Raw genomic sequence first — 243793 nt, forward strand, 5'->3', positions numbered from 1 at the left:
CTTAGTTCGAGTTAGTGTTGAGCTCTTTGGTCGAAGAGGCCAATATCCATAGTCGATTTTTTTAGACTTCGACTCCTCCTTTTCAGCCTTTTACTTGTACCTAAGTACAGTTTATGGTGATGAATGGAAGTTATGTGTTTGTAAAAACTCATCATAACGACACTCCAAATTGTATGTATCCGCTTCGCTGAGTTGCTTTTTGCCTAAGTTCTAATATTCTGCTTTTCCTCATCATTAAATTGAATTTTTGGTGATCTGAACAATAGAATTCGGAAAGCCAAAAGTGATTTGCTGCATGGAAGTACAGAATGGACATATTAACCTTTTGATAAAAGCGCAGGCTTATCTTCGCCCCGGGTTTATTTTGAGTTCGACGGGCCAAAAAAAAAGAAAGCCCTTTACTAAACTAGCAACATATCCATAGAAGTGTTACTCCGATATCGGCAACAACCGTTCAAGTGCTTAATCGGCAGATCCATTGACCTTTTCAAGATTTTGAGCGTTGAATCTAGAGTAATTGTATGGAAAGTTATCGGCAGTTACCTGTATTCCGATGTCAGCCAAGCGACCATGAAAATATCTGGCGCTATGATGTTCCCTCCACTAAGTATACTTCGTCGCTGACTGGCTCAGCTTTAAATATGTTTCTGAAGAAATTAGCTTTTGGAGAAACTAATGAAACCCATAAGTTAAGTCAGGGTTAACTTTATATATCAATATGCCATACATATTTATAAGTATAACGATTGTTTTAGAGATTTATTTTTTAATTCTCCAACATCAAATGCTATGACAAATAAGCACCAACACTTAAATTCTTTAATGAAAAAAATGTCACTTCACTCAACCTAAAGTTTTTGAAGCCATTATAAATTTTCCCCTCTACCCTTTACCAAGCCGTGAGCTCAAACAGTAGACCACTAAATCCGCTCAAGTGCACCTGAAGATTTTCACTTTTCGGCTCGTTTAATTGAAATGCTGTCACCTATGCAAGTTCAAGGTGTGTCTGTTTGTATGTGTTTGAGGCTTGAATCGCAGCTCCAGTACCTAAAAGTGTGCCATAAATAATGTAACAAATAAATAAGCGCAAAAGATTTATGGCAGCAAAGTGTAAAAGAGCCAAGCTTGAGTGAATAATAAAAAGAGCGCTAGACCACAAGCAGAGCAACAAAGCACAAGAAAGTAGCCGAAATTTACGAAGCGCCAAGTAGGAAAGTATTCCACCAACGGTGCACCAGTGTTGTAGAGGTGTGTGTGTGGTGTCAAGGCAGCCACTTAAAAGTTCAACAATTGCCACTCAAATAAATTCGCGCACAATTTAAAAACTTCAAAGTTGAAAGGTGAGCAAAAATGCCGGCGAGCACACATTACGAGCTGTTACGGGGTGCGAGAATTGTTTGCTCTCCCATTCCGTTTTTTGTTACAATACTTTTTTGGGGTGTTGCGCTGCTTGCTGTTGTCAGACTTGTTACTCAGCGGCTGTTAACCAAGCTGTAATGCGTCTAACGAGCTCACCGAGTGCCACAGCCGGTTGGTTGTCATAGTCGTAGTGGTTGTTGTTGTAGTATTTGGGCACCCGCTGTGTTGTTAGCACTTTCTCTTAAGCTTAGCGTTGTGGTATATTTATTTGCAAGTCGAGCGCTGTGAAGTCATGTGATTTTTGACTCCATTTGTGGCAGCCTTAAAATTTAGGAAAGATAGATAGATAGCTTCTAAGGTGGGAGCTTAAGGTTTCTTTTACGGTACCATAAATATGATAGTTATCTTGAAACACTAATGGTGACAGGAGATTTCCAATGGGCTCTATTTTGTTTTACTCTAAACTATGACTTATATAGAGGGGATGATTACTACTAAAATGTCTAATTCCAACAACGATATTGCTTATCTCTGTTGAGTTCAAGATAAACTAAATCGTTGGCCACTTTAGAGTTAAAACTAGCGATAGTGTCGGGTAATGCAAGACCCGATTTATCGAGAGCAGAAGAAAATTTGCCTTGTTCTTGTTAACCAACAGAACCACTTCGCTCCATTAACCAGAGGACTAATCTTTTATAGATAAATTTACACCAGAGCAGTGCAGTCAAAGCGCCTCGTTTGATATCATAGGACTTGGTCCTTTTCTATTCCGACTACACTGAATCGTACAATTTATAATAAGCAGCTCTTCTTTGTACCGTCGGAGGTGACTTTAAGGCACATAAATAAATATATGATGCAAATAAATTTGTTGGAATTTTTGCTTCAGGTTTAGGTTAAATTTTTTAAATCAAAGTTATTCTGATATGTTTTGAGGTTGAGTGAGTTGTTAAGAAGCACGTTTCAACAGATGCTGAATAATTCTACTTATAGATGGTCTAATTCACAAATCAATTCCAAACGACAAGATGTGCTTTCGATCACTCATACTTTATATAAGCTAGCAACATAGTATTGGTAGTCCATCAGCCCTTGCAGTTCTGCCTTATCTGTTTTGGCTGACTAGCTTCATCATATTTTTCACCTCTAAATTAGGATTTTCTTAGAAGGAAGTGAAAAAATGTGATGCATTTTTTGGATGTGATTTTTTAGTATCATTTTCAGACAGTTTTCCTAACTGCCAATATTTCAATCTCTTTCCAAATGTCGTGCTACCGGAGCGGTGGATTGTTTTTGGCTCTATTAATACCTATTTGAACATATCTCGACCTAACATATTGAAATTTCTCTACCAACTTCTCACAAACCTGGCTCTTTTACCACGTTTTTATAGAATTTTGCTTTTCAGCGGTTTATTCAGCTATAACTCTTTTTAGCTGAATAAGTGCTGAGTGAAAGAGCCTGATAAAAAGCTAGAACTCTATGCTGTAGTGATATAACCAAACTTTATTTCAAATTACGGTTGGAATGGCACGTAATCGGTCTATATTTCTACGTTTAAACTTTCGGGTACTACTTTTGCATCGTGACTGGGTCAACATTTATCGAAGAAAAGCTTGATTACATCATTATTATGTTCCATTGAGAAGTAAGCAGTAACCAAAATATCCAATTTTGCGCATTGTTTCTAAACGGTCAATAAATATACTTAGTGACGGATTCTCTTTTCCAAAACAAACTGGTTTTATAACTATATTAGTTAACATAAGAGTCTCTCCCTTTTATTTCCTGGATATAAGAATACCAGTATTTTCCTGACTGTGGTTCTCTGGATGTCATTATTCCAGGCACATATTCCCCAATCAGAACACACAAATAAGAAAACTTAGTAGTGGACTACAAAAGGAAGGTCGCATACGAAACTTTATGGAATTTCACATTAGAGCTCAACTTTTACCTGTCGAGTCTCAAATAACTACCTCTTTATAACCACAGTATATTTTTTTTTGTTAGAATGTAATATCTGGTAGGGGAGATTTAACCATTTTATATACCTAAGTATTCCACACTGACTTATTGCCATTTCGCTTTTGTCATTGCTTTGCTTTTACATTTGTATTTTTTTGCTATTTCTATTTATGCTTTTATTGTAATCATTTTTCATAAAACTTGCACGTCATTTGATCATTTATTATATTATTATGCTTATACGAGTACTTCTATGTAAGTATGTGCTCTATGGTAAGTCGCTTGTATTCTCTTGAGTAAGGGAATAGCTTAAGTTGCTGCTGCAAAACATTTTGTTTTAGCCAAAAGCGTAACAAAGTGGCAATCGGATTTTATAGAAAAGAGAATATAGGTACATATATAAGTATATACATATTATATATACATATGTAATCGACCAATAGAAATATATTTATGAAATTTATGTAAGTACTACATTTATGTTACAAAGAAAGTATCTAAGAGAAATAAAAATATGGCTGCGAATTATCAGTTCGACGTTCTGGAACAAATTCCTTGTGAACAGCACCCTTCGTATCATAAAAAGTAATCAACATTGATTCGAGACTTCTGAAAATGCAACCTTTTTTTGTTTTGGCTCGCCTTGTACATCTATTCATCCGATTCATGTAAATGAATGTATGTTTTTAATGCTACATGTTGTACGACTTTTTTTAGACACCCCTTGTATCTTTCTGGAAAAGAAAACGGATAAATCTATTATACAATATATTCCACAAAAGATTTAATATGACTTTTTTGAAAGCTCACCTATGGACTTGCACTAAAGCCTTAGATAATTAATTTAACAAAAGCTTTGTTAAGCCTGTTAAAACGTTTCCTGCCTAAAACATTTTTTATCCTTTATATGTGGTATAATGTACGTGATTTAAAATATATTTATTTAGGCATATTCTTTTAATTATACATATATTTTATATAGATTTTATATTATATATTTGTGTGATTTTCTCAATTTTTATTTTTTTAACATCTTTGGTAAAAAAAATCCTTATTTGAGGTCTTCTATTTGCACTTTCTTAATTTTTTTTTCTGATTTCTATACACATTTAATACTAAAATCATTATCTTGTGAAAGCTCCATCTGCAAAAGCTCCTTAGACTTCCTTTTTCATAAAGGTGTACCGCTGTTTTCTTAGCATAACTAGCGGTAGTGAATTATTAAGGCTCAGTATACAAAAGTAAAAAGAACTAAGTTAAAGTTCTATAAAATATATGTAAACTTAACTCTTGACAGCTGCTTGAAAGCTTTCGAAAAATTTTAATGAAGTTCCAGGTATAACTTTATCAACAGATATAATGCGTAATAGTAACTGTATATAACTACTAGTAAACTTAATTTGCACTTATATATGTATGAAAGCTAAACCCATGCAAATTGCCTAAAAGCTTACGAAGAATTTTAATGAAAGCTAAGCAACATTTTATTAGCATATATAATTATGTAAATACATGCTAAGGCAATAGGGAATAGGATTTGCTATGGATTGCACTGAGCTTGCAAATTCACAATACATATTTTAGGTTATTTCTATATAACGATAAAAAAATACGCACACATATAAAAATCCACTACCTCGCTCATATTATGCTGGTATTTTCCAACTTATTGCGCCATTACAATATTAATGCGTTGCATTTTCGATTTTCTTTACGATCGGAATTTCGTTTAATACAGTTAGCTATCAAATGGAAATCTTTAAATTTCTTAACAAAGTACACATTAAATAATAATAAAAAGAGGAAAATGCGCAGGACATCACCATAAACAATGCCAGCCTTTACTTGTCGGCTTAACGCATATATTTAAATTTTACTGGCTTTTAAGAGGCAATAAAAAATAAAGGAATGCCAAACTCGAGATACCCAAACATATGACGGGAGAAAGTTGTTTGCGTGAGAGTTATGCGTCGCATTGACAAAATCTACTTTCAAATATTTATATGGTAGACAAAAAAAGCCCAGAAAAGCACTGAAGAACACCCAAGAATGCAGGCGGCAAGCAGGGAAAGGAGTGCAAAGAAACATAAAAATCATAAAACGTTAATACTTTGGGACACAATATCGGATATAAGTATATATCTATATTTGTGTGTATGTGTGTGAACTTTCACTCATTCACTGGCGAATGAAAATGTCACAAAACGCTGATGAAAATGACAAAACATATGATGACAACAAAGAAAGGTAGACATACATGGATATACATGTATGTAAGTATATATCGGTATATATGTACATATGTATGTATGAATATATATATATATTTCTCACATTTTTGGTTGTAACAGTACTCGTAGGTCGCCAAAAGTACCGTTATGTGAGCGTAGTAGGTTCAGCAACGCATTTGACGGCGCACTAATCCTCTGACCGGCTTGCGAGTAGCTGCCACCTCCTCCGCTGCTCTCCTATACTACATACAAACACGTATGCGAAATGTGTTTGTGGAAATCTCGGCGTATTAGCCGCCTGCTAAACTGCCACATTCGCTTTAAGTAAAATGGCAATAAAAAAGTTGTAAAAAAAGGGCTATCCACTCAGCCCGTTAGTTGGCGTGTGGTTGGGGAAATGGGATATTGAAGATTTGAAGCCCAAAAGAAAGCGTGTAACAGGCTAGCAACGTAAATCTAGTGCAAGGTACGAAAACAATTTTGGGCAAAAAAGATTTAGTTTTCTTTTTTGTCGAAGAAAAAATCAAACTGCGAACAAAATATAAACAAACAAGCTGCAAAGTAAATAACGGGCAAGGCTAATAATGTTGCAGCTCGAAAGGTACATCGCATACGTTTTGTGGTAAAAGGGTTTATGAGGGTGCGAAATTTGCACAAATCACATTTAACTTTGTATCGACAGCGTCAAATGGGACACACGTGAGGCAGTTAACCTCAAGGCGCTGAGAGATGTGATATTTGACAAAATAACTTTTCTTTTCGTTAAATCTAAACTTAAGTCTATATGCATATGTCTAGTAACTTCTTGTACAAAAAATTAGTTTTAACTTTAAATGGCTCAAAAATTTCTGAAGTTTCCGCGAGCTCTACTTACTTTCAAAAAGTTTTGGGTGAGCCTTTTAATAACATATGCTTCAGATATTCTGCTCAGAATATCGACATGATTAGTGCACTGACCTCACTGTAATATTAGGTTAAGGTAGGTTGCTCTTGTAGGCTAATGAGCCACGCTTGGACCCGTTTTGGTCCTTTGCGATATCAGATGGAGTTCCGTTATAATATAGAAGACTAAGATCTTAAGTCTTAAATATGTACACATAATTAAGTAAACTATAAATACCGTTTGTATTTGTATCATAAAACAATGAATAACCAATACCCAAATATCCATTTAGATCAATTGATAAAGTTACTCGTGGAATGATAATGACTAAGAAAGTCGAAAGTCAGCTGTGAAAGATAGCTAGAATGAAAGCTATGATCGATCGCTATTTTATATATCATTGAAAATACGAAACCTTACGGAAACTGAAAGTTTTCCAACTTAACAATATATATAATACAATACTTAGTCCTGCCATAAATTCTGTTACAAGTATAAGCCATTATAAAAATGATATTGCAATACATTTAAGCATTCAAACATTACGTTAAGCACAAAAAAATCTATTTTTGTGATACTTGTGCTACATTCGTTATTAAAATTATGTATGTAACTTTCATCTTTGGACATATTTATATAAATTTTGACAAGATCAACATGAAACATCCTCCAAAAAAATTAAAATATTTTCTCATATTTCTATATCTGACTCACTAACCCGTTTCGACGCCAAACAAAGCGTTGGTAATCTTTATAATGGGTGTAGAAAGATTTGAGAAACTCATGGACTGATTTTAATTATTTTTAAATCTAATTCGCGCAAGGCTAAAATACACTTTTTTTCAAATATATATTCAGTAATATCCGATAGACTTTATCGGAGGGTCGCAAATCACTATTTTAGGGTATATGCAGATTAAAAAAAAAGCCTGGACAGATTTTAATCCTTTTTACGCATTAGTATAGTCAAAGAAACATACCTGCCGAATTTCATTGAGAAAGCTCAAGCATTGACCGCTGTATTCGACATAAAGTCAACTAGAGTAACGAAAGACATTATATTAGGTTTTTGTGAGTTGAAAGGTGAGAAGGTGTAAACTGATTCTAAACATTTTTAACATCAGACCACATTGCTTAAATATGCCCATTTGAAATTCAAAAATCAAACAATTTTTTCGGTATAAAGTCAACCATATAGGCACTGAGATCACATATTCGTATATATAAGTTTTAGATAGTAGATTGGTGACTTCTCATAGAAATTAAAGACTAAGAAAGCGCCTAGAGCACCCGTGTAAATTGTGTGATTAGAAAGGTCTAGATAATCTCTCTATGCAGTAAATAATTATTTGGAGAATTGTTCAGCAAGGTCTCTTTTTGGTACTATTTTTCCAAAACTCTTTTTAAGTACATGTTTCAACCTCCAGAACTGCTTTCTATGTAACCGGTTTTCGAAGCATTTTCTGGACTCTGCCTCCTCTTTCGAGTATTAGGAGCTAGACGAAATAATAAGACTTAGGATTCAGGATTTAATAGAGCACTCATTTTATTGTAAAAAATAAACTGCAATAAAACTATATATGAAAATCGGGACTCTACGAAATTGGAGACCTTTCACATAAAATTTTCTTTTTTTTAAACATTTCTGGAATACTTTGGTATACTCGTCTCCGAACTAGTTTTGGATCTATTCCTAACTTTACCATTTGTTTTTGCGGGCTAAGAGAGTAAAGGAGCACCCAACATTTCAAAGTTTTCAATATATTTTCCCTCATGCTCTTGTACTTTATTTTCTAAGCCAACCAGCACTACTAATACAATATCACCATTATATTTTTGTCGTTGTTGTACTCTTTGTTTTTCCACCCGCATTGGGTGTTTTGTCAACAACGTTAGAGCCAAACTTTATTATTGCTCGTAAATTGACAAATAAAACTTTTAAAGGTTAACATTAGGGTCCTTATATGTCTATTAAACGGCAAGCGTTAGCGAATTGATGTTAAAGAAAAACCGAGACATTGGAAGGAGTTAAGTGTGGCAAATGGCTGAAGGGACCGAAGCGACAGCGTATTAGGCGATATCAGGTGGCGAAAGTTTTAAGGCCAAGCAGCAGGAGTTCAAATAATCATAAATGCCTCGCTCATGAGAATTGCGCACAAAAAATGCGAGGTAACTAAAAGAAGAACTTAGAAAAAGGTGGCGAGCAACTCAAATTGTCTTATACACAAAACACCTTCGGGAGGGAAAGATGTCTGCTTAAAAGCCACAAACAAAGTGGCACAAAGTGTGCGCCCAATCGAGTTGATTTCCATGTGAGTTTCATGTCATGTTGTAGCATTCGCTGGTTCTAAAAGTAAAATAGTTAACTTGAATCTAGCTGAAATTGGCCTTTATGACCTTACCACCGTTGTGCGCTCAGTGTCGCTCATTTAATACCCTTGTTATCCTCGCCAAGGTAAGTTTTAAAATTCGTTGTGTGTATTGTAATGATTTCCCCATACTTTGTGGCTTCATATGAGTATTTGCCTCAGGGCTACAGTTGTCAGTTTTGATGTTTGTTTGTTATGTCATATCCTGATGTTGTTTGGGTGTGACAAATTAGGGCGGCGTTCACATTGTCTGTGATATCAACGCCTCTTCTTGACATGCTGACACTTTTCCAACAACAATAATAACAAAGTTGTGTTATTTGGCAGCAATTAGATTAAATAAACTGTTGCACAATAATTATGTATGAAGCTTTGTTCTTTGGTTAAATATGCTGAGTTTCATGCAGTTGAACTAGATGAATATGGAAAGGAAAAGTAAATACTCCAGGGTTTTGGGAGTTATAACATTGAGCTTATACATTGTACAATTAGGCAAAAAGTTTTTAAATAACATATGACTTGAAGAACTTGCTAGACATTGCACATATGAAATCCTTATACTGGGAAATATCAGTTCCATTCGCTCTATGCTATCTTAAGGTAAGATGTATGGCTTTCAGGTTTTGCTGATTACTGCTCGACAGGCGGAGGACATTGCTCTAAATTTGAAAACTATTTAGACTTTTAAAAGAAATGCAATCATACAAGTATTCCCACGAAATATTACAATATTTTACTCACAATGTTCTTTTAAGATTGTCCTTATTATCTTAATGCTAACAAAGAATTTTATGTTTAGCTGTTTAGCCGAAAAGACCGAAACCCATATCATCGTCTCCTTTTGACTACGAATCCTCCATTTTGGCTTCTTCCTATTCTCTTTCTAAGATCCAACAACCACTTTTTCGACTAAGAACTTTACAAAAAGTTTATAGATATATAACTAAACCGTTGGAACATAAAACTAGGAGAAGGCTGGTGAAGTGCTCACTGGACCTCTTGTGATAGCGCAAGAACTATTCTAATTCTATTGGCAGCGGTGCTAGGGTACCTTTTCTTGCCAGCTCGTCAGCTTTGCAGCTACTTGCGATTCCGCTGTGGCCTAGTACTCATACTAGTTTTATCAGAAAGAGACTCTACGCCATTGACAGCAAGGTTAAGCATTCCTCAGTGCCTTGAACGCACAGTTAGGGAGCTAGTACCTCCTGGGAGTGGGCATTCACTTATCGCTGGAATAGTCAGGAAACCTGAAATTTGAGTTGATAGATAGTTCCTGACAATATAGCATTCCACCAACCTTTCCACAAAACTTTGGCCCATCCGTAAAGAAGCTAATTGCGCCTTTCCTTCAGCGGCTTCTACTCACCCACATCTCCATCGCAGTTATGTGTGCAGAGAAAGAGTTTTGTTTGTCAACTCCTTGATTTAAAAGATCCTGTATGAAGTTGAAGCGTGGGAGCAAGTTTCGTAGCAAGCTTTTCTAGCCCTCCACCACAGGAAGTACATAATGGTCGGATATAAATTCGAACCAGTTGTTTACTGAGACATGCGTCCAAATGGATATAGGTTTCCCAGCTCTGAGCCTAATATAATACAAACAACTGCATGATGTAGCATTTTTCCTTATTGTTAATATTAAATAAACACAAATTTTGGTCGAAAATTATTGGAATACAACTTAAAAACTAAATAAAAGAGGATCGACTAAATACGATCGAATTACATTCAAAATATTATTATACTCAATAATAATCTCTTGTCTAGATAATGAATCATAGCTGCATCGAAGCTCAAAATAATAGGTTTATGACCAGATAATAAATTTTTGAGGATTGCATTGTAATACCCTACAATACATGAAGCAAACCCTGATCTTTCAATTTAAACGTTATTCAAGTTGGATCCATCTATTTCTGTGTATCTATGTGTCTACCATATTTCTGGGCAGGCACTTAAAAAATAGTTCTTTTTCAAAAACGGTTCTAGTGAAAGAATTTCATACCAAGAATTCACTTCGAAACCAGTGAAAGCAACTTATAAGCAAAAGCTTTCAAAAGCTGAATAGTATTTCATTAAAAACTTAATTTAAGAGCTATTCTAAATATGTTCACAGACGAAATTTGGCTATTTGTACAAATCTCAGTCAAAATATTTTTGTTGTAACACTTGTTTGCGTGTGGATTTGCCTTAGCTTGTTGCTCCACTTTCGTTTGCGTTGCCAAAAGTAGTTTATCATTATAATTAGTGAAAGCCGGCGGAGGATGTGCGTAGAAGATGTAATTGTAAAGTAAAGGATCACAAAGATAAATAGTTTTGAAATGTACTGACACATATACATATATAAGAGTATGTGCAACATTAGTGCTGCCACTATTATGCCAAAGCAAATAAAACCCAAAATTTATGTTTGTTTGGCGCTGAGCACGTAAGCTTTTAAGCGTGTGTTCAACCGAAATTGGTTTGAGTGAAGGGGAAAAGATGTGAGTGATAGTTAAACGCCAGTGCAGTGATTTTCATGAAAATATGTAGACATATGTATACGCATATGTCTGTAGTGTACTGTTGTGCGGATAATAAACTATTTGTTTGCATGTGCGTGAACACATTTACAAATTTGGTAAATTTATCATTTTGTTGAATGTGGCGTTGTTTTGGTTTCATATTTTGACAAATTGTTTTTCACGCACAATATGAAACAGTTATCCTTTTAAGGATACACACACAGTAGGTGTGTATATACATATATACAATAAGCATATAGGCAATGTTAGTGAAGGTAGAGGGTTGCTCTATTTGTGTTGGAAATATGGTATAAGGACGCCAATCTCTTTGCAAGTAAGAAGAAAAAAAACCATTAGTTTCTGCACTGAAGCTATAATACCCTTCACAGGTGCATTTTTTATAGCATATATATTATATATATAACGATCTTTATCTTGATTTTGATCGATCAGTTTGTATGACAGCTATATGCTATAGTGGTCCAATCTGAACAATATCTCTACGGAGATTATGGCACAGCATTAGTTTATAATCTGTGCCAAATTCCGTGAAGATATCTTTTCAAATATGAAATTTTTCTATACAAGGACTTGAATTTGATCGATCCGTTTGTATGGGCGCTATATCCTATATAGTGATCCCATATCGGCGGTTCCGACAAATTAGCACCCTCTTGGATAGAAAAGGACTTGTGCAAAATTTCCGATTGATATCTCAAAAACTGAGGGACTAGTTCTAGTACGTACAGACAGGTCGTCACGCTTATCGTTTATATAAAATTTTCCTTATGTTATTGGCACCCCAGTAAAATCATTCGCCTTAGACAGAAACAGGTGATTACTACCTGTTCCAGGCCCTGACTATTAGGTGAATACAAAAAATTCCCAGCCAAGATCCTGGAGCTTCTGCTGAGGCGCTATCGATATTTGTTGCCTAGCGTTATCCTAATGGAACACAATTCCTCTCGTATTGGCTAAAGCTGCCCGTTTCCGAGCGATTACTTCTTTCAGACGGTCCAATTAGTAGCTAGTTAGTAGATGATTCGCTACCAATCTCAACAAACACATAGGAAAACCTTCCTGACCGTCAATCCGGTCTTAGGCACCGTTTGCGCCGGCTAACCGTAATAATGGATCGATGTGAGGTTGAGATTCAGCAACGATTCCCAGATGAAAATTTCGTACAAGAGGTTTTTTTGCTTTAATGGACGTGGAGCTATTTAATCACTCTGAGAAAAATGTTTTCGGTAGGTCTGCAACGTAAACTTCCATGACGCCAGCGCCACCCTAGCCACCACTTGCGACTCAAATTTTTGCGCTGTGAGTGACTTCTACAAGTTTGAAAACAAAAAGAAGAGCCAAATGGGACCGATTTTTCTCCAATTCAGAGTGAAAATGGCTCAATAATTCAGCTTGGTAGAACCCTGTGAATGTTTTGCGCGTGAATCCCAGAAAATGATGGACATCACGATTCCGGTTGATAAGACAGTCTTCACGTTTTTCAGAGTAGTTTCGCCGAGTGAAGTCCAATTCTTGGATTATTTCTGGGTCTCTGGTGTGTACCCGTGGATCCATATTTCACCACAAGTCCCCCAACTTAATCGGAATTTCACTATAAAAGCATTAACTATTGCTGTAAAGTGGTCTCACTTTCCGTCCAGAGTGAGCAAACGCGACATTCATTGCGCCGACAGTTTTCTGCCCAATATTTCTTTTAGTATATCACCCACGTGGTTTTTGAGATGACTACTGTCTAAACTATTTGGCGCACGTTCGATTGATGTTCTGCCAATATAAGATCATAGACTTTTGTCATCCTTAGTGATAGCCGTTTTCAGGCCACCTGGGCGTGCCTCGTCAAAAGCTTACTTTCACCATCAAAGGTAAAGGGTTACAGTATAAAATTGGCTTTCTCGCTTTCATTCGAAAAACAATAATCATATAAACGAGCTATATAGCTATTTTTTCGTATAACAACCGCAACCCATATTTTTTTGAGTCGCTAAGCTGCAGATTTCTGGAAGTATGCTAACTCTTTCTATGAACTATTATAAACGCATTCCCATAACTTACGGCAAGTTCGATCTCGAACCTGCCTTATTGACAACCCTTGTAGTTGAAAGTTAGTTGATATTGCCTGCAACTGTTAAAATGTTGCTTATGCTTCATAGTTGGCATTTAGTTTTAACAAATGTATGTTATTTGCCACACTCACACCAACCAAGTCCAGGCACGCAAACGAGCAACATATACCCAAGTAGAAGTATGCTACCGACTATTGTAAATATTCATGCACATGTCCACTTTTGCTTATCAACATATTCTCTGCAACATCTTAGTCATTCCAAAGCGAGCTCTCCATTCCTTTGACCATCACTGCACATACACACATCCATATACGAGTATAGAAATAAAGATATGTGGGTTGAAGAATTCAACTAACCGCATTTTCTGTTCGTATGAAGTAGAAAGCTAGAAAACCTTTGGCTTTCACACAGAAAACAAGATAAATTACTGACGCACTCTTCCACATAGTAGATTTGTTAAATTATGATATTTATATTGTCTGACAGGTGAGGTTATGACCCAACTATGTTGAGGTGGAATAGTTGCTTATTTGCATACAACTTACGCTCATGTTGTTGTTGCTGCTGCGGTTTCACCGCTCTCACCAAAATGAAAAGGATTAGTTGATTTTTGTTTACTGAGGAACATAAAATTCACTGACAAACACTCACAAACATTTCCATATGTGTACAAGTGTATGTGTGTGTAATCGCTGTAAAGTATTTTAATTAAAATTAATATTATATTTAGTGCTGAGATTTTCACATTGCTGCGGTTACGTAGTGTGTCAGTTGCTTGGTTAATTTCTTTTGGGTTGTTGTCCTCGCTCAAGCTAAAATGCTTCATATACTCGTAGTATGTCATGGAACTAGTTGTTGGGTGAAAAAAAAATATAAAAGTAATTTAATTTTCTTTGAAGTATGAAAGCTTAAAAATACATGCGGTCATTATTTTTCTTGTACTTCTACAAATATTTGTAGTAAAAGAGCGTCCAAGATGAGCATCGGTTAGATATGGGTCACTACGGCTATGTTTGCCTAAAATCCAAATGATAAAATTTAACGACTCTCTACTGGGTTTCTGATGGAAGTGGAGGATTGACAAGGTACTTGCATGTCATCTCATGAAGTTTGATTCTCTTCCGTTAAGCAGATTTGTTAGAGATTGAGGACTGTACAACACCGTTTAATTTTTAGTGACATTAAACATTCCCCAAATTTTTGGAGAATTAACCTTCTTTGACCAGCAAAAATAATGGCTTTTATAGTCACATGGTACACCTACTGTCCTTAGGATATGTTGCAAAAGTTCTTTTCCTACGTTCTGCCGTTTCCAGTCTACATAACCCTTGGAGGTAAACGCGCTTGAGATTCCTTTCAATTTCTGTAATTATTTGACTATTCGCCATTATTACCAGCAATGGTATTCTTGGAGCGTTTACCAGCTCTTTGTTTGAGCTTCATTTTCTCAAACGTGTTTGTGAGCAATTTGCTGCCATATCCAGCTTTCGGAAAATACCAAGCTTTGACTAGTTATTGCGTCAGTACCAAATTTAGACCTTATCAAATAGTCCTTGTTCAACGATAACTACAGAAAAAGTTATCCAACTGCTTGTAGTCTAGGGTAAGTAAGACGATACAGACAACCATTTTTATACTCTCGCAACCTGTTGCTACAGAGTATAATAGTTTTGTTCACCTAACGGTTGTTTGTATCACCTAACGGTTGTTTGTATCACCTAAAACTAATCGAGTTAGATATAGGATTATATATTGTATATATTATATAAATGATCAGGATGAAGAGACGAGTTGAAATCCGGGTGACTGTCTGTCTGTCCGTCCGTGCAAGCTGTAACATGAGTAAAAATTGAGATATCCTTATGAAACTTGGTAGACATATTTCTTGGTACCGTGAAACGGTTGGTATTGCAGATGGGCGTAATCGGACCACTGCCACGCCCACAAAACGCCATTAATCGAAAATAAATAAATTGCCATAACTAAGCTCCGCAATAAGACACGAGACTGTTATTTGGTACACAGGATCACATTAGGGAGTGGCATCTGCAGTTAAAATTTTTTTTAAAAAGTGGGCGTGGTCCCGCCTCTAATAGATTTAATGTGCATATCTCCTAAACCGCTAACGCTATAATAACGAAATTCACTGGAAGCAAATGTTTTTAGCACTTCTATTGACGGTGTGAAAATAGTTGAAATCGGGTGGCAACTCCGCCCACTCCCCATATAACGGTACTGTTAAAAACTACTAAAACCGCGATAAATCAAGCACTAAATACGAGATGGTATAAGATGACTTTATAGGAACCGCGTTCAAAATTAGACAGTGGGCGTGGCACAGCCCACTTTTAGGTGAAAACCCATATCTTGGGATCTGCTTAACCGATTTCAACCAAATTCGGTGCATAACGTTCTTTTCAGATTTCTATGTTATAGTGCGAAAATCGGACTACAACCACGCCTATTTCCCATATAACACCATTTTCAATTCCATCTGATTCTTTTACTTTCCACTATGCATATCCAGCAACAATGATTATATCGGGGTAAAACTTTGCGTGAATAATGCGTTTGAAGTATGCCACCTTGTGACCAAAAATTGTCTGAATCGAACCAAAACTGTTCAAGCCCCTAAGTACTAAATATGTGGACCCCAGTGCCTATAGTTGACCTTCTACCGAAAATATCAGCCAATCCACAAAGAAATTTTAGACGAGTCTACCGTTTAACTTTGCGGGAGTATAAAATGTTCGGTTACATCCGAACTTAGCCCTTCCTTACTTGTTGTTATTAATTTTAATGAAGGAACTTCGAAGTATGTTACCATCTTGAAAGGTGGAAGGACTTTGGGGAAACATGACATTCGAAACTCTTAGTCCTTAGCAATAATAATGTCAAAGACATTATATATAGGGCTCATAGGGTGTTTAAAATGAACCTTACTGATTTTCAGTATAAGAAAATATGTAGAGGCGCAAGCTAGTAAGTTGCCAAGGCGATGGTGTGAAGTGCATTACTACCATTCTGAGTATCGTGGGTTCAAATCTCTTAACACACGGTTGCCAAATCCACAAATCCGTGTATATTTCTGATATAAAAAGAATTTTAATGAAATTCAGATGCCAATCGCCGACAAAAGCCCACGGATGCCATTATTATGATTTTCATTTCAGCAATTTTTGATTAACCGGATCGCAATGCTTTCTCCTCTTAATTTCGTTGAATTTTATATATTCCAAGTTTCTTTAAAATCCTCAAGGATATCTGCTGTGTGTTCCTCTTAATAAGATATTTTTGTTCTGCCAATTTGAAATTGCGTGTGCTCCCCCAAGGAGCTCTGGAATTTAGCATAAGGCAATGAGTTTTATGCAATACAAACATACATACCATATAATTATATATGTATTTTAGGGTGGGTAAAAAACGAATGATTTTTGATTGGTACTTTTAAAAAGTGGTTGATAGAGATCTAAGAGTGGAGGCACTTCCAAGTATAAGCCCTTAATTTTAACGGGAAGTTCTTTCGCCTTAAAGTTTTCTATTTTTTTTTTTTCTTATTATCAGATAGAAAAATTCATAACTTCCTTCCAACTATTTGAAATAATATTTCGTTTTGTTATTTTGTAGGTAATTGAATGCTTTTCAATAAAGGTCTCAAACGGTGAGGTTTACGAAAAAATCGCAATGCACAATTTTGTAGAGCAATTAATTCCCTATAAAATCCAATGCAACAAGTTATTTTTTAGGTAGTTGGAGTAGTTCAAGTAGTTGGAATTTTTCTATCTGATAATAAGAAAAAAAAATAGAAATCTTTAAGGCGGAGAATCTTATCGTTCCAATTAAGCGCTCATACTTGGAGAGACTTTCCTAGAGGTGTCTAGCAAGCAATTTTTCAGAGTACAAAGTCAAAAAAAAACAATCGACTTTTTTGACCCACCCTGCTGTATATTCCTCTATACCTGATATTCAAAAAGTGCGTGCGCATTGTGAATCATAAATTTTAATTTCAATGCCAATTGATATGCAAGACGACGCATGCTGCTCGTATGCGTCGCAATGCGGCTATGCCTTGACTCTGCTCTTAGGCGGGGTCACAGGCCTAGTGCCCTGGAGAGCATGCTAGAAAAAAGGTGAAACAGCATTGCCACTTAATATGAGCTGTTGCTATGCAGCATTATAATTTCAATATGTGCTTTGTCACATTTATACGAAATCCTTATGCGCTGCTATGTATTAAATATGTGCGTTTCTATTTATTAGTATGTATTTGCAGCATATATTCCGTATGTGTTGCTATTTTGTTGAGAATTGTTTTTTCCTCCTTTTCGCATATTTTTTGCACGCCTTTGAATTCTTAAGCATTTCGGAGCTGCGAATGCGTTATACCTCCGTGTCGTTATGCTATACGTCCTTATGTGGCAAACGCTAAAGATTGAAGATAAATTATTTGTTACGCACGTGGTTTTCATATCCAATTTAATTTAAAGGTGCTGCAGCTTACGTTAATATTTAACGGGTGTGTGCTGGTTCTATTTCTACTGATATCATAAATATATTTCCTTCTATTTTTAAGAATACCCTCTGTTGATCATATAAGCACATACAAAAATGTATAAATAAATATATAAATATTACTTCGTTATGTATCCGCTCTTCTACCATGTGACACTTTTCGTTTTTTAGTTGAATCTTGCTCATTCTGTTTGACTAAATCTCAAAATTGTTTGCAACATATTGTTATTATCCTTGCTTAGCTTTATAAGCCTGCTTATCGATGCTCAACAATCTGTCTAAGCCGATTGGCTGTTAGAAAATTTCGTAATTCTCAATAAAATAGTTCAGATGGAAATATGCGAAAAATTATGTTATACAATAGTTGTTGCAACGTACACAGCAAGTATAAATACATAGTTTATATGTGAGTAAGTGAATTATATATACAACTATCAAATTAACGATGTAGCAAAAATTATTATGAAATCGCACGTATTTTGAAAAAGCTTTTGAAGTCTAATTTTTTTAATTTAAAAACTGGATTTACTTTCAAGCTAACAGCTTCTACTTTTCGTATGTTGGAGCCTAGTTGGAATGTCAGCTGAAGCCAACTTGATTCGTACTGTGACCTTTTACATATAAACTCTTTCTTGCTCTCCTTCATCTATTAAATACCCATAGAACTGCAAAGTACTACAAACATTCTTTCAATGTTTATTAGTCAGGTTTCGCTATTCGAGCCAAAAAGGCCAAACAGAACTCAATTGAAGCTGATTCCGAATCGCTAGAACACAACATAGGGGATAGTGACAAAATACTTTGGATTAAATCACCAATATTTGGACCGATGCTGCCACAAGTATCCCAAAGAAGAACTTCTTAAAACTCATTGATTATGATCTATATATAGGTGTTAAATTCAAAAGCAGTTTATTAACCTTTTTGTGAACTATCCTGTGGCACTTTACTGCAACATTATCTAATTTATAAGACCCAAAATTTACATGTTAAATGTTCATCCATGAGCCCAACAGGACATTTTAAGCTCTGAAATATAAAAACATGATTTTTAAATTTTATATACTAGAATACCTTCTTCTAACGAATGAAGAATACCTTCCTCTAATATGGAAAGTTTAGAAATCATGTGTTTATACTTTAAAGCTTAACCTTCAAGAATATATTCTGAAGCGCATTTATTAGGATTTTTATTTTCTTTGAATGTATTAGCTAGCTGTTTTGATTTGCAAAGCGTTGGAGAGTAACCAATCGAACAAACTATACGGGATGTTCAAGTTAACAGGCAGCACTTGTGGTGCAACGCTACACTAGCATGCTTCTGACGCATTCTCAATTGTGCTACGATACTTTAGAGTGGAGAAATTATTTTTTCTGTATCAAAAAACGTTTCAGTAACCCCTTAGTTTTGTTTGTTATAAACTTTTATAGTTGATTTTTAATCTTAAGTTTTTTAAAGCAAATAATAAAAATATGTTAGTAAATTCATTTATCATTATAGCCATTCACAATAGTAAAACTGATGTAAAAAATGTAAAACAAAACTTTGTAGTATTGAAGATAACGGCTATATTACTACTTTAATGAAGTACTCTCTTGAACGAATTCAACTCGATAACTTTGTGGTTGCTTTTACATGTAATTTTTTTTTTTTTTGATAAGTGTTCTCGTCATGTTTTCTGCAGTTCTACTTAACCGTTTTACCTGAAATTTGGTGTGGATCTCCCCTATATATCTCTTTGGTATATGTACAAAAAGTTTAATTGGGAAAGAAAGCAATTACCAATAAAGCTATCAGAAATTTGATAGACTTTTATGCATTCAGTGTTAATCATCCAAAGGATTACTCTTTGTGCAATCTTAAATTCAAAATTTTGGTGTTAAATGCCTATCTTATGATTCTGACCCTATATACAATATTAGGTTTAAGCTGGTGAACTCTTTTTCGCTTTGTACTCTGAAAAATAGGTTGATGATACCTCTAAGAAAGTCTCCCCAAATATGAGCTTCGCGTAATTTTTTTTTTGACTCACCCTAGCGAGTATTTAATTTTCCCATGGGGCATCTTGTTATATTGTAAAAGTATCCAAGTAATTGCTGGTTACATAAATAGGTAAGAGAGTCGTGATATGTGTGTTGCCTTTATATCCATTTAGTAACGGTTAGTAAACCGAAACATTTAACTGTTTTTGTGGTTCAGTTTTTTGCATTCCTTTTCATATACTTTCGTGCACATTTTTAACTTTTTTCCAAATAATAGTAAAAATTGGAACATTTGGGACTAACACATTGTATTCGAATAAATTGAACACGCCCCAGAAGACCTCGTCCACACAAGGTTATGTTATGTATGTATACCGCTAACGGTCATTAAAGGCCATTTTCAAATTAGTGCAATAAATCATGGCAACATATGTACAAGTATGAATAGCACAAACTCTCTATTACATGCGAGGTGGGAATTAGGGTGGCACAAATGCATATTTATAACCGGAACTACACTCCGTATACACATGTACTTACATGAATCTTAACCAAACACAATCGTCTGTTGTCCTGCTTTTATGTTTCATTGTCATTATGATGTTTGACCACTTGTGTGTTGTTATTGTTTAAGCCACTGTGGCGAACTATACGTATTTCTAGTAAAAATGTTTACCCGCAAAAAAAAAATAATGGTGAAAATATATATTAAATGCTAAACAAAAGCATTTTAATAAAAAAATATGAAAAAAAGTTGTATGACTTTGCAACAACGGTAAATAACAATGAACAACCGAAAACTAGTAAACAAACAGTAGGGGAGTTAACGGGAAATACGAAACAAAAGCTGGGAAGTGGTTAGCAAGGCAAATGCGATGAAGAACTTATTTACTGTCACTAAGCATGCAACTGAGAAATAGAGAACTAAGAAAAAGAGTGACGAATTGTGAAATATTGCATCATAAATAGCACAAAAATACAAATACAGCAATGATATGTGCCTCAAGTCTTTAACGTCTTAATAAGGTGATAAGTGATTTTTATTTGGTAATAAGTAGTACTTAATATATAGTTGTTAGTCTGCATGGAGCGTAATTAGGTCTCTTCGGTGGCTTACTTACTCTGATAGAGATACTCGAATAGGAAAACATATAGCAGAGAAAAATATGTTTTTAAATAATATGAAAATAATTACCATTAGTAATCTTTAAATGAGATATATGGTACGGATAAAAACTTAAATAAAACTATTTTAGGTACTTCACAACGAGGCTAGGTGTCAATGAAACTTTATTTTGTAGTAAAAATTTCAACAATATCTATTAGTCGACATTTTTATGCGATTATAACCAGTTAGTTTGGCTCGAACTCGTATAACTCCAAGCTGCACCTAGTTTTACTCATAGCTTGATCCTTAACTTGACCGCGCATAAACCCTAACTTTACCCCCCTATATTAACCAAGCATGAATTTTAATTTGACCCTTAGCTTGAACACGCTTGACCTCCCTTTACCCCTAGTGTGAAATCAGTTGACCTCCCTTTACTCCTATTTTGACCTCATCTGAACACTAATTTGAACTCGCTTGGCATCCATTTTGATGCCCATTGAGCCTTATCCTTATTTCACGAGACTCTTAGCTGCACTTCTCTTGAACTCTAGCTGGAATTAAAAAAATCGAATATTTTCTCTTAAGCACTGATCCTAAAAGTAATTTTTTTAACGGTTTTAAAATTATTTCAGGAGATATACATTTTACATGACTTAAAACCCGAGAGTTCATTGAAAAAGCTTGTATACCGGGGAAAAAATAACCAAATATTTCTTTTCGAATTCTTATCTCGAGTTGATGTGTTGTGCCACTTCAAAAGCGATGCCTAAACCGAGAAAATTTTTAAATATTTTGCTCTACACTCCTTTGGACCTTAATAATAATATTCATACAATATACACGACCCGAGTTACAATTGAAGTGCACAGTAACTTAAAAGGGTAAATACATTTCTCAACAGCACACATGTGATTTCGAGGTACTTGAAATTTCGCGGCTGAACATTTCGCGTGGAAATAATGGAACCTTCGTTTGTTTTAATATTAACCTTTATGACTCGCTCGGTTTACTGCATTGTTACTGCCATTGACTCTGTCTCATTTTTTAGGTAGCTCCAACGCTGCCCTTTCACATTGACCAAGTCTGGCACTTTGTGTGGGCTCTTGCGAGGCTTTTCACATAATTTTCTTTACATCCTTTTTTCGCTTACAGGTGAAGGGATTTAAATGCATGCTTCACTTACCTTTTCGGTCTTTTGGTTGATTACCTCAAGTTTTCTGTTACACGTTTTGGCCTTTAGTCTTGCCTGGCGGCATATACATACATATATTGTGGCTAATATTGAATTTACGTTAAAACCGCAGAACCAGTCTACGAAGAGATTTTACCTGCTTGGTGGATAACAAGGGGAAATCATGCTATCCGCTACTTTCAGACACGCCACATAATACTGCACTAACATATACCTATTAGAGTCTGAATGCGATTTTTTGTTTCAAATCTAACTTAACCTGAAAAGTTTTTCACTAATGCGTTGGTAAAACTTTGAATAAGTGATCGATATTCCAAGTCTTGATAAAAATAAGCTGACGAACGGATGGGAACTAAGATATTTGTAAAGCGATAATGCTGCGATATCGATTATATGAATTTTTACAATATTAGTCTAAGTAGTTCTTGATTTTTTTCATATTTAGTTCTTGATGAATAGAATCTGTGACTGCAGTGATTTCTTTAAGCCTCGGTAACCATATATCAAACTATGAGTATCACAAATACTAAGTTTTGTTTAAGAACTTCGCAATTAAGATAATCTATACGAGGATTTCGAGCTATATTCAAACTGCTACATTACTTAGACCATTTATCCAAGCAACAGTAGCCGATCAGGTACTAATTTGGGGAAAAGCAATCTGTTGTATCCCAGACCATCATCAGTTTTCAGTGATCCTGGGTAAAGCATATAGGTCATATTAGTTTTAATTGAAGTTCATATGAGACCTTTTGGCCACAGCTTTTGTTGAGCGTGAAATTGAAGTATAAAACTCGTTGAAGTTCTAACGACACACAGACGATTGATGGTTAGTCATTATGAGAAACTTCGTCTTTTACACATATGTAGCTTGGTCTGCTGGGTGTTGTAGGTAAATAGCAGATGCTCCGTCGTGAGGTCCAATATCTTTTAAGAAAAATATTTTTGGTGTAATATAATTAGGGTACCGCAGTGTTGTAGCTAGCTGGGCCGAAAGTAGCGACTTAGGTGTCAATCCAAATAAATCTGAACTGGTTTTATAAACTAGAAGGTATAAAATCCTAGATGCTTCCCTTCACTCATTGCACACTCTCGACTCCGACCTATCGAAAATGTGAAGCTCTTGAGGCTCGTCCTTGATAGAAAGCTTTCATGGAAGTCCAAAGTTGAGGAGATGGTGAGGAAGGCATTGGTTGCCTTTTATTGCTAAAAAAGAATTATTGGGAAGCGGTGGAGTCTCTCACCAATAGTTATGTTTTGGCCTTATGAAACCGTTGTAGCTCGCTGACAGTGAGCTAGTCAAGAAGTGCATGACATCACTAGCATTAGTATCAAGCCACTACCATATTAAACTCGTTGGGTGCCTGGCCACAGCGGAATCGTTGGAATGGTAAAGCCGATGAGCAAACTAGAAAGCCACTTTTACCCAAATTCCATGTGTTACTGCTACTCTCGATATATACACATCCATATTATACCCTCATATATAATATAATAACCAAAAGTTGTTAAGTCGCTAATAAGTCAGTGCTATCAACTCAAATGGTAGACAACCAGGATGCGCAGACTATCCTAAAGTCGACATATACACCTATACATATGTATGCTTGTGTGTGTGTGTATGAGTCGCTGAATTATTGCGACTGTCAAATTTTATAATTAACACTTGCGGCAAAACTTTGGCGTAAACGCACCTCAGTTGCCGAATGAAGGGACGCAAATACAATAATAGACACGGGTAGGCAAATAAGCACCTATATTCTCTATACATATACATACATACATACATATGTATACGTGTATGTATATGTATATATGTATGTGCATGTGCAATACTTTATTTAACGCGCTGAAATAGGCAACCGGTTGGCAGGCTATTAGGCGGTATGATAGGCAAATTGGCAGCTGGTGTCGATATCAACACCGCCATTAAGCGCACACACATACACATACATGTGCATACATATACCCATATATATAATATTTACACGCATTCATTCAGTGCTGTCTGCTGCTGGCGACAGGCGCATAATTCAAATGCTGGAAGAGCGGGAGGCGTGACAACATGCCACAATTGCCTGCCACAATTCAACAGTGCAGCGAATTGTTTGCATATTTTCGACTTATTGGCGAAGCGCGTGCTAAGCGCTGCATATTAATATATAAGTATATCTGTAGGTAAATATATATCTGTAGATACATACATATATATGTATATATTGTACTTTCGATTATAGTAAAAGAATTTTTTAGTATTCGCATACATACTACACATGTACTTGCGTCTAGGAACTTAATTTATTGTCACAGCAACGATTGACAATGTCCAACAAACAAAAAGCTTTAATTCTTGTTATTTGTATACGAAAATACAACAAATTTTTGCTTTAAATTCGATTTGAAAATTTTCGCTCGAAATAAATGCATTGCCGCAGTCATCGAAATTGCAGTGCAATAACAACAACACAATATTTGCAATTAATTGTAATGCAACCGCAAACAACAGTTGTGCATAAAAGTATGTAGATACATATGTATAGCTGTATGTATATACATACATATGTATATATGTGCATATGGGAATGCCTCTACTACATAATAGCAGAGTTTTGCAAATTCGTCGAAGCCATAAATATTTCAATTCGAATTTGGCGCGCAATTCATTACACGAACACATTTGCTCACATACTTGCAGATAGCTCACAAACATATATACTTGTACATACAGGTTGGTTGAAAAATTTCTGCGTTCGAAATAAAAAAAAATTGTTTTTGGTACGAATTCGATTTTTTATTTAATATAATCTCCCTTAACTTTAATACACTTATTCCAATGATCCTCCAATAATTTTATGCCAACGCTATAATGTATTTTCGCAAGCTTTGGAAAATACCCGTCTACGGCTGTAATAGCTTCTTCATTCGACGAAAAGCGCTTTCCACGAAGAATCGTTTCAGATTTCTTAAGAGGTCGTAGTCGCTGCGAGCCAAATCTGGTGAATACGGTGGATGCGCAAGCAATTCGAACTTTAATTCGTTAAATTTGTGAGCAGGTGTATTGGCTTGATGAAAAGTGAAGTTTTTGTGCTGGCAGCCAGATCTTTTCTCACAAAATTTTTTCATCCAGCTGATCCAAAAGGCTGCAATAATATTCTGAGTTGATTGTGTTACCTTTCAATCAATCATCAATCAACAAAATTCCTTTTGCGAGAAATCGGTTTGATTCTGCTTAAAACGCTCTAAAATTTGCTGAGAAATTTGTTTTCAATCTAGTTTTTGTTGAATTGTCAACGTGTGCGACAATTACTTTCCAAACAGCTTTTTCATATAAATATAATTCTCCATGTAACATATGAAGTACTCGTTCGTCTGAGAGAGAATGCCTATGGCATTAGCAATTTTACGCTTAGCCGTACTTGTATCTTTACTAACCATATTATAAACTTGCTCATAATTTCTGGTGTGGTTGCGGTTTTTGGTCGTCCTTCGCGTCAATCGTCTTCAAGCCTAGTACAACCACGTTGAAATTTATCAGCCCAAAATTCAACGGTGAGTTTTAAAAGTGAGAGCTCCTTAACAATTCTATGCTTCTAACAATTCTTCATAAATTTTCTTTGCTTTTAAACCTTTCAAAACAAAGAATCTAATCACTGCTCGATATTAAATTTTTTCCATATTAAAAAAATACTCTGAGACGTCAACTTCAAATGGCTTGTAAATAAAGAATTAATTGACAGAGTGACTTGTAACTTTGCTTGTGTTCTCACGACAGATGTACCAACTTGAGAAAAAAATGTAGAGCTAGTAATGCTATTTCTTGGTAAGCGCAGAAACTTTTCTACCAACCTGTATACACATCTCTACATAAATACAATTCATAAAAAATTAACTCCTCCATTTAAGGCTGGGCGCTAAGGATTATTGTATAATATAAAATAGCAATATATACCAGATAATGTGCTCAAGAAATATATACATATTGCTATCGCCCGATTTTTTTTTAAGTACAAGTGTATTTCGAATACAGAGAATTAAACTTGCAAAAAGTTTTCCCAAAAAAATTTAAATTTCTCCTTAATACCAAAAGTTGTACAAAAAATCCGTTTCTAATTTTCTGACCACCAGTGTTTAAATATGTTAATAAATACTAGCGCATCGCATTCCATACACACTGGCACCTCACTTTGTAGCCGATGCGACAAAAATTTATGGCACCCTCGAGGGCATAACTCATTGGTCCCAACCTGACTTTCTCTATCACCACACGCTTGCATGGCACGTCTAGGTCTGGCTTACGCTCATTTATTCAAATTTTACATTTTACCGACACTTTTGTTAAATGTCCTTCAACTTCTACAACGTCAGACGAACAATAAACAATATTCCTTATGTATGTAAGTAAGTATGTACGTCATTATAAATGTAAGTGTTTGCTTTATCGTATGCATAATTTATGGGTCATTGACTTTAAAAACTTAAAGTTTAACGAAGTTGTATAAGTCAAGAATTGGTATGTTGAAAATCACAAAGTGCGGTTAAGCCTCCATATGTATATTTTTTCAAGAGATCGAATTTCTGAATTCATTATCTAACATCATAAGTAAGGCTTTCTCGCCTGTTCGGATGTGCTTTTAAAACATACGTTTCACATGTTTTATAACTTCGTACTACAGCAAGAATTAGTGAGCATTTAGGTTTGAGGATATGATCCCAGACTCTTCAGCGGCATCCTAGCAATGCCTATAGAAACCCATTTGGTTCTAGTAAACCATCAGTATAGACCAAACGCCGAACACATTTTCAAGTAGTGTTATATTATCTAAACCTACATAACCCTCTCAGAGATCTGACTTAAGGTTAAAAGGGCCGGAAATGTCTGAACGCAAGCTTTCATTTCAGCAAGCTCTAGAACTGGCTGTAATTATAGCAGCTCATATTGCTTTTGTTCTGGTAAAATATTAGAAACTTGTGTATTTCTTTAAAATAGTGCATTTATAAAACAAAATTTTGTTATGCACCTCCAGTTGTTAATGTGAAACCGTGATTAGCAAAAATCTAGTGATTCAACGCCAGCAAACTTGAGAAAATGAACTTTCGATTATTAAAATATGTTTGATCTATGTGACTTAGTATAATTCCCCCTACTTCATAAAAAATTTCAACCATTTTTATATATGTAAATATGTATTTATAATATAAATAATTCTGAAATACACAATACAATAACGATCAATGGCAATCCTGTTTTCCATTGTATTTGCAAAGCATTCGTAGAAAACACATGTGCACATACATATGTATGTATGTATAAATGTTAAATGGCCATGAATATTGTTGGAGTCCAGTGAATATTGAAACGATTTTTTACAAAGGAACACTTGAACCAGAGAACAATATAACGTTATGCGATTACTGCCGTTGGGATCGCTAGACTACAGTGGTGGTAAAATTTTAGAGTATTTTATAAATTATTTCGTTTTAATATTTTGATATTAAATCTGTTATAAAAACCTGAGCTCATATATAAAATTTTTAAATTCTATACACATTTTTTATTGTTACGAATTCTCTTTATTATAAGTTTTTTGTCAAAGTTTTTCTTACTGGTGCTTAAAAGATTTTTTTTGAATATTTTGAAAATTTTTATAATTTTTTTTTACATATGTACATAAGTATATGTATATCGGTAATTTTGTTGATTATTATTTACTAAATGTTGGCAGTCCTATTCACTTTACTTGTAATACTACAAATGTGTTTATTTTTATAACGGATTTTTTTTCTAGTCGTGCTTATGTAGGAACAGCTCGGAAATTGAAACAACTCTTTGTTATTGGTCTAATTCAAACCAATAATAAAGCTGTCTGCTCTTCTGGTATTCATGTGCGCCTGGTTGATCATCGGTTACTTTAAAATTTTCAGAACATGGGCAACCCATAATTTGTTTGTATGTATACATAGAAGCAATGAGAATTGTGAGAAGCAGATTTTTTGTTGGCTCAAACTAGTGCAAAAGTCATTGAAAATTATAAAAAATTTATAATAGTAATGAAACCCATCGAAAATGAAAGATAAAATAACGAACATTAAAGGAAAAATAAAAATAGGAAATCATCAAGAACTAAAAATCGAAAAACCGCTATTTTTTAATCAAAAATTCTCAAGTCAAAATTAAATTTTTTTGTAAGTCAGTAGGTTTTATGTTTATTGAAATCTTTACTTTCTTTTCTGGTATAAAAAATATGTATATATGTATGTGCATTACTATGGTTGAATTGCTTACAAAATGAAAAAGAGACCCAATTCAAAGATACAAAACTGCTTTTTTAACAGCTGCTACTACGATATAATAAGTAGGTGAAAGAAAAAAAACAGCTTTTCATTGATTTTCAGCTGTTTAGTGGAGCATTTTCTGAGCAAATTTACCATAGTATCGTACATGTACATAAGTATATGTTTTATTACATCATAAAGTAGAGATATTTACGAACATGAACCCTTTTCAATTTTAAATATAATCTGAAAATTTTACTTGAAGTTTTTTGATTGAAAATTCGTGTAAGAAAAACATGTTTTTGTACAAGATAAAAAAACCTAAAACCTTGTTTGTTTGAAATTTTCACATAAATTTTGAGTTAATGTGAAAAAAGTTTAGATATAAAAGTTATAGATCTTTTCATTACTTACAACATTGCGATATAACGTTTTTCTATAGGACTCGTAGTTTTGCGAGATAAACCGTTTCTAATCCTTAATAATTAAGTCACGCCCCTACTCTTCTTTTTCCAGACCACAGATCGCCCGAAATTTATTTTTGCTTAAATGTTTGTTCTTTATCTTTCGTTTTCAATAAGATTCTACTATATATATTTTTTTTTTTCAAAAGTTAAAAGTCGGTCAATTGGTAAAGTTACAAAATTCCACAGAAGCTTCCAGAACGGTAGGTATACAAGTGATTATTACAAGTATAGAACATAATAGATAAATTAATAAATAATAAAAAGACTTAAGTGGTTACATTTTTATTGATTGACATTATATACGGTATTTGGCAACCCTATTATTTTCTTTGTATTTTTCAATAGCCGTAAAACTTTTTTGTAAATATATTTGGAGACTATGAGAAAATTGAAACGAAGCTTTGTTGTTCTAATGGTTATCAATGGTTTCTAAGAGTAAAGGATTGCAGCTACCTGCTGTGTGATAATGAATTATGAGCGCCTGCTGGATGTTGAAAGATATCAGCGAAATTACAATTTTTATTTAAGGAAGAAGAAGAATCATATTTATTTGTATATAGATGACAAAAAATTTAACTAAAAAAATAATAAAAATTTTAAATCATAAAATAAGGTAAACATATTTAATTTACAGCGCTTTCTGCAGTTTTGTTTAAAAGGTTTTGCGAAGAGTAAGTAGTAAAAAATTTCGAAAACGTCTAGTTTGTTTAAATAAATAATTTTAATACTTTTAATGTACTCTGAATTATTTTATTAGAGCTGGTAACCTGATATAAGTATATATCTGATATATATATGAATATATATACATATATATACATATATAAATATATGTACATACTAATATTCAAGAATGGCGAAAAATGGCAGTTTGTGCATTTAAAAACGGTGTAATGATTGTGAATTGAATTGCCTTATTGCTCTTTATCAGCAGTAAATGGTATGCCAAAATCACGCTATGCTAATCCTCTGAGCGTACTACACTTGATTATGCTCGCCTGGTGTTTTGGTGATATGAAGCTTGCAGATCAAGCAAGTTGTTTTTTTAATTTTTTTTGTAAGTTTTATATAATTATAGTTCTGGGTCTATTTTTTAGTTTCAAGTTTATAATATTTATTTATTTTGAATAAAATTTCAATCTATATTATATTATAATACAATATAAATTATTTATACAACTTAACACTTTTATAATTTTAGTTATAAAGTTAATATATATATTATATACGGAAGATTTGGCAACCCTTACTTTCTGCAATATGTCATCCAAATGTGTTTGTTGATAGTTAGAACAAAGTGGTAATTGAAACACTGTGTTGTTTTTGCTACAAAACAGTACAGCTGTGGCAGATGCTGCGATCGCCGGCTGTTGTTGTCAGCGACCTTCTGTTTGTTTATGTTCGCCTGGTGAATTTGTGACAACTTTAAAGCTACAAAAATTGTCGTCGCACATGTGTGGTTTGTGTCTTTGCTAAATCCGTCGCGTGCTGCAAATGTGGTCTTTTCTGTTTTTGAAATTTGTGGATTTCTGCGATTTTCTCGGATTCTTTAGTTTATTTCGTATATTTAGTGTATTTTAATGCAATACTTGCGCAATATATATAAAACATATTATTATCAACTATTTTATGTATTTCAAATAATTTTTAAATGATGCTTTCACCATACTTACCTCTTCCAATTTATATAAATTAATTTCGTTTAATACTTGCATGCTTCAAAAGTCGATTTTTAGATAAATTTGCAAACTCTTGGAATCCAATTCTTCGGAAATAGTAAGAACAACATTTTTTGTTTAAAAAAGTATTTTTTTTTGTTTTTATTTCCACAGTTCGCTCTCTTAGTTTGTGACAATAGTTATTTCGTTAGTATAATTTTTAATAGCAAATTTTCTTGCTGCATTAATAATAAATTTTAATTATTTATTATTTTAAATAATTAGTATTATTATTATTATAAATTTATTTACATACATGCATATGTACGGGTATTTAATACAATATTTATTTATATATGCTAATATAAACAATAGAATATGTATGTGTGTGTGTGTTGTTATAACCAGATTTCTTTAAATTTTAGTTCACCAAAAATAAAAATTAAATTTTATTTTGAAAATGTTTAGAATTATTTGGGATTATTTTAATTTAATTGTAAAATTTTAATAAGAAGAATAGTTAAAAAAAAATTATTCAAAGCTTTGTTGATTTTTTGTGTATGCGTATTTTTAGAGGTTAGGCTTGATTAAATTGAATTAAATTCTGAAATTTTGAAAATTTTTATAATTTATAATTTTTCTGCCAAAGTTAAATTTAAATTTTCTCCAATTTTTTCACTATTTTCAAAATTTTGATATTTTTTCCTCATTACACAATTCTGAAAATTTAAAATATTTTTTGGATTATTTTAATTTAATTCTAAAATTTTAAAGAGAAAATAATAATCAAAAAAATAAATCGCTTAAAGCTTTGGTGATTTTTTTGTGTTTGCGAAGTTCTAACCTCTAAAGGTTAATTTTTTTAAACAAACTTTTGAATTTTCTTTTAAATTGATTATAACTTTTTAGCCAAAGTAATGTTTTTCTTAAAATTTTTCTTATTGTATTATTTTCAAAATTCTTATATCTTTCCTCCTCACACACACATACATACATTTACACCGATTTGCTTGCATATAATTTAGGTAATTTTTATTTATTTACTCTTTTTATATGTTTTATGCACTTGTAAGTTTTGTAATAAATTTTATTTATTATAATAATAATAGCAATTATATATATGTATGTATATATTTATATGTATGTATGCATGTAGTTAATATTATATATATCGAATATTACATAAATGCATTTCTATATACTTTCTCATTTCATTAGTTACATTGTATATTCATATCAGTTGAGTTAGTTTCGGATAAACATTTCAAAATTTTAACATAGTTTAAATAGGCAAAACTGGCAACAAAATTTCTATTTAGTATGTACTTAATATTTATAGTTTGTAGCTTTCTTCGATTTACGCTTTTTTCCTAACAAAAGCACTCGTTTACACTTAAATTTAGCTAAATGTATTAACAATTTTAAATAAGAAACTTATTTATTTAATATTTTATTTTATTTACTGGTTGTTGTTGTTGAGGATTTAGCAAAGATAACTAGACACTAATTAAAAGAAGATTTTTGCATAAGCAATTGTTAAAAAGTATTTAACAAACGCTTTCGAGCAACAAAAACTAACCAAAAATAATAAAAGCTCTCAAAAAGCTCTTTTTATAAAATACGCTATTTTTCTTAAATGAATGCACAAAGTGTTGAGGTTAGGCAGCAAACATAAATGCAACTGTTGAGAATTATATATTTGTCTAAATTTATATTTTTTACAGTAGCGCGACAGTTAGGCAAGAGCTTTAGTAGCAGACGAGTAGTGTATGTGTAAACTGTACAAAATATTTTACAAATTCATTTTAACAAAGTTGAAAGTATTTTTTAGAAAGCTTTCGTGGTCATAGCAATGCTTTGCAAAGCTGATAGCTTTCACTTCAAATAAGCTTTTAGGCCAAAGTGTTTAAGATATAAACCTTAGGTATTTTTAAGCGAAATTAGTTGAGTTTACCGTAACTGGCAGATGTGCTTTTCATTTGAATTTATTACAAATTAAAGAAACATGAAAGCTTTCATCACTGCGTCGTGTGTGTTGTGAAAGCTTTATAAATTCAATTTAAATTTGAAATACAGCTAGAAAACTGTTTATAAGTGTAGTGAGTGGAAGTTTTCGATGTTTAATGAAATTGTTCAATCATAAACATAAAGCTTTCACAGAATTTTTTACATTGGTAACTTCCATATAAAGAACGCTAATTAAATGTGTATTTGCATTAAGGACTGTCTCTAAAAATTTTTGTGTTAAAGAGTTTACGTTAAAGTGAAGTTTTTGCGAGAAAACATTATTTTCTATACGAAAGCTTTGTGGACGATGTGGATGATTTTGAAGTTTATAAAAAAACAACCATTATAAAAAGATGTAATAATATAATAATAACCGAATATTACATATTAAAAGTAAGCTTTCAACGCAAACTTATTTCAAGAAGCTTTCATCACTGGCTTTTAAGCCTTTATTTTACGCTAACGCTTCCAAATATTGTAAGACTTTAAAATATGTTTAGGTAACCCTTAAAAAGCTTTCAACGCATGTCGTATAAACTCTCACTGTTCTATGTTACTTAAGCTTTCATGTTGTTTAAAAGCTTTCACTATAAAATACATTTATCTTATATGTATGAAACTTAAGCTTTTACTTTACGAATGGGTTCTGTAAAGTTTGGAGTTTTTTTTGTTTTTTTACTAAATACTTTTAAGCTAAAAATCTTCTTTTTTCATATGCTCAATAAAAATTTCCATTAAAAAACAATCAGTCGCCGTTTCAACTGCCACATAAAAACATTGGCTTTAGTTATTTCGAAAAAGAAATAAACACTAATATATTATTATATTAAAGTAAAAATTTGGCATGCTTTCGTGTTATTGTTTCTAACGGCGCGCAAAAATTGTTTGGTGGGTTTGCCGCACTTATTTACTAATTCTTCTCTTAACCACATCTACTCGCTACCACAATAACTGTTTTCTATTTACCTTCGTTATAAATTCGAGTTCCCCTGCCTGGCACGCTCTCCCTTTCACTTCCGTTTACGGCGCTCTTCAAAAGTCGCTTATCTCGCCTTCAGTCTCCGGATAGGTGCAGGTGAATGGATTCATCAGCCAATTGCACAGGCCCTTATCCTGTCGCTTCTTCTTCACCATTGTTATGCGGTTGTGATGTTCTTTGGAGAGTCCCGACGTAAAGCTGCTCTCATCACTATCTCTCGCCGTCGCCACACTATGGTAGCCGCTTTCGGCACGTCGCGAAATGCCTGAATGCTTGGAGGTGCGTGGTGTTGACGAGTCATGCCCACTGTCGTAAGCCTCGCAAGAGGTATTCAATGGCAGCAATGGTAATTGAGTTTGTGAAGACGTGGGCACTGTGGCACCACCAACGCCGGGAAGATGTTCCTTTTCCAATGAAGGTCTTTTGGAGGGTGAAAGTAACGCGGACTTTTCATCTACTTCACAGATGTCCTCATGTTCCAACACAAAAGGCTTCTCAACTTTGGGCAGATTCGGATCGGAAGCACCGTCGGGATGACGCAGCGAAGCATATTGTTCCATGCCTGCGATTTGCATGATGCCATTTAGGCTGGGCAAACTGCCTTGGCTGGGACTGCGCGAAGGTTGTCTGAAAGCGACAAGATATAGAAAAAGATAAAATAAGTTAATATAGAGGGAAAGCTGTATAGTTTTCGACCGAGGTCATGTATTTTGGATGCTTTTCTCATCTAGAAATATTTCTTTACAAAATACTAGAGGAATTTAATAGCGACTGAGAGAAATGTATATGCTACTTTTGAGAGACAATTTTGCTATTAAAAACTCACCTCGGGCTTGGTGGTCTATATGGCGGTTCACTACACACACTACCCGGTCCCGTGTTGAAGCGATAGGCAGGCTCACTGTAAACGCTACCCACATCGCAGCTGCGGAAGACTGGCGTTACTTCGGCCATGGCTAGCTGTGAGGTGAAGATCTCACGTAAACGCGCTAATTGATCGAATTGGTTCCTGAAAAGATAAGAATTTATACATATTAAATGTTGTTGGACAAAAAAAAGTAATAAGTAATTCTAAGGAAATAAGGAATTTTTAGGGACGTAATACCATTACTCAACTTACCTCGTTCTTTCACCCATCGCACAATCGCTAAACGCATCGCCGGCCATGTTGAAGCTTGACACAATGGACATATTGTCAACGTGACTGAGCGCGGCCAGTGGATGTTCGCTACGAAGAGGAGAAAAGTGAAAGAAAAATAAGGAAACAGTTAGTTTTAATGTTAAACAAGAGCTTTTGTTCGGTCACTAATATCGTCTGCCACAACTCACCCGCCCATTGTGCGCGCTATCTCCTCCTCTGTCACTTGCAGTCCACAATCGGACATGCCCATGCTGTGTTGCGAGAAATGATGCGAAGATTGCCTCGAGGGCGCATTTTGTTGCAACTCCTCGTGGCGACGTAGTTCCTGTTGCTGTTCGCGTTGTTGTTGCTGTTGGTAAAGCGATTCGCGTGACACATGTCGCGACAGTATGCGGTGTAGACTTTCGTGTGAAATTTCACGCGAACCTAACGGTTCGATGAGCGGCAGGGCGGGCGGCACCTCCGATGGACCACTGTCTTGGTCTTCATCACAATCCGCTTGCCGATCGCCTTGTTGACCACCCACAACAACACCATGCTCAGATGCCGCGGCGATGCCGTGAGCGTATACTTGCTGTGAAATGGTGCCATAACCGGTGTGCGAGTGCGTCGAATGTAAATCAGTCTCTTCTTTTGGTGTTGTCTGTGTAAGCCCGAGCGAGCCGGTGGCGCTGGACTGTCGTTGATGGTACAGAGCCTTCGAGCCGCGTATCTCCGCCGGCGCTGAGGCATTCGTTGTGCTCACTGCTGTGGAAAGACCCATGGCAATGGCTTGCGCCAACTCAGCCTCACTGGCACACAACATAAACTGTTGTTCCAGCGGTAGCGACTGTTGTTGCTGCAATTGCGGATGCTGTACGCTGTGCTGTTGGTGTTGCAATTGTCTTGTGCTCGTCGCGTACAAATCCTCCGGTGCGTCGAGTGATTTCTGCTTCAGCTGTGACATGTGGTATGTTATGTTGCGCAGATGTTGTGCCTGCTGGTCGCGATGAGCCGCATTGCCAGCGCCATGTGTAGGCGATGAGGCCGCCGATGTGGTTTGGAAGACCTGCGATGTCTGATTCTCCACCCATTGTCGTATCATAGACTTCTTGTGCGAATCCATGAAGCCGTAGCCTTGCACTTGTGACGGTGCTGTAGGCAGATTGCCGGCGGTAAGTGAACGGGCAGACTGCGATTTAGGACCATCGATCCATGTCTCACATTGTTTCACATGATTCACCTCACGCATCAAGTGACGCGCTTCAGCCACTTTGGCGCGCGATACACGCGGTCCATCAATCCATTGTTCCTCGCTTATTTTGCGCATCGGACTGCCAGGGCAGTCTAGCACATCAGCGGCGACGGCGGCAACACTGGCGCCACCACCCACACCGGGACGTCGTAGCGGCGAACCTTTGGGCGATGGCACATTCGATCCTTTCGAGCACATCATACCAGCCATGCCGGGGTGTCGTAAACTGCCCGCAACTATTTTCGGTGAGGAGGCTGAATGCGTTAGCGATTTCGTGCTGTGCACGGGTGAAAAGAATTGTTGCTGTTGATCAACATTTGCAGTAGTCGCTTGAGGCGCCTGCTGTTGTTGCTGCGCTGGTGTGGGACTATTGACGTGGCCTCGCTTCAGACTGCCATTACGACTGGACGCATTGATGGTGGGACTTTGTGGGACTACAAAAAAAAAAAAATTAAAGCGAAGAGAAAGTCATTATTGAGAGTGTTTAAGCATTGTTAGTGCAATAAAAATAACTAATGTTTAAAAAAGAGTAATGATTGCGCCCCTATATCGCCTTTAGTTACCTTTCTGTGCCGCTGTCTTCTTCAATGTACCCGCTGCACTTTTCGCCGGCGACTGCTGTTGTTTCTCTAAGCCACTACCTTTTAGCGCTTTGCTCATCACACAACGGTTATCGCCGCTGCTGAGCGAGGGCAAATAAACCGGCGGATGTTCGCCATCCGTCGCATCGTCGCTGGGTCCCATGTAGATTACTGTATCGGCCGATAACTCAGAGCTGGATGGATCTGCGCCAGAGCCAGCCGAAGAGCCAGTCGATTGATGACCTAAGTAAGGATAAAATGTGTATTGGTAAAGAAATGCGGTATTCCAAATATTTCGAAAGGTGGAGAAGAGAGGTTATTAATGAGAAGTTGGCTTTATATCTTTACAGCATCTCGTATGGATATATGAGATAGTTCTACTGTTAAAAATCGAGACCACAAAGTAGCTCGTTGAAACTAAATTAATCTTGTGGTTCTTTGGTTGATACAAATTTCGCTGTTGTAATTAGCTTAAGGTTCGGATGTGAAAAACCTTTGAAATGGAAATGTATTCAGTCTTTTGAAATGTATTTGAAGGAACTCCTGATGAGTCCGGTATCTTAATGGGAGGGGTATCTTTATCAGACTCAATAATGCTCTCAATTTTAATATGATAAACGATGGTCCAAACAGTACCCCTCCGATTTGCGCAGAAATAAAAGAACTACGCGATTCTATAAGTAGTTCTTCTGTGAAGATGTTCTACTTTCGACCAATTTAAAAATGATTATTTTTATGGAGGCAGTTGCCACTGTGGACCGTGTTTCGTATTTCACCATGGCACGGGTTTCCAGAAATATCAATTTTCTAACTATAGTATCACGTCTGCCTTTGGTATGTATTCGAAACGAACCCAGATTTTTACCCGCCCAAAAACTGTTAACTCCGTTGCAATCGCCAAAAATATACGCGGATGATTTATATCACTACAACAACAGCAATCACTTTTAAATACCTCCTCGAAGCGATTACTGCCCAACCCACTAATAGAATTCAACGCTGTTTTCAATGACTTACCTCCATTAACGCCGGCCGCCAAGCCGCCCACACCGGTCTTGTCACTTGGCATTGGAAAACGGTGCTTACGTCGACGCATGCGATGTATGCGTGAAGCCAATTGTATCGTTGTCAAAGCATCCGTATGCGACTGTTAGGAAGAAAAGAGCAAAACAACAAAAACGAAAAAACAACAACATTAGTGAAGGAGGCAATGCAAATTGAAAGTCATTTGTCAATCTCATTGTGACGCAAATGAATGGTCGCAAAACGAAGTCGAGAGTCGAATGTGATTTTATGAATGTGCAATAAATTGACCAACCACTCAGTCAGTCAGTTAGCCGATGTAAGTCGCGCAGTCGGCACTTTCATTATGAAATTGTTGTGCAATTAAGCAGCTCAATGCAACAATGGCTGGAGCCGGAGCTGATACACGAAAACTTACCGCTTAAGAGCATACCAATTACGCACAACAACAGCGAACCCGTTATTACATACTCCGACCACTACCACTTCGACAACAACCGTTCACCATACAACACTCACCTGTGTGTGCATCACGTGCGCCATTATGGCGACATGACACGTCAACGGCGCCAGACAATCTTTCAACAGCGGCGTCAATGGATGGTCCTTATTCGGCGGATGCCGTTGTCCACTCAATATCGCCAGCAGTATGTTGCCGATGCCGGAGAGCGGCAGTCCACCATTGCGGTTGGCGCAACCACCCAAATCGATGAGATGCAAACGACTGCGTCCTCCGGCCACTGTTGTGTGAATTGTGTGAATTCGAATGAAAATAAGTGCATTAAAATTTTAGCACGAAAAGTCTAGAGTGCCAGCGTTGCATTATTGGAATTCCAATTATTTTGCAGCGGCTGCGGCGACTACTATATTGAGTACAAAGAAGTAGCGCATGTGCTTACCTCCGCCTTTGCGTGACAAGCTGTACTGGTAGACGTGCAGTGTGAATATCATGGCTGGCTCCAGGCCGCCTTGTGGTCGTCCGGCGAGTGCGGCGTCTAGGAACAATGCGGCACGCTCGGCGGTGGGCGCACGCAATTCGGTGGGTCCGCCAAGAAAGTCATCACGTAAATACACGCCCGGAGAGTCATCGGATTCTGTGTGTTGGATGAGAATTTGAAAAGAAGCAGAGGATTTGCCGAAAAACACGAAGCGATTAATAGCAATTTAAAGAGTTAAAACGACGATAAATTTTGAATGTTAATGAAAAATGGATAATGAAGTCGCAGCATTTTTAAAACTATTTTCTTCTAGAGAATGCATTTATTTCAACTTTTTCTCTAAAGACAATACTTAACTCATACGCTGAAGTACAGAAATAGATTACTTCTACCCCGAGATATGTTTCTACTTTTACTTGGTTCACGTTATAGCTGATGCTCTATCAAATACTAAGCTTTCTTCAAATATGAAGATATTTAATATCTCTCTTTTTTAAAAGAGGCACTAAGCAAAGACCTTTGACAGCTCTTTAAAAAGGGAAATATATAAGGAAATATTTAGAGAACCTGAAAAAATGAGGCGGGAGCACCCTTGCTAAATAAGTACCTCCTCGGTGTTTTCCTATCGATTTACCTTTGATTTTTCTTCAAAACACAAAAAAAAAACTCAAAGAAATATAAGTTCCGCTTCGATTTCATATCTCTTTCTCTTGCTTCCATGGAGTATAACGCCCTTTTTATGAATTTCTGTGACTTATACAAGTAGCAAAATTTGGTTTAAAAAAAATAAGAACACCTCGTAATCCAGGCGAACAAATTACTGCACTGTCAATGCAGTAAAGCTATTAATCGCCGAACTTAAAGTAACTTAACTAATACACCAGCCAATATACATATTTGAAACATCCTCATCTACTTACCAGTCGCATGCGCCGCCAACAAGTCCTTCGAGCTCGAGTCCGGTTTCGTGGCGCTGACACCCAGCGCACTGACGCGCACCGAAAAGCGCGCGCCACTCTTCTGACGCCGCTCATTAATGCCCTTGTACAGCCACGAAATGGCGCAAGGAATAGCACCTAATTCAGTGGGCGGGTTCACGCCACCCAACATGGTTTTCGGTTGACCTGTGCAACGACGAAAAAATATCAAACAAAAATAAGTAGAAAACGAGAAACAGCAAGCAAAAGAGACAATGAAACATAATGGCGAAATACAAAACAAAAAAATGTGAGGAAGAAAAATGTGCGATAAGCGTGTTGAGATTACGATTAATCTACAATTTATTGCACATTTCCCCTTAGTGAGCGCAGAAAAAAGCATAAAAATGATAAAGTAAAAGAGGAAACTTACCGGAATTCGGATAACCAATCGTGAGTAGACAGCCGTCTGAACCTTCCAATACGGCGGGTATCACCTCAGACAAAGCGGAAGCACAGAGATCGGACTGTGGACGAGAAGAAAGCCGGCGAAAGCGAAGGCAGGAGTAAAATAAAAGTTTTAAATAATGACTTGCGCTTGCAAAGGCGTTTGATAAATTGCGACTGTAAGAACTTTTGAGCGCTGATAATTGTGTACACTCACCTGTTGATCCTCAGCCGTGAATAGGCTATCGAAGGCGAACATTTTCGGCGCGGCTACCATGGGACCGCGCTCCTGCGACGTCGAAGACGCGAGCGCGCTCGCTGCCGACGGATCTGTCAGCGTCACTTGACGTTTCTTCTTATCGACCGACATAAAGTGCGGGTGTTCCGTGTCCGTGTGTGCGTCCGAGACACGCAACATCACCTTAACCTGAAAACAACAAAGCACAAAATTCAAGTGCAAATGCAAAATAAATAAAAATTAAAGGAAAAATAAATTATGCGCACAAAAAACTGTTTGTAGCGAGTTTATTATGACTAATGTCGCATATTTATGCTTTGTACTACCGTACCACTTATGACTGGCAACACTGTGTGTGCAACATGAAGCGCTCATACAGTAGCGCTGTGTTGATTGTGATCTTAATTGCTGCGGATTGTAGTTTAAATTAGATTTATGCTTTAACTTCATAATGGGCAGGCGCTTCGCCGCCACCTCGCACAATGTCTAGCGACTTTTTGTTGACAGACCGATATTATTAGCGGTAAATCGTAGGCGGTAATTGGATCGCGTTTTTATGGCACACGTCATGCAATACCCGACTTTGTTATGCTATACTTTACTGCTTAGGCGACTACACACTTAGTTACTTAGGTAGTTAGGTACATATATGCTTAAGTACTTGAGTTATGCTTTGATTGTACTCACCTTGCCGATACCGTAGTTTTCCTTGTTCGCAAGTCGACGCGCCAAACCCGGTGGCATGGGCGGTGGCGCACGCTGTAGCGCCCCACAAAAGCCACCATTTCGTGCGCTGGCGTTTGGCAGTTCGGCGGTGCGACTTTTTGTCGAATTGTGAGTTTGTGCGAGTTTTTGTGCAGCTCTGTGGGAAGAAAGGAATTTATATAGAGTTCGATTAGTTAGTGAAATCGATATTCATAAGTTTTAAGTGAGCTTTAATTTTATGTTACCTTGCCGCAATAGTAAAAGTTTTTGCTGGACATTGTCCAATAGGCATTCATGCGGTGAAGCTTAAAATTTTGACGAACCTAAAGCACTTTAACGATTTAAAGGGTCTTATGATCTTTTATGTAGGAGTTTTTTCCAAACTGAGGTTGCTGCCATTAAGGTAGCAGTAGATTTACTGCTCAGGAGTACAGCCTCCCTCAGAGAAGTGATTATCCACTCTGATAGCAGGGCGGCGATACAAGACTTGAGCTCAGTAAACGTGTTTTCAGGGCTGGTTAAGGAATGTCTAACTTCGTTACAACGGCATCGAGTCTTTTTGTGATAAGACTGGTATGGGTGCCAGGCTACAGCAAAATCGCAGGTAACTGTAAAGCTTACGAGCTGGCAATGAAAGACATCCTATACGCGCTATCAATAGAATGGAAACGGGTCGATGCTCCTCTCTTCTCGTGTGTAAAATATGCTATTACTACTGGATAGCTGGGCTACCATCGGTTCATGCGCTGCCTAATACCCTTTTGGCCCAAGGTCGATCGTAAGAGATCCAGTAAACTCTTTAAGGCTTTGCTCCTCCTTGTTGTGGGGGTTATAACAGGCCATTGCTCTATCGGTGTCATGTTGTAAGGTTGAAAACCTTACCGGAAGGCAGCTGCCGCTGCTATATGGAGAAAGAAGAAGTGGGAATATTTTTAAACTTCCGTCTTGATTGTTAAACGTTTGCGAGATTAAGACTTAAACACTTGCGAGCTCACACTTTCAGATATACCACTGAGCTAGTGGGAATAGAAATTAATCGCTTGAGCAAATTTTTATTGGCCACATGACTCTATGCTGACTTATAAGATCGAATACAGGAGTTCTTTTTTTTATGGCTTCACAAAGGGCTGCATATTGTATAGTAATACAAGTGAAACCTCTGGATTAGCCATCGAACATAACCTAAACTTATAATTCAGTTTTCTATAATTTTAAGACCGATAAATTTCAAAATCTGACCGGGATTTATTTTTATTTCATTTGGTGTTAATCCTTAGGATATTTTGTTTTTTTTCGGAGTGGTAATTGTACAATAGAAGTTTCCAACAAGTGATAATAATGTGAGGTCTGGGATCTGGGTTGTTTCAACTGTTTTTATCAAAATACACAAGTTTATGGCAAGTCCTTAACCTATTGACCAATGTTTTAGAAAAGTTGTAACAAATCTTTAGAAGGCAGTCCGACATTGCTCTCAAAAGGAAGTTATTAGCTTAGAAGCTATAAGAATTATATAATACAAATAAAATTAATTAATTAACAAAAATAAAATAAGTCATATAGTGGTTTCATCATTTTTGAAATTAATACATACAACTTAGGTTCTCAAAAGTTAATACTTAAAAGTTTGTACAAGTTCAAAAAAATGTAATAACTGATATCTTTGTAAATATATAAGTAGCTCTATACATAATAATTATTTTTTATTAAAAAATCGTGATGACTTTTACGAACCCAAACATCTAGATATATAAACAAATATTTAGTATCTTTATATACCCTTATATCCACCTGTGTCCTCCAATCTGAGCACAAAATTTATTAATTACCTTCTATTTGGCCGTCTGGCTGTCAGAAAATATTCCCTAAGTCCAGACAACTTTTCCTACTTTTCGCTATGAAATATGTGTATGCCGGCAGAAATCCTCAAAAGTGTTTTCTCAGCCGAACAAAACCGTTAGTTACGGGTGAAATGAACTGAACGTAACCAGAATAAAGCAAAAAAACAAAATCCGAAAACACAATTATGACTCCCCAAGATAATAACCGTATTAGACATGATGTTAATGCCATTAATTAACACACAACATTAACACACGAAATGAAACCTTTTTAGAAGTGGAGCAGAACATGGCATAGAGGATGTGAAAATACCATATACATACATACATGTGAGGGCATATGCGTCTATAGCAGCAACTTTTGGAAAGGTATTAAGGCACAATGTGTATGCTGTTAATACATATGGTGGATATACATATATGTATATATATTATATATATATAATATTAAAGCCAAAAGGTAGAGAGTAGTAAAGTTAATGCATAAATATAGTGTCACTTCTAATATAAAGTTTATGGTATGTCTAAGTTTTAACGTCGACGAAGTAAAAAAAAGTATAATACGAAAAAAACGGCGATTTCGACTGTTCGCTGCATAACCATCCACAGATACACTTCTTATAGCATAAAAAGGTATGCAAAGATATTTATCTTAATTTTTATCCGTCAGTCTGTATGACAGCGATTTGCTATAGTAGTCCAATCTGAACAATTTCCGCGAAGATTGTACCGCTGTCTTAGATAATAAAATATGAAAAATTTCCTCGATATATCTCGTCAAATGAAAAAGCTTTTCACACAAGCACTTGATTCCGATAATTCAGTTTGTATGGCAGCTGTATGCTATATTGGTCCGATATCGGTGAATCCAATAAATAAGCAGCTTTTTCGGGAGAAAAGAACATGTGCAAAGTTTCAGAGCGATTTCGCTAAAACTGAGATACTGGGAGTTAGTGTATATACAAGCAGATGGACAGACCGACAGGGCTAAATCGACTCAGCTTGTTACGCTAATCATTAATATATAAATTTTATATAGTCTTTGACGTTTTATTCTGGGTATTACAAACTTTGTGGCAAACTGAATATACCCTGTTTAGCGTATAAAATAATGAGGAAGACAAAGAAAAAGACGAGACTGCAAAGGGCACTGAGAGAGGTTAATTATTTGCTGAGTATATTTAATTGATCGAGTTAGGTGTATTTTGTCTGTTGAAATTGTGAAAATGAAAATGAACCCAAACCCTAAAATATGGATGACTATGTCGTAGGTCAATTTCGTTTGATAAAACAGCTGATCATATTGAATTTATTCGCAGCCAACTTCACACTTAACCGCTTTACTGTTATATAAATATTTGAACAGCTGATATAATAAGGCCGATAAGAAAAAAAAATAAATTATGTTGTCTGTTTGGTGGGATTTCAAAGGGATCGTTTATTTTTCTATAACTCTGAAGTGCATTGTGACCAGCTGGACAAATTGAGTAATGCACTCAATCAAAAGTGGGCAGAATTGGTCAATAGAAAGGTGTTGTGTTCCACTAGCATATTGCGAGACAATATGATGATTCGCCAAAAGCTTTTACAGCTTGAATGGGATGCGGTACCACATCCACCATACTCTCCAGACTTGGTACCTTCGGACTATTACTTGTACCTGCATCTTGAGATATTGTGTATGGTTACTTTTGAATAAGTATTAGACCACATGGTCAGTCAACAACGAGAAGTTGAGTAAGTGATAAAAAAGATAGAGATGGTTTAGATTCAGTTAACTTCGATAATCTTGTAAAAAGTTAGTGTTCATGAACCTTAAATTAAACTACAACAAGCTAAAAAAAAGTTTTTTGCAGTTTGTAATAGTCAAAGAGAGCATGATGAACCATACATAGTAAGTACACTGCGATATTGACAGGTTTGAAGCCGCTGGTATATATAATCAATTTTGGATATAGAGTGGACAACAAAACGAACTGTAGAGGAGATCTTTGGAAAAATTAAGAGACCTTCACACATTAGTAACGACGAATTTCGCCTGAGGTTCGCTAGTTGTGCTAGTTTTTAAACGAACTATCGCCTAGTGATAGTAAAAAGGAAAAATATTTTGTGTTCGTTGAAAATATTATAGCAATAAGAACTTGGTTTCATTTCGTGGTGCGAATTTGCGCTAATTTGTGGATTCAGGTAAATAGTGTGACAGCTTTTTCAAGATCATTTAGACTGGTACATCGCCAAATTAAAGCAAGAAAATATTATGAACTTCTCAAAAATACTGCATTAGAGAAAGAGCAAGGCATCAACTTGAATTTAGTATTTTTTGTTTTGCTTAGGCTCTTCTCCACTTTGCTGGAGCTCAAATTTCAATACTTCAAAGCACATAAGACAAGTATTGTCAAGAGAGGCAACTAACCAATAGATATGTGCACAAAGAATTTGAGATAAAATTGATAGGAGCAGAAAAAAGTGAAACTCCCAAAAACACCAAACCTAAAAAAAAAATAAAAAAATATAACCTCCAAAAGTAAAGTAACACCGAATTCGACTGCCTGCCAGCTAGCTGCTCACACATTTCCAAGGATTCACAACACTAGAGCGCCGAGGCACAGTTGCGTTGTATTGTGCTACGCAGCAAAGCGAATGCCACAAAAGCAGTGATAAGCAGCAGACAGTCTTACAGGTACATATACACACATAACAATGATAGCTACAAAATAGTGTAGCATACATTTAGGCGCTGAAGCAAGTTCTTTGCATGAAAGCGAGATACAGCCAGCTGAAAATATTAAAGTCTAAGTCGTCTGCTCTCGTGGCGGCAAAGCAGTAAAAGCCAGCGCTGTGGCACAAGGCAAAGCTGTTTGATGCGCGTGTGTGCAACAAAAACAAAAACAAAAACGGTGAGTTAAGCAAACACAAAGGCTGCTTTTTTCAGCAGCTATGATATTTCACGCTTTGACTATTAAGCATATCACATACTATCACATCGCTGCTGCTGCAGCTGCAGCTTTTGGAAAAAAATATATCATTGTTCCGAGCGTTAAGCAAAGGAACCGAAAAAGGGGTTAAGTTATTCCGGCAAGTGTGTGGGAATTCGGTGAAAAGTGCATGATTTCCCGAATGAAGGCAGCGAGTCGCTTTGGCTTTTCTCTATGCTTTGTGGTTTATTTTCGTTTTTCTACGCTTTGACGTCAATTTTAATATCAGAAATTGTTGTGCGTCGGCATTTGGGCGGAAAGAATTAGAAGTCAATGTCAATGCACTATTCTTTTTTTTTTTTGGAAGAAAAGTAAAAAGTTGTTGAATTTTGGTTTGCCTAAATCATTTAATATGCTGTTTGAAGGTAAAATCAGCGGTGGTGAGCTTTATAATTTTAGAATTTAGTTCCCCAGCCGAGACACGAATTTCATATTGAGACTGATTGATTGCCTAGATTGTTTGTGAACCAGAACCTTAGCTCATAACATATAACAAGACAAAGTTTTTCGGTTAAAATGAAACCAACTCCCATTTGGATATATTGAAGGCTTAATTTTAAAGTTAAAACTATGTAAAGAGATGAATGAATTGCCTGGAGCAAAGCTGAAACCGGAATTCGGAATAAATAATTTTATATTTATAATTTTGAAATATTTGGAAGAAGTAAGTCAAAGTCATAGCCAAAAAAAGTTGAATGTAAATATATAGAAAAGTAAACGATAAAAGTCTGTTGAATTCAAATGAAGATAAACCATACAAACTGCTCTTAGAGCTAAATAATCATTATGCGTGTATCACTTTGGACGAGGAAGCGAAGTTGGAAAGTCTACTTAAGTTTTTCCAACACTCAACGACTTCTACGACTTCTCTTATAGTATAATCAGCCGCTGTAGCCGAGTGGACTACGCTCCGGAGGCGCGTGGGTTCAAACTCGTGCAGTCTAGTCTAGACATGTTTTCTTAGAAGAGTTTATACCTCATCGATCGTACCTCGGCAGACATTTCCAGACGTTAGCTTTTTGGAATCGCCTTAAAAATCTTTTTTTCTCAATAGCCTGACACTAGCATAGCAGTACTAATATTATGAACAGAATTATTTATAGAATTTTCACTTTAAAAAATGCCAACATTTCTTCCAAAATACTATATGTTATAGTCCCTCAAGATTTTTTAATTACCTAAATTGTTTTCTTAAAAACAAGTTTCACTGTAAATCTCAACTAAATTCCAGTCTAATTTTCCCAACTGAAGTAATTACTCAAATTAGTGCTATCGTATTCTATCCTATCTATGAAACAGCTAATCGCAGCATTATAAAGTATTTCCCCAAACAAATCACTGGTGAAACCATTACGACTCTTTAAAGCACCGACGGCACGTACAACAAAATCTAGTGTTTAAATTTTAAAGCGAATATGTTTTGCCAGACAAGAATCCAGTAAAAATGCTTTTACGAAAGGTTCGCAGTGGAAAACATAAAGTTTCTGCAAAGGAAAACAAAACTGGAAATGCCGCAGGACAGTTATACAAAATATATTTAAAAGCACACACACATTCTCACACTCAGCTGTGTTGTTGTAAAACGAGAAGCGTTAGTGGTAGACAGTTGGATAGACAGCTGCAGCGAGTCCTCGAGGGAATACCTGTGTGTTGCGAGTGTACCAAATGAAATATATTTTTTAAGGTGTACGTGTAGCTTTGACGTGATGGAAATAAAGCAACAATGACTGACATGGTCACAAGCCCAATCATACAGTTGGTGGAAAATGCTCTTAAATACATGCGTAGAACAACCCTATGTACATAAATATGTGTGTTTGGGCGGCATAAAAAGCGAGTCTGCTGAGGATTGACAATAGAAAGATAGGTCTCAAATGACGAGACATAATGGACGAATGTTGCGAAAAAAATACTGGAACGCATCAAAAATCAGATATAGGTAAATACATGTACAATTGCCGTGTCTTAGGGTGGGTCGTTTTTCATTTGAAGAAAAAATATATATTTTTATGCCCTGAGCAGGGTATATTAAGTTTGCCACGAAGTTTGTAACACGCAGAAGAAAACGTCGGCGACCCTACAAAATATGTATATAAATAATTAGCGTGACGATGTGAGTGTAATTAGCGATGTCTGTCCGTCTGTCTTTATATACGCGCACTAGTCTCTCAATTTTTGAGATATCGATCTGAAATTTTGCACACGTTATTTTCTCATTTAGAAATCGCTCATCTGTCGGAACCGCCGATATCGGAGCACTATAACATATAGCTGCCATACAAACTGACTGATCAGAAGCAAGTTTTTGTATGAAAAACTACTTTACTTAACTTCACGAAATTTGGTATGCAATATTACTCAAAACAACGGTGTAATCTCCGAAGAAATTGTTTGGATCGAACCACTATAGCATATAGCTGCCATACAAACTGAATGAATGAAATCAAGCGCTTGTATGGAAAGCTTTTCATTTGACGAGGTATCTTCACGAAATTTGATACGGATTAAGGTCGAAGACAATGCTGTAATCTATTACTATGTTCGCACCGAATTGAAATCCTCTTGAAAACACAATTTGTGGATTGTGGAACTAAAGTCGTTCTGACCGATATTGTGTGTTTTCGATGAGTTTTCATTGACAGTTTACACATCTATTTGTTTACATTTGTTATGTACCCTACAAGAACCGTGACGGTCATCTGATGGGTAATATGACAGTCATAGCTGAAAAAATTTTGTCAGCGCGCAGAACAAAGTTTCTATCATTTTCTTAAGAGCCTTGTTTTCTTTCTTTTGTTTGTTTTGTTTTTTCTGAGTCATTGCTGACCATAAATCCGTCATAGCTGAAAATTGTCAGTTAAGACTGAAAAGCTATCAGAAGTGAAAAATTAGTTTGCGCAGTAGATAATATAATTTTTATTTCTTTAATAAATTTCAAACTTTTAATCAAAATTAGTTATATTAATATACTTAAATATAAAAAGGAATGCAACAAAAATATAATAAAATATGAAAATATGAAAATAAATTTTCACTTGATGCCATCTCCTCCTCTCAATAGCTCTGCGTACGTCTTTCTCCAATCAGTGGATAGTTCTGAATTTAAAAATGCAAATGTAAATTAACGGTACTGACATATCAAACGTGAGTGTATTGGTGAACCCATCAGCAGTTTCTTGTAGGGTACGTTTAGGCTAATTTTGGAATGTAAACAAATTGTCAACTGACATTTAGGGCTGGCAAAATATGTCTTCTAATAATATCGATTAAACTAGAGCAGGCACCGATTATAATGAGTGGAATGTAAGTTTTCAAGGGGTTTTCAGCGAAAACTGTGTTTTCGTTTGACAGATTTTGTATGGATGAAAACACAAGTTTTCGCGTGAAAACCTCTTTTGTCTATGAAAACACGAATTTTGTGTCGGTGCGAACATAGTATATGATGAAATTGTTTAGATCGAGTCACTATAGCATATAGCTGGTGAAGAAAGCCTCGGTTGACAGATTTCACAATGAACCTTGCGCCGAACGAACAACTAAGCGTTTCAAGATATCTTGAAAATTAAAATTAATTTTTTATGTGCACTTAGAATCTCTACTCAAACTAAACCGTGCCTCTAAAATGTTTCCATAATTATTGAGATAGAAAAGCAACATGAAATAAAAGCTTAAAGAACATTATATTGAGTTATTACCAAAAAATTTTGTTCCAGAGCTACGGTATAGATTTATATGACCTAAGCTGTTTTAGTTATGTTTCAATTGTATCAAAAATCATCTATCAGGTGAAATTACGATTTTAATAGTGGACCTTTTTCGTGGGTAAACCTTTCCAACAAAAATCATCTTAAATTTTAGAAAATTTTTGTTCATTAATTTTTTTTTTTCAACTATTATATTATAGTCGAAAATCTATAACTCGATTGCAGAAAAATTATATGTTCTAAATCAGTGATTTATTTTAAACCGCCCTAATGTACATATACGAATCCATACACGAAGTACCGTTCTATATAGAAACATAACAATACAACCGAGTTACAGCATACGACAGAGACACAGCCGACACGCATACACAGATATAAAGGCATCCATAAAAGAAATGTCAGCTGCTACGAGACAAAACCAGGTTAAAAGTCTAAAATATGTTAAAGCATATTTCTAGGCGATTTTCAAAACAATTGCGTAGCTTATGGCAGTTAGAGTGGTTCTACGGGCACATTTGCATATAAACATATATATATGGTGTATATTCTGTTGCACTTGTTTATTCTAACTCACTTTGACATGTTGTTATTGGCGCTGACTTTGTTGTGACGCGTGTTCGCCTAAACAATGTTGGACTAGAGTAGCCCTTGTTTTGCCAACTTTGTAGGTCTGCTACACGCTTTAATATCGTAAGTACAATAAAAGTAAAAGGCAAAAAGGAAAACTCCGAAACAATAAAAAGCCAATAGACAATGGAAGAGCCACAAATAATAAAATTGAAGTAAATCTAGTTTCGCATTTAAAGCATACTGTTTATTCCGTAGCAACAAGGAAAGGACTAAATTAATTTTTGTCTAAGAATTATTTTCAGAAGGAATAATGTTGAATTTATCACATCAAGTTCAGGTGTGAAAATCATGTAAATTACACAAGCTCATAGCCCTAAAGAGTTCATTCGGTGGATGAGTAAACTAAGATCTGAGATACTCTAATCTAAGTCTTTCGAAAATTACACCAAGTCCCCAACTCTTCATTCAAACGACACATAAGTGTGTTAAGAGACGAGGGAACCCAATAAAATGAAAACAATTAAAGCAGTGGTGAGCAAAAAATTTAACTCCGGGGGCACACGGCAACAACATCAGTAAAAATTAAATAATATTAAATCAGTAAAAATTACAAAAAAAGTTTCGTTTCAAACTTATATTTGTACTAAAGTAACAACAAAGCAATGTTTGCTATACCGAAGGGAAATCGAGCTAATATCAGCTAGCAGTGAATAAACGACGGGGATATCGTTAGTTTCGACTGAGTAACCGCGAATCAGACAGAGCCAGCGCTAGTCAACTTGCTTGCTTAAAAGTGATGTTGTTGCGTGCCAAACGGAGTTATTTGATGGTGTTGAAAGCGGAATAGAGCTAAGTGAGATATGGCGTGAGCACTCCCGATTTAAAGTCTTTAGTAATGGCAACACACTCCAAGAAATTTTATTTTATAAAATTAAATAGGCAATGGTACTGGAATGCATAGAAAAGCTAAACAAGATTACCACGAGGAATCGTGTACTGCTAGCATGGATCTCTAGACACAGGTATTGAGATAAACCGAGGTGGCTAACATTTGGCTTAGGAAACGGCGGCAATCAAGCTAAAAGGAACTTAACCTTTTCTTGCAGAGGTTCACATACCTTCAGAGAAGCTCCAGCTAGTAGAAAAGAAGGGAAGGGATCGTTATTAGCTGTAATTGTCTGAACCCAATTAATATATGTAGGAGTAAGTAGCTTTCAGTAAGAACTCTGAGCTGTTAATATTTTTCCCGAAATTACTATATTACATAAAAAATCTTGTGATAAATGTTCAACTAGTGAGCACTTAAAGACCGTTAAGACTTGTCAGTACAATTTTGCTAACGACTAATAGTATAACTGTTCAAGCGCCAACACAAACTCGAGTTTAAGGCTATGTGTTTATGAACAACTGCCATATGCTTTTATAACAAACTTCATTGACACTAAAGCTTCAGTAGTATCAAGTCAAACTACTTGGTAAACCGGGTTATATCTCCATAACTTGCGAAAAAATGGAGTTTATGAAAATTTACGGTACCTTTTTATGGTAAACTCCGTGTTTGTGATTAGTGTTTAATACTATACACCAAAGACGCCAATAAACTCGAGTTTCTGGCACAACGTAAATGTAATAAGAAAAATAACAGCCATAACCTCACTTAACTAACAATACACTCCCATACAATTGTGAAAGGAACACGATAAGTGCAACAAGCGGGCTAAAAATCAAAATGGCATTTATTAAAAATCTCATTAGGTAAATGGTTTTATGTTGTAAACTCAGTTTGTTGCGATTTATGGCATGCGATGCACAAGAAAAACTGAAAATAAAAGTGGTTAGGAGCAGGGTTGCCACAGTGCCAGAGGGCGTGCGCGTAATGCGTTTTTGCTGATAACAGTGCTGCTTGCCGATGGCAAGAATGGTAATTGCTGCTTTTCGGTGGCACTAGTAGGCTCTCAACCGCTCCAACAGCATAAATATGTATACTTATGTATGTAAGCTGCTACACCACCAATCATAAGTATATGAGTGGTGCGGCGTTAAAATCGCATTATGCAAGTATTTGTGGAGTTTCAACATGAAATGCGTCAAAGCCGAAAAGTGGATAAATGAAGTAGGAAATGGGTGAGTTCGAGAGTCAGCTGAGTTAGTGGTGTGCAGCGCCTATGAAAATGCTGAGCGGTGAGAGAAAAGCGTTTGCATTTTACGAGGTGATAAATTTTCGCTTTGCATGAGTGTGTTTGTGTACAATATATATACTCGTATATATATATATATATATATATATATATAAATCTGTATGTCTGTATATACTGAAAGTACACACCCTAGCAAGTATATTCAACTTGCTAAACCAATTTAATATTTCCTCGCTCACTCGCTTGCAATTTATGGCTTTGATCGTAAATAATTTTATGTCTCTCAATTCGTCGTACTCTTTTCACAATTTTTTTTCGGCTGCGCTTTGTTAGAGTTTAGCTTTTTCGTAGCATTTTTCCGCTTGATTTTCGCATTTGTCGTGTCACTTTTTCACTTTACTCAAAGCATAATGAGTTTTTAAAAGTCCCGCTATAAAGCTGAGAGGGTCCTAAAAAATTTAAGCGCTGGTAAATATTTAGTAGCTTTGCAAGTTATCAAGTGTGCATAAAATTATCGATTATATCGAGTACAAGTAAAAACTCTTCAAGAAAACAGTGGAAAGGAGCAAAGAGATATGCCGTAAATCTAGCTAATTCGAAAGAGTTTTCGCTAAGCCCTAGCGGATATACAATACTGACCATTTAAGTAAGTGTTAATATTGATTAGAGATAAATTTGTGTACTAAAATTTTATGCTAACATTTTATTGTTCCGGTTTTCAATTTGGAGATTTGAAGCGGCATACGATAGAGAAATTCATATTGCTGGTGTGAAAAATCTTAAATCTCTTTTTAATCTTAAGAGACCACTTCGAAAATTGTATTTAGTTTTATGTAAGCAATATTCTTATTAAATAATATCAAAATAGGCATTAAGAGAAATTTGTACATGTGTTCTTTTATAAGCCCTTTTCGATTCGCTATTGCTCTACTCGCTAAATTTGTGGTTTAAAAAATTTACATGTGAGAGCGTTTAAATGCTTCCTAAAAGTGGTAGAATCGCTTTTATTCCAAATCTTTTCCATTATGCCGATTAATCTTATTTATACCAGTTTCGATTTATACCAGTTTCGATGTATACCACTTTTGCTTTATACCAGTTTTTTTTATCGCTTCGCTACTCTTTGAGCTAAACGAAAATGACATTATATTTTCAATTCTAATGAAAAAGTGTCTTCTTGAACTGAAATTAGTAGTAGTACTTTTCCGATGACGAACAAAAATATCACTTACATTTGGGTCTCAAAGTTTTTAAATAAAAAAATCACAAATCAACAAAAATTTTACGACAGCGTTGCCTAGTACTAATTAAAAAATATTAAAATATATTTTTCCTATTTCAAAATGATAAAATTTCACTCGAATTATTTTATATGTATTGTATATTACAGTATGACTCTGACCACATTTGCTACACAAAAGAATTTTCGCAATTTCATTGCAATCAATAAACCGCAATTTCGAAATTACTGTTTGTCTGCTTACCATTTTAATTATTTATTACACAAGAAGCACAGCGAAAAGATAAAAAAGAAAAACTTAAACAAGAAGTGTCAGGTAACTTGACTTTTGCTAGCTGCTCTAAATTATTTATTAACGGTGAATATTAAGGAAGAGTAGGTGTGGGTTTAGATGGAGTTAAGTACATGAGCATGACACAGAGGAGTCAAATTGAAAAACTATAATGAAAGTATAAATTGAAATGGACGTCCTTTATTGGCAACCTAAAAGTTTAGGTCTCTTTAATTAAAATGGCTTGACTTATAGATTTCATGAGCAATCCTTTATATATACTTAACAGGATATAAGATCGGCCTAATATCTTGCAAGGCGGCTTATATAGAAGTCGATCAATAAATTGTGAAATTCGCACATCATTACATAAGCTGTCTTCAATTCGTCCAACCGTTACTCTCCAGCGAATCGAACAAACTATAACAGATTCTGAAACAAACGGGCAATACTGTAGTGTTATGATACTTTCTTAGTGTAGAACTTCGAAATTTCGAGTTAAAAAAACGTTGATGTATCCTTTTATTTTGGTGTTCTATAAATTTCTATAATTGTTTTTAAAAATTAAGTTTCAGAAATATAAGAAGCAAAGAAATTTGCATTTTCATTTGTCAGTTAAATCATTCAGAATAGTAAAACCGATCTAAATTATGCAAAATAAAGCTTGGTAACATTGAAGATAGCGGCTATGCCACTTTATTAAGGTATCCGCATAATGTCTTGTACGAGTTCAGGTCAATAACTTTGTTTTTGCTATAATAAATAAATGATTGAAAAGTAGCGAATCGAATAAACTGGTATAAATTACAATTAACACAAATCATAACTGGTATAAATAATACACGGCATAAATTACAACTTGCATAAATTATAATGGATACAAATCACAAATGGTATAAATTACAACATGTATATGAATCAAAAATAGTATAAAATGCAACTGGTATAAACCACAACTGGTATAAATGATACATACTAGCACTATTTTAATAAAATATTCGTAATTATCACATATTAATTTATCGACAATTTTCAGTATACAAATCTGTTGATGAGTTATAAATTTGTTGCATTGAATGGAAATGAATAATTTTGTGGTTGCTTCACACGTAAATTTTTTAATAAAAGAGTGAAGCTCAATCGTAGTGGGCACAGAACTGGCGAATCGAAGAGGCCTAGTATTATGCCAATTACCTTAATTTTTACAACTTAAATAGTTAAATTACTTTTTATTTGTAGACTTTAAACCGGCCCGCTTTAAAATTCGTTGAGAGCGGTATTTGAGCGAATGACACTCAATAAATTCTCTTCTTAATGCTTGTTTTCAGTTCAATAAGCGGATATAAATATAAATATTATTGATTTCCACACACTTATACATGTCGACCAAATTTGTCGTTTGACAAAAGTGTCTAAATGTTCTCCACAACTTGCCACATATTAGAAGAGCTGCCTTGCACGAGCCAAACTAATATTGCTTTATTGAATTTCTAGCCAAAAGGCTTAGATTTGCGAGCTTCTAAGTGCACAAGTGTGTTTATATCGAAGAAATTTCATGTGTGCATATTTCTTGCAAGAAAACTTAGCTCAACAGAGTCAGCCGCCTAATCATGCTGTCGAAGTTCGAAGCACGTTTTGGGAACTTTCTGAAGAGCACATGCTTAGGATGCAGTGAAATGTTAAGGAAGAAGCGAGTATATATAAAAACAAAAAAGGATGACAAAAATAAAAGTAAAAGCAAAACGAAACCAAAAGAATGACAAATATTATATAAAAAAGTAATTGTGCAAGAACAACAGCTAAGAATAACAAGAAGAAAAGGCTAAAGAGAGTAGGTATAGAGACGACGAGAGGCTAGTTGTCTTCGTTGCAGTAACGTGCTTGCAATTTCGTCACAACTTTTTCGGTTGTTTACCAAAGTAATAACAACAAAAACCATCCAAAAAGCAACAACAGCCAGTACAAAGAAAGTTTGTGACAAAACAATTTCGGGAAAAAAGGTAAAGCAAAGAAAGAATTACTTGCTCCAGAAACTAAATATGCGCGCAAGTAAGTAAGTAGGCGGCCTCAAGCAGTAAAAGAAGGCAGAGTATTACAAGCGACCAACCGATATAACGAAAGCTTTCTTCATACAACTTTTGTTTGTATTTGTCTAGGCTCTTTGCCGAACGCCGCTACCGCGCGTTACAGCGATATTCTTCTTCAAGTGAGCGCCAGAATGCTGTTTGGAATTTTTGCGACGTGCAAACATGCGACATCTTTTAAGCCCAAGAGATATAAAAACCTTTCTTTTTCCACCCAACCTCCACCACCGCAACAACAGTTTACTTTTAATTTCTTTTCCATTTCTTCATTGCCTACATTGCAATTTTCCTTCATCCCCTCTAGCAAATCACCACTGTTTTACGGCATTTTGTGGTTGTATTGGTATAGGTGGATGTCTAGGGACGCTGCCGCTGCTCATTATTTGTCTGCTGCTGCAGCGCTGGGCAAGTGGCAAAGTAATAACGAAGGTTACGTATACGCACAGCATAGCCAACATAACAGTGACCGCTGAAGAAGAAGTTGTAGAAGAAGAAGTAGTGGAAGACGAAGTGGTAGGCAGCAAACGCCGAACAATTGCTTGCGGTATTTTTAGTATTCCATTTGTGTACGAGTGGTTGATAGTTACTTCATGCATTCAGCCGCTCATTCAATACCGCAAATAATCAAGAAATACGCTCGCCTGCTTCGACGGCTATTCAAAAGTGTAAGGAAAGGTTCTTTTCGAGGTTCTGCCAGTTAGACTGTGTGTTAGTTGTTTGGAGAAAGGGTAACTAGCAACGCCGTTGGGTATTATAGGTATTTTCTCAGTGTAGTTAGTATTGTTGCAGTTGGTGTTAGTGACTTAGAAAGCAGCAGCATACGTGGTTGTGGGTGTGTTAGGTAAAGCGGAATTTTTATTATTCCAAAGCAGAAATTTGTTGTGGGACCGTTTTCTCTTCCTTTTAGTTATTGTACGTTTGTTCTATGAGTTTATTACTTATTTAAACAACGTTTTTAACTGTCGTGGGTTGAAAGTTGTTTACCAGCGTGTTGGAGGCGTTATAAATATGCTTTGTCACAAAAGGTCATAAACAATTTAAGAACTAATTTTTATTTCAAAATAAGTGATTTATATAAAAATGAAATAGGTCACTCAATTTAGTATGCAAAAAAGTTTAAAAGTACTAAATAGAAGAGCTAGAGAACAAAAAATGAAAGGTATAAAGATGGATACGAATTTTAATGAATTTTGTAAAATTATATTTGATTATTTTTAGCGTTATCTGGGTTTAGAAAAGTCGAAAATTACATAATTTGTAAATTTGTACTAACATAAATATAAGTAAGGATAGTGCATAGACCGTTTTCACCAATTCGGGGTCCAAACTAAAGGGTGTCCAAGTATATACATATATTCTCCTTATTTAAGAAGATAGGTTAAGATATTTTTCTTACTAAGCCATATAACTTTTTCTTACTAACCCAACTAACCTGTTACAACGTCAATACGAATATCTAAAATCATTATGTGAGGTTTATGAGGTCCACGAGAAACACTAAAGTAATTTTATCCATCTTTGGTACCAGACTACATTCCGATAACAATGTACTAGTTCATATTTCATCAAGGTATCTCATAATTTGACCGATATTTTTGGTATAAAGCCAGCAATAGAGACTGCGGTTCTCATATTCGGTATAAATGAACCAGAACAGTTATGTCTTAATTTCTACCATGTTTAAATAAGCGTTGACATATATTAGATGCACTATCTGTGCAAAGTTTTATTTCGATATCTTCATTAATGTTTGATTACTCCAACGTAAAGCGAAAGCATCTGGCGGGGTTGCCAGATTTAATCCCTTTTCAAACTGTAATGTTACAATGTCAAAAAAATGTTATGTACCAAATTTGTTTAAAATTGGTCGAACGGTTACTGACAAATGGCATTTCGTCTAAAAGTACCACTTCTATTGCTCAACTGTAATACCAATTCACAATACAAATTGACCTACAAACTTAACGCCTAAAATTTATTGTTTCGGATATCTTTTATTAGACAGTTATCGGCCATTTACTAATTGTAAACACAACCATTGTATGAGAGGTGGGCGTGGTCAATACCCGAGTTCAAAAATTTTCATATTCAGTAATGATTTTTTATTTTAGTTTTCCAACTAAATTTGCTGCGTAATTTTCAGATATGAATATTTAATTTATTAGAGGGCGGGGTCACGCCTACTTTTCAATATATTTTAGACACTGCGTTTCTTCCTAATTTGTACCAAATTTGGGTTTTGTGACATAGTTGTTGTGATTTAGTTATAGCAGTTTGTATTTTTTTTTATTAAGAATATTATGTAGGCGTGTTAATAGTCCAAATGTAGGCGTGTTAATAGCTGCAATATGTTTTGTGTCAAAGAATAAATATATCAAGTTATCTTCATATTTACTCAAGCAGACGGATGGACAGAGAGACATACAGAATTTAAACGTCTGATCGCTCCGAACCTTTATAGATATATACATTTATATAACTCCATATCTATGTTCTTTAGTTTTAGGTGTTACAAGCAACCGTGAGGTGAGCAAAAACTATTACATCTATGCAATTTTTGGCGAATTCATGAAAAATATATTCAAAATATTGCCAAAATATTTCAGTTTCAAAAATTCGTTTATTCTTACTAATTTCCACACCACTCTAAACATGCCACATGCCGCATTTGTATACACACAGTTTAAAATGTCTACGCCTTTTGTTTTAAAATTTCGTATTCCGCTCAGCTTCGCCATCGATTGCTATTGAAAGCAATATAAATGACTTTTGATATAAGGGATAACAGCATTTTTTTGGGCGCCTATTTGTTTCTGCTGCTATAAACCTTTGCCACGGACTCAGCTATTAGTTTGATTAATCGTGTTTTAGGCCATTTTATTTGGAATTTTTTTCGTTTTTTTCACATTCCTTACATTCGCATTTCATATGTCATTCGATTGGAATTCAGCAGTTGTTGCTACGGCTCGCCGAAGGATGCCTACCAAATTTGGACCCTTTTTCGTGGTGTCATCTTTTGAATTCCAATCAAATGGCGTTTGAAATTCAAAAATGAAATTTTTCATTTTTATTAATGCAGCAAAGGCATGACGGCATTTCAATGAAAATAAATGATAAAATATATTAATAATCGTTAATACTGAGTGAAGTTTATACTTGTATAATATATTTTTCAACAGAAAGAAATTAAAAAATAAGAGGGGAAGAAAAAAGTAGCATTTTTTATGAATTAAAGGTAACTTTTTAGAATAATTCGGTAGGTCATATTAGAGTATGAGATAAATATATTTTTGTAGTGGTTAAAGAAGCTCACAGTCAAAGCTAAAAATGAAATGCTGAAAGTAATCTCTGTGGGAAAGATTTTGTCAGTATGCTCAGAATCGAATATACGTAGCTCAAGTAACTGTAATTTGAGTTTTCAAAAAAAAAAAATTATTCATTTGTCTGCATTATTGTTGTCGTCTTAGAAATGGTCCCTATTGGATATTATGAATTTATGCCAGCGCTTCTTCCAGTCGTCGAAACACTATTCAAACCCGATTTTTGGGATAGCCTTTAGCTCTTTCAGTGATGCGCTTTTAATGTCAGCTATGCTTGTAAAACGACGGCTTTTTAAGTTTCTCTTTTTTTTGGAAATAAAAAAAAATTGCCATAGAGCCATGTCTGGCGAATATGAAGGCTGGGGTATCGTTACAGTATTGTTTTTGGGCAGGAAGTAAGCAGTGAGTATAGCTGAAAATCATACTTCAGAGGCATGTATATCAACATGAAAAAATTTTGACATTTGGTCTCTTCAAAATCGTGAATGTTTGATTTTAAAATTCCCGTTATTTTTTTAACATAAAAAAAGAATCGCGTATTTGTCACTCTGTGTTTTTAGCCCCAACTCGAGATTAATAATATGAACTTTCTTATGGTAAGTTAAGAGAGTATAGTTATATTATACCAGCCTATTGAATTTATACCAGTTGTTTGTTCGATTTTCCATTCTACTATTTAATAAAACTTTGCCATTTTATATGCCTCTGATAATAATAGTTTGCTTTTTTATACAATTGGTTGCTCGATTTGCTACCCTGCATAGTTTGGCGAATCGAAGAGAGCAAAAGTAATGAAGGAAGCTACTAAAGATTGTTCTTTTTTTTATAAATTTCGTGCGAAATTAAATTTTGATTCGAAAACATAATAATCTGATATTGAGTTTAAGAACTCTTGAGGAAAAATTTGTGCTGCTCGCTTTCCTGCATTTTATTTAATGCCGCATTAGTATAGTAAGAGCATAAATACAAATAGAGGCCGCAGAACAAAACTCGATATAAAATTACCAAATAAAGTGTATCCCTTACGGTATTGGAAGTGCATAAGCGTAAATTTCTTGAAAGTGTACCAAAAATGATTGAACAAAGTATCCGGCTGTCGGAGATTTATCTTTTTTTAAAACGTTATATGATAAATTAATGAAATCAACTCGTTATACTAACAAACTGCCAAATCTTCTCACTTTTTCAAAACCAAAAGTATTTCCTAAGTATTTATTCGCCTACAAACAAATTAGCCATATGAGTATGTAGAAAGCTTACAGCGAAAATACTAAAGTGTTTTTCGCTTTCATTCAAGTACAAAGCTCTAAAGAGTCAAGTGTTTACGTACAGTCTTAAATAAGTATGACATTAGATTAAAAAATATATAAATAAAAACTACTCTTATCCATCAAGGTACTTTAAAAGTCGCTGACTGCTAGAATTTTTTGTATAATGAATGCACAATATGAAAATGAGTGAATGAGTAACATTTATATATTATATAACTTATGCTACTAAATGTAAAACACAGTATCTTTGAATAGTAATGAGAGATTCAAACGAAAAGAAGGTCAAGAAATGTAAACATGTATACCTTGTTGAGACATAATAGGAAAAGATGAATAGACGTTAGGCTATAAGTTAGTACAATAATTACATAAGTGAGTTACATAGTCTTGAGGCCGTTGTGGCTTAAAACATAATTACTAAATGAAAAAAAAATTTCAAAAAAGTATTTTATTTAATATGGTAGCCAAGTGATTAAATTAAGAACTTAACTTTGTGGTAAGTACAGTTTTAAGGCGTATTTTGATTACAGCGCCATCTTACGAATATTTATACTCTCGCAACCTGTTGCTACAGAGTATAATAGTTTTGTTCACCTAACGGTTGTTTGTATCACCTAAAACTAATCGAGTTAGATATAGGGTTATATATATATAAATGATCAGGATGAAGAGACGAGTTGAAATCCGGGTGACTGTCTGTCCGTCCGTCCGTCTGTCCGTCCATCCGTCTGTCCGTCCGTCCGTCTGTCCGTCCGTCCGTGCAAGCTCTAACTTGAGTAAAAATTGAGATATCTTTATGAAACTTGGTAGACATGTTTCATGGTACCGTGAGACGGTTGGTATTGCAGATGGGCGTAATCGGACTACTGCCACGCCCACAAAACGCCATTAATCAAAAACAAATAACTTGCCATAACTAAGCTCCGCAATAAGATACAAGACTGTTATTTGGTACACAGGATCACATTAGGGAGGGGCATCTGCAGTCAAAATTTTTTTTCTCAAACGAGTATACCATCTGACTTTGCGAGAGTATAAAATGTTCGGTTACATCCGAACTTAGCCCTTCCTTACTTGTTTTTATTTTATTTTATTCTACGTGATAAATATTCGAGCCAAGCAGAAACTAATGCTAACTTTGATGTGAACAGTTTTGTAAACAGGTATATTATTTAGACTTTTTTTTTGCTTTTTTTGGAAATTATATAGACAAAAAGATCTGTTGCTGCTCAGCGGACAGCCAAGACTTATCCTAGCATTTTTGCAATAATTTAATCTACATTACAGTACACATACAGTATAAGTATGCCTAGATGCATCCACATACAAATCTTCATTAGAAAATTTACTACAGCAGGTTATTAATCTATATTTTATAAGCTCTCTTTCCAAAGCTGTTGAAATGTTACATCATAAAAGCACCTCTTGTCGGCAGTAGCATGAATATTTTACCGACTGATGAAAAACGAAGAAAAAAATTAATAGCAATTATAACAGGCCACATAAGTGCAAAGTAGAAAAAAATGCCAGCAGAGATGCGAAAGTAGGGCTATCAGTGTTGCCAAGCTATAAAAAAGTGTGAAAACAAGCAAATTAAACAATTTTGTTGCAACATGGGTTTCGAATTTCCGCTACGCTGTGGCCAAATGCGCTCGTATTTACTTTAATAGCTCAAAAGTGTTAATACGCGTATTCGGTAACACAGCTCAGTGCATTTCTCACACAAGGTATACGATGACCCTGTAGAAAATGGTGGGTTGGTAAGTTTTTCTTCTCCTTAAAGCATCCAAAATATGAAAACATACTGGAATCGATTTGAAAGGTGTTCATGTGTCCCAAAAAAAGCAAGGATATGCAAATTTTTAACAAAGTATTGTAGTTCTAAGAAATAAGTACTATTCGGGATTGTGAAGAAAATAAAGTTGATCGTGTTTTTTAAGAACACCTTTGCAGCCTACTTTCTTTGATTGTGGATCGTATTATCAATTTTTCATGGCTAAACTGCTATTCCGAGATATATTTATTTTTTAGCTCACACTTTTCCAGCAGGGTATGCTCTAAAGTGCAGTTGAGAGTGCCTACAGACTCCAGCCTACATATAGGCGCACAGGACGAACTTTAACAGATCTACTGAAAATGAGATGGTTTGAAGTGATTTTGGCCGCAGCATCCGTTACCGAAATTTTTTATTTGACTATGCTCCACGTACAACCGCCGTTACTTGCCGCCGTAAACATAATACATTTACTGCATTACACAGATAAGCTTCGAAAATATTTATAGGGATGATCTGCAGCAATATTTGCGTGCCACTGATTGCTCACAAGCTGAATTTTTTGCCACATAACCGTTAAAAAATATTTTTCCCCGCTTTTTTATATTTTCAGCAGCACTTTTTTCTGTGCAAATTTAATTGTACTTTTGCGCTAGTAAAATTTCTGTGGCGTTGCAAATTGTTGTGGCAACATGAAGTGCAGTGCACTCAAAAAGTTTTAAATGTTGCAGTGCTGCCGTGTTGCATTAATAATTTCGTTTTTATTTTGCTGCAATTTTCTCACTCGTGCTCATACTAAAAGTATGCAACAAAATTTTGAGTATTGGCATTTTTGCATAAACATTTTAATGGATTTTTGAGTGTTTGATGTGGAAAGTTATAAAGTGCATAAATATGCAGGTAGTTGTGGTGTTGTTGTTTGCATTGTTATAAATGTGGAGTGAGAATATAGAAAATAAAGCACAAACATAATGGGGTGGTCGGTGCAATGGTTTCTGGGTTGTATTTTGGTGGGTTTCAAAAGTAAAATAGTTTTGAAAAATATCGCCTGCATTGAGCGCCAAGTTTAGTGGAATGTAAGTGATAATAATATGAAAATTATGAATGCCAATATTAAGAGATTAATATTATTATAACATTTAACAGAGGAATTTCAGTGTTGATTTCAAAATATTAATTTTGCTTAAGAGTGATTGATCTAAAATTGAAAATAGTTATATAAATTTAAAATTAAAATAAAAATGCTACTTAAGTGCTAAGCCAAATTTAGACATCTGCGAGTTTGATTGAAAACCTAAATAATGTTATGCGCCATACCAATACATAGATGAGGCAATATCGAGCTATAATTCTAGCGCTACTCAACAGCGAACTCTAGCGTAATGCTACTACACTTTCAGTTTTAGCAAACATAACAGGTCATACCCACTTGTAAATTTAAAAATATGAATTTTTTTCGCGAATATATCTAACTTATATATAAATATATACAATATTAAAAAATATTCTCTGAAAATTTGAAGTTGATCCGGCAAATAGTTTCGGAGATATTGGCGTAATTGTAAGACCTTAACTGTTTTCAGTCTTGGTGTGGTAAATTTAACCGAAACCACTGAAGCGCTCGAACTGAAATTGTCACACGTCATTTTAAGATATATTTGACAGCTGATAATCGAAAGAATGCTATTTTTGATGATAATTTCGATATGTAAAATACTCTGAAATGTAATTTTTTCACAACTTTATGGTTTTTTGGAAAGCATTTTGTCAAAACTCAAAATTTTGACTAGTCCTTCTATCGTAACCTGTTGTTTGACTATGGCAATAATATTGCTTTTGGGTTTATTTGAGATACAAGTAATTTTCAGCAGAAAAATCTGCCTCTCCACTAGACACTTTTTTTGAGGTTCTCCTGGAGATTGGCTACGAGATCAATGAAATCAAAATTTGTTATAAATGAATTGCCGATTTTTAAAGTACATTAAATTTTTGTAAATGCAAATTATTTCTATTGATTTATTAAATAAAATGTTATTTAAAAAATCCACTACCGGCAGAAATTATATATGGCATTACATAGGCATGTTCGGAACCCAACTGCACCGACTTACTTCACTTTAGAAAAGATAATTCAAGTTATTATGAAAATATCGATAATCGTTTTTATTGCGAACGCTGATTTGAAAAGGAAATCTGGCAGGTGCTTTTGTAGGAAGGTAAACTTATGAAGAAGTAGCTGAGTGTGGAAAATGAGGTCAAAAAAGATTTGTAGGCACCGAACTAAAGTATACAATGTAATAAGGAAATGTACACAAATATTTATAGGTACATCAAACGACTTACATACATACGTATGTGTACAACAACAACAGAAAATAATCTTATTGGCCGATTTTAAGTATGCCACCTACATTCATATGCAGTTAAATAAAAAAAGTACAAAAAGGATGAATATTAAAATGTAAAACGAAAACAAACTGAACACGTTGCAAAACTTATTGTGATTTTAAGTCCACAATATTTATATGATATATTATATATTTACAAAATAAAAAGTTCGAAAGAAAATTTTTTAATTTTATTATATTATTAACATATGTTAATTATTTGTTAAAAAAACCTCAATAAACACCATATGAACTTTGGAAGTGAGAAAGTTCTTAAAAGCTATGAAGCATTTGAATCCATTTTGGCTGTAATCTCAAAAAAATCATGTTAATGGAAACAAAAACATAAAAATATCAGTAATGGACGGTTGCTATAAATTTAAGATTGATTAAATTTCACAAATAATACTGTCACATTAAAAAAAAAAATACTTTACCAGAAAAAATTATTAAATTTTTTAATTTAACGTTTTAAAATTATGCAAAATTAATTAATAGAGAAAATTTATTATTAGTTTTCCTAAATTAAAAATAGATACGAGGAATATAACAATTGGAAATATTTACAGTTATGTTTTTTCTTCAGAAGAGTTGCCAACTAGCTACAATTATATACTTTTTAAACCACATATGTTGCGCATATTCCATTTTTCACAAAATATTTTTTTTTTAAATAGCTTTGATTTTTTTTCTAGAAACGGGTTGCCAACTTGCCTGAATTATTTTCCCAAAATAAATATATATGATGAGCATAATTCAATATTGACAAAAAACGTTCTTTTCCATTACTGATAATATTATTATATTGAAAGCTATAAAATAATCCAAAATTTTAAAAACAACAGAAAATTTTTATAAAATGGTTGCCTATTACAATATTTTAAAATTATATATATTTATGAAAAGCCTAACTACAATAATTTTTAGATTTAAATATCCAACCCAAAAATTGCCTACATTTAGTAATTTTTTTTTTAATTTTATGAAACGGAGTTGCCATATATTTGTTAGGTAATAATTTTATATAATAGTACATAAGTTTAAATAAATTTGTTAACAGTTTTTCCTAGTAAGGGCATGTTATTAACTTGTTTTGTTGTTCCTGCGTATATTTTTTGTTAAATAGAGTTGCCACTTTTAGGAAATATATTTTTAAAAATTAAAAGTAAGTTAAAATAAATATATTGCGGTCAGGTTAAATTTTTTTTATTGAAAAAAATAAACAAAATATTGTAATAAACTTTTGAATATAAAGGGCTGCCATCGACTACTAATATGTTTCAAAATAATTTAAAAAATATATATCTATGCGAGTAAAATTAAATATTGTGTTCTTATAAATTTGTGGTGGCTACAAAATAAAATATTAATTTTAATCAAATGTTTGAATGAGCGTTTATTATGAAGAGAGTTGACATCCGAAAATGTTTTAAAATTATTCCAAAATTGTTTTAAAATAATTAAACGGAAAATTTTTATAAGAGCTAAACAAAAATTTTTAGTACTATTTTACAGTTATGAAAAAGAGTGGGAACTTCAAAAAACAAATTTAGTTCAATGAAAAACTTCAAAGCATTTTTACAGCAAAACTCTTAAGATCACTAGATTCAAAAACAAGATTTAAGAATATTTGGGTATAGAAGATTTAAGTAAAAAGAGAATATATATGTATGTGTGCCACTACCTACTTTCTAAAGAATCCCTTTTATACTACCATCAATATAAGCAACACACATATTACACACTAGAGATTGTGTACCATTGCCTACCAAATATCAAAACACACACAAGAGTGAGCTGTTATACACTTCACATATGAGCTGCCTCTTAAAGGTAACAAGGTACAACTAAAGACTTCCTTCCAGGCATGGACGAGCTGCCATGAATGAAAGGTTCGTTGGAGTCTTATTTATGTTGTTGCTGCCGGATGCCGCTACTGCTGCTGACATAAGGTCGGTCAGGTGCACAGAAAAGTGGTGAACAAAAAAGAACAAATTTTATATAACAAAGACGATAAAGAAAAACCTTATATACCGTTATGTACATGTAGGTAATCGGAATCAAGAATTGTTTGTTTGCAACAACATTTCAATTTTATGTTGCTTTGTAGTTGTAATATGCGCTTTGGCTGATAGCAGTCCGTTAAGGTTGACTGATTTGCACAACAACAACAAGCGCTGAAGCTAGAGTTGGATAAACTGTAAGTAAGTAAGATTTCAAGCGAATTTTTTTCTTAAGATAAAATGAACTTTGTGTTGCGAAATATGCAAAACCTAAATACAAACATACATTCATACAAACGTATGTAAGAAAGTATATGTATGTGTTTTGATGTATGGAAAAATTGTAAGTTTTCTTTTGTGTAAAATTGAGTTTCCATTGCTGCGCCGAAAAACTACGGAAAAATGAAAGAGCTGTTGGAAATCTGACAGCTGATAAGCATGTTGCTTCAAGCTAAATGCCTCAGCATACAAGAAATGAGATTTGTATTAACAATAACTTCAAGAAAAGGAAAAGAATTGAAAAGCTTTACTCCATTTAGGCGTTTTCTTCCTTTTTGCCGAACAACAAGTTTTTGTGAGTGTTTTTCCTAAGATTAAACTTTAATTTTTTACTTTTTAGTTTCGCTATATGTTTGACCCATATATTATATAAGTATATTTAACATACTTGGAAAATGCAGAGCTTATGAGAAGATGTGTGTGTTGGAATTGCTGAGTGCAAAGTTAAAATGAAATAAAATTAGTTTGAACTATAAGATGAGACTTTCTTAAAATTCACATTAGTTTTCGATTCACAGGCTTTGGAGTGTAATGAAACGAACAAGCAACTGATATAAGAGGTTATGATCACACTTTTTATGTATGAAAATGTTGAGTAGGTTGATCCCGCAAATAGTTTCCAAGATATTAAAGTTTTTTTTATAAAGTTTTAATTAAAGGTGTCGAGTTCCATAGATTTTAACGCGTTTGTTGAAACGGTGCTTTCAGCGTTGGTAAAGAAAGTATTTTCGAAACGAATTAACCGATTTTGAAATACGCACACGACCTTCCTAGATATATGTATATGTAGTAATCATAACAGTTTCGAGTGTTTTATCCACCCTGAAGTGTAAATGTTTTCACAAAAATCTAAATTTTTTTTTGGTAAGCCTACAATTTGACAATAAAAAATTTTTGACAAGGCCTGCGATAATTACCTTTAGTCATCTGTACATATAATATAATTTTTTGTTTTTTGGATTTTAGATAATTTCAAGCGGACAAATCTACCTCGCCGTCAGACAACCATTTTCGGAGGTCCTCCCGGAGATCGGCTATGGTATCAAGGGAATCTAAAATCCAAAATTTTTCATGCTGAATCGAGAACTATTAAATTACATTAAATTCTGTAAATTACCATTCTTTTTTTATTTATTTCTTAATTAAAATTCTTAAAAAAAAAATTAGAAAAAAGATTTTATTTTGACTTGCAAGTGGATATAACTCCATAAATCACAAAAGTTTTCAAACAAAGTTTGGATAGGGTTGCCAACATCCTAAAATTAAAAAAATTTGGAAGAGACCCCAAGTAATTTTAAATTGTATACCGAATTATCACTTCTAGTTTTTACTTAACAAAATTATTTTTAGAATTTTCCTGCACAACGCTTCTCCAACAATTTTTGACCTGTGATCTGTTCATGCTTTTAATATACCGTTAGCTCAAAACTATGTTTTTTGAATTGGTGACAGCTGTAACTCGAAAACCGCTTAATAGATTTTAATGAAAATTATACAGCTTTTAGGATACATAATAAACTAGAGTGTGATCGAAGGACTTTTTTTCAAAAATTTCTATTTTTTAAGATCAATTTACTGTTAATTTTTCCCAAAAATCTAGAAAAAAATTTCCTGAGGCCACCATTTTGTTAATTTTTGAAAAAAAAGCTTCGATTAGGCCCAGGATTACCTATTTATAAAACTAATTTTTTCCATCCGATTGATTTTAGATTAATTTGCAAGGACTTATGATTGTCCCCGCAAGGATCTTTTTTTGGAACTGGGTCAACACAGACAGCAATAACTTTGGAAATTAATTTTTTTTAATTCGGCAAATAGAGATAATCCCAGCAATAGTTAAAAATTAAGTTCATTGCTGAAACTCTGAACGTTAAAATATGTTCCAGCATTCGTTAGCCAATGATAGATTAAGATTATTTTAAACGATTTTTTTCTTTGCTAATTTAAGAGTCAAGCAATATACCGCCCCAAAATCATAACTTTTTGAAAAACAATGAATATATTATTAAATTTTCAATTTTTTTGAAAATAGAGTTGCTATCTGCAAGAAATACCACATTATATAAATTATTAATATGGCTAATATAGTATTATTTAATAGCTTATATAAGTTAACATATTTTTTGGGTCTATGTAGAGATTTTTTAATCAAAATATTTTAAAAAATATTAATAAAATGATATGACAGAGTTGCCACTTGCAAAAAGAAGATATTATTTAAACGCATATATACACAAAAATATTTTTTTGAGACTATATAAAGATTTTTTAATGAAAGAATTAAAAATTAATGTTAAAATAAAGTTTCTTTGTAAACAGAGTTGCCGTGGTATAACACAAGTGACAACTATTGCAAAAAAATTAGGTTCGTTAATATGATTCTAGAGAAGACATTTTTCTCAATTAAAACAACAACCAACATTTTTTATTTGGACCTATAAAAAATTGGAGTTTTCCACAAACTTACGACCCTTACAATTTTTCTTTTCCAAAAAAAAAAAAATTATTATTATATATTATTCTTCCATTTCTAAATATTTCTCAGAAACTTTCGCTATAACTAATCGATTTCCATATCTTTAAACAAATACTCGTTTTCCAATTTAAATTCACCAAAACTTATTTAGTGGCTCGAATTTTGCCTCGCAACTTAAACTGTCTGCAAATATTTCGAATACTTCAGGCAATTCAACAATTTGAAAACATTTTTTCATTTACATTACCACTAAAAACTACACAATTTTAATAAAGCAAAGCGAGAAGAAATCAGAAAAGTTCTCGCTTTTCATTCTCGTTTCACTCACAAGCAACAATTTTCGCCCCGCGCAAGCATTGTTTGTGGCTGTCGAGTGGCAACCGAAATCATTTGGCATTCATGGAATTTTTCATTAATTTACAATTTTCTCCATACAAGCAAATTGTTATGCCGCCCACCTCCTCCACGGAAACACAATCCTTTCTCTCACTCGTCCATACGCCAACCGACAGTTTCATGCCATTCATTGCTTAGCTATTTTATTTCCATTTTGATTTTCATTCGCCTACGCCATTAAATTGTTTGTGACATTCCAGTGCGCCACTGTTATAATATTTACTTGTTGTTGTTAGTTTTCTTTGCAACTTTAATTCTTAGCATTGCTTTTGCTGCTCATTTGCGCACTCAACTGTTTAATATTGCAAAGAGTTGGATCGGTTAGGGGAGTGGAAGAATTATGCTAAGCCGGAAAAGGAGTTGCCTTGTCGATTACCTAAATTTGTGTTTACTCCAAACATTAGCAACAATAACAAAAATAAACGTGAATTAGCAGAATACAATTATTTTGCTTGTGCGCCTCAAAGTATGCTATAACTCGTTGGTATTCAGCTAATAAACTAAGGTAAATAAATAAAGTGACGTTGCAGCTGGCTAGTCGCCAAGCTTGTCAACGCCATTGCCATATTGTCATACGCATTTAACGTATTGTCATTGCTGCTATTGTCGGCTGCGACATTGACATTGCCGCATTGCTACATTGTATATGGCAGCGTTTGTATGTATGTGTAGACTTATTATTCGCCCTGTTTTCGACTTTTTGTTATGTTTTGTTGCTTTTGTTTTATTTTATTATATTCGTGTACTGCTCTGTTTATACACGACCGCTGCCACACTTTACTGCGACCTCGTTTTCGGCGCATCGCATGGCCGCCGCAATTAAATCAAACCCAGCTCTGTCAAGTTCATTGAGCCATTTGTGGCATGCAAACGGTACTTTCCGCCATAGACTTAAAGACTCCCGCTATTTGAACTCCCACATTCGCTTCGTTACGTACTCACGCCTCTAGCAACTATTAGTTGCGTGTTGTTGTTGCTGTTGTACTTTTGTTTACTTAAAACACTATTGGCTTGTTTTTTATTGTTTTTGTTGTATATAGATACACATTGCGTTTGGGAAATGTGTAAATAAGCAACAGAAATTGGGTCATTTTTGTGTGGAAGGGCTTGCAAGTTTAGCAGACCTTTGTTTTTTCAGTTCTTTTACTTCTTTATACTGTGATATCTTCTTCTTGCGTATTGTATGACTAATTTCTCTTTTACACCTTTTTCGCTCAACAGTTACTTTGCTGCTATTTTCCTTTTAATTTTGCCTACATTTAGGCGTGCAAACGCATGATAATGCTGATTTGATTTCACACAAAATTATTTACTTCTTAGTCTAATTGGCGTGATTGAGCTCATTTATTTTTCATACTTAATATTTCCTTTCTCATTTATTTTCTTATTCTAATATAGTATTCGTCTTTAATACCGTTATTTTTGTTTAATAAAGTGTTATTTCAATTTACAGTTATTTATGAATGTGTTAATGGCGTTTAATTTGATGTATGACAGGCACGAACATTTTTTTGTAGCATACATTTAGGAGCGTGTGCCAAATAAGAGTAGAAATTTTCATATACTAGTGTGCCAGTTCAGTTCATATTTGCCTTAACATTTTTTACATTACCGAAAATCTGAACACTTTTTCTCTTATTATATAATATTACATTTTTCACAGTGTGAAAAATCTGCGGAAAAACCGCGAGTAGTATTTTTAATAATAACAATATTTGTATATGTGTATATCTAGAACCAGTTCAATTTTCTAACAATCATTCGTACTGCCTATTTTAAATATTATCGAAAAAAGCCTAAAATCACATAAAATATATAATATTCTTATCTAACCTTAAGCATACGCAAAAGCACAAATATAATATGTGTCTGACAAAGAAAACGACAAACATTTATTCATCGGAGTCTTTAGCATCACTGCTCATTGGGTGATTTGGGGTTTTGAAGTGTATCACAGAAAACCTGAACGCCGTTAAAATGTTTAAATTGTATAAAAAGGGTTTAGTGAAGTGAACTGAAATATTTTACTGAATAAATAACCATGATTGGATACTGCAAGCAGACAATTATCCGAACCATAGGAGCAGACTCTGTACTCAATAGAAACAAGAATACCATATTGTTACTTCAGATTGGCCATCACAGGCACCAGACGCCAATCTAATACAAATGTTTGAGTTTTAATGAAAGCCAAAATAGCAAGAAAATATTAAAGTTAACATTTAAATATTTCATTCGGCTACTTCAACATATTTGGCTTCCTATGGAATTTGCGGAATATTAAGTTGCAAGTTGTCATCAAAGATGTCAGGCTGTAAGATGATTAAGTATTTTCTGTGTGGTTTTTCTTAATGAATTAATTGGATATGGACTTAACTACATGTGTGCAGTTATATATACAAGATAATCCTGCTTTCTAAAATGTGTTCAGTTTTTGTGACATTTGCCGTTGAAGAACATAGAGAACAAAATATAGGGAACAGCAGAGTCACCCTCATATAGAAAGTTACCTTCATAGGTAAGCTCATTGTAATCGAAATGCAGCATCATTTCTCAGACAGCATATTCAGTTGCAATTCGAAACTGACTTACAATATTGAATTGATCTTCTTGTAAATATACCCTGAAGAGGGTATATTAAGATTGCCAAGAAGTTTGTAACACCCAAAAAATGAACAGCGTGATGAGCTGAGTAGATTGAATATTCGTGAATTAGTCGCTCCGTTTTTAAGATATCGAACTGAAATTTTTCTCCGGTTATTTTCTCGCAAAGAAGCTATTTATTTGTCGGAACAACTGATATCGGATCACTATACCACATAGCTGCCATACAAACTGAACGACCAAAAAAAAAATTTATTTTAAATTTTTTATTTGTTTAGGGGATTGTTGTTTTGTAGCAACTGAATGCACCTTTTTTTTTATTAAGAAGTAAGCCTTATTGGGATGAACTGTTGGGCTATCACTTAAGAACAACCCCATACGGAAAAAAATAAATTGGATATCTGCATTTGGAACGAGGTTACTGATAATTTCTATTCACATTAAGACATCTTCTTTGCCTATGCCATTGTAGAACTCACATTTTCCACTTGCCCGACAAAATATCTCTCCCACTTCGCATCGCGCTTTTCACGAAGACACATTTTCGGTTAATTTTTCATGGTTTAACGCGCAAATTAATTTCGCTTTAAACTCATTAAGCGCTGACAGCCGGCAAACTACCCGCCACTGCCCAACAGAGTGTGGAAATTAAAAAAGAAAAATTACAACAACAAAAATGTAAAGTAGAGAGCAAAGTGTGCTGTAAAATATGCGGAAAACCAATAACTTCAGCACATAATAACAACAGCAATAACGCACTGTGTTGCATATCAGCAGACAATAGTGGTGTGAAAAAGTGTTCATTTCATTTGCACTTGCAACACAGCGGACAAACATTTGGGAGGGTGCAGAATATGAAACAACAAAATGGGTGTTAATGTGCAGAAGTGAAGTGACAAAACTTTCACAGCGACGAGTGAAAGTTGGCCGGAGAGACTGGCGCCAGACCAAGCAAAAAATACAGTGAAGTAGTGGAGAGGCTGCTTGAGGGGGACGGAGGGGTGCAACATAACGCGCAAATATACTTTGCATAGCGGACTTTGGTTGAAAGTAGTTGGGCAAATGGGCTTGACAAGTAGAGTACATTCACTTTCACTTGCTGCAAATGGCGAAAACTAAAAACAAATTGGAAATGTTGAAATGAAATTAAACAAACTTGTTTCGGGGTGCACGACTCGGCGGCTAACAAGCGCGAAAATATGTATATAGTGCTTGTTTTTTCGACCTCCTCCCCGTTTACTCTTCTTTTTTGCTCAGCCACAGTCGAAAAATGTTGCTCGTATTTCAAGCGAATTTTAATAATAACGGTTGTTTGGGAATTTTCTGACAGCCAAGCAACTTCAAAATAAAAATTTGCTTGTCATTTGTTTTTTGCGCTGCACCACTTTCTGCCGTATTTCGCTATGAAAACGCATGACTGTCGATTTGTCGGCTGCTCTTTTTGTGCGTTGTCGCAGTTTCTTCCTCTCAACAATAATGGAATGCATGTTGTTTCGTTGAAAATTCCACTAATACTCGGGAATTAAACTTCAATTAACTTTGATTTTTTCTACATTAACGCCCACGCCACTTCAGTGTCAACCATAAAAAGCAAGCAGGAGTAAGCTGGAGCTCCAAGCAACTACCGGTTAGCCAGCGCAAAGAACGTGGTTGGAGTGCTTTCAGACCCCTTAAAAAAGAAAAAAAATACAACAACAAAAATCAAATTATATTACGCGTGTCTGTCGCAAGCTCACAGACAGCCCCGAATAACGGTCTGTCGTAACCAAACTGCCCCCGTCAGTTAGCTGAGTCTGCGTCTGCCAATCCATCTTAGCATTATCATCGAAATTTCACCCCTCCACCGTCGATTTTTCACTCAACAAACATGACTTGGCTTTTTGCGTCCGAAAAATTTCCTTCAACTTATTTCAAGTGAACCGGAATGTCATGACATGATGACTGCCATTCAGTGCACATGCCAGTGAGCAAAGTGCAAAATGCCATTGCAACAAGCGTGGCAGCCTTGCTATGTCTTGCAAAGCAACAAAAAAGTTACAACAGCAATAACGGTAATATTTCGTTAAAGACACAAGTCACTTTGGGGCCCATCATCATCTCTGACGCATTTCTTTGGCGGCACGCATTCATGCAGAAAAGTTGTCTCAGGTCTTGCGGGAGTTTTGAGTGTGGGCGCAGGGACAGGGTGTTTGAGCGTGCCTTCACTGCTTGGTAGAGCCACGCGTTGTTCTTTTGACAGCCCGTTGGAGGGTTGTATGCCTGTAGAGACACAAGCGCTCACACTACTCTCTTCTTCCCTGCAAGCACAGTCTATAACCCATGTGCGGTTGCAATGATTATTGCAAGCATTTAGAAGTTATTAACTCTTGAGGGTGATTTCCATTTTACTTTCACTTTTTTTAGTTTCATTTTATTTACTCTTTCGTTGTTGCTGTTGTATTTGGTAAGGGTGCACAACGATTTTTGCAATTTCAAACTGATTTTGTACTTTTTAAGTGCTTGGGATTAAGCTGTTTTGCGGCGTTGGGGTGTAATTCTACACCGTCTTCTATAAATTTCAATATTTTTGAAATTTTTTATTTTGGATGGAGAGTGAAGAAGAAAATCAATAAGTGCTTTACATTTTTTTTAGGTGAAATTGAATAGAGTTTCAGAAATAAAATGTTAACAAGAATATCTTGAAGATAAAAGATCAAGAGCGCAAACTATAATAATGGCTATGAAAAGCTTGCGGAACTTTTCGAACATCGAAATAAAAATTTTAAATAATGTAAATTTCGAACCACCAAGAGCGTACATTGGCCTCAATATTTCGTTTTCGATTCGCCATTTCTTTTCTCGCTATCTACGGACGCTACTCTTCTGCCAAAAATTGACATGTAAAAACTAAAGAAAAGTGAGTGAGATGAATTCGATAGCAGAGAGTATATATACTGTGGTAAGAGTATACATACTCTCTGGTATCATACTCAACATATATATACAAGTATACATGTATATACCCTATTAGAACAAAAAGAGTTCTGGCATCAAAATATGCGTTTTGAATACGAACTTTGAATCGGCACGATATTTTTAAAGGTCTTATTTAGTTTATACCTTTTATGAACTTTCATATTTAATAATATATTTTTTATTAACATTAAGTTTAGTTTAGCAAATAAGCAGCTTTTTGGTGACAAAAGAGTGGTTGCAAAATTTCAGATAAATACCTCAAAAACTGAGGAAATTCCTTGTATATATACAGAGGGACAGGACTGACAGACGGACATAGCTCAATCGACTCAGCTCGTTACGCTGTTCATTTATGCATATACTTATAGGGTCTCTGACGTTTCCTTTTGGGTGTAACAAACATAGTGGCAAACTGAATATACCATGTTCAGCGTATAAAATTAAGAGTGAAACATTCCGAAAATAACTGGATTAAGCTGAGACGCTATATAGACGGTCGAAGAAATTAAGCCTTCGTGATATAAGCGCCAAAGTTAATTTTAGTAATGCTTTTATCGTATATTCTTTTAAGAATTTTTGAAAAACTAGGACTCTTAAGCTCTAGCACTGGAAGGAAGAAGAAGACTACCCACCAGAAGCATTGTATTCTGAAGAGCATGTCAAATCGGCTTAAAACTGCAAGATATAGAATAATATATAAAAAGGGAGTGCGTTCAATCGAATGAAATTGAATATGCTTTAAGGCTTTAGGTTGAATTTAATAGGAGCAGTCCAACAAAAACACCCTTACAATGCGTCAAAAAAGGCTACAATGGGATAAAATATATCTGCGACCGTAAAAGATTGGAGAAACGTTATATTTTCTAATAAAAAAAAATATCCTACGCGCGACATAAAGTTGGAGTGCGGTTATAAAAATGTGTGGACTGTCAAGCGAAAAGATAAGCTGGGAATGCTATTTTATTATGTGCTTGAAGATTTGACACTAATTGATAGAACTTTAAACGCGGACAAGTATCTACAAATTTTAGACCAAAATCTTATACCAGCTGCCTTTCTGCTCCTTCTGATAGTGCAAAGTCCTTAAGTTACATTTCTATTTATTTTGCTTAGATTGTAATATCTAATAAAAGATAACTAAGGATAAAATTTCTCATGGTCTTTTGTATTTTTTTTTTTTTTTGGTAACAAAATTATTAGAGAAAGGATGGCCAGAAATAACTCCGATTTGAACCCCACGAAAATATTTTACTTACTTTCAAAGTTAAACTTTTGAAAATTAAAGCAAAAATGTAGCTAAATTTTAGAAAATGTGTTATATAATATATGGTATTTACAGGTATTAGGGTCGCCACAAAAAAAGTAAAGGAGGCGCAAGAAAATTTGCAAAATGTGAATTTTTTCTGGCTCTTCGAATTACTTGTCTGCGATTAAATACTATATTCTATCTACCATTTTATAGCGCTAAAAGAAAATTGGACCCAAAATGAGGGAGTTGATGTATTTTGGGCATATAAACTAGTGAAGCTGTCTGAAATAATTAAGCCTACCTTATATTCAGTTTGAATTTAATATAAATGGTATTCCAAAAGCAGAGGCGCAGACTCTTTACATATTCTACAACAATAAATTGTACGGATATTTTTTTTCGTTCTCATAATTGATCGAAATATTCACATAATTCTTTTTGAAATATTAAACGGCGGATCAACCCAACTAAATTTAGCTAGTATGACGTCAGCAAAGCAGCTGTCATTGACAAAGTATTAAAAAGCAGTTAGTATTAAAGTAAACGGGATAAACTCGCTATTTTTTTTACTATAAAGAGATGTGACGATTATCTATAAACTAAATAATTGAACACAAACTAAACAAAATTTTGAGGGTTCCAATGTCTACAATTTCAAAAGAGATTTTTGTTCAGGCAATTTATGACAACTTTGCAGTTTCGTGATTCATCTGACCACAGAATATTTTTAAATTGTACGAAGATTATGCAAATAGAGAAGTGTATAAAAGTATGCTTATACTATTTACAATGGGCCTCTATAGGTCTAGGTGCGTTGTCAGACATTCACGCTACCATGTACATAATATTGGTTAGAGAGATTTTTTCTGGAACCACTTAATATGCCTAAATAATTACACAGCTCATTTAGAAGTCCCAGAAACACAATTATTGTATTAAATAAGGAAAAGTAAACTCCAGAAAATTTCAAATTACAAAAAAAAACTGCCTTCAACTCTATTGCCTTTGATGGCAAACTCTCAAAAAGAATTAAACACAAAAAACCGAAATTACTCCACTTTCAGTTGACTCACTTTTCGCGCCTTTTAATTAGATGTACAAATGAGCTCGCGTGGAAGTGTTGAAATGAGGCTTTGAGGCTTTTCATTTCATTGCGTTTTATTTCACTTGAATTGCAATCGGAATTGCATTCAACTCACCGCAAGCAACAACAAATGCACACAATTCGCGGCAATTTATTTGCAATCCAGTGCAGGTGGCACAAACAAATGAAATGAAAGTGAAAAATGCATTCAAGTGGAGTAATGAATGCTTCCGCCGATGAGTGTTTTAGCGAGTGTGCGTTTCTGTATATGAGAGTGTGAGTATGCGTTAATATATGTGTGAGTGTATATGTGTGGCAACTGAAACCACAAGCAAATTGGTAATGGCAAGAGGAGTACAAATGCAAAGTGCAAAAAATATTTTAAAATAAATATATATGTAGGTACATAAAATATATATGTATAAATATGTATATAAAATATTCCACGTATGCGCAATCATTTATATATGTATGTGTGTGTCCACTTTCAGTAGGTGTTATAATTGCCGCCATGCAACACTCCAGCAAAGTGAGTTTGAGTGATATGACCAAAGGCGCAATTGAGCGCAGGCTCGACAACACTTGCTCCTCCAGCCACGGCTTGTGGCAATTAGGTGGTTGCTGTGTTGAGTTGTTGTTGGTGTCACAAAATTACAGCAATTGGAATGAAATGTAATTTATTAATAATTTAAAACGTTCGAAGTGCAAATTTTTGTTAATATTAATGCAGAGAGGCATCAGCTAAAGTTGAGGTGGACTTTCGGAGAGGACTACTAATGGTATGCAGGATAATGGGAGTAATTACCTGACCATATTCATGAAATATACCCAACCATGTTAGCATTGAAAAACTTTTGGGTATACTGCAAAAGTATGGCTCAAAATCGAAAACTTACAGTACCAAATTAGATGATGTATTCTAATGATTTTTTGAAAGGAATTGGTGGATATTGAAATTCAGATTTCAGTCAAGAAATATATCAACAGGAAAAAACGTTAATATCGTGAAGATACCTCGTCAAATAAAAAGACTTCCATGCAAGCACTTTATTCCAATCGTTCGGTTAATATGGCAGCTATATGCTAGAGTCATCCGATCTATAAATTTTCTTTGAAAATTGCATTTTTGTTTTAAATAATAATCCATACCAAATTTCTTGAAGATATCTCGTCAAATGAAAAAGTTTTCCATTTAAGCACTTTACTCCGATAGTTCAGTTTGTATAGTAGCTATATGCTATAATGGTCCGATATAGGCTGTTCCGACAAATGAGCAACTTCTTAGTAAAGAAAGAACAGGTGCAAAATTTCAGATTGATAGCTTAAAAACAGACAGACGGACATGGCTAAATACACTTAGCTCATCATGCTGATCATTTATGTGCAATATATATTTTATAGGGTCTCTGCCATTTCTTTCTGAGTTTTACAAAGCTGATAAATAATAACAGAAAGATTTGCGGAAAAATAAATTTTTTTTTCAATTATGTCTCGTCTAGCTCAAATTAGTTTGCACCAAATGTTTCGATAGTTTTTAGTCCATTAGCAACATTTAATTAAGCTGCTTGGTGAAAATATTCACAATAGATTTTTCTATTTATGCTTAAATTTGGAATTAATTGTTTTTCTTTTGAGATTAATACGCGCTGAAAAGTATGCAATTTTTGTGAGGAACTTTTTTTGTAATGATAACTACTAATAGCAAAGACCGGACCAATCTCCAAGTGCTGGAAGGACAGAAGTCCATGACGAAATACCTGAAGTGTATTTCGATGATTGGTAAAAATTTTGGCAAGTTTAAAAATTAAAACAAAAACAAAAGCATTAACTTCGGCCGCATCAAAGCCTCATTACCCCTCACAGGTATATTTTTTTATAGCATAAAGGGTATAAAAATATCTATATCTTGATTTTTCTTGGTCGGTTTGAAGTAGCATATATTCAGTTAATATACAATGTTCAGTGTATAAATAATACTAAATATAATATTACAAACTTATGTGGAGTTATATAAAACTTCACTGGATCATTTTGTAGTTTCTAGGGATTTATTGATTACCATCCGAGTTTTACTTTATTTCCTCGAATTAGACCGGTTTATGACGCTCTTTTAGAGATGACCACATTTTAATAACTAAAATTGGATTGCGTGTTTGAATTTAAAGAGCCAAATTAGCGAGACATATAATCAAACAGTATGAAAACGTATTACAAAGGGTAAAGTGGTGAGTAATTGACACAAAGGGAACGACCGGAAATGAAAACGAATGTTTTTTTGTATGTAATTTTTGTTTTCGTATAATTTTAACTGCAATTTCAATGCGCTTTTTTTTATTAATTTTCTTTATAAAGGATACAAAGTGCATTTTACATGTAGCACAAATCGTATCATGCCTGCAAACACAACAACAACAATGTATGAACGCAAGTATATATGTAAGTATAATAATTGCAGACTCTCAAGACTATATCAGTTAGTCACGTTATATTTGAAGTGACTTAATTGCATTATTATGTGTCAACTCAAACACTATTGCCGAACAAAAATTGTAAAGAATAATACAAAAATGGAAGGAGTGAGTTCCACAAAGCAGTAGAATTACAACAAAAGAATGTTTTATTTTATTTTTTCACGCCATACGTACTAGGGTGGAGCGAAAAAAAAAATATTTTTTTTCTTAGCGTGAGGGTAAAATTTGTAGATTATATAAAAGGAAAATATTTGAATAAAACAAACTTTTTTCAACATCACTTTTAAAGTAAATTTCGAGTTAAATTTTATATGAAAATTAGGTCAACTTGACGGTTTTTGAATCAAAATTTATTTTAACGCTTAAGGAAAGCATGTTGTCGTTTAAGCCTTTTTTTTAAACTCCAATAATGACCACAAAAAAGTGTTTAAGTTGATAACTTTTAATTGGCCATAAAAAGGACTCTCCACAGCTTCTCGAACACTTATCAAAATTCTTTTACGAAATAAAAATTTTAACTCGAAACTTTAAAAGTGAGTTAAAATTTTTTTTTTCTTTCACCCTAATCCGTACTACAGACAGACATATTTATATATAACTATGTATTCATATCAGCTTTAAAACAGTATGAGTCAACTTTTACCGAACTACTAGTATTCATCTATGTCTGTGCATTCTTACTTATTTCGCTAATAAGTAGCGTAGGTGTACTCTGCCGGCCAAGGACTACAGGAAAATAATTTGAGCTGAATTAAGTTAAGCGGCAGACGTGTGATACTGCATAGTTGTGCTGTTTATTAATAGCATTAGTGCAGTGAGTCAAGTAGATTTCAGAAGTAAAACAAAATTTGTTTTTGTAATAGGGAGACTCATTGACCTTAATACAACTGCTGTTGAAATACCCTACACAGAGGAATGAGAATTTGTACATGCCCAGCAGAAAAGAACTCAATATAGAGTTTATAAGGAAACCTGTTGAAAATATAAGTCCAAATAATTTGTTTCCTGAGGCAAGGAAATACATGATCTCGCCATGAAGTCAAAAATGCCATATACATACATATACACAATTTTTTTTTGATTGGTTCTTGTACGAGTATAATGATTTCAAAAAGAATCAGAATTCTTGAAACAAAGGAGGTTAGGTTACTGAAATATTGCGAAATTAAATTAAAGAGGGAATAAACCTATTTAAGAAACTCACTAAAAATAGTGAGAGCTACTGATGAAATTCTCGAATGTGTTCACGGTCATACTATGAAGCTGAGTTCGGTTCGAATTAAAGGAAGTTTAACAAATATAATTTCGGCAAAGGTAAAGCATTTAGGGCAGAAAATAGTGAAACGCAACTAAACGCATTGTAATAAAATCAGTGGAGCAACATTGTTTGACCCAAAGCTTTTTAAACAAATGCACTTTTCTAGTTAGAAGCTAAGCCAGAAATGATAGCTAGGGCTTACTAAAGCTAAAGACTTTCCGTACAAGTAAATTTATTTTCTTGTGCAAATATTATCGTACGGCTCCGAAAGCATATAAGTACAAGAAGAGACCAGCTATGGTTAATTTACTTTAAACGAGTAAGGGAATTTTATAACGACATATTTTGTCAGCAATATACTGGAAGGTTTGGGCGCGGTACACTAACAGAAGAAAAATGTCGATAATTTAGCCCTCTGATCTAACAAGTGATAGCCAGGTTTTGCTTTATTAATAAACCATTAATTTGTTTTCTCAATTATTTGCTTTCGTGAGGGGTATAGAAAAGAATACCACCATCCACAACTTCACATTCGGCTCGTGGTACCAACCTATTGCTTTGCTTGGTCATATGTTGCAGAGAGCCATAAAATTGTATTTCAGCGTTAATCGGATTATGCCAGCCAACTGACCAGCCGGCACGAGCACTTACTCACATGCTCAACTTAATGCGACTTTGAATACATGCCACACATACACATTGACATACATATATGTATATGTATGTGTATGCTAACGAAAGTCTTCAGCGCTTCGCGTGGGTATTGTTGGCTGTTTGTAAGTGCTTCTTTTTATTTGTACCAATTAAATGTCTACTAAATTCCCTTCATTGTTCTCACAAGTGCACAAACACACATACATTTCACAATATATTAGTAGGCGTTTGCTTAGCAGCTTGAGTCGCATATTAAAGAGGCGCACAGCTGTAGAAGAATGGCGGCAATTAAAGTGCCTACATTTGTTCTCTATTTTATGGCAGACGCGTCTTTACAAGCTTGCCATATATTTTGACATTTTGATTAATTTTTATAGTTAAAGCCCGAAGAAGTTTCAATAGGGCCGCTAGCGATTTTATGCTTCTAAAAAGCTGCCAGCTTGCTTGGTACTTGCTGCTTGTTGAGTGCTGTGAGAAGCGTTTCCCGAATTGATTTCAACTCGAAAATTATGCGGCGCAATGTGTGGTGACTTCATAGCGGTTGGAGCTTTAATTTTTAATTTTTATTCGCAATTAAATTGTAATTATAAAATTTTTTTCGCAGAATTTCCATTGGCTTCTCTCTTTCAGCACTTCATATGCATTACACTTTTCACATTGCAAATTAAATTTGGCGCGCATTATATATGTACGTTTGTGTTTGTGCGTGCTTGCATGTTTACAATTAATTTTGTGGTCGTAAAACAAATTTTTGGCTATAAATTTTTGTGTAAAGAATTTTATTGAAAATTATATCATATGCTTTTTATTGTTAAAATACCATATGTCCTTATGGAGAAATTAAATTGGAATTTTTTTTATCAATTTATAATTTATGAATTTTCTCGCTCAATAAAAATATAATTTAAGAATTTTAAATACAAATTATTTTCAATAAAATTTAATAAGCGAAAACAAGAAAAAAGGCAATTTCGACTGCACCGAAGCTATAATACCCTTCACAAGTGCATTTCTTATAGTATAAAAAGGTATAAAAAGATCTTTTTCATAATTTCAAACGGTTAGTTTGTATGACAGCCATATGCTATACAAGTAGTAGTCCGATCTGAACAGTTTGTTCGGAGATTACATTAGACAATAACTCAACTCGATTTCATTAATTTTTGGTTTTAAATACGGTGAAGAAAACGTGGATATTTAAATATATATTATTAGGTTGTATCACAACCAATATATGTATAGGGTGTTTTTGTGAGGGGTAATTCTGCCTAAAGTGAAAGCTGTCAAAACAACTGTCAAAGTGAAAACCTGTTTTTGACACAATGCATTAATTAGTAGGGTGAACTTCGCACAAACAAATCTTCTAAAGAAATGTAGCTGTCAGTTGCCTATCTAGCTCAGCTGATACGACACCAATGGTTTACTTTTTATGTGCTTAACTTCAGCTAATAATCTATTATGCTATACGAGCTACGACTGATGATTTGGAAACCAATATTCGTCGCCCTATTGGCAAAATAAGGTAGGTCTGTCTGAAATTGTGTCGAAACACTAAAAAATTAACGCACATTTTATTTTTCATTAAATTTTTCTGTTTTTTATATGATATAACACTTATGTAACTCTAAAAAGGCACCCTTTGTATATAGCATAACGTCAAATACAGTCATGTAAATTCATAAATTCGTTATAAGGGTTCCAGGGGAAGATAGTAGGTGATCTAACAATTTTTATGGAAAAGTGTTGCCACATATTAAAGGCACTATTTCTGCTCAACTTATTTTTGATAAATTTAATAATTTTTTTTAAACAAAAAAGTATCTCTGCTAAGACTAATATGTACCAAATTCGGATAAATCGGAGCAGAAAGTTATTGGATATGCCAAAAAATGGTATTGAAATTTTGATGACTTTGATAAATATATACCTCTTTATACATATGTATATATATTAGGGTGGAGCGAAACATTTTTTTTTTTAACACCCAGAGGCGGCGCCCTCATATTTAAAGTAATTTTCGAACTAAAATTTTTTTTGGACAAAAAAAAAATATTTTTGGCTTAAACTCTTAACGTTTATATAAAAATTACCGAATTTGACGGTTTTTGACTCAAAATTTATTTTAGCGCTTAATTTAAGACGTTTTTATAAAACTCCAATAATGACAACAAACAAATTTTTTAAGTTGATAAATTTCAATTGGCCAGAAAGAGGACTCTTCACAGCTTCTAGAACACTTATCAAAATTTTTTACGAAATAAAGAAAATACAGATTTTACCCCAGGCTAAACCAATAAAAAAAAAATTTTTTTCGCTCCACCCTAATATATATATAGAATTTTAAGGGTATTCTGCAGCATATTGTGCTTGTGTATTCCCACGATAGTCGACTTTGCACAGCCAAAACAAGGTCTGTCAACTCGGCAGAACTCTACAAAACCTTTAGAAGAACTTTTGAAGTCGCTACAAAAACAACAGTATATATAATATTGTATACAATACAATATAAAAAATTTCAATTTCCCAGTTCAACTCTGACTCACATCGTATAATAGTAGCAATCTTTGTTAACGCCTATATATATTATACAAGTATAACATACACTCCCACATCTATGATAAGCTTACCCCCAAGAGCGAAGCCATTTCCATGCAGGCACTTTAACTTGATTGAACGAAGTGCAGTTCCATTTAATTATTGCAATTTAAAGTGTTTTAATGGCGCTAGAAATTGCATGGACAAAGCACATAAATACTCGTGCGTGTGTATGTGTGCGTGTACACATGAAAGTAGTTGTGAGATAACAGTGACACACTCCAATGCATTTGTATGCACCCACACAAGCGCAAGTGTGCGTGCCTTTAACTGAGTGTACGAATGACACACCTTTGTTATGTGGCATGTGCCACATTGCCACACTTTGCGAAATTAGTTGAACAAAAGCGAAAAAGTCTCATGACAGGGGGCAAGTGATAAAAACAAAGCCAAGAGAGAATGTGAGAAATTTACAACAAAAAAAAAAAACGCAGTCGAAAGGCAAAGTGCGCATTGAACAATCAGAAAAAATGTGTTTTATGTCACATGAATTAAAGCAATTATGCAGTTTTTGCAGCCATTTGCATTTTAAAATGCATTAAAGTAGATTAAAAGAGATAAAAATGTAGAAATAATAATAATAATTAACTAAACGAAAGCACAGAAGTACGGGTGGGGACATTTCACCACAGGCGTTCAACTTGTCTTTCGCAGTGACCCACTCACATAATAAAAAATGTACTTTTTCAGTCTCTGAGGCAAAATAATTTTTCGAAGTTCAGATAAAATACTTCACGAATAATATATACAGAAGAACTAGGCTACAGTTCAACGAACTTTGCCGAAGTCCATTCTGCTAACCTAATGTTACTCCATTCTGCTCTGCTAACACTTACAGAGTGGCGAAACGAACAAGCAACTGGTATAATTGAAATAAGTTGGTGGTCTTTAAAAATAATTGCTATAAACTTGGTAGTAAAGATTTGGTTTGGATTTACTTAAGATTTTTAACAAGGTATATCTACATCTATTAACATGTGTATTAGTTCTTAGACAAGAGATCAGAACCGATAGCAAAAGCTACTTTGTGCCAAAACACACGTTTTCGAAGTTAGTGTCGCAGTCATAGCTGACACTGCTGAGCATAATGTAATAATATTTTGCAAACGAGAAAGTTAAAAGCTCAAGAAATCCAATGTTTTTTTTTTATTTTAACCTTACTAGATAGTGCACATATTTTCTATCTCAAAATAGAACTTATGGTACGTAGAAGGCCACCTGTGACAAGGGACAAAATTTTCCTTTTGAAACAAAATGTGTACTATATGAGAATTAAAAAGAAAGAAAGAATCTAAATGTATAATAGGGTGGAGCGTAAATAATTTTTTTTTGTTTTGCTTAGCCTGAGGGTAAAATCTTTAATTCGTTAAAAATGTTTGAAAGTGTTCTAGAAGCTGTTTGTGGTCATTTTTGGAGTTAAAAAAAAAGTCTTAAACGACAACATGCTTTCTTAAGCGTTAAAATAAAATTTGAGTCAAAAACCGTCACATTCGGTAATTTTTATATAAATGTAAAGAGTGTATACCAAAACTAATTTTTTTCTGTCCAAAAAAAATTGTAACTCGAAATTTATTTTAAAACTGAGTGGGCCGCCCACTAGATGTTAAAAAAACTTTTTTTTTGTCCAAAATTTTTCTTTTTTTTATAATCTACAGATTTTACCCTCAGGCTAAGCAAAAAAATTTTTTTTTTCGCTCCACCCTTATATATACCATATTCAGCATTTTTGGAAACTCAGATACATGCTCGAAACTATGTAGAGGTTTAAATTGTTCGAAGAGAGATGACAAATCACAGCCTTCATATTAAACAGTCAATCTTCGAATAAATTATTCAGTTTGGAACACTATAGCATATAGCTGCTATACAAGCTGGCCGTTCAAAATCAAGTTCTTGTATGGATAACTTTTTTATATGTGAAGGGTACTTTAGCTTCGGTGCAACCAAGTTTAATGTGTTTTCGTGTTTTTTGTCTTCTTTTCTATTGCCTCATATTTGCAATTTTATATAAGGGATTTAATTTCAAAACATCTTCATTTCTGCTTTCTTCTTTGTATAGCTCATAATGTTTTATTGAACTGCCAAACTTGTTAAAGCATTGAAAGCAATCCTCAGTGGTGATTAATAGGTTGACTTTCAACTACAAAATAATCGATAAGAACTAATTTATCCCAACATGAAATTTTCAAATTCATTAGGAAGAATAATCGATGTAATTGTCAAATTAGTAATCAATACTTTATATCAGGATTTTAATTAGGATATTTTGTGAGCCTGATTACAGGAATTAGCTTAGTTAGAATCTTATATTTAAGACAATTTAACACGATCTATTTAAAATACGAATCCAATAAAAAGAAGCGCTCTCTATACTACAAGTATCAACGCAACAATCAATAAGTTGCACCTTACAACGGTTGTCTTTCAAAGATAATAAATGACAACTGCACCCATGCACCAAGTGGCAACTAACTTAAGTATGATGTGGCACGTAGCAGCTAGTACCGTTGCATGCATACATGAATTTGCGCAAACAGTGATAACCAAGAAAACAAACAGGGCTTTATGCGAGCACAGTAATGGTAGTGGTGAGGTTTTAATTAAGGGATAGTAGCATTCAACATTCGTAACTGTGGGCATATCCTGTGGCGCTGTTAATGCAGTTTGGCGTAAAGATAAACAGCTGACAGGACGACGACTGCAAATTACATAAGAGGAAGTGACATAAACCGACACAGAACAGACTTCGTGTGCGATTTACATACATGTATGTATGGACTGTATGTGTGTTGTTATTTATATAGGTGACAGTGCAATCGGCAGTTTGTGTATTAATATGTGTCGCTTAGTCGCAAGCTAGTGACAATATGCCACCAACTGAAGGCACACACTTGAAAGCTCGCTGCAGTACAAAGCAAAGGCTCTCTCTTCATGTTGGACTATGTTGATTTCATTGCGGACGGTTTGTTGGTTGTTGTGGCTCAGAGAGCTCTAAACAGTCGTCCGCACTTTGTTGTCATAGATGACACTTCGCGGTGCGGTAAATATGCATTCATAGAAAGGGTGGTCCATATATTTTCTTCTGATCGAATATTAATTTTGACAGCCACAGCTCTTTTCTGGTAGTCTATATAGCAAATCAATATTAGTAACTATGCGGAACGTAATAAAGCGGCTAATAATCAATTAATGCTAAAAATTAGCTACACATCGCTGCTGTTAGTAAGTTTTCTCAAAGGTTCTGAAGACTGGTAAATACTGAAGATTTCTACGGTTATAGAGTACAAACGGACTAGAATGTGACTACTGCAGTCAAGAACTTGCGACTCAGTTCAAGAATATTGAGTCGCCATCGAGCTCAAACCTCCGAACAACAAAAATTGCGAATTTTACAAAGAGATCTCACACTATTTGCTTACAAGGTCCTTTTAGATAGAGGAGGAGTTTGAAGAAGACAACGATTTCTTTGTAAACTTCCAAGTTCCTAACAAAAATAGCGGTTGATCTCGGTAGAAGGGTTATTAAGTCAAAATATCGCATCTCGGGGCCGGAAAGCTTATCCATACTTGTTGTTAAGTGCATGTATTTCTTAAGGTAGGCTTTTAGCTGTGGTTTATTAGTATCATGGGTATATTTGTCTTTGAAAATCTTCATCTAGAGACTAATTAGATCAATGGGGTCAAGTACCGTAGTATGATAAAAAAAACTTTAATAGGTTTAATAGTTTGATATCGAAGATATGTACTTGGACGAAACTCGCTTATAAGGTTATAATGCATTACTGTTAGACTAGACTCTGTCAATTGGTCTATTTGGATCAACGATTGGAATTCATTCGACTTTGATATGGGATGATGTAGCAACCAATTAGACCTCGAAAAAGAATATCGAATGAAGCATTCATGAGATAAAGTAATAAAAAAAACTGTCATCACAGTCTTGGAAATTTCTTTGAAGGCAAGTTAAAATCGTGGACAAAATTCGATAAAATAAAATAACCCACTATAAGAACCACCCTGTAAACCGGTAGATGCAAACACCGAACAGCGGGAATGTACAAATAAATGCATAGGGATTACGCGCCCCATGACAACAAAATTAATTACGCCTAAACAGGCCGTATGGGTCGCCGATTGTGAATCCTTTTGGTCAACAAACAACAACACACTAAATGACAATTGCAATTACAACAAAGACAAAGGCAAATAGTGGAATCAAAATAGTGTAACACATATAAAAGCGGCATAAAAAAGCATAGACGCAAATAAAAACAGTGAAAATAGTAAAAACGCTGCAAACAAAGCGCACTACGTGATTTCCACGCAGTAAAGTTGGAGAAAGTTCGCTATTAAAAGCTTTGCCGCCACATGCGGCGTCGAGCTGTGTGTGATTTCGTTAAGCTCACAGGAGTGCTAACTAAACTAAGCAAGGATTTATATGGACTCTAGCTATATGCCACACTTTAATTATATATGTAAGTGTGTTTTTTTGTAGGCACTGTAATATTTTCCATGTTTGATATATATTTCTTTCTTCAGACGCCACAGGAAAGGCACAGTCAGGAAATATTATTATTTTGACGCTTTTAAGGATTTCACCGCTTGCTTTTAAAACAAGCTGGGAAGCTTTAATACATAAGCATTAGAGAAATAGCGCATTCCGAGATTTTAGTGGAACTACATAATTTTTGGATTTAAAAAATAGCACTTTAAGATCATATAAATTTACTTAGGCATGTATGTGGCACAATACTACATTAAACTGAAATCGACTTGATGATAAGGTTAGAGTAAACTACCTTCTATGTTGTTCTTGAGTTAAGGCACCATATGAACTATTATTTTTATGATAGACAATAGATGACGACTATAATTATAAGAGACTAGATAATATATTCAGCCATAAGTTATATAAACTTAAAGTACGAAAGTACTATTAAGAATAATTTGCTTTGGTGTACGCACTTGGACTGTTGTGGGCTGTCTGTGGAATATGTAAATATGGATATATTATATTAAGACCGCCTGTGATATATATAGATATGGGCATATTAAGAGGAAAAAAAACAACACATTGCCAATAAAAACTTTTGAGGTAGCAAAGCTTTTAATAAAAATTTATCAAGGAAAAGAAAAACAAAAAAAAATTAGATATTCTATTTAAAATAAAATATGCTTTATTCCACAAAAAAAACCACCACTAAATTCTCGAAAAATTTAACAGATTTTGGCTGAAGAGCTCCGAAAAAATTATTTTCAAATTGACTTTAGAATTATTAATAATTTAATTTTATAATACTTTGTTGCTATTTTTTGTGTTTATTTTATTATACCCTAAATAGTATATACAATACATATATAGTTTCTCACGAAGTTCAGGACACCCACATAGAAACGTCTGAATATACGCGAGCAAGTAGGTTAGTTTTTGAAATAACGATCTGAAATTACGCAAGCGTACTTTTCTTCCGAAAAAATTGGTAATTTGTCGAAACTGCAGATATCGGACTACTATAGCATATAGCTGCCATATTAATTGAACGATCGGAGTAAAGTGCTTGTAGGGAAAACTTTTTTATTTGACGAGGTATCTTCACGAAATTAGGCAGGAGTTATTGTTTAAGGTTACAATGTATTCTCCGTGGAAATTGTTCAGATCAGATCACTATATCATATAGCTGCCATACAAATTGAACGATCGGAATCAAGTTCTTGCAAGGAGCCTTTGTATTTTTGAAGGGTATTAGAGCTTCGGCGCAACCTAAGTGAACGTTTTTTCTTGTTTTTCAACATGTATTTAACATTTTTGAACAATCGAAATTTTATAATTTTTCCTATGTATAATATGTTTTTATTTTTGTCGAACATTTATTTATTACTAAATTAATAAAATTTGCAAAATAATCTTTTAAATGCTCTTCTTTTGCCGAATATCTAGGCTTAAACGTTGCCAGAAGCTATTTCTGAGTAGTTTCTAAACTTAAAATATTTGAGTAACTATAAGACACTTTAAAAAATGTAGTCTACTTTTAGGCTCTCTAGCGACAATAGTCATATTAAGCCAAAAAAAAGAACAATTATATATGAGAGATTTTTCTTCTTGAGATTTTTAAAATTTAACACATATTTCTAGCTTAATTTACACACCTTTTATCCATTGTGCGTTGGGTGTTTTCAGTACTACTCCAGTCTTGCTTTATTCCGTTGCTCTGTAGTTAAGTTGTTTGTAAATATTTTGTATTATTACTTAGAAAATTATTATTTTCAAGTAATTTTTTTTACTCAATAATTTTCACTTTAATTACTTTATATTTAATTATAATATGACATATTATTTTTTTTGAAAAGCACATAAAACATTTATATAATTTTTTCAATACTTTTTTTGTTTTCAAAATTTGCTATTTTATTTATTTTTCAAAATTTTTATTTACTGACTTTTTTATTTCTTTCTTAATATCATATACATTTTTTGCTTGCAGTTATATTTTCGCTAAATTTGTTATTTTAACACACATGGTTAAGTTAACTAATTAAGCGCACAGGTTTGCAACTTAATTAAAATTTTAGTTTGAAATTTAACTTTTTTCGACTTAATTTTCGAAACAACAAACATTTTAAGTTATATCCTCTTACATACAAAAATTTTCTTTAATTTTTTATTTACCATTACCGATTTTCTTTTATGATTATTTCTACAATTTTTCCCAAAACTATTTTTTCTTGCAATTTATATTTTTTTTTTAAATTGAATTCACTTCACATTGCCTTTATTTATCAGCCAACGTATATTCACATTGCACCATCCCACAATTTCGTGCTTTTCCAGCTGGTCGCACACAACCACTCTACCACCAACTACCAGCCACATCACCTTAAACACTTGGTACAATTGTACATTTTTGCCACTCACTTCATTTCACGTTCCGTTTAGTTCCGTTTCCGTCGAAGTTGAATTTGCTACTGAATTGCTGTGCCTTGGCGTATTCGTCGACTCGCTTCGTTTGCTCGGTCGTACGCCAATGCAAGCTGACATTTTCCTGCACTGAACACACGCTTGCGGTAGAGCAAGCACACATACGCACACACATGTGTTCATTTGTGACAAGGAAAATTTTCAAAACATTGCAATTGAGCGCACGAGAGAGCGTCTTCATGTGCCACGCAATCATGTGGCAACGCTAGCAGCAGGCAACATTCTCTTTTCACTCTCTGTTTGTATTCGTTAATATCGTAATTTTGTTGCGGTATGCAACATATAGTTAGCGTTTTGTGTTTGTTGGTTCAACAGCACGTGGCAGTCTTTTGTATTCGCTTCAATAGATGAATTTGTTTGTGTTGCTTGGGTTTTTTGTGTGCCCTTAGCAATATTTCTCACGCTCATGCAACATGTTGTGGAAATTATTGTTTTCTAGCAACATTGATTGAAAATATTTATGTGGTTGAACACTTTTACACTCAGTGTTTAATATATTTGATGGCGAAATCTGAATTTAAGGTTTTGTGTTTACGTACAAATGCCAAGCGTTCTATTTGGGGGTTTAAGAAACTCTGGATTTAATTCGATTTTTTATATATTGAAGTTCTGAATTCTTTAAGAATGAGTTACAGTCTTGTTGCATTAAAACAAAAAAATTGTGTCTAAAGCGAGTGAAAAATCTTATGTATGGGAACTTTTATTTGTGGGTGGTGTTTAATCTTTGCCATGACTAATAAACTCGAATTAGTTGCACAATGGGCTCTCTCTTTCTTCCATTTAATGATGTTATTAAAATTGTACGCCAAACAAGTAAATAACATAATTAAGTATTAAAGTGAAAGCTGTGTAACGTTCTAGAGGGGAGGCCAAAGGTGCTATGTCGGCGATAAAGACTAGGTCTATGGCAAAACCTAGTAAGGAGGAGTTGAAAGCAAAAGCGATCTATAAATTGGCGGTGAAAGTCCACGAAAGTCTTAGCTGCTAGACCAACCAGACGAAAGTGGAAGAGGAAAGGTTGGCTTAAGCTACGGAAAAAATGGAGAAAGACCAAGCGTACTACGCTTCGAGGAAGAAATTGCAGCCAAAAGGCAGTGGTCAGCTGAAAACCATACAGCGGGGCCGGCTAAATGATCGAAGAAATAACAGGACGCTGTAAAGCCAAACGCCAGGCTGGACCAGGTGATACCCTCAACGTCCAGGAAGGCAGGGAGATAGCCAAGTGCCATTTAATGGTGGCACTCCTTGATCGAAGCAAAACCCTTGGACAAATTACTACATCCTCCAAATAAAGAAGACAGCTGCACAAACAGTTCGGGAAGATTGCGTGGGGCAAAAAGCACAACCCGGCCGATAACAAGGAAAATACGCTAGAGGAGCTCGAGGTGGATAAAGATCTAGGAGAAATCCTAGAAGCCACATTGAAGATTTGTATAGCATATAGCTAAATGGATTGATCTCCAATCAAATATATGTATGCGAACCCTACAACAACAGAAACCAAAAACTACACATGTTAACCTCTTGGAGGATCTTTAGAAGAAGAAAGTATAATTACTGCAGTTTAAATTTTTATTTTTATTTTAATCAATACAGTCTGTCGGATAATTGAAATAAATTAACAATATTTAGTGTGTTATAGTAAATATCCATCGAAATATGCTCTTAAGTAATTGTTAAAATCCTGCTATCGATTGTCGATACTAATCCTTTCTAAATCGAAGTTGGTCAATAGACGGTGCAAATTCTCTGACACACAGTTGTAATACCTCTTTAATCTTCTATAGACTAGACCTGCAAATGATAAAGTTATAATATGGAAGAAAATTTTAATTTTCAAAAGAAAATTTCTTGGAAAAGGTTCAAAAGCAATCGAATGGGACCTTCGTAGTGGCATATCAGGTCGAACGACATACTAGATCATATTTCAAAGATCGAAAATATTATATGCTTCATTTAAACGCAAAGGAAAAAATAACTTAACCAAGTAATCACATTGAGAGATATTTAAGATCTAATACTGAAAGAAGAGGAATTGAGAAGACAATTGGGAAAATATAGAAGAAGACATGAAACAACTTACGTATGTATCTATGCCAAATTTCGTGAATATATCTTGACAAATAAAAAAGTTGTCTACAGTACAGCGTAGATACAGACAGACAGATGAACATGGCTAAATCAACACAGCTCATTATGCTGATCATTTATGTATATATTTTGTAGGGTCTCCGACGTTTCCCCCTGGGTGTTATAAACTTCGTGGCAAACCTTTTATACACTGTTCAGGGTATAAATATTACATTCTCTGAAGAAGTGTTACTAAAGAATTTTTGTGGTAGTTCAATTTTGATTAGTTTGCAGCCTTTTAGATAGTTCACGCAGATTTCTTTGAAATTTAGTGATCCAGTACGTGCAATTGGTGTCAGGAATACATGCTCCAAATAATTTTAGTTTTATTTAAAAAACAAAAATTTCAACACTAAAAAAACGAACCTTTTAATTTTGAAAATTTTCAACCCATTTACGAAAGATTTAAGTTCCACTTCAGCGCCCCAGCACTCTCAACTCTCCATATGCTTACCCAAATACAAATATATGTGAGTACGTATATATATATAATGCCATGAATACATGAAAGTATGGAGATCTTGTACACTCAAGCCGGTGCAATGCCAACTTGATGAATTGTCAAACGAATGTAAACAAAGGCTTGAGTGACAATTGAATTGTGCTTGAGCGTGTGAATGCATAAGCAACTGGCTTGAAGAGCCAAAGCGGAAAATAAAAAAAACACAAACAACAAAATGTTAAAATGGAATTAAGAGGCACACAAATACTAACAAGCAACAGCAACAAGCCAAAGTATAACTGACAACAATAACATTAAACGGCAGCAGAGTAAACAGCGAATGACAAGTGACACATTGCAAAAAATATGAAAAAGAAAATAAAACTCGCGAAGAAGCAGAGCAAATAAGTGCTGTACAGCACAACAAAACAAAAAAAAACAATAGAAAATACTAAAAATAACAACAACAAAAGCTAGTATCAAGCAGCAGCAGAAGCGAATGTGACAGTTGCGTCGTCACTTGAGTGCACTTAAACAACAAAAACAAACAAAAAACACACGTTTTTAAAACTCGTTCGCAGTGTTTTTGAGAAATGGGCGTTGCAAAATGCAATACTTAACGGTAAATGATGCAAAATAAAGCAAAAACAACAGGTACAATGAACACCTTACGTGAAAATGCAGAAAAATGCTCGCTGCAACACAAAAACAATAAACATTCAACACTTTTTCTTTTGTGCCACAAAAGCATGCAACCAAGTGCGCCACGTGTGAGAGTATGATAGTGTGCGTGTGTGTAGCGCTGCAGCTAAATGGGGATAAAACGATTTAAAGTGAACATTTCGTCAAGTGAATTTCAATACAAATACAACAAAGTACCGCTACTTTTTTCTGTTATGCCTAGCAGGCAAAGAGCTGTGCAAACGCGTTGGCAAAAAGCCGGCATTGAGGCGAATTCAGCACAAGTTGCCGAGTTAAGTGAGTGTGAGCATTACGAAAAGGTGTTGCGAGTAAAAATGTTAACTAAAAGCTAGCAACATGAAGTGGGTGTAAATGCATTCGTGGTGTAGTGCGAATGTGAAGTGAAAATGTTTGAAGAACAACAACAAAATATATATATTTTAAAGCTCGTACAAGCAAGCAATATGTGAGTGCATAAGAATGTAGAAAAAGAGGTAAAAATGTGTGAGCAAAAATAGCTGTAAGTCAAATATTACAAATAATATTGCGCAATAAAAATGCGGAGAAAATCGAAATTGTATGATAAAAAATAAAATTTCTATATAAAATAACAATAACTATTTAAAACCAGACAAGACAAACCTGCATTTTTATAGCATAAAACGGTATAAAAAGATCTTTATCTTGATTTTGAGCGGTTGTATTGAATGTTAGCTATATGCTACAGTGATCCGATCAGGAATTTTTTTTCGGAGCTTGTAACATTACCTTCAACAGTAATTTATACCAAATTTTTATAAGGAATAGATTTTGATCGGTCAGTTTGTATGGCAGCTTTTTGCTACAGTGGTCTGATCTAAACCATATATTCGCAGATAGTAGTGATGCCTTAGATAATATGCTTTGTTAAATTTCGTGAAGATACCTTGACAAATAAAAAAGTTTTCCATGCAGTGACTTGAGTTTGAACGGTCAGTTTGTATGGCAGCTATATGCTATGGCGGTCCGATCTGAACAATTTCAACAATCATTTTACCGGTGGTTTGTATAATAAACCACGCCAAATTTTAAGAAGAAATCTCGTCAAATGAAAAATTTTCCATACCAGCACATAGTTTTCATCATTCAGTTTGTATGACAGCTATATGCTATAGTCATCCGATATCGGCGGTTCTGACAAATGAGCAGCTTCTTGAGAAGAAAAGTATGTGTGTAAAATTTCATATCGATATTTTTAGGGTCTCTGGACGTTTCCTTCTGCGTATTACAAACTTCGTGGCAAACTTAATATATACCCTGTTCGGGGTATAATAAAAATATATAACTCAAAAATATGCACTTCAATAAAAAAATATATTTTAAAAAGTAAAACTGAAATCAAGCCAAAAATCAAATAAAAGTAAAATATCGCCACAAAACAGTCTCTACAACTCCATAAAAATGCAAAAAGCCTGTGGTGTAATCGAGAGCACTGACTGACAATAACCCTCAAACCATGGACCAATCAACTAGAGCGCAGGCACATATATACAAACACACACACACTTAAACCCACACACCCGCGCATTCATACCTCAACAAACGCCCGCAACATGTACGGCAAATTGTGGATTTTGACTATTGGCATTGCTGCTGTCCGCTGGTTACTCGTTTGCGTCGACATGGGAAAACGACTGCTGCAACTCCGGTGTTGCATGGTTAAGTGACGCTCCTTTGGGTGATTTTTTTTTGTTTGCATTCCCTTTTTTTTTTTTCCTCAGTGAAATTGATTTCAATACCCTTTTATATTTTTTTGAAATGCAAATTTTATGTTGGTGAAAAATCTTTCAGCTTGTTAAAGCGGGTGGTACTGATTTTGTGGGTTGTTGTTCTCCCTGATGTGATTAGTTTGTGGCAGTGTGATCTATTTCTTTTTGTTGAGAATATTCTTTTAACATTCAAATATTATTCACTAACCTATAGTTGGTTAATTTTTAGTGGTTTTTTATCGATTAATGATGAAGCAGATGTGCTATTTATTTGGCTGAGATATTATTTTTTCAGGAAAATCTGAACCATAAACTTGTTACAGAAAGTTAAGAATGGGAGCCACATAAAAGCAATAATATTGTGGAATAAGAAACCAAGCGTTTTTACTTATTTTGATGGCTCTGTATGAGAAGTTCTAATCCTGTTTCACGCACTAGTCTTTGAGGAAAAGCTTTAAGTGAATACGTTGCGCGCCCACTGAAAGTATCAAAGCGGGACTTAATATTTTTTAGTCGCCAAAGTATAGTAGCTGTATTAATGGGAATCCTAGCATTGACTCAAAAGCTAGAAAGAAACACTTTTGTATCACTGTGGCCAAACACATATAGTACACTTTAATATTAGATAATTGTAAGAGAACTTTGAAGAGATCAAATATATTTTTTGCAAGTGGGTTTCGTCGAAAATATAAAGCCACTATACCTCTATGTTAAATATTATTTCAATATGTAGAGCGTTTGTTTTGAATTTGTGATTATATATGGCATAGAGAGAGCAAAAATTGTGTAGTCTTCGTCAACTAATCCTTTGACACTCTTGTGAAGAAATTGTAACCTTTTCGACCACTTTAGTTGCGTAAACATAGTTCGACCGCGAGCGACTAATGATGCGCGTGCCAATAGAAACTCCAGTTACCTCTAAAGGCGTTTATGATCATAATGGAATCTGAATTAACTACTTCCAGGAAATTATCGTTAGCTGACTTGATTTAACCTCTATAAACTTAGAAGTACCATACAATAGAAACCTTCTTTTTTTTAAATGATATTTCCGTCATAAAGCTTCATAATGCGCTTAACATACTAAAGTCTTCATTACTCTCCAAAAATGACCAACTTAAAGCTTCAAACGCACACAATTCCCGCCCGCAACTCACTCACAGCACCACTTGTTGCTTCTATTTATTTTTGTAATTTAATTTTATCAGCAATTATGAAAAGCTTTCGGTGACAACGTGAATTTTCCCACAATCCTATTAATATCCCCACGGAGTTACACTCAACAAGCCACTCCATACATTCTCAGCGCCTCACAAAAGCAAACAAGAGCGACATTTTTTCCCCATCGACACTACGGATCTTATCAGCAGCTTAACAAAACGTTTAAGCAAATAATCAAATTATATTGTATTAACTACACGGAAAGGCATTTTCATCAACTAATTTAACGCTTCCACGACAAAAACGGCACCCACGCTGGCCAACAACAATAGCAACTAACGCGTGACTACTGTGTAATTTACTTTTGTGAGACTCATTACAAAAGAAAGAAGAATGAAAACACTAACAACAGAAAGGCAATAGCAGTCGTAATGAAATAGCAGCAAAAAAACCAAAAGGGATGAGTCAAAAAGGCAATCCTTTTCAGGTTTTCGAAACGCCATTTCGCTTGGGAATTTGGGTGTGCGTGGTGAGAAGTTGAGTGGGCGCGGTCTAACCCTTTCGTAGTGTTGTTATTATGTAGCGAACTTTGGAATATGCCTAAGTTCTTAATTAATGATAGGCAATATGTTTACCGAATATTGCTTAAAGAGTTAGATATAACGGCAGTAATTTGGAGCAAAATATCTGCGGTTTACCTAATAAAGTCATTTTTTATAATGGGAGATTATAAAGTTAAATAACGAAGTTCTGTTTTTATACTCTCGCAACCTGTTGCTACAGAGTATAATAGTTTTGTTCACCTTACGGTTGTTTGTATCACCTAAAACTAATCGAGTTAGGTATAGGGTTATATATATATAAATGATCAGGATGAAGAGACGAGTTGAAATCCGGGTGACTGTCTGTCCGTCCGTGCAAGCTCTAACTTGAGTAAAAATTGAGATATCTTTATGACACTTGGTAGACATGTTTCTTGGTACCGTGAGACGGTTGGTATTGCAGATGGGCGTAATCGGACAACTGCCACGCCCACAAAACGCCATTAATCAAAAACAAATAACTTGCCATAACTAAGCTCCGCAATAAGATACAAGACTGTTATTTGGTACACAGGATCACATTATGGAGGGGCATCTGCAGTTAAAACTTTTTTTTTAAAAAGTGGGCGTGGTCCCGCCTCTAATAGGTTTAATGTGCATATCTCCTAAACCGCTTATGCTATAATAACAAAATTCACTAGAAGCAAATGTTTTTAGCACTTCTATTGACGGTGTGAAAATAGTTGAAATCGGGTGGCAACTCCGCCCACTCCCCATATAACGGTACTGTTAAAAACTACTAAAAGCGCGATAAATCAAGCACTAAACACGCCAGAGACATTAAATTTTATCTCTGAGATGGTATAAGATGACTTTATAGGAACCGCTTTCAAAATTAGTCAGTGGGCGTGGCACAGCCCACTTTTAGGTGAAAACCCATATCTTGAGATCTGCTCAACCGATTTCAACCAAATTCAACGTAACGTTCTTCTCATGTTTCTATGTCATAGTGCGAAAATGGGCGAAATCGGACTACAACCACGCTTACTTCCCATGTAACACCATTTTCAATTCCATCTGATTCTTTCACGTTCCACTATGCAAATCAGGTAACAATGACTATATCGGGGTAAAACTTTGCGTGAATAATGCAATTAAAGTATGCCACCCTGCGGCCAAAAATTGTCTAAATTGAACCAAAACTGTTCAAACCCCTAAGTACTAAATATGTGGACCCCAGTGCCTATAGTTGACCTTCTACCGAAAATATCAGTCAATCCACAAAGAAATCTCAAACGAGTATACCATTTGACTTTGCGAGAGTATAAAATGTTCGGTTACATCCGAACTTAGCCCTTCCTTACTTGTTTTGTTTTCTTCTTGATAATTACTGAATAGTTGGAATATTTCATTCGGATATCGGTAAAAAAAAAAAAAATTATTTCTAAGCTATGTTGTTAACTCCTCGAACGCGCCCATTTTTCTAACAGTTGAAATCATTGAATTTGTATCTTATATAAAATACTTTTAAAAAATCATTCTATTAAAGTGTGCGGACTTCTAAGACGTTATTTTGTTGAAAGTGACAAAAAGTAGCGGAAAGCATGATTCAGATAAATGCTTTGATTTAAGTTAGAAAATATGCACTTCAAAGAGTTATATAAAATCGATATATTATACATTCTTCCGCTAAAATATTTGTAAATATTCAAATATCGAGCCATTCAATTAACCAAGCTGCTACTAAGATGCCTTCTACTTCTTTCATTCGATAAAAAATTGGACTCAAGAAGGTCCAAACAGATGGTGTACATTATATAAAACGATTTCAAAAAAATATATAATTTGGTATTAAAATTGCTACTCTTTTAGAATAGGGGTTCCTAGAATCAACCAAACTGTCTAAAATATTGTCCTAATACCCTATATCTTATATATGAAGAATAAATACTGCAGATTCTGGAGAAATTTTGTAGAAGACACCTGGCAAGGTCTACATGGAGAAATCTTTAATTCGTACAAGAGAGTATGCCGATACCTCATTCATGTGGATAGATAGCGGTTATCTATCTTTAATACTATCACGTTTTGTTTTGTATGTGTATTTTAGACCGGTTTTACCAGTGTGGATAGATCACACGATAAAATACTCTCAAAAATTAAAAAACGAACTTTTTTTTCTGATTTTCAAAACTTAAGACTTAAAATTAATAATAAATTTGTATACAAAACGGAATGTTTGAAACTAAAAGATTGAAAAAATATTTTTAATCGCGAAAATAAGAATAACGTCAGCAAAGAAAGCTCCTCATAACTCCGCACAACTGGTAAAGTTTGTCCAATTTGCTACTCTCGAATAGTTGGCAATTCCAATATAGCTAAAATTTGCAGTAACGATTCAGTTTCTATATGTAAATCGTTTTCTTCCGAAATAATGACCGACATAGTCAACCTAAATAGAATTGCTTTATCGAAGGGCTGGTGAGAGTGCAACTATCTGTATATAGCACTGCAATTCAGATTCCTTTGGTACTATTTACATCCTATAAAAAATTAGGTTCAACGAAGATTTAACATCGCTTAGTGGAGAGTGCAGCTATAAGCCATAAGCCAGCCAAAAAAAATGTACAAGTATACATATATATGTATATATATAAGGGTCAGCATGATGAGCACAGTCGATTTAGCCATGTCCGTATGTCTGTCTGTCTGTCCATCCGTCCGTCTGTCTGTATATACGCGAACTAGTCCTTCAGTTTTTGAGATACCGATATGAAATTTTGCACTTGTCTTTTTCCCTCAAAGAAGCTTCTCATTTGTCGGAACTCTTCATATCGGACCACTTTAGTATATAGCTGTCATACAAACTGATAGATCAAATAGCTGCCCTTGTATGAGAAACTTCTTTGTTTGACAAGATATCTTTACGAAATTTAGTATGGATTATTATTCAAAGCAAAGTTCTGATCGGACTACTATAACATATAGCTGCTATAGAAATTAAATTATATTTTGGAATTATTTTGCTAGTTAATTAATTTATTTAGATCAGTGGTTGAAAAATATATACATAAAACTATATAATAGTAAATTAAAATAACTTATTGGCATTTCCCATAAATATATTTTTTTCTGTGAATTAAAGAATATGCTTATTGAATTTTTTTTATGCCCTGATAGTCCAAACAGGTACTTCAAATCATACAAACATACATACACTTGAGCACTTTTGATTCAATATTGATTTTCACGCATCTACGCGGTAATTAATCGCGCGTGTCTGGGCTCAATCAGAGTGCAGACGGACAGCAAGGACCGCAGCCGCAAACACACAAAATACAGGCGTTCAGCAAACCGTCGGCGAGTGCGAGGTCAATGTGAATACGATAGACGCCTCACCGGTTTGTCCAACTGTTGTCGATTGCGCCATTAGCACCATTTAGAATAACAATAAAAACAAAGCACCAAAAAGAATACACACTTACCCATACTCAGAAACGTCAAACATTTGGTTGTGATTTTGTTGTAGTAATCACAAGCCATCTAATAACCCAGCCTAGTTTTTCCACCGACACATACACATTCACATTTGTATGTATGTATTATGCCCAGAGATCATTGCTATTGACCTAACCTAAAAGCGAATGTGGCAAGTAAAGTGCACCCTCTTCAAATGCTCAACAGACAACAATAATAACAACAACAACAAAAAGAAAGCGTGCCAAAAAATAACCACTACAATAAAAACGAGCAGCAGTGGTGGCAAAGCGTGTATGTGTGAAAATCCATAAGTGTATGTGCGTGTGCGCTTGTAACTGTAATGGTAGTCTGTCTATCGCATCGACTGTTACAAATTGGCCTAATTTGACTTTTGTAACGTCGTCATTTTTGGTATTTTGATATGCGAAGCATACAAACAGGCGCACAAGCTGCAGTCAACGAAATAACACACATACACATACATAGCACAAATTCAATGTCAGTCCCAACCACTGCTTTGTGAGTCGTTAGCTATGGCGGATTGGTTGGATTTCGCATCCTCATCAGCACATGATTATCGCAGTTGATTTAGTATTGAAGGCGGGTAATATATACAGACACTCTTACATACATACATATATACGTTTGATATGTGCTGGAACATGCATCGGTGGCTTTTTATTTTTTTCTGGTATTAGTGCGCCATTGAAGACATCAGACACACGGCCGTCCGTTAGTGCTTGGACAAATAAATGCTTTGACAGATAAAGCTGTCAAAATAGCGTTTAACATTTTGACTCGACAAAGCTTCGGAGCGAGGAAAGAGTGCTCGGCTTTGTGAGTGTTTGAGTAAGGACAAAATGTGTTTGAAGTGCGAAAAAGCAGGCAATTTTCTAATGCTAGCAGGAAAAAAGAAAAACTTGCATAGATGTATGTGTAACGGATAAGACAAATTAAGCGAGCAAAGAGAAATTGAGTTGACATTTTTTGGCTAGAGAATGATGTGTGGAAAATTTCAGATTGATATCTCAAAGACTGAGGGACTATTTCGTGTACATACAGACAGACAGACGGACATGGCTAAATCGACTTAGCTCGTCATACTGGTCATTACTAGTGCATGAAACTAGAATGTTCTCTCAAGAAACTACATAAAATATGAGCTAAAGTTAACGAAATGTAGGAGCGTTTGGTGGAACAAATATAGTCTTAGAGTAACAGTTTACAATCAGCTCACCATCTACGATTCAATGAACCAAATATTAACAGAATGCAATATGATCCTTGTATTTTCCAGAAAAGATTTTATTTACTTAATTATTTATTATTTTTAAAGAGATCGTCTTATATTTTGTTCCCTTTGTAAGAGACCACGATGTTTATCATCATTCCATTAACTTTTTCAGTCTTGCAAAATTTCGCCAACTCGCAATACCGACTGGAACCACGCATTCTGCAAACGTTGACTTTGATAAAAGTCGTATTTCTACCCAGTGGATCCAATAATATGCTCGTGGTCAATGGTCCTGCTCAAATAAGTATACTCTCAGCATCAGTTTCTTATAGAAGAGTGACTAAAAAGTCAGCCAATGATAATAGCGGTAGACAAAATCTTGCGACAAAACAAAGAATTAGATATTTAAATGAAAACGTGCTTATGATATTTGATCTGCCAATATTCAAAGGTGCAGTTCATTTCTCTCATTTAGATGTAAACAGTTGGGGTAGTGTGGTAAGTAGGAACAAAGATAAATACTCTTTAATGTCACTTTCGGCTAGTATTGGTGATGGACTGACCAAAAACCTTCTACTTCTAGGAAAAAGGAATCTTAGTAATATTGTAGATCGCAACTTAAATTGGAAAAGTGGATTCCACAAACTACACAGCATGAGCGGAGGATGTCTCTGTGAATGCCCAGCCTTGAGCCGGATGAGACGGGAGATATTTCACTCCAAATCGACTGAGTAGCTGTATATGTCTTAATTTGGTTATCATCCGAGAGCACAATGCGCCTAGTGATGGCCTAAGTACGGCCGCATGCGGTATGGCGCCTCTCTTTTTTCAATCAACACACCAAACCATTTACTGATGCCAGTTTGTGAAATTTCGCATTGATTTGCATATTTTAAAAAATGCCAGGTTTAAAAAAAAATTTTTTTTTTTTTAATTATGAAACAGCTGTTCAATTGAAAAAAATACATCAACTGAAATTTGGACATATACTTACATAAACAATTTGTGCCTTCATTATCTATCAATCAACACACAGACCAACTCGAGGGTACAAGTCGTAAAAAATTAAATAATATTTCATGAACCATCAGCGCCGGCATTTTTCACACATACAAACTAATTAAGTTTATTTGACTAATTTATTCGGATAATTTTTGTTTTTGGTTTACTCTGAGTAAAAAGCAAAACACAGAAGAAGTGAACGTCACTGACAGATGAAATTAAAAAACAATTAGTTTCTTGGGAGGGAAACATATGCACTTCTTTCTATATGTACATGTGCATATACATATGTATATATGTGTGTACGAGTATGTATGAATAAAAAGAAAGCGAGAAAAAAAATTGTATTTTATTTTCAAATTGGTCATTAACATTTCTAACTCGGCTGTCGCTGTGAGCAAATCATGTCACTAAATTGTGCAGATCACTGACACAAAACGAATAGCAAAGGGAATATGCTCCGACAGCAATGGAAATGAGAGGGGCGTGTGCCGAAATGTCGAAATAAAAATGTTGCAACAAAACAAAAACTAAATTAATGAAATATTTGAAATAATTTGGGCGTCAATAGTGCGGCAGATGGGAATTTTAGACTAACCCAAGCGTGTGTGTGTCGAGAAAGCTAATTTTTTAAATATTTTCAAAATTTAGGAATTTCTTAAAAATCTATCAAAAATTCCCCACATTTAATATGTCATTAGGCCTGTCATAAATCAACGCAAATATAATGGAAATGCATCACTGAGTATAAAGCATGGTTGCCACTCAAGCGCAAAGCGTCGGGTAAACAAAACTTGCTTTAAATGATGTAAAGCACTACAAGTATCATTTATTTGCCACATCTGCTGCGCGCTTGCCACACACATGTGGCACTCATGACATCACTTCTTTTACTATGCCACTTATTACTATCATATTTTGTTTGGATTATTTTTTTTTCGCTCTCCCGCAAACTAATCACTTGACAGTCGACAGCAACTCGAGTGGAGTTTTAAGGCGCCAGCGCCAATTGTATTTCTTATACTCACTTCGCTTATTGTTTATTTATTTTTGCCACTGTTTTTGTGCTGTAATTGCATTATTTTTCAATCTGGGTGATTATTTGTTTTACCAAGTGCTCATTTGTTAGTCTTTTTTTTTTTTTTTAATAACAAGTAAAAAATGGACTAAATGTTGAGAAAGCGCTGACAGTCCTTACATTTGTTTTAGATATCGGAGAGCGAAGTTTCAGCAAACAGCGTCGTGTGTTTAAAAGGGACTTTTTATATTATACATATATATGGTTTTGCCAGAACAGAAAATAACCTATATTAGTAAAAGAATTACATACCAATCGGATGAAGAGAATGTTTTTTAACATCTATTAACGATTTTATTATATTACAGATCTTATATACAGTGCTGTAAGATCTGTATATTGTAGAGACGGGAACGGGACGGGAAGCTCTTTTAAACACTTACGTTTACAAAGGTTTTATTAGCAGTCGTGGGTTGGGAAGCAAATTTCATTGGTCACGATGAAAACAGATGGGAAAGAAAGTATTATTATAGCAAGACAAAGAGATAGAGTTTCATTCCGCCTAATGAACAGAGCTTAGTTTATACATTTCGATGGATATTACAAATATGACTATAAACATTGGTTCGGAGTAATTAAACGCCACGTGAAGATATTCAGAACTATCTTTCATTGATTTTGTTACCTCACACAATATCCTTTACTTACCACAAACTATTATAGGACTAGATACAAAAGGCCGGTAGTTTTCGAGCGTAAAAAGGGTAGTGATTTTTATAGTCACTTCGGTTCGGCTAGTTCAAGGTAATCCAGTCGGTTAGCTAACATTGTGTTACAATTTTGCCATCAAATATTCAGGTGACATAGGCCAAATTTACGCCGTACATAGGTATGTATACCATATATAAATGTAACTAGACAAATACCGCAAAATTATAATTTCTCATTGTTCAGTAGGATCATCACGATTAGATCATACTAAGGATTGCTTGCGGGATGAAAAGGGGGAACCATTTTAAATACTACTTTTTTCGTCTCCCAAGCTTTCGGACGTTGTGAGGTAATATAAAAATCATACTAAATTGAATATCCACAATTCTTGATCCTGATGCGGGAGCCGTCTAAAGGGTAAAACCTAGAATGACCAATTATCCGAGTTCCAAAAACAAAAAAAGTGTTTTCGCCAAACAAATCAATAAGTTCGCACAACCATAAAAGTATAAAGGGTGATCCATGTAGAAGTACTTTTTTCAATAGCCTGTCATGTTATTTTTATTCAGTATTGTATGGCATTTCATCATGGAAAAATTTTAGCCTAAACAACGTTTACAAATCGTTTCACTTTATGACGAAAACTCACGTTCTGTAAAGAATGTATTTCGCGCGCTTCGTTCGATTTATGGTTAACATAATCGGCCTATTGAGCGTACTATTCGTAACACCATCACCCATCTTGAGACCCAGCAATCGTTATTGGATAATATTAGACCACGTCCAGCACGCAGTGAAAATATAGCAGCCGTAGCTGAGAGTGTACACGAAGGTCGAGGAGAGTCGATTCGGCACCGTTCGCAGCAACTCGGACTGACATATGGAACGACTTGGGGCATGAAATGTTACAAGAAGATCCGATGTTTTCGAACCAAATTTTCTTCAGCGATGAGGCTCATTTCTGTCTCAATGGGTATGTAAACAAGCAAATTTGCCGCATTAGGGACGAAAGGCAACTTGAAGAGATTCAAGAGCTGCCATTTCATCCCGAAAAAACTACACTTTATTGTGGTTTCTTCAAAAATGATGCCGGTGAGAACGTAACCGTCAATGGCGACCGTTATCGCGCCATGATAACCGACTATTTGATGCCGTAAATTGAAGCTCGAGATTTCGGCGATATTTTGGCTTCAAAAAGACGACGCCACTTCCCACAATCAATGGATTTATTGAGAAAACACTTCGGTGAGCAGATAATTTCACGTTTTGAGCCAGTTGATTGGCCATAAGATCGTGTGATTCTGGAATATCATGAAATAACGACGAATTTGACAAATCGTCAAACATTTTCTGAGAACGTAGGAAATTTTTGAGATATAGTGGATCTAATTGTATTTTGCTTTTACTTTGGAGGATATAAGCTTTACTAAACGGTTACTTTCGAACTAACAGCACTATTACCATCGCCTATTCCCATATACGAGTTTAATTAGTTCCAGTAAACGCCCCTCCCATTTGACCGCTAAACGGTTGCACTGCCTGCTCTTATATATTCTTGTGGTATGGTTTTCCACCATATTTCTACACCATTCAACACTTGATAAAAAGCTTTGAAAGAGTTTTTGAAATGCAATACAAAAACCACAATTCACATGAATAATTGAGCCAAAGCGAGGCAAATGGAAAACGATCAAAAGAACTAACGACCAGTCAACCGGCCTGGGGCAACACTACACACATACAGTCACGCACACATCGTTAAATGAGAACATAAGTTAATTATAGACATATTTGGTATCTGGGGTAAAGGCACGCATAGAAAACATACTTGTGTTATGATGAGCAGTGATTGATGGAAGTATTGAAATTCCCAGCATACTTGTGAGTACAACACACACACACATAAGCATATGTATATGTATAAACAATGTGTGCTCAGATAAATTCATAGCCGCTAGTGGCAGACCAAAAAATACACACACATATGCACACACACAGTAACGAAAGCACAGAAGGCGGAATGAAGAATGAAAATTGAAAATCGAGCCAGAATGCGTTGTTCGGTGCGATGAGAGAAAAACGAGAAATTCTGCAGTATTTAATTAATAACATAACTGCCGAACAACAACATAAACAACAACAGCTGCAACAATGGTATGCGCTAAGAACAACAAACAAATACCGCGATTACCACTTGTAATGCTGCGTGTAATTATTGTGATATCATTTGTGAAGCGCTGCGGCACGCGCACACACGCCCACACACACATACACACAACTGCAACGAAATGAACAAACATCAATATATTTATATATATATACAAATAAACATATTTAAGTGTTGGTGTTGTTGCTTTGTATACCGTATTTGTGTGTGTGTGGCATTTATTGTAGTGGCTTCTGGCATATGCTGTGCTGGAAATCAAATAATTGTCAGTGTGGGCGAATAAGCGCCACAACATGACAGACATTTTAACCAACGGTGATCCCGCAAAATTGCATTTATAAACAGATTCTGCTAAAAACCCGGTAAGACATCAGCTCACTTCTTGAAAAGCGGCAAATCGAACAAACAACTGGTATAAAATAAGTAGATTCGCACAATTATACACAGCTAGCAGAGACATCTTCATTTACACCTTTCCGAATGGCCAATAGAACAAATTATTGGTATAATTTGGTATAAATCGTATATAATAAAAAAATAGAAAAACTAGACCAGTTTTGAAAGGTATCTAAATATTTTCTTTTATAAAATTTTAGTATATAACTTTGTTGTTGCTTTATATATAAGCTTTATGACAAGAGAATGGAGGATAGAAATATCGGGCAGAGAATGCAAATTGAACAAACAATAATCAGTAGACTGGCTTAATTAGAGACAGCTAAAACAGAAAACTTCAATCGTCCCTTATAGAGTGTCCAATAGAACAAATAATTGGTATAAACTTTCATAAATCCTGTAAAATATTATATACAGCAATACAAATTATACAAGTTTTGGAAATTATCTTAAAATGTGCCTATATGAAATCTAACAACACAACTTTGTTTTTGTTTTCACATATAGCTTTACGACAAGAGAACAGAGGATCGAAATATTGGGCAGAGAGTGGCAAATGCGAACAAACAACTGGTATAAAATAAGCCGATTGACATAATCAGGCAGATAGAGTAAAAAATTCCGACTGGCAATTTGAGAAAATGAAAAATCGATTAAATAATTTGTATAAACTCAAGATACTGGCATAATAAATATATATTACAATAGCAACTAATTATACTAGTTTTACGAGGAATCTTAACAGCTTATTGTACTGAATTGAATAGGATTTGACTTGATTTTATATACAAACCTTTTGGCAATATAGCAGGGGTCAAACATAATTATGATATGCTATATAAGCTGAGAGTGGCGAATCGACAGAATTCTTCGTCAGGTAGATAGCCCTTTATTATCGCTAAGAGCAGACTAACTTACAAAGAATTAGTTAGGAGTATTTTTAATAAATCTCGTTGGATCTTAAAGCAATCATTCAGAGTTATCAATATTAAATGTGACAGCAGAACGGCCTTACTTCAATCTAATATAGTTTAGTTACTTAGAGTTGGTACCTTGTTTTGATGTTTTCAGGGAAAAATGGTCTAAAATACGGCAACCACCTTTCTAGTTGAGACATTCTCATGACTAAGATGAAGCAAAGAAGAGCTTCAACTTTGGAGCGACCAATGGAGAGTCAGTTTGATATTTACAGTTGATTTTCGGATTCTAACGACAGCTATGATAAAGTAGAATGACTACCATTGGCAAAACTTTGTGGTCTACGCCGAAAAATTTTACATAAAACTTGTTTTTAATTAAGGGGTTTTACATGAAATCTTTTATCAAATGGAGTATGGAGATAAATTGATTCACCGACAAAGTGCTCTGGAAGCTGTATACTCAACCTTACAACCTAGCATAGACTCGAACCCATTTTGTCAACTTTTACCGAAGTCTATGTAGTGTATCAATTGTTATGGTACAAAGTTTAGATATGAAAGACTTAAAATTTTAAAAGCCTAAAACTTAGTACACAGGGTCACATATTTTGAAATTAAGTTTAAAATAGTTAGTGGAATAATTTTATATAATACTGGAGGACTACATATTGCTTTGAATTATGGATATTCCAAAAATCTTTAAACGAGCTAAAAGCGACAAACTCTCTGAACTTGAATTGAATATATTGTCTCTCTAATTTAAGTTTATGCTAGAAGCCGGGGACTTATTGAATATTTAATTTGTGCCCTTTCTATATCACTACACAGTACAAAAAAATCGCGGTTCAGACCTGATTTAAGGTTAACGAAAACTTTGATAAGAAACAACATATTTTTTATTTGCCAAAAATTTGCAGGGTACAATTCTAAACATATCAAATGTGTGCTTAAATTCTCACAGAGCTTTTCACATAAATAATATATCACGATTTTCCGTTGTTTCTCATATTGTTGTCATTTGTTTTAAGCGACAAGCTGCTATAGCTGATGATGAACAGATAGACAGACAAATGCTTATTCCGACTGACAGACTTATTGCTTAAAAGCATATTTTTCGCGCAATGAAAGTGAAGGGTTGCATCAATCCAATTGAATGTATGCACATATAGATATGTATGCGCATGGGTATAACATTTTTGACGTTAAAGGCTTGTCGTCGCAATGGGCCCGCACCACTTTGGCGAAATTTCTGATTTAATTGAAATTCCAGTAGTTTGCTCTGCCAGCTGGAAACTTTAAATTCGTTACATTTTTCATTTGTTTACAAGTTTGTGGAACGGCTACTGAATTTAAGAGTGACTGAAGAATGAACCTAACTTTTACTTCATAGTTTTAGTGGTCGTACTTTAGGTAGTAATAAATAGGCTTACTTTTATTTGTCGAGAGTCGCTATTTCACATTCTTGCTTAACACTTAGGTAGTTTGATACTTCTACTAATATATGCCTATATACTTAATGAAAGGAATGCTGCAAAATCTTACTAAATACTCACGGAATGGAAAGAATTTGAAACAAGAATTGGACGAAATTTATGGATTAAAAATATTGCCTGCATGTACTCTATTATATTAGTGGAATACACACAAAAGGTTCCAAAATATATATAAGTTCTCGAGCAAGTATAAGTCAGACCATACTTATGACAGTCGGATCTATTTAACCGAAAGAGACATGGACTTAAGGACTATTACCTCGGTAGGTATTCCCCCAAAAGCATCTCCTACAACGGTAGCAACTTCGATTTTGGTTGAAGTATGCAAAAACTTGCTATAATGCCGAGTATAAATTATAATACCATAGAGCAAACAGTAAATAAAACGGAATGATAGGCTACTGCTCAAAAAGTCTTTAGAGCAAGGATTAGGCGCATACAATCATCCTAGGTTATACTTATGGACCCGCACTAATGGACAGGATACTTTTGAAAGCGACTGTATCTTAACTGATCTTTAATATACTCCTATGGTATTGGATATGAACAGAGACTTTCGAACTTGACCAAGATAAACATATAATTGGTTCCAAGTATTATGCCTGAAGCAAAATTTTGAACTTGTAGAATATTATGCTGGATTTCGGTATCCATAAAAGAACTGGGTTAATTAGAGCTTCGAATTTGTTATCGATCGCCCAAAATGTTCGAGCTGAGAATCTTATTGTTTACGAAAAGTGTACAACAGCAAGTACGATAAGAAGTTCGAAATCAAGGTTACTGAGAGAAGATATTTTGCAGATGATTCGAGTAGGTACGATTAGCTTAGGTGAACGTGAAGTCAGTAATATTCGTACTCGCACTGCTAGAGACGCTTGTCCTTTGTAATGTTCCGAACCCCAAGGTTTGGATCAAAAAGACCGTAGCCTATAGCCTGCCAATAATTTATTGAAGCGGTTAATATCATGTCCAGCCAATTTGCTGGGTTCGTAAAAAGTATTGCAACCGAGTTGCTTCAACCTTAGTCTGGCGAAAGCCAGTTTTTCTAGTCTTGGCTTTCGCCAGACAGTGAAGGAGAAAGTGTCTGGATGTTTCTACCTCATCATCCTCATTGTAACTTGAAAAGTTGCGTCCTCCAAAATCTTTAGGTTCACCGCGTGAGTGCCAATGGGACAATGCTGGTTGCTGGACCAACGCTTGCTGAGCGATGCTTCATGAATCGACTAGCAAGTGTGCTTATTTCAAAATGCTGTATGTTGTCTAGTTTTGAAGATATCACCCTGTGGAACTAGAACGATTTGTGGAACAATGACTTATTGCGTTAAGATTCGCCTTACTTTCTTAAACAATCCAAGCTTTTGGTACGCCGAAGATCTTTTCCACCTACATGAAGCCTACGTTTTTAAATATAATATAATATTTTAGCTAACATAGTAAAACAAGCTTCTTCAGTTATATACATCTAACGCAAATATATATACTATGCAGCTGAGAAGTGTATAAAAATATCAATTTATGAAAATTTCTTGCACAGGAAAGTAAGTCAAATATTTATCCGCCCGAAAGCATTTCAACGTTAGTTTTGCCACAGCAGAGACTACTTTGCAACTGGTAGATCATTGCACTCAAAGACATTGCTGGCACTTATGCGCATCTCACAACTATACAGCTGCTATGAATATTGCAACGTTTGCAAGAAAATCGCACAAACACTCATGCAATCACACAGCGTCCTTTGCTGACTTGCTTCCTGATTTCGGCTGCCACTGCCAGCTGTCAGCTGCATTGCCAATTGTATGCTGCTTTATGGAATCTTTAGCATTACAATTCCATAAGTTAATATTTTATTTATCAATTTTCAAAGTGCATAATAGCATTTGCAACATAGTGACAGAGCTGCGGAGCTGTGTGGCAAGCTGGAAGTCAGCAATGATGCAAGGTAGCAACACAAACAAGTTCTATTTATACATAAATTTATGAAATTTCAAATGCAAACCCTATCCAACTAGATGCACTACACAAGGAGAGTTGAAGGAGAGAGGTGTGGGGGAGTGTAGTAGGAGCGTAGAGAAATTCGAAATCCTTGCAGCAAGCAGAGGAAAAGTATAAGCTGCGGCAATGGAAGGCATTCAAGCCGTCAGTCAGTAAATCAATAAGCAAAATATGAAGCTTGAGGGAGTTGTAGTTGTTGTTGTTATTATCAGTGTGATTGTTGGCTGTACGATTTGTGGCAACTTGTGGCATTGCAAATTGTTCATGTCAATTCGCATTTAGACAAATCACACCAATGCAACAGAGCGTGGCAGCCAACAACCAGCAGCAACAGCAACAGCAACAACAAAAACAAAACCAACGTGAAACAACAACAAGCTCAGTTAGGAATAACAACAACAACAAATCTAGCAGCAATAAAAACAACAACTCCTGCTTGGAACAAAAAGAACAACAAATCCAGTTAGAAACAACAACAATTGTGCGGGGGCCAAGCAACTTCAAAGTGTCCATGTAGCAAATCATTATAAGCCATTGACAGCTGACAGTTAAAGCTACAGAAAGCAGCTGCAGAGTGTTGGCAGATTGCTCTATGACTATGGCAACTGAACTGATATTTATTTTTGTTGTGTTGCTATTGGCTTAGGTCATGTAGCACGTTGCAACGTTGGCAAGTGGAGTAGCAGCAACAGTCATCTTGCCACTTAGTGGTGTTGATGCACAGGATGGTGGCTTAGTAATTGCTCTTGCTAGATTTTGTTGAATTTACAATACTCAAGTTCCAGTTGTTGTTGTTGTTGTAGCTACTATTTATCTTTTGGTATGGATAAATGTTGTCGAATTGAAATGAAATTGCTCGATTAATGGCAAACGATGTGGCACCGAAGTGGACGCAGCGCTGAGCTACGCAGATTATATAGACTAATTTGATGATTTGAATTATAATTACGTTAGGGTGTGTTTAGCCAACTGAGCTAAGCAATCCTTTATAGTTTTTGTAATAAAAAAATCGAAAAATTACTGCCTTTAATTGGTCTATTAGAATGATTTGTTTAAGTACTTTTAAACTCAATCATTAGTTTAATAATAATTATTAATAAATGAGCTTTGAAGCTTAGCCACAGTCGCTGTTTTCTTCCTCTCCACACTAATGTACACTCATATATATATATATTGTTCTGCCATAAGTTGGGCAGCTTTTATAGCTGGAAATACTCAAAGAATTTATGTACGAGTACGTAGCTCCAACACTAAGTGCTCAGCCTGACGTCTGTCAATATTCAAATGCTGACAGTTGGCAACAAGTGTCAAATTGGTGTTGTCAACTAAATTATCTTAAGTGGGACAAGTAAATTTACACTTTCTGTGAATTCATCAGAGTATTACTACCGGACGTCCTAGTACAAATTCTATACTTCTATGAAATGGTAAAGCAATTGAAGCCAAATTATATTTAGTAATTAGGTTGCAAATCAAAAGACACCGCATTGAACCGAAACTAAAGACATTATAATTGAAAACATTTATATTTATTTACTTTATATATAAGTTCACGCCAAAGAAAAGCTTTAATTGCGAAATTATTTTTGTCAATACCGGTCTCTTAACGTTAAGAAATATGTAAGTATGTTTCTGGTATGAAAAAACTTTTCATTAAGTCCGCCAGTTCGGTGTCGATTAAAAATATGCGCCTGTTTGTTGAATAATATCAAAATCTTCCACTAAAACAAATAGACCTCATCTATGTATCTACTAGCATTATGGAGGAGAAATATGTCACAAAAAATCTGTGGGAGCACTTTATAAAGGATCGGAACTATCAGACTGGAACTTACTTAAGAAGTGGGTGAGCTAATCTTCTCAAGCAGAGACTGTTGAAGACCGCTATTAATATCTCCTCTTCATAAGCTCGCTAAATACCCCAAACCATGTGACACTGCCTATCTATACTCACTTTGGTCTTGAGTTTGGTAGGCTATTTTATGGATGTTGGACTTGACTCTTAAAACAGCATTCTTCCCGTATAATGTTGTTGTGCTTCTAAAGTACATAAACTATGTACTCACCTGCAAGTATAAAAAGAAAAGGAAAAAAGTGTTAAAAATTTGTGAATTAATAAGATAAATATCATATCTGAGGTAAAAATATTCATTTGTGTAATTTGACATTTGATTTTTTTTTTTGTATTAGACTCGTTATTGTAATCTAAACAATAGACGTAGCGCCAAAAGAAGCCTAATATGGGAAACTTTAATCAACCATACATAAAATATTAATAAAAACTGAACTCATCGCTATATCCAAATATCTGCTCTGATATGTTTGTTGTTAGTGTTTTGAGAAATTTTGGAGATTTTGTTTTAATTTTTTTTTAAGTAAATATATTTTTTTCAGTTCAAAATTAAATTTTAAGTTACTAATTTCATCTTCCAACCTCGTTTGTGTAGGCAAAAGTGCTCCCATTTTCCGTTTTTTCATTTTTATATTATTTGTATAAAGAATTGTACTTGACTGGTGCGTTTAACTGCGCCCGCAATCTGAATCGGTTAGCTTTTAGTTTGAATTCCACAAGTCAATTAGTGCGACGACGCGAAAAGTTTGTGTGGCTTTTTCATTATGACATAAATATTTCGATATTTATTATATCACGAGTTTCCTTGAAATCTTTTGTTTCCAATGGTATCACGGTAACGGAATAGTTGAAGATGTTACAAAACAGTTTTGGGGAGTCTACTTTATCACGAGTATAAGTATTTGAGTGGCTCAAAGCATTCGGTAAAAGTCGTGAAGCCATCGAAAACTTGTCTCATGCGAGTAGTTCATCCACTCTGTTAATGATGATAATAAGAAAAATTTTAAGAAACATTGCTTGAAAATCATCGTGTTGACAGCAGAGAGATAGCTAAGGATTTCAACATCTGGATCGACTCAAGCTAGACTCGTATCAAAAGACTTGAATCTTTTGCAAAAACGACAAGTAGATGTCGAAAAAGATCATCATTACTAGTGACGAGCCGTGGATCGAAACTGTCCAACAATCTAGCGAACGAAGCTCCAAAAATAAGCCGAAACCGAAAAAGCTAAATCTCGTTGAAGGCACTGAAGGCCATCCCAGTGGGTGCCTATAACAAGTGTATGGAAAAGCGTTGGTATGCTTGTTTGGCTCAGGAGTCTATTTTGAACGGAGTAATAAAGATTTGCAATGAAATACGTGAAAATGTGCTTCTTCTGTCAGTCAAATTTGATTTTATAACGTTGAAGCCCAGTGCATTGCTCCTGAGCTTTCTTCATATGATTCACCTTGATGTAATTAAAGTCCTGAAGGGTCTTAAGTAGAGTTTAGTTCTTAAGGAATGCATATATGTTTCTGACACTCACCTAAAGCTTTATGACTTGTCTTAGGAATAATCTTTGTTATGTACTAGTGAGTTACTACAAGATTTTCAGGCAAAAATCAGTAATAAAAAAAAACTTGGGTAGATTGAATTAAGGTGAAGAGCCATTCAGCTCGACATTTTTAAAATTTTTCAACTTTTGTTAGTTATTAAAGTTTCGTTGTCTGCTAAACCGGTCCAATTGCCACAATACTAAAAAGGCTATAATTTCGGGAATAATTCGAATTTGTTAAAATTCTTTTAAGAAGATATTTTTGAAAGTCTAAACTTTGAAAATATGCCAAAAATTCAATTTTTTTAAATTTCTAGACTAGAATACCCCCTTACCCCATCTACTTTGATTTGCTGTCAAGCTTCGTCGCCCAATCTCAGACGAAAAAATTTAAAACATTTGCTGTCAACAGTCAAAATTCAAATTACATTGGAATGATTCCACCCTTCATCGTTACCGCCATCAATATAAGCACTAACACCACCAACAACCAAACTAATCACACACTCGAAAGTATCTCACACGAAAAAGTGTGTGCGAGTAAAAAATTACCAAAACATATGCTGCTAATCAACACACTTTGCCACTACAACAAGTGTTAACGCCATGCAAGAACAAGAGCTACAACAAAAACAGTCTACAAAGCTTACATACCCACATAACGGGGAACAACAAACCGGGTTGTTATTACAATATTAACATTACCAGCGCGCTATATAGCAATGTCACCAAGAAGAAGAAGCGAGTTAACGCTTGCAAAAGCTACAAACAACATTCCGAACCGTTATAAGTTTTGCAAAAGGAGTAATCCTGTCACTGCCACGGCGTTAGCGCTAAGCAGCCTCATTTCGCTGCCGTGGAACTGAGGCTTATGGGGTGAAACTAATGTTATTGCGACACGCTCGAAAAGCACCCACACGCACACACACATATGCACAGCACATATGTCAAGAAGCCACTTTATGCCGACGCAATATGCTGCGCGCAACCAGCTGTGGCATGAGATAAATGTGGCGAGAAGTCAAGAAAAATCTTCGCTTATTACCTTCATTATGGTGGCAAGTGTGCGGCGACGGTTGGCTGTTGGTAAACAACAATAAGCAAAAGTACAGCGAAAAGTATGCGAATGTCGGTTACAACTAGCTTGCAACGGTTGTGGCATGCATACAAATATAAACACATGTGTCCTTAGCTAGCGACAAAGGCGATGTGGAAAAGTGTAACAAATTCACAAACGCGCGACATTTCTCGCTTAAAAAATGCGCAACGAAGGAAGTGAATGAAAAGTGAAAAATTGCACCTGACTCTATATGTATGTATGTGTGTGTGTGTGCCACAACTTAAGTGAGCGCCAAAGCATAACAAAGCAAAAGATTAACGCTCCATTGTGGTGCGAAGTGTAGGTGTGCCACTGCCGCAAAGGCGGAGGTGAACGTATGTGTCTATGTGTCGGTGTATTTTGAGTAATGGTGCGTGATGAAGACAGACAAAAAAATTGCAAAAGCAATATGGAAAACGTATTTGAAGCTTTCAGCAATAAAGTGGAAAATGCAGACGCAAGAGTACGATTCGAGACAAAGAGACTTATAAAGAGCTGTAAAATACAGTTCATAACAGGTGTAGACATACTGATAATAACAAAATGATCCATAAACAATACGAAGCTTTCTTGAAAATAAACAATCCAGAAACTGAATGAGTTAGGCTATATTGTTTAAGGTGGCGATGATAAAATAATCGAAGATGCCCAGGAGCACTAGCACTAAAGACTGTACTCATGAAGGTATAAATGCCTCAAATATGGCAAACGGTTACTAGGAACAAGGTAGGTTAGGACAGCTTATTTAAAGCGGCAGTTCCGGAAAGATCGGATATATTAAAGAATGCGGATAATAATAAGAGAAAGATTGCAATGAGAGGAATACATCAGCTGCCCGTTGCCTACGATATAGACAGGCACAATTTTTGGGAAGCTCGGGTCGGTTGGGTACTTTTCAACAGAACAATGAAAAGAAGTAAGCAAAACCTTTTTGGAATTTCGAACTGAAAACCGATTTAAATGCAGAAAATTGATGAACTATATATAATATATCAACAAAGTTAATTGGAGTGTCAGAGTTTTCAGAGACCGCAAAAGAGAACACAATACTTTCTTAGATCTTAAGAAGTAAGCTTAAAGCTGTTGAGAGCTTAAAGCTTTCATTCATCTATACTTTTGACAACACGAAAAAGCTATGTTGACGATCTGCTACAGAAAACGGTTTAGTTTTTAGGGATAGCGACAATTAGAAACATAAATTGTTGCTTTGTTATGCATTAAGTTGATTGAATAGCTACTTTAAGCGCTAATAAGCATTAATCGATAATGAGATCATGGCTTTAGTTCCTGATAAGGAGGCTTGAATATTAAGTTTTCACAATCCAAACTAATCCCTTAGGTCAGTCTAAGTCTCAGCCACCAAGCTGTAATGGTGAGATGTGCATTTGCCGTTAATATTGTTTAGTAGACACTGGTCCGCTCCTCGCCTCAGTCTTCATCAAATTTCGGAGGCGGCTTTAAATCTGTGGGACCCACTAGTGCTCTCTTCTGATTTAAGAAGCGATTAAAGAGAGAAGTAGAGTAGGTTAAGTGGATTATATAAGAAAATTGAAGGTATACGATATATGGTCCTAGTTGTCTTTGGGATATATATAATATAATATATAAGTTAGGAAGTCCAACTTTCAAAAAACAACCACAAACACCTTGTGTCTATTGATACCACATTTCATTTATTGTACAACTATATTTACGAGTAAGGTACATATATGTGACGCACTCAAGCTCCAACTAGACAGAAATGAATGCCATTGATGGCTTTGAGTTTAATGCCAACAAATGCTGGGCGACACGCACCACAAACTGCATCAACACATAGAAAGAGAGCGACCAGCGCCGGAGAGAAAGGATATTGAAAGGATGAATGCCGCAATTGGCTATAAGCAGAAAATAATAGGGGCCAAAATGATCGCATACAACAGCCAGCATAAATTACTAACTAACCAGGGGCAGGGTAAGGTACCAAAGGTTGCATGCTGGCAGACATTGAAGAGCAGCAACAACAAAAACAGCGAAGCAACCAGCGAGCTTCGAGCTAACAAAGGCACTAACAACTACAACTGATGACCCGATAGTCCGCAAATAGAAGTATTATATGCAGTTATAACAAGCATTCTAGGCGATAGTGCATATGTGTATGTTTGTGGCATTTGCTTTTGACTGTGCAACAAACTAGTGTTTAGTTGTAGGCAGTTGGCGTAAGTGAATGCATGGCTGACAGCGGACAGGAGAGCGGCAAGCAATGAATGAGGAGCGTGCTAACGGTGGCATTAGAGAAAAATTGCTAAATGACCCATAACACAAAATAGACAGCAAAGGGTGAGAGGTTGTGTATGCGAAGTAACTGCAGAAATCAATTGCTGACCGGGAAGTGGACAACCGATAGGACGACGATGACTACTCGATTTGAAGAGGATAAGTGTCGATGGCGGGCAGCGGCAACAAAGTTTACAGAGGACGAAGGAAGAATAAGAGCGGACAAAGGTGGAAGAAAGGCGGACGAAGGAGGCGGGAAGTACAGTCGAAAGACAGAAGGGGGTCGGACGGACACACTGAGGTACGTCACACGAATAACGAACTCAGCCGTCAGGATATGTACAAATGTCGGATTGGCAGTTGGAAAAGTTTTAAAACAAAACGATAAAGTAAATACAGGAAAAAAGAATTAAAAGCAAGAAAACAACAACAACGACAAGTAAACGCAAAGCCAAACGAGAATAAAATAAAATAAACAACGAATAGAGGAGTTGTTCAAATGTATGGCATACCAGGGGTGCAACATGAGACAGGTGGGAGTGTGTGTATGTGTACAAAAGGGCAAATAAAGTCTGTTTGAGCGCAGCAGCGGCAAGTTGAATGGGTGAAAAAGTAGGCTAAGGCGGACAGTGGCAATGCGGTTTCCATGGGGCGACATTGAAATTCCATTGCGAGCAAAGTAGCAACGGGCACATTTGCCCACACGACACATCTGCTCGTGCGGCAAGGTTGCTGCAGCGCTTGTACGTCACACTCGTGCATGTTGCATGCGGCCTGTGGCACTCAGCAAGTGAATAAAATGAAGTTCTTGTGGCCATTCAGACAATAGTTTATTTAGTTTTTTATGTGTTTTTGTTGTTTTTGTAGCATTTATTGTATGCAGACAGCAAACATAAGCTTCGATTGCACGTAAAATTGGTTGCAAGCTTCGCCACAAACACATACCCACATGTAGTATGCGACAGCTCGGCTGCAGTTGCTAATACTCAGCTATATATTTATAAGTGTGTGTGTTTGTAAAAGTTGACGTCTGTCGATATGTTGAACGCTTGCAAACTTCGCATACTTTTTCCGAACCCCCTGCCTTCCATTGCCTGCATCCTTTTATACTCCGTCTTTCATTTCCTTTGGTACTCCGTCCGCTCCTTGTGCTGTGAAGTGGCAGCCACTGCAAATGGCTAAATGGTTTTTACGGTTAGCCAGTCGAGTGAGTATTCGAATGTGACACTTTACATGCAGCTACCGCTCTTTTAGCATTCATTGAGTCACATGTTCTTTAGTTTTTGGTTTTACATTTTTTTTGATTTCATTTACATTTTAGTTTTTATTTAAAAGTGATAGCTCCTATTGCCAATCAAATTAATGTCAGCACTTTTTGTTTGTTGCAACAATATTGTTGCAAGTCTCGTGGGAAGCTTTGCAGGGCTACGAGTTGAGTTAAATTTCATGTCTCTCAGTCAGAAATCAATTAAACAATGGGAAGAACAAATATACACTAGATGCTTTCTATTTAAGAACTAAAGGTTCAAAGAAAGGATTACTAATTAAGACAAGTCCTCCTAGCTCCTTCTCATATAGTATGAATGAAATAGGTGATATCGAATGAGAACCACGTCCAACTGAAATATTAAATACCACAGCCAAAATAGTTTGGAAGGGCTTCAAGGTGCTGGTGTAAAAATCGGGTCAATACTTCCCCTAGCCACCACGCAGTGCAAGACCTCATTAATACTTGTAATAGCTTCAAGCTGCTTCCATATTAGACTTGCATTGGTGTCCGTTCACGGCGAAATCGCGGGCAACTGCAAAGCCGAAGAGCTGGCTAGAGAGGGCACTCTTTCCCCAATATCATCCGATTGGAAGCGAGTCGGTTCTCCGATGCCTTCTTTCGTTCTGGCGTTGGACCTTTGAACCTCAGCAATAGTGAAACATAGAAGGTCTTCGGAACTACTGACTCTTAGGAAAGGCAACCTCGCAGCAAAGGTAGGCTTCCACGCGATGCGGGTAAATATTTTGGCGGACACTCTTTTCCAAAGCTGTATGAAGAAAGGGGAGGTGGAATCATCTTGTCACTTTCCCCACTATTGCCTGGCTTTTGCCAAACTGAGATTGAAATATCTCGGTAAACACAGCTTTGGCGCACATAGCGAAGTGACTGGGATGGTTCTTGATATGCACGTGATTTTATGCCCGCTACAGTGGCCATACCCCTTAACCGCCTTTATAAATTTGTGGTAAGCTCAAAACACTTCATCAATCTATGAGGATTTGGTGAACCACTTCTAGGAGTTTATAGGTAGTACAAATGTCCAAGTGAGATCCGTCTATATCAACCCTACGACCTAACCTAACCTAATAGGCTACATCGATTAAGATAAAACTCGTTTCTACGTAATCAGTCCTGTCCCGAATTTATATCAAACTTTTGAGTGTTCTAGCAAGTGAAAGGTAACAACGATGGCTTCAGTGGATGTTAAGTTCAGAATCAAAAAAACGTGAACTTGTTGAAACTTCCACGGTTACCATGGGTTCATTATTCTGAGTTTCAGATTCCGAGATCTCGGACCTAAAAATTCAGTTGAAGTTGAGGTTACAGGCGAAAAGTAATTTTCTTTGGAATATGACGGGCTACTCTTGGTGCTCTGATCAAGTCTATAACAGCAGCGGATTCGTAAGCCCCAATTCAATGTTATTGCTTTTATCTAAGGTGGTTGAATTTATAAAATGGATTAATCTATATTTTGTTTTCATCCAAACAAATTCAGTTTATGACCTTAAGCGATTTGAAGAACTTGCTGACAGCATGTTATGTGGCTTTTAGTCTACCTCTAAGTGAGTTGAGTCATTGCCTTCTAATCAAAACGATATTTTATCTTAAAAAACGCTTACCACAAGAAAAAACTTTAACTTCCTGGAAAATGGAATAATAAAATGAAACTTAAACTTGAATCCTTCAAAAGTTGGCAGACACCAACATATTCATATATATCTTCAGATATTTCAACTAACGCGTCCAGCGAAAGTGTTCAGACTGAAATAGCCGAACTTTTAGTTAAGATAGAATTTATCCAGAAAGCGTTAGGCCAGAACTTTGCTCTACTTCCCTTCTTTCGGTCATCATTTTTAAAAATTGAAAATTTAAATCACATATAAATAAGGTTAATGTAACCAAAATTTCTGCTATAAATAATGGAAAAACAACAAATACGCTCCAAAAATAAGAAATTATTACGTACAGTGTCGAGATGTCAAACGCTGTGTAAGACGTCATCCTATATTTGAGGTGCCATCAAAAATGGAAAAAGATGTCATAATTCATTTTACGAAGCAAACACGAAACCGCCGCAGCAAGTGTGGCAAGTAACAACGTTCGGTTAGCAAGTGTGTATCAAATTGGAGACTAAGCGATTGGAGACTAAGTAAAAATTTACGAAACAACAACAGAGCAAAACGTTGAGCAAGGATACTAAAATAGCAGACAACAGTAAAGTAAAAGCTGAGTGTGATGAAGCAATCGGTTTTTATGGAAAAACATATTGTGACAACTTAATAAACCGAAAAATATTTCTTAAAAAGAGGAGACGTGAAAAAAGAATTACAGAGGCAGCAGCACAAGAGGAAGCTGCAGAAATCTGTCATGACAAATCGTCATGAGAAGTAGTGTTCAAAAAAATATTAAGAATGAATGTGGCAAGAAAACATGTCGCACACGTAGAATAATGACATTTCATGCAACAGCAACAACAATGAAAGCGCCAACAATGACAAGGCATCATAACAATGAGATTGGCAAGAACAAGTATGGTACACAAGGAAGGCTTTAACTGAATGGGAGCATGAACAGCGGTACCTACGAAATTACTACAGACTGGCCTACATACATACAAACAAATACATATGTATGTATATAGCAAAAAACAGCAAAAAAACATTTACACGTAACGAAATGACATAAGCAGACATCATTTTTATTGAAATGTGCGTCTTCGAGATGTGTGAGAGTGAGTGTGAAGCAGCAATAGACGATAAAGTCAAAGTCGATGTCGAAGATGGCGCAGTTGTGCCGCCGAACGTGATGCTGTCGCGTAACTGGCGGCGGCAATCGCCTCAACGGAATGGTGGCAGGCAGTGCTCTTCGCCCGAAGTGCACTCATAAATTTTACAAGCACTTGGAACTGAAAATTTGCCACTTTTAAGGAGTGAGGCAAATGATAAAGAATCAAATGAATGTAATTTACGTGGCGAGGAGCTTCACAGTCGGCGTCGTGAGAGCCAGTTGATGAGAAACCGAAATCTCAATTGGATAGGCTTCTTTTATTTTCTAATTTAAAGCGCAGAAATATTGGATTGTTAAAAGTAACTAACTAAAATAGGAAATGAATCAATGGGTGGATTCGAAAACACTAACTGAATTGTGGAATGAGTCGCAAGGTTTTACATACATGTTTACAAAACCTTATGATTTCGAAACATTGATTCTAGGAGGAACTTCCTTCTCAAGTATCCTCTAATATTTCTTCATTTTAAATCAGTGAATACTATTCAAAACGTAAAAAGCTCTTACGGAAGGGAATCGAATGTATTAGCATTTTACAAGAAAAACTTCTAAGTTACACAAGGGCTATTTCAGGATCTCCCATTAATTTTTAGAATATAAATCTTGATTAAGAATATCGACAATTGATAATAAATCTCATTTTTATTAACGAAATCGCTCATACATACTCCAAGAATTTAAGTAAGAATTGAGATAGCATGAGTAAATTAGGAGCACGGGTTACCAGATAAGCAGCTGAGGTAGAAATATAGTTGTAACGGTATAAAGTGTGCTTTAAGTACAAATGTGTTGCAAGGGAACATTTATTGTGAGCAAGCTTCGTTTTTTTCTCTTTGGTTGGCATGACATCTGTCAAACATATTCAATAGCCTTTTTATCATTGTGTTGAAAATGTCAAATTATGTACCGAAAGTGATGATTTGCTGAAAGCATTAATTTTTTGTTTACATTTGAGGAAAGATGCTACAGAGTCGTATCGAATGCTTGTCGAGGCATATGGTGATCATGCTCTATCAGAAGCAACATGCAAAAGATGGTTTCAACGGTTCAGAGATATTGAGATTTATGTGAGAAATGAGTACCGTGGAAGACCACCAAAAAAGTTGAAAGACGCTGAACTGCAGGTGCCAGAAAATTCGCTGCCGTTTCAGTAATTTTACTGTCAAATATATACCATGCTCTGGAAGGCTAATTGTCGAAATACCATTTAAATAAGGTGGTATACAAAAGGAAGCTCGATGTATGGGTGCCAAACGAGTTAGCGCAAAAAAACCTTATGGACCGAATTACCATCTGGAAATCGCTACTGAATTCCAACAAAATCAATCCATTTCTGAAGCGAATGGTTACTGGTGATGAAAAGTGGGTCATTACGACAACGTCAAGCAAAAACGGTCGTGGTCGAATCGCAGTCGATGCAAACTTTGGCAGGGTCAGGATTAATGGCCGAGAAGGTTTTACCATATGTATAGTGGGTTTGGCAGGGAATGATCTACCATGAGCTCCTCCACTACGGCCAAACTCTTTATTCGGACGTGTACTGTCAATAATTGGACAGTCTAAAGGAAGCAAAAACCTAGAAGTGGCCAGCTTTGGCCAACATGAGAGGACTTGTAATTTATGGCGAATGATTTTCTAAAAAATATTCACCTCAAGCATCCCTTGTGAAAATCAACTGTCCAAGTTTTTTTGTCAATAGGCTCGAGGGTTGCTATGAGAGTGGCATGATGAAATTACCTTCGAATTGACAACAAGTTATGGAACAAAACGATACAAATTTGACCGCCCGGATCACTAAAATATATTTCATGCAAACAAACAGAATTACTTTTTACTAGACCTTATATGTAGGTATTATATTAGTGCAATAAGTTAAAAAATACGTCTTTATTATAGGTTTTTGCACACGCCACGGGCTTATCATTTGTTTTACTTTTAATTTATACTTTTGTGTAATCTTTTTTAATTTTAATTTTTTCTAATTATATTTTCATATTTAAGTTATTTCTTTTAATTTTTGCCGGTTTCTTAAATTGTTTTGTTACCGCTTTGGGCGTCTTGGCGTCTTGTAGGTGTCGGTGCCACTAAACGGAAACGGAAAACGTGGCACTCAATGTTATCTCAGTGATTTTTATCAGAAGCACAATAAAATTGTTTTGGCAAAATGGCGGAAAACGAACGCAAATGTAACGTGAAAAATGAAAAAGAAAACTAAGAAACACTGACTGTCAAAAGTAAGCGTACCAATGCAAGACATGCAACATATTGGCAGCTGTGGCAGCCACTACGTACGTGGCAACTGTGGCACACACGTAGTAAACACGTAAATAGTGGCAGTTGAATGGCGGCGAAGCAAAGTGGCAGTTGCACGAGTGGCAACTTGGAAAGCGTTGGATTGATAAGCGACAAGTTGCTTGCCACACGCACACACACTACACTCGCTACTTTCAATAAGACTTTCTTCACTCTGTGTTGCAGTTGAGGGTGGCGGTCGAATGTAGTCACATGTGTTGGCTAAATATTGACAGCTTAAATTTATTTTTATTTTGCTTCAATTTCGAAATTCAATACAACTAACTGTTCTTTTGGGGGCGCTGAGCACGTGACACATCGTAATAGTTTAGAGGCAATCAGTGTAAACGCATAAGGACGCGCTAGAGAGTTTTGTGGCAACTAAGTGTTGCAAGCATGCGGGCGTGTATGTGCAACATTAACACACACTGACAGACTTTTAGCGACACATGTGACTACCACTCAACAGTCATCACACGCGGTAAACAGCTCATACGCGGCTATCACATTCCCTGCACACCACCAACAATGTAATGTAATGTAAGAAAAGCACAGTTATTTCGTAAAGGACGCGCGTTCATTATATTTATCTTTGACTTGTCTGCTTTTCATTTACAATTTTTGGTATTTTGCTTTCAGACATTTGTTGTTTTTTGCAGTATTTCTCATGTATCACATATTATATATACTTGTATACGTGCGTGCGTGTGGCACGTGCAACATTTGTGTGTTACCGTAAATAAAAGCGGAAGTCGTAAATTTGTCGTAACATTTTATCAAAGATATTCACTTTTTATGCGAAAATCGCAAACGAGAGAGCAAATACAGCTTCAGGTGTTGCCAACCGCATTTGAGGCTATTAAGTTAAATGAAATAGATAGAACGTTGCGCCGGCGGTTGGGTAAGGCGAGGTAGATATCAAATTACAAGGCGCTCTATGATGTATTTGCATGTAGATGAGATGCGCGAAATTAAGTGGGTCTTAAATTATTTGTTTTTATGCTTACATTTGCATATGATATAGAACTTAGCTTTGTTTACGTTAAATAATTTAAATGAAAGAATTTAAAGTATCTATCAATATTGCTAAGAGTTTTACAAGTAAATAACTTTAATAATGGCTTTTCGCCACATTAAATATGTAGTTTTATGAAAATTAAAGTGTTTAAATAGCCGACAGTAACATATTAACAAAACAAAACATTCGGGCGATGTTTGGCATAGAATATGCAAGCTTACAGGTTTTTGTCGAAGCGATTTGAGCTTATTCCTCGTGCAGCACATCCTTGAACATATCCTTTGAGGTACTTATGCCTTGGCAGATTTTACGTGCCGGTGAATCACATAGGCGCTATTTAGATTAAAATCTGGTGCTTCTGGTGTTGTTTAAAGCAACTTGGAAACGTTGTAGAGTAACTAAAGCTTAACTATATCTGCTGTAAACTTCGGGTCGTTATCCTGCAGAAAATAAGAGGCACTCCCAACGTGAAATTCTACCGCTTTTTGTTTCAAATTTTTTTTTAAGATAATGAGGTATGCATATTTAACCATTGTGGACTCTATAAATTCCGTTTGGCCCACACAGTTCTAGCTATAAACCCCTATATCATGGTATTCCCGTTTTTCGCCATACAATTTTATGACCCTTGATTCATAAGCCGCAAAACATGCTCTCATTGAAAAAAATTACTTTCTGCCATATTTACTGCTTATTTAAGTGATCTTTCATGACAACATTATGCATTTACCTATTGACTAGCGATATGAATCAGTTCTTGTGTGCGACTTGATAAAACCCTGAGAGATTTCTAAAAAAGTTTTTATTACTCTTTGTATGAAAGAATGTGCTCTTCCAATAATTCGACCCATTTCAAGGTATGTTTCCCCTTCTTCCCTTTCAGAGGTGCTCATTTCCTTTCTTTTAGGGAGATTCGATATTCTAAATTTAAATACAAATTGAATAGAACAAAAATCTTTAAAAATTGCGAAAACAAGTAAAACTACAACTTTCCGACATTTGGTTATTAAGTAGGGGATTCCCATTTTACTACTTGTACGCAGCCTTTTTCTGCGCTGCCAAATTACGATTTTTTAAAGTTTGTCTCTAAAACTATGGTGTCAGATTTTATCGCTTTCAATGCTATTTGATTATGCAATAGACTAGTAATAAAGCACTTAATATAATTATGCTCTAAATTTTACCGCTTATGTACATATACAGTATCTGATACACATATGTATGCTTAGAAATGATATATGATCCTTACTATTTATTGTAATTGAAAGGGCCTGAACTGAAGTTTTATAAATATTTTTTTCGAAACCCTTTCAGCTAACATGAGCTAGGTATTTGCCCGAACTTGCTTACTAATTTTGGTTTACGTAGTAGATATTGACTTTTACTGACGAATATAGTTTTACAGTTGCTTCAAAAACTCTCTCAAGCAATGTTTAATGTTCATTAAAGCTCAAAATTATCCTTACCAGTTTCCGGCCTTCTTCTACACCCAACCTCAGCTTATTTATTACATAACTGATTGTTATTTTCTTAAGCATTACTATAAATTGCTACGCAGTACTTTCCATGCCTAAAAATTTATGTAGATATCACCAAAATAAATACCACACTTTTAATTCTTGCTTTAAAACGCACAGTGAGTTTGCTTTGCCTGCTGTTTTGCTCTGTCATATTTAATTGCAAGTGAAACGTGTCTAATTGCTTTTTCCGCAGCAATGCTAAACAGGTGACAAATTATTATGACTGTGCTGCTCGATAAGTTTGTGGTATGGAAATAAAACACAGTGAAAATCAAAAAGCACATTGTCAACTACACGCGGTCCGCAGCACTCCCCCAAGCAACGGTAAGACAAATAGATGTGCACACGACTATTTATTCCCCAAAGAGAGGACAACAGAGCCATGTTAAAGTGGCAAGTTGCTGGCGACGCAGTTGCTTGTTAAAACTTTCGATTTGTTGCAACAACTGTGTGGCTGAAACGGGAGCTGACACGGGAGAGAATCAGAAATTTTTAACTAAATATTTAATGCGAAGAAGGTAAGTCACTTGAGTGCAGACACTTCAGCGCTTGCCGGTGATTTAAATTTAGAATGTATCGGCATGATGTACTCCCCCAATAGCCATGTACCGTTATGTTGTTAGCGCAGGCTTTGAAGCGGAGCGCCAGTTCGGCGCATTCGTTACACTCACTCGCTCGCTCGCTCAATTCGTTTGCTCGCCTGTCACTCAGTCCATCTGTCAACACAAATTGTCCTTTCACTTTTGTTATCGTTTGTCAAAGTGCCACTGCGCTTCAGTGCCACCAAGCATTTGATATCCTCTACGTCCAACTATTCATATAGTTACAGCTACAAGTATATAACGGTGTAGGTATATGAGCTTCTTTGAACTCTCCCAACATTTGTTATTTAGTGTCGCTTGTCAATTCTTCAAGTTCTTGATGTCAAGTTATTAATTAAAAAATTTTGAAATATTTTCCCCAACAAAATCTGAGATCTTCAAGTCGTTGAGTACACACAAATCTTATCGCTGCTGATGTAGCGTGAAGAATATGTTAAAATAACTAGGGTGTTGCTAATTTGATGTCAAAAGTGTAGGGGATTTTATGTTCCCTAGGTAACACTCTGTGGGTGTCAAGTAATTGAAATTGATTTAAATGTTGCGGTAAGTGTAAAAATATTTTACAGATTGAAATAATCCAGTGAAATTTGTTATACTTTATGAGAAAAATACAGTGTGGATCGTAAGTTCGTTTACAATTGTTGGTAGTTTTTATATTTGGGTATAAATTGTCAAAAAATTTCAAAAATGCTGACCAATCAATTTGTAAGAAATTAAGCGACGTTTGCGCTTGCCGAGTATTATGGCTTGACTTTATGTGCTGAAGGAAGAAGGTAAGATAAGAAAGAGAGAGCAAAAAACGAAAGGAAGGTATCAATATTTCTTAAAATATACATTTTGTCATTGAAATATGTTATATGCAAATGGCTCAGCGTCGCTACTTCTCTTCACTGAATCAAATTTTTTTTTAGGTAACGGGAAAATACCAACAATTGGACAGATATTTTTAGGTATAGTACCGCGAATTGCAATTCTTTGATGATATGTGCGATTTTCAATATACCAATTTTAACGTCAGGTTGTAACTATGATTACAACCATTTTAAATTTCAATAAATGCCCTTGATTTATCTTCAAATCCATTAATGGTTCTACTTGGTTATCACTGACTAAGATTTCATCCTTATTGAGTAGATAATTTTCAGCTCTTAGATTGTCTTGATTACCTAGCACTTTACTTACACCACTGACACTGACGGTCAATGAATTTGACATAATGAAGAGTGTTGTTAGGTTATGGACTGTTATATACATTCCTTTGTGAAGCCGGACGAAAAATTCCTTTAGTTGGATATTAGATATCGGCAAAGCGCCCTGAACCTATCACAAAACAAGTGTTTTATATCTATTTTCGCTATTTTGCCTGGATGTCTAAAAGTATGAGTTCCGAGTGGATTTTGCCTTGATCTGACATAAACGGGAGATTCGAGGCGAAAGTTTGATATGATTCTATTTCATCTTTTACCAAACAACTGATGCAGCTGACATTCGGTAAGATGTTCAATCTTACTGCGTGCAGTATTCAGTAAGAACTCCTACAACCACTGATAGGTGGACCTTGCTGAGAGCGACGAATTCCCTGGACCTCTTACGGCGCCCAGGAATCTTGGTGTGAGGCCCAACAGGCCAGTAGAGAACCATAAGAAGCCAAAGGAGCTGCTACCCGTTCTCATTCCCCAGTCACCACTCTAACCGCTTGGAAGACGCTGCAGTAGTCAGGCAGCCTAAAACTGGAGATGATGGAAAATTCCCTAAAGTATTGTGTGTATTAGTAACTGTAGCGTTTGACATTTTCTGAATCGATAGTTGCGTCACCTAACCACCGAAGACTTATCAATTTTCAAATATTTTTCTTTTAAATTTGCTAATAGCTTTATCATTATCATGATGGTCTACAAATTGGGCAACCTTCATTAACTCATTGGGTGCAGTCAACTACATTTTGAGAGAAGATAATTTCTTCTCAATGGAGTTTTTTCTTTGTGTACTCTTAATAAAGGATCATATATGGACATTTTAATAACTAAAAAATAAAATAATAAAGTAAATAAACAGTGCTTTGAACAGCAAAGATACTTTTGGTTACCTACTGTATATACACTTTTTTCATTATGTTCAAATTTTGTCAAGCAGCTGCCTCATATCTCAGTCTTAATCAATCCTACAATTTTAAGCCTAAATTAATATTGAAGTCGAACCCAATAATCAAAAGTAAAAAATGTTGAATGTTGAATGTTGAATGTAGAAATAATATGAAGACTCACAATATCTTGTGGAGATCACAGACAAAACCGATATAAAAAACAATATTATTGTTCAGTTAGGTTAGGTTAGATTAAAAGGGCGATCCTAATAGGGATCTCACATGACAACTTATAACGCCGGTACAATGTGGTACCAGAAACTTCTATATAATAAATCATGTGGCCTACACAGCCTTTAGACTCCTACCATCGAGATCAATATCAAAGGCAATATAAAAATCAAATTTAGAGACGAGAACAATATCAAATTCTATATACAAAATTATAATTGGGATCGAGGTAAAGATGAAGATCAAAATTTAAATCTTAGTTATGATCCAGAAAACACGAAATTTATAAAGTTTGACGTTTATAAAGCAGAAAAAAAAATTAAAATCAATTTAAAATTTAAGTAAATTGAATATCAAGATCTAAAATATATTCAGATCTGTGTTGAGATCAATAACTATTACAAGATTATTAGGCACTAGATGTGCAATTAATAATTATTTCAAGATCTGGAATAAAATAATGCTCAATATCAACATCACGATCATTATTAGCTTATTCGATAAAAAATTTGCTCTAAATCTCAAGGGGTCGCCACAATTTCGTAATTTAGTTATTACAAGATTACATATAGTTCCAAAAGTCGACTATGCATATATGGCATAGCTGACCAGATATTTCAGCATGCTTTCAAACATGCTTACTTTGTTCAATTAAAGGTAGTTCCTCTTTCGAAACGTAAAGTTATTAAAGTAATAATGGTGACATAAAAATCTGTTCGTTTTTAGAAAAATAAATTAAAATATAATAGTCTTATCACTAAACCTTATAACCGCCCGTGAATCATAAAAACTATACTTTTTTCCCACCATTTGCCAAACTTTGGAGAGTACCGAATCGAATAAACAAATGGTATAAAGCAAATAGACTGGTATAGATAAATTGAGAATCATTTATATTACTTGAATGAGATATTCCCGTGCACTTTTGTTAAAAATTCAACTGGATACATTTTTACTGATTTCAGCTGTAAATTTCTTGACAAGAGAGCTCATATATAACAGAATCGCGAATCGAATAAGCGAATAATATTATATATTTAGAATTCGGACAACTCAGAAATATGAAAGCAAAAGCACGATAAATACAAAAATCACGAAAGAGTTCACAAATTACAACAGCAATTATAATTTCCAATCTATTTCCAAAGTGAAAGCCTCGATATGACAACTTAATACCGTTAATCATACAACAACCGAAGCCAAAGTAATTTATAGCGAATTAATCCCCATCAAGCGGACAAAAGCACATTATTAATATTATTAGGAGACCCCAAACACACGTAGCTAACAAGGCATACAAAAATAGTTAAGCCAACAAAGCACGGGTCTTACACATGTCGCTCATTGATTTTGGCTACAACAACTCCCGGGCATTGTCTTCCGCTTCCACATTTCATGTATTTTTAAACAAACAGAGGAAGTGAACACTCCAACAAATTGAGGCATTCAATAATTTTCAAGGCTAAATGTAAGAATATTCAACAAAAATAAGACACTTATAGAAAGAGAAGAAGAGATGGGAAGCGCTGAAGAAAAGTGTGTGTGTGTGTGTGGGGGGGACGCAGAAATAATGGAGAGGGAGAAGTAAAAGAAGGTATACGTCTAAATGAGTTGAGTGGGGACTCTTGACTTTTCAATGATTTTTATTTTTTTTTTGTTCTTTTTTTACTTGTATACTTTTTAATTTGTATTTATTTTGTCAGCGTATTTCTTTTTTCTTGTAATTTAAATGCGTGCTTTTCGCTAAAAATAATGCATTTGGAAACTGCTTCGCACACACACACACACCAATCTGCTCACATTTGTTTATTTATTTGGTTATTGTTGTTGTTTTTTGTTTTCGTTCCTCAGTAGCTCTTCTTGTCATTACAGTTGACATGAAGTAAGGCACTTAAGCGTGCGTACCCCTGTCAAGCGTGCAACATGTTGACGGCAACGTTGCCACATTGTGCAGAAGGGGAGCACAGTTTGTTTGGGCATGGAGCCCACTATGAGGCCTATCAATGCTCATGCATAAGCTTAGGCACATGTACCACGCTGCTCATGTGGAGCCACAGGATTTATGACCGCACAGATGTTTGCCATCATAATTTTTTGTCTTTTACAAAATAAATGCGTGTTGTTTATTTTTGGTTTCGTTGTTTTTGTATTTTTTTTTTGCTTTTGTTGGGTAATTGTTGCAAGAAAAAATATTTTTGCTGACAATGTTGTGTAAGCAAGTTGATACTTAGGTGATGTTGGTGGGGAAATGATGTCAATGGGGGTATATAATCACATAATTGGGTTTATTAAATTTTATAAAAATTTAAAATTGTATAATAAGCAACATTAAAAAAAAATAGGAAGTTTATTATGGCCACGTTCTGTGATGTAAACAATATTCATTTCAAAATAAGATTACTTGAAAATAAATTTCAGAGTTGAGTCTGTGACTGGCCATTTAGCTCATGTTACTAATACCGCGCCAACTACCGCAGGATCAGCCTTCTGAATATCACGTACAAGGTCTTATTGAGCGTACTCTGTGAGGGACTGAAGTCCAACGTCAACAAACCTTCCGAGCCATGATACACCAACTCCTAGAAAACCCTCAAGAAAAAGAGATCAACATGCCTCATTTTCTTATCGATTTTAAAGTTGCTTTCGATAGCGCAAAAAAGAATCGCCTCTATGCCATAATGTCTGAATTTGGAAACCCTAAAAAACTTATATGGTAATGTAAAATGACGTTGAGCGCTACCATCACTTCCGTCGGGTTAGGGACGGACCTCTCGGAGCGCTTCGATACCAAACGCACTTTCAGATAAGGCGATCCTTTTTCGAGCGATTTCTTTAATCTAATGATTGAGAAGATAATTCTCCTTGCAGACCTTAACCGCACTGGCACTATCATTTTCTAGAGTCACCAGTTATTGGACTACACCGACGATATCGACATAGTCAGCCACAACACCCAACAAGACCGTGTGTGTAATATTCTCAAGCTTAGAAAAAAAACAAAAGAGATGGATCTGGTGGTGAACGACGTCAAAACTAAGTACATTCTGTCATCAAGCAAAGTATCTCACTGTTAACAGTTATAACTTCGATGTAGGAAAAGGCCGAGAGAAAAGTTCTGCGAAGACTATTTTGCTCCCTACGTGTCAGCGAAGTGGATTACCGGATTCAATGAAATAATGAGCTGTATGAGCTCTTCGGCGATAAAAATATAGCGGCTGTGCTAGCTTGGCCCCGTTGTCCGAACCAAAGAAAACACTCCAGCTCGCAAAATGTACAATTCGGTGCCCCCGGTTTCTGACGAAGAAAGTACGACCCAAACTCAAGTAAAAGGTTCAAGTGGGTGCATACCTAGCGAAATTTGAAATCTCCAATTGGCGCCGTCGTCCGTAATGCAGAGACGACTGGCGAAAGCTTATCGATGCGGCCACGACTGACACCCGGTTGTAGTGCCAACCTCATAATGCTGATTTAACGCCTTTGAACTACATTTTGTGAGTAGTACGACGTACCGACTATTGAAACCCAACGATAGGTGTCTCATTGACAGATATTTAATTCCGAATATTTTAGAAGGAGTGGTGGGAAATTGGAACGACTGTACGTTGTTGAATAACAATAGCGCAAACTGTGTGATGTAAAATATAAGCTCAATCAAAATAATATCAAAGAATTGCACTCGATATTACTTGTATTACAATTATTTTTATAAATATTTCAAAAAAAAGTACACTAAAAATTAGCTAAACTCTGTCGCCGACTTCGCTGTATAATCGACGTTTTGAAATCTTTTTACGCTAAGGTTTAGAAAATCACTTAACGCCCCACAGTTAATACGCTGCACTCGTTAAAGGTCACGTGACCGCTATGCGTTACACCCCTTCCTTTATCACTTCCTGCTGCAATACCGCCATATCACTGAAGCGAAATGAATGCCACGCACTGGCTCGAGTTGGACTCCCATGTAAAGCAGGAGTGGCGGGGGATTGAAACGTGTTGCACACATTAAGATTATGAACGCATGTTGCACATTATCAAATTACCAAATCGGTATTTGTTGCACTCAGACACGCAACAGCAAGATGCCATTTACAAACAAAGGAATTTATTAGAGTCAAAATATCTAAATGGCATGCTTGGTGATACGAATATAGGCGGCAGATCTACACATTTAGGAAGTGCACAGTGATTTAGACAAAATAAAGAGAGTTCACTGATTGCAAGCACTTTAAAGTGGAGCTCGTGTGCCGACTCGTGTTGCCGCAAGGCGGACGTTGAAAGCACAAATCATCAATAAATTAGTAGTCTAACACTTTCAAGCACGGGGAGGCAGGGGTTGTGAAGTAAAAAACTTTCGTGGAACACACACACACACATATACACCTACACTGGCAGTCACAGCGGATGTCATAAAAACTGAAAGTTTAATTTCCGTTCTTGGAAAACATTTGAGGCCGTTAACGGTACAGATAATTTCGCAATGTTGCAAAGTTTAACTCAGTCAGCGAGCACTTAAAGGAGTATAAAGCACACTTAGTGGATTTTGGGTGTGAGATTGTTGGCCGCTCAAAGCTTTAATAACCGATTTTTATACAACAATAAAAATAACAACAACTAAGAGTGCAAGTTTTATTACTTTTTCAACTTTTAACGACATAGTGAAGGGGGTGGCGTCCGAGTGGGTGGTGCTTGAACTATATACGTATGTCTTTTCGCCTTGTTTGGTAAAGTGTTAAGCTCTCGCAGTAACTTCGCGCGTAGAGGGAGGTAATACGATTTCGACAAACACATGTTTATTGGTCAAAGTTTTTGGCGTAAGTAGCAGCTGTTTTGGTATTTAAGTGCCTAATTCACGCAATTCTATTAGTTGCAATCAACCAAATTGAGGATGAGGGGCGAGGAAATATATATATGGCATACACTAGGGTGGAGGGGAATTTTTTTTTTTTTGCTTAGCGTGAAGGTCAAATTTGTAGATTATAAATAAAGATAATTTTTGGATAAAAAAATTTTTTTAACATCTTGAGGCGGCCCACCGCTCACTTTTAAAGTAAAGTTTCGAGTATTATGAATGAAGGTGAATGAAGAAGAATTCGTCTATTGTCATAAATTTAACTCGCTATGAATTCGCTCAATTCGCCACCCACAAAATTGTGGTCACACTGTCATCTATAGGTCTAAATATTCCAGAATAGCATTATAAAACACTTTTTCAGATAAAACCAAAGCGTAACTACTTAGTTAGGTATACTGAATGGATTCGGGTTGCACAATAATTATAAGTACACAAATAATTATAAGTAGATTGTTTCCGCCATGATTATAGAACAAGCCGCAGAGACTGAGCAACTGACATCCATCCCTTTTTAAAATAACAACCCCAACTAGAAAGTTCAACAGCTTTAGATTGTTTCCGTGATAATTATCGAACAAGCTGTAGAAACAGATAGTCAAGGTAACTCTATGCCTCTTTCAAATAATAACCTCATCCCGAAAGCTCAATAGCTTTAGAGTATTTCTATATATTACTGAATTCTGATAACCATAATCATTTAATATCAATATATTTCGACGAATTCGTAGGGAAAGCCAAATACTCTAAATCAATTTCGATCAGAGATTGATCAGATCACTTTTCACTATCCAAATTAATGTTTATTTCCTAAATAGGTTATCTATGTGAAAGTATTTCTTCAATCATTGAGGAGACTAAGATGGAGCTCGCAGGGAAAGGGAACCCGTACCCTAGCAGAAACCTCTTTCGCTCTCCGACAAAAACAGGTCAAACTTGTTAACTAAAGCCATCTCATAATTTTAAATTGCTAGATACTTTCAAACATAGTACATTATATATAGCTATTTCCTTTTTCTCAGAGAAACTAGTGGAAAAGCAATTGTCAGAGCTGTCTCCTAAAGATGTAAGCTATCTACTAACGAAGCAAAGTAGATAAAATGTGTTTAAACTTCAGACGGCAGCAAAGTGTTCGCTGAAAACATATCGATAGTGTATGTATCAAAGTAATTATTTTATAATGAATGGGTGCAGGTGTCAACTTTCGAATAAATGGAAGGCTTCCAACATCAGGCATATTTTGAACTACCAACAGATTGTTGGGCATCAATCGAAGATTCTGTGTACAGGGTTAATCAAAAGTCTGATTTATATTTAAACAGTTGGCTATGCCAAGCTATCATGGTGGATAGATAAGGATGTATTACGAAAATCAATAACAGTCACCAGGAATTTAAGGCCGAGTACTATCCAAATACTATCTTTAAATGTGGTGTAGATTGTACACTCGTTACAGTGTGGGATCTATGAATGTGTATGTAGCTTAATGTGGTAGCTAACTGGGCGGAAAGAAGCGGGTTAGCTGTCAGTCCAAATAAAACTGAACTGGTTTTATTTACCAGGCGGTATAAAATCCCGGATGCACCCCTTCCCTCATTAGGGTTCTCGACTTCACCATATCGATAAAGTATAGGACTTGGACCACATCCTTTAAATAAATCTGTCGTGCAAGCACAATGTTGAGGAGAAGGAGAGGTGAGAAAAGCATTGGTTACTTTATATTGTTGTAAAGGAGCTATTGGAAAGCGGTGAGGCGTCTCTTACCAAAAGTTGTGATTTGTCTTTACTAAACCGTAGTAGAGCCAACAGCGTTGGAAATTGTAAAGCCGCTGAATTTATTGTGGAGTTACAACAGCCTGCTATCCTGGAGTGGAGCGTAAAAGATCCAATGGATTGCTAGCTCTTAGCAAGGCTCGCTTCGGCCCATTGGCACTCACGCGGTGATCCTAAAGATTTTGGAGGACGCAACTTGTCAAAGTTGCAATGAGGAAGATGAGGTGTATACATCTATACACTTTTTCCTCCACTTTCAGCTTTCGGCAGACTAAGCTTGCAGCGTCTCGGTTGCCATACTTTTTTTAAAAAAATTTGCGACAGTCTATTTGATTCGACATTTCCTTCTGGATGTTACAAACTACGTGGCAAACTCCATATACCCTGTTTAATATATAGAAGTTGTTAAATTGGTTATATTAAATCTAATGCTTCTGAGTAGAAAATGGTATTTCTTTGTTATTTCATCAAGTGCGTGGGAACCAATGTATTTTCAATGATTTATTTCCAATATGTATCATTCACATAAGTGCTTTCAAGAGAATAAGACTTCATAGCACTCAAAACAAAACATTTTGAGTGCTTGAAATACGAAAGAGCAACTCAAAGACACAAAAATATCGATTACAAGCATCCTTTCACTACTTTATCAATACTGAGGTTTAAATGAACTTATTTCTTAACAAAAATATACAAAGTTGTGTTTATATATTAAGCCTCTAAATGATGAGTCATCTCATCGTGAGAGACATCTATTGAGAAACCACAAACATGCTTAAGCTAGGCACAAACATATATACAAACGTCAACTTCTTCATTTATGTATGTGTATACATATGTATGTATGTAAGCATATGTGTAAGTGGATTTATATTTGTATTTCAAAGGACATTTAGCTTTGTGCTAACTTCAATATTTACCTTCAGAAAATTGTCGACATTGTGACCTCTTCAATTTTCACAATCACAAAGCAACCACTTAGATCTTCAATAAGCCATTGCACCGTTAAAATGTTGCAATGTTGTTGCTATTTTTAGCAACAAATTGTGGGGATACTTTTAAGTGCCTGCACTCGCATAAATGGGGTCACACAAAAGACACATATGAAATGTAAATAGATGCACTTAATATATAAACATACATACACAAATATTTATAATGAGCACATGTGTTTCGAAAAATTGTGTGTGTTTTTGTAATGCATGTCCTTTTTCATTTAAACGAGTTCTTTTATTCGTGTTCTGAATGCGCATTTGTCGCGAGGGTTGTTTCAATTAAAAACGTGCCTGTGGTGCTCGTAAATTAGCGCCATTTAAATGGTAAAATGGCATAAATCACTTTGAAAATATCAATGCTGCGAGGATGTGCGGGGGCAGTGGAGAGCACAGCAGTTGGAGATAAAGTCGTAAAAAGAGTGAAATTTTTAGATGTGAATTGCTATAAAATAACCACTTAAAGCGCGATGACAGGATGTGTGGGATTTTAGATTTTTAAAAGCCAATTAAGTCGGAGTGAAGGCAGAAGTGAAAGTACCGTTATAGAAGTAATGGTTGAAGGCAATAAAATGTATTGCTTTTAAAGTTGTGCATTAATTCCTTTTGGTGAAAAGTTCTATAGTACCGTAATAATATGTCCAACCGTGGCACACTACTAAAATATCAGCCTTTCACTCTGACAAAGCAAATCGAAGGCTTCTGACAAGCTTTTAACACGTAATTGCGAGAACAAGGCTCAGCAAGCGATAATAGCGGAGTGCCCTCGCTCGAATTAAACATTATTTATACTCTATAGGTCGCTTAAATGTACTAGGGTAACTCTGTGCGTACTCTAGTCAGATGTCTTTGTCTCACAAAAATACAGCTTTGGTTAGAATAACGTGGGTGGAATGGAGTCTTTCTAACCATCGAGTCATAATAGTAAGGTATTCCAAAAACAACATTGTTTTTACTTGTATTGACGGTTATTACAAAAGCAACATGAGTCAAAATTAGGAAAAAATGCTTCCTTACATTAGTCACTTAGGGGTTATTGACGGAAACTATGCCTCCTTCCTCCCAGAAAGAATGAATGAACCATGGTAGAGGCACAAAAAGAGAAAAAGAGTAATGACTTGCAGTGAGCGTATTTAAATTGGAGAGAAGTCAGAAAAGCAGAAAACTTAAAAATTAATATTAAATATTTCTAACTTTAAAACTACAAGTACACTAGAACTTAGCACATTTTATCTTAAGAAGATTAGTGCCTTCAAATAGTGTATAGCTTTGAATGATCCTACTTTTAGGTAAGAGGAAACTAAGTAACATTATAAGGCCCATCACACGGAATCCACCCGTAAACCACTGAGTTGTTGGATAAGTCTTAATTTGGTTACCATCCGAGAGCACAATAGACCTAATAATGGCTTAAGTGCGGCCGCCTGCGATCTGGCACTCCTACGTCTCACTTTTCACCCGACCAACTAACCTCAAGGAGCTACTAGATTCGAAACAGATACAGTTTTCAAACTCTACGATCTCAGTTCAGACCGATTTTATTGATAGAAGTTCCCATAAGAATTAAAATTTTGAGTAAACTAAACTCGACACTAAACCATTATTTGAGGTTAAGTAAGATTGCCTCTTTTCAGTTTCTCTCAAAATATTCAATTTGCAAATTCACAGGCAAGTTTATTTCCCGTATAGGTTTTTATAGCTGTACAAACATTGCCGCCATAAAATCTAATGTCCGACAAATACTTTCATAAAGTCCAATTGAAGATTGCGGTGTTGCCACAGATAATTAAAGGCACTAAAACCAAAAGCAAATAAAAAGAAAAGTCAATTATTTGCGAAAACTACGCACGATACCCTAGAGAATGCTCGAAAACGTTTAAGGAATTAAATTGAAAGATGAAAAAATACGAGAAAACATCTTGCACACAGCCAACAATAGTGGAGAACAAAGAAAACGACAGTAACTTTAATCGTTAGAAAGTACGAAAACAAGCAACTTGTTGGCAACAAGCAAGTAACTGTAATCTAATGAAATCAAAAACAATAATGGAGCCAATATCAACTTTTGAAATCAATATAGGAATGCAATAACAAAGGCACTCTGCAAATACCATACGAGTACACATATATATATACAGTTATGTATGTTTGTGATTCTATCAAGTTGATAAGTTTCTGAAAGCACTTTTGCTTTACACACCCAACCCTCCGCCCATTGCGTCAAAGACAACAGAGAACTCATTAGGAAATCATTGTGTGAACCCAACTAATGCATAGCAACAACAGCAGCAAAAAGAAAACACATGTGTGCTGCAGTTAAATGCTTGTGGAAAAGTCTATGAATGGTTTTAGTTTTTGTATGCTCTATTTTCACTCTCCTTGCACTATTGTTGGAGGCAAACGATTGGGTTTGCAACTGAAAATCGAAGGGGAAGTACCAAAGTCATCAATAAAGCGACACACTGGGGACATATTATGTTATTGCAAGGGCAAATACTAAGCATTCGAAGTATGTAGCACACGACGAGTATCACCAAATGCCTGCGAAATGTCGAAGAAACGAAACTTAAGAGATTTTTAAGGCGACATTTTAAGGGTCATTACTGGAGTGCGGAGTGCTACTCAATTAGTTTTCAAGGGTCAAGTTGTTCGCTTATGCAAGTACATTTGCCTCAAATTAGTTGCCATCATTAATTTTTAAATATTTCAGCGAAAAGATTATATAATGTTTCAGTTAGCACTCAAATTGTTTGATGACTTTCTGACTATTAAATATAGTTTAACTACTGCTATACATATTCATACAAGAGAGCAAGTTTTTACATCCGAAAAACTTGAAAAACTACTTTGAGTTCTTAGAAAACCATCAAAATCACTTTGTCGCTTTCGCAACAAATTATTTCGTGTGACATTAAAGTGTCATAAAATTAATAATACACTGTGTCAGTATTGACAACTGTCGGATAAACTGTCAAACGGCACAAACGCGTGTCAATAATGAGCATCATTTACTAATAGAATGGTATATAATTGCAGGCACATAGACATTAGGGTGGAAATTCTGCATATAATTATTGACTGTATTTTTGGTGTCGATAGATTTTCAAATATAAAATAAGTTGATTAATTATCCACGAACTTTGTGTAATACTTTAAAAAATAAAAAAATATATTTGAATTAGTTTTTTTTTTTTTAATATTGCGGTGAGATGTGAGACTCTAGGTTTGTTTCCTAACTGCTAACTATCACTAGCTAGCCAAGTTTTTGCTGGAAAAGCGTTTTCTAACCCAAAAAACTAACAAAAGAGAGCACAAGTTGAGCGAGCTGCTATTCTCGGCTAACAAAAAAAGTTTGATACTTTCTTGCTCATATCTTGTTCTTTCTGCTAGTTTTACTTTCATTTACTTAATCGTTCTTTCGTTCTTTGTGATAGTAATTTGCATTCTTGTTCTTCCTAATCTCTACCTTTAGATTTTTAGCACATTCACGATAAGGGAAAGCATACATTTGTGTTTCTATGAACAATTAACAAAGGAAATTATTACTCAGTACAATGAAATGGGCGGTGCTAGACTCACAGAAAAGGAAGCATCAGAAATGATCCTTACCACATTCCAGATAAGAGAAAGTCCATTTTCTAAAGAAATTTTCAGTATAGTAAAAAGACTTCGAGGTCATGATGACTACAAACCCCACACCTTACACCGAATCACAATTTGTTAGTTTATTTAGGAATCTGCTGAAGAACTGGCTTCAAAAATTCAAGTAACGTGTACAATAATGCATGTATTAAGCCATTTTATTACATCCTGAACAGGATATATTAAGTTTGCCACGATGCTTTTAACACCCAGTAGGAAACGTCGGGGACCCTATAAAGTATATATACTTATAAATAATCAACCTGACGAGCTGAACCGATTTAGGCATGCTCCTCTGTCTGTGTGTCCGTCAGTTCGTACGTTCGTCTGTCTTTATATACGCGAACCCGTCTCAGTTTTAAAGATACCGATTTGAAATGGTTACTTCTTTTTTTTCTATAACTAACGATAATTCTCTTTAAGAAGCTAATCATTTGTCGAACCACTATAGCATATAGCTGCCATACAAACTGTGTTTGACGAGATATCTTCACAAAAATTGGCATGGGTTATTTTCCAAAGTAGTATTTATTTCTCTGAAGAAATTTTCCAGATCGGATTACTATAGCATATAGCTGCTATACAAACAAAAGCCAAAATTTCCATAAGAGGCAATGAAAATAAAGGATTTTATTGTTTAAACTAGTAATATTAAAAGAGCACCACAGTTACCAGTGATAACTTTTCTACTTTCTTAACCATTTACTGCTTGATAATATCTCCAAATACAAAATTTTCAAATTGTAAGAACACCCTAATGTACATCGATTTGCTTTATATAAAAATCGTTCTTTTATTCTATTTATTTTGCGGCGAGTTCTTGACAACCTTCTTTACATATTTTTCAAATTCTTTATATATTTTCTTATTTTTTGGCAATGAACGTCTGTTTTAGTTATATATTTTTATTGTTTTTCCTCATCACTAAATGCTTTTAGTTGTCAATGTATGTATACAAGCGAAATTATTTTTTGTGTTTTTCATACTCTGATTACGTCCTGCTGTTCGCAATCAAATTTTAGGCGCCTTTTTTAATGTTGTTGTGTAAGAATGTTTGTATGTTATGTATCTATGCCCTACCAGCATTTCAGCTAATTCTTCTCTAACACGCTAACAAATGACATCAATGACAGGTGTTCATTAATTTGTCAGCACGCCGCTAATCTGAAGAAGAGGAAGCAGTGCTTATGGTGATTTAATTTCAGAAATGAAAGAGAGGAAATTCATTAGGTTTATATAAGCAAAATTTGGGTCAAAGATGTTTAAAAATTAATGAGCAGTAATTTTGATTCGATGCTTGCTGTAGAATATTTGAGATATACAAAAGCAATGGAGTTTTAATCAAGCACAAAATATTTATAAAATATTAATATTATATTTTTTAGACTATCACATATTAGAAATTTAGTTGTGGAATGTAGATGCTATGTAAATGCTTAGCACACATTTGGTCGTTTTTCAAAAAATAAATAAAGCATTAAAGGAGTATATGTATCTTTGTTGCAGTTCCAAAATATTTTGTGCAATTTCGACAGCAGTTTCAAGATATTTTATACTACCTCTCTGACTACTCAAAAGTCCATCAATATTCCTTCCGAAGCCGACAAATATATCAGTCACATTTTCTTTTCATCGTAATCACAGCAATGTAATATATCAGTATACCGAGGCCGAAGTTTTCTCTGTCCAAAGTGTTAATTGAATATTTATAATGCAACATGAGTCCTCTGAGCCATTGGAATGAGGTATCCCCACAGCGAATCCCGAAACCAGTCAAAAAAATATGATGCCGAGATGGCCATTAATTTTTTCTGAGCACAACTCGTTTGGGTTTCCGGAGTACACGGCCTCTAAAAAGTCTTAGAAGTCGGAATTTTTTTTTTTGTAAAAAATCAGATATTTTAGTATAACGCCTACTATAAGGATCACTCAAGTTATAACCATAATATAATATAACTAAACCTCTAAGATTTTCAAAGCATTTGCTATATTTCTTATGCGAAGATAAACGAATGATATTTATTTTACTTTTTGATATTAGCGGTTTTAATTGATGTGGATGTGGTTTATAGTGAATAAACGCCAAAAATTTTACTTTTAAACAAATAATCATATCTTGCTGAGAGTCTATATAAGGTTTCGCCAACCAAAGAAATTACTTTTACTGACACAAAAAAGGGCGAAAATTATACGGACCGGTACGGATCAACTTGGTACTAGAAAGTAGAAAAATATTCAGTTAAAGCCTTATGACGCCAGACCCGAATATTTGAAGGCACGAAACCAGAGTTAAGGTCTGAAGTTGATCGGCTATAACATAATTTCTTGGCACATTTTCTCCGTTTCTTCTTTTTGCATGATTTTATCAAACTTTTTCAGGTTTCATACTCAAAAAGGTATCTGGAAGTTAAGATCACAAAATAAACAAAAAAAGTCTTTAGTCAGAAACTATAAAACTAGTACTTTGTGAAGCCGACATAAGACTTTATGAAGTTAACCAAGTTTTGTGTAACCTCACTTGAAAATTTCGCCCATTCTTCAGTTACGGCCTTCGGCAAAACTATTTTTGAGGTTATGTGTATTTTCTTTATTGTTTCTCTCTAAAAAATCCCACAAAATTTTAGTACTATTGGGAAGCGGAATTTAACAGTTTTGGTGTGTTATACAACAGCCATTCTTTGACAACTCTAGTTGTATGCCTCGAGTCGTTGTCTCTCCCACGACCCACGGATATTTATATAAATAATTCAAGACTTGCGAGAAAAATACAATTTTTTTTTGAAAAATAATTCAGTCTCTCATATGAAGAATCACACAAAAACGAACGCAATTACTTAATAATTACAAAGTATCCGTACATTTTCACCGAAATACAAATGAAATGAGCTTTCTCCTACGGAGCTCATTAAAAAGCCAGTCCGATGCATGTTGACTGTGAATAGAATAACAAATTTGGGCATATCAACTCAACAGCGCTGCCGAAAAGGACGTTCAACCAAAAACATTTTAACCTAATGAACTTGTTTTCGAGCGCACAAGTCATGCTCGACAATAAAAAAAAGAATGTGCGACACATGTGGCGTCGCACAAATCTACTAAGTTGCATAACAAGCTTACCAGAGATACTTGTACATGTGACCATTTGTCTATATTGATTCCATGACAGCTTTTTCATTACGTACAAAACAAATCGGCAAATAAATGACTTGCGCTCGGACAGAGAGAAAAAATGGCGCATCATCAATGTCATTTAGGTATTACAGTCGATACAAAGGACATATGTGGGTCCTTTTATGAAAAGTTGGAATAAAAAAGTTAGAAAGAGAGGAGTAAGGCTGCCAAAGCAGGTAACGAGCAGAAACAAATCCGGTAATTCATCCATCATTGATTAAAAATCGGAGCAAAACACAGTACAGCAATAAACAAAAGCAACAAATATACAAAAACATCAAAAAAAAAAAACGGTAATAAAAAAAGCTACTGAAAAAGTATGGAAAGCCACATGCGACCAAACAAGTCAAATTTCATGAAATTTGGTACAACAAAAAAGAGGGCTTCCTCAGGACAAAGGACAGCAAGGCTAACGACTACAGTGAGGAGATGAGTGAGTTGCAGCGAGGAGGGCAACGGAAATTGATTTGTCAGATGTAACGTGAGTTTTGACGACCACATTTCTGTTTTTTGCATCTCGCCACAATTCCACAATACAGTTGGATGCCACAATAACAACAATATATATATAAATATAGAAGTTGCCACATGCCACCAAGCTATGCGCTCTAAACGCGAATTCGTTGCCTCAAATTGAAAACTTTGAAGTCTTTTACGCGATTGATAAATAAAAACGTAGCGAACTGGATGAAAGGACAGCGAAAAGGGAAGGATAAAAACGAAAAACCTCCAACCAAAAACCAGCAAATAATAGTCAAACAAAAGTCCAGTAGTGGCCGCGGTAATAAAGCAGTCAAATGCAGGCGCCAGCAACAACAATGAAAGGCCAAATACAAAAAAAAATACTAAATAAATAATAAACATCAAGGACATTGAGTAGCAATGACAAGGACGACAGACGACAGCGGAAGAGTAGCGACCGCTTGGAGCGCAGAAAAAAGCAAATGATTTTGTAATGGCTGAAAAAAAATCCGGGAAAATACGAGCAATTATAGTAAAGAAGTGATGCAAAGGAATAAATAAAAATGGCTATTTGAAAAAAAAAACTGAATCCAAAAAAAAAAATTAAAAATGGAAAAAAATTGTTTAGCTCAACACGAAGCCACTGTTTTATTTCACCTTATTTGCAATCTATCAAAAAAGTACAATCAGTAAAACAAAAAATAAATAAAAATAAACTAAATCAATCGCATCAACTGGGTATCAGGAGACTAAGTAGCATTGCAACATAAAAATAATATCGCCACAAAGCAAAGAAAAATCAACTGGGTGGGAGAGCCAAGAGCACGCGGTATGACCGCGGTATCTGTTGATGACTGAGATCAATAATCCTATTGGGTGTACTTAATATTCGTCCCAATAGATAAATATCTGTAACTGTAAATATGTATGGAGCTTACAGAAACCATGTAAAATGTTACCATAATGAAATAGAAGAATCTATAGATTAGCTAAAGGGATGCCGGCAATTTATTGGTTCAATTATATAAGCATTTTAAAATTGTTTGCATAAGATCTCCGATATTTAGTTTATATATAGTTAAGCATTACAATCAACTTTCAACGAAATCACACGATTAAAGTCAATAAAGGATTGTTTGTAACAGCTGATTACTTGAATTTTTCTGCTTTCCCCGAATGGATGTTAAAGAGTAAACTGGTCATTTGTTCGAATCGCCACATTCCAAATCAGTAATGTTTTATGGTATATTCGTCTCCGGTGCATTGCGAACTACACCAATAATAATAAGCACTTAATGCCATTTTACACATACATAGCCCCAGTGGAAGCAGGGTATATAAAGGAGTCTAAGCTAGGACACGCTGAAATTCCCCCATCCTTCAACTGCAGCCCTAAAAGCTTGGAACACTGCGTCGCACTAGTCGTGGTTACTTTTTCTCTGCTCACATACTGACGAGGGATATGTAGATGGTAAGAAGTCGCTGGAGAAGAGGAGAGTTTTTTGTAAGGAGCTCTCAGTCAAGCTTAGCTTTAGGCTATCGGATTACTTTCAGGCAGAAGTGGCTGCTATTAGTTCATTACTGCTTTAAAGTGCAGCCTCTTTCAGGGTGGTGAACATCTACGCCGACAGCATAGCGGCAATATGAGTTAACTGTGCACTCTGTGTTAGTCAAGAAGTATGTTATATGTCCTGACTATCAATAGCATCAGGCTACTTCACTGACTTCAGCTTGGGTACCTGGTCAGAGCGAATCGCTGACGATGAGCTAAATAAAAGGCGGAATCCTTGCTCCGCTCACAGCTGAGCGGGTATGAGTTGGATCTCCGTTGTCATATTTCCTTCTGGCACTGGACCTATGGACATCGCAATACTTAACAGGCGTTGGTCGTCGACCAGCTTCTTTGCGGCCTTTTGGCCTACAGTAAAACGCGGAAGATCTACTGAACTACTTGCCTTTAGCAAAGTTTACCTTGCCGCAATAGTAGGATTTCTTACTGGTCGAATATGCATTCATGAGGTAAGGCTAAAAATTTTGTCGGACCCAAGCTGTCAAAGTTGTATAGAATAAGGTGAGGTGGAAACATCTAGACACTTTTTTCTCCCTTTTTCAGCGTTCGCAAGACTGACGTTGAAACATTTCGACAGTCTTATCTTCGGCGAACTAGGAGACATAGCCGAAACTAACAAATTTGTGATCGGGTCAATGCGCTTTGTCGATTTGTGAAAATCTTATGATCAATTATATACTTGTAGGACTTTTAGATACCACAATGGACCGGCATTCTGAGCTGGCTAAGTGAGATCCCTATAAGGATTGACCTTTTAACCTAAACTAACCTTGTTTATTACCTTTTGAGCGCTATACACCCAAACATATTCCCTAAGCTCTAATCCGAACCCGATTTGTTTAATTTTAACTATGCAAGGCTGTATAAGAAGGTATTTTTAAGTTTTTTTTGTACCAAATATAACATAGTTTTTTTAAGAAACAGTCTAATAGCCTTTGCAGAAGACAGAAATATCATAAAAAGAGATCGCTGTCTTCGGATGGAGAATCAAAGAAACAGCCCGATGGATGAGCGAGATCCGAAATCTGAACATTTTGAGAAACTAAATTTTATGATGGAAAGAAACTGAGCTATAAACCACTTCAATCTAATGCCGGGCTATTTAATTTGCTCAACTTAACTTGCGGTCAACTAAAAATATATTTTTTTAAAATAAAGTATTGAAAATTACCTAAATTCTCCGCCAATTGCTAAACAATATCTTTCTGGCCCTTACATATCCTCCAGCCAACTCCTTAAACGTATACCAACACCAAACATTACAACATTCACTTTTTAAATTTTAATTAAAACACAATTAATTAATTATAAACACCTCAGGTAATGCACAATATTATTATACCGTCCAACACTTCCACTTTATTTTCTCATTTCCTTTGTTCCAACTACCAAAGGACTGCCGCCATAATTTCAAAACGAGATAAAAATCTCTAATAGATTTCCGCTTCATTACGCGCAATAACGGTTTCTAAAGCTGCGGCGAACATGAAAAAGCTTTAGAAACTTAGTGGGCGGAAGAAGAAACCCCAACGAAGATAATAATCATAGGTGGAAAGTCGAAAATACTAGCAGTGTAGAAGAAGAAGGAGAAGAAGCGTAAGAACACAAAGCCGAAGCTGGCATAAAAGCGCAACATCGATGAATGGTTATCGCCGGCAATGAATAAGGTGAATGCAAAGGCTTTGTTTGACTGCCGCCAGCAAACGTCAAAGCAAGGTGGGGATCACTTAATTAAAAACTCACACAGCTCTCATATGCACCTATAATTTCCCACGTCATAGGTGTTGGTTTTGCTAGTAAGACTAATGAAGTTTCGCTCAACTGAGGTAATTTAGGCGGCAGAAAGAGAAGATATAGACTAACATACTTACAAAATTTTAAAGCACTTCTTTTCCGTAGAAACATAATACGATTTAGGCTTCAGAAGTAAATTCCGTTGATATCTTTAAAATCTGGATCTCTAGTGCTTTTCTGTTGAGTTCGAGTTATTACAAACTTGCTTTTTAAATAAACTTTTCTCCGCTATAATATCTTATTGTTAATAGCGTCATCCAAGCAAAGATCTTCCAAGCGGTTTCGAGGTTATTTAGTCAAAGCAGCTAGACGTCTATGTACAGAATTAATTTAAAGTGAACTCGACCCACTCTTGAAAAAGGATTTGTGCTTGGACGATCATCGAAGTCGTCTTAGAAAATTGTAGGACGCAGTATTTTACTAATTTTGAAATAGAACCACTACCATGCTTCCAAATTAACCCAAATGAGGGGACCTTCACTGTGTTCAAAACCAGAACTGCTTTCTACTGTTGTGACACTAAAGCGAATTGGCGCTCGGGCAAGTATTCGTCAATAAGCTGTCAACCTCTTTAAGACATCCAAAAAGTTTGCGAATTTTCATTAGTCCAACCATCAAATAAGCCGCCAATTGGCGTAACCCCTCTACTGGCTCTTACATACACACTAACTTCTAGGTATAAACATCAACACAACAGCTTCCTCTGCATCACAATATGCTACAAAAATCTAATTTAAACTTACCTGGCATAATAAGCAGCCGCGGCCATCGCCTGCGCTGTCTCCAAACGCACCTCGATCTTGCCGTGTCGATACGGTAGTTTAGCCGTGCCGTCCTCTTCGAGAACAAGCACGTCCTGAAACTCACCGGTATCCTCCTCGAAAACGATTGGCAATGCAGTTGGACGCGTGGGATGCAAATTGGATATGTTACTGCTGTTGTTGTTGCCAATGCCGCCAGTATGGTTGGCATTATTATTATAAGCGGTTTGTGGAGCTTTGTCGGCGCCGCCGCCGCTATGTGCCGTTAATGAGGTTGCATGCGAATGTAACAAACCGGCTTGTTGTAACAACAACTCCACCGAGCTATCGGAAACATCAATGGATGCCGCGGAGGTGGAGTTCGAGTTGGCTGCGTTAGTCAGCGTTGCGAACGGTATGTTGGTAGCATGCACCGTTGCTTTTGTGGTGGTTAAAGCGACTGCAGATTGGGTAATCATATTTTCAACCGGCTTTTGTTGACTGTTGTTGATATTAGTAAATTGTTGTTGTTTTTGTTGCTGAGACTGCAGCTTTTGTGCGCCGTGTTGGTCTGCATGGGCGCCCAAAGGATGCTCCCGCACTTGTGTTTGGTTGGAACGTTGGTGTTGTTGTTGTTGTTGTGGTTGTGGTAGTGGTTGTAGGTGGTGTTGAGGCTGACGCTGAGCAGTTGCCTTTAATGCAGACGCTTGCTGTTGTTGCTGCTGTTGTCGCTCGCGCAATTGCTGATAAAGGTAAGGACGTTGCTCGCCGTCCGCCTTCGTGCGTTGTTGCGGATTATACTGCTGCTGCTGCGGTTGCTGCTTTGGTACTGCTTGTTTTGCCGAACCCGCAGCTGGTGGCGCCACGTATGCGGGCGGTTGCATGGGCAATAATTTGCTGTTGAGCTTGCCATTGCAGGCCAACTGACCTGCATCTATTTTGCTTTGACTACCAATCGTATTTGCTGTTGTTGTAGTACGTTTATTGCTACCGACCTTCGCGGCGGCGGCGGCCACCAAACGCTTTCTCAACTGCCGCGATGGTGGTAGTGGTGGCGCTTCGTCCTCGCCAACAATCCCGCCTTCGGCAGTTTTCACATTCTTTGGCGGCGGCATCGGTGGTCGCTCCTTAATCGTCTCGTAGACGTGATTGAGTGGCGCGGGTGGTGGCGGTGGATTGGCCGTCCTGGCCGCATCAGATTGCAAAAGGAAATGTTTACAGCTATCTACAGGCTCAACATATGCATCGGAGAATTGGAAATGTTGCTGATAAGATGTGTAAGAGCCAAGCTCGTTTGGTGGCTCTGACCCTGTTTGTCCAAGCGCGTTGGTAGGTGGCGCGGCCAACGGTGGTGGTGGTGGCAACTTTAAGAAGTGCACTGGCTTTTGTGCAACATGTTGCTTGTTACTCCCGTGTATAGGTACAAATGTTGCCAGCGCGGAGTTGCCACCTTCCTGGGCGCTGGAAGTAAAGTGCGTTGAATGTTGTTGTGCCTGCTGATTGCCGAAAGACAGAAAATGGCGTGGCGATTGCTGTGCATGCTGCTGTTGTTGATTTCGTTGCTGTTGTTGTTGTGTCGAGGAACTAGCAAAATTAAGCTCCACCTCTGGACCCACCTGACGTGCAGCCAAGAAACGTTGCTGCTGCAGGTGATGCCTTGGCTGTGATTGTGGCTGTTGCTGCAGCTTATTTGGTTGTTGTTCCTGCTGTTGTGACTGTTGCGGTCGGTCTTGGCTATGCTCGGCCTGGAACGTCGTCTGATTCAAGAGATGCCGCTCGTAAATATCATTCAATAGATTTGTAGCGGTTTTGGATATTTGATTAAAATTTGGTTGCACTTGGTTGAGTTGCTGTTGTTGTAAGGGTATACGACTCGTCTTCGTTGGCGATGCATCGCGTTGTGTACCACCATTTGTATTGATTTGTTGCATTGCCGGCCGGCCATGGTTCGCTGCAGTGGCAGCCACCAATGATTGCGGCATTGACACCGCAATTGATTGCTTCGTTGCAGTGTCAACGGTACTTGGTTGTTGCGATTGTTGTTGTTGCTGTGTGTCGTTCCAATTGCGCGTCGTTTTGGCTAGTTTTTGTGAGGCACTCGAATTTTCACTGCCTACTGATTGCTGCTGTTGTTGTTGTTGAAGCTGGTGTTGTAATTTACGTTGCTGCTGATACTGATGATAGCTTTGACGTTGCTGATGGCCACCACAAGTTGCAGCCTTTTGTGGGCCATCACGTCTAACAGCCGAGCTGCTGCCAGCCCCATTGTGTCGGGCCCGATGCACAGAGGCCTGCAAAAGATTAAAAACGTTAAATGGTTTAGTAAAGATTATTTTTTTGGGTAAACAATGTTTGGAGCTTTGCAATTCGTTTAACTCTTGTATTAGCTTTTTTCACCATCTATTTGAGGTTTAAGTTCTAGAAAGGGTCTAGGAGCTCAGCATAAAACTAGAGAGACAGATTTCAACCAGAGTTCTTCTCATGAAAGATGTCGCGTCAAATAACAACAGATTCATAATTAAGTAAGTGAGTAGCGGTGGGGAGCCTAAATAATTTCCCACCTTTGTTTTCTGAATACCGCGGTGGTTTAAATTCTTAGCCATTCGGACTGGAACCTGCCATAGCCATGACACGAATTACCCTTTGCATTTCCCTTTATGTTCTCATGTATTTAACATTACGACAATTGCTGTTGATGGCAGAGGAATAAGGACGCCTATTCTGTAATAAACAGGTCGGATAAACGTAGGTATGAAACTATCTTGAAATTTTAAAATAAAGTATCGAATGGCTTTTTATGAAAAATTCTGTAAAGAGAATACGTGGCGCAAAAGCTAATATTATATTGGGCCTATAACTTTATGTATATATTTTTTTTTTTTTTAATTTAAATGTTTAGTTAAGTAAAAACAAGTTCAATAGTATTGACCAAAGATATAACATTTGTTCAGCTTTCTGACAGTTTGTGGATTCTATCTCAATAGAACTCCGTCGGCTTGGCGGCCAAGAATTAATCAGCATAATTTTGATATTATGTTCTAATGAGAGCCGTATTTCAGTGAGGGCATTCAGCATCGACAGGAACAATTGGTAGTCAGAAAGGACAAGGTCTGGGTTATACGGTGAGTGAGAGAAAACTTTCCAGCCGCTGCTTGCCAAATAGTTTTCCGATCTTGCAACATGAGGCCGAACCTTGCCATGATGAAAAATAGTCGCAAATTCCGGGCACTTTAAGCAATCGCTCGCTACAATTTAATGAACTGTTGTCGGTAGCATTCCCCGTTAATGGTTTGATCCGGCTTTAGAAACTTTGTATACACTATGCCCTTTCGATCTCTCCAAATATCTTGTTGTCATGGATATTCGGCTTTGTTTTTGATTTGGCTGGTTGACCAAAGTTCGAATATAATTTTTTGGGTTTAGAGTTGTCGTAATTGATCTATATTTCATTACCTGTCACAATCTGCTGCAAAACCGATTGCTTTTTTAAGCGCTAAAGCAGCATTTCTGACGTGTGAAATCGTCTTTCAACGTCACTTGCCTCCAAATCATATTTCCTTACTTTTAAATGTATCTGGCTGCTTTTAAACGTTTTGAAATGACTGCTTGGGTGACTCCCAAAGCTTCTGCGAGCGCTTCTCGTGTTTGGTAACAATCTTCAATGAGTAATCCGTTCAGTTCCTCATCTTCAAACGTTTTTGGCCGCTCAAGATGTTCTTCGTCTTCTAAGCGAATCATGCAATTGAATGAGGCATTAGGTATATTGACCTCCACACAATTGCTTTCAAAGGTTTTATAGAATCGCAAGCTCTTTGGCAGTCATCGAAGATGATTTCGATTCGATTGCTTAGAAAGCTGTTGGTGAACTTAAGTCCTTGCAACGTTTTCTGTATTTTCTTTGAAAGGACTATATTCGCCACAACTACCTCGAATTACTGTACTATTTTCACATATTATAATGTGCTGGGGAAAATCACTGTAACCTAACCTAAATTTTGTTCGTTCGTCCGTTGACCTATAGTAAATCCGTAAAAAATTAGGATGGCTTTCGACCATCAACTACCACTACTCTAATACACCATGCTAGAGAGCACTTGCCATCCATAGAATTTATTTTACGCTCTCTTTAAGGCGTTCACCTTCAATATGCTCCCGATTCCCCCACCAAGTGACATAGATATGCCCGACTGCCTGCTAACAAGCATGAAATCCTATTAAAGTTTATTATGTAAATCACTTGAAATTTCATGTTTACACGCTGCACAGTTGTTCTGTGATTGCCACCGAATTGTGAGCTTAAATTCTCATTTTACGACATCACGTCTCATCAATTTAAATGCGAACACACGAAAATCGTCGACGAGCACAGACACAATTAAATCATTAAAATCGTCAAACAAGATGCACCGACATGCAACTGCAAAAAGCAGCGGAGACAAGTCTTCAAGTTGTAAAAACACCAATGACGGAGCGGAAATCAGGCAATGAAGCAGCGCGTATGTGTGGGTGTGTGTGTTGTTGCAGCACGCGCTATATGTGGAAGAATTTAGTGCACACGCACACACATGCACCCACACAGCTGCTTGTAAACAAATATGAAAGTGATACGATTGCTCCCACATACCGAACGATAGTGCTGAGGGGGCGTGAGGGGGGGCCGAGCGTGCGTGTGGAATTTGGCTTTTTATTACAAGTGTAGCATATGGCTGGTCGCATGCCGCACGCCACATATCACATTGACATCGTAAAATTTACTATCAAAATAACACGGAGAAAAAACAAGCACATACACACGCACAAAAACAAAAATTTCGACAATAACAACAACTACAAGCTGTTAGAACAATGCTCGCCGCTATCAAAACGAAGAATTCCATCAAAATCACGAGCAACAAAAAGTCAAAACGGCAACAAATCAGACACCGCATACGTGTGTATATGTTTATGTGAGTGTTTGTACACATATACATATGTGTAAGTATGTGCTGTCAAGGAATGCACTTGTAGAGTCTGAGGTTAGCGTGCATGAAATGCGCAATGCCAAGTGTTGGTGTTAGAGCTGCGGTAAAAGTGTGACATGTGGTTGCATGCCACACGAAGTTGTAAAGTTGCCAAGCCATTGAATAAAGTGAAGGAATTTTATTTTAGGAATTTATTGTTTTAATTTTTACGTTTTTTAGAGTAACGCAAATATACTTTGGACTTGTGGCAACATACACATCCTTATAGGTGTATGTATAATATGTATATATGTATATACGTATGTATAGGTGTATGCATAAGTGGGCAGGGCAATATGACAAGTCGCTGATCTACCCATTTGGCAAAAGGTCTTCTAGCCCTTTTGTTAATAATGCCTCCTCAAATTTTTCAAAATAAGTATTTCTTCCAAAGAAGACCTCATCATTCGATTCAAAACTTCTTCTACAGAATCACTTTTTCTGACTTCAAGACAAGAAATTATTTGCAACAACTGTATTATTCTGCATAGAATTTAATTTTTCTTGGCTTAAGTGGATTTAGCCTTCTTCAATAGGTTGGTCTATAACGCTATCAAAGCATTAAATGACCACCCGAAACCCCATTCTCTAACTGTAAAAATTGTAAATAAAACTAAAAAATTTTAATCTTCATTAATATTTATTTGGACGCTTTCAAAATATGCTCCTTCTGAAGGATTACACATATGCCACCTCTTTTTCCTATCATCGAAACATGTTTTGTAGACGCTGTCCAGGATCGCATCCAGTTCTCTCTGCGAATTTTCAATTACGGCCTCAATCGAGTCGAAACGGGTTCCACAGAGTAGTAGCTTGAGTTTTGGAAACAAAAAAATGGTCGCATGGGGCCAAATCTGGTGAATATGGTGGTTGATTGATGGTATTGAACGAGTTTTTGGTCTTAAAATTATTCACAACTGCAGCTCGGTGCGGTCTTTTTGCAAAAAATTCAGCTCTTTTGAAGCAAGCCTAACAAAATTGACATTCTAGAGAAAGTACATCAATACATACATAAACAACATGTAGAAAAACTTCTCTTTTCTATTTTGAAGTTAAGCTCTCATGGAGAGCACGTTGATATTGAGGAAGTGAATGTTACAATATTATAACTATACATACTGTAATAAACTAATTGGGAGCTTTTATTTGTCTCATGGTTCAAACCATGTGTCTCAGATATCATTTTTATTATCGAGTTGAATTATCAAATTAACTATCTTTTCGTAGATAACTTATGTCTTGTAATGTAAAACATTAAAATTATTATGTTTTGATACTTACGAAAACTGGCGCCTCATTCGCCGATGAGTCCCCATCACTGCATCTATAATGTGAAGGAAAAGAAATTATTATTCTTCTATTTTAAAAGAAAAGAAAGCCTAAAATAATACAGTTAACTCAAAATGGAGACCCAAAGATACAAAAACTTGATAATAACTAACTTCAAGAAATAAAAAACAAGAAAAACGTAACATCGGTTATACCGAAGCTATAATAACCTTCACATATAAAACAGGTTCCATATAAGATCTTGATTTTATCAGTCAGTGTGTATGACAGCTATATGCTGTAGTGATCCGATACCGGCGGCTGAACAGCTTCTTGGTGAAAAGGACGTGTGCATTATTACAATTCGACGGACATGGCAAAATCGACACAGCTGATCAGTTACATACTATACATTTTATTTAAACTCCGACATATTTTTACAATTCTAATATACCCTGTTCAGGGAAAAATTATATTAATTCATAAAAGAATCTAAGAAACTATATTATAGACATAAATATCTATGTGTGTATACATAGAAACAGAATGCATCAGAAATTCATGCTCAAAAATTATTTTAAATATCATCGCTAGATGGCGCGCATAAAAGCACAGTTTGTGAATTTTACAGGAGCATGACTAAATTGCTTTCCTAGCTAAGTCGCAAACCTAAAAGTATAGTGGCCTTTCAATTGTACGATGTTTTCTTCATACAAACTATTACTAAGGCTCTCAAAGTGATCATAAATTCTGTTCTCGTTGGTTTTTGTTTGTGCTTTTTCGGAGTTGGCTTTGCTCCGAAAGTGTTTAAAACTTTGCTAAATTGAGAATACTTTAGATGATGAGAAGACTTTTCGGTTAAGAGAAAATAAAGCTTTTTTCAGAGAACTCAAAATAAGGGAAATGTATAAAAATTTTACCTTCGCTGGGAAAAAATATTATGAGACAAATGCGTTTCCTAAACTGTGCAGCTTTTCCTGGCCTTTATACATTGAGTTTTAGATCATACTTTTGTCGTTAGAGCAGCATTTTCTAAAGCGTTATGACGACCGAACTTCTTGCTAGACAGGAAACAAAGGAAAGGAAAAGCTCTCTTTTGAAGAAGTGGGTTCAATTGTTAAGCTCGACGTCTTTTGAGGACGTTAAAGAGTAAAATATCCTGTTAAAGTTATGGACTTCAAATTAAAAAAAAATTAGTAATAGCTCATGTGGTCAAAGTTATATATCAGGGTAAAGGACAAGGCAGCAATGAAGATTATAATGAGGTAAGATTCTAAATCAAGTGCGTTTGATAAACCTAAAGAGCTTCCAAAGACCACATGCTAAATACTTTTAAAATGTTTGGCTCACAATATATTCTACAGTAGTTTCAGGATATTGAAATACCACATGAGCTATAGGTGAGACTTCACTACATCCCTTAGTAGGAAATCTTCAAATTTTAATTTCAAAATACTCAAATCGGAAACAGGGAAAATTCTTTCATAACGATTATATGAGCTTTGGCTGAAGGCTTTATTCTCTTAATCACATTCTTAGAAGAACCGGAGACGTGAAATTTCCACAAAATGAGTTCTTTTTTTAATAATTATTTAGAAATAAATCCGTAAAATCAACGATAAAAGGATGATTTTCAGGGTGAGAATTCGTTGTGTCGTTGAATTCGGATATGAAAATGCTTTCCGAGGGATTTGATTGTACTCGACCTCAAGTGCATTACTGCGAGGACTTCAATAAAATATTTAGTGGTCGTCAAGTCAAAACCAGAGCTTTCAAAATCACATGCGGAATATGAATATAATAAAAAAAACAGGTAAAACAGTGGACTATCTGTGAACCAAGCGCTTAGACGGAGGTAGGGATTTGTACCGAAGAAACCTCACGATGAGTGAAATCTCGTTATAGGCGCTTTTTTTCAGAGTTGTTGATTTAATTCAAACTACAAGTAGAGCGAGTGCATTGGTATAAAGGTGGCATTAGAGGCACTTAATCAAGTTATAAAATGTTTGTGACTAATTGACACCAAACTGATAAAATGCCAAAAATAAGTAATATATTCTTTACCTGCCACTACTTTTACGATTTCTCGCCGATTTTGTACGCTGCAACATATTTGCCTTCAGTTCTCACACCTGCTCAAATACATCCAGAAGATCATTCGCTGGATAACTGTATTGTAGGCGATAAAGTCAGCGTGCCGCCCACCAAATAGTGTTGCTCCGTTGCTCTAATTTAATAATATTCCAATGTACATATGTATGTGTGTGTTTGTGCCACATGCCTTGTCTTAGAACTGTAAAGAAAAAGAAGTTACGAAAAATTCATGAGTGGAATGATGATTTTTTTAAGTATTTAACATTCAAATTGATAAGCGATAACAGTTACACGGAGCAATGCGAAATAAATTGTAAATGTGAAAACAACAACAACAATAATACACAGGTATGCAATGAGCATTGAGTATAAGTATGTATCGAGCAATGTGGTATTTTTAATTAAAATGCAAAATGCTTGTCACACTTTGGACGACTTTGATTTGGTTGGTGCGATAAACCAACAAAAACAAAAACACCAACAACAACAAAACATTTTTTTTTCTTTTATAAATGTCGAGCTAAATGAGTACCCACGCGCCCGAATGGTGGCAGTATTTCAAAACATAACTTTTCTAAACGCTTCATTTGTGAGAAATTTTTGTAACGGCACCTCATTACTTTTTTGTTTTTGTTGCTGCACATTTATTATTGCTTCATTTGATCTGTAAATGAGTAGGCTTCCTCATTAATTTCTGCCCATGCAAGCATATGTGCTATTTACCTGCTGATTTCTTATCTCTTATCAGCCTATAACGGTACACATACATGTATGTATGTATGTGTGTGAGTAGTTGAAATTCAAATACGAAGTAAAGGATTTCATTTCAACTGTCTTGACTCTTTCCGCTTAGCGCTCTTCGCGCCGCCATTGCACGCGCTTGTGTCTTCGCAATTCGTCGTCGCGCGTCCTCAAAGGATTGTCTATGCAGGAATGACAGCCTTTTGAGCGCTTCCTTTTATTAACGAAAAAAAAGGAAACGCATTTGAGCGAGCTGTAAAGCAACGCAAAATTGCATTGCTCCCGCACATTTTAATGGATATTAAGAGGAGCTTTCGTTTTGCTGGGTAGTGCTCAACCGAAGCCGTTATTCGGTATTCGATAGATTTTTATCCATCGGTTGTAATATGAATACTGCAGTTTGTAAGCTCATATAGAACAAGAAAATAATTTTTAATATTTGTGGAGATATTTTTTTACTTAATTCACCAGTGCTACTGGGAAGGTTTCCAAAGAGTTGATAAGTGTAGCATTCATACTAGAGTTTTTTAATTCATTTTCCCAGAAGAGCCTTAGTTGTATATCGAGTTTTAGTCGTTTAGCAACCCCAAGCCCCAACTGAGTGTGAAACTAGAAAAAAATCGAATTATTTGTATATTACAATAGGTCATACCATTAAATAAAAATTGCTAAAATTTCAAAATGATATCTCAAAAAGTTTTCGAGTTACAGCCTTTTAAAAGCAGCCGTTCAGTTCAAAATGACCAACATTTTGCGTAAAATTCAATTTTTTTTAAACGCCGCCATTTTGTCAATTTTTGATTTTTATTCGACCTTATTTCATGCCATAAGGTTTCATCCACGAAGCAGGACAGAATCCATGCCGCAGCGGAGTACATTTTTTTAGCGCCGTTGGAGATCGCGTGTAGCTTGGAAAATATTCAATTTTTTTCTTTCTTAATGTTGCGGCCAACAGAAAGCTTAGAAGCATTGGCTGACAAAAATATTGGTTATGCCTGCTTCGGAGAAAGAGAGAGGAAAATAGAGGTAGAGAGAGCGCAAGATAGAGTTAGAGAAAGAGAAAAATATAGAAGTTAAAAGGCAGAGAGAGAAAGAGAGAAATGGCTGTATCTCTTTCTTTTTTGCTGTTTTACAGGTTTGTGAAATTGTCCAAAGTTTCTAGAAATAAGTTTAGCAAAGCATCGGTCAGGGTTCTTTGAAATGCTCTCAGGTTTTATTTCTTAAGGGTATTTTCTAAAATATAGGCAAGTTACAAGGATTTAAGTTCCCTACTTTGAACTCAGTAGTGTATAGCCTGAATAGCCGGTTTATCGATCCAAAACCTCAAAACTGAAATCCTTCTTCTGAGTGATGCAAGGTCATAAAAAATGGCAAATATAGATGAGCAGATAAAGTCATCAAAAATTCTCGGGGCTCAGGCAATATTTTCTTCTATGTTATATAGGTTTCGGTACTAAGGATTGCACTTGCTTAAAAATATCTACTTATAAATGGCTCTAAATTTAAAAAAAATTCTGAAAGTGCGCAGTTCAATCGACAAGAAATGATTCTCAGGCAACCAAAATGTTCGTTTGACACTTGTTTAAATTTATATCGAATCTTAAGGAAGAAGAATAGCAAAGAGGTTGTTGGATTTAACAAAGGTGAAGAGAAGGATTTTTTCAAAATGCATGCTATTTATGAGATTCCATAGGCTTCAATATCATATATTGGATCTACGAAACGATGATGACAAGTTCAAGACTTATATAACTCTTCGAAAATACCGTGGAGGTCCTTTAGTTCTATGATGTCATTTTACATTTTTTAAATAAAGCTTCCAGTTTTGAAATCACGTGATAACTGAAACTGAATATTCGGTCGAACACTAAGGTAAGCCACACCACATGCCGTGCGGATAATAGCCAGAATTGTCACTTGTTAAACCCCCCATGGTGTGCGATATTGCAAGCTGTTTATGAACACCAAAGCTTGACACAGGCAGCCACACTCAGAAATATTTTCGCACACACACTAACACATTTGCATGGTTTGTTTGCGTTTTAGAAAAGTGCATATAGAAATCCCGGATAAGACAAATAGAGCTAAGCATTTTATTAAAAAAGCAAGAGTAAGTAAAGCACAACTTAAACGTCAACAGGATATTGATGTACAGTGGGATTTCTCATAAGGAACTAGACTAGAAAATTATTAACTGAAAGTTACAAAAAAGCTCGTAGAATTATAGCGTGGCCTTAAAGCTCATTCATGATCTAATCGGAAAGTATAACTAATATTGCAAAATCTTTGCTGACATATCAAAACCAAACCTCACTTATATGAACGTAGCTAGTTGCAAAGTTCCCCAACTTTGGACCAAAGAAGAGCTCACGGCTGGTATTAGTGAAGATGTAAGAGCAAAGTATATTGAAATATATGCTTTTGCCTTTTCTTAGGAGGAAAAGGCTGAATACTTGAAAGAGCTCTCGGTCTAAAGCGAGAAAGCTTTGAGTATAAGTGCTTCCACTTTTCAACGGTCTATATATCTTACAAAGAATGAGTAGGAAGAATGCCTTAGCAATATATTTCGTATATCCATGAGTGTATTAGTTGATTTTATATTATCCGCTAATATTTGTTCTTTCTAAACCATAGTACAATGCAGTCCTATGCGGTGCTATGCGCTGTGCCACTGTTGGCACGCAAATAGAAGCTTTAAAGGAAATCTGTAGCGACATTTCTAATGATATGATTGCACGTACGAATTTATGTATGCATGTATGTAAGTATGAAAGCGCATAAGCAAATATGCATGTCGATTTAGATTCCAACCCATTTATGAGAAATAATAAACTGCTTTGAGCTCGGAAATAATATTGTTTGAGGTGCGATAAAAATCACGCCGCACAGTACAAAAGGCGCACCAGAGAGCTGCCACTTGTTTATGGTGGAAAGGAAAAATAAAGTATACAAAAAACACAAAGACTTTTTAAATCAGTGAAATTACATAGGTATATATATACGGTTTATAAATAAATACATTTATATATATATGTATATATACATACATGTATGTACATGTGAGAAATTAAATATAAGCTTGCAGTGTGAATGGCTTTACATGGCTTTGGATAAAACATACAAGTACATACCTTACTTATATTTGTATGTCGAGTGTGTAAGATATTGCAAAATACAATATTTAAATGCAGCTAAGGACCATCACGAAAGAGAAGTTTATTTGTAGAAATCTATTGAAGAAAGGGGAAAGTAGCTTTAAAAGAATTGTGCATACAGCCTAATTCCAAATCCAATTGTAACCAATTAATGTTAAGAGGCAAGAAATAAAATTAAGGTCGTTTTCGCCCTCTGACAATCACAGGACATTCATATAATATTGCATGCAATCTCGTGACGACCATTTTCTCGCGATCATTCCATTTTATCGACATTTTGTACTAGCACTCCCGACTTCCTTTCTACAATAGAGAGCTCTTTATTTCTAACACTTTTAACATGAAAGAAGTGAGGCTTGTAGATCTAAAATCTTAATCCTAATAAAATCCACCACACTATTTTTCCACTTTCCATAATTGTTTTACAAATTTCATATTTCTTCAGCCTTTGACAAGAATATTTTTTTATATAGGAAGAAACAATTATGACATTTTTTAACTTCGCTTCCAACTCCCTTGCTTTCCTTGCTCAGTAGACTTCTAGCTTTGACATTGACTTTCTCCCGTGGCCCAATGAAGCTAACATCGCATATTATGTTGCAGCCTATCCGAGCGAGTCGCCGCTCACCCCGCAATTTTTTTTTAATACTTAATTTTTAAATTCATGATATATTTCGAATTTGACTGACTCGAATAATTCAAGAAGTTATATAAAGGTATTGGATCAGTCTTGAACACGAAGTATTTAATTTTGATGAGGTTGCGTAACTAGGTACAACAGTTTGACATATGCTGTTGCAATATTTTTTTAGATAATTATATGTTCTGCAAAGTAGTATCACATTATTTTGTTCCATAATCAATAGTATTCGCGGCAAGCTATTTAAGGACTTTCTTAAGTAATTTTTTTACACCTTGGGTTACATTATTGGCGTTTTGTAAGGATCCCTAACTTTGTTGAAAATATAATAAAAGCTTATGTTCACTGGAGAGAGTGTAGCTTTCCAACGACAAGAATTTTGATACAAGGTGGAACTGAAGTACGTTTATGTTTGAATTAACGGCCTAAGACGGGCACAAAGAACAACCTACAAAAATTGTATCGAAAGAACATTTTTTCGACTAAAAGATTGCTGGAGGGGTTCCAAAAGGCAGCTTAAACTAAGAACCAAACATGATCGACTTAAGAATGCCTGCTCGTAGTTAGCTACAATCTAAACAGAGTCGGTGTAGCCTCTTATATGTAGGCATGAATTACCGCTTTCCACACAAAACTTCAAACAAGATTAAGAATAAATTACTATGGTTCTCTTAAATTGGGGTAACATCAATTCTCCTTTGAAACTTTAAACCCCTTTGTTCACTCAAAATTACTTTAATGACAGCGTTTAGCTTATTTGGCACCTATATGCTATAGTCCCCCAATATCGGCGATTGCTACAAGTAAGCAGCTACTTGAGGAGAAAGGGACGTCTGCAAAATTTCAGATCGATATCTCAATAACTGAGAGACAAGTTCGCGCATATACAAACAGACAGACATGGCTAAATTGACTCAGCCCGTCATGCTGTTTATTCATATAAACATTTTATAGGGTCTCCGATGTTTCCTCCTCCTTTATAATGCTGCGATGACATTAAATTCCCCTCTCCTTAATTATTCATAATATTTAAACTCGTTACGACACTTTATTATTTATTAATTTACTAATTGAGCAGTCATATTCAATCGCTCGTACATAATATGTAAACAGTCGTGACAACATACTCGTATATCGAAGCTGTAAAAATATTTTAACTGACACAATCACACTAAAATTTGACATCAATTGGAAGCAAATAAAAATTCGTATTTAATACATAACATAATCGCTCACAATATTATCCTAAAGTGTAAAATAGGATGTAGTTAACTCCACCCTTATAGGTATACACTGACTATTGGCGGAATAAAACAAAACAATGCTTGGAGTAATTTCTTCATAAATTATCACAAATTAGACTTTCTTCGGGCTCTCTGCAATGTTTCGAGATTTAAAGCCAGAAATTATAGATAAAATTAACTTTTAGTTGCAGAGCTTAAGAAAACCTGCCACTTAGAAGGATTTCGGAAGTTATGTACTTTCAACCAAAAAAAATTTAAAAAATTTTCTTTAACGCAATGAGTTGTAAATCATCTATTTCTGCTTATATTAATTTTCATTAAAAAAAATTTGTTACATAAGAATAAATAGAAACTTTGAAATGACAGATTTCTATATTGGATCATTTCTTTACAAATTCGAATGCATATACATATATATACACCCACTCAACTTTGCAGAACGTTTGTTTCTCTGCCACATAGTCCTTGACAACAATTGGCGCCACAATGTTTGCTAATTTGTAATTAGTGGTCAATTTGTGGCGTATTGGTATTTAAATATATGTATATACATGTAATAATTTTTATTATATATATTTTATTTAAAGCCCACTGAAATGGCAAAGCCTCAGAAAAGCATTAGTATTGTCAGCTTCGAAAACCGCAATTATGTAAGTGTTTTCTATACATATGTATATATTGTCGCTAATTGCGTTGTTGTCATTACGCAATTCCCCAAAGAGCAAAACGTGTTAAATATATTTTAAATAATATATTATATAATATTAAATTTCGCATAAAGCGGAAAATTAAATTTAAGAGTTTATGAATAAGAGGGAGGCTTGAATATTTCCCGATTTATATTCAGCTATGAAATAAAGTTATCACTAGAATTGTATACTAATATTTTATTATAATAACAGCATTCCATAAAAAGTTGCCTACATTTGGGAGCGAAGCTAAAAATTATTAAGTTGGAAAACTGAGCTAAACGCGTTTCATTTTTTAACTATCTCTAGTGTGTGAAACAAAGCTCTCCTGTAACATGAAATAGATAGCAATGTTTTAGTCTCTCTTAATAAGGGATCCTTAGGAATTAAGGGGCTTTTAGGAATCCGGGTTTCATTTAAACAATTCCACTGTTTCACATATTAGGTATATGTACAATACTTCCTTCCGATTTCGAGGTCTTAAAGAGATATACCAGTGGCTTACTACGAAGAAAATTTAATCAAGTTCAAACACAATGAAAAGCTCCCAGTCTCATTAATTATTATTCGAAATTGACCATCCATTTGACATAAACAGTCCGGCGGCCGAAAAGTCTGCGAGCTGTCAACATCGAACTGTAATTTTATTAGATATCGTTTATGATAAATCATTTGCGGTTTGTTGGAAATTATTGTCGTAAATAATTGATTGAATAAATGGTGTTTGTCTTTAATATTTATGATAAGGTGAAATTTTAGATGTCAGGGAGGTTTGTACGTTAGCACAAGTTACTCATCAAACTAACAGTAATTATTGCAAGCACTTAGCGTTAAGTATTAGCAGAGCCATTTGCCACAACCACCAGGATCACACCACCAACTGGGCCACAAGCTGCACATACAGATTTGGTGCGTGGTACAGATTATTTACACTATGTTAAGTATCCCCACCACCATATTTCCCCAATCCACGTACACCCCTCAAATCAAATTTAACCAGCCAACTTCCCTTTTCACACAATACAATCCATTAACCTGCCGACAGGGAGTCCCCAAGTTACATTATAATCAGCCAGTCGACGCGGCATCTTTCCACTTCTGCCGCAAACCAACAAAGCAAGACTAGAATAGTTGAAGGGGCAGTCAACAACCGGGAAGCTTTGGTAGGCCATTGTGCGAAATGAAGAGTGAAATGTCATCGTTGATATTCGAAGGTGAATGATAACGGTAGTAATGGTGATGGTGATAATCGAAATACTACAACAAGAGCACTGACTCATTTAAGACAACGACGCAGCAGTAGCAAAATAAAACACACAACAACCACAAGCAAACGATACAATAGCAATTATTAGTGGTTGAACAACTGATGACTGACTACGAGTCAAGCTAACGGTATGCCGATTAAGCCCTCAGAAGGGTAAGAGCAGAAAAAAGCAACTGTTACAGGCAAATTAGGTTGGTGAAAGATGCCAGCATTGACTGGGACGCCTCCAACTGCGGCTAAGGTTGTGGGAATTCCGACTACCGACGCTTGCTGCAAAGATTAATTGTTAATTTACGCTGATAAACGCCTCAGGTGGAAATGAGAATTAATGGTGTGTACATTTCAGCGACGCACAGCGAGCCGGGTAGGGTGGCAAGTTGAGAGAATGTAGTAGGCGCGAAATATTACTTAGTGTTGATTATTTTGTGTTATTTGTTGGTATTGTAGTTGTATTATTAATGTTAAGCATTGTTGTTGGTAGTAAGTTAAAGTTGTTTCGCCATAAAACCGAGTTTTATGATTTGTGTTTCATGCACTTTATGGCAGTTTTACGAACTCGCATCAGAATTGTATAGTTTACGATGTAGAATGAGCTATTCGAAGCCACAAATGTTCACATAATGTATTTTTTTAGCTTAACTGAAAATGAAATGAGTTGAGCCAGGCCATATTTGAATCGAGTTAAACTATAAAAACAATCTTAACGTGTCTAATTTTAAAAAATTTAAGAAATTCGAATCCTAACCTAGCTACACTAACACCTAAGTTCTTTAAGGGACTCACTTAGTGTGAAATTTTGATAAAAATCGATTTTTTTATATTTCGATAGTTCATACCTTTAAAAATAATATACTAAAATCGATATCTCAAATAGTTTTTGAGGTACATCCATTTAAAGGGTGGCCGCTCAGTTCAATCCGGTCTACCATTTTATCCTCCAAACAACATTTGTCGAATTGGCTCCAGTGCTAACTCGAAGACAAATTTCTGCCTGTTTTGTATGTAATTCTACATACAATGACTGACTCGGTTTTTTTGATCTGATCATATTTATGTTTCATTCACGGAGAAGGCCGGAATCACTGCAGCAGTGGAGGGCCTTTATTAAGTGTCATCGGAGATCTTGTATAACTCAAAAAATATTCATTTTTTTCTTTCAAAAGATCCACAAGCAGTTCGAAGAACTTTTCTCTAAGAGCTTCTCATCAGATTCTATTTTTCATTATATTTTAGATCGACATGATAAGAAACTTAAATGTGTACCACCAGTTTTTGCGTCAAGAGAGGTATTTTTCTTTTCAAATCATTTTAAAAGAGCACTTATTGGCAAGAGTCAGACATCGCTGTTTCCAAAGCGGACATCACTGGCATCGGAATGAGACCGAATGGGCTATCCATTGACGTCTAGCGTTCTAGCACCTGATCAATGGACATGTCGTGGAACTGTGAGATCCTTTTGGCGTAGAGTAGAACACAAGAGATCCACTGAACTACTTGCTTTTAACAAAGTTCATCTTGCCGCAATCGTTGGGGTTTTTACTGGACGCTGTTCAAAAGGTATTGATACTAAAAATCTTGTCGACGAACTAGAAGATATATCCAAAACTGACATTAGCAGTCTCAACAAATTTGACATAACTCAAAGTGTTTTGTCGATTAGTAAGGGTCTTTTTATCTATTACATTAGCTACCATAATGGACCAGCGTTCTAAGCTGTACAAGTGAGATCCCTGTTACGATGGACCTCTCAACCTAACCTAACCTAATCTCTGTTCTAATTTGTACATTTTGAGTTCCAATAATAAGGAGGTAATATTTCTTATTTGTTTTAGAAGATATGTCGTCTTATTCTCTATTCTTTAACAAGTATACATAAAATAGAACTAACCATACTTTTGTTTAGTCTGATAGTATCGAATAATCGTATAAAATAATTTACTCGAGGTTATAACCTGATCATACCTATTCAGTGGGTCTTGTTAACTTCATAATAAAGATGCTTTCATGATTTGCTTTACCTGTATCAGAATCAGTCAAAGAAATTTCTCATAAATGACATATTCGACTTCAAACCTATGATCTAGTCACCTATACACTTGATAAGGGCGCTTTTCGTGAAGCTTATGGCCTGTTATATGGTATTTTCAATCTCCGATCTTCGTTGATGTCCGAATAACGCTGAGGTCATATTCAGATTATGAAAAGATAACTCTGCAGAAACTTTTAACATTTTCGATCGCTTTCGCAGAATCTTCAAAGCTTTCTTGTTAAAGAGCGGTTGGTTAATTGAGACCTACCAAAGTAAATATAATATTATATAATATATCTCAGTTCTAGTATATATGGTACATTCAAAAAGAAATCATCAGTACTTTATTCCCTTTCGCCGTGCTGCATTTACCACGTGGCATTCAACTAAATATTATTCATGATTAACTATTTTGACAGCAAAAGTATGATGCAGGAAACGACTTAAGTTTGACTTTAATGCAACAGTGCGGCAAGTGAGTAAAACGTCTTTCTACCAACTGTGAAGTTGCTTCCGGACTGGCAAAACTTTTGCCCTAGACTCACAAGCGCACGCGTTCACAATTCTTAAGAAGTAAATAATTTTCAAATGCATCTATTATTTAAATCTATTCAATTCGCCATGGGCGCAAAGGCTATTAGTGAGCGACTGCCGGTAGACGTTGGGCAGTGCGTAGTGAAATTAAGTTGGGCATTTGCAATTCTCAGTTGCGCGCTGGAAATTCAAACGATGGCAGTGTTTAGGCTTAACTGAGCGCACATTTCGCACTTCCGTTTTCGTCGTAGAGCCTGACACAAGCGGACGACCAGCAACAGCCATCGGTGACCAGACGTCAAGCGTCGGACAGCAGCCGCGTGCCAGTAGAGCACTAAATAGTCGCAATAGAACACGCCTACACAAACATACACATCGGAAGAGCCGTTATTGTTCACGATGACGACGCTGTTGCTGGGCGTCTTATTGTCTGCGGCAAACGCGCAAATGAATGCGGGCAACCCGTGGTGCGGCAAATGTCTGTAGAAGAAATAAAAGTTCGTAATAAAAGAGCTTGAAGGTTATGGAGGTTGTTGATGAAGAGGACTGCAGCGGATGGAAGGACGAAGGAGGTAAAAATAGCGCATATTTCGCATCATTTCGCTTTCTGTTAATGGATAACAATGTGATTGTTGAAGTTTTGCTGGCGCAGCATGAAATTTGCACAAAGTATTTAGTAGGCTTGTGTGGACCATAGCTTGGAACAAAATGCGTAGAGTGCGCAAAACTCAGAAGAGGCATATAAAATAGAATATTTGACGAAAGTAAAGCAAAGGTACTTGGCAGTTGTGCTGGTTAAACGTGTTGATTAGAAGATGTAAGTGGGTAAGTGTGAGAAATGGAAAATTGTTCGAAAAGTTTTTTAGGAGCTTTGCACCAGCGGCATAGCAGCTAGATTGCAATGTTATGGCAAATGGCCGGCCTAAAGGCGTCAATAGCAACCGAGCGAACAATAACAATAATATTCATAACTGCAGAACAACTTTTGTACAGACAACCGCCGGCTCTAAGCTGAGAACGCCACAACTTGCCGAGCCGTAAGTGAGGTTAGACCGTAAAACGGGCATTTGCTCAAGTGCCCATCAAGCTGTTGTCCATAAAAACACGAGCAAGTATTAAAATTCGCGGCAACAGTGAGTGCCACAGCCACTTTAGCAGAAAATATAATCAGAAATTTAGCGCATTTGAAGCTTACCTAAAGCGCTGAAATATTTACAGCGAAGTCATAGGAGATAGATAGCAGCAACAGCGCTAATAATCAGCAGCTCCATGCAATTAATTGCCACAAATGTTGATTAGTTGCCGTTTTTTTTAATTCTTGCGCGCATTTATTGTAGAAAAATCCAGTTACTTTAACGTCTCATTGAGCGGCGCGCGTGCTCCACTTTAAAATGCTTCGCTGCACGCATACTCGCCACGCCCCCTTTCACATAAATATATATCTATTATCTAGCTTAAGCATAAGCCTCGGAGCTGCTGTAAACACCACTTTCCACAAGGTGAGGCACAATAGACAGCAACTATTATACATACATATATATACATGTAAGCTCGTTTAAATACTTGAGTGGTTGGGAGAAGGTCAAACGAGCGCACCTGCCGATGTAAGAGATACTTTGTGCCGATGCAGTTGTAATTAACTTGGTAGCTGGTTAACAAATTGTGAAACGCGGTGGCAGTGGCGATGATTGTCGGTTATCAACATGTGGTGGTCGAATAAATGCAAATAAAAATGAGAAAAAGCAAGAAATAATGTTAACTTGAGTTGCATCGACGCTAGAATACCCTTCACAAATAAAAAAGTTTTCCATACAAGCACTTGATTCCGATCGGTTAGTTTGTATGGCAGCTATGTGCTATAGTGGTTCCGACAAATGAGCAGCTTCTTAAGGAGAAAGGGATGTGTGCAAAATTTCAGATCGATATCTCAAAAACTGTGGAACTAGTTCGCGTATATACAAACAGACAGACGGCCATGGCTAAATCAATACAGCTCATCACGCTGATCATTTAGATATATATTTTATAAGGTTTCCGACGTTAGCTTCTGGCTGCTACAATTTTTGTGGCAAACTTAATATGGAATACCCTGTTTAGGAATAATTAAGTGAGGTAAGAATACCCTTCACGGTAAAATTTAACTGAAACTATTTTAAAATTCATACAATCAAGTATTGAGGGTATATACTTTAAAAATTGTTTCATTGTCACACATTTTTTACGATTTCCAAATGTCACCCATGAAACTAAAATTACACAATCATTAAAATTCTCATTTTGATAGGTATCATGTGACACTTTTGACAAGTCATTTATTGTCAATTGAATAAAAAATTTTTTTTGTAGGCCTCGGCATTAATAATTTACATAACATACACACATATTACCTTAACTAAGCTCTCGAGTGCCAGCTTCTGACAATGAGTTTAATTGCAATCAGCTGCGCATTTGTATTGTTGCAGTTTTAAGCCGCTAAGATTTCATTAAAATCTTTTTGGCCAGGTGATTTTTAATTAATGATTAATGATGTCGTTCATAGGTGGCTGCATTCACAAGTGAGGTGTGCAGTCAATCCGAAAGCAGAGCGGCAATACCGGCTTTGAGCTTGCCGTCAGTGCGCTCAGAACTAGCCGAAGAGTGTTTGACCTTTTTATCAATGGCATCAAGCTACTTTGTTATCCGACTTTTTTGGGTGCCTGATCACAGCGGACTCGTTGAAAACTGCAAAGCCGATGAGCTTTCTAGAGCTCTTACCACAAGTTCATAGATTGGGAACGAGTTAGTATGCCGCTGTCTTTTTCCTTTACAGCGTGGGATCTATGAACCAACGTTGAGCTTGGCAAGTGCCTGTCAATACTGCGACTGCCTGGAACAACGCAAGAGTCCCTCTGAACTATTTACTCTTGCAAAATTTAACTCGCCGCATTAGAAAAGTTTTAGACTGCACAATCTCCAATAGGCTCTCATGCGGTAAGGCTACATATCTTGTTGGATGCAAATTGTCAAAGCTATATGGAGGAGGCTGAGCTGAAATCAAACAGGACATTTTTTCCTAACCGTCCAGCTTGTTTCAGAGTGTGGTTGATGTATCTAATTAGAAACATATTCGGCGAACCTGGCGAACCTGGCGAAATGGTTAAGATTGATATTAGTCAACCTAAAATTTTGTGGTATGCTCCAAAGGTGTCGATTTACCTATAAGAATCTGGTGATCCATATCTAAGAGCCTTAGAAATCACAAAGGTTTAGCGTTCACATCTGTCAAGTAGGATCCTGTGTTTCCTTTGGTGCAAAGCAAAAGTTGCTCGACGATATATTACAAAAATCCGTCTCGTATTAATATACAAATTCATTTTACATCCAATTCTCTCCATAATAAGAATAGTAAGGACTTTATGTAGAGAAGTCAAGAAATTAATATTAATTATTTAAAAGAATACGGAGAAGAAAAGTACGAATTGTAAATTTTTAAAACGACCACAACTCATCAAGAGAACTACAGATCGTCTTTTGATAAATTCAGACCTATGAAACCTATTTTGTGCACTAAAACAAATAACTTGTAACTTCTTGGAACTCCAAAAACCTGAATCATACCTATTGGTCGAAGTAAGTAAGAAAGGAGGCAATTTTTTGGCCTAAAAAGCGCAAAGAGCAAGAGTTGCATACAGCTAAGAATGTATATAATAAGGTCCAATCGCATAATGCCTTTGGAGATAAGAATAACTCACAAAAATATTTTAAAAATGCATAAATATGAGTAAGACTTAACAAGTAATAACTAGAGCTCTGGCCTACTTGAGCCTTACAAATTTGCTCTTAATGCTAAATCAAAACATATAAAAAAGTCGGTGGGGTCTTAAGCTCTCTCCTATAGTCTCGAAGTGCTCAAATCAGTCAGCTAATCGATTATAAAATACTTCTTAAATAGATAAATATACAAGTACAGTTTGCATCCCTACAATCCGGTTGATCAGGAACAGACAATGAGTTTCAGAACTGATATCACGTTAATAGTTTTATGTGGAAACTATGACCTATATTGGGTGACGCTTCGGAAACGATATCTGATGTTCACTCAAATACACATATTTGAAAGAAGTTTAAACGAAAATTTTAAGGTAAATAATCTATTACTTGAAATTAATTCTTACTTATAAACAGCGAGAAAAATAATTCGTTAAATAAGAATCAAACCGCATATTATCTGGTTAAGACATAATAGAGGTTCGACCAGTGGATCCTCTATGAATCGAATTCATACTCAATATATTATTTTCAAAATATATATATTGTATTATAATATAATATATTAATTATGATAATTGCTTCTAGCTGCAAGTGCGCTACTTCATTCCCTCTTTAGACATGCTGTTAAAGACCAGTGTGCTCATAACAAGCAATCACTTGAAAACCAACGAAATCCGTGAATAACAATAACGCCAATAATATGCAACCAACTTGTAAACAACTACAATACATGGGGAAAACACACAATTTACTACAGTCAAGCTACTTACAACATTTCGTTGCAATAAATATGTAAAATGCTACTTGAAATTGTTGCCAACTTGCAGACGATCGCTTATGAAGTAAAATATAGTTGTATACATATGTAAGCATATAAACATCACAATAGCGACAATTGCGCGTGAAGCTATGCGACGCGTCTGCCGCAATGTTGCACATGCGCACACGGTGTTGTCGCATAAATAAAATTCTAATTGGTGTGTCATGCGCGCTTTTGTTGTGCGATAAAGCGTTGGGTAGTTTAAGCGGCTGCCAAGTTATGGCTTACAGTGGTTGTTGTAGTTGTAGTTGTTGTTGTGGCTGCATGGCTGCACAGTTGATTGCATGTCATATAGGCGTTGTTGTTGTTGTATGTTATTGCTGTGTTGTTGACATTTAGCCGACAGTGTCATATTGTATAAAGAAATATGTAATGAGCCCCTCCGTTCACCCTTCTCTACCCTTTACATTGACTTGTGCTCATACATTACTTTTCACAATTGTTTGTTGGTGTTTCTGTTTTTGTTGTTGTTGATACTTAATCATGTTATTTAGCTGTAAAGCAATTGGTTAATCGTGCGACATGATCAAAACTGCAGCGCAGCTCGCCGTGTGTCATTCGATATGCACTTCGGTAAGTGTTTGTAAATATGTATGTATGTATGTGTTTGTGTGTGGTAGTAAATTTTGTGTGCCCTACGCCGTGAACTCGATGCCTTTTTTCGTCTTTCTTTGAGCTGCTATTAAGCTGTCGCGTTCGTACTTATGCGTGTTCGGTGGTGTGTGCCGCCTTCAGAAGTGGCAACATTTCATTGTCGTGTTGGCAACTTGTTAGATTTATTGTTTTGTTTTTAAATTTTTATACCCTAAACAGAGCATACTAAGTTTGCATCGAAGTTTTTTAACACCCAGAAGGAAATGTGGGATGCTCTATAAAGTTTATATACTACTAAAAATGATCAATGTGACGAGCTCAGTTTTTGAGATAGCGATCCGGAATTTTTCACACGTCCTTTTCTCTTCAAGAAGCTGTTCAATTGTCCGAGCCACCGATATTGAACTACTATACAATAAGATATAGCTGCCATACAAACTGATCGATCAAAATCAAGTGCTTGTATGGAAAACTTTTATATTTAAGAAGATATTTTCACTGAATTTGGCATAAATTATGGTCCGAGGCAATGTCACATTCATCGTATACATATATCATTCAGATCGAACCCCTAAAGCATATAGCTGTCATACAAACTGTTCGAACAAAATCAAGATAAATACATTTTTATACACTTTTATGCTAAAATAAATGCACATGTGAAGGGTATTTTATCTACGGTGCAGCCGAAGTTACCGTTTTTTCTTGCTTTTTTATATTTTTCATTTTTTTCTTGTATATTTGTATGTTGAACCTTTATAATATTTCTTTTTTTATAACCATAAAGACACATATGTACACATTTTTACACTTCATCCCGCTTGCTCTCCCTTTCTCGGCACATCTGCCCAGCTGTCAGTTGTTCTTGGTCAGCTTGCTTTTGTCACATAATCGTAAATTCCACTGTCCACAAGCGATAAGCTGACAAATTATGACGTACACATCAATCGTTTTATTTATGATTTCATTAAATTATGATTTTTTGTCGAGTCTTTTTTTCATGTTCTGGAGGTTATGAGTGCCCCTCTTTAACGATTTAATGTGATCGGCGTGAAATCGTTTGTTTTGATATGTTCGCTTTTTCAACGGCGTATGATACTAATAAAGATTATAATTTTTTTAAGGAATACAAACATATATATGCGCTCTTTAAACTTACTTATAAATTTATAGGTATACGATTTTTAGGTTAGAGCTTACATGATAATACATATACACATACATTAATAAAGTAGCCCCAAAGCATAACGAATGCTACTGAGTTAAGATTTTGACTGCTTATGTGGCATGAGGAGTTATTACAGCATTACATTTTATAAATGGGTTCTACCGTTATATTCTTATAAGCAATTAAGTATGTCAAAAAGTTGGCTTTAATGTGCTTCTCAGCTTTGATGTTACGCTCAAAATATTTTGTTGCAAAGTGAGTAAGTATTTTATGAGATTTTGTATTATAAATTATAATAAATAACTTCAGAGTTTGGGTAATAGTTGTTTGATCTCGAAACTTGAGGCATTTTTAGGCATCAAATATCACATAATTTTGAAATTTCGTTCTATCAGTGACTGCTTTGATAAGAGAAGTGGTATCTCTATACAAAAACATACAAAAAATATAATTTTACAAGATATAGAATAATCCTAATCTTGGTGCTTTTGAGCTGCTTTAATAAAAAAAACATTTATTTCTTGAGTCAATCACTTTTGAGGATATATTTTCCAATCTTGCTTTTATTTCAATACTTGCTCAAAGCAGCGATAAAGGTTGAATGCCTTCCAAGTTTCGAAAATATTTTGGATTGAAAAGGTCGTAGACTCTAGACAAACGCATAATAGTCGTAATCTGCATTTGGATAGCCCGAAATGCTTCTTCTTCCATGGAGGGGGGAAACCGAAGCTTTATCTCTTTCCGTCTGGCTTTTTATGCTTGGAACAGGGTATATTAAATCTGCCTCAAAGTTTGTAACATCCAGAAGGAAACGTCCGAGACCCTATATAGTATACATACATAAATATAAATGATCAGCGTAACAAGCTGAAGAGACTTAGCCATATCCGTTCGTCTTTCTGTATGTATATGCATAAACTAGGCTCTCAGTTTTTAAGATATCGATCTGAAATATTGCACACGTTCTTGCTTTCTCAAGGAGCTATAGGATGTAACTGATCGGTCAAAATCAAGTCTTTGTATGGCAAACTTTTTTGTTTGACAAGATACCTCGGCAGCATTTATGCTATAATCTACAAAGATATTGTGCGGACCGAACCACTATAACTTATAGTTGCCCTACAAACTCACTGGTTCATATTAAGTTCATGTATAGTACACTTTTTAATTTGACGAGATATCTTCACGAAATTTTGCACAGAAAATTCTCGGAGGCAGCGTTATAAACGCTGAACATATTAATCAGATCGAACCACTATCACATATAACTGCCATATAATCTGAGTGATCGCAATAGAAATAAAATATTTTTATACCCTTAACGCTATACACCTGTGAGGGGTATTAGAGCTTTGGTGCAGTTGAAGTTAACGTTTTTCAGATTTTTTTGTTATTAATTTTTTATAAACTTTCTCCACACCTACCTATCAAATAAAAACCCAAAGAAATTCTAAATTACAACCGTCTAGTTCGAATTATAAGTTTAGTATATAAAAGTAAATTGTTAAGGACATGAAAGATGCAAGCAATGCTTTACAAATATTTGCTTTCAATACAAATAATGCAGTCTGCGATAAAGTTAATCTATTTACCCGCTTCAATACAAAAAACGCTCGAATGCTATTTATTGACTAAGTACTTACAGTCACAATAACAAACGTGGGTAAAAGTTATGCTCAACATATTTACTTTGAAAGCTCTGAAAGCTAATAAAAAGTTGCTTAATGTTTATCTCGGAAAATATTTGCTTTTTGAGTCATTTATAATTAAAACTTAGGTCTCGTTCACACGATGGTATAAATTACTTTATATACAAGTAAGGTGAGTAATTTCAAAATATATTTGTTGATTAGCTTTCTAAATTTTTAAGAGTTTCCTTGGTTTCTAACTGCAGAATAGTTATCTGGATGGTTAATGCGAATTCTCGCTTATATATTGCAGAATTCAGTATAAATAAAGCAATGGGCCTAGGCATAAAAGAAGCAAAAGGAATATATCATGGGTTTTATACATCTTTATAATCTTTGAAGGATATTTTTCTACTTAACATATTGGAGTCCGATCTATCTTGTATCATAAACGCTTTACAATGAATTTAACAATGCAATAACTAAACAACACTAATATATGGATCCATTTACTTTTTTTCCTATTTCTTTTTGAATCTTACTTCAAACTTTATAATCATTTCATCACGTGATTTTTCCTGTAATAAACATAAAAATACCCAAAATTATTCGACATATACGTCATTCTCAAATTTTAAGTAAAACCGCCTAAGCCGGAGACCTGTAAACAACGCACTAAAATTCGAATCAAATTATGCTTGTAAAATTCTTTTAAAAACGCTCTAACCATTTACTGTGATTTCTAAATCTTGTTAAACCTTTTTCGGGCGAATTCAAAATCTTCGAATGTTGAACATTTTGTGTTTATCCCAACATTTATAAGGCCTTACAATCAATAGCTTGCGGTATTTTTTTGTCTAAAGATCCATTTTTTCAACTCTATCTATGTAGATTAGTTTCAAAAATTTAGTATAAATTTATACGACTCGACAAAGGGTTTACCATATTGGAAGGACCTGTCAGTACAACTCCTTCTTTAAGGGGTTGGAGATATCTCTTGAACCTAAGCCTAATCAAAAATGTTGACATGTAGTGCGACAGATAGCGCGCAAAGTGAAGGTGTAAATAAAATCATAAGAGCAGGGACGCAACGAAATCTTCTAGCAAAATATTTCATCCAAATCTCTTAATCACATTTTTCACGCTTCAGCCTTCTCGAATACAAAACCTATATGCATGAGCATTGACGCAGCTAATTTCTACATTGTTCGCACCCTTGTTCAAACTTCAAAACCCACACCGCGGCTACGCGTGATTATTGCGCAGCTCAATGTCAAGTGCTGGGGTAGTAATTGTCACCCTTCTCACAGGATTACTGACGCCTCAATAGTGCAAATAATAAATAAAACATGAATCTAATGATTTAAATTAAAAATTGAAAAAAATACAAAACTTTACAACCCCTGCAAAGTGACTTTTGCAATAAATGCACGGAACAGCTGAAAGGGGCTGGTGCAAGAATGAACAAAAGGGGGACTTTTTTGCGACTAAATTGCCATAGAAGAAATTTAGATTTTTTTGTGAAAAAATGAGAATGAACGACTGCATAAATCGGTTTAATTTTGCAAGAATAAAAAATGTAAAAATGAAATAATAATTTAGGCATAAAGTGTGACTTAAGTGAAGGCGGGTTGGTCTACGCAAGTGTGGGTGCAAAGGAGGGTTGCGTAGAAGCCTCGCTGCTTGGTGTTTCCGCAGCAGCTTTTGCACACAAAGCGATACGGAAGTGTGACTGGTCACACATTTGTGACACAAATTTTCGAGATAACAAAAATGCAAGTGTGAAGATTTGCAAAAAGTATTTATATAAAAATGTACATAAAAAGAGATTGACGCATATTTAAATTTTACGTTTCATCAGCTAGACACAATACGCAATTAGAGAAGGTACCATAGAATTTTTTGTATTCCTTTCTCTTGACCTTATGGCTCAGGAAGTTACTGACGAGTGACAGGAAGTTGAGGTAAGAGATAAAAACTTCAAATTTCTATCGTGAGATACGAATGTGAGAAAAAATGGTTTCAAATATACATATACGATTTTTAGATTGTCGTTGTATAAAAGGTTTTTGAGAATTCGAGGTTGGGAGTCATAAATATCTATACTCCATGCTATAATTATCGTGTAGTCCTGGTAAAAGCTGCTACGACTTGAATTCAATTTTTAACCGAACCTTTTCAAGTTCTTACATACAGTAAACAACGGCTGGAGTGCTATGGGTTCTCAAAAGCACTCAACGGTTCCATCAGATGGCTTAGGTCATTAGACTTTATCATATGATACCAATTGACTCGGACAATATAAACGACTGATAACTTGGTTCATTACTTCTTCGTTTAGCCTTGACTTCTTGCTCCAGTATAGTATTTATCGGTTATTCTAGATAACAGCGACTCAATCCAAAGTGGGATTGTACTTGAACAATATTATTATAGTATCTTCCTGGCTGAATTAGCTGTCTTTAAAGTAGTATGATTAATTTTCTGTTTCATGATTTTAAAGATTTTCATACAAAGAGCAAGATAAGAAATGAGATACTGCTTAAATTGGCTTTGGATTAGTCGTTATTCTGAATACCTGGTAGCCTAATTCAGTTCTTCTACGGATCAGATGCTTTATTTTCAGTTTCATTAACAGTATTCAATCTTTTTTGGACTCTTCTTATAGTTGAATCATGAAAAGTCACTACATCTCTCTCAACTCACGGAGAGAGGCGGCATGCTGTGTTATATTGTGAAGGAGAGAATATGTCAGGAAGTTATGTGCAGTCTTTGCTTTGGGTATTCTTTACGTCATACCTACTTTAGCATAATCTTATGACTGCAAAATATTGAAGCTATTGTTCCAATCAATGTCCTTATTCATAGAATAAAAAATCAAATATTTGAAAATATGCATTGCCTTCTCGGGAGTGCTTTGCTCTCACACTTAAAATCAAAAGCTATGAATTTGATGCAGGATTGAAAAAAAAAGTTCGCAAAGTGGGTGAATGTGTTCAGATACTTATGCACAATCACATAATATATAAGTATTCATGTGTATGTTTTGGAAAAAAGGCACACCCAACAGAAATTCGCAACCATCGTTGTGGCAATATGCGACGGAATTATTGGTGGTTTGGCATAAATCATGCTTGACATGTGTGCAACAGCTTTCAACACTTGTGCACGTCTGCTTACGGCAACAATAACAACACACTGCATTGCTGTGCATAACACGCACACGTACATACATCGTACACACATGTGAACGCACTTAACAAATTTTCGAAATTAATTTTTAGACAAATTTCACGCTTTGCAAGAAAAGAATTACAGGTGACAATTCAATTGAATTCGTTGATTTGCCACAAATGTATGCTCAGCGAGGGAATGTGTGGCGTCAGATGGGTGCAAAATTATGCAAAATGGCAGTAAAGGCAATTTAAAACATTTTTAAACTTCGTAATACCCTTTGAGCCCACAAGTGCCCCTATACCCCACCGGGTTCATATGCCCGCACATTGTGCCATAGAGTCACAAAGCGAGTGTTTGTTTTTGCATAGTTGGCTAACAATCTTCAGCCGCAGATTGTCGAGTTTGCGTCACTGAGCCAATAACTGTGTGTGTTCCTATGTATGTATGTATGTATGCTTGTTTGGAGTTAACTGTGGAAGTTACCAAAGGTCTTACAACTTTATTACAGAATGTTAAAAATTTGTTTTTCTAAACCAAACAAACAGTTTGGTGTTGGAATTTGAAAAGGCATGACTTTAGTGGAGTACTGTAGTGAATAATATACTATATTTTTAAACCAATAAATAAATATATGTCTATTAAACATTATTACATCCTTTGGTAGACGACGAAGGACAGTTCGAAAATGTTTTAAAGTAAGTTAAAGTGAGTTTAGTTTTAATTTGTATAAGAATAATAGAATTTTAGTGTTCCATTCACAATAGTAATTTTTTTCTGTATTATACTTTCAAGAAATGCGACGAAATTAATATTAATATTTTGTTTGCATATAACACTAACATCAAGCTTTAAAATGGTGCCTTATTTATAGTTATTGATTCCTTACGAAAACAGCAAAAAGGATATAACACAAAAAGTCGCTCACAACTGACATAATATTATATTTTGACAACTATATTTTGCTAAATTCTTTTGCCAAGCTTTGTCTTTATTTTGAAATGTAATATTTACAGCAAAGAACAGTAGGAATAATAGTGAAGAAGACAACATAAATGGTCAAATAGAGAGAAGAGGGTATTTACTCAGAAATTTTATCAACTGATCGAATTGTTAAGGTAGTAAGGGATATTTACTTTTTTTATATTACTATACGAGTGTAAACAGTCAACTAGGGCCCAACGTTTTCTTGTAAAACTATCTTGTTTGGGTATTATAGGTTTCAGAGTTTGATAATGATCCTACGAAAGTCTTGCTGGTAAAAGTTCACATCGAAAGCTCAACGTGAAGCACACTGAGAAAGATTAAAATAATATCTGAGACCGAGAAGAAAGATGTAAACGTTTAAACTAGCCACATTGAGTCGATGGGATACTCATTATGTCATGTCGTGTAGATTGGTAGACATATTAACCAATGCTCATCGACTACAGAAGAGCAAAACTTTAAGACATGGTACTTCAGGTGTTCCCATGACAGTCGGGCGTATATAACTAGAACGGATTCAGATTTACATATAATCAGCCAGGAACTTTTGTTTAGACAACATAACCCAAAAATGTCTATGGATTTTTTTTAAACCGACACAACAACGACTACAACTTTTACATTTCGGGTGGAAACAAATTCACAAAGGTGAGGAGTCACTAAAAGGTGCCAGAAAAGCACGATTCTTTAGTAAAACTTAATAACTAAATGAGCCCAGTAATAGTCGTAAGGTCCTAAAAATCTAAGTGTCGAAATACACCAAAGGAGTGAGATGGTGACTCTTCGGGGATGTTATGAAAAATTTAATTACTATTAACGGTATAAGAGTTTTTACTTTGTCAAATATCAAAGCAACTAAGGGCCAAAATTTTAAATGACTATGAATACATTATATATATACGTGTATATCTTATTTCACATTCAAGGACCTAGGCTTCACATAACAAACTCTAACGCACACGTGTATTTATATATTTATACACCAAAAATACATATAATTTGCATATTCCACAACTTGAGCGCAACATACTTTCACCAAATTTAAACGTGCAGTCCCCGATGGCATTCGTTTTGATCGCCTGTCCAGACATGTTCATATAAATTTTATATTACAAAACTTTAGACTGACCATCAAACAAAACAATGTGTCTGTACAAACATTTCGCATATTTGCGTACTTCAAGCACGCCCACACAGAGGAAGGTCATCATCACAACACCTTGCTGTCCAGCCCCTTATGCGCATATAGTATCTCATGGATGTTGTATTAGTATTTGTGTGTGCAAAACGACCTGCAGAAAGGTAGTTAGATGTAAAAAAGCGAAAATCAAGCGTAAAGTATTGTTTTTGTATTATGTTTTTGATTTTTGCTGGAGAAGGATTCGTCTACTTTTGGTATGTACTGTGGAACTGTGTACTATTTTTGTTAAGTATAACATTTATTTATTTTTATTTTTAAAATTATAACCACAGCATTCAGCTTTACACACCTCAGTTTTAACAAAAGGCCGGCGAGTAAGGCGCCAACACATCAATTTGCTTGACCAACCTCGCCGTTGGTGTTTCATTATGAAACCAAAAGCTCCACTTGAATGAAAAAGCGTGAAAATGCTTAACAGCTGAAAGAAGGTGGATGTTAAATGAAAATTGCACAACGTTTTCGTATTTTGACCAACAACTAACTGTCTAGACAATTTGGAGCAATACGAATGGTGGTTTGTGTAAAAACGGCAAATACGACAATAGAAGCGTGTGTTAAATACGTGGGAAATGAATTGGCGGTTCGACAAAAGGTAAGAGGAGAGGCTAAGATGAGCGATGGAGAAAAAATTAAAAATTGCCGACAAATATTAGACATTGTGTAGAGTAGAGAGCAAATGCTGCTGGATATGTTTTTTTTTTTTGTGTGAGAGACGACAGGTCGCTATGTAAATAGTATTTTTTTCATACGTGATTTTTGTGCAGAATCCATTTGCTCACCTCGTTTCAATCGTATAAAGCAAATAGAGACGTTTAGTTGCTGTGTTCAGCCCGAGGATTTTTCATTTCAATCAAATTGTCATCGTCAAAGCCACATTGAGCGGTTGTGTTATTGAGCGACGTTTTGGCATTTCGAATGGTTTTTTCGTATACTTTTTTTCGAATACTTTTTTGATTTTTTTTTTCATTATCTAAACTTTGCTTGTGGACAAAAAGCGGTAGTGCTTTCCAACACTAGCATACTCTGGCCAAGATTTTGATAGTTTCAAATTTGTTCGATTGCAATTCTTCTCAAATATTGAAAGCAATGATTGTTCAGCTTTTTTTTGACATTTTGTGATTTTACATGCGAGTCGTTTATTTGCAGCTTTTCAAATTCGTTTAGTCTTAGGGATTAATTTTGTTTCGTCATTGAATTGTTTTGGGCTACCGTTCAATGAATAAAAAAACGAAATATAGAAAATCTATAGATTTCAAATTCATGCCCAACTAGTTAGTTTTTCTTTGATACCTTAGCATCTTGGCAACTTTTCGCTAATTAAAGTTTGAAGAAATACAGGATTTGCTGCTCAGTTCTCAGTAACAGCATCAGCAAAAACAAAAGCTAAAATTCAAAATAAAAACAGTGGGAAAAAATATTTTCCACCCTTAGCATACATTTTTTCTACCCTTCACCGAAATGACTTTTAGCTTTATTGTTGAAACTTAAAGCTCCAACAGTTGCCGAGGATTTATAGTTGTCTACCTTTGTTTTCATTTTTTTCGCTATCTCTAAATTGCTATAACGATTTTGTGTCAATTTCAGTTTTTATTTATAGGAGTTTGAATATGTGTGCTACTAAGGGCCCCCATATGAGTGTAGACATGTATAAGGATTGGTATTCAGCTGAAGTTAAAATATTAGCGGCTTAAACTTTGGGGTTGTTGCGGTATTTCTGATGTTGAAGCGTAGATTATTCGATGAAAAAGGCAATTCTACCAAAGCTCTAACGACAGCTGAATTCTAACAGGCTTAACTTAAAAGTCAGCAGATTATTTTTACCTAAGTTTTGTATTATATCTTGCCAGACTTTAATTTTAAATTATGTGTTTGTATGTTCAATTTATAAGAGAGTGGAACGCATTTAAGAGCATCTTTCTGCGAAGAAAAATATTGCTCTCCCCGATAATAGGAAAATTCAGAATTCAATACTTGACTAGGCGGCAATTAGGGCAATAATCTTCATTCATCGTGACAACATCGTATTACGTCAGAGATGGGCCTTAGAAGCAGGGTGGCAGTAGATGTAGCCGAAAAGCGTCTGCATATATACTGGGCTTCAGGCCACAAAGGAATTCCGAGAAACGGAATAGCTGTTGAGATTGCTAAATGTGCCAACCGTCTGGCTACGGAACCAGAATAGCAAATACGGAAGTCACTAAACAATGCATACAGGATCGCCAAGATCATGTGCAAGAGCCCCGAAGGAAAACACGTTTATTTACACGGGCTCGAAAAGACTACAGGACGGTTGCTGGTCTAATGACAGGTCACAACCTAGTGGCATCACATGATAGCCGGATGGGCATAAGTAACGGCGATACATGCAGAAAGTGAAGGTAAGTAGGCTTTAGAGAGGCGCTGGCACACTTCCTATGCTTCTGTCCAGCATTATCTAGAACTCGGCTTAGATATCTAGGAGCTTCGCAAGTGATTAGATGAAGTAACAAATTAGGTATCAAGACATTCTTAAGGTTCGCAAAAAGCGTGGACGTCTTGTATGACGAATACTTCAGATCAAGTTAAACTGCAACTCCGTCTGGCATTACTAAGGACCAGTTGGTCTATGTATGGTATGACGGCTGGCCAGTATAAACTAACCTAACCGCACATGTCTTACTTAATTCCAATCAGTTAACTATTATAATTATAATATCCGGGTTCTCAATTAAAAGTGCACATACATAAAAGTAAACAACTCAACTCTCAATTACTTGCGAAATATTCCATTGCATTCGAAGTAAGCGGCAATCCTCAACCTTCTTAAATTCCACAATCTCAATGCTTTAATGAACTCAATAATCAAGCTTTATTAAAGTTCAAGTATTAATAAAAATCAATAAATCTTCGTCGTCATCGAGCTACTCACGCCGAAAGCGCTGACAACCCCTGGGCAATGCAACCTAAACAATTTTGCACATTTCACTCTTTTATTCTTTGCTCTCTGATCTTTTCATATGCTATGGCATGGCACTCAGGCACGTCGTCTTCGTTGTTGTTGATTTGTTGGTTTGTCCACATTAAGTGGCTGACGTACTTTACTTAGATGCTCTTGCAGAATTTCTTTGTGATGCTGATGAATGAGGTGGAGGTGAAAATTTTTTAAGGGGGAGTCATGAAAAAATGTTATAGGATTGCTTTGAAATTCCATATGAAAGTCGATAAGAGGTTTCGAAGTTAAATGAAGTTTAGAAGGCCTGAAAGTATTACATGAAGAAAGAGTTCAGAAAGAATAGCTTCGATGTTGGAACGATGGGGGCGAAGGACAGGAGTCTAGTTGATTACTTTGTATGATAACGATTCTTTCGTAGTGGAAGTAGATGGATCTGAATATGAAATATATAATAACTTTTTAAGCTACTTGCAAAATAAATTTTTATCCCACAGACCATCGTGTTTGTTAGATGTAGGGCTTTGATGAAACACTTTTTTTTCGCCACTAGGGACAATTCAATATTTACATCTTCGTCGAATATGACAAGCCTAGGGTCCACCTGAATTCATTGAATTATGACAATTACTAGGTATTAGGGTCTAACTTTGGGCGACACAAGAATTGAACCACCAAAAAATTTTATTTTTCTAACAGCGACAGGAAATATTATAAAACCAGGGATATTCCCACAAGTTAGTTTTTTTTTTATAAAATACAGGTTTAATTTAATGACAGTTCGTACGGAACTTCGTAATCTGCCATCTGTCAAATTAGTATTTAGTCATGACTGTGCAGTTTTCCTCTAAATTCTATCCGAAACCCAAAAGATCCAACCCACGAAGTTCGAAATATTTTGGGTCGAAGGGCTTGTACAAATATTCACCAAACGATCCTTTACCAAAACCACACCCTTGCAAAATTGTTATCGTACACGAACATAAATTATAGTGTGGCGAAAAAGATCACTTTAATGATGACGTTCGGCTTGTTGCTTTGCTGCCGCTGTTGCTGTTGTTGCCGCTACACTACATCGTGTTGCAGTCTTCTCTCCCTATCGACCTGTCGGTGTGTCATGTTGTCAGTCAGTCGGTCTACCCATCCGCGGTCTCTGTCTGCTGTTTGTTCACCAGCGTTGCTGATGAATATCAATTGCCGCTATTTTCGTTGATTTATATACTCACACTACAGTCGGCACTTCATTGCTGCCCACACAGCGATCCTCCGCCACGTCAACGATTCCATTGCCAGCCGTCTGTTACGGGAAGCGATCTTGTTGCTACACCAGCTGTGTGCCGCAGCCCGGCAGCGACTCCAGCCAAGTGTGTGATATTTGACAGCTGTGGCATCACTTGGCAAGGCGTGACGTGGCATCTCAGCAGACGCCACTGGCACTTGAATGCGCGTGCCGGTGTGCTTCGGCATTTGTGTGTGTGTGTAGATCTGACATGTGATTTCTGCATTGTGCCCTTAGGCGTCCATTTCACTTAGTTCGTATTTGACATTTGTACAAGCGGAAGGCGTATAAATTAGCATTAATTTTCGGGCGGCATTTTGAGGTGAATGATGGTTGACAGAATTGGTTCAGTGGATTACGGGCGTGAAATATGAGCGTAAAAACCGAAGTTGCAAACAAAGCAGGAATAAGAAACAATTAACGAAATTGTAGAATGTGATGATTTTGCGGATGAGTAGGTGCGGTAGGTTGGGTTGCGAAACTGTTTTGGGAATGGAAACAAATAAATGAAGGAATATTTTTCAAAATTTGTAGAGTTTGGTTTGTGTGGGAGATTTAAAAATGAAAACATAAAAAATATATGAATTAATTAGAAGTGAATTATTTGATTTGAAAATAAAATGATATAAATTAGCTGGCAACTAATGATGATAAATGGCAAACGATTTATTACCCAGAAATACATGAAAGCAATCAAAGGTGAAATTAAAAAAAAAGTGTTTTTATTTTTGGAGATATTTCAAAAAAATTCAGAAAGAGAAGCTTAGTATAATTTATATGAAGTCCTGAAGTAGTGTATATATAGTATGCAGTTTTGTAGTTATCATGTGAGAAACCATATTAAATTCACATAAGTATTTCTCAGACCATCTGCCGGTCCAGAAGATAGGAACATTTTTTATGAAGTAGATCGGCTTGCATGACTCCTTGCTTTGCTGAAGCATTTACAAAAAAAGAATCGGCCGTTCCTGATCCATTTCACGTTTATACGGCATATTAGCATAAGTTTCCTGAGGCTTTAAGTCACACTTTTTACAGAAATCAAGCTCATATTTTTTAAATATTTTCAGATAGTTTCAAAGCAAAAAAAAAAAAAGATCAATGTGAAATTTCATCGAAAAAAAGTTAAAATATGAATTGGAGATAAAACTAAAGCAACTACTACTACTAAAACACAGGTCAAATAATGTCACCGCTAAATTCTCTTCAGAAGAAAAATTGGGGTATTTCTCGGCCTTTGTACTTTGAACGAGTGATTTTTTTCTGAACTTTATTTGTCCGCAATCTGTTATTTCATAATCTCTTTTAGTTAATAACCACCAGAAAGTATATGTATGAGTGATAGACCCTCAAAGGTATATTTGTGGGATACCGTAGTATCAGTAGATATTTCCGACTCTCTTCGAACATGTGTAATTATATAAAACTTTGTTGACCGGTAGTTTTTCATGTATATGATCACTCGCTCCATCTTTCTCTTTCACTCATTCTAAGTTTCTGATTTGTGTTAAAAAAAAAATATATTTGACCTACAAAATCAAATTTTCGACAGGTTAGGGCCATATAAATTACTACTATCTTTAAAAAAAGTGAAAATAGCTATAAAGAAGGTTCTACATACTACCGCTGGAACCATTTAGATCACTATAGATCAATAGGTACGTTTGATTCTAATATTGGCTCCAACTTTAAATCTAAAAAGTATGGGTCAAAACCACATCACATCGTAACTTTCCGTCGGTATAAATAGCATGGATATTCCGCCTAATAGTTTGGAGAACCTCGTTTTTCTATATACGAATACTTTCCTACCACATCTTTTGTAATATCTGGGTATACAAAGTGTTGTTGCCTGTGTTAAAAAAATCTATATTTTTATTCTCTAACTGAATTTAGAAATATTTCAGGAATTACTCAGGTGTATGGATCATAATACAATTTTTTCTTCGCCTAAGGTAACTGATTAAATAAGGCTATGCACATAGTGGCACCAAAATCATAGTAGAAATTATATTAGGAGAAAATCAAACAGTAGCACCATATTAAGAGTATTACGCTTAATCTTAGTGATATTGTATACACATACATTTATGATTAAGTTAATGTTCAACTATATCACTAGCTCTATGTGACCGTATCCATTAAGTTGAGTTCAATGCATTAGTTTTCAATAGCCCTTTAAATCAAGTCGATCTTGTAGCACCTGACTGTTAAAAGTCAAAACTACTTATACCACATAGCCACTTGCCTTCTATGCACCCAAGATGAGATACCCAACAGTCACACTATGAAGTTTAAGCCTCGCTGTTCTCCTATTGTATTTTCTTCTATGGGAGAATAGCTAAGCAAACAAAAATCGACTGCGTGAAGCCACATACAAATATTTTCAAAGAAAAGTTTCAAGTACACTACGCTTCCTAGCTCACAGACCCCTACAAACACATACACATATATGTACACATATTATATATATGGTATATATGTATATATATATATATATATATATATTAATACACCCACTCCTATGGGGCCTCTATATTTAACCAGTGTTGTGCTTGCATGGTCTTTGTTCGGCAGTTGCCTGCGGCCATCCGCAAAAAAACACAACAACAACAATAAAATATACACACATAAGTACTCCCTCTCTTACCGAAGTCTTATATCAATTTTTGCTGAATACTTTCTTCTCCTTTGTGCCAACTTCCTGAAAGTGTGGTCGGTCTGCTATCGTTGGTAAGTAGCCTTGAGGCATAGCGGTATTCTCATACGTTAAAGACCGACTTGCATATGTGCACATTTGTATAAAAATATTATATATACTCTGCTGCACTGCTATGTGGAAATTTATAGAGAATTCTTAAGAATAACTTTTAGATATGCATTTCAATTTCAATTGCTGAAATTCTTTTGCAGCGGTCGGCAGACAGTTGCAGACGGCGCTGTGAAGTGTCTTTTGCCGAGATTCACAGCATTCAATTAATAATAATTATGCGAAATGCAAATGCAACGAAAGATGAGGCGTCAAGTTCACGGAAGTGTTTACCAGCCATAAATTTTTTTGAGCTCTTGTCAATTTATCATTTTTATTTACATATTAATAAGTGATGATGGTGTGGATTGTGGATTTGAAGCCCAGCGGTGAGTACAATTAAAAATAAGACATAAGATTGGAGGTGCGTTGAGTTTATTTCGAGTAAATTATTTCTATCGAACGAAATTATTACCCTACAAAGGCCGTAGAAGGGAAGAGTTTCAGGCCCACACCTACTCTTTCTAAATCAGCGCATTCGAAGAAAACTGCTTGAGATAAGATTCCCAAAGAAAACAATTCATTGCATATTTAAACGTTGCAGGCGAGTGGTTGAGATCCGTTGTGGTTTCATACTCAAACTCCGCAACAGCTAGTTTGATCTACATATATTTTGTGGAAAATTTCCCATTTTATGATAAATGGATCTGAGCAGCAATAATTTTATGTATCACACAAAAACCTTTCGAATTCTACTGCGGTTCAATTTCTGCAGTAATTGCTGGACTATTAGATTATTTTTTGAAGAAACAATCGAAAAGCCTAACCATCAGCTTCCAATGGTAAACTACTCAATCCAGTAATAGTTCAGTGAGATGAATTATAAGAGCGCAAGTACGATTCGTCAAATAGATAATGAGATTCTAAGGTTTAAGAAATGCAACTCGGTTTACTTTTGAAACTCTGGCTACTCTTGCAAGCATGACTTAATTTCTTTTATAATTGCATAATGTTTTACAGCAAGTAAAAGACGTCTTAATTAGTTTAATTTTATTTGAATTGAAAATTGGTCTATTTTATCATGTTCATACATGAAATAAAGAATAAAATGAAAATGTAATGACTAAAATATCGCTCCATCGCCATAAAGAAGATTAATGACTTATGTAAACACATAATATCAAACCTTTGGACTTTTTGTTTTCTTTTTTTAAATTAAATGAGTTTATTTACTTCCAATTTGTACCACCAGCTGATCACATTTATCATGTAAACAGGGTGAGCTGTATTTTCGAATTAATTCAACAAAATTATAGTATTTCGAAATTACTAGTAAATAACCAAGCATACCCGAAAACGGCGAAAGTCTTTGATGCAGAACTTCAACATCTCAAAATCCTGATGATTTTATTGGTTAGACAGTGGGTCGAGCGACAGTACCCTAAAATTTCGGTCTAAATATATGCTGAAAAAATCATATTTAGGAACTCAACTCACTTATAGTATGAAATGAAGCCAATCAAGGGAATTAATTAGAACATGATAAAAATCACTTGTAAAATCATACAAAATTAAAATTATTTTCATATTAAACTCTTTTATATTATAGGTCTCTGTTTATTATACATTGTAAGTTCGCATAGTTTAGGACAAAGAAGAGATGGGAACATATGTATATAGAATACTGATGAACACGATTCTTCAATTAGGGACTATGAAATTATTTTTCCACTATCCGACTAGGCAAACGCCAACATCTTAATAACGGCATAAGTACGCTGTAGATTACGATAGATTATCGGGTGAGCTATCAAAATAATCCACGAGGAATGTGCTAATACATTGCGTTCCAACACAAGTGAGAACTTATTTCTCCCTTGCTACTTAATATAGATCTCTTCGCCTTATTATATCCAGTTCTCTTGGTCTCTTAGTATCGATATACATTTATTAATTTTTAATTATACAAAACTAATGTTCGAAAAATTACATATTTACAGAGAAGTGATATTTTTAAGAGCCTGATTCCGAGTCCCAAAAAATTACTCATTTAAAGTTCAAATTCATCGAAAACAAGTTACCTTCGGTTGCACCAGAGTTGTAGTACCCTTCACAAATAAAAAAGTTTCACACAAGTTTGTATGACAGTTAATGCTTTAGTAGTCCGATATGAACAATTTGTTCGAGGGTTGTACCGTTGCCTTAAATAATAGTCCATGCCAAATTTCGGAAAGATAACTTGTCAAGTAAAAACCTTATATGTACAAGAACTTGATTTTGATCGTTCAGTTTGTATGGCAGTTGTATTATACTACAAGTATAGTAGTCTGATATCGGTGGTTCCGACAGATAAGCAGATTTATTGAGATAAAAGGACGTGTGCAATATTTTAGATCGATATCGAAAAATCTAAGGAACTAGTTGCGTATAAACAAACAGACTGATATAGCTAAATCGACTCGGCTCGTCGTGCTGATTTTTTATATATATATAAATTATAGGGTCTCCGACGTTTCCTTTTGGCTGTTACAAACTTCGTAGCAACCTTCTCTGTTTAAGGTATAAAAATGTTTCTGAAACCGCATGAATTTTATGAAATTTTTTTTTTTTATTTGTAGAATGTTTTGTGTGATTACTCACCCTGCATACATATGTATATAAAAATACAATTCAAATGTAAATATTGAGCACTTTAAAACTATGATATGTGGCTCTTATCATCACTTCTGTCATGAGTATATGTGAATACAAGTAAGTATAGGTATAGTACAAAATACGCTCAAACCCTCAATTATCGACCTCCAGCGCTGACCCTTGGCAGCAAATTGTGGTTGTATGGCCCTTTGAAATTTCCAATTTTAACATTTCTCAATTTTCTGATGTGAACATAAAAAGACAGTTGGTGAAAATTTAATTTTCCCTTACTACCAATTAAATTAACAATGCATGTGTGTATGTATGTGATAATTTGTTGCTTGAATATGCTTGGGAGAGAAGCACACATACATTACTTGCTTGCCCTTTTACTTCAAAACACAATTGACACCCATATGTGAGTGCAACTCGTTGACAAATTGATAATTTACAAGGATATTTAATTTAGAGCATGAGAACACTTTACAACTTACTCTCGAAAGTGAAATTTCAAATAAACGAGAAAGATTTGTGGGTTCTTTTGAGTTTTCAGTGCAATAAGAGAAAGTTTAAATGGGTGAGAGCGGGGCGAAAAAAATATTATTTTAATTAATGCAACCATAAAGTAAACAGTGCAACAGTTACGCATATTTAAACATACCGTTACACCCTCTTTTTGGTGATACTCTATTCGCCACAGAATCCGCTTTTCATTGCGTACTTAATGGCGACAAAGACTTTCCCAGCGCAATTGACAAGAATGGTGTTCATTCAAGTATATCCACAAAGTGCTTGACTACGAGTTCATACTCCATATCTTTTAAGGACGAAACACAAACGGCATCTATCGCGCTGGCGGTGAGCGAGTCACTCTCTCCCCATTCAACTGCACTAAATCACTTTGCAATATGAAATTAAAATGCCTACAGGCTAAGCGGCAGTGGCTATATGAGTGCGATCCCTTTGCGTTTTAAAGCGCAAGCGACAAAAATGTGTTCTTTGTGGGTTGCCAAAGGCTGTTTTGGGGGAACTTGGCAAGCCAAGCTTTGAGGGAAGCATAAAGGGGATGTTCCATGAAATATTGGTAAGATGATTTAAGTAGGCTTTAAGTTAATTGCATTTTGTATAAAATTTTTGCAATAAGGGGACGAATTTAACATTTGCAAAAATTGTTTGCCAAAAGGAAAAATGAAATTCACACACGCTGAAAGTCGAAAGATATAAACGAAGATTTTATTCGCAATAATATTATATTTTACGCAATGATGTTATCAAAAAAAATGGGTTTAAGTCGCTCAGAACGGCTTTTATGATCCATAAAAACTTTGCTTGTAACATTGATGCCCTTTAAGATTTGCCTGTCGACGCGTGAAGTGCCTTTGAAAGCCTCTTTTGGCATTTGTCGGACAATACTCGGAATCAGCGAAGTAGAACACCACAAATCACAATAACATGGCAGCTGAATTCAAGTAAATACTGCTCTGAGTAATTTTTATTGGTCAATATCTCTTAAAGAGTGGGTCCAACCATGCCAAGCCGGACTACATCTTATAAAGTTTAGATATTTGGAGTTACAAAGCCTGTAGTAATCGAGACCGGCAAGATAACGAATACTGGTCGGAACTTACTTCCGGGCTTGATGCTTTCTTCATCCTCCTTTCTTTAAATCTCTAAAAGGCAAAGCTTTAAGAACATTCGACGCAATCACGGCAAAAGACTCCAAAAAAGCATGAAGAAGGTACGATTGGACCCTGAAAACATTCTGCGATGTTCGTTGACCAGCGGTTCATCAGTATTCTTAGATAATGTAGCACTGTAATAATGAAACCCGTGAATCCAAGTATTATTAGGTTTAGACACCTCCTCGAATTCAAAGATAAAGAGAAAGCTCTGCGCAAAGTGGGTGCCGCACGAGCAACGACGAATTGTTGATTCGGAGCAGGGTTTGGCGGTGTTCAAACGTAATAAACATAAGTTTTTGCATCGAAATGTGATAATGGATGAAACATAGCTTCATAAGTTCACTCCGAAGACCAATCGACAGTCATCCGAGGGGACTGCACATGAAGAACCTTTTCCGAAGCGTGGAAAAACTCAAGAGTCGACTGGCAAGGTTATGGCGTCTGTATTTTGGGATGCGCGTGGAATAATTTTTATTGACTACCTTTCAAAAGAAAGGACTATTAACAGAATGTTACAAGTCAGTGAAAACGATGGCAAAAATCCATGAATTGGTCTTCAAATTGCTTCCGCATCCACCGTATTCTCCAGATCTGCGCTCCTGCAACTATTTCCTGTTCGCAGATCTCAAAAGAATGCTCGCTGGAAAGAAATTTTCATCGATTGAAGAGGTGATCGCCGAAACTGAGGCCTATTTTGAAGCAAAAGACAAATCGTACTACAAATATGGTATCAAAAATTGTAGGGTCGCTATAATAAGTGTAACCCCCTTGAATAGAAAACGAATTTCGCCAAAAAAATGTGCTTTATTATGGTAGACCGGGGACTTGTTATTAAAAAACTGTTATTAAAGAGTTTGTCGAAGTAAACTACAATATTGATATTTTATCACTAAATTTCAACAAAAATGGATGTTAATAACTTATATATCTTTGGACGTTAAAACCCGGTTTTACAGAAGGATAGAATGTGACCATGAGAGAGAATGTGAAACTATATAAATCCGAGAAGCTTATAGACTTTCCATTAAAAGGTATGACCTGGAGGTCACTGAAGAACTTCTTCCAGTTCTTGGATTGTCTTAACGAACTAATAAAACGAATGTAGAATTCAACTAGGAATTAACAATTATGGATCCAAGGAATTTGAACTCCTTGCCGAACTGAAACCCAGCACCGTTTATGCATGTTTATTAAATGACATCTTGTTGTAGCAATCGTAAGAGTTGCAGCAGTGTTGTGCTGTGGCGAATAAGATGAATGCGACTCATTTAAAAATGTATGAGTGAAATCCGTCATTTAAATTGTAAATGCCGTAAATGGACGGAGTTAAGTGAAAATGAGCTTACAAACTTCAGATTTACGCCATTGCATATGTGTTGTACCATATGTATATGGAGGGGTGTGTGCACCTGCAACACAAGGCAAGTTGCAACAATGCAAATATAAATAAAGAATAACTTGGAAAAGCAGAGAGGCGGCGAGACGACAGCAGCTGAAGGAGAACAGCGACTTTAGGGAGCGCAAAATGCTGATGGACCTCGACAACGCGCAGGACGCACCTAAAGACCGGCACACATGCATACAAATGCTTAAGTGCACATGCATTTAAAAGGTTCACACAAATGCAATGTGTATGTATGTGTGTTTATATTGTGCGGCGTCACCCAACCGAAATGCATGAATGAATGCGTTAATTTTGCATGAAGCACAGCAACAACAACAACAACTATGGCTGTTAACGTTGCCACCCGCCGCAATATTTGTACGTTTGTATGTATGTATGCATATGCCTCCGCTTGCCAGGCGAGTTTTCAGTTTCAACTTCGTCATCGTCATCGTCACCGTCAACTTGCCTGCCCCACTGCTCACCCGCCACTTCACTGTTGCCAAATTCAATAGCGCTGGCAATTTATTGTTGTAATAAGTTAAATAGCGTATGTAATGAGGCAATGACCCCGTTTATGTTTGCTCAGCATCAAGAAGTTGCCTGAAAAGCGTTCGCATGACCCGCTCGAGGCGTTGAAGCGGGGAGTCGTCACCGGGCGCACGCGAGTATGTGACACATAAAAGACACACAGAGTGGAGAAAAGTTATTCAATTAAATGCGAAAGGTTCGCTTGCATTCCTTCACGGTATATTTAAATGCAACGTGGATCCCAAGGCATGGGCAAATAGATGTTGAGGAGTTGAGGGAAATGCGGAATGCGCTTATGTGCAGCAAACAATCTAAGAAATTCATAAGTATCTGCGCTTTTGTACGAAAATATGTGCGTTAATAGGTAAAACTGCGAGCAGATGTCTCAAAACTTGCAAAGGGTTATTTGCGCTTCTCCAGCAGAGATGCACATTTGTACCGTAAGCTTATAGTGGCCCGAAAGAATGAAAAGGAATTACAAAATAGGCCAAGATGATATGCTGGTTAGTCGCAGCTGAAACCTACTAGGTAAAATTGTCAGCTATTATGAAGTGGTTTATTTATAATTTTTTCCAAATGATGAGGCTTTATAAAGATCTAGGCGCTTAACAATAGTAAGTAGTACAAAAGTAAAACTTTCCTTAACGATAATGATGTTATTGCAAAGAAAAGAAAGAAAATGAAATCAGCTTCAAAAGGTTTGCTTCAGATTTGAATATTGAAACATTATTTTCACTTAAATTAACCCTCTTTTTTCAGTAAATAGAGCACATAGATGTTTGTGCATAAATAGGCAAAGCTTCGGTAGTTCTAGGTAGGTACAATACCTTGGAAGTCATATTTTTGCTCTATATAATTTGTAAGTCAAAGTTGGGGTTAAATGTGGTATGTAACTCTGATATATCACTGAAATTGTTAAAATTTCCGGAAACTATCAGTTCAAGGTTGTTTTTTACATTATCATATCAGACTTAACTCTCAGAGAACGAAACAACTAGAACATCATCATTCATTTGACTAATTTAAGGACGAGCTCAAGGAGTATTAAAATGTATGTTTTTGAAGAATTAAAATTTTTGATGACCTTTATAAAAGTCATACGAATATATCAACAAAAGATTGAGGCAACATAAAAAAAGTTAAATGTAATATTAATATTAATATAACCCTAAACAGGGTATAAAAGTTGTCCACGAAAATTATAGCACCCTATAAAATACATATGTATATACAAGTAGTATATAAATATTCAACGTGACGAGCTGAGTCGATTTAGCTATGTCCGTCTGTCTGTCCGTCTATATCTATGCGAGTTTTTGACATATCGATCTGAAATTTTACATATGTTCTTTTCTTTCGATGCAATTTCGGTTCATATTAGAAAAATACTGGTTTCACAACACCTTAAGACATAAGTGTGGCTTTAAGGTATCTTATAACTGCGGTGAATCTGAGTACAGCACAACTGATTTTTTCGATGCTAGAACGTTTTCTTATAATAATATTTTCCTTTTGCGGAAAGAGATTCGCAATTATGTTATGCTCAATCAACTCTCTTCCTATTGGATCTCTAATATCGAAACAAGTTTTTCAAATGCAGACCTTTTACTATGGTTGCACAATATTTTACAATTTAAGAAAAATTTGTATATCGACTTACTTCATTGGCATCGTTTTTGTATTTCGGGAGCCTAATTAATACTTCACGACAACTGAAACAGAAAAGAAGACAAAGTTAGTTTTCTTAGTATTGTTGGGAGATTTTTGGAATGTACTACAAGTATATAAAGTTTTAATAAAAAATGTATTAGCTTATGTTTTTTTGTAAGAAAATATAGCTTTGAATGTATCTATAAATCTTGTTTTTTATTTAAAATTATTTATAAAACAATCGATCTTATTTTTTATATGGGTCACACAGCAAAGTTTGTAAACGACCAAAACTAACAAGAGCCAACACGATATCGGTTATTTTTATTAAAAAAACTGGAAAGCCCACCTTTATGGAATCGTTCCAATTTACTCTATTTAAAGACTCATTAGGTAATATAATTATTAGCGTGAGGATGCAGAAGCTACGGCCTAAAAAAACCATCTGACTTTCATTAACAAAGTTCCAAGGAAATTGATTTCATTCGAGTTTTAGAAAATAATGTCAATATCTCTAGAACAATGGAGGCTTGATGAGCTTTATGGAGTTGTGGATACAAAGACAACTCAAGTATTTAATTTCAGTCGAAAAATACTTATGAGCACAGATCTATGCAATGAATGAGCGATTTTGTTGATATCTGCATATAATTTGCGGTTTAATTCAAAAATATTTCGAAAATAATCCTATCTTATTTATACTGAGGCGCTGTACTCTAAGAAACTCGTTACTGCGGATGTTTTCGAATGCCTTGTTTAGAAATTCTAAATAATTGCAAACCTACCTAACAAATGTTTGGAAAATTTTGAGTTTATAAGCTTCCATAAACATTCCATTAACAACAAAACGTGATGTTCCCAACTAAGTGTGCTCAATCTTTCAAGTCACCATTACTAAATTAACTAACTGTGTCTTATTTTATGGGCGAAAATACTGTTTCGCAACATTTTCCACTAATTAACTTTTCACGTATTTTAGCATTGCAACACCGCTACTGCTACTAAACCTTTTTTACTGCTGCCACAACAGGCTGATTTCTGGTTTGGTCTCCCACCGCCCCAACTCGCTAAAAAGATATTGGCTGGCTGAATATTGCTTTGCTTGCTCTCAACCATGCAACTTAACACCGTCAAAGTATTTTACGAGAGCAGTGACTGTTGCGTCAATTGCCTGCTGCTGCGAGTACAGTGATAACCGCAAAATGCGCGCCAAAAAGGGCTGTTTGGCAATATTGTCGCACTGGAGAACGCAGAAAATTGTATTGCGTAATGTATGTATAGGTTTTTATAGTAGAAGCGATATAAAAATATGATTCGCATTCGTCATGAAAGTTTTATGCTGACATACGAGCTTCGTACCAACCACCCATCCATCCATCCATCCAGCCAACTAACCATTCATGCATTCATTTGTCCCATCATTAGTTGTTATAATTTATGCCCTTAAGAGTGTCGAGAAAGGTTTTTGAGATGGCAGGAGTCAGCGACCGGGCGAGGAAGAGAGCAAGCAAGAGATAGTACCAGCATCAGCGTAATTGTGGTGTCAGTAACTATCGACCACTGTTTTCAAATGCCGTCATGGGAGCATGACTTTTGGCGTTCATCCTGACAAATCCAGCTGGTAGCATAACAACAACAACAGCAATAACTAACTATTGCCAACATAATAGTAGCGCTTCTGCTTTGCTACTACTTATATTGTCAACCCGAACGAACTCGTACGTATCCTGACCGCAGCAGCTGCGTTAACTAGTACTCTCGGCATAACCACACTTTCGAGTGAATCAGCTGTGCAGCGTTCGGTAGAGCCCGGCAGCATTTTGCTGACTGATTGTTAGTGCTATGTCGAATGTTTAAGTGATGATGGAGCACACTCCACGCCCCTGGCTGAGTGTTGGGCGGAGCGGTGGTACCCACGCTTATGTTTTGAGTTTAATGTGGCGTTTGCGCTGTCGCAACTGCCACTTGAGACTTTTACGACGATGACGACAACGACGACTACTGCTGCGGCTGTCACTATTATGTCGCGCATATTGCTGTTGCCCGCCCTAAAGTACCTACTCCGACATGGTGCTAGTGGTAGTTTATTCTGCTGAGCTCGGTTGCGGATTCATTTATGGTGTGTTGAGTTGGTTAGCAGTTGGCTGAAGTGTTGGTAATCCAAGCGTAATTGAAGCGAAGTAACACGCTAAGAAATTGTTGGTGAAAATTTGGCGCGACATTGGTTAGTTTTCGTGAAAGAAAGACTCTTGATGTCCCTAGGTTCTAAATTTAAAACTATAAATTCTAGAAGCTCTAGATTTTTTAGAAGTTTTTTCCTTTCTCTTTTCTTCTCGAGGTTTCATCCGATTGTAAGCGAGTCGGTTTTCCGATTTCCTCTTGCGTTCTGCCGTTGGACCTATGGACTTACAGTGAACAAGCGCTGATCAACAACCAGAACTTGTGCTACTGTGAGATCCTGCTGACGCAGAGTGAGCCGTAGGCGGCCCTCCGAACTACTTGCTCTTAGCAAAGTCAATCTCGTCGCAAGTGTAAGTGTTCTGACTGGACATTGTCCAATAGGTTCACACACCGTGCACCTAAATATTTTTTCGGACGCTCTTTGCCAGAGCTGTTCCAAACAGAAGTGCAATCATCTTGTCAATTTCTTCTCTACTCCCCGGCTTTTGCAAGACTGAGATTAAAATATCTCGGTAGATACACCTTTGGTGAACTTAGCGAAGTTGCTGAGATTAATATTAACTGACTTAATAAATTTGTGGTAAGCTTCGTCGATCTATGAGGATCGGGTGATCCACTTTTAGGAGTTTATGGATAGCATGTGGACGAATATCCGTAAAAATGAGATCCATCGATTTTGAATCAAGCCCATGACCTAATCTAATCCAACCTCACATCTTGAGGTTTCGCGGACTAAGTTAAGACCATAAATAAGTTTTTCGAATTGTTCACATTTCTCTCACTAGTTTCTCACAGTGTCAATTTCCTTACCAACTGAAGTTGAAGTTGCGTTGACATTGTTGCCTTTTGTGGCGTTCCTAATGTTTGATTGTTTTATGGCAACAATGCTCGCAACTTTTGTTATGGTGACTACTCGAAGTGCTAAGGATACTCATTAAAAGTAGAAAGAAACACATCGCTTAGTTTATGTTTTAGTGCACTTATTTTTTTTTTAAAGCAAAATACTAGAAATTAGGATTAAAAATTATACTCAAATGTTTAGTTGGCTTACATTGTATGTTATACGGATTTGCTACGGATAACTTTATTGCTAGGGGTAATAAATTTAGTAAGAGGCGTTTGTGGAATTGGGGGTAAGGAAACTTTATAAGCATCCCAGTAATGTTTTTCAAAATTGATTACCATATTCCAAACACTTCAATTTTAGAGTTCACTTTAGAAATCCCCCCATTAATAATTTGCAAACAAATTCTAATAAAACATTATGATCTATTTTTGGTTCCAATTAGCATGAGTTCAAAGCATCACCTCATAATTGTCAAATGGCCCCGTTCGAAGTAAGTATTTGGTAGTTAAATGCCAAAAGGATTGGAAAGTAGGACCATTTTATGACATAAGTGGAATTAAATAACTGCCCGAAGAATTTTTAACAGATAAAGACAAAAAAAGATCATCAGAATCGTTATTGAAAATGCCGAAATACGAGTTTTCTTTGATTACGTATATTGCCGAGTGACGAATCGAACATAAAATTGGTGTAACTAAAGTAGACTGGATTAATTAAGAAGATATTGAAGGATACCAAGAACTTATACTGCTTTTATGAAATAGTCACATTTATAATTTTTGCACGTACTTCAGTTTTGATTTCATATGTAAATTTTTGAACCAGAAAGAGAGAGAGAAAGAGATATCAAAAATAGCGACCAGAAAATTGGCAAATCGGAAACGATTAAACACATTTAAAAGGTTCTTGGCGACATACCTTACCTTTCGAAATCACCAATCTTATTCTATGAACATCTATATTTTTGCAGTCTAAATACCTTAGGCCTGTCAAAAGCTTTACAAAACTTTCTCGTATTAGCAAATTAAACCTTTAAGCACTCGAAAACCAGAAAAATTTTAAAATTTACTTAAATATATAAGAAGGTGAGAAAAGTTATTGCTTGTGAGTAAACCAACAGGCATTTCTACAAATGTACAAAACAAACAACCGTTACAGCAATGGCTGGTTGAGAGCAATGCCGGCGGTGCTAGCGGCGTTTAAGTAGGTGGCACCTGTGGCAACACCTGCAATTGTGCACGGCAAAGCACAATTCATGCGGCAAATATGCTGAGCGTAGCAAATGAGGAAATTTAGCCCGACACATGAGAAGAAGAAGTAGGTAAATAGAATATTGAAATCCACAGAATATTTGCTTTCACTTTCTGGGTTGTGGATTTTCTTTTTGCCTCAAGTTTTATGCTGCCTTTTTTGGAAACGACTTCTTACGCAAGTAAATAAAATAAACAAATGCAGATAAAATACAACAACAACAACAACAATAAAAAAACACATGTAAGCTTTTACAGTTATGTGTGATATGAAGCAGATGCGGGAGGTTTAGTGTGCCCGTGGCAGCTACAATGCGTTGCAAGAATGAGTACATATTATATACATCCATAAGAGTACATATATGTACTATATATATATATGTATCCATATTTATTAATATATATATATATATATTGTTTTTAAACTCAACTCTTAGTCAGCTTTTTCAATTTAAATATCCACAAATACCTGTCTATACAAATCGACTAATACATTTACTTAGATCCCCTATAATGTGTATATAAAACCGATTAAGCTTATTGCCTTTGTTTTTTCTTCCTGTTTAGGCTTTTCATTTTCATATTTGCCGTTTGTTTGAAAATCGTTTGAAGTGTTCATAATCATTGTGTTCTCGATTTGCATATGGAAAATTAAAACAACAAAAAGTACATGCATGTTGTTGTACCAATAACATATTTGCATAAATGTGTTTCCCTGCCACATCAAAGAAATTCGACTGAGTAGAGGTAGAAATGGTACAACATGTCGAACAAAACAACTTTTAAAAAAAAGTTTCACAGTGCGATTGATTTGAATGGTTTCAAGCATAAAAGAAAGGGAAATTAGCCTACCTTTCAGCTGAAAATGTTAGAAGCTGAGCGCAATGTTCACAGAGATTAGGAAAAATTTAGATTATTACAAAACAAAAAATGTCCATTCATTGAAACGAACCATCTGTACCTTATAATAAAAGCCGCTGAGATGAAACTTTTTTTCATATAAGACTCTGGCGACAGACTCAGTAACGACACTTAACAGTCCTGAATTTAAAATTCCGAATTATTTCACCTATCTAAAAACCAATAAGAACTAATTTCTGGTAATTCTACATAGCGGATAGAGGTTACTCTAGTCACTTTTGAAGTCATCTCAATGGAAATGAAAATGCTCTTAGAAGTTTACCTAAAATATTAGACCAATAATTAGGGGAGAAGATAATGAGCAAATATCAGAAATTTAAGCCAGTATTGGTTGAATATTTCAAGTTCTTGTTTGTATTATAGCGACATAAAATACCCTTAACGATTTTTGAAACCTTTCGGAGACGACAGTTTTAATCAATGGAAGGCAGGGTCTGTTCCGGTTACATTTACCGATATAACCACCTAAATGTAGATTGGCAATTACGGATATGATAACCAATATTATACTACGATACTAACCAACTACCTCCTAAAAACTACTTTTCTATTCTTATGGTTTATTTCGCCTGTAAACTTTGGGCTTATGAACTTCTTGAACACTCTATAGAACAGTTATTTTTAAATATCTGAAAGTTAGAAAAGAGAAAGCTCTCTGACAGTCCAGGAACTTTCTTCACTCTTACAGTGTTCTATTAGTTTTATACTGCTACTGTAACACACTTCAAAAATAAATCCAAAGAGAGTTTTTATATACTTGCGTAAAAATTAGACGAATACTAAATAAAACGTTAAGAATTGCGGTATCATATTGTCAAAACTAATTTGGATCTTTACTCTAAGCACCCCGAAAATTCTACGCATACGTAATAATATTTTAGTACACCAGCGAAGAGCTAGAATGATGAAGATCATTGCACTGTTGTCAAGCTTAGTAGGCTGCGCTACTGAGGAGGTGAGATATTGTTCCTCATATTCGAAAACTCACGGAGGATTTGAAAACCGGAAAAGTCAGTCCGAAATCGGAAACAGCAGGTAAGTAAATGAGCATAATAAGAATCTCTGGGAGATCCGATATATGGATCACTGCATACTTATGTGTATACTATGTATATATACCAGTGCTTTTATGAATGTGAAATTCTGAAGAACCCACTTTATATTTTGAAACGGTAAAAATATTACATTCAAAGAGCCAATTCAAATTACGAAAGAACATTAGATAAAGTAACCAAAATCTACAAGCTGCTGCGGACGTTAGAAAGGTAAAAAAACTAGGAGTGAGATCACCATTAAGTCGGCAGTTCGAATGCTTTCAGCTATATTAAGGCGGTTTAAAACCGGTAGAACTCTTCATTTCATAAGGGTTCATAGGCCTCAATGAGAAGCTTAGCTCGGCCAAGTGCCTACAGAAGTCTTTAAAGATCAATATTTATATAGCAGCACCTTAATTCAGGATAAGAACTTCATTTCAAACCGGCCAACAACAATTAAGTTACCCCTTTTCAACAGCAACGCTGCAATTTCCATGCAGGCTTCCACTTTTAGGAGCAGCACGCTACAAATCAATTATTTCCTTTGAAATTTGTGTTGTGGATGAATGAAAAATGTGCAACGTAAATTGATACAAGAACTCAAAGCTTAATGCTGCACCTTGACTGCCATTGACCGTGCAGCTACGTAGCTAAGGCTGGCCAACGCAATAAACACAGCGTAGACTTGATTGGATAGACGCTGTGGCCAGTAGCTGCCACCGCCATCGCCGCCTCTTAAATAGTAGACGCGCTCACACGTTTGCGACCATTCAGTTCATTCATTCGGTTAGTTAATCAGCGACTTTATAGACTTTGTAGTGCAATTGATTTGGCGCAATTTAGCTTATTCCATTGTTTTCTTTTTCAGGTTGTCTTTCTTAATGCAAAAGAAATGGCCACTTCAATGAAGTAACTTCGAATAACAACGTAGACCATAGTTATATGACTTGAATAGTGCTATTTTAAGGCACATTCTATGCATATGTCTTTAGATATATAATATATGTATGTTTTGGGGTGTACCTAATAATGAGCACTTAGCTGAGCATATGAGCTCGTTCTTCAATAAATACTATATTGGCTTTCTGTGTTGTTGCTACGCACGTACTACCACAAACCCGTGAATATACTTGTATGTATATAGATACGAATATGCACGGCTATCTATTTATATAGCAATTTATTGCTGACAGAGCAGTCAATTAGCTGGTTGTGTGTGGCATGAAATTCAAAGTGAGTGCCTCGTAGAGTTGCAAAGTGACTGTGGCTTGGCGAAAAGCGCAGATAATCACGATTTCAAATTGAATAGAGACGAAAGTTATTGGCTTTTGTGTTAATAAATATATCTTCTGTATCTTTTAGTTGTTGAATATGTTATGAATATGCCATAAACTGTCGGCGAATGGCAGTGTTCGGAATTCCTCTGTAAGAATTAAAGCTATGCGAACAAGTACTCATTCAATTTGATAACGACAGATGGCAAGAGGACTTTGTTGGATCTATTGAGAGTTGCTGTTGCCATCAAATGCTTATTTGAGAAACACTGTTCGTTTAATTAGAGCTCAGGCAGGAGCTGTAACTACTGCTCGTGAGTTACTCGAGGTAATGAGCACAAAATTCAAATTTATTTATGTTAACGTTAATTTCTGACTCTATCAATATGAATCTTCACCCTAGAGGTTTCAAAAAATCTACCCAAGGGAATCGGCAAAAGTCGATCAGTAGTCTTTAGATAATCTAGGCCTAGTAAAATTCAGTTCAGAAATCAAAGATCAATCTCAAGCACTTGGTGGCTAATATCTTAGCTAAATGCCATAGAAAAAGGGCTTTTAAGAAATCTTTCAGCATCGAAAATATGTATAAATGATTGATGTTTTCGTCAAGTAGCACACAACAAAGTGACAAAAATTTAGCAACAAAAACATGCGATGATTTTATGACGACTTTTTTTTTACGATAAACGTGCAACTTCTGTTAATGCCAGAGGAGCAATCAAAGCGCGCTCATGCGAGTGCATTGTTCGTAGAAAATGTAAGCGTACTTTTAAAGCGTTGAGGAAATTTCATGGTTTTTATGAGGCAATTTCAATGTTTAGTACGGCATACAAAACCATTTAGCTATACACAGGTATATACTTGTATACTCATAAGTAAGTCAGTATAAGCTGAAGTCACGAACCAACATGTGGCACATGCCACATGCCACTATACTTACAACACGTTGCATGTGCCACATGTGATGCGCCTGCTGCAGATTGTTTGTTTGTAGCAACTTTCTTTATGGCGTTCGGCTGGTAACGGAGCGAGGTGAGAGGCGTTGTAGTTAAATGCTACAACTTAACTTCAAGGTGAATGATTCCGGTGCCACATATTATGCTCCTTGCTTTCCTATAATCGACTTTGCGCTATTCGTGGTTTATTCGCTTTGCTTTTGGTTCGACGGAGAGCGCCTCACCATGCCGATAAACTCGTAAAAGTAATCACTCTTGATGTTCATAAAAAAGTCGTAAAACATTCGGCTCCTTTAGCTTAAGCCTAAACTGAGGCGTTCGACCTGCGCAGCTGATACCTACAAAGTGAAGATAATCAAGCGGCAGTACAGCGTGCATATACCCAGATATATATGTATTTGTATATATATTATATATACGAAAAGATTATATTTTCGTAGACATATATACATTCAATAAGCAAGGGCATCCGTCCGTTCGTTTTGCTTTTGTAGAAATATTTACTATTACGTTTAATTGAACCAAAATTATCTTAGGTTAGGTCAGAAAACATAAACAATACACTGAGCGCTTTCTATACGCATAAATCTGTATGGTTCTCAAGATATTCGAATTTGAAAGAGGCATGACAATGTACCTAGAACTAACCCTACAATGTCGATTTCTTATTGATAGATTTTTTTGCACTACAAGATCGTCTATAATTTTTATAACCTAAACATAGTATATTAAGTTTGCCACGAGGTTTGCAACATCCATAAGGAAACAACAGAGACTCTATAAAGTATATGTTTAAATGAGCTAAGCCTCAGTAAATAATCACACCACTCTACTCGGAAAAACTGGCGCACCCTAATAATGCCCACCACATTCTCATCAAATACACCATGGAATGATCAGCGCAGCTTTTTCACCTCATTCGAAGTAATAGCGATCCTGCGCGAAACTCAATTTTCAATTCTACACTGCGCCGCGTCAACACCTAAACTTTGATACGACAGCATACATACAACTTCATATATGCACTACATATTCCCATCTATATAATCAGACCATCGAAGTCAAATCCATCTGCGCCTTTTCGTTCATTTCCACATCAGCTGAGAAACTCGTTGCTCGTTTATTTTTGTGGGTTGCTTAATTTCTTATTTTCTACAGTTCATTAGTCGAACAACACTTTGTAGTTGCCGTATGTATGTGTTTTTGTTTTCTTAAATTTTTTTTTTGTTTCTGCTATTTGTAGTTAATCGTAAAGTTTTTGCTATTGTTGTTGTTATTGTGGTTGCGTAATGTTGCATTTGTTTTGTTTCCTAGTTTCCTGGTTTCCTCACCGTCTGCAGAAAAATTTCAAATGTTTTGCTTATTTTCTAAACTCTCTATTGCTTTCTAGTTCTAGGGCCCCACAAACTGCGATCCATGCCACAGAACTTTGTATGATTTACAGCTACATGATGATGTATGTACGAGTACTTGCTTTTAATGTTGCTGCTGAATGTTGCCTTTGAATTTTTTGGTTCTTTTGCGGTTTTTGGTTTTCATCATCCTCGTCATCGTCGCCGTCAGTCGCGTGTCAATCATTGTATCAAAATCAAAATTCATCACCAAAGTCATGAACCCTGTAGGAAAAAGCGCTTGTTATGAGCTGCTTCGATGTTAAGTCCGTCAATACCATTTCTAGTTCGCGTTCATGCTCAGCTCTTCCATAAAAGTAGTGATTTTAATAATCCAGGTTGTGATAACAGTGGATGTGTTCCGATTATGTACACCCAACTGTCATAGTAATGGATATGACTTTTAGTTCCATCAATAATCAGTTCAATTGATTCATATAATGTTCTCTGGAGGTGTTATTGCATTACGCCAAAGGGTAAAATGACATTATTACAAATATATGTTATAGTGACGGAATTTCGATTGTTAGTTAGCGCCTTACATCTATCGTTGAAGATTTTATCATACAATTCCAAATTTGTTCAAAAGGTAGTCTAAAAATACAGTAAGCAGCAGGTTAACCGCCTAGTTCGCGCTTCCCTGCAGGATCGACAGCTTACTGTTGCTACAAGTAAATTTATGTGTGTTTCCGTCACATATCGGCAATTGAGTTTCGTTAATGCGGCAAGTTGATTTTCCGGCATGCCTCATCCTCACATTTAGTGGTAAGTAAAATATACAAATTCGGTACACCAAATCTGACATCTGGCGAGCAACTGGTTGCTTCGGCTGGTCCTATTAGCTGCAGTCATCGATTATTAGAAGCAATATTCGGCTGGTTAGGAGTGTTAGAACGGAAGTGCGGCAAAGAACTGACTTTCCTCGTCATGCCACCTACAAGCCGGATTTTTGTTATTCATCATTTCAGCTGCTGATTAATTTTGCTCCTTTATCTATTGAATTTACTTGTAGGTGGATGCGGAGGGTGCTGTATTTTTCATGTTCTTAATTAAAACTTGTCGCTCTAGGCACCGACAATTGTCTCATGGGCACTGCCGCAGACAAATTAGTAGATTTGCTTTCAAGATATCTTTAGACTTTATGCAGTTCGTGACATTGACTTTTATTTTCCCATTAGAATTGATAGATTGTCGTCAAGGTCGGACACTGATTTCATTAATTTTTATGTGAATTTGTGTAAATATAATTACTGTATTTGATCTTAAGTTGCCAATGGTGCCTTTGTGCTCCATTTTTATCATAAAATAATATTTGATAAATAGTTTGATAAAAAAGGTAAAATTGGATTTATTGGCTGTCTCTTTTAAGAGATTAGACATTTGATTGCAAATGGGTTATCAGTTAATAGATTTATAGACGTTTGAAAGTGAGAACCTTTACAGACTCTGCGTCATTTATGTCGATGTGTGAATCCCATTTTGCAGCAAGTCTGCAATTCCTGTCTTTCATAAATCCGGACTACCTCCATTATGTTTCGTCGTGAGTCACATATTATAAATAAACGGAGCATCTCGATATATTGTATGTACATTCTCCCGACCAGGAGGTCTGTTGAGCTACTTGGCCTTAGTAAGGTTCACTTTGCCGCAATCGTTGGAGTTATTACAGGTCATTACCGTATCAGTCCTGCGGTTAAGCTTAGGTGACCATATTTGTCCCGGCAAAATCCGGGACGGTTTTGTTTAGTCATCGATTTTTTCCATATTATAATTCACGGGAAAACGCGACAAATAATAGGTGAGAGAGTCAAACAAATTTTATTCAATTCATTCTTTTTTTTTTTAATTTCTAAGCCCGGAATGCTTAACTTGTTGCTGCCTCAATCAACTTGTTACATGCTTAAAGCCCTTCGTCGATTTATAAAATTCTTTATGTTCAGTATATAGCAGTTCTAGATATCAAAACGGACCGGCGTTCTAAGCTGTCCAAGTGAGACATATTGTAAACTTCTTACCGAATTCAATCAACATTTGAAACGAGAGTTTTTTCTTCTTCAAAAACGACCACAGCTCCTTCTTATCGTGGTTCAACTTTATTTGTTGAAAATAAACTTTTCAGTACATTTTTCAAAGTCCTGTTTTCATTTAGCTCCTCAGCCTTTCAAATTCTGGGAAAACAGTTATCAGGCGTCCGATTTGGTAAAAAAGTCACGGCGGTAACCAGTTTTCGTTACAAAAAGACGTGAACTCTAATGCATCTATTATAAGCCCGCAATGTAACACACAAGGGATGACTAAGGAACTTTTCTGTCGACTAGCCCTTTTGCTACCACTCGCTGCTTCTGACCCTTGCAAAACAGTGTAGCTGTCTCTTGCCACTTTGCCGACAAATAGTTAACGAGTATCGATTTACACATAAATCTGCTTATAGTAATCCATCAAAGAATTAGTATTATACAGATTGAGGCCAACAGAAGGCACAATACGCGGTCTTAGGTGCGAACAAAGGCCGACGATAAATTGCAAGCAATAGCGTAAAAATACAAATTCATTAACGAAGCCATACGGAAGTATTTTAACGGAAGTTAAATAGAGATAAAGCAAAGCATAAAATGCATCCCCAAAAATTAAGTGAAGAGCTGAATAAGTAGAGAAGATAGAGATAGAAAAAAATCCGACGTGAATAGATACAAACAAGTAATCTGCGACAATTTGTGGCAGCAAAAAAACGAAATGTACGGTGGCACAGCAAATATGTAGAAAGCGATATGGGACGCGTAAAGATGAGGGTCAACTGCAAGCGAAGACAGGCGAGAGAGATAATGCCAAAGCGGAAATGAAATTGGGTAAGTAAGTGATACTTAGTATTAAAGAGTGGTGGTGTGGGTGTTAAGAATGAATTTTTGTTTTCCTCTCTTTGGCATGAGCGATGCTTGGAGAAAAGTCAGTTCGCCAAGCCACCAGCACCACACCACGACACAACTTTTAATGCTTAACTCTTGCAGCAGAGCGTCTGTAACACAAATTGGCTGCTGCTTTTGGGATTGCTACAGTTGTGTCGCTTGCTCCTTCCACCAACAACAATTGTCTGACCACTATCGTTCGCAGATAATGGTCGCCAAATGCATTTGATATGCGCTCTCACTTAAATCGACATTATCGGCCTTTTGTGTCTGTGCATGTGGCATGCAACATAAGCTCAATGAGTGCGCACTAAACTACTAACTTTCCATTGGTACTTTCGGTAATCCCTGAATGTCCTTTTCAATGTTGCTGCTATTCAGCTTTGTTGCAAGAACTTCTAGTGTGTGGGTGTGGGTTAATAGATAAGTGCACATCATGGGCACTGTCTCTGGCAGATAATAGCAACAAAAAAGTCGCAAAAGCAGAATGAAGCAAGAAAAAAATAAATAAATACATAAGTTTCAAGGGAATGTGGTTGGCAGTGTTGAGTGAGGGTTTACGAAAACTTTAAGGTGGTCTATTACCTCGCTCACATTGTAGTTTTAGCTGTCAGTTGCATGCTGAGATTGCAATTCGTTGCTGTAATTGTGGGTAAATACAATGTTGATGTAGAGCTGAGAACTTTCCAATGTAGGTTTTCATTTATCATCTCATTTTAAATGACTCTCGGTTCGTGAAAATTATTTTGGACGTTTTGATTTTGTCTCCCTAACTTTGTTGCCATTTGAGCTGTCTTCTTCCTTTTTGACTACGATACAGGGTGTAGACCGCTTTTGGGGAACGCATAAGCAGACAGAAGAACCATAGAAGTAGTCGAGGTCTTAAACCGTCGAGGGAATTAAAGATTAATTGATGATTGTTTGAACACAAGGAAAGTCACGGAAATAACCACTTATTGTCCCCCTGTGGTTCTTAAAGTAGGTACTAAAGTCTGAAAATCATAAGCCTAAGGCATAAATTTTGCCAGCCCTGTTGGATAATTTTTGGAGCGCTGAAGGTTTCTGAAAACAAATTTATTAAGAAACATAGCCATATTTTACTCCTCATTAGCTCATTCCTCCGACTTCGTCTCAACGCTGCTAAGACAAGTCTATAGATCTTATAAAGAATAGCCTTATGCAAGGAAAACTATGGCTGTGACAGCTTTTACAATAATAACGCATGTGATTTATATAGGAACATGAAATAATCCCAGAATTCAACTACGAGCTCGAGTTGTAACATTAGCTTAGGTCGATGCACAAGATAAATTTTACTTCTTCCAATCAATAAAATATTTATACCAGAGCAAGTACTACATCTATGTACATATGTCTCCTAAACAGTAAACTACTAAACGCTACCCAACCACGTGTTGGATTATCCATGAAGATGGAGATGGTGGTATGTTCACATACCGAGCTTTAAAACTTAGTAATTTGTCAAAACTTTCTTTCCAAGGATGAATGTTTAAAACATACGGACGAAGCTCAAACTTTCTTTTGTTAATTTTGTTTTAGCGCCAAGAAGCTTTGGTTACGTCAGGACAAGAGGCTGATTCAAGAATACCTAAGTATTTATCAAGAAACCTACATAAACTGACAAAGCGCCTTGAGCCTACCTCAAATTTAGTGCGGCAATTCATCTGGTCTGCCGAAAGTATGGAGTTGATTCAATCTTACAAAAGCTGGGCAATGGAGAAGAAGCTTAGATGTTTGCAGCTCGTCTTACTCCATACAACTTTGACCACAGAAAACAATCCGAAAATATTTGTTATAATGTTCTCGAGTTGACAGTCTTTGGTCGAATAAAGATCCAGGTCCGTTTCAGATATGTATACCCGGCTGCTGGAATGACTTTCCCAATAAGCTTGAGTATAAGCACAGCAGAATTAAAGTTGTAGAATTGCGACCCTTCTTCCGATTCGTCTTACACTTTTACTTTTCTTCGCTGCTTTTTGCTGATGTGAAAAATTAGTTTAACTTTTTTTTATTATTTTAATTTTTTTTCAGCGAAGTCAATGTTTTCATTTACTCTGTTGGTGCAGCAGCTCATGGGTGGCTATTCTGAAGCAAACTAAGCTACTTCCCGCTCAAAATGTTTTTGTGCATGCTCACATTGCAGTAATTGGAAACCACAGCCAGCATAACAACAATTTGTTTCCACTAACTGAGAAAAAAAAGAGCAACTCTAAAATCACACGCCACAATTTAGCAGCCAATGGAATGGCTAAGGCAAATGTGTGCGCCGCTCAACTTCTAGCGAGTTGCCTTTTGTTATTAAAAGTATCTATGAGATTTTGTTATTGTTATTGTATTGCGTTTTCAGTTTATTTGTTTATTTGTGTTTTTGCTTTTCAATTTTGTTTTTAATTTTTATTTTGCTACCATTTTTGTTTCGGCGCTTGAAACTGTTCGCTTGTTCGCTTTGAAGTTATGTATGTTATTAATTTCTTGAATGCATTTACGGCGATTTATTGTTGCATTAACGTGTGTTGCATATTGTTATTGTAACACAGACATGCAAAGATAAATTTGTTCGCAGATTGACTTACAAATGCTTGAAATGCAACGAAAACATATAGCCAGATATATCTCAGGTGGCCTGTTCGGTCCGCTGCTGTTGAGCGTTTGATTCCATAAAAGCTTTTAGGCTTGGTTATGTTAGCTTGTTTGCTTGCTTGTCAAGCTTCATGAATTTTAACATTTCCTGATTTAAGTAGAACAAAGTGATATTTTGTTGAAAGCAAGCGCAATCGGAGTTACAAGCTTACATATGTGTGTCTGTATGTATTTTTGAAATAAGTACTCAGTGATATTACTTACAGATAATCGACATAGGAAGTCGCAAATAAAGCTTAAAATTAAAACAAGTTTGTACAACACAGTTAAAGTGAAGACAAGCATTGAACTGGACCATATATTAACAAATATTTTTAAATGTTATGCAAATTAATGAGAGGACATATCAACAAACACTAATAAGATGGTTTTTTGAGTGAAATTCAAAATGAATATATAAGAAAATATGGCATAAATAGCCGAAACTTTTATAGAGCTTATGCTCTTCGGCATATTTGAGATATATCAAACGGTATGACAGAGGACGTATGAAAGATCCCAGAAAATGCAAATATAATGGAATTGTGGCTTTGTATATGAAAGCACACTAAATAAGGTCATATAAAAAAGCTTCCTACAACCTGTCAAAATATAAGGTTTTGAAAAGCCGCTCCCATGCAACTATGTTTTACAAGAAAGGTAAGCAAATACTGCATAAGTTACATATCATAATTGTGTTGGTACAAAACAATCCAGATCTGGAAACATGTAACCGTAGAAATGACCAATGAAGAGCAACGGACAATGCGGACAAAAGAATTAAGAAATAAGTGAAATTCTTCCAGCTTAATTCGTGGCAAGTCGCAAACTTTTGTTCCGATAACTATACAATCATAGCATATCGTCCAAAACACCATTGTCATCACTAATTTTCGTCGATACCAACGTATATTTACCACACTTTTTGGTTACGCGACAAGAGGCTAAATCTCGCATGAGTCTCGCATACTAGTAACGCAATATACATAGATTTATTCCCTGCCTGGGGTATACTAAAGTTGTCGCGAACTTTGTTACACCCTAAAGGAAACAGTCGGAAACCTTATGAAGTATATATAGTTATAAATAAGCGTGACGAGCTGAGGCAATTTAGCTGTGACTGCGTCTTTCTGTCTATCTACCAGTTTTTGATATATCGGTCTGAAACTTTGCACTTCAAGAAGCTCCTGATTAGCCGAAACCGCCGATATCGGACTACTTAAGTATATAGCTGCCATACAAACTGATCGATCAAAATCAAGTCCTTGTATGGAAAACTGTTTTTTTTTTTTGTGGCAAGGTATCTTCACGAAATTTAGCATATTTGTCCAAGACAATAGCTGCAGTCTCCGAACATAATTAATATCCGGATAAAGATCTTCATAAAAGTAACCGAAGTCAACGTATTTGTTGTTTTTGGTACAGTTCGGTCTTCTAATACTAGCACATCATTCCGAAGCCAATCGAATTGATAAAAACGGTCTTAGGTTTATATTGGGTAAAGAGATTTTAGCACAGCAGAACTCCTTAACACTACTTGGAGAATGTTATATGCTGCTATAACAACAGTCCGATGTCCTCGAAGCCCAGATAGAACAACATCCGATACTTTAGAGATACTTACAGATCATAACGCATAGCTCAATCAAGCTATGAAACGAACCAAAAGAAGAGGCAGGATACGCTAAGGATTACCTTACATCAAACGACTCGAAGGTTGGTTTAAGTAGAGAATCAATGGTAGTTGTATAGAAAGGATGGTGTTGGGTATGGTAGTTTTATAGAAAGCAGTCTATGAGTGAACTTAAATTCGAGCTGAAAAAAAATTACAACACATTGGCGACATATAGGAAAGCCACAGCTCAGTGACAGAGTATTAACAGTGACTAAGAGTACCTAAAGTTTAAACTCTATAATATAGAGTCTATATGATTCAGGATTAAAAAGCAATAACAGTAAATAAGACTACAAATTGTCCTGTTAGATTATGAACAGCTCGCTTTAAGTCTCGGAACAAAGCCAGATTCAGTGTTTAAGACAATGAGACCCCTAAATAAAACTATTTAATCGCTCTAAGAACACAAAAAATGAAATAAAAGCAAAGCGAACTGGGTGAACAACTTATAAGTGTGTTCGTTTCTACTGCTATGACCTCTCTTACGAATGTGGACGGCCTGTTTACAGTACAAGTAATACGAAAAAATTTCAAATAGATAAGAGAAATATATTTAGGCAGGACTGCAGATTATTAGGTTGCAAGGAGGTAATTCATGTAGATAATTTAGAAAACCTACTCACACTCTCTCATTTTCTCATTTTAAAGAATAATTCCTGAAATTTTTTTAGCAACGGAATAACAATAAGTATAAAATTCGAACAAAAAAAATTACAAAAGAAGCGATAACAAAGCATTTTGCATTGCACAAATTAACAAATCTCCGGAAAAAACTTTCGCGCTAAGCCGTCAACTAAGGCACTAAATTCGAAAGTGCGATATCGCTAAAACACAATGCCAAATACTCTACAATAAATTCTGAGCGTAATAAACATTGTTTCTTTCTATTTTTATTGAAAATATAGAACTTTTATCGCTTAGCTAAATCACGCTCATCGAACGTTTAACGGTTGTTGACGACCGTGCCAAAGAGCAATTAGACAAAAACACATCGCAACGGATGGAGCAAAGGCGCAAGGGGGTTGCAACTAAATAGCGAAACGAAATGAGGGAAATGATAAAAGTATATATAGAAAAAATGAAAGAGTAAAAGAATTGCCATGAAAATACGAAAGAAAATAGAAGAAGACAAGGCGTAAAATACAAAAATTAATTGCTGAAATAAAGCCGAAGAGGCGGGCAGAGGTCGGAAGATTCTAGCACATACCGAAAGTAAGCGATACACATCACTCTCGCTGGCATTTGGCGTGCGGCAAGCGATTCAATTCATTTGCAACAATTGACCGCCAACCAAGCAACCAAGCGGTGCCACATAGGTGGCTGAGCTTTGCTGGCGCCACACAGCAGCCGTGAAGAGTCGCGCCACACTGCTTGTGCTGCTGGTGGGTGGCAATAAGTAGGCAACTTAAGCACATATGTATATATATGTGTGTGTGCGTTGTTGCGATTGTTTGGCGGCAATAACAATTGAACTAATCGCATAAAATGCAATGCAAACAAATAACAAATCGCAATTGTTGGAGCGAAAAGGCAGCAGCAGCAGCAATAACAACAACAACAATAAGAAAATTACCAACAAACTGCCAATGCTGTTTTGTGTTTTTTGTTTGTTCGTATTAGTATGAAACTTGCCAAATTCCAGTACGTAAATTTCGTATGAGAATTTATTTTGCAATTTTCGCACACTTTTGCATTTGGCATGCAATCGCAATTGTATCAGTGTCATTTCGGGTGGCAGCCACCAGCAACATGCAGCTTACAACTTGCAACTTTTACGCTGCGCTCACTCTTTCTCGTTAGTTTGCAACTCTATTTATTGTACTAGCTGTTAAGAGGGTCTATAAGCCGGTCTCGCGTGGCGTCTTCATTCAACGGCTGGACTATCTTAAGAGCGCACGCACACACCCACCTATATATTCACATTGTACTTCCTATTTATTTGTATACTAAAACAGTTTGTTGCATAAACGCTGATAATTTATATATGAAAGTTTATCTATGCCTTACAGTTTATATACATAAATGTATGTATATATGAGCGGCTGCTTTGCCGTTGAAAGCAATGAAAGTTCAAAATAAAAATAAAATAATAATAACAATAACAATTGTGCAAAACTTTTCTTCAACCGGGCAATGGGTTTTGTATTTGACTCTATTGAATGGGCAAAGTTGCCATTTAATCCAATATTTCGTGCGATTTCCTTGCTTTGGATCTAATATACAAGAAATATGCATATGCTAGTTAAACTTAGAACAGTTATGTAATACTATATATAGAAAGTGCTAGTGCGGCGGGATTAGCAATCTAAGTAAACGTATGAGCTCTGCATAAAGTATTAATGCATAAAGGATAATGTCAGCATAGAGGCAGAGAAAGAGCGAGGAAATATTTTCACATTGGTGACAGAAGATGAAAGCAACTAAATTATAATTTCCAATAACGTAATAAATAAAAAAATATGTTTATTACACAAACACATTAAGAAAGAAATATGCAGAGATTTAGTTAATAATTATTTTTTGACAGAGTTGCCATTTTTTTCGAACTTGCATATGTTAAGTTTGTAATGGAGCAGGATTTTAGACTATTGATATGAACTAGAGTCGCCAGTGTTCGAAAATCGACCAATAAAATATAAATTTTTTTAAGAATAATAAGAGTATATAACTTTTATTGAAAAATTTGAGCAAGATGTGAATAAAATCTAAAGTAAGTTGTGGAAAAAATTTACAAAAATTAATTTTAAAAAAATTTAAATTTATAATTAATTTTCGTGCAAAATAATTTGTTTTGACTCTGGTTTCGGCTCAATTCTTCCTTGAATAAACAATCGCATCAAATCGGCCAATCTTTTTCACAAACAATACTTGAAATTAAATGTGAGTTAAAAATGTAATTGTAACAGTATTCACTGTTGCAACACACAAAGTTCAAACACAATTAAAAGTGGAAGAATACCGCAACCATAAATCCACAGTAAACGATACACAATTATCCGATATATGTATAGAACAGTGACGAAATGTACTTCTGTATACGACTGTGTTAAGTGTGACGTGCAAAGGAGAAATAACATCGAGCAATGAAAAAGCGCCACCGCGCATTTTTACCTGTATTCCCGTTGACATACATGCGAAAAAATAACGTTGTGCCATTCAGCACGTCCTCTCCTTTCCAACAGCATATATTATTCATATACATATGTCAACTGCAGCACAGTCAAAAAGGGAACACAAACTTTTTTGTTAGCGTAATTATATATAGATTTTAAGGCGATGTTTTATTGACGATTTTCTTAAGCATTACCACCTATATGAAAAATGTTACTTTTTGATGTGTGTAACTTAGTACACCATGTAATATAGTAATGTGACTGTAAAAAGGGAAAGAGAGAAAATATTTGCGCAGTGAAGAATGAAAATTAAGTAAAGAAAAAATTATATTACACGAGAAAATTTAAGGAAGAAATAGACATAGATTTAGCTTAGAATTATTTTTGACGCCACTTTTTTCGTTTGGACTATTAATGTAAATTTTGCGTTATCTATGATTTATTCATTGAAAAGTTATTGAAATATTGCCACTGATATGTAAAATGTTATTTTATAAGATGTGTAACTTTGTATATCGCAATAGAAAACATATTTAATTAATAATAATGGGCAACCTGTCCAATTTTCTTTTTTGTGATAAATAAAATATGTCTGAATGGAGGAGTAGTCGCATACTATTTACTTTTGATAAATAATACGAGATCCACTGGGATTTTAGATCCAAAAATTTAAACAGAGTTGTATATTAGATATTATTCATCTATATGCTGGGGCTAGACGAGTAGCTGTGACTTAGGGGAGGTCACAATAGACCATAGATCGCAGTGCATACCTCTATCCATATCTATCTATCTACTAAAAAACATATATGTGGGCATTATTTTCCGCTTTGTTTAATGATATATAATATTTTAGTGTCAGACTTATATGGCAGAAGCTATAGGCGTCCAAAGTAGTATATTCGAAAAAAAAATGTAAAACTTAATATTTGAAAAGTACAGATATTATGTATATCCGCTCATTCTACAACCAATTTTGACTGATCTGAATACTCAGCTGCTTACCTAGGTGCTAGTACTACTATCAAAGTTTACACTAAGCTCTACCAATCCATTGAAATTGTTTGTACTAAGTTGCTGTCACCATGATTGCTATTATTGCTTTATGGCGAATTCTAAACGTCAGCCATCAATTGAGCTCTTACAATACCCGCAAAACTAGGAGTTTTAGAGCATGAACTCTCACTAAATAAACCGTCACAGTTTAAGCACTCAGTTCGAAGAAGCTTGTTATAATAAAAGTCCGCCGACAAGGTGTATGCGTTTTTTCATACATTGTGCACGCCCTATACTTTATGTGAGATAGCAACTACTTGGATGGACACTGAATGAATATTAACAATTTTTATTGAAGCGCTTTAAAATGCCTCAATTTAAATGGAAAACAGCAGATTTGCAGATAGCCGTTTAAAAGAGCTTTAAATAAGCTAACAGGATTTTCGAACGCTTTGAAATTCAGAAAAGTAAGAATATATAAATTTAATGGAACCTTATCTAATGCATTAAAAAATCCATCTCACTCGCGTTTGGCAATAAAAACCTGCGAAGTAAGCAATTGATGAGATGGAAAAAAGAACGCGTAATAAATGAGTGTGAGTGGGTAATGGAAAATATAAAACTAAAAGCAGTAAAAGCATTCTAAGAATTGAAATTCAGGAATTTCCCAACACACAACTGCGAAGAAGCAGGTACATGGCAAGTTCGGTAAGAACTTTGAGAGAAGTAAGGAGGGTGAAATACATATGGAGGAGTGTTGGCAACACTGGCAGCGCCACTGATTTGGCAATGAAAGCTAATTTTTAAAGCTAAAGGCGTCCAAACATGCTGGCGTCGCTTTGCTGTCACGACCTAACTAGCTGCCTCTGCTCGTGGTGGGTGTCTGCACAGGTGCGTAGTGGTGTCCAATAAGCGGTGGCACAGAGTTGTTATGTTCACAACATGTGATGTTTTTTTCCTCCATTTCTTTCGCCCTTTTACAGCATATTTACCCAATAAACAACGCATTTAACATAATAATTTTACGCAATTATTACCATTTGCTTCGACAATTCGCATAGACATGCAAAGAAATCGTAAAAATATGCGCATAGCTATTAAATAGAGATATGTATGTACGTATGTGTGTGCGTTCATATGTAAATACCTGGGTATAAAGTCTGGCAGCCAAGCATTCACACGTTTTTATTTCGACAACGGTCGGACTCTGAGTCTGGACTTACAATGCCTCGGCACGATATGGCAAGAGGCAGCATGTATGCCAAAAAGAGGTAGAAAAAGTATAAGAAGCAGCAACAACAACAGCAAACAGGGTAGAAAAACTCATTGGCCGCTTATGACCCACGAATTGCGGTACATACGTGGGCGCATGTCACATACCAATAAAATGAAAGAAAAAGTAAATTATGCCGCCAAAAGCAACAACAGCAACAGCAATTGCTATGACACTGACAAGCGTTTCTATAAGCAAATACATTGCTAAAACTGGCAAAAGTACAATGCATCACTATATTTTGTTATATTGTCATAATTATACCTTGAACAGGGTTTATTAAGTTTGCCACAATGTTTGTTATAACCAGAAGGAAACGCCGGAGACCCTATAAAATATATATATAAATGATCAGTATTACGAGCTGAGTCGATGTAGCCATATCCGTCCATCTGTTCCCTTTTTGAGTTTTTGAGATACTGATCTAATATTTTGTACGCGTCTTTATTTTCCTACAAAGCTGCTCACTTGTCAGAACCACAGATATCAGACCGGTATAGCATATAGCTGCCTTACAAAGTAACCGATCAAAATCAAGTTCTTGTGTGGAATATTTAATTTTTGTAATGGGTATAATAGCTTCGGTCCAATCGAATTTTAGTTTTTTTTTAGTTGTTATTGTTGTTGCTGTTGTTGTCATCGGGATTGTTACACCCATTAAAACATTTGATGCGTTTTGCATATTTAATCGAAATATCGCGCACTCACAGTAGCGCCTTATCGCAAAACGAAAAAAAAATAACAAAAAAAATTTGCTTCAAAAAATGAAAAGCAAAAAACAAAAACACCAATAATGAAAAATAAATACAAAAACAATTTGTTTTATGTTGCTACGACACAATGTTTCTTTGCCACACGAAAAGGTCGACACTTAACGATTAGCGGCTCACAATGTTGTTTATGGATGTGCCTCTCTCACTCTCTCTTTTTTAATCGAAAAACCAATAAAGAAAAAAACAAAAACAAATTTGCATTGCTGAAAACCCATTTGGTTGCCACCCGTCTGTCAGGCCTATCTTCTGTGTGTATACCCTGTCCCACATTGTACCCCTTGCGGCAACATTGCCACTTTGCCACATCTGTCATTTTGTTGCCACAGCAGAAGTGTTGAAGGAAGCGACACTAATAAAATTTGCTCAATTGGCGTTTCCATTGAACTGGTTGCGTTGCGAATTTTTACTGAAATATACTTTAGTAGCAATTTGTTGCCGGAAGTTAGAGCTAAAATGTTGTAGCTGTTGGCCCAAGCTGCATGTATGGGAGATACAAAATTAATTTAATATTAAAATGTTGCAAAGAAATCTCCAACTTAACGAAATTGTATTATATATCCCTAGGTGGTCTCTCACCACATTTACTAGAATGACCAGTGGAAACTCCAAATCAATGTAGCTCCAAGGAATCCTGATAATTTATCCTAACCTCAAATTTTTTTTATGGTAAATCATCTCTTGACTAACAAATCTGAATACTTGATCACCAGAGTTCTGAAATGTTTTCTCCACAAGCTTAACTAAATTGGCAGAATTTTAATAAGTAGCTTCGGCGAGGACTTTCCCATAAAACCCGCAATCATCTCAAAAGTTTGAGCTGGTAGAACTCGCCTTAAAAATACGGAGTTGATATTCTCTTACAAATGGTGCATGAGTTTACCTACAAACATTAATTCAAACTTTAAATTTTGCCAAGTATCTCTACCCACGAGGAAATAAAACCATTAAAAAAGCGATTGACTGAAACGAGAACTTCGAGTTTTTAGTAAAAGATGTTTAGGGAGCTTTTCTGAACTAAGCACCGGAAAAAGTTTCGAAATAAAGCCCATTGGGACATTATTTTATATGATGAAAATAAGAAAAGACTGTAAATTTTCAACCAATGCGTTGCAAATAAAAAGATTTATCTTTAAAAGAAGATCTTCGATTTCGATTAGTTCCAAAACTAACTTTTCCTGAAAGCAACAAATAAACGTAAACTGTGGCTGATATCAAGTCCTATGGAGCATACTCGATATTATATACGGATAAAAACTTTAAATTCGGCAGCATTTCTCGAAAAGTATTTAGAAATGTTTTATGTCGATACGAAAACAACAACATCAAAAAGAGATGATCATTCGGAGAATCCATGATACTTTATTAGATTCTCTAGCCAAACACCTATTATATTTATATACATATCTGGTTTTAATAAAATCATGTTAGAAACACGCTGAGTGATTTGAACTAGATTCTCGAATAAGTTAGGAATACAGTTTTTTAGATTAACAGTTCTTGCAAGCTTATAAATATAATTTTGGCTACGAATACTCAAAAGATTTATCACGCAGAAGATGAAGACTAACTGTTCGGTTTTAACTAAAAAAATGGCTTTGATATTGAGACGCTGAGAGACATCTTATAAGCGAGGTAAGTTGCTCTGAGAAATTGCGTTTACCGAGACGTTTGAGTAATAAATAAAAAACCAAAATTTTATCAAGTCCATTGAACCCATAAACAGTTGTATATAAATAGTAAGCTTGCGTCGCTCGAAAAAAAACGAATTGTCCTCAACGTTGCGGTGACAGAAATTCTTTGGTTTACTGGTGTGTATTTTATATTATATATAAGTATATTAAAATCAAACAAAAACCACCGAAGCTGGAAGTTCAAACAATGCAAAGAGGGGCAAATAATTGTGCCAGAAAAAGTATTTTTTCAGCTTTTCGCATTACCGTTTTTTACGCACAACGAAAAGCAGTAAATACCGCACAAAATAAAGCGAAGTAAATGAACAACAGAAGGAGGTATAGCGTTAAAGTTTCCAAGGGAATGAATGGTAAGATGCTTGAAATTGTTTGACTGCTGAAAAGTCATTGCGCCGCGAAAAATAACTGAGTGAGGCGCTCAGCCGGTGAAGTGAGTGGGACTATAGCTGCCGATGGGTGAAGTCACTGAAAGTATCGTCGAAGTTCAGAGTGGCGTCGCGCCGAATTGAATGGGGAGTCGATATTAAATTGGATCGAATTGAATCGAATTGCTTTTTACGATTTTGATGTTATTTACATGCACTTGAATGCATTGCTGCGAGAGAAGGTGGGGGGCGAAAAGTGTAAAATGCAACAAGCTTGCAAGGCAGACGCAGTCAGCTTAACTTGTATGAGGATGGGGCATGTTGCCAACTAATTGATTGTGCGCTAATTTATGTACGAGGCGGACTATGTGCATATATAGTCTCAGTGCTAATATTAGTATTGCGTCCATATATGTGTATGGTATAGTGCATTTGTTTGTAGCGCTTAATAACTTGAGTCATTCCGCCTCACCCTTCACTTGCTCATTTGTAACAAATCTCAGCGTGTTGCACATAAAAGTGCATGTTCCTTCGCCCACCGTCGTTCCTTCCCCACACCATTATCACATTGCTTTTGTATTGATAAGTGAATTTTGCGTACTCTGAACGTATGTATGTGTGTCTGTCGGCAGCAAAGTATGCATTGCATCGCGGACAGCTTGTTGGTATCGCAACGCAATTTAACCGAAGACTGGAGCGAGTCATTAACATAATTTCGCGTACAATGGAGCGTCTGCTGGTGCGGTCGTTGTGACGATGCTGCACGTAATCGAACAAGATCGGTAATTGATGAGGTAATGGAAGGAATGTTATTGTGTATGTGGTGTGGGTACCCGTGTACGAGGGAGATGTGGTGGCGCAAAATGTGGAGCACAGTGGATCAATAATATTTTTGTTAGACAGTAAACTGATCTTATAAGATCCTTATCAACCAAATTTAATAGAGCTTTGCTTTGTTGATTCTTAATTTGTGGTATGAATGAGACCAAAACAATCAAGTCTATATAAACAGACTGAACCCGAACTGTCAATAACTACATCAACATATTTCGTTATTAATGCGAAGTGCTTTATACCGAAGTGCAACCAGTTTTAAGGTATTTGATTATCTTCTTGGCTCACAGAGAGTTAAATCTTGGCGATCACTTCGATAATGCATCGGGTAGGTGAACTTAAGGGTTTCTACATGTTTGGACAAAGCTTTATATCGAACATTAATCTTGAGAAAGAATAAAGAGAGAAGGATCAAATTCGACTAAATTTTCACGCATTTTAATACAAATCTTTATTATCGCCTTCAAAATATGCTCCTCTTGAGTCAATACAAGCAGACCAACGCTTCATCTGATTTTCCGTACAACTTTCATAAACGTCGGCTGGTGGCCTTCAGTTCCTTCAACGAATTTTGCTTTTTTCGGTTTCGGTACATTTTTGGAGCATGTAGGGTTCTCAGCTATGTTGAGTGTTGAATGTAGAGTTCTCAGCTATGTTGTCAAGCTTCTTTACTCGACGTCATTCTTGCAAAAGTTTCTGTTCTTTTCATACGAGTCTCTCGAAGAAACATTTTTTTATCGATTCGGTTGGCGCGCGATATATATATATATATATATATATATATATATACTATAAATATGAACAAGAGTTTAAATATTTTACATCGAACTTTTCACTATGTCCAACATAAGATTGAATTGAAGGACAAATTAAAATATGCAACGGTAAGAAGAATTCAAATGAGAGTACCTCATTTCCAGAGGTTATTTGAACATTACAGCAAAGTAAAGAAGTTGATGATCATAAATGAGAGAGAAAAGTTATATACAAAAGAATAGTAACATTACAATATATATAGGGTGAGTTATTATAATATGAAACTACAAAAAAAAAAATATGTGGTGAATTATTATAATATGTAACTCGCGCGCATTTTTAATGGATGAGTAAAATTTTATCAGATGGTATGCAGAATTTAATGAGAAAGTTATTTCATTTGTATATCGATTCAATAAATAACTTCAATCTTATTGTTCTAAAATTGTATGACTCTAGTTCACTGTCATTTATTGCTAAGTACCCTCCTCCAAGCTTACGTCAAGCATACGTTCAGCAGTTTTTTCTGCTTCACGCATTCTTGTTGCATGCACCACTATACCGCTGAAATGCATCGGTCTCTTAGCCGATTCATTTGTAGAGGAATTTCACAAATTGTTGGGGTGGTTGAAAAGAAACAAATTCGAGATAAATGCGCAAAATAATGAAGGCGAAGATTTCTTAGCCATTGAGTCAGAAATATCTCTTGTATTTGTTTTTTTTTCCACAATCCAAATGTAACAAATAAATTTCGGAGAATTTGTCGGGAAAAAAGACCAAAGCCGAAAAACGAATAAAAGAACTCTATCACTGAAAATTGGCTTCATTGCTCAAGGTTTTTGAATCTGCCATTATTCTCCCAACTTTTTATTAAGCTACTAATTTTCCCTTATAACACATGATTTGAAGAAACGATAGGCGCTCTTCCACAGGTCTCTTTAGTCTTATGTGGTTCCGAAAAAGGAAAAACTACATGACTTTAAGAGATATTATTAGTATATAGTTTTTCATATTTAGAATAAGTTCTCGACATGAAATTATTTGTATACAATGCGACCACTAAGACAATTAATGGAGTTTCGCCACAACCAATGACCACTCAAATACTCTGCCAGAGCTCTAAAACCCTCTTTTTAAAGCAAATATGAAGATTGCTTAGATCATATTTAGAATTATTTAGCCAGTCCATATACCAGACATTCACTTTCTTATTTTAGGAGAGCTTTAACAAGGTTTTGACCCACTGCAGATGCCGCTCTTTTTATCGTGAAAATCAATGCTATTTATTATCTTAATGGTCTGACACATGCCCGATTAATTTTTCACTTAATTACTAACTTTATGTTTATACAAATTGCTATAGATTTAGTAAAGATTTTTTTTTAATCGAAGTTAAGCAAAATCTTACCGAATTTACTTATGGTGTATACATGGAATGTTTCATTGAGGACCACGAGCTTTTCTTCAAATTGAACATCATCTATTGACTGTTATCCTACAAGTGAATATCTTCGGTCTCTGAAATGAACGTGGTTATGTCAAAAATTTTCTAAAGAACGTGAAGTTGCTTCCCTAGGCAACAAAAACCTTATCCATAATTTGAGTTTTTGCAATCAACCGGGAGCCCCGCCGTTAGGTAATTTTACCGATCAGAGTATCTAAAAAATGAATGCCAATTGAAATTAACATTTTAAAACTACAACAATGTAGTTAAGCTCAGCAGATTACCCAACCAGACTAATAAAAATTTGTTTAATTGCCATAACATTTATTTTATTACCTAAGTACCTATATTTTAAATTATATGGTATTTTAAAATCTCACCACAAACCAACGCTACAACTACCAAAGGTACCCCATTAGCCATATCAATACAATAGGGCTCATTAAAAAACGCTTTGAAAAATATTAGTGTAAGTAAACAAAAAGTAGAAGCAAACCCAACCCGACGAACACTGCAATCGGTCATAAAATACAACTGTCAAATTATTTGGGTGCCATTAAATGTTTAAGCTGTAGCCACACACAACGCCCAGCGCCAACTTCGCCAGCAGTAGCAACATGAACTACAATACAAATAATCGTGAACACCTTCACTCAAACGGTGAAACGCGAAAAGCCATCCGCATCGGCATTGTCTGGCCTCTGCACCCAAGCGAACGTAGTATTTGTAGAAATCTTTAAGGTATTCCTAGCCCATTCATTGCATTAGCATAATTACTGCTAAATCAGGCAGTTGAAATGGAGACGATGACGAAGGCAATGACGACACTCTAACAACGCGCCGCGCATAATGCTAATGCGGCAGTTCGGTAATCCGAAACGGCGGTGCGCGGAGCTCATCTCCATTGCACTAAATCTTATTTAAGTGTCGAAAACTCGATGCCGATTGACAAACAAGTGTTTTACATTTCGTGTTGTTTTAACACATTTTCTTTAGTTTTGTACTGTCGGAAGGCGCACGAGTTTTACAAATTAGATTTTACACTGAAAAAATTATTTTTTTTTACATTTTTAAAATTAATTTTTTTGTTATTCAAACTGGAGTATAAGTGAAATTAAGTACAAACTTATTGACTTTTATAAATCTTCCGCAAATAAATATTCAGAATACTTAAGTAAAACCAATTACTTCTTCCAGAAATTCATTAAGTTTGTATGTAACTTAATCTTAAGCCCAAAAGTCATTTTAAGTACGACATAACGTAGATTTGAACATAGTGTTCGACATCTGATAATAAGACTAGACAATCTTCCAATTCCATACAACAAGAGAGAGGCTTAGAAAATTGATCCACTGACAAACTTGTTGGTGGACCTCGAAAAAGTAATAAAAAATATTTATTTTTTTTTTGTGTTTATTAATGAAGTTCTTTAGAACAGAGGAATCTTCGATCATACAGATATACATAGTCGATATTGAAAACTCTGATTTACTATCATGTATACCCAATCCGTTGCCTAAAACAGTGGACTCTAAAAGAAAATGTTAGATAATTTTAAAAACTTCATAATCATTGTTTTGAGCAAAACTAATTGAGATCAATAGAAGTCGAAAACATAAGTGGACACCTAAAATGGAAATTTAACTTCCAAAAATTACATATTTCGGTTTTGATCAAGGGAAAATGAAGTATAAGAAACAGATGAGTCACTTGTTAACGACAGCCGATAAGTTCTCTATTTTCGATATCCTTTTTCAGGAAGTCTTAGTATGTTTTAACACTATTATTTAATTTGATAGCTCAGACCAAATACTTATAATGGATTTCTTAATGTTTTCAAATCGGTCTTCCATAAACCGATGATTTCTGTTTCAGTAGTGTTAAGTAAATTCGTTTGCTTCAGCTTTTTCGTTAAGTGTATAAAGTCTTTAGAAAAATTTTGTAGAAAGTTTGCATGATTAAATATGAGTAGGCAGAGTTTCTAAATTTATACAAGAAAATCGGTAATATTGGGAATATGGTTAATAGGTTAACAAAGGGTAGGCAAAAATATATATAATTTTATTTAAAAAAAAACACGAGACTGGATAGTTTTTTATTGGAAATTATGATTTTTAAAACAAATTGATTTAAAACAAAATTTATTAAAGTTTTCAACGTAAAAAAAGAAATATAGAGATTTAAAATTTTTATCAAAATAAATTAGTAGAATAGAACTATGAACCCGACATGGAACTGTAGCCTAAGTGGCTATTAAAACGCGCACACATCGCTGAGCAGTGAAGCACGAGCCATAAGGGAAGATAAAAAAGGAAAAATATTTATACATAAACATTTCATTCTTGTTTTGGTACTTTTTCCTCTGCTGCAGCCCGTCAGCCATTCATTGCCCAACGCTAATGCAGAAGTATTGGAAAGGTGAAGACCTATGTAGCAATGTACCATATGTAGTAGACTACTGTGCAACAAATGCACGTTGTAGCCACGTTTAATGATTAGTGGGAATTTTGATTTATTTTTTGGGTTAAAAGGAAATAATATTCGGTGTAGCAGATAAGTAAGCCGAACTAAATGAAGTAAGCGAGTGGTTTGAAGAATTTATGTGCTTCTTCTGATAAAATGAATAATAAAATTTTAAAGCAAAATAAATCTAGTGGCCTTCTAGCTAACACGAGGGTAGTTAATAAGCTAATAGAACTCGGAGTATAAAGATTTTCATAACAGTATTAGCATTACAGTCAGCTTAGTAGACAAGAAACAAAAACAAAAACATATTTTACTTTAGCGAAAGCCACCAATTAGAGACTAAATTCTTCTCTCACAAGAAATAAGTCAGTAAATAAATCAGCGAGTAAACAATCACCCCCAAAACTGTAAATTCGCGTGCTTCTTGTGACAGATAGCTTGTTTTCAAAAGCACAAGTGGATTAACTGCAATTAAATACACGTAAAAGAGATAAAGAGCTTTATGAAGTATGTACTCATGTTAAGAAGCAGCCCAAATCTCTAAAAAAAGAGTCCAAAAAGAGACTTAAATGAAAAAGTAAACAAAAATTGTCTGAGTTCGAAAAATATGAAACATGAAAGCAAAACAAAAAGAAAAGTGAAAGCAAAGGAAGATTAAATTTAAACAACAATAAAAAGCGACCAAAACAAAATATTTAAAACAAGGGAAGCCCTCAAGAACACAGCTTAAAATTAACAGACAAAATTCACCGGCTTTTGAACTTTTTTTGCTGGCTTTTACTTTATCCCAAGGAGCGCGAGTATTCACAAGGAGCTTTTGCATTAAAAATTTCATAAGCAAATACCAACAATTGACGTACACACGCTACACACTTATGCAACATACAGTAACCCTCTCATATTTTATAAAAATGCAGGCATACAGATAAACAGAGCTTACCGCCAGGTAAACGTGGAAGAAATTTTTTGGCATAAAACGCGTATGAAGTTTACAAAAATTATGAAAAGAAAGGACTGACAGTGAAAGGCAAATTTAAAAGAGTGGTGGAAAGGTGCTGAAGAATACAGTGGCTACTAGCTAACTAGTGTAATAAGAAAGTTATATGGAGAAGTTACGGTCTTCATTTCAGGTTCCTGCAAATTCTTCATTTCCATCAAAGATCTCAAAAAGTTAAAAAACCAGCAACGGGGTAAAGGGGTCCAATTTAACAAAATTAACTTAACAAATCTCGAATAGCTGAAGTAAGTGATTTTTGAGGAGAAAGCAAAAACCAGACCCAGCAAGGTGAGGCAGATTGAGTTTTGGTTCGTCGCTATTAACATCATCTGTTCCAATTTGACAGCTAGAGTACCTCACGAACTTTCATTATATTACGTTTGAACTTAAAGATTTTGGAGATCAAGTATTTACTATCGACATTCTTTCAAACTTTTGTGGTTGATTCCCGATTGGAAGATTCACTGGTTCCACATAACATACTATTTCAGCAACAATTTTAATGTAGTGCTCCTTCGTACCAGAAATTTATCCAATTTGAAGCTAAATATATAACTACTCTCTATTTCGAGATTTAACTGTAATATCATTGTCTAAGTGGATACCAACGCCAGAAGCAACAAGCTGTCGCGGAATCTATGAAAAATTATTTTTGGACCACCGAAAAGAGCAAGTCGGAAAACATACCAAGCGAAAGGACAGCAACAGGGATAGCGAATGATATGCAAAGAAAAAAGTTTTTGACAGGCATTTCGTTAGAAAGTCAGTATATGACTGGCACTCAACGTGGAACGTGCACAAAATGAAATGGGAGCAAGTTTGGGGCAAATTGCAGACGCTTACAAGAGACAATGCTTGAAAACAAAAAAAAAACACAAAGAAAACGCTGTCTTGTGAACAAAGTGGATTTCAGCGTGTAAGGATGGAGTGATTTGCTTGTTTTTGTTTCCATTGTTTTCTTCTTGCCAGGTAATACCAACGTTGATACCTGTTAGGGAGTCTTTAACTTGTAAGCCGGGACTTTTTCGGTTCATTTTGCATTTTTTTACAGAAATCTTTTTTATTATAAGAGCATACATTTTTGTTTTTTCTTTTTACAGTCTCCTTTTGTTGTTGCTTCTCCCAACTTTACGCGTATTGTAATTGCTTTTGTTAGTTCATTTTTATTTTCTTTTAAGAAATTTGCCGATAAAATGGCAATACTTCAATACAAATTCGCATATACTTTTTACCAAGTTGCCGTCTACACTTCGCGGGCCTACCCTTTAGCCTGCTTACAGCACTGATAAGCAGGTGGTGTCAATGATTGAAAACAAAAGCAGCACGCTCTTTGTTGGTTTGTTGGTAAGGCACTACAATGTTTGGCGGCTTCTCGGAAAGCGCCGCTAAGTGTTTGTTGTGCATAGTGACAAAGTGGGCGTTGCAATTTAGGTGTTAGGCCGTTGAAAGGAATTAAAGCGCTAAGCCGATTTAATCCAGCGTGCACTAGTATGTAAGAGACAGATAGCATTTGTAGGAATTTCTGCTTTTGAAGATTTGCAACTAATACACGGGGGTTAGTACCAATTAAAAAACTTATTGGAGTCTACATTTTTGTCAGATGTTGCTCTAGATTCTTAAGGATGTTATCCGAACTACTAATGGATTTTATGAGCACCTTTTATAAGAAGGGTAGATACGCAGCTGTTTTTTGGTTGGTATAGAGGGGTATGAGCAATATATCTCTAGCAAATAATTGGTTGATAATAATTTTTTTTACAAGATAATAGTGTTGTTCTAAATGTTTTTGGATTAGTACTTTCCATACGTCATTCCTTGTTATCTTATGTGAACCTAATATTTCAGAAACTTTTTTTCTACAGAAAGATAGAGATGGGTATATATGCAGGCCTTTTACAAAAAAACGTTAGGAGAATGATAAATATCAAGTTAAAAATCTATTAAAAAAAATAATAAATAGTCATATTAGTAAATTTACAATGTGCTGGAATACTGTACATTAGTTTGAAAAATGAATATGAAAAACGCGACACTTATTAGTACAAATTTTTTTTTTAGACCTAGCTAAAATTCAAAGGCTTTCGGAACATGAAGTTAGGTCTTTCTTATAAAGTTTTTTTTTTCATTTTTGTTAGGTTTTTATATAATAGTCATAACAGTCATTATTGGAAATACAATAATTTATGATTTTTGTACCCTACGCCTTTGAATTGGCAATTTTAAAATTACTATACAAGTATGTATCAAAGTCATGAATAATATTTAATAAAATTTTACATTTCTTATAGTGGTAAAATACGTAAAAGCAATTGACTTACCTTGTAATAATTTTAAAAGCCTTTAATATCCGCGATAAATATATTATAATTTTGATTTCAGTTTTTTTCAAACACATTAATTACACATTTGTCACACTTTGTTAATTGTAACGATATATTTTTATTCAATATATTAAGTATATATTTATTAATTACAAACACGCACCAAAAAAAATTTAATTATTTTTCATTTTCAATTAATAATTCTTTCCTTGTTTTAACAGTTTTTTGTAATTTTAATTTTGTTTACCAAATGTTTAATCATTTATTGTGTTTTGGCAGTTGGATTGTCATCGTATCAAACTTCACAAAGTTTTGAAACTGCATGACTATAAACATATAGATAAATACTTACTGCTTTAGTAAAGTTGTTCATTTAATTTTCTTATTCGCCACTTTTTTCAATTGTTTTTATTTGTCTTGTCAACTTATCAAACTGACCCATATTTTGGTGCATTGCCTTCAGTTTTTGTCTAAATATTGGTTTTTCTTTTTTATATTAGTGAGCACATACACATCTCTGTATGTATTTATTTATCGGCGCGCTAAGTCAATATATGTCAGTTGATATTACTTTTATCAGAATATATTTTCAAACTTTTATTTGACAGCGCTACAAATCAATCTTTGTGGCCGAAATGCGGTAAAAGCGAAAGTAATTTTATGGTTTTGGACTTTACTGTCAGCTTGTTTTAATTTTAATTATGATTTGTTTACCGTCGATGTACCTACATGGCATTCAAACACTTTAAAACACGATAATTTTAATTTTAATTTAGTTTTGGATTTTTTATTTTATCCACAAAATTTAATTAATATCTTTGAACCACAAAAATTTAACACTTTTTTCTTCTTATTTTAAATATATTTGCTTTGTATGTTCGCGCTTTCGCTAAAATAACGTTTAATCCCGCACTCGCGTTTTAATTTCAAATAAGCATTTATTTTCCTTCCGCACCTACATACACGCACACATATTTAGTTACTTCAGTCACTTCCAGTGAAATCCACGAAAATGCAAATTCTTATTTATGCTCCCATTCCTTTTGTTTATTTGTTTTGCATATGCACTTATGCCATTTCGCCATATCTCTAATTGCCTCAGCTGCCATTAGCGTCAGCGCTAAGATGCTTTTGTCACGCACTCATTTCTCGTAAAACACAAACGCGCTTACATATCACACACTCCCACTCCCACTTATGAGTGGCGTGCTACACATAAACAATGCACTGCATTTTAACCGGCAAACGCGTTCTTACATACACGAAATTGACGATTTAGCCGCACAAACACTAACTCCTTTTTCAATTTTACCAAATTACCAAACGATTGTAGAGTCCGCGGCAAACTGAATCAACAAATTCAGAAATGTGCCTAGCAAACCCACAAACAACCCTCAATGCTGCTTCTTGCCATCACGTTGCAGTTCGATGTTCGAAGGCCGCTGCGTTGTGTTGTTTTTGGTTTGCGTTTGCTTTCCTATTGCTTTTGCCTTTGCTTGTTTTTGTTTGTTTGCGATTGCCGTGTGCTCGGCACGCGACACACAGCATTTGCTGAACTTTGCTGTTTTTGATGTGACCTTTGTTGTGTGCTGTGCCAATTTGCCTTGTTTGTGTGTCGCTTGCTGCTCGTCACTTGCCGGTCATCGTGGGTGTTCGTGCATCAGGTAGCAGTGGTGATGCTGGAGAGTAACGAATTCAGTTTAATTAATTCGCTGCTTAAATTTATTTTGCGTTTGTGCTGCTGCTGCGTGCAAATCGTTTTATTTTCTGTTAAATATTATTAAATATAATTGTAATGTGCTAAAATATAGTGAAAAGTGTGTGTAAATATGTGCGCGTGTGTTTGGTGTAGTGAAAGTTTATATTTTTAAAGCGATAAGTGTGTTTTTTCAGGCATTTCTGGTTCTTTCTATGCCGTGCAGCAAAGCATCGGCTGTATCGACATTTTGCAGAGCAGAAAAAGTGCGTAGATTTGATGTGGCTTATTTGTTTCAATGTGATTAAAGTACGTGCTAGTTGGTATTTCGGGTGGTAGAGAGATGTGTAGTTAAATTATTTATGTTTATTGTAAATTCAAAAGTGGTTATGCATTCATGCCAGTAAATATGTAGAGTGCAGTGTATGTAAGTGCAGTATGTATATCAATGCCGTGTCGCAGTTGTTTTGAGAGTAAAAAGGTTAAAAAAAATAGTCTCCAATAGACAGTAGTACTTTAAATATGTATGTATATATGTGCAAATATATGTGTGTGCTTTCAAATAGCAGCGTTAGTTCTGTGTAGTTCTGAAGTGTGTGAAAATATATTGTATGTATAGATTTATGTAAGGCATAGCCAAGTGGTATGCGCATTATTTCAATACTGCGTTGGAAGTATTGGTAAGTACGATTACATTTGTACCACTTTCATATTTATACACTATACCCATATGTGCATAATATATACCCTGCAGTGAAAGCAATGAGTTATACATACATATGTACACAACTTTACAACTAGTATCAACCATAAGTCCTGTTAGTTTTAGCGGACTGTAATATTTTTTTAGAAGCAACTTTTTTACGTGTTAAGGAGCACACCTAGTGTACCAGCCTAAAAAGCCGTTTTCGACAATTTTTGAGCATAACATGAAATACGTTGCGGGCACTATTTGGGCAAATTTTTATTCTGATAACTTAATTGATGTTTCATTTGTATACTTTAAAGTGAAAGAAACATTTATAAATTTGTTATATAGGAAGTAGGCGTGGTTTTGAACCGATTTCGCCCATTTCCATAGTGTGCAATAGTAATAGCCTTACATACCCAATCTGATTAAAATTCGTTAAGTTGTTCTTGAAATAAAGGTTTCTGTATCTTAATTTAGAGCTTAGTTATGTCCCTTAATACGTTTTTGCTTAACAGCGCTTTGTGGGTGTGGCAACGGAACGCTTCTGCGCCAACCCTCCTTAAGTGTCAAGGAACACGTGTACCAAATTTCATTCAGATATTTTAATATTTTCTCAATTTATCGGTTGCAAAGACCGACGGACGGACAGACAGACAATTATTTGGATTTCAACTCGAGAGTATAAAAAATCAAAAACATTAATTTTACTATGATAATTTTTAAAGCAGTTCATCCGAAAGCTCAGTAAAGTAAATGTGTTTTTCTCTGACTAAGATCATAACAATATTGTAAACAATTTCAATTATAACATTTATTCATAAATGAAAAGATATGATGTGTCCACTAGAAAAAGGTTGGATTATTTGTTTCTTTCTCTAATAATTAACGTTAATTAACTTACTTTAGATTCGATAAACAGATAAATAGAGATATTATTCCTGAATTCATTCGGAGAAATAAAAGTAGTCATTCATTCCAATAACCTTAGTAAATTCGCAAAAGTTTGACTTTTTTTATCCCGAAAAAGTTTATATTAAGTTTGCCACGAAGTTTATAACACCCAGAAGGAGACGTCGTAGACCCCATAAAATGTATACATATATAAATGATCAGCATGATGAGCTGAATTGATTTAGCCATAACCGTCTGTCTGTCCGTCCGTCCGTCCGTTCGTCCGTCTGTATATACGCGAACTATTCCCTCAGTTTTTAAGCAATCGATCTAAATTTTTGTACCTGTCTTTTCCTCACTAAGAAGCTGCTCATTTGTCGGAACCCGATATCGGGCCACTATAGCATATAGCTGCCATACAAACTGAACAATCGGAACTTGTATGGAGAACTCTTTCATTTCACGAGGTATCTTGACGAAATTTGGCATGTATTACTCTTTAAGGCACCAATGAAATCTCCGAAGAAATTGTATAGACCGGATGACTATAGCATATAGCTGCCATACAAACTGAACGAACGAAATCAAGTGCTTATAGGGAAATTTTTTTTATTTGACGTAGTATCTTCACGAAATTAATTCATATTCAAGTTCTTGTAAGGAACCTTCGGTGCAACCGACGTTAACGTTTTTTCTTGTTTTTGCTGGGAATGTACGTACTGATTGTGTTCCTTTACTTTGCCATCAAAAATCATACATTTGCCTACTTCAAGTCTTCATAAGTTTCATGATCCCAACATAACGATATGTGCATAATTTATGTGAAGTTTATTTGAATATTTTAATAAAATAATGTAATTTTGGCACTTTATTTGGCGAGAAGTGATGTGATTTTTGTTTACTGAAAGTAAATATTTAGATCAAAACCTGAAAGATCAATTTGCTTAATAAACAAATATATACAACAAATAACGTTGGCATATACAGATGATATTAATATTTATCTCTGGAATAAATAAATTGTTGTCAACTCAGCATAAAACGTCGAAATGATGGCAAATATTTCAAAGTTAGATATGTTTATATGCGCATATTTTACTGAATAATTATTGAAGTTTTTAAAGTATTTATTTTAGATATCGCTTCAAGTAAGTGAGTTGAAAGATCTGAATGAAATATATACATATGTATATGCGTAAAGATGTAACTGATTGGAACATAATAAATTTGTTCTCCCTTATTATATTGCTCTTTATTGCTGCCACTTGAACATGCTTCATGACATCCGAATTAGGATACTTGAAATGCAGTCTAGAATCCAACATTAAGGCACTTCATATATCTACTTGTATATACAAAAATTTTGGTATATATATAAATAGATACATATTTACAAAATTTAAATGAATAGTAGCCATTGTTCTGCCAATTAGAGTGTCAAACAACATTGAACAACTAAGCTTCTAACTCTTAAAAACCATGTACATATTTCAGCATCATTACAAAGTAGAACAGCTATATAGCTCATACATATAATCATGTAGACACAACTGTTGAACGCGAATCGATTAAAACAATTGAAGTACTATTAATTCAAAGCAATCAACCAAAACTATCTACACATTTATGCATTTGAAATCCTTAACGGCCGACAACTTTGTTCATGCAACACTTGAAATGCAGCCGAGCTAATAATATTTTCTTTATTAAAGTGTGAATTAGCAAAGAGTAAAAATTATGTACTGCGAGTACAAGGAGGCAAAATAGGTGTTGCACGAATGGTGAGGCACTTATAGGCATACTTATGTAAAGGCATACATATGCATTTAGAGGCACAATTGGGTACAAATACATAGGCGTGACTATGGAAGGGTTGCGAGGTTTAGAAAGCCCTGCTAAATTTTGTATAAGTTATCAAAATATTAAATAATGATATATAGTCAAGAAAGCGGTTCAAAATAATATTGAAACCTTTTGGATCAAAGATATGTTTTGAAGCTCATATAAGTAGATAATATGTGGGACGTCTATAGAAGGGATTGCAATTTTGGTCAACCAGATTATATAGCAAACATTTAAAACTTGATAGATATCTTAGCAGGTCCAAAAATATGTGTATAAATTTATCTCGAGCCTTATAGAAATGTGAATACATATATTTTATAGGAGACCAAATGGCATTATAGTGAAAAGTTTAGGCAAATTTTATGTCCTAGTCAAACAAAATTAAGATAATTTAGAAACGATTTGTACGGCGCATACAGATTTAATCTAAATTTCCATTTCTTGGGACCATTATTTGAAAAGAAAGACCTATAAATATTTTTAGATAAAGTTAAATAAGGAAACTTCAGATTTGGTTCTTCTTAAAGAATAATCAGGTAAGAAGTCAAAGTAATTTGTTTTTCTAATACCTACTTTTGGAATGTGTAGATCTCTGATATATCTGGATAATATGGGTCAAAAATTTAAGTAGGCTTAAAAATTATAAAAAAGTAAATGGCCTTAAAAACGAACTCCTCTTTTACAAAGACCCTGCCTCTCCATACCACCTACGTACATACATACATTCGTACAAACACATGCACAGATTTTCCTTTTTGGTCTTATGGTAATTCGTGCCAGATGCGTTAGTGTAAAAATGCATTTCTAAAGATTTGTATATAATCATGTTCACATTACCACATCGGCGAACTGCACAGGCGCCAACAAGTAAACAAGAAAGGAAGTGCATAAATAAAAGAGCAAAACTTAATACGAAAACACAAAATCGAAAAAGACAGTGATACCTAATAAGGCGGGCGAATTGAATGTTCACGACTTTTTAAGGATTGATATTTTCAAAGAGCACTAAGCCATAAACACCATAGTAAATATATATGTATGCAAATATTTTTTTACAGTCATGTATGAACTATGTTGCAAGATTTGTTTGGTTTGCCAGCATTTCAATTAGCACACTTCACACATAAAACGGAAAATTGAAAGCTATCTTAAAGATCTCGTGAACAAAAATATAACTGAAATGTGGCGACATAACTTTGGTGCTTTGAATAATAATTTAAGTTTCGTTTAGTAAAAATTAAAGATTAATAATTTTTACCATTTTTGTGGAGCATTAAATTTCTTACAAAACTATGAGTTTTCGGATTTATAATGATTTCTTTTTATTGAGTTATAAATTTCATTAGAAAAACAACTTTTCCTTAAAATAATCAAGCCTCAATCGTTAATATCTTTTAAACTGTTAGGTTTACGAGAATTCGTAATAGTCCTTTCTTGAAGACCATTCACTTTCCTACAAAATCTATGAAACGAAATATTTTTTCAAGTAGTTGTATTCGTTTTTTTTTTACCCACCCGAGCATACATATGTAAATGGTGTTTTTTCTAGAGGCACTGAAATTTTATTAAAATTAATGAAATTGTTATTTAGCACCGGGATTTCGTATTGTGAAGCCTTTTCTGCATGTCCACTTTCACAAAAATTTGGCTCAATAAAGTGACTTGTGCTACCGTTTGAGGGAATCATTTATCATTTCTTTGATTGATTCTTCGAAGTCGAGAAGCAATTGCCTGTAGCGCTTATCACTTAATTTTGTTAAAATATCTTACCTATAGACCAATATATACGATACAAAGACATAGGTCAATACTACCCGAACCGATTTTATCTATCTGTAGCGCCTATCACTTATAGAAACTATAGCTCCACTTTGACTTTTAAAAATTTATAAAGCAAACACGCAATGTTACCTGCGCCAGACAGTTACGTTTTGTAGATATCAGGGAGTTTGCAGTGTCTCCTTCGGATTTTTCGCTAACTAAATAGCGCATATTTTTCAGAAGTCAAGCCAGAAATGTACTTTTTCATGTACCGAAGTTTCGTCCAACTTACCGTAAGATTTGTAAGTTTGAGTATTTGTCAGTAGGTTTGACAGTTATTACTCTGGATAATTAAGTATTCCTATAAATCAAATCTATATAGTTCAGACTGAGCTTTTTATTCCATTTGTGGTCTTTTGATAGTTTTGGTTGATACTTTTTTTGATAAGATTTCTAATTTCTTTCTGATAAAAATAGTATGGAGGGCTTGGATTGGTAAGTGGCACCTCTCACCACTGTTATACTGAGTCAAACCAGTTCGAGACTACGGCATCTTTCTGCTTAAAAGGCACTTTCATTCACCTAATCTATACATATCTACTATATAATAATATTCTATTCGTATGTATTGTATTATGAACCAACCATAAGCACCGAGTAGCAATCAATGAGGTGCGAAAGAGTGCCGCGCCAGTCAAGATCAAGAGCAAAATGACAACGGCTGCAAAAACAATGTTCAATGGTGCAAATATATATCTAATAAAGGAGAACGATAAGTACGATGAATCGGAATTGGGGGGAATATTGAATGCTTTAAGTACAGGAAGTTGCAAATGTGCAGCTGAAATTATTGAGAACTCTCAAGTGAGATGGTAAGAGTTAAAGTAGCTACGATTTGACGCCGATTTGATTGCCAGCAAAAACAACTTACATGAGATTGAGATGGAAAATGGCATACGGTTGAGACAAATTGGTGCCAAGATATGGTTTTATACAAATTATGACTTCATTGGCTTGGAAAATATGTAAGTGGAATAACAAGAGAGAAAGTGAACAAATTAGTGCTAGTGGCAAAGGATGGTGTAATGTACTTGTAGTATACTATACTTTGTCGAGCTATATAATGCATTTGTTTTCGCATTTTATAACATTTATTCAAAGTCACTGGATAACATAGTAAGTAAAGCCCTATTAAAACGACTCAAGACTTTATTCAAAGAAAAAACTGTAATTCATTATACTGAAAAATGTAGTAAGAGAAGAGTTAAGTTACGTAAAATGAGGTAGGTCCCTATAAAGTAATTAAAGACCAACTGATCGACGACCAGCTTCTGTGCGACTGCAAGAATTTTTTGGCCTACAGCAGATAGCAGAAGATGTTCAGGCTAAGTTGAACCCAGTCACTTTTTCCTTCATTGTCCAGTCTTTGCAAGGTTGAAGTTGAAACATCTCGGTAGTCTTACCTTTGACGAACCAGGAGACTTGGCCGAAATTGGCATTAGCTGCCTCAACAAATATGTGATAGGCTCAAAACACTTTGGCGATTTGTAATGTTCTTATGATCTATTACATAAGAGTTTTATGGAACTCCTGTTCATTCTAAATAAGTCCAAGTGAGATCTGTCTTAGAATGAAGTTATAATCAGAGAACATACAAGAACAAGTTACAAGTTATCTCCTATAATACTCTTAACAAATAAAAAAAGGTTTATATCTACACAAGAACTTGTTTTTGATGGTTCAGTTTATATGCCCCATCGCTAAAAAATTTCCTTCACCTTTATTCCCAAATCACTCATAATAATTTACACTTAATGCGCACCCATTTCGTCCAAATACTATCAAACGACATCACTGTAACGGATATTCATAGAGTTAAAAAAAAAAAAGCATCTGAAAAATCGTTAGCAAAACGCCGACAGCAAAAACACTCAAAATTATGAAAACACAACCTTCATACCAATAACAACAACAATAAATAACAGCCCATCAAACCTCTACAAAAAATTGCCGGTAGTGGAGACTTTTTAGATGTAAACAAAAATCAGCTGTTCGAGCAGTGCAATCGTTTTTTTATGATGGTTGCTGCACCATGTTGTGACCATACAAACGGTTGTATGCGCAATTTGCGAACATGTTGTATTTTGATGTTGTTGTTGTGTTGCTTTTGCTTTGCTTTTACTTTGCGCATCCCGTTGTGACTTTCCACCATTTTTTTTATTTGCATTATTTCTGCTTTTTGTGGACGCATATTTCTGTTTGTGCTGTGTTTTTTTTTTTTGTAATAATTGAGGAAATGACAATTTCCTGCGCCGTGCGGATGATATACGGTGGACTTGTGTGCTTGTAGGTGTAAGCTCGCGTGTGTGTGTTAATATGATGAATGTGTGTGTGGAGAGTTTCAGCGAAATGCCGGAATTCCTTTTAGGTTCAGAGGTGTTGTAATTTTTAATTTAATTAAATATGACTTCTGGCTTTGAGGTCTTCTTTCCGTTATTCACTGTGTTATCGTTGTGTTTGTGTGCTTCCTTTTACTTCATTTGTAAATATTATAGTACAAGTTGCGTTGGGAAATTTTGGTTTTTAGTATACAAGAAGAAATTTAGAGCACAAATAAGTTATTTTCTAAGGTTTATATAAGCACGTAGTTTAATGGTTATTTTAAGTAAAATGGCTACTTTTCGGATTGTGTAATATATTTTAATATAAATGCATAAAATTCGGAGAAAATATTTTTCACAAAAAAGTAGTCGCAAAAAATCATGAAATTTTTTAATGTTTAAAAGCATTTGAAAATTTTAATTTCGAGTTTTGTAAAATGTGCTATTTAATAATTTTTCTTTCTAAGTGTAAATTTTTTCAGAAAAAAAAATTTTTTTTTTGGAAGCTATTATGTCAAAAATCAAAAGTTTGACAAGTCTTTCAATCCTTCTCTGTATACATGTATTGTAATAATTTTTTTTTCGGTTGTAGTGTTTAAGACAATTTTAAGCAGAAAAATCTTCCTCACCGACAAACACAATTGTTCGGAGTTCCTTTTGGTAAATCGTCTACGGAATCAAGGGAATTCAAAATTTTTCAAAACGATTCGCCGATTATTAAAGTTGTTTTAGTTCTGTAAATGCACATTTTTGTATTTATTTTTTATTAAATAAAATGCTTCTTTAAAAAAATTCACAAAAAAACGCTAATGGATATAACCCCTTAAAGTACTCTCCAGGGTTCTAAAAATATTATTAATTTTTTTTTTTTTTACTTTTGGAAAAAGAAATGTTAAATATTAATGAATTGTTTTACTTTAGAAAAAAGACAAGTTCTCCTGTCCAATTTGTTCGAATGTCGAAGTGTTTGTGAGAGATTAGCATGTAAAACTAATCTCGAAAATACATTTTTCAAATCGAGTGGAGATTATACTTAGAGATTGATGTAAAGCTAAAAGCTTATGTACTTTAGTATTAGTATTATTAGGGAGAGGCTAGCCTTAGAGTCTAAAGAGCTCACTGGATCGCTTACGATTAAGATTGGTCAAGTAGCAGGTATTGTGTATAAAAATGTCAATAAAAAAATTTTCTAATACACTTAAACTCATCTTTAGTAAAGCCTGAAAGAGAGAGAAATTCAATACCGTTTATTTACATGCAGACCACTTTTTAGGACTCTGGAATGAGCAATATATTGTTTGCATATCAACTATAATCCGGCTGCCGGGCAGTAATAAAGACAGGGAAGCCAAAAAGGTAGACATTGAAGTCAAAGCACATTATAGAGCGTATGAATTTGAACTTATTTAGGTTCTAACACACAGCAATGTTCCCCTTAATTGTAATTTATGTCTGAACAGTCGTGGCTTCCGTGTTTTAATAAATTTCAGCATTGTGAAACGTGGCTAAGACAGATCCATTTGGATTCAGACGGAAAGCTTTTAGGTGTGTCCTTAAGCAAGCTGAAATATTTTATGCGTATTTCTCGTGACTTCATCCCTTTTTCAACTAGTTTAGGTGACCTTGATTATCTAATGGAGGATTCCTGGATAATTTTCTGTATTTTGTTTTTAAATCAACCGAACCTGAAATGCTTAAGCACAAGATTTTCAGGAGATATTTTCCTTTTCTCATATATTATCCTACTGGGATTATTGTTGAAAGATACAAAACTGTTTTTGATTTTATCCACCGACTTTTGGTTGTGACTTCGATATGAAGATTTTTAATTCTTATTCTTAACCTATATAATGGAGGGTTGACCCTGTAGGTTGACAAGTTTTGTAGACCATATAGCTGAGGTTATATTCACATTTACATTACATAGCTACGCATAAAATATATATGAGTTCGACCCTCATTATAAAGTCAGATTAAAACTGTATTCCACTACTTATTCAGTTCGATCTAAAACTAGTCACACGGATACCTGTTGAGTTAAATATATGATAGTATAAATTTTAAGGTTTAAAATCGCTAGTTATAGATTTGATCAAAAAACAATTGCTTCATAGTTTTCTACATAAATCTTCTTTTGAGTACCGTCAGCTTGTAAGCTCGTTTCAAATCACTCTTAACCCAGTTCACCGCTCGCTGATTTGTTTATATTGTTTTTTAATTAACAAATATTACCATAAAGCAAAACGTAAACAAAGCGAAATTAAGATTAAATCTCAAAATTGTAAAGAGTTATTCAGAAGCCATCAACTAGTAGACATAAGCTAGTTTTAACTAGCAGACGCGTGGCCTGAAGCATGAAAGCGCACGTCAGCTATACAAACGATTGGAATTTGTAATTCGAAAAATGCACAAGGAAATATTTTATTATTCATTTTGTTGTTCAACTTTTTGTAAGCCGCATAAACAAGTGCACAAACATAAACAAGACATTAGAAAAGTAAACACGCTAACATAATTTACATAAACAATAATAAAGTCTCGGCATAGAAGAGACGGCTAAAAACCGCCCAAAACTACCGGCAAACAAACAAAGCGCAACAGCAGCACAACAACAACATACACATTACATGTCGAACATTAATTTAGCTGCATTGAGTTATTCATCAATCTGATTTTTGTTGTTTAAAAAAAAAAAGAAAACATTTTCCGACAATTGAATGTCGATCGCTGGCAACGCCGCAAAAGTTGATGAGTCAATTTTCAAGATGAACACGATGCGCTCAATAGAGTTGTGTTGCACACTTGGTATCAGTTTGTTAAATGTAGTTTGGAAAATATCAATTTTGAACATTTTTCTTTGATCGAAAAGATAATTTAGTTACTTTCACGGGTTGAATACAACTGTGTTGAAACCAGTTGTAGTGAATTTCATGCAACAAGGTGGTAAATATAAATTTATATGAACTTCTGAATATTATATAAATATATTCTGCTTAGACCACGTAAATCAAGACTTTGAACATAATACCTAATCCTCTTTAACTCCACATTGCAGAATTTTTTGTAAAACTCATTATATTGTAGGTTTTTCCGCATTTAACAGAAATAGTACCAAATTCGTCACTTTCAAATGGCCCTAAAGACTAGAGATCCTATAATAAAATACACGTCGTTCTAAATTCAGATTGTCTTGAAAATATATGAAATGATAATGATTCGCTCGAACAACCGATATATACAGATTTTATAATGTTCGACATGTAAAAAGTATGAAAGTCACTTCGAAAAAGGTAATCCTATTTATTAGTCGTAACTGACATCGCATCATTTATATATGGCTGTGATATCAAAACCAGAGTTTAACTGTAGCTGACTGTACCAGTCGAACATCCAGTTCTATCAAATACCAATATTTATTCATTGTTTTGATATGTGTTAGAAATTCTTACTGCAAAATTTTATAGTTGTAAGATTCGACAATTTCCTTGCATATTTTTAACAGCCCCACTTCAAGTGGTAGTACTGGTCTCAGTGCTTCATTTCTGGGTATGTTAACTTTCATAAAGTGTCA

At 35.4% G+C, this 243793-nt stretch overlaps 1 protein-coding gene across 2 annotated transcripts; it reads right to left on the reverse strand.

The window, feature by feature from the left end:
* Positions 1 to 32841: 32841 nt before the first annotated feature.
* LOC106627498 (kinesin-like protein CG14535) lies at positions 32842 to 232284 on the reverse strand. Of its 2 annotated transcripts, XM_036366861.2 has the most exons (17): positions 230955 to 232284; positions 196866 to 196917; positions 158367 to 158595; positions 156315 to 156357; positions 150037 to 152324; positions 40787 to 40961; positions 40079 to 40288; positions 39848 to 39941; positions 39418 to 39621; positions 38459 to 38653; positions 38079 to 38299; positions 37554 to 37683; positions 36519 to 36779; positions 34910 to 36389; positions 34701 to 34808; positions 34407 to 34589; positions 32842 to 34207 (listed from the first exon to the last, which is right to left on the reverse strand). In XM_036366861.2, the coding sequence occupies exons 3-17, from the start codon at positions 158411 to 158413 to the stop codon at positions 33634 to 33636; spliced, it is 6213 nt and encodes a 2070-aa protein (XP_036222754.2). In that variant the 5' UTR covers positions 158414 to 158595; positions 196866 to 196917; positions 230955 to 232284; the 3' UTR covers positions 32842 to 33633. The 2 variants fall into 2 exon arrangements, with proteins under 2 accessions (XP_036222754.2, XP_014103110.2); XM_014247635.3 differs by lacking the exons at positions 150037 to 152324; positions 156315 to 156357; positions 158367 to 158595; positions 196866 to 196917; positions 230955 to 232284 and adding an exon at positions 90550 to 90723.
* Positions 232285 to 243793: the final 11509 nt, after the last annotated feature.

This window comes from Bactrocera oleae, chromosome 3, assembly GCF_042242935.1.
Source record: "Bactrocera oleae isolate idBacOlea1 chromosome 3, idBacOlea1, whole genome shotgun sequence".
In the NCBI taxonomy this organism is placed as follows: domain Eukaryota; kingdom Metazoa; phylum Arthropoda; class Insecta; order Diptera; family Tephritidae; genus Bactrocera; species Bactrocera oleae.

What these genes read in the sequence shown, in the direction of transcription:
- LOC106627498 (XM_036366861.2), bottom strand. Translation starts at nt 158,413, where the DNA reads ATGTTGCAGCGTACAAAATCGGCGAGAAATCGTAAAAGTAGTGGCAG. An exon ending in AATCGTAAAAGTAGTGGCAG is followed by an intron (nt 156,358 to 158,366) that starts GTAAAGAATATA and finishes TTCACATTATAG; the next exon opens with ATGCAGTGATGGGGACTCAT. An exon ending in CTTGTCACGCAAAGGCGGAG is followed by an intron (nt 38,300 to 38,458) that starts GTAAGCACATGC and finishes TTCACACAACAG; the next exon opens with TGGCCGGAGGACGCAGTCGT.